The sequence below is a fragment of the Microcaecilia unicolor genome, chromosome 6 (genome assembly GCF_901765095.1).
Source record: "Microcaecilia unicolor chromosome 6, aMicUni1.1, whole genome shotgun sequence".
NCBI classification, from domain to species: Eukaryota; Metazoa; Chordata; class Amphibia; order Gymnophiona; family Siphonopidae; genus Microcaecilia; species Microcaecilia unicolor.
The window spans coordinates 97,948,781-98,212,925 of record NC_044036.1 but is presented as its reverse complement, the minus strand read 5'-3'; the positions used below and the strand labels follow the sequence as shown (position 1 = coordinate 98,212,925).

General features: G+C 43.8%; 2 protein-coding genes across 4 annotated transcripts; one reads left to right on the top strand and one right to left on the bottom strand.

The window, feature by feature from the left end:
• Positions 1–35,197: 35,197 nt before the first annotated feature.
• FAM163A (family with sequence similarity 163 member A) lies at positions 35,198–108,725 on the top strand. Of its 2 annotated transcripts, XM_030206938.1 has the most exons (6): positions 35,198–35,258; positions 67,864–68,014; positions 92,219–92,328; positions 93,178–93,282; positions 101,122–101,236; positions 107,974–108,725. In XM_030206938.1, the coding sequence occupies exons 5-6, from the start codon at positions 101,144–101,146 to the stop codon at positions 108,364–108,366; spliced, it is 486 nt and encodes a 161-aa protein (XP_030062798.1). In that variant the 5' UTR covers positions 35,198–35,258; positions 67,864–68,014; positions 92,219–92,328; positions 93,178–93,282; positions 101,122–101,143; the 3' UTR covers positions 108,367–108,725. The 2 variants fall into 2 exon arrangements, with proteins under 2 accessions (XP_030062798.1, XP_030062799.1); XM_030206939.1 differs by lacking the exons at positions 35,198–35,258; positions 67,864–68,014 and having other exon boundaries at positions 92,270–92,328; positions 93,126–93,282.
• A 7,598-nt stretch (positions 108,726–116,323) lies between these two features.
• On the bottom strand, positions 116,324–221,350 carry LOC115473253 (ADAMTS-like protein 2). Of its 2 annotated transcripts, XM_030208051.1 has the most exons (19): positions 221,246–221,350; positions 219,538–219,984; positions 192,923–193,065; positions 185,636–185,711; positions 182,961–183,063; positions 181,804–181,949; positions 177,189–177,312; positions 176,161–176,241; positions 174,785–174,960; positions 170,145–170,556; positions 166,985–167,429; positions 157,737–157,840; positions 155,853–155,979; positions 152,286–152,499; positions 147,743–147,901; positions 147,342–147,512; positions 145,240–145,416; positions 127,175–127,319; positions 116,324–116,936 (listed from the first exon to the last, which is right to left on the bottom strand). In XM_030208051.1, the coding sequence occupies exons 2-19, from the start codon at positions 219,628–219,630 to the stop codon at positions 116,818–116,820; spliced, it is 3,015 nt and encodes a 1,004-aa protein (XP_030063911.1). In that variant the 5' UTR covers positions 219,631–219,984; positions 221,246–221,350; the 3' UTR covers positions 116,324–116,817. The 2 variants fall into 2 exon arrangements, with proteins under 2 accessions (XP_030063911.1, XP_030063910.1); XM_030208050.1 differs by lacking the exons at positions 219,538–219,984; positions 221,246–221,350 and adding an exon at positions 216,892–217,094.
• Between the last annotated feature and the right edge of the window lie 42,795 nt (positions 221,351–264,145).

Below are 264,145 nucleotides of genomic sequence, written 5' to 3'. Positions count from 1 at the left end.
ATCAGAACTGCACACAATACTCAAGGTACAGTCGCATCATGTGAGTGATACAGAAGCATTTTGATATGTTTTGTTTTATTCTCTTTATTCCTTTCCTAATAATTCCTAATATTTTGTTTGCTTTTTTGGCCACTGCTGCACTCTGAGCAGATTTCAATGTGTAACTCCTAATGTGGAAGCTAGCATCATGTAGCTATAATTTAGGTTATTCTTCCCAGTGTGCATCACTTTGCACTTGCCCACTCTTTCAGCCTCCCAAGATCCTCCTGCAGTTTCACGCAGTCTGCCTGTGATATAACAACTTTGAATAGTTGGTAGCACAGAGGGCATTTCAAATTTGATCACACCACTCATCGTTCCCATTTCCATATCATTTATAAATATGTTTTTAAAAGCCCCAGTCCCAGTAGAGATCCTTGCTGTACTCTACTATTCACCTTCCTCCATTTGGAAAATTGGCCATTTAACCTTGTGTTCTGTTTTCTATCTTTTAATCCACAACAGAACATTGCCTCCTATCCTGTGGTTTTGTCATTTTCACAGAAGTCTCTCATGAAGGACTTTTGTCAAAACTGTCTGAAAATTTAGATGAAATGATATCTTCCTCACCTTTAGCCACATGTTTCCTGGGGCAGGCCGGCCACTCAGTTGGTAAGGAGATGGGCAAGACAACTGCCTGAGAGACATGTGCAGGAAATGTTGCTGCTGCCTGCATATGTGTCTCAAGACAGATTTATGGCCCAGCTTCTCAAGACTTCACTTGGCTAAATCCATGTTGACTCAGTTCTATTAAACCATGAATATCTATGTTTTCAGTAATTTTGTTCTTTATAATAGTTTCTACCATTTTGTCTGGCATTGGCAGGTCTGTAGTGTTCCAGGTCACCACTGAAACCCATTTTAAGAATTGGCATGATATTGGCTACCCTACAATCTTTAGGTACCACAGACGACTGTAATGCGAGTCATATGTTACTAATAGTAGATCTGTAATTTCATTTTGAGTTCTTTTATTGCTCTGAAATGTAAACCATCCAGTCCAGGTGAACTGAAGCTTTTTAGCTTGTCAATTAGGCCTATTACATTGTCCAGGTTCACCAATATTTGTTTCAGTTCCTCTGAATTGTTACATTTTAACACCTTTTCTGGCATTGATAGCTCCCATGTATTTTCCTTAGTAAAGACCAAAGCAAATAGTTCATTATAGTCTCTCCACTATCACCTTGTCATCCCTGAGTGCCCTTTTTACTCCTTGATGAGCTAATGGTCCTATTGAATCTAACACTGCCTTCCAGCCTCTAATATACCTGAAAAAGTTTGTAATATTCATGCAGGCATTCTCACAGCAGGTTAAAAACCTCCTTGATGCCACTGGATGGGAATATTGGTGAAATGGTTTCAGTGCAATGTTAAACCTATCCTCTTTGCCCTACCACATTATGCAGAAGTTACAGTTAGTTTACTTATAGCCCTCTAATACCAGTAATAAAGTTCATAGCGGGTTTACAACTAAGATACTAGATCTAAGCAAATCTAGGGTATAACAGAGTTAATCCAGAATTACTGCAAACCACAATTTCATGGCATCCATGAACTTACAAAAGCAAACATTTTAGTGAAGTAACTAATACATTTCACTTCCTTATCACATATTTATAAAACAACAAAGCATTTAATCCTTTTTTAAAACTAACATAACTAGATATCTGCCTTAACTTAAGTGGAAGAGAGTTCCATAAACTAACTGCCTGGTATTCAAATAAACAAAGTAAACAATTTCTTCGAGGAAATCCTCCGAAGATAGGAAAAGAAAAATGAGAAAAAAATTTAGAGTATTATAATATTGTCCTGATATCAAATAACATACAAGAGAGGTCATATATTGAGGAATTGGGCCACATATGGTCTTAAATAATAGACATCCTAATTTAAACACCTGGGAAGCCAGTGTAGCTTAATAAAGTAAGGTGTAATCCTTTCTGATTTTTTAAAAGAAAAAAAAATCAGACATACAGCCACATTCTGAATAGTCTGAATTTTTCTAAATAATTATTTTGATAATCCCAGATATTTTATTTATTTTATTTATTACATTTGTATCCCACATTTCCCCACCTATTTGCAGGCTCAATGTGGCTTACATAGTACCGTAAAGGCATTCACCAATTCCAGTATGAACAAATACAAAGTGATGTTGTGGTAGAATAAAGATATGTGTAACAGACACATTAGGGAATCGTAGGGAGGAAGACTTATGTCCAGTACACGCTTTGGTTTTGTTGTGTTGCAGGGTTCAGGCATTTAAGTTGGGTCAGTAGGGTATGCCTTTTTGAACAGGTTAGTTTTTAATGATTTCTGGAAGTTTAGGTGATCATAAGTTGTTTTCGTGGCTTTTGGTAACGCGTTCCATAGTTGTGTGCTTATGTAGGAAAAGTTGGATGCATAGGTTGATTTGTATTTGAGTCCTTCGCAGCTTGGGTAGTGGAGATTTAGGTATGTTCATGTTGATCCTGTTGTGTTTCTGGTTGGTAGGTCTATGAGGTCTGTCATGTATCCCGGGGCTTCGCCGTAGATAATTTTATGAACCAGGGTGCAGATTTTGAAAGCAATACGTTCTTTGATTGGGAGCCAGTGCAGTGTAATATACAATATTACAATAATCTAATTTACTAAGAAGCAATGATTGTACCTTAATAGTAATAAGATTTAACTCCATTGCGTGAGGGTAATATGCCTATATGCCTTTATAAAATTACTCTGAGGAAAGTGGGTGGACACATTTACATCTGCTCTGAGGTTGGTGAGGTGCATATGCATGAATTTTATAAGATATGTGCATGTGTTAATCCCACTTGCTTTCTGCTCCCACAAATGCCAACATCACCTGTATGTATGTGTGTGTGTATATATATATATATATATATATATATATATAATCACATAAATGTAGGCAATATATTTAAGTGCCCGCTGTTTCCCTGTGTAAGCTCCTGGGCAATTATATAAGACCCTACTTAAATATGTAAAATGCTGTTGTACATTCTCAAGTCTGTTATAAAATTACTATCCATATTCTTTTACTTGTAATCCAATTTTTCTTACAGAATTCAGAACAATAAGCCAGTCCATAGATGTAACAGGGTGAACCAAGAAAACCTCGCAGTAAAGTCTGCACTGTTGTTACATCCCTCACCTACAGTGTGGCCCGCGCGGCCAGTTTGCCTCCGAGCGCTATCCCGGTAACGGTGGCTGGCCATGCGGGCTGGCGGCGGCGGCCTTGTTCTGTCCGGTCATGATGGCTGGCCATGCCAGGCTGATTGTGGTGACTGGTCATGATAGGCCGGCCATGCTGACGTTGGCCGGCCATATTGTAATGGCCGTGGTGGCCGGCCATGCAGACTGTTGGCGTTCCGGAAGTGGGGCTTGCTTCCGGCACGGTTCCCTCACCGCGCCTGATGGTGCGGGATTGGCCACCTTTCACCGCTGCTCCACCTTTTTCTAGTGGCCACCAATCTGGATCGTTCTCTCCAGCTGCTCAGAGTTACTTATGATGGAGGAACTATTTAAGAACTGCAGTCACCTTCAGTCTTCGCTTCGGCTTCTATTGCTATAGAGGTTTGGTGCTTGATATCGTGTGCTTTGCTGCCTAAGTGCTTATTTGCTTTCCGGATTGACCCTTGGACTGAACTTGACTACCCGCTTTGTTGCCACCTGCCTAGACCCTTGGACTGAACTTGACTACCCGCTTTGTTGCCGCCTGCCTAGACCCTTGGACTGAACTCGACTACCCGCTGTGTTGCTGCCTGCCTAGACCCTTGGACTGAACTCGACTACCTGCTGTGTTGCTGCCTGCCTAGACATAGTAACATAGTAGATGACCCTAGGACTGTTCTCAACTACCTGCCAGCCAGGTCAATGGCTGTCCAACCCCGTCCGTATCCCGAAGTCCTGGTGGCCACCCGCACCTGGGGGCTCAACTCTCGGGGAACGGTGGTCGCTTCCCAGGTGAAGCTAGGGGTTGTCCGGCTGCCTGACCGAGTACGGCGCTGCCCTTCTTCTACCGTGCTCAGTCATGGCACAAGGTCTCACTACCCGGGTCTTAACAACTGTACTGCAAAATTAGTGCCACAAATATGCTGAGGCATGCTGTAATCAAATCAGCATGCAAATGCTGCTGCGTTAAAATCAAAGCAGTAATTCATGACTCATTGCTAAATGTCAACTTTCCTGTCAGTGCCTTAGCAGTGATTGGCTCAGACAATGACAGGAAGGGTTGACATTTAAAAAACACACACACACACACACACACACACACACACACACACACACACACACACACACATTTTGTGGCATGCGTTGGCCCCTCATCCCCTCCCAATGCCCCAACAAACATTCCCCCAACCTGGCACCTCTTCCTGCTCCCCCCCAAAACATATCCCTAGTGTCTAGCAAGCACCACATTGCCTCCACATGACCAACCCCCCCCCCCCCCCCCCCGTCCTGAACCTCACAAAATAGTCCTGGTATTGTAGTGGCCCACCTCCCTCCCCCTACCTTCCAAACAAATTCCCTGGTAGTTTAGTTCGCCCCCCCCACCCCCACAACCCCAAGTCTAGGTGCTGGGGGGGGGGGAGGTGCTAATCGCTGTGAGCCTAACGAAACACTGCTTCTCCCGTCCACTAGCTGACAGGCAACGACAGGGGGCTTACGCAGCCATGGGCATTCACCAGGATAAACTTCGCCTCCTGGTCTTGTGTCTGTCCGTCATGTGTGTGACGTGGCGTTGGCATACCCCTTCACTCTCACTGCTCCGCCCTCGACGTCATCACATTTTGACGCGAGGACGGGACAGAGAGAGATGGTGGGTTGGATGGTTACACACTTACGAACTTGCGAACCCTTCAGTGAAGCCACGGAGTCAGCTTCAGAACGTTGAGGGTGCTTTTTATTATAGTAGATGTTGCCCTTCCCAATTTATATATGTGGGCAAATCAATAAGACCAGTAAAATATAGATTAAATGAACATAAATCAAGGATTCACACGGCCACTTTAACAGCTCCTATTGTAAACCATTGGCTGACCAAGCAACATGATTGGTTAGACATAAAATGGCATATCATTGATCAGATCCAATTGGGGAGAGAGGGAGGAGATGCTGACAGCCTACTCAGCTACAAAGAGCAATGGTGGATTTACACGTTAGGAACCATGACCCCTGGGAATCTAATTTAGAAATTGATTGGACAGCTGCGATGTAATGTGATGTGATGACATTAGGGGGTGGGATTATAGTTACTGACGTTCTGAGCTTTGAAGCGTTATAAAAACGTAACACTACGCATGGGTGGAACAAACACTAAGATGGCAGACACCAATGCAATGTGGAAAGACTATTTTGCACTTTAGGTAAGAAAAATGCTTTGTAATGTTTTTCTGATCAATAGTATACAAAGGAAGTTGACTGTATGTTTTGTCCTTTTGTTGAATTGCGGACCACACCCTGAGGCAGTGAATTGCGAAACATGCCGCATGTAGGTGGAGGCGTCCGTGTACTGCACTTTCTGTAATTATGTGAAAGATGAAAAGTGTTTTAAAGCATTTTGATAGAAGTTGAAAAATATTTGATAAGAATAAAGTTCAACATGGTTGGAATACAAAAGAAGTTTGGATCTGAGTGATGTTATAAACAGATTTAATGATTGAACAGCTGGGTTGAAGATTACTTATATACAGAGTTACCTTTGCTGATTGGTAGACCAACTAAAGCGATTTTTTGAGGAAAAAACATGTGGCATCATTCATCTTTTCCTTAAACAGGCAAGAGGACAATGCCAAAGAGAACCTACTGGCTGCCCGGTAGCCACTTTTGCACAGGACAATGGAATAACTCCTTAAGGAAGCCCCTGGATGCTTGACTAGAAAGCTCTCAATGCAGTGCAATGCAGTAGTGGATCCTTGAGATACTGATCTGAAGTGCCTCTGATGGGCTAGCCTGTACTTTCCATACAGTATCAAGAGGAGTAAATTCATTGTCCTTTTGTGCAGGCTGTTGCATACTTTGAATAAATACTTGAAACAGCAGGGAATGATACCCTATGCAGGAGCTCATTCAGATACTTACCAGTGAAGCTGGTGTTCCCTAGGAAGGAGATGATTGGTTTGTAAATTACATATGGTAGAAGATGGCTGTATCAAAGTGGTCATTAAATTCTACACTCTTCATCAGATAAATAGCACCCTGTGCTGTAAAAGGGCCAATATTTTTATGTACTATATTGACAGCAGATAATGGATTCCTCTGCGTGACGGTCAGTCTAGTCTGAAGCTGAATGTTTATTTTGAAAGATGACGGTTATGAGATATGTATAACATACCTCATAAAGAATCAGTTGCAAATGAGCTCGGTGAACTCTTCAGATGTAAAAGCAGAGAGCGACTGCGCAACCTCATTGTCTGCCTGTAATCCTGATAAGATCCAAGAGAGGAACAGCAGAAGGAAATGCTGTCAGTGCAATTATTTGACACATACATTTTCCAGAATCCTTCTCTGCCCCATTAAGTACATTTTTCTTTCTGCAAACAGAACAAATTAATACCTGTCTGTACTACAGGCCGAGCAAAAAGTCCTGCGGGAATGTGAGAGAACAGGGAGCAGCCGAGGTGCAGCTGCAACTGCTCCCCAGCAAGTGAGTGACCAAACCTGTATCCAAGGAAACTGAGCAGGGCCCAGGGGAAGGCTTCAAGCTCCAGGTCATGTATGCTGGAGGCTCCACTTCAGTGAAATCTGAATCTGGGTGTAAGAGTTAAAAGGAATAAAGTTGGACAAGCTGATGACAGCTGTATGATCTGTCGAGTGCATGTGATCTGTGGCGTTGCCTCTGCTGCACAGACTTACAGTAACCGTATTAAATCTGGAGAAAACTGGGTTCCTGCCTGCACCTTGAAAACCTCTCATTACACCAGTATAATTAAATATATGGCTATTTTGTGATGATGACTCTGTTAGTAGTTCACAATTATGGGAAACTGTATTTATGAATATATTAGTATATGAAACAAGACATTATACTACTACTACTTACCATTTCTATAGCGCTACTAGACGTACGCAACACTGTGTACTGAACATGTAAGAGACAGTCCCTGCTTGATAGAGCTTACAATCTAATCAAGACAGGCAAACAAGACCAATAAGGGATAAGGGAATTACTTAAGGAGGGAATGGAAAGCAGACATGGGTACTGAACTGTTATGGACTGTTTTTCTTGCAAGAAAGATACATTCACATGATAAACTTCTGTGGCATCTATGATCTGATTGTCACCACTTTTATGATATTTTAATTTTGGCTAGTTGAAGCCTTGATGTGGATGTGGGAGGGTCACTTATCTGTTGCTCGACTTTACTTTATCTTTGTAAAGCTGTTTTATAGCACTTCATGAGAATCAGTGAAGGTTTTTATGAACTAAATAAATTTTGAAGTTAGCATCGATATTGTCAACATATTTAAAAAAAACCTTTTTTTGTAAAAAAGAGCAAAATTGCTAAAATCGTTTTGAAAATAAATTTGGAAATAAATTAAAAGTTAAAATAATTCTTTCCAAGCAAGGTTTTTATGACCAGTGATGAACACCACGCCCCCAGTTAAAAGCTGCGAAAACTGAAAGTAAGCAGTCGGGCGTTTTGAGGTCTTTTCCTTGCTTTTTAGAAATATTTTGTTAAAATCAAACATATTTCCATATAAATTTTATTGGATTCCTCTTTATATGTTTTGGAACAAGTACTTGGCAGAAATCTTATTGGCAGCAATATTCCATGCTACCAATCCCAAGGCAAGCAGTGGCTTCCCCATGTCTGTCTCAATAGTAGACTGTGGACTTTTTCTCCAGGAACTTGTCCAAACCTTTTTTAAACCCAGCTATGATAACCACTGTTACCACATCCTCCGGCAGCGAGTGTCAGAGCTTAACTATTCTTTGAGTGAAAAAATATTTCCTCCTATTTGTTTTAAATATATTTCCATGTAGTTTCATTGAGTGTCCCCTGGTCATTGTACTTTTTGAAAGAGTGAAAAATTGATTCACTCTTACCTGTTCTACTCCACTCAGGATTTTTAGACCTCAATCATATCACCCCCTCAGACATCTTTTTTCCAAGCTGAAGAGGTTTAACCTCTTAAAACTTTCTTCATATGGGAGCGGTTCCATCCCCTCTATCATTTTGGTTGCTCTTCCATTATATCTTTTTTGAGATACAGCGAACAGAATTGAACACAATGCTCAAGGTGAGGTCGCACCATAGAGCGATACAGAGGCATTATAATATTCTTGGTCTTGTTTTGCATCCCATTCCTAATAATTCCTAGCATCCTATTTGCTTTTTTTGGCTGCCGCCACACACTGGGAAGATTTCAGCATATTGTCTACAATGACACCTAGATCTTTTTCTTGAGTGCCGACTCCTAAGGTGAACCCTAACATCGGGTAAATATTATTTGGATGATTCTTCCCAATGAGCATCACTTTGCATTTATCCATATTAAAATTCATCTGCCATTTGGATGCCCACCCAGTCTTACAATTTTCTAAGGTCTTCCTGCAATTTTTCACAATCTGCATGTATTTTGACAACTTTGAATACTTTTGTGTCATCTGCAAATTTAATCACCTCTCTCATCGTTCCGTTTTTCACGTCATTTATAAATATGTTAAATAGCAGTGGTCCCAGTACAGATCCCTGTAACACTCCACTGTTCACCCTCCTCCATTGAGAATAATGGCCATTTAATCTTACCCTCTATATTCTGTCCAATAACCAATTCCTAATCCACAGAAGGACATTGCCTCCTGTCCCATGACTTTTTAATTTTCTTCTCTCATGAGGAATTTTGTCAAAAGGTTTCTGAAAATCTAGATGTACTAGAACTAGCTCACCATTATGCACATCTTTATTTATGCCTTTAAAGAAATTAAGTAAATTGGTGAGGCAAGACTTCACTTGGCGTAACCCATGCTGTCCCATTAAACCATGTTTGTCTATGTGTTCTGTAATTTCATTCTTTATAATAGTTTCCACTATTTTCCCTGGCACTGAAGTCAGGCTTACTGGTCTGTAATTTTCCAGATTACCCTTGGAACCCTTTTTAAAAATCGGTGTTACAGAGTCACGTGACGCTATGGTGAAGAGAGGTCGCAGGTGAACTTCTCTCCGAAGCCTGCCTGTTAATCCCCATATCTGCAGGAGAATCGAACCCCCCTAACTTGCAATACTTGCTAGAGCAGGACTCAGTGCAAACATCTGGTCAAGCAGAACGAGCGAAAAATCGTCCATGGCGACGAAATCAGCCCAAAAAGAAAGACAGAGGGGAAAAACGTCCGAAGACAAAATGGCGGCGGCTTTCCCCGAAACAAGCCCATCGGTATCGTCTGCGTGGGTGGCTGAGATCACCTCCGAATTAACGGGGGTGATGGAAGATCTATTAGACCGTCGGCTGACCCCACTTGACCAAAAGTTGGATACTAAATTGGAAAAGCTGAACACGAAAATAGAGGATTTGACCAAGGAATGCATAGCGTTCCAAACTACAGTCAGCGAAGTGGAAAACAGATTGACGGGAGTGGAAGACTCTCAAAAAACTTTGCAGAAAAAAATATCGGACCTGGAACTTAAAATTGAAGACCTGGAAAACCGCTCCAGGCGGAATAACATCCGCTTGGTAGGCTTACCTGAAGCGCTCGGTGGAAGACAACTGGAGAGGGTCCTAGAACAATGGCTGACCAAAAGTATTGAATTTCCAGCAGAGTTTGGACCCTTAAGAATTGAACGCGCGCACCGGCTGGGAGTTCGCCAGATGAACACTGTTAAGCCACGAGTGATTATCTGCAGAGTGCTCAATTTTATGCACAAGCAATATATACTACAGGCAGCAAGATCGAATAATTCTCTGACTTATGAAAAAGCAAAAATACTCTGCTTTCAAGATTACTCGGCAGGAATTGCAGCCAAGAGAAAGGCATTCTCTCCAATATGCTCAAAATTATTTGATTTGAAGATCCGTTTTAGCCTACAATATCCTGCTATTTTGAAAATAACACATAAGGGCAAATTGCGCTCCTTTACATCGGAAAGTGAGGTGAAAGACTTTGTGGCACAGCTAGAACACCCTGAAAATGCTGTTTCTGAGGACACAGAACCCGCGTGAGCCCAAAAGAAGATGCAGCCATGAGGCTTAAAAAACTTAGCTCTAGATGAGATTTCCTACATCAACATACTTGAAGCAAGAGAAATCTTAAGGGGAAGAAAAAAGAGAGAGACTCTGAAACTGAAGGTGGTAGAACTGTTATCCTTTTTGATGGTATTTAATTTTATATGTTAATACTGTTATGATTGTTATGTTCAGCATACAAGGGGGGAGTTCAAGAAGGGGATTATAAAAGGAAGTTTAAATGTTGGGAAATGCTAAAATGTAAAGTGAAATAATAAGAAGATTCTAGAAGAACTGAGAACTCACAACAACAAGGGGAGGGGTGGGTTAGCGTTATAAAGTGACGGCTTCATATAAGGAAGCATATGGCAAAGGGGGACGGGGAAGAAGAGGGGGGGACCTGGGAGGGGGGGATGGGTTGGTGGGAGGTTGGCAGCGGAGAGGGATGACGCAGAGGGTTAAACATGTAAATGAAGTGGGAGGGCAGACACGGTGTACCATAAAATATATTAACATCAGGCCAGGAGAACAGCTAATGTGTAAAACGATGGGGAGCCATAGGCTGGGATGGCTTCTCACGTATATAAGTATAATTTTTTTCAATTAAGGATAATGTGAACCTATACTATGCAAGATGATTAAAATAGTCACTTGGAATATAGGAGGCATACACTCCCCTATCAAAAGATCTAAAATCTTACAGCATTTGCAAAGATTAAGAGTGGACATAGCACTACTGCAAGAAACTCATTTATCAGATGAGGAACATGCAAAGTTGGTTAAATGGTGGGTGGGAGACTGCATTGCTTCCCCAGCGGTGGGCAATAAGGGGGGGGTGGCCATTCTTATCAAGAAAGGGGTGGTGACCCAAATTCATAATCAGCATAAAGACACAGCAGGCCGCTTTGTGTTTTGTAAGGTTACCATTGCTAGAAAACAAATAATATTAGGCAGTGTATACACCCCAAATATATTGGACCTCAAATTTTACAAAAAAGTAACTACAACCATTGCCAAAATGGAAGCACTCCCGGTGATAATGGGCGGGGACTTTAACATGCCATGGAATCCACAAATCGATAAATCCCACCCACCAGTGGCGCGAGGGGATGTGAACACTAGAGGTCTACCAGACATGTGCAATACATTAGACCTTTTAGATGTGTGGTGCACATTACATCCAACAGAGAGAGAATATACCCACCAATGAAGGGCCCATCAAACCCACTCCAGAATTGATTACCTGTTAGTATCACGCAAGATTTTTACAAATATAAATGATGCGGAGATAGATCCCTGCGTGATTTCAGATCATGCCACAGTTTGGATGACCTGGCAATTGGGGGAAAACAATTCCCAAGGAGGGGGAAATTGGTCATTTCCTAGTTACCTTTATAAGAACGGGAAATTCAGAGAATATTTAATAGCTAAATGGGAAGAGTACAAACATTTTAACGAAGGATCAGTACTAGAGGCGCCAACTTATTGGGAGGCAGCAAAGGCAGTCATCCGAGGGGAGATTATCAGTTATGTTAGCAATTACAAAAAACAACGTGATAGAGAACTATTGAGATTGGAAAAACAACTTTCGCGTTTGAATACTCAATATGGGCATAACCCGACCCCAAGGGTACATAGAGAAATAATCTCAGTCCAAACAGAGATAAATGCAATGCTGCATGAGAGGGCAGTAAAGTCTCAAACTTATTATCGATTCCAACTTTACAAGCATGGTAATAAAAGTGGTAAATTCCTGGCTAAATTGATTGCACCACAATCTAATTCAAGATATATAGGTGCTATTAAAAGCAAGGACGGAAGGTTATTAAATAAGGATAAAGAAATCAATAAAACGTTTCAGGATTATTACCAACAGCTATATAGTGCTGGGGAAAGTCAGGGCTTACAGAATGATCTCTATCTGCAAAATATTGAAGCCCCTTCGCTGAGACAGACAGAACTGCAACATTTGAACGAACCCATAAATTGTGATGAAATCGTTTGGGCAATTGCCCAAAGTAAATTAGGGAAGGCGCCAGGGCCTGATGGACTAAAATCTGAATTTTACAAATTGATGGGAGACAACATAGTTTCCATATTAGCTGAGGTATTTAATGAATGGGTGGTGAAGGGGAAACTACCGGAAAATCTTAATTTGGCCCAGATTATAGTGCTGCCAAAGCCTAAACGCGATGTGCAGCGAGTATCCTCCTACAGACCTATTTCTCTATTGAATTACGAGGTCAAACTGCTTGCTAAAATATTAGCTAAGAGACTAGGGACAGTACTACCAAGCCTGATACATGAAGCACAGGTGGGATTTGTGCAGGGTCACTCTGTAACTAAGAATTTGTGAAGTATAATGTTATCTTTAGAACATCTTAAGGGGACTTCAGAACGGGCGTTATTGGTCAGTTTCGATGCCGAAAAGGCATTTGATCGTGTGGAATGGCCTTTTTTATTTTCAGTTTTAGATAAATATGGATTTTCTGGATGGTTTGTACAAGCAATTAAAGCACTATATAACACGCCTAGAGCAAAGGTCATGGTAAATGGAATGTTGTCGGCGAATTTTGAGATCACAAGGGGGACAGGCCAGGGATGTCCACTCTCCCCATTACTGTTTACATTATATTTAGATCTGTTGATACGAGACATAATTTCAGTTAGAACCATTAGAGGAGTGGAGGTTGGATCGATGAAATTTAAAATTGCAGCATTTGCCGATGATCTGCTGGTAGCTCTTACCAGCCCAAGGATATCACTTGTAGACCTTTTAGAAGTAATTAAGGAATTTGGAGATTACTCAGGATCATAGGCGGTCGGTGGCCCAACTGTTTGGGGAGGCTAAAGGGGGCGGGGTTAGGGGTGGAGTCAGGGGTGGGGCTTATAGCCACAATTAACACAGAAAAAAATAAGTAAAAATAAAATAGTCACAATACCTTTTATTAAATTTAGATATTAGATATGTATCATATGTCAAAGAATAAAGTGGTTGCTCAAAGCATATACTAACCACAATCGCTCAACTGCAAAACACTATGCACAAATTTGTGCAAAAACACACTCAGAACCTTACTGTACCATAACACTAGGCAGACCCTAATACACCAATATACCACCCATATAGAAAATGCAGACCGTCAACAATATGAAACAAGGGATCATAATATCACAATTCTCATGTAGAGCCACAAAACACCCTTTTAGGGTGGATAGTGTTCACAATGAGCTCCTTTTATTAACAACTATATGTAGATCCTTCAAGAGGTAGTGTGTCATGATTTAGGCTCTAAAACCCTTTCCGATGTTTTGGTGCCACCTCAGTAATGCCAATACACAATCTCTCCACTGCAAAACACTATACACAAACTTGTGCAAAAACACACTCATAACCTTAGCAAACCATAACAGCACTAATTCCAAGGACAGAACGAGCTACAACCTTATGCGTGGAAAGGTAGCACTGTAATTACACCGGGCTCTAAAACACCAGTACACAACCTATTGAAACAACAACAAAAAAAGGGCTGTAAATACTACACACTAGTAGAATACTGCATCTTGATTACACATGAAAAACACATGACACAACAGATATGAAGGCAAAACTGGAAAGTTACCTCAAGAAGTCAGACTCAACATGCAGCAATACTAGAAAAATTGAAACTTACATGCAAAATATCACAGATGCATATTTCCAAAAGCTGACATATTCCAGTTAATAAATTCTGAATAAAATACTTTTTTCTACCTTTGTTGTGTGATCATTTAGTTTTTCTATTCTTTGGTCCCAGTGTCTTCTTTCCATTTGATATTTTTTCTCTCAACATGTCCACCATCCTCCTGTGTCCTTATGCGTCCTGTCTACCATCTTTTGCCCTGTCCCTATCCTTTCTCCAGTTTCAGCATCTGCCCTCAAAGTGTTCCAATCCAGCCCTTAAATTCAGCAATTTCCCCTCCACCCAAATCCAGCATGTCCCCCCTCCATCCATGTGCATGAACTTCCTCTGTCTTTCCTCCCCTCCATCCATGTCCAGCATTTCTCCTCTCTCCCTTCCACTCCATCCGTGTGCATCTCCTTCCTTTGTCTTTCCTTCCTTCCATCCTTGTCCAACATTTCTCCTCTCTTCCCTCCCCTCCATCCATCCATGTCTTTCTCTTCTACCCTTCCATCCAGTGTCATCCCTCTTTCTCTCTCCATCCTTCTACCCATTACCCTCTCCCAATCCTTCCGTCTATTGTCTCCCTCTCCTTCCATCCATTGTCTCCCTCTATCTCCCCTTCCTTCTAAACAGTTCTCTCTCTCTCGACCCTTTTCCATTCAGCATGTCCTCTCTATCCCCATCCTTCCAGTGTCTTTCCTCTTTACCTCCCTACCCTTATGTCCAGTGTCTTCCCTCTTTCTGCCCCCTCCTTCCAGCATTTTCTCTCTTACTCCCTCCTTTCATTCAGCATTTCTCCATCTGACAGCTAGGGTCTCCCCCAGTTTCTCCCCAGCAGCTTCTCTCTCTCTCTCTCCCCCCCCCCCCCCCCATCTTTCCACTAATCTCTCTCTCTCTCTCTCCTCTTCCATCCAGCATCTTCTCTCTGGCTCTCCCATGCTCTCTTCCATGTCCCCTCTTTCTCTCCCCATCTCTCTCTGGCTCTCCCCTGCTCTCTTCCATGTCCCCTCTTTCTCTCCCCATCTCTCTCTGGCTCTCCCCTGCTCTCTTCCATGTCCCCTCTTTCGCTCCCCATCTCTCTCTGGCTCTCCTCTGCTCTCTTCCATGTCCCCTCTTTCGCTCCCCATCTCTCTTTGGCTGTCCCCTGCTCTCTTCTATGTCCCCTTTTTCGCTCCCCATCTCTCTCTGGCTCTCCCATGCTCTCTTCCATGTCCCCTCTTTCTCTCCCCATCTCTCTCTGGCTCTCCCCTGCTCTCTTCCATGTCCCCTCTTTCTCTCCCCATCTCTCTCTGACTCTCTCCTGCTCTTTTGCATGTCCCTGGCTCTCCCACTGCACTTTTCCACTTTCTCTCTCTCTCCTCCAGCGTCCTCATGCATCCCACCTTTCTCTTCCCTCCCCTTCTTGCTCCCAACACTCTCACTCCTTTCTCCACCCCCCTTTTCCTATTCCCTGCCATTGCTTTCCTTCCTCCCTCTTCCCCTTAGATGTGGCACCTCACATCTTCCTATCTCCACCCCCTTTCCCTTTGGTCTGGCAGCTGGCTGGCATGATGCATCGTCTCTCCCCCCCCTCCCCCCTCCCCCCCGGACTAGTTCGGTATCGCTATCCCCCTCCGCTCCTGTCATGTCTTTGAACGTCGAGGATTCCTTCCGGTAGCAGCAGAATCGGCAATGATGTAAGCGCTGCTTTCAGCCTGCCCCAGAAGCCTTCTCTGGACAGCATCCCTCCTACACGGGAAACTGTACAGAGAGTGCTTCCGGGGCAGGCTGAAAGCAGCGCTTACATCATTGCCGATTCTGCTGCTACTGGAAGGAATCCTCGACGTTCAAAGACGACGTGACAGGAGTGGAGGGGGACAGCGATACTGCAGTAGTCGGGGGGGGGGGGCGGGTGGCGGTAATGATCGCGCGGTCCACGGGAGGGAGGGAGATGTTCAAGGCAGCGGGAGGTGCACCCGGGGCGGTCTGGTCCGCCCCGCCCTTGCTGCACTTCTGGCTCTCCCCAAGCCTCTTATACCGGGCGCCTATGCTCAGGATTCAAATTAAATTTGGACAAGTCAGAAGCCCTGGCGATCCCAGTAAGTACCAAATCCCTTTGGAGAGGCGATTTCCCGCTGAGATGGGCAGAGGGTTCTTTTAAATATTTGGGAATTCTGCTTGCTTCTCAGACAGAAGACATATATAGACTAAATGTCATACATAGTAACATAGTAGATGACGGCAGAAAAAGACCTGCACGGTCCATCTAGTCTGCCCACGATAAACTCATATGTGTATACCTTACCTTGATTTGTACCTGTCTTTTTCAGGGCACAGACCGTATAAGTCTGTGCAGCAGTATTTCCCACCTCCCAACCACCAGTCCCGCCTCCCATCACCGGCTCCGGCACAGACCCCGTATAAGTCTGCCCTCCCCCATCCTAGCCTCTCAACCACCAACCCCTCTTCCCCCCGCCACCCAATTTCAGCTAAGCTTCTGTGGATCCATTCCTTCTGCACAGGATTCCTTTATGCCTGTCCCACGCATGTTTGAATTCCGTTACCGTTTTTATCTCCACCACCTCCCGCGGGAGGGCATTCCAAGCGTTCACCACCCTCTCCATGAAGAAATACTTCCTGACATCTTTCCTGAGTCTGCCCCCCTTCAATGTCAATAGATTGTTAAGTCAAACAGAGCAGCAGTTGGCAGCATGGAGGATGTTACCGGTGCCATTGATCGGCCGAGTTTGTCTTATACGAATGGTAATCTTGCCCAGATGGCTATACGTGTTACAAGTTCTGCCGCTGAGATTACTACAGAAAGACATCAAGCGTTTCTATCAAATGGTGGGACAGTTCTGCTGGGCAAAGAGGCTAAGCTGAAGCTACAGCTGCTGCTAGGGATTTGGCAGCAGGGTGGATTGGTATTGCCTAATTTACAATACTATAATTTGGCTAGTCTGCTGCGGTTGGTGAGAGACTGGATTTTTTTCCACAAACACACACTCCCCACTAGAATTAGAAAAAACATACTTTAGTCCCTATTTATAATTTAGTAACTTTGCTGCATCTCAATAATACCTTGGTGCCAAAGAAATTTAAGGGTAGTATTCTACTGATCCCTTTACAAGAGGCATGGAAAACCTTGGGGACAAAATTGGGGGGTCAACCGAGTGTGTCAGAATTGCTGACCATAAGTGGAAACCCGATGTTTATACCAGGATTGGAAAACCAGGTTTTTCAGCAGTGGACAAGGAGGGGGCTCACATGTCTGAAAACACTATTAGATTTAGAAGGAAAAATTAAACCTTTAAGACAACTTATACCCGCTGATGCTGAAAAATGGGGGGATGTATTTGGATATGGCCAGATACAACACTATGTTCAAACCCTCGATGTAGAAGGGCTTAAGTTTCAATTGGGGGAAAAAATTAAACAGTTTTATAATGAAATATCAGAGGAAGCTCCCACAATTTCACAGCTCCAAAAACAACTGTGGACTTTGGGGCCAGGTAGGGATTGGTCTCTGCTTCGCCGCAGATGGGAGGCAGATACAAAAGTAGATTTAACTAATTGGGACATAGCAGCCTACATTCGGAACATCCCTAAACTGATTAGTGGTGCAAATTATAGAGAATGTGCATTTAGAGTGGCACACAGAGCATATTTTACACAACGCCAGCTCTTTAGAATGGGAGGGATTGACACACCAACCTGTTTGAAATGCACGCTGGAGGAAAACTCGTTCTATCACGCATTTTGGGAATGCACAAAGATACAGCTTTTTTGGAAAAGGATAGTGGCCTTTATGAATTCAATCAAATCATGTAACATAGTGGGCACCCCGCTGCAATTACTATTGGACTGCCCAGGGGCATTCCGTGGTTTTACGGCAGACGAAATATTGCTAAGTCGCAAGTTATGTTTAGTGCAAAAAAATGCATTTTGCAGTGCTGGACCTCGGATAAATCCCCAGAATACTGGCATTGGCGAAACCAAGTGCATCTTTTAATGACATGGGAAGCAAGAGATGCAAAAGAATTTTGTCGTCGAAAAACATTTTTCCTTAAAATCTGGGGGCCTATGTTGGATATACTATCGCAGAGAGGCCAGAGTCTCATACTCAACACGCTCTGATAAAACTATAGAATAATGGTACACATTCATGAACCCATAAGTACAAATATGCTTTTAGTGAACATCAGGAAGGGGAAGGGTGGGGGGAGGAACTGAAGGGGGGAAAGGTGGGTAAAAAAAGCATAAGATGAATGTGATGTTTATTTAACAAAACACCCCATAAATGTTTGGATGTTAATGAGAATGTTTGGGAGGGTAGGAAGGGGAAGGGGGGGGGGGGGGGATGACAAAAACATTGATGATGGAATTTATTGATGTATGCAAGTTAGCATGCTGTATTATTTACAATGTCAAATGTTAGATATACTGGCAATGTTTAAAATGTTGAATCATCAATAAAAATAGTTGAAATATAAAAACCGGTGTTACATTAGCCACCATCCAATCTTCAGGTACTATGGATGATTTTAACAACAGATTACAGATCAGCAATTTCATGTTTGAGTTCTTTCAGTACCCTAGGGTGTATGCCATCTGGTCTAGGTGATTTATTACTTTTTAGCTTGTCAATGTGGCTCAGTACATCTTCCAGGTTCACCGAGATTTGTTTCAGCTCCTCCACATCATCACGCTTGAAAACCATTTCTAGTAAATTAAATTTATTTTTTAGCGCTGGGGTAAGTCTGGGGATGGAGAGTGGACGTGCTCTGCGCTAATCAGTGAACTACCTTGCCGCACACTAACTGATTAGTGCATGGTTAGCATGTGAGCCCCTGGGATCTGTACTGGGACCAGTGCTATTTAACATATTTATAAATGATCTGGAAATTGGAATGAGAAGTGAGGTGATTAAATTTGCAGATGACACAAAACTATTCAAAGTCATCAAAATGCTTACACATTGTGAAAAATTGCAGGAAGACCTTAGGAAACTGGAAGACTGAGCATTCAAATGGCAGATGAAATTTAATATGGACAAATGCAAAGTGATGCACATTGGGAAAAATAATCCAAATAATATTTACTTGATATTGGAGTCCATCTTAGGAGTCAGCACTCAAGAAAAAGCTGTAGGTGTCCTTTTAGACAATACGCTGAAATCTTCTTCCCAGTGTGTGGCGGCGGCCAAAAAAAGCAACAAGATGCTAGGAATTATTAGGAAAGGGGTGCAAAATATTATAATGCCTCTGTATCACTCCACGGTGCGACCTCACCTTGAGTATTGCTTTCAATTCTGGTCATCGTATCTAAAAAAGATATAGCGGAATTAGAAAAGGTTCAAAGAAGAGCAACCAAAATGATAGAGGGGATGGAACTGCTCCCATATGAGGAAAGGTTAAAAGGTTAGACCTCTTCAGATTGCAAAAAAGATGGCTGAGGGGTGATATGATTGAGGTCTACAAAATCTTGAGTGGAGTAGAACGGGTGAAAATGAATCAGTTTTTCACTCTTTCAAAAAGTACAATGACCAGGGGACACTCAATGAAATTACATGGAAATACTTTTAAAACAAATAGGAGGAAATATTTTTTCACTCAAAGAATAGTTAAGCTCTGGAACTCTTTGCCAGAGGATGTGGTAACAGCAGTTAACGTATCTGGGATTAAAAATGATTATGAGATGAACATAGGGGAAGCCACTGCTTTGCCCTTGGATTGGTAGCATGGAATGTTGCTACTAATTGGGTTTCTGCCAGGTTCTTGTGACCTGGATTATCCACTGCTGGAAGCAGGATACTAGGCTAGATGGACCATTGGTCTGACCCAGTATGGTTATTATGTTCTTATGTTCCATTACCTTTGCAAAATGAAAAACCCCCAGTAAACTAGAGACTGAACAACACATCTTTCTCCAAAAAATTTATTTATAATCATGGTCATAGATGGAGCTATATCTGACTTTAAGGCTTTCAATTCAGATGTAGAACATGGATTATGAGCACAGCTGGAATTATTCAAAGCCTCACATGGACCTTATAGATATCCTCTACTTCTGATATTTTCTTATTTCCCCTCTTTCTTTTCCTCTGTTTGGAAATGAATGAAATACTTTCATCTCTGGGCTCCAAGGGCAATGCTTATTTGTTTTTTATTGCCACTTAAATCCAGATGAGTCATATTCAGCTAGTATGATGCCAGCTTCCCAAATGACTGTAACTCGAGTTCCAGTTGGATATGCAGGCTCAGTGATCTGCTACCAGAATAATTGACGTTGACGTTCTCAGAGAGCTCATATGTTGCAGCACTGTATAGTATTAGGACACAGAGACTGTAACAGGCTCATTTGGGGAGAAGAAAATGTGATCAGCACCAGGACATTCTGCTGAGGACTACAAACATTTCTATGCAAGCGTGCACCAACCCAGGGATTGCGAAATATTTGCAGCAGTTCATGCCCTGTTAAACAGAAACCCCCGCAGGCATAGTCAGGAGCTAGACTCCAAACCACCAGGGATGCATAAAGCCAGTCTTGGATCTTCAAGGCACATTTCATCTGGTTATGTCCTTTATAACCAGTTTAGCTGTTCCACGCTTGTTTTATAGTGTTGTTTTTTGGGAATGCGATGTAAATGCACAAGTCCTGCATTGTATGCTCAAAGGTCACTTGTCAGTGGAATGTAAATGGACAGTCACTTAAACTCAAAGGTGGACTGAACATATGGGCAACTGGACAGTGTCTGAGGGCCCAGAGGCTCTGGGGGTCCAGTGTCTCTCTCTCTCTCCCCCTGCACACTACAGCCCCCTAAACATCAGTGTGCCATACCTAGGCCTATCTTCAAAGGCCCTAATGGTCTACTGGCCTCTTCAGGGGCAGGAAAGAACCCCACTCTTTCCTGCTCACTGCCACAGCTTTGCCTTGTGTTCCTGCAGCAGCCTCATGAGTGTGCTGAGATCCACAAGACTACCTCAGGAAGTCTCAGCAGCCATTAAGAAGAAACGGTGGGACCTGGTAGAGCAACTGCAGTGGGTAGGAAAGAGTGGGGTTCTTTCCTGTCCCCAAAAGGTCACTAGACCACCAGGGTCCTTCAAGGTAGGCCCAAGGGTGGGCTGGAAACAAAGGTGTATGGTGGGTGTTTGTGTAGGGGGGAGCTCAAAAAAAGGTGGATGGAGTGTGTATGTGTGCATACCTTTTGGCCAGGGGTGGGGGCGGGGGTGGGCAGGCAGGTGGTGGATGGGGCAGAAGTCAGGGGGGACCCAATGACCTTTACTGCTGTATATCATAGAGGCCATGAAAAGGTGCAAACCATACATATTTCTAGTTTGTATTTTAATATGGCTATTTTGCTTTTCTTGAGCTGGGAGCAGATCTGGAAATTGCAAGACAGCATTAAAACTGTATTTTTTCTGGTAACTACTTTTCTAAGGTTGTAGAAATTTGTGGTTTGACATTTGGCCTTTGCTAACTTGTGATAAGTTGCTGGTCAGCAACTAAGAGCCAGAGATTCCTATGACTAAGGACACCTGCAGTATCCAGATAAGCAATTAGAAGGAGAAGTAAGTGGGTGTGGGTAAAATTGTAGGTTCAGCAAAAGGGTGGAGGGAGCTAGTATGATGACTGTGCATAATAAGGACATAGGTCAACCCATATCAAATGAAAACTTTTACTTATGTACATGACAGGCCCTAACTATCAAAGAATTTGAGGGAATAAATGATAGAAGCTGATGGAATGTGCTGGAACAGAATGTTCTGGAAAGATGCATATTCATTAGGTAGGAAGGGTAATTATAATTAAGATAATGAAGAAAGGAAGAAAAAGTATTTAAGAGGAAACCAGTGGCGTAGCTACAGGTGGGCCTGAATTTGGACTCAGGCCCACCCAAAATTGTGGCAGTCTTGCTGTGCCTGGTGGAAATCCCCAAACTCCACCAGCTAAAGGTTTCCTCCTCAGGTAGCCAATGCAGACCGGATTTTCTTTCCCCTTTTCAGTGTCATCAGTGGTATTAGCATTTGCAACCAAGACCAATATTACCAGTTCTGGCTTCCACAGTGATCTTTGCATTTTCAGCTAGGGATTCACTGAATTTCTTTTCAGCCCTGTCATGATTATAAGAACTTCCAATTGTGGCAAGAGCAGCCAGATGCTACCCATAGACCTCAAGCTGTGCCAAGGACTTACCCCTAAGTAGCCCCACCACCTCTCCTCCTTACACACACAAATATATCTGAGGCTTCTGCATTCTTTAGATGTGGACATCACAGTTCAACATTTGACTTTGTGTGACCTTCAGTAACTCACCTTATCTGTCTGTGCCCTCTTTCCATTCTATTCTATTCTATCTGCGTTTTGTATACCACAATTTCTCCTGCAAGACAAGATGGCCTGTACAATCAAGGGATATAAAGATAATTAAAAATACAATCAATAATTAAGCATCCAAATTACTATTCCAAAAAGTACATTTTTAGAGCTTTCCTAAAAAGTATGATGGTAAATGTTTCGTTTCCACAGGTAACATATTCCAGAACCTAGAACTTTGGAATGGGAAGGAATGTTCAAAAATGGACTTCAAGCAAATGTTTTTAAGAGTAGGATAACTTATTTGTAGGGTATGACAATAACAAAGCCTACGTCCAGAAGAAGATATCACAGGTAATTCTCCAAGGCCTTCTGAATTCAAACCATAAATCGATTTAAAAATTAAACAAACTATTTTAAATCTAATGCATTGCTGGACCAACAGTCAATGAAGGTCTCTCATAACAGGTAAAGAGAATTGCACACTGGAATTTGGCATTTCAGCTTGCTTTCTTTAGTTGAAATAGAAATGCCAGATACACTACCAGTCACTAAAGCCAATTTGAAATGAATACAGGGAACTTTATTCATAGTAAAATCTGCTTCAACAGTCCCTACATCCTGTAGCATTTCATTCTTTGAAGACTCCCCTGAGGCAAACATGATAGGCTGAAATTCGCTTTTGAGTCCGAATATTATTTTAAGTGGTCTGGTTGTTTAAATGCAACATTGTTTTAACAGATCCAGTGGCTCAAATAAAAAGGGACTGTACTGAATGAATGTTTCCATTCCATATAAGGTTTTAAATTTCCTTTATTTATATCACATACACACTTTGATTTTGTCAATGAATGATTATTATTCCAGGAGACATGATAATGTTCTGCATTAATGAAATGAAGCGGCACTTACTTTGTTTTTGTACGTGAAATGTGTTCAAAGAATTAATAATAGGATATAATAAATACACATTCCCAATTTGTTTTTAACTGTTGCAGTGCTTTGAGAAACTGTCGTTGGTTTGATGGTTAAGCAGCAGGTAAGAAAAGTCAGTTGTACTGTATTGTAGGGTTGTAGATAAGGCAGTGCATTTAGCTACAGCTATTCATGTCATGTCATGTTTACAGTTAACTACAAGTTGCAATCCCCCCTGCTTCCCTGCTAAGTGATTAGAGTAGAAATTAGTGCATGCTAACCTATAAAGTCCCTGTGGGGCCCTTTTACAGAGTAAGCCTAACCAGTGCATATTTTCTAGCGAAAAAGGTGCCGGTACTCAAATGCCAGGCCACCATTCAGGGTGGGGTGATCACTGAGGGACCCATCCTACAATAGCCAGGCCCCCTGCAACTGGTCACAGAATCTATGACAAGGCAGAATTGGTGTGTAGAGCTTGAGCTCTTGCATTAAAACTTGGGGACCATGGGTCAATTTTAGCAGACAACAGAAAAGGTGTCGGTACTCAGTACCCCCAAGTGCCCCCTCAAAAAAAGCCCTAAGCCTAACCAACCCCGGTGCACGCCATTTGCCGCACTATAGAAAATAGCTAGCTATTTTCTAGTGTAGTGCTAACCCAGCGGTAATTGGGCAGCACCATGCATTATCCAGTTACTACTGGGTAAGTGCGGGAGTCCTTAACACAACCTCAATGGGTGGTGTTGTGCTTCCCACCCCTACCCCTGCATAGCCAGATGGTAAGTGAAATCTTACTGCCTGGCCATGCCATTTTTTTGGCCTTTTTATCCGCTGCAGTAAAAAGGACCACAGCACATGGCAAAAATGGCCGCTGCCACTAGCACAGAGTCCTTTTTACTGCAGCTTGGTAATAAGTAATAAGGAAATAAAACACTTACAAGGGAATCGCACTAGGAAGGTCCCACCTAGGGCAATGATTCCTGGCTTAAAAGCCAAGAATTCACGCCTCCTAGTCTGTGATTCCCTTGATATGACAGGAAATATATTCATCTTTGAACCCAAAAAACTATCAGCCATGTGACGGAAATACAATTTCAAAACATTGTTCCTATCTAAATCAAAGGCGAAAGTCACTAATAATGTAACTCTATCTGTAATTTCTGAATTTTCTAAAATGTCAGTTAAGTTCACATCTCTTTTCTCTGATAAAGAAAATTTTAAGGGAAATATAAATCACTTTAGACACCAGAGGGTGGCTATCAGAAGGTATTTGCAAAATATCAGAGAAATATTTCTTCAACAGTTCAGTAGCTGATATATAGGATGTTAAAGGAAAATTTATCATTCTCAAGTTATTTTTCCTTAATTGGTTCTCCAGAAATTCCAATTTTTACAAGAAACATGGCTGTCCTTCATTACCAAATTAACTGATTTTCATAGAGAAACCATTTCCGTAGTCAAAGTCTCTATTTTTATATCTTGGACTTCCACTTTGTTAGATAAGTATTAATATAAATTCTTTAACTCACATGTTTATTCCTGAAGAATTTTAAACATCTGAAGAAGAGACTTATTCACACTCTGCAGCACTTCACATAGTACGTCCATTGTGACATTATTGGCTTCACCAGATCCAATTTCTCTACAGAAACCGCTCCAGATATCTTCGGGGGAAGAGCTCACTCTCCAATCCCCCAGTTGGTTTATTATCCGGAGTCGATGCTGCGCCAGGACCTCCTCGGGTTGCGTGAAAATCCTAACCCACTTTGGGCATTTCCACTGTCGACCTCCATAGCGAAGCATTACTGTTTCCGAGTCTTGGCGGGGTCGTGCCAGCAGGGGGACCCAAAGTCACTCCCTCTCCACTGAGATTCAGCGATAAAGCCTTGCTGTTCCCCGAAGCAGGAACCGATATCCCCGACGTTATGACCCTGAATCTCTCCAAAGTAGGCTGAGAAGTGGTGGGAAACCCAGCCATGTTCGAGGAGGACAACACCACGACTTTGCCTTTTCTCTTCCCCATTCTCTGGGGAGTGCGCCTACTTCTTCAGGTATTCTGATGTAAAACAGGAACTCAACTAACGTAGTCCTCCCTCGACGCCATCTTGGATCCTCCAAGGATGCTGGGCTTGATGGACCTTTGGTCTGTCCCAGTATGGCAATACTTATGTACTTTCTCTGTCCGTAGAGGGCTCACAATATAAGTTTTTTTTGTACTTGGGGCAATGGAGGGTTAAATGACTTACCCAAGGTCACAAGCAGCTGCAGTGGGAATCAAACCCAGTTTGCCAGGATCAAAGCCCGCTGTAAGTTCATCTTGCTTTAAGCAACCACAACTGCTATGTTTTCCTACTGTTTGTCCATCTCTCCCCCTCCCCTCCCCCACCCCCCATGCTGCTACCATATAAAACATTATAAACTTCACTTATGGTTCCCTTCCAAACATCTTTAGAAGATCTGATTTAGCTGTCTACGCAGCAGCTTCTGTTTTGTGGGGCAGCTTGCCAACACATGCTGATTATTAATGTCCCTCACCTGTTTCAAGACATGTGCTTGAACAGTGGGTTATAAATTGGTCAATTAAATTAAAATTAGATTGGAGTGTAATTACCTATGTTGTTAGAAGAAACTACAAACATAGCTAGTTCCAACCTGATGATTACTTCCCTAATTTAAGAGCATAGGCTGGAGTTAAGGGGTATAACAGTGCCCTGCCTAGGGATACATTTCACTGTGGTCTATTGTTATATTTATGTTATAGGATTTCATTTTGTGTTCTGTGTTATGGTTGTAAACCCTCTGGGGTTGGTGTAGTATCAGAAGAAGCAGTATATAAATATTTAATGTAGATTAAATATAAATTTAGTTAAAAAAAAAAGCTGATGGGCCTTCTTGCTGGCAAAAGTAACGTTCTGCAAAGCTGAGACATTGTACAAGATTCGAGTATCAATGTTGTCCACAAAACTTCCATGCCACCATGAAAGATGAATCTAGCTCTCGTTTCCCCAATTCTCAACCCACTGCACTCTTTACCCTTTTGACCTGAAGTCTGCACTGCAATGAATTTTAGAAAAAGCAAACAGAAAACCAGACCTGTAGCATAATAATCTGTAATGACCTGGAGTCTAGGTGACAATACTGTAAATTCCTTCATTACCATGAACCTATTGCTAACATTATTTTGCAGTAGTTAGACTTGGCCAATTACCAGAAGGAAAGCTATAGCCCAGAAAGAAAATACAGGTACTTAATATATGACCATCTCTGGGAAAACAAGGCAAAAGTCACCAAAAAAAAAAAAAAAAAAAGAGGTTTTAATGAATTCTGTTAGAGCTAATAATTTGAGCTCATTTTTATTTCACAAGAGGTAAGAAAACCATAGACAAACTAAAAGATCCTTTTTAATAAGCTGCGCTAAAAATGGGCTGAACGCATCCTTACGCAGGACTTTCCTGCATGTAAGCCCATTTCTACCATGGCCACCAAAAAGGGCTTTTTCCTATTGGTTTCATTTATGGCTGAGACCAATGTCAACAAAGAAACACAGAGATCGACTAATATTGAGCTAAGTTTATTTAATTATTGATTGACTAAGTTTAGAAGTTTGTCAAATATCCCATACGGAGGTTTCTCGAGGCCTTTTCCTCTGAAGACTAATCAGTGTACTTGCTACTTATATTGAGTACCTCTTACTTATTTACATTTGAGACCTAATGCTAGCATTAGCGCGTGGCCATTTTTAAAAAATTACCACAGGAGTCTTTACTGCCTCCTATTTGGGAGGCGCTAAGGCCTGTTGCATTATGGACTGGTTAGCGAAGTGGAAATACCAGAGTGTTAGCTGATTTATGGGTCCTTTTACTAAGCTGTGGTAAAAAGGGTCCAGCGCTAGCGACGGGGACCATTTTTGCCATGTACTGCAGCAAAAAAGGCTGAACATACGGTAAGATTACACTTACCGCATGGCCATATAGGAGGGGAGCCATTGAGGTGGCAGTAAGGGCCCCCGCGCTATCCCAGCGGTAACCGGGTAGTACGCAGCGCTGTCTGATTACCACTGGGTTAGCACTGCACCAAAAAATACAGGATGATTTTCCCTAGAGCGGGAAATGGCACACGCCAGGACTGAAACTACCACTGGCGCCCGTGTTGGGCCAGCAGTAGCTCCATATCGGCATGTGGTAAGCCTGCATTGGGCTTACCACCACTTTCTAAAAGGTCCCCTTAGCACATCCACACCCATTCACTTAGGGCCAGATTCTATACATGGCACCTAAAAAAAATCCATGTGGATTTAAGTGTATTCTAAAAGATTTAGGCACAGTTTATAGAACATGCTTAGTCGATACTGTAGTGCCTAAATCTACATGCACCCGTTTACACCAATAAAACCCTGGTGTAAATCCATGTGAGTAGAGTTAGACGCAATGACCCTTATTCTGTAATTACACATGGAAATTTTGGCACACCCATGAAACGACCATAAACACGTCCCTTTTAAACTACACGCATTTATTTTGAACTGTGCGCTTTACAATTTAGGCGCAATTCTTTATAGAATACACAGCAATTTCCACACATAAATCCTGATAATTGCTAATTAGTGCTCATTATTGCTTGTTAAGTGCTGTTATCAATGCTAATTAGCTTGTTAAGCCAATTAAGTTATACACAGTGTGATAGAATCTGCCAATTTTGGTGCCGAAATCTAAGTGCACTATATAAAATCCGGGGATTAGCGCACGCAGATGGCAAAACTAATGTAGAATGCTTTAGCGTATCCAGCATTAGGCCTTTTTTGCATACTAAAATGGCTCCTAAGCGTCAAATGCATTAAATCAGTTTTGATATTTTGGACCTCGTGAAGTGAAAATCAGCTATTCTCAACATTTTGGATCAACAACTTTAGTCATACTTTCCCCACAGATGTCATACAGTGTTTAAAAGAATAGAAAAATAAACCTGCAACTTTATGTGGCGTGTTCTTTTTTTTTTTTTTTTTTTTTTAATTTATTTCTTTATTAGTATTTTATAATATCTCACAAAACAATGTGATTATGCAATCAGCATTTGATTTAACAAAAAATAGGAAAAAATGTTAAAGGAAAAGAGAAAAAACAACTCTTCCGTCCACAATTAAAGAAAACTGATTCCAAGATTAAATAAGTCTAGTACAGGAAAATGGAAAAAAAAAAAAAAACCTCACAGTTGCTACCTCTGTATTCAGACTCCAGCCTGCTATATGGGAGGACATACTACATTCACTTCAACTCTAGCATCTAAGAAATCTTTAAGCTGTTTAGGGTCCATAAATTGAAATTGTTTACCCTCAAGCATTAAATTACAAATACAAGGAAAACGTAGTACAAAATTTGCTCCCATAGCCTCAACTCTGGGGCGCAGTTCCAAAAAGGCCCTGCGTCGCGCCTGTGTTGGCTTAGAGAGAGTGTGTGGCATGTTCTTGTCGATTGAGTAGTGAATGTCAGTGTAGGTTCATGGGCCTGAGCAATACATATAGATGAAGCTTGCAAAACCTAATGTGAGGAAATGAAATGCTGCTACCCCACAATACAGTAGTTTTTCATTTCCCTGTTCCTCCTTTCCCCACGCCTGCATCTCTAGCTTCCCTTTCCTCTCTGCTTTCATTGGACAACTTTTTTTTACCCTATTTTCGTTTTTTGCCTGTTTTTCCTCTTTCACCTCATCTGTTGGGCCTTTTTCTCCTTATTCCTCTTGATCCTTTCATGCAGAGAGAAAGTCTCTTTTTTTAAGCATCGCTTGCTTGAAGCCGGGCTCAGTTCTGCTGATACGCGCAATTATGAAGAAGAATCACTGCAGTGAGTAATGGACAGTAGAAGGCTGCAGAGGGGATGCTGTCAGGACAGCATCCTAAATACAACACTACATACTGCTGACACAGGATGGATGCCAGATGGGACCGCTGGTGGGAACGTTTTTTATCCTCCAGAAGAGAAATTGTTTATTAACATCTGGAGACAGAATTCATTCAACAGGAAATATTAACCCGGGTACAAGGGAGGCATCCACTACCAATCAGATATTTTTATGGGAGGCCTGCAGAGGAGACAGCAGCATACAGAGACACAATTGGAGGTGAGCAGGAGGGCAGCTGCCCAGGGCACAAAGCCCTTTGGGAATGGCTGTGGATGAAAAGCCAGGAAAAGTGTCACTTATCCTACCATCCAAACTAGGGAAGGAAGAGGAGATAGAATGAAAAAAAAAGGCTGGGGATGAGAGTGAAGGTGGAGGAGGCAGCTGCAGGGGCACAAATACAGTTGTCTGACTTGAGATCAGCCTCCATGGAGGAAATTAGCTAAGCTGCCACATGGACTTCTGTCCACATATTTATATCACACTACTGTTTAGGAAGAAACTCACCACACAACAGTAGGTTGGCCAATCCATCCTCCAGAATTTCTTTGGGGATTAGAATATAACTACATCTTTATCTATCTATCTATCTATCTATCTATCTATCTATCTATCTATCTATCTATCTATCTATCTATCTATCTATCTATCTATCTATCTATCTATCTATCTATCTATCTATCTATCTATCTATCTATCTATCTATCTATCTATCTATCTATACCAAAGACAGGTTGCCATCGAAAATATGTTGGTGTTTCTTATTACAGCATCTTACATGTTGACTATTTTTTTCTTTTTATTGTTGAAGGCAGCCTGTAACTGTGAGGATTTGCTATCTGCTTGCCCTCAAAGAAAACTGTTACCTGTATCAGGTGTTCTCTGTGGAGAGCAGGATACAAGTCTTCCCCTACCAATCAACTTCCCCAAGGAGTTGTATTGTGCTCTAAGCTTTATTACTAGACTGAAGTCGTCCCATGGCAGGAAGTGGTGCACAGGCCAAAAGGTAACATTCCTATGCAAGGCTCTGTCACTGACATCACTCAAGCTTGTGAGAACTTGTATCCTGCTGATCACAGAGAACAACTCCTATAGGTAAGTAACTCAGATTTTTTTTTCAAATGTTGCAACCACCTTGAGCTAAAATTGCAGACGGTTCAGACAGTTGAGAATTGAAGCTTTTAGTTGAATTCTGAGATAACTGTGTTGCTGGTTGACAGATAATCATAATATGAATTGTAAGTTGTAGTAGCCTAAGCAAGATATGGTATATGAGTTACCCAACACCAGTTCCCCTCTTGCCAATGTCTTGCACTTAGCTTCCCAATGCTCTGGCCCAAGCACAACCAGCTTCCAGGGTTGAACTCTTGATTATCTTTTGGAGCCCTGAGGCAGTCATTCATCTACTGTTAGGGTCATAACGGCTGCAACCTGTAGATTATTCCCAGGCTGTCTTGATTGTTATTTTCATATTTCATTACCCAAATGCATGAGTCTATGCATTTTGCTTTGAATCTTAATTGCCAGGCATTTAAACCAGTGGTTCCCAACCTGTGATCCATGGACCCATGGAGGTCCATGAGGCCATTATAGGGGGCCTGCAGGAAAGAGAGAAGAGAAAAAGTAATTTTATTTTGCTACAGTCCATGTGAGCAGAATACAGAGGCTACTGTAGATGCAGGATCAGATCAGAAGTGACTATGGGGATGGCAGTAGCTGTAGGATCAGTAGTTACAGGAGACTGTTGTTTATACATAGAAGTAATTAGAATGGAAATATGCAATGGGAAGGATTCTGACAAAACCAACACCCTAGGAGATATTTGTAAAGGAGAGCGTGGACTGAGGGTGAAGAACTGCCAAAGGGAGGATTTGGGAGGACGGACAAAGGAAAACAATGGACCACAGATCAGATTTGTAGCCCAGCATCTTCTCTTTGTGTGGGATACACCATTTGAAGAAACCTACAAATAATTAGGAATTCTTAAAACTTTTGAAATTATACATGATCAGATCAAAAACAAAACTAGGTATGTTTGAAAAATGTGTAAGTCAAAACTCAATGGAGGAAATTCAGTAAAAGCAATAAATACATGTTGTACCCATACTTTGATACACTGTTGGCATAATTGAATGGATGCAATCAGATTTAGACAGTCTAGACTGGAAAACTAGAACGCCAATGACTAGACATCATACAAAGGCTCTAACTTTCATGCAAGAATGGTAGATGAATTTTATTGAGCAACAGAACCACCAGAAGATGGAAAAGAACAACGGTGTCCCACAGGAAATCTCAGGAACAGGAATAGAAGTGGAGAACATAACCAGGCTCTTCACAAATCAGACCAGAGACATCCAGTATTGCAATATAATTTATTTGAGAGAAGACTCTACAAGGTACCCTGTTTCGGCACTGGAGGTGCCTTCTTCAGGAGTCTATATAAATATGGAATATATATTTTAAAAAATCTCGATAGAAGACATATTGGTAACAAGACACATAAAGAGTCTATAGTGAAAAAATAGTATATATTGAAAAAACATGGATATCATACAATCTTGTGTGAATTAATAATTAATTATTTGAATAATTCAAAGGCGACAGAGGACCAATGCAATTAGAATAAAGTAGAATAAAATAGCTGATGCACACTTATTACCTCAGGGTTCTGTTCTTGGTCCCCTCCTCTTTTCTATCTACACTTCTTCCCTTGGTTCATTAATCTCATCCCATGGCTTTTCCTACCATCTCTATGCTGATGACTCCCAAATCTACCATTCTACCCCTGATATCTCACCTTGCATCCAAACCAAAGTTTCAGCGTGCTTGTCTGACATTGCTGTCTGGATGTCTCAATGCCACCTGAAATTAAACATGACCAAAATCGAGCTTCTCATTTTCCCCCCCAAACCCACCTCCCCACTCCCCCCGTCTTCTATTTCTGTTGATGGCTCTCTCATTCTCCCTGTCTCCTCAGCTCAAAACCTTGGGGTCATCTTTGACTCTTCTCTCTCCTTCTCTGCTCATATCCAGCAGATCGCCAAGACCTGTCGTTTCTTTCTTTATAACATCCGTAAAATCTGCCCCTTTCTTTCCGAGCACTCTACCAAAACCCTCATCCACACCCTTGTCACCTCTCGTTTAGACTACTGCAATCTGCTTCTTGCTGGCCTCCCACTTAGTCACCTCTCCCCTCTCCAATCGGTTCAAAACTCTGCTGCCTGTCTCGTCTTCCGCCAGGGTCGCTTTACTCATACTACCCCTCTCCTCAAGTCGCTTCACTGGCTCCCTATCCGTTTTCGCATCCTGTTCAAACTTCTTCTACTAACCTATAAATGTACTCAATCTGCTGCTCCCCAGTATCTCTCCACACTCGTCTTTCCCTACACCCCTTCCCGTGCACTCCGCTCCATGGATAAATCCTTCTTATCTGTTCCCTTCTCCGCTACTGCCAACTCCAGACTTTGCGCCTTCTGTCTCACTGCACCCTACGCCTGGAATAAACTTCCTGAGCCCCTACGTCTTGCCCCATCCTTGGCCACCTTTAAATCTAGACTGAAAGCCCACCTCTTTAACATTGCTTTTGACTCGTAACCACTTGCAACCACTCGCCTCCACCTACCCTCCTCTCCTCCTTCCTCTACACATTAATTGATTTGATTTGTTCCAGCGTGTTCGCTGATCTGTGCTGTGAGTCCTGACTGACATCCTTCAGGACTCACAGCACAGATCAGCGAATGCACCGGAGACCGGCGCTGAAGAAGACTAAGGCTGGTGGGGGTTGGGGACCCCCGCTAGCAAAGGTACCTGGCGGCAGCAGGGGAGGGTTGGTGGTGGCAGGGAGGGTCTGGTGGCTCGGAGAGGTGTGCTAAAATGTGCCCCCCCCCCACCTTGGGCCCTGGACTCCCCTCCTGCTGAGGTCTGGCTACGCCCCTGATACCAACACAGCCCATTCACTTTGAATGGGCTTTGTCAGCATTATCTCGTGGCAGCTGCTAGCACAGCTTAGTCAACAGTGAGTAAATCAGGTGCCAGCATTTATACTGGCTTTAGGTATAAATAGTTAGGTGTGGTTTATGCCCTAAGCTCTATTCTATAAAGGATGCATAATATACCCTTTATAGGAAAGGTGCAGAGAAGGGTGACAAAGATGATTAAGGGGATGGGATGACTTTCCTATGAGGAAAGGCTAAAGCGTCTGGGGCTCTTCAGCTTGGAGAAAAGGTGGCTGAGGGTTGATATGATAGAGGTCTATAAAATAATGAGTGGAGTGGGAAAGATAGATATGGAGTGTCTGTTTACACTTTCCAGAAATACTAGGACAAGGGGGCATACTACTACTACTTAACATTTCTAAAGCGCTACTAGGGTTACGCAGCGCTGTACAATTTAACATGGAAGGACAGTCCCTGCTCGAAGAGCTTACAATCTAAAAGACAAATGTACAGATAATCTGAAAGGTCAGACAGATTGGGGCAACCTATATGTTCGAAAGGTTAGGTTCCGAATGCAGCATTGAAGAGGTGAGCTTTAAGCAAGGATTTGAAGATGGGTAGGGAGGGGGTTTAGAAAATCTTGAGTGGTGTAGAATGGATACAACCGAATCAATTTTTCACTCTTTCAAAAAGTACAAAGATCAGGGGGCACTCGATGACATTATGTGGAAATACTTTTAAAACAAATAAGAGGAAATATTTTTTCACTCAAACAACTCATTGCTGGAGGATGTGGTAACAGCGGTTAATGTATCTGGGTTTAAAACAGGTTTGGACATGCGATGAAGTACTACTACTACTACTATTTAGCATTTCTATAGCGCTACAAGGCGTACGCAGCACTGCACAAACATAGAAGAAAGACAGTCCCTGCTCAAAGAACTTACAATCTAATAGACAAGAAATAAAGTAAGCAAATCAAATAAATTAATGTGTACAGGAAGGAGGAGAGGAGAGTAGGTGGAGGCGAGTGGTTACAAGTCAAAAGCAATGTTAAAGAGGTGGGCTTTCAGATGAAGCTGGAGTGCAGTAAGTTTAAAACAAATAAGAGAAAATCTTTCTTGACTCAGCGCTTAATTTGATTCTGGAATTCATTGCCGGAGAATGTGGTTAAGGCGGTTAGCTTAGCAGAGTTTAAGAAAGGTTTGGACTGCTTCCTGAAGGAAAAGGCCATAGAATGTTATTAAATGGACGTAGGAAAAAATCCACTATTCCTGGGACAAGCAGTACAAAATGCTGGATTGGCCACTGTCGGAGACAGGGTGCTGGGCTAGATGGACCTTTGGTCTGTCCCATTGTGGCGATGCTTTTGTCTTATGATAGTGCTCGGCAGGTAAACTTTTCGGTGCGCCACTAATAGAATTTACTCCTAACTGGTTAACATGGAGTTAAATAGGAGGCGGTAAGTGCTCCCGCATTATTTGCAGTTGCTACATACAGACAAGGCGGTAAATAAGTCCTAATAATAATATTAGCGCACAACCTGCACATCAAAAAATGGAAAATGCCCTATTTTCCTGCCATGGTAAAAAATGGGCTTAGCAGCATGAGGGAAGGTCCCACATTAGGACAAGCCAGTGGCATACTGAGGGCAGAGCGGTGGGGACGGTTAGTTCCTGTTCCGGGGCAGAGGGAGCAGGGAACCAGCGGAGCCGACAGCCGCGCGGCTGCTCCCAGCAGGTAAGAATGCACCCGGGGGGTGGGGGTGTTGATGCGCCGGGGGGGAGGTATGTTGTGCTGCGCCGGGGGGGGGGGGGACGCTGCCGGGGGGGGGGGACGCTGCCGGGGGGGGGACGCAGTGGAGGTAGCAGCCGACCAAGGATCACCACTGGGACAAAGTACGCCCTTTTTTTTTATTTTACTGCAGCTTAGTAAAAGGACCCCCAAGTTCTGTGTATTGTGTGAGTAAAGGTGTTAATACTGAATTTGCCTAGGGAAGTATTAAAAGTGTGACAGATGGATCCCTGTGGCTGGCTGTTGCAGATTCATTTGACAGCGATGCTCTGCTGTTTTGCCATCATCCCAGTGTCCCTCCTCTCCTCAGGGTATCTGAAGACACTCGGGGAGGGGAATGAGTTATCAGCGTCCCTCTGCACATTGGAGAGAGTCATTGCCCGACAGAGCCCTTCTCTCTCTGTAATAAAGGAGCTTATCAGGAAAGCTGGAAAGGCGCCGGATCGCCGCCCACTTTCCAGTCCAGCCCTGTTTTGCCTTTTTGCCTCAGCAGCGCTCATCTGCTCCAGCCACTGCTCCAGCAGCATCCAAGGGAAGGAAATTGGCAAATTCCGGGGTAAGACCGGCTGTGTATTTCCTTGGCACGATCTTTGTCAACAGACAATCTTGCGTTCCTCTTTATGGGAAGGTGGCCGGGGTGAGACTTTTCAGGCCGACTTTAGGATGGAAAGCTCAGTTTTCCCTGCACGTTCCCTCTGGGTCACTGCTTAGCTTTTCTTGTATTTCCTCTGGCTGTTTTTCTCAAAGATGCTTGCTTTTGCCTTTTGCCTTCTGGCTTCCAAGCTTCTCTCATTTTGCCGTTTTTAATTCATTCAAATACCGTGGAAAAGATTTACCTGCTGTCTTTTTGCTGCAAATGGAGAGAAGACGTTGATGCTACCTGTTTTCGGTGGAAAAGGGAAAAAAAGATATCTGGTCTGTTCCTCCACGCAAGGAAATGTAATTTTAAAAAAATAATAATGAGTTCATTCCGTCCTGCCTCCATTTCTCGTTTATTTGCAAACCTTTACCTTTCTTAGGTTAACTACAGTATATCAGTGTAAGTTTTTCTTTTGCTGCTCTCTTTCCTGTCACATATCTGGAAACAAAGGTCCACAGAGAATTTATAGCTGGTAGCTTTTTAATAGACTAACTAGGTATACCTGTGACCTAGCTTTTGCCTGATCTACTCCCTTTGCGAGGTCACTGTAGAAAGAGCTAAAGATGACATGACATCGTCTAAATAAATTGCAGATTGAATTACAGCATCAGCGTTCAAAGCTGGAAAGAGCTGGAAAGTAGGGATGTGCAGAGGCAAAAAAACATTCGGTTCATTTGGCTTCTTTTTTTTCTGATTTTCAGGTATGTTTTTGGTTCGTTTCACAAATTCTTTTGAATAACTTTTTAAAAATGCTTATTGGGACTTTTTTTTCTTACACGTGCAGATCAATCGTACGCGCATTAATTTGTAGGCTAATGCATTTACAATCGATTTTTGTGTGCTCTGAAATTGTTAAGGTGCCCAAATGAGCCGAGTGTTAACGAATGCACATCTGTACTGGAAAGTGAAAGCCTGAGGGGTGATGTGTTTACAGAGGAGAAGAAAGTGCAAAGAGATAAACACAAAACGTTTAGTAAATCCAGCTCAATATCTGGTAATAAGTGAGAAAAACAATACCTCTGTGAAGTCCTTTTGGTTTGTTTTTGAAAGCGTTTGATCATCTTTAATTTCAAATGTCTTATATTCCTATTGGTTGTTTTGAAGTTCCCTTTGCTATCTTGGATCATAAGGTAATTAATGAAATAGCAGGGCCTGGGAAAATGTTTGTTTGCACACAGGCATTATCGATATGTGCCTGCAGAGGTTTTTTTTGTCTCTTATGGCTGACACACGTCCCACACGTCATCAGTATAGTATCCTTCTTCACACCTCCTGCATTAGTTCATATATAGTAAGAATGTGCACATGGCAAATATTTTTGGTTTGTTTTCAGTTCATTTGGCTTTTTCCCCAGTTTTTGGCTTTTTTTGTTTGTTTGTTTCACACAGTTTTAATGAAAAGTGTATGATGTGCATTAAAATGCTTTAACGTGCATTAAGTAAACACACATTAATTCATAGGTTAACATGCATTAAATTGATTTAGTGTGCAATGAATTTTTTAAGGTGCTCTAAGGAATGCATGTCCCTAATGTATACTAGATTAAGGGGTGTCGTTATCAAGCTGCGTTAGGGCTGTAAGTTAAGTTATTTGTCTCCGTTAATGTGACTTAAAGGGCCCTAACACAGCTGCACTTGTTACATAGTAATGAAGTGCAAAATATGCAAATACTTGTAAAGCAGCTCATTACTATGTAAACACCATAACATGACTTGTGGTATGCACTAGATTCATATTGTGGGTGGAAAATCATGGTAAAATATCCCAAATTCTGGGGTTATTTTGCAATGCTGGGAACATCGGGCCTCAAAGCTGCAGCCTGATGCTCCTAAGCCAGAGCCAGCTGTTCCCCATCCCATCACATTCCCAATCCCCAAGGACCTCACCCCCACCCCCAAAAGGTCCATATCATTAGATTCATTGTTGGTGTGCAGGTCATATGTCAGGAGTGATCCCCAGTGGCCCCCCTAGTGATAGTCTCAACATGACCTCAGTGGTGGTAGTAGCATAAGTCTACCACTAGGAGCGCCATTTCAAAGACAGCGCCAGCCAGGGCAGGAGTACCTAGGGATCATTCAAGCCTGATGACCTCTGGACCACCTATGGTAGGCCAGTTCAGGGGTGGGGGTCTTTGAACAGAAGTTTGAACAGGGTGGGCTGTGATTGGGAAGGATGGGGATGTGATTGGAGGGAGGCAGAATGGCACAGGTCCTTTAGGCTCCAGCCTGTGAGCATCGGGCCATAGCTTTTTTTTTTAACTGAAAATTTTATTTGTATATATTACAAAGTAACAATACAAGAATATACCATAGGACATTTCTAAAGAAAAGGAAATAAAGCAACAAAGAAAATATTAAGTGGAAAGTTCACATTAATGAGGAACAATCTATTTAAAAAAAAAAAAAAAAGGAAATATTTGTGGGTTTTGGTTTTTTTTTAAATAATTGGCTGGAGAAAGAGCAGAATTATCAGAACCCATTTTCCATCCCTTCTCAAAAAATACACTTTAGGGCCGCAGTTCTGAGACCCAGTGCTTCTGGGTTACTGGAATAATGCTGCATGTGAGGTGGCTCATTGGCAATGTTATTAATTTACCATGGGAGTCAGCAACCTGCGAGACTTTTATGCTGCAGATTGCTAACTCCCCCATAACTCTCTTCCCCTCTAAATAAGGGCACTACAGAACATAAATGTGGTTCTTATAAGCACAGTTGTGAAAAGCCAGCCAGTTATGATAGAGTCCCAATTATCTGACCTTTGTTTATCTGGCATTTCAGATTAGCCAACAGTTGGTAATCTGGGCTCTGCCCTCTCCCTCCCTCTTGAATATTGGGACACCACTACCATTTTTCCCTTTAAACTGAACAGGAAGTCTCCTGCGGTGGGGGGGGGGGGAGAGGAGGGGTGTTCAATTGTGTTTTCAATTGCTAGGGACAACTTAAGTTCTCTGGAGTCCTACAGAGCTTGCCTGCCCCACTATTGAAAATGTGATAGTGAAACAGCATCCCTCCCCCCTACTGGCAGGACTGTAGGTGGAAGACTCCCACTTAGTTTAGAGGAAACAGTGAGCACTGCCATACTCAGATTACCCTTCCACCCCTGAACAGTGGCAGTCTCGTATCATAGATTCCGTCCCCCCAAGTGCCTCCTCCCCCCTACCTATCCACCCATAGGCCCCTCTGGGCCTACCTTACAATCCCTGACAATCTAGTGGTGAAGTCGGGGCAGGAGCAATCCCCAGTCACTCCTGCCCATGCCAGTTCTATTTTCAAAATGGCTGCCAAACTCAATGGCTCCAAACTCAAAATGGCTGGTGTGACCTCTGGTGGCAGTCTCATGAGACTGCCGCTTGTAGTCATGGCAGCTATTCTGAAAAGGGAAGCCATTCTGAAAGTGAAGCCAACATGGGCAGGAACAACTGAGGATCATTCCTGCCCACTACCACTAGACCACCAGGGAATGTAAGGCAGGCCCAGTGGGGCCCACAGGTGGGAGACAGGAAGAACTTGGGGGGGGGGGGGGTGTTGTGACTTTTACTGTTCAGGGGGGAGGGAAAGAGGCATTGAGCATGACGGCGGTTCCCTGATGTGTTTGAATTACCTGACAATTTCGGTTATCCAACCACTTGTCAGTCTCATTTATGCCAGATAATCAGGACTCTACTGTATCTGAGTAAATAGGCTGAGTGAAAACTGCCCACCCTTTACACACAGCAATCCAGTTCACGTGTAATGTTTACCCAGGGGAAGAGAAAGCAGTCTTAGACATGGGGTTAGGACAGAGGAGACAACACATGCAGCTTGTTGTCTCCCCTATTCATGTTGTTTGTCATGGACAAAGTAGTCACAGAAAAATCAGCTGCAGACTGAATACTTTTTCTTCAGGCAGTTTTCAAATAGAAAGTGTTTTGGACATTGCAGCTACCCCATCATTTTTAAACTTGATCCATTCATGCTGAATGATTTTCTTATGTGGGTAACTGTGGGGTCCTCGTGTCTGGGCTCTGCTGTCCGACGGGATGTTGCATTTCTGCTCAAGCTTGCTTTTCATCAGGTCTTGCTTCAGATTACGTGGTTGCCAGAAAGCTAGAGCTAGAAGAGTAGGGACTATTTCATTCTGTGATTCATCCTCCAGAAGCATGTCTCAGATAAAGTGGTGTGGTCTCTGATAGAAATTAGCAGATTGCTCATTTCTTCCAGAGACAGACACCGTGACACTTCTCAGGTTAATACATTGCACAGACACTGTATAATTTTTTTAAGTTTGGTTCTTTAACAACTAAGAGGCAGGTCTGAATTTAGGCACAGGCAACATAGGTAACTGCCTAGGGTGCCAAATTTTAACCTCTTTTCTTATTCTCTATCACCAAATTGTCCTTTAAGATCTTCCCAGGGAAATCTTCTTTGTGCACCACCAGGTTTGAAGGGTGTAGACCAGGCTTGTCCAACCCATGACCTGCGGGCCAGAACTCAGCCTGCCAACCTCATTTGCTAGGCCCACAGAAGCTGTGGGTGAAGTCCTCTGATGGGATCTGCTTCTCTGCTGTGACTGGTCTAACCAGGAGCTTGAGCCACGTGGCACCAGAAGTTGAAGCTGTTTCCGAGGTATCAAGACTCACGACATTTAATACTACAAGACCAGTCTCAACATCCGGTGCAGCATGGCTCAACCTCATGCTGAAACCTGTCGCAGCAAAGAAGCAGGGATCCCATTGGAGGACTTCACCCAGAGCTTGTGTGGACCACTCTCAGCAAGGAAGCGGAAAACCCGAGGCAGGGAAGCAAGGACACATTGAAGCAATGAGGTAAGGGGAACAAGACAGAGTGAAGGCAGGAGGGTGTGCTTATAAGAGAGGGAGAACAGGTGAAGGATGGGGGGCATGGAGGAGAGAGAGAGAGAAAATCAGTCAGATACTGGGTAAAAGGCAAATGGAGAGACAGAAGTGTTCAAAATTTATGTACCACATGTGGGCAAAAAAAAGCTGGGCTGGGGGAGGGAAGAGTCAGAGGAACAGAAGAAAGAAGAAAGCATGAAGTTTCATTTTGAAACTGGCATTAACATTACTGAGATAGTGGGGAATGGTGGCATAGTCTCAGGGGGGGGCTGGGTGCTCCCCCCACTTTGGGTTCAGGCCCCCTCCAAACCTGTACTGCACCCATTAAATGGCTGGCCGGGGGGGCAAAGCTCTGCCAGCCAAAGAAATTCCCTGCTAAGCCCCTCCCCTCTTCCAGGCACTGCTGCAGTAACCCAAAAGTCAGTGGGGTGGCTCCAGCCACTGATGCTGGGACTCTTTACTCAAGAACTGAGCATTTTCAGGTAGTCCTAGGTTACTGCAAAAGCATCAGCAGGAGGGGAGTGGCTTGGAAAGGAATTTCTTTGGCTGGTGGGGCTTTGGCATTTCCACCAGCAAAGGTCATGGATTTGATAATACTGCCTATATGTGGGTACAACCAAAGCAGTTTACATATACTATTTGCAGGTACTTTTTCTGTCCCTTGTGGGCTCACAATCTAAGTTTGCACTTGGGGCAACAGAAGGTTAGTGACTTGCTCAGGGTCACAAGGAGCTACAGTGGGAATTGAACCCAATTCCCTAGGTTCTCAGTCCATTGCACTAACCATTAGGTTGCTCCTCCACTTCAAAGGTACTAATTTTAATGCATAGGGGGCGGGGGTGGAGGAAATATGTTGCCGCCCCCCCCCCAGTCCACCTCTGGGTCCTCCCAAAATCAGAGGACTGGCTATGCCTCTGGTGGCAAATCCATAGGCGCCCTGTATAAGAGACTTGGGGAGGTTAAACCCCTCTAGTCCCAGCGTTCCTGGCCTGCAGACCTGCTGCCTTTCCTCCCTTCTGTTGTACCTACCCTGGGTCCATGCTAACAAACAGTTCTCTGCAGCCCCTACTGATTCCTGTGCTAGTCCCATTTACATCAGAGGACCAGCACAGGAAGCAGTAATGGCATGCAGAAAGCTGTGGTCCCTTGATACTTCCTTGGTTGTTTATTTAGCACAGACCTGGTGGAAGTGCAACAGGAAGGAGGAAAATTGAGCTGTATGAAGGAGGTGGATAAGATGGGAGGGGAATCAGGGGAGAGAGAGAGAGGAATGGGGCAAGACTGGATGGGTGCAAAGGAAAGGAGAAACAGACTGCATGGGAGGAAAGAGAAACAGAAAAGAGAGAGAGAGAGAGGGCACTAGTGAATAGGAGGTGGGGGAGAGAAACAGGCAATGCTGAATGGGCTGGAGAGACAGCAGAGAGGGGAAATACTGTATAGGAAAAGAGAGAGAAAAAAAATTTGCCTCTCAATGCTGGATGCGAAGAGAGATAGGCAGGGTCAATGCTGAATGGTGCAGTGGAGGGAGGCGGAAAGACGGGCAGTGTTGTATGCTGGGGGGAAGACAGACAGACAATGCTAGATGTTGTGAGGGGGGAAGAAGAGGAGGAGTCAGAGGAGATAATGGATGGGGAGAGATAGAAAGGAGATACTGCAAGGGGGAGAGAGACAAAGGCAGTACATGATGGGGGAGAGAGAGAGAAGGAAATAGGTGAGGTAATAATGAATGATGCAGGAGGAGAGACAGGGGCAATGCTGCATGCCAGGGGCAGAGTGAGAGACAGACAGTGAGGGCCAACACAATTAGAAAAAATTAAATGATCAGACAGCAATGGTAGAAAAAATAATTTTATTTTTAATTTAGGATGAAGAAATGTGGTAGCTGTATTAATCTACTTTAAAAGATAATATATAAATAGAAATAGAAAAAATAGAAAATAAGGTGACAACTTTTTATAGGACTAAATAAACTTTTTGACTAGCTTTCAGAGATCAAAACCTCCTCCTTCAGGTCTGACCAGTATAGTGTTATAGAATGCTTGTCCTGACTTAAGAAAGGAGGCTTTGGCCTCCAAAAACTAGTTAAAAATATAATAAGTTAGTCCAATTAAAAGGTATCACCTTATTTTCCAGAGAATAATAAGGTGATACCTTATTATTCTCTGGAATAATGTGCATTCACACATACATATTTTGGCCCTCTGAGTATTACAATTTATGTGGCCCCTGATAGAAAAGGTTTGGACAAGCCTGGTGTAGACACTGTGCCTTTCATTAGCTCAGGCCTGTTCTCTGGAACTTGCTTTGTCTAGCACTTCGATCTGAAAATTACTACAGGTTCCAGGAGTGCAGTAAAAACTTGGCTCTTTACTCAAACTAACATGGCTGTGGTGAACCTATTGTTTCCACCTTGCTTTTATTACAGACTAGTAAAAAAGACCCGTTTCTGACACAAATGAAACAGGCACTAGCAAGGTTTTCCTCGGAGTGTGTATGTTTGAGAGAGTGTGTGTGAGAGTGACTGTGTGAGAGACAGAGAGTGAAGGTGAGAGGAGGAGCGGATGCAGAGCTGACAGCCAATGGCTGCCTGCGGTGCCCCGCTTCCTTTTTAAAAGCTTTTTTGTTGGGTTTTTTGTTTGTTTGTTTTTGTACCGGCCGTAGCTGACGTCGGACGGAGGGGGGAGTGGCGGCGACCTGTGGTGGAGGGTTGAGCAGTGGCTGCGGCGACCTTGGGGGGGGGTGGAGGTTAGTAGCGGTGGCAACATGGGTGGGTGTAGGGGTGAGGGGGCGGCGATTTGGGGGGGTGTGGCGAAGGGCGGATACTGCGGCTCTAACATTCCAATGGATCGTCATCTCTCTGTAAGCCGTTACTCAGTCCTTATCGGGGACGCATTTCAAATTGGATTCGTTGTAGCGCCAGTGAAGACAGAGAGTTCCACATTTTGAATCCTCTCCGGTGTCGCGGGCGGGCAGGTGTGAGTCGGGATTATCCTAGAAGGAGGAGAGGAAGCGTGCGAGAGGGCTGGCTGGGCGTTTTCATTCCTTCGCGTGTGGGCAGGTGTGAGTCGAGATTATCCTAGAGGGAGGAGGGGAAACTTGCGAGAGGGTTGGCTGGGCGTGTCATATAGGGTGAGCGATGCGATTCGGTGAGTGTCATTGCTCCGCCCTTGACATCATCACGTTGTGACACGAGGGCGGGGCAGACACTCATGGGCAAAAAAGCGATTTACACAACTACATCTTCCGGTTTCAGGCTGCCTTCTGGCTTCATTAGAACGTTAGAGGTGTGTTTTATATAGGTAGTTTCTGCCTTTGTCCTAGATTTGTCTATGTACCCTTTTGGCTGGGATTATAAACTGGTTTTTGTATGATGGGTAGTATAAATAAATAAACAACACACACAGAGCCTGATTCCACTTGCTTTAAGATCACGCTCTATTATCTGTGGGGCAGAAACTTTCCCTCTTCACCACTCTTCAGTCCTGCCTATAGATGCTAACGTCTTAAATCCGTCCCTGCTAAGAAGGATCCATGAGCTGCATCCAGTGGAGTGCTGGAGCCGACTTGCACCGGATAGCAAGATCCGATTGTTCTGTTTTGCAGAATTTAGCAAACCGGTTGTTCCCAAGCACACACAGGCTATGGCTGGCTGGCCAGCTGGTCCCCTTCCACCTCCCCTCCCCCCAATCCTCAGGGTGCCCTCCTCAAACCTATTTTAATGTGCCCTAGTGGTCAAGGCAGAAAAGAACCCCACTCTTTCCTGCCTGCTACCGCTGCTCTGCTCGCTGTCACAGCTTTTTCAAAATGGCTGCTGAGACTTCAAGTGGCGGCCTTAAGTCTCACAAGGTCACCGCTTGAAGTTTTGTCAGCCATTTTGAAAAAGCAGCGGCAGCGAGCAGAGCAAAGGCAGGAAGTAGTGGGGTTCTTTTCTTCCCCAAAGAGGCCACTAGACCACCAGGGCGTGTTAAGGTAGGTTCAGGGAGGGCACCTTGAGGCTTGGGGGAGCAGGGGTCAGGGCAGTGCAGGTGGGTGGATGGGGTCGCATGGGTGAAGGGATGGGGGGACTAAAAAAGGTGGATGGAGTGTGGGTGGAAGGAGTGGGACTGTAAAAAGGTAGATTATGGCGGTGGGTGCAGGGAGGGAAGGCTGTAAAAAAGGAAGATGGAGTGGAGGGAGGGAGATTGTCATCATAAAGCATGTGGGGACTTAGATCTCAATGTGTATACTTTGGAGGAGGGATGGGAGAGGGGAGATATGATAGAGATATTTGGATATGTATGCGGCTTAGATGCACAGGAGGCTGGTCTCCTTCGTTTGAGGGGAAGCTCTGGAGCGAGGGGACATGGGATGAAGGTGAAAGGGGACAGATTCAGAATTAACTTTAGGAAGTTTGCCAAGACCTGTCGTTTCTTTCTTTACAACATCCGTAAAATCCGCCCCTTTCTTTCCGAGCACTCTACCAAAACCCTCATCCACACCCTTGTCACCTCTCGTTTAGACTACTGCAATCTGCTTTTTGCTGGCCTCCCAACTTAGTCACCTCTCCCCTCTCCAGTCGGTTCAAAACTCTGCTGCCCGTCTCATCTTCCACCAGGGTCGCTTTACTCATACTACCCCTCTCCTCAAGACCCTTCACTGGCTCCCTATCCGTTTTCGCATCCTGTTCAAACTTCTTCTACTAACCTATAAATGTACTCACTCTGCTGCTCCCCAGTATCTCTCCACACTCGTCCTTCCCTACACCCCTTCCCGTGCACTCCGCTCCATGGATAAATCCTTCTTATCTGTTCCCTTCTCCACTACTGCCAACTCCAGACTTCGCGCCTTCTGTCTCGCTGCACCCTACACCTGGAATAAACTTCCTGAGCCCCTACGTCTTGCCCCATCCTTGGCCACCTTTAAATCTAGACTGAAAGCCCACCTCTTTAACATTGCTTTTGACTCGTAACCACTTGTAACCACTCGCCTCCACCTTCCCTCCTCTCTTCCTTCCCGTTCACATTAATTGATTTGATTTGCTTACTTTATTTATTTTTTTGTCTATTAGATTGTAAGCTCTTTGAGCAGGGACTGTGTTTCTTCTATGTTTGTGCAGCGCTGCGTACGCCTTGTAGCGCTATAGAAATGCTAAATAGTAGTAGTAGTAGTAGTAAAAAGAAAGGGGGCTATAAAAAAGGTGGATCATGATGGATGCAGGGAGGGGGCTATAAAAAAGGAAGATGGAGTGGAGAGATGAAGGGAGGGAAGGAGAAGGGGGCTGTAAAAAAGGTGAATCATGGTAGATGCAGAGAGGGGCTATAAAAAAGGTGGATGGAGTGGAGGGAGAGGGGGCTGTAAAAAAGGCAGATCTTGGTGGATGCAGGGGGCTGTAAAAAAGGTGGGTGGGTGGAGGGAGGGAGAGGGCTGTAGAAAAGGTAGATCATGCAGGGAGGGGGCAGTGCAAAAGGTGGATGGAGTGTGGGTGCAGGGAGGGGGCTGGCAAAAAGATTGGAGGGGACATGTACATGGAGGGGAGGGGGAAGGGAAAAGGGTGAAATGCAGCATATGGATAGAAGGGGATGGAGAGGAAAGGGGGATATGCTGCTCATGGATGTTTTCTTTTTTGGAAATGTACATCTTTTCTAATTTTGTATTTAGCAGAGTAAGAAAAAAAATGCATTTCTGTTACTTTTACCAGTATTTTCACTACTTATAGATTCTGGCTTTCTGGGGGGGGGGGGGGGGGTCTCCAGTTTTGTCTGTATGTTTTTTGTGGCCCCTTATTTTCTATCAGTTGAGGATCTGTCCATGTTCTGCATGTGTGACTGAGGTAAGGATTCTGCTGGCATGTAGTGTCTGTGTAGGAATATGTAACAGTCCAGTTTGTTCCAGTTTCTCTCGTATCTGCACCCTTCTCCTCCACTGCTAACTCCAGACTCCATTCCTTTTATCTTGCTGCACCATATGCCTGGAATAGACTTCCTGAGACGGTACATCAAGCTCCATCTCTGGCCGTCTTCAAATCTAAGCTAAAAGCCCACCTTTTTTATGCTGCTTTTAACTCCTAACCCTTATTCACTTGTTCAGAACCCTTATTTTATCATCCTCATTTTAATATTCCTTTATCTCTTGTTTGTCCTGTTTGTCCTAATTAGATTGTAAGCTCTGTCGAGCAGGGACTGTGTCTTCATGTTCAAGTGTACAGCGCTGCGTACGTCTAGTAGCGCTTTAGAAATGATAAGTAGTAGTAGTAGTAGAGGATATATTGGTATGTAGGGTGAGAAATAGTAAATCATATGACAGATGTAATATTAATACATTTATTGGGAAAAGAGTTAGCAGATTGAGATGCAACTCCATTTGTTATATCTTAGATGAATAGCAAACATAGGGCCCTGTTTACTAAGCCACGTTATAGGCGTGTTAGCATCTTTAATGCACGTTAAACATGTACACATGTTAACCGTGTAGGCACCTACAATATACCTATAGGCGCCTACATGATTAATGCGCATGTTAATTGTAGGTGCGTTAAAAATGCTAATGTGCCCTAGTAAACAGGGCCTGTAGGTTGGCTACAGATCATAGGCGCCTGGTATTGGAGGCTTGGGGAGGCTAAGCCTCCCCAGCCGAAGATCGGATCCTGATGACGATGATGACGCTCGTCCCAACTACCCACCCTCTTTCCCCCAAGATCTGTTTCCTTTTTTTTTCTTTTAAATTTACCTCCAGTCCGGCAGCACAGCGACAGACAGCGTCAGTGCAAGCACTCCCAGTAAAAGCGCTTCTCTTCGCTCAGTGCCCCGCCTTCTTCTGACATCATGACGTCATGACTTCAGAAGAAGGCGGGTCACTGAGCGAAGAGAAGCGCTTTCAGTGGGAGCGCTTTAATTGACGCTGCGCTGCCAGACTCTGAGGTAAATTTGAAAGAAAAAAAAAGTAAAGGGATCTTGGAGGGAGAAGAGGGTGGGCAGTTGGGGCAGGGGAGAGAGTGAGATGAATGGGATGGCAGGGCTCAGGGAAAGAGGGGAATTGCTGAATATGGGTGAATGGAGGGGGGCAGGGGAGAGAGGAGCATGGATGGGATGGCAGGGCTCAGGGAAAGAGGGGAATTGCTGAATATGGGTGAATGGAGGGGGGCAGGGGAGAGAGGATCATGGATGGGAGGGCAGGGCCCAAGGAGAGAAGGGAATTGCTGGATATGGATGAATGGAGGGGGCAGGGGAGAAAGGAGCATGGATGGACATGGATGGGAGGACTGGGCCCAGGGAGAGAGGAGAAATTGCTGGACATAGAGGGGAGGGGAAGGAAGAGAGAGGAAGGAGATGAGATGTGGAAAAGGAAAGAGGAGAAAAACTGCACATGGATGGAGAAAATAGGCAGAAGCTGGATCCACTGGACAGTCAAGTCTGCAGAGGACCCAGCTTTTACTTACAGATGTAGGACAAAAAATGAAGAAGAAAGGTGGACAGTAAAGAAATAAATGGAAAGGAAGCCCTGGAAATGGAGTTAAGAGGACAGATAGCAGCAGAATCGGATACTGGGCCAGCATGATCAGAAAAACAAAGTCACTAGACAACAAAGGTAGAAAAGATAATTTTATTTTCATTATAGTGTTTGGAATATGTCCACTTTGAGAATCAGGTGCTCAACATTAAAAGTTTATATTTATTTACTTATTTATGGCATTTTATCCCACATTAAACATGAATTAGGGTGTTTTGTGGCTGTACATGAGAATTGTGCTATTATGATCCCTTGTTTCATATTGTTGACGGTCTGCATTTTCTTTATGGGTGGTATATTGGTGTATTAAGTTCTGCCCAGTGTAATATTTATGGTACAGGAAGGTTCTGAGTGTGTTTTTGCACAAAGTTGTGCATAGTGTTTTGCAGTTGAACGATTGTGGTTAGTATATGCTTTGAGCAACCACTTTATTCTTTGACATATGATACATATCTAATATCTAAATTTAATAAAAGGTATTAAATGTGACTTTTATTTTTATTTTTTTTCTGTGTGTTATCAGACAATTATGGATTTAAGCTCCACCCCTGGCCCCACCCCTAATCCCACCCCCTTTAGCCTCCCCAAACAGTTGGGCCACCAACCGCCTATGCTACAGATACAAGAGTGCGGCAAAAATCAACCAGAGCATTCTGTGAAAATCAATTGGCCATATTGTATGTTTTAATATTATTTTGTAAATTGGTTAATACTGCCTACACCAGGGGCGTAGCTAGGTGGGGCCATGGGGGCATGGGCCCCTGCAGATTTAGCCCTGGCCCCCCTGCTTTCACCTCCCCCCGCCGCCGACTCTCCCCCGCCACATTCGACCCCCTCCCACCTCCGCAAACCCTCCCCCGCTGCCACCGCCATCAGGGACCTGTGCTAGCGGGGGTCCCCAACCCCCGCCAGCCGAAGTCCTCTTCAGCACCGGTCTCCGGTGTGTTGTTGATCTGGATTCTGTTTCTGTGAGTCCTGACGTCCTGCACGTAGGAATGTGCAGGACGTCAGGACTCACAGAAACAGAATCCAGATCAGCGAACGCGCCGGGTACCTGGCGGTGGCGGGGAAGAGTTAGCAGCAGCGGGAGGGGGGGTCAAAAGTGGCGGGGGGGGGGGGCGCTAAAATGTGCCCCTTCACCTCGGGCTCTGGACTCCCCTCCCGCCAAAGTCTGGCTACATCCCTGGCCTACACATGTCCTTTGTACCAATAAAATGTATAATACAGTTACTTACATATCTACCGTTTTTTTTTCTCGAGAGAGAGCTCTTTGTTACATTACATTACATTACAAATTCCATTTATATTCCGCATTTACCTATAAGGTCCAGTGCAGATCACAATAAGATAATCCAGCTCAAGTGAAACTTAGTGTAAATCCTTGCATCTAAATTAGACATGGATCCCTGATTCTATAAAACTGCGTACACCTTAAGTGAACGCTCTGCTCCACCCATGCCCCTCCCATGGGCTGCGCCTCCTTTTCAATTGTGTACTAAAAAATTTATGTACGCAGTCATCTTTATAGAATAGCATCTAGCAAGATGCATATAAGAAATGAAATTACCGCCCGGGCTACGCGGTAATTCCAAATTGACGCGAATTGGGAGTGCGTAGGTGCCTACGGGGCTTAGTAAAAGGGCCCTGAAATTGTTACCAATTAGTGCCAATAATTGATTTAGTGCCCAATTATTGGTGCTAATTGGCTCATTCAATTAAATTGCGTGTACAAATTGGGTATGTGCCCAAATTTTCAAGCGCAATTTTGAGTGTCATTTGTAGAATTTGGGGGTTAACATGTAGATCTATTCTTACTGTACACCGCCTTGGAACCAAGAGTTGAGGGCAGTAGCATAGTCAGACTAAGGGAGATGAAATTTTAGGTGGGCCTGAGCCCAAATTGAGTGTACCCAAGACCATCCGTGGCTACACCACTGGTTGAGGGTTCTTCTGTGGGGCAACATGAGGGAGCAGCTGCCCCCTGGGACATGAAGTTTCTCTTTATCCTCCGCAACCAAACATCCCGCCGTGTCTAGCGACATCAATGGCTGCTTCAGTGCAGTCAAAAGATCTGGAAGTGGCAGTTGGGTGAGACGTTATAACAAGAAACGAGACATCTTGGAGCAATATTCCTTCTCGCTTACCCGTGTAAATGTTTAGTCAGGCTGGGTGGGACTAAAAATGTTTTCTTTGTCCCAGAGCAACTTAAGGCTTTCATCGATATGAAAAAGATCTTATAAATTTGGTTCAAGTATATTATGTTTGTGGTTGTAATCATGTTAGTTCTTTTCTTTTAGAGTTTTCTTGTGGATCTCCTTATCTTTGAGGGGCCCATTTACTAAAGGGTTGCCACGCGGCAACTCAGATCAACCACTAGCCCAACGTGGGTACTGGCGGTAGTTCCACCCCCAACGCACGCCATTTCCGGCGCTATCGGAAATATTTTAAAAATATTTCTGCTGGGGGTTACCCAGCGGTAATCGGGCAGCATCGTGTGCTGCCCGGTTACCGCTGGGTTAGCACAGGAGCCCTTACCGCCATCTCAATAGGTAGCAGTAAGGGCTCCTCCCCAAAATGGCCGCACAGCAAGTGCTAACTTACCGCATGACCATTTCTTTTTTTGTAGTAAGTACAAAAGTGAGGTGAATCCAAAGAAGGTATCAAAGAGTCTTTATTGTAAACAGGTTGAAAAACGAGCCGACACAGTCGTGTTTCAGCACAAAAGGCCTGCCTCAGCCTGTTTACAATAAAGACTCTTTGATATCCTCTTTGGATTCACTTCACTTTTGTACTTACTGCTCATGGTTTCGTGAGGGTTTGCTCCTCCTTTGTTTTTCCTCATTTCTTTTTTTGGCCTTTTTACCCGTCCCAGCAAAAGGGGCCCTGACACTTGGCAAAAAATGGCCGCTACAGCTAGCGCAGGGCCTCTTTTACCACAGCTTAGTAAAAGGGCCCCTAAATGCCTTCTCCCACCCCCACTTTTGTGGTCTAAGGAGCACTGAGTATATAATTACTTGTTTCCTTTTTTTCCTAATGCTTTTCGCTATGTTTTGCTGTCTGTTTCTAGAGCAAGTGGATACTTATGTATTATAAAATTACATAAAGAAAAAAAAAAAAGAAAACAAGAACCAGGGTTTAAGATTTAAAAGCAGCTTCAAAAGGTGGGCTTTTAGGTGTGTTTTAACTGAAGAGAGGGGACACTTTATGCAAGAAAGCTTTGATTTTTTTCTTTCTCTCTCTCATAGCTTTTTGAATTTTTCTTTGCTGACCACTTAGATTTTTCTGTAGCCTGGTGTGAGAGACTTAGATAATGTGAGCCCCTTTTAAGTACTTAGGGTTTGTCAATCTTGAGGCTGCTCCCTTTGTTAGCTTTCAAGTTAATTAACATTAATAGAAGGGTAGTGAAATGCCAGGGGGACTGCTGGCTCGGCAGTTTTGTTAGAGCTTTAGAAACCAGGGTTGGTGGAGGAGTTGGGGAAAATAATTGCCTTGTCATTTTCTGGAGAGTATCTCATCATTTAGCACGAGCTTTCATTGATCTGCTTTCACTAGTTAGTCCAAGAGTCTTCAAGTCAGCTTTGTAAATGCTTCTTCCTATTTATGAAGTGAACCCTTTTTTTTAGGGGTGAGCAACAATAAAAAATTGTAATTGTGATTAATTGTGTGATTACAAATTTTGATCACGTGATTAATAGCACTTAATCACGGCATGCATTTTGGGCATTTCTCTCACCCTTTCTTACTGGCTTTCTTCTATTAAATACAATCACCTGTCTCTATCTCTCTCACCCTCTGTTTCTTTCTCTCATGCCTTCCTTCCCAACCTTCACCCAGTTTCTCTCATGCCCCCAATTTTTAAAAAGCAGATCTGACCCCTTCTCCCCACGTTTACCTCAACAGCAGGGCTTGGGCTTTCCTTCCTCCCTGCCTCAAAGTCCTTTTTCTTCTCCTGCATCAGGATCTGCAGATACTTGAGCCGTGCTGTGCAGGAAGTTAGGAAAGTCTCCTGGGACTTGAAACTGTGAATCTTCCCCAACTTCCTGCATGGCATGGCTCCAGAATGCACTGGGCAGGGGCTGGGTGTTACCATTTTGTTCTGGGCAGGCCCAGAGGCAGGGGGGAGGAGGTGTTGCTCCTGTCTTCCTGTCTCCCTGTCTCCAATATTTTAAGGTTTAGGGAGGGGAAGGGGAGAAGGGAGGCCACTAGACTACCAGGTAGATCTTTACAGGGGGGGGGGGGGAGGTCGGGTCTACTGGACCACCAGGATGACTTAGCTTGGAGGGGCCAGGAGGGGGTGCACTTCCTTTGATTTGGACAGACTGCACAGACAAATGTCTTAAAAATGGGTTTTGAAAATAGGTGTTTGGACATTTTGGACAAAAAAACCCCATCCTTTTGAAGCTTTGTGCCGCTTTTTAGATATTTTTCTGTTTTGAAAATGAGCTCCTTGATCTTCAACTTGTTGGTGTGCAATAACTGTGCTGCAACAACTTTAAGACAGTGATTGAGTTGTGAAAGGTCCAGATGTTAAGGATCAGCATATGTGACTATCTGGATATCATCTACAAAATAAAATCCATTTATACCATGACTTTGTTAAGAAGAGCTAATGGGCTAAGGAACGTGTTAAGGTTAATGGTGCAAGCACTGAGCCTTGTGAAAACCCACAAGACAAAATAAGAGCTGATGAACAATATAGACCCATATCAACTAGAGGTCTGAGTGTAAAGAAAGGATGAGAATCACTCCAACACTCTGCTACCAATACCAGTAGCAGCATGATGATCAATTAAGAGCTGGTGGTCCACCACAAGATCAAAAGTGCTCAATAAATCATGCAATACAATGATTGCCAATTTCCCTGAGTCAGGTTAATTCTGAAATTTCTCTATGCCAGGCCATTAATAATGTTTCTGTACTGAATGGACACAACCTTTTTCATTATTTGTGAAAGAAAAGAGAGAGAGAGGTTACTAGGAGATATTTATATGAGAAAGAAGGTACAAAGAACTACAGTTATTGCAGAACTGATGGTATGGAACTTGTATCCAAGCTCTTACTAACAAGAAGAAGAATAAAAGGCAGGAGCCCAAAATGGAGATTCTTGACAAGAGCAGAAGTATAGGGCCTAGATCTGAGATCATAGGTTTTATAGAAAAGACTATAAAAACCAACCAGAGTGAAGAGAATAAATGCAGTCCATAAGTTACAACAACACAAGTTGCAATGGTCTCTAGAATCTTTAAAGATATAAAGTCTTTTCTGATATCAACAACTTTGGAGATAAAAATTGGATAAATCCATTGCAGTAGGCATAGTAGAAGAGGACTGGGATGATGATTTACTTGATGGTAGTTAAATTAGTAACAATACTAAAGAGTATTAATAGACTGAATAAAATTAGAGTAAAAAATACTCTCTTTACAGATCTGACATTCATGTGATAGAATTGTTGTTGTTTCTTACATAGGCACAAGCTCTCGGTGGATGTAGTTGTCTGCCAAACTCGTTCCACTCTTGACGAAAAGCAGCCCCTTATTATACCAAGGAGTATTATTGTGCTTGGCCACAGAGTGGAGTGGTGACACCCTAATGGATATGTTTCCTCAAGGGCTTGAGTCAAAATAGTAGTCCAGTGTATCACTTGCTCAAGTAATTAATAAGAAGACATCTTGATGGAAAACTAAACACTGGATTGACAATATATTAGGATCACTATTAATCCTCTTATCCATGTCTGATTTTCTTCTTTGACTCGGATATCGGCACATGGTGATCACCACTAACCATTGGCAGGACATATTTATTTATTTGCTATACTACAGTTTGCTCAAGAAGGCTTGGACTGTTTTACAGTTTGTATATGGAAACCTATCCATATATATTGTGAATGCACACTACATTTTTTAAATCAGAAATTACAGTGTCTTGTACAGTTCTCAAACTCTGCATTTCTATAAACCCACCCCCCTCCAGGTATACGCTCACTAGGGGCCTGATTCATTAAGGTTTTTTTGTCTTCTTCTTTGTTTATGGGGGGAAAGTACAGAAACTCATATTCTTCCATACTGACTCACTTTGTTGATTTACCACATTCTGTATTCCCTTTTTGGCTGGACCTTCTAGTTAGATCATTAATTCCTTTAAAATTGATTGCTGGTATTAAATTCAAAGTATAACCTATAAAACAGTTCAAAAATCATAATTCACCTTGGTCCTGTTTCACATGAGGGAGTAAAAGAGATCAAATTATGCCATTCTTTAAAAACTCTCTACGATCACAATTCCCCAGTGCAAGGATAAGTACAATACAACAGCACCGTTGTGTATATTTCTATTTATTACATTCAGGGAGATGCTCCCAAAAGCCTATTTTGGAATCCTATGAATTGAAAAAGCAATTACATAAGTTATGCATGGGTCAGTTTTCAAATGGTCCCCATTGTTGCAAAGTCTGCAGATCTCTTCATTGTGCAAAGCTGGATGTGCTTTTTCTTGAGGCCAGGGGTGGACTGACCATTCGGGCAACCAGGAAGTGCCCAAGGGCCCAGAGCCTCTAAGGAGCCCAGAGGCTTTGCCTGGATGCTCACCGCACAATATAGCCCTCTCAGGTCCTACCTTTAAAGGTGTACTGCTGGTGATCTATTGGCGTCTGTGGGGGGAGCATGTTCTTTCTTGCCCATTGTGCTGCCACTATTAGCCCTGCCCAGCACCGCCATACTTTAAAAATGGCGGCCGAGACTCCCTGTGGAAGTCTCGTGAGACTACCATGGGAAGTCTCGGCCGCCATTTTGAAAACACTGTGGCGCCGGCAGGTGGGGGACTAGCGGCAGTGTAGCAGGCAGGAAAGAACATGCTTCCCCCCTCCCCGAGAGACCACTAGACCACCAGTGCCTTTCAGCGGGGGCATCAACTGCGGTGGTAGGAGGGTGTCGGGCAACAGCTGGGCGAGGGCCCAGACCACCCTCAGTGCCCAGGGGCCCAGACCACTCTCAGTCTGTCCCTGCTTGTGCAATTTTATAAAAGTATTTTTTTGTGTGTAAATGCCAATATATAAGTGCATAATGATGCCATTAAGATGGCAAGATGGTCTGTGCTTGTATGTGCATTTAGGGGCCCTTTTACTAAAGGGTTGCTGTGCAGCAATGGGCTTGCCTTGTAGCAACCCGGAACTACCACTGGCCCAACGTGGATGCCTGTGGTAATTCCACCACCCAGCATGCTCCATTTACGCAGGACATTGCCCGGCAGTAATAGGGCAGCATCGCACACTGCCCGGTGACTGCCAGGTTGTTGTGGGATCCCTTACCACCACCTAAGTGGGTGGCGGTAAGCAGGGGCGTACCCAGACTTCGGTGGGAGGGGGGTCCAGAGCCCAGGTGAGGGGCACAATTTAGCCCCCCCCTGGCGCCACCGACGACCCCCCACGCCGCCGCCACCACCACCATCAACTTTGCCCCCCTGCTGACGACCCTCTCGACCCCCCCCCCCCGCCAACCCTCCCCCGCCGCCATTGTTGCCTACCTTTGCTAGTGAGGGACCCCAATCCCTGCCAGCCAAGGTCCTCTTGCTTCCCACGCAAGGCTTCGTTCTGTTTCTGACGTCCTGCTCGTTGTATGTGCAGGACGTCAGACTCACTGAAACAACTTATAAAGAACTGAATATTAAATCTTACCAAGTTCTGGACTTTTCCTTCCCTGGTTAGAGTAAAACCAGAAACAGAGGCAGTGCTGTTTATTATGGGTCTGGAGCATAACCCATAGGCAACTAGAGGCAAAACTTGAAGTGGATTACTTAACCCTCCATCGCCCCAGGTACAAATAAGTACCTGTATATACTATGTACACCACTTTGAATGTAGTTGCAAAAAAAAAAAAAACACAGAAAGGTGTTATATCAAGTCCCATTCCCTTTCCCTGGATTCCTTAAAACCATGTCAGTGGAGCTCACTGGAAGTTGCTGGACTTATTCTGCCTGTACCAGCAGTGACAGAGTTAACTTCCATATGGGCTGCTTTTGAACTCTGGGATATATGCCTGATGCAACTGGACTATGTCAGTTGAGAGTTGTAGCTAGAATCCAAAGGCTGAGAGGAAACCCAGGCAGAGACTAGGTGAAGAAGCTGGACTACAGCCATCCACAGGATTTAGGGGCCCTTTTACTAAAGGGTTGCTGTGTGGTAACGGGCTTGCCGCGTGGCAAATCAGAACTACTACAGGCCTAACGCAGACTCCGGTGGTAGTTCTGACCCCAGCATGCAGCATTTCTGGCACTACCAGAAATTCCAGAAAAATATTATTGCAGGGGATTATCCAGCGGTAACCGGGCAGCACCATACACTGCCCGGTTCCCGCCAGGTTAGTGTGTGAGCCCTTACCGCCACCCCAGTGGGTGGCGGTGCTTCCCCCAAATGGCCACATGTGCAAACTTACCATATGGCTATTTCTTTTTTCGGGCTTTTTTACTCACTGCAGTAAAAATGACTTTAGTGTGAGGCAAAAACAGCCACTGCCGCTAGTGCAAGGCCCCTTTTACTGCAGCTTAATAAAAGGGCCCTTTAGTCCATGATTCTCAGGGACTCCAGCAAGCAAGAGGATTTCTACAACATAAAGCAGAAAGGTCGGGATAGGCATTTGCCTGCTTTGCAGATCTAGAGTTCAACTTTCCACCCTGCTTGAAACCAGAGCAGACAGAGAGGGACTTCCAAAGGAAATGTCCTCACACTTAGGGGCCCTTTTACTAAGCCGTGGTAAAAAAAAAAATGGCCTGTGCTAGTTTTGGCGCATGAAATTGGCACCTGCTGGGCCATTTTTTTTACTACAGTGGGAAAAAGGCCTTTTGTAAAATGGGGCAGTAAATGGCTGTGTGTTAATATTAAAATTAGCACTTGGTGATGTTCTGATTTGATTTGTAGCTTTTCTTCATTCAATTAACAAAAAGACAGGATTACTTTGTTTATGTAGAATAGAGCGCCCAAATGGCACTTGTTTGTTGTAATGGATCTGCACTTCATGTTTCCTGTTTGATGCTGTCTGTTTGTGGATTCATTCAATCCAGCTTCCTGTTAAAAATTAGTGCGTGGCTATTTACTGCCTGAGCCCTTACTGCCACCTATTTAGAAGGCAGTAAGGCCTCATGTGCTACCGCAGGGGCATAGCTATGGGGGGCCATGGGCCCCTGGTTTGGCTGGCGCGGGTCCCAACCCCCACCAGATGAAGCCTTCGACAGCCGCGTTCGCTGCCCTGCTCTTCTTGCTCCTCCTGTGCACGCTGATGCTCCTTTACGTGAAACTGAGGAGCGTCAGCATGCACAGGACAGTAGCAAAAATGGCTGCGCCGGAGACTGGTATTGAAGAAGGCTTCAGCTGGTGGGGGTTGGGGACCCCCCCCCCCCCCCCGCCAGCAAAGGTAGTTGTTTATGAGGGGAACCAACGAGGCGGTGGGTGAGGAGGCGAGGCATGGCGGTGGGCAGCAGGGCGGCACTCAAAATGTGCCCCAACCTCGGGCTCTGGCCCCCTCCCACCGTAAGGTCTGGCTTCGCCCCTGGTGTACAGCAATGTGGCCGCACTGCCGATTACCACTGGGAATGCCTCCCACGGTGGAAAATAGAAAATTATTTTCTACTGCAGGAAACTCCATGCCAACTTCAGAACTACCAGGGGCACCCATGCCACCATGCTGGTATGGTTGATTTGGCATGCACTACCCACACGGCAACCCTACCATGGCTTAGTAGAAGGGCCCCTTAATGACTGAGAATAAGTGCCAAGTGTTTTGCCTGGTTTTTTTCTGTTATTTTGATAGGGGCATAAACAGCTGCCACAAGAATCTTAGGGGGCCCTTTTACTAAGGCATGTAGGCGTCTACACACGTCCAACATGCATCAAATTGGCACTACCACTCAGCTACCGTGTGCCCTGTGAGGTAATTCCATTTTTGACCTGTGCCCGAAACACGCGGTAGAAAATATTTTCTACCGCATGGCACTTACTCAGCGGTAATTGGCAGTTTACGTGCACTGGCTGTTTACTGCCTGGTTAGCGCATGAGACCTTACCACTAAGTCAATGGGTGGCAGTAAGGTCTCAGCCCGAAAATGGTTGTGCGCTGGTTTTAATGTTGCCGCATGTCCATTTTCTGACACACACTCACAAAAAAATGCCTTTTTTCCAGGCGCACTGAGCAAATGGACCTGCATGCATCCAAAACATGCACCTATACCAGCGCAGGCCAATTTTAGGCGCACCTTAGTAAAAGGGCCCCTTATTTTCTTATAATTGTGCCCTCTCTTCGTTTCATTGAAGTAGAAATGCCATCTGCAATTAACTCTCCTTTTTGGGACAGATGAAACATCAGGTTCTTCCACTCCTTCAAGAATATACCTAGAGTTAAATCGTCAGCTTGTAATTTTTTTAGTCACCGTAAATAGGTGATGAAGCAGCGCTTCCAATTCCATCACCTGCGTCCACTGACTTTCACTTGGCATCACTTGAAGGTTGTCCATGTTTACAAGAAAAGGTTTCAGATCAAGCAAATGCTGAATCATTAAGTAGGTATTTTTTATTTATTTAGATTTTTGCTCACACCTTTTTCAGTAGTAGCTCAAGCCTCAAGGTGAGTTACAGTCAGGGACTCTAGATATTTCTCTGTCCCAGGGGGGCTCACAATCTAAGTTTGTACCTGAGGCAATGGAGGGTTAAGTGACTTGCCCAAGATCACAAGGAGAAGCAGTGGAATTTGATCCGGCCACCTCTGGATTGTACAACCAGTGCTCTAACTACTAGGCCACGCCTCCACTAAGAAGTGTCCCTTTTCTGGCTCATCTCTTCAAATTGGAGTCAACTTTAGGTGTTCAGGCAGCAATAACTACTTTCCTCAATTAGAGCAGCAGCATGTCCTTGCAGACTGTCTCTTTTTGCCAGCCACAGTGTATGCACAACACAGCGCATGTGGTGAATTCAGGAGAGTTTTGAGGCAGCTACAACGAAATCATCTTGGAGATCATCATTTTGTTGTTGTTCTATAGTAATGTCAGCTTGTTTCTCAGTTGCAGGAATGTACTGTTCGGTTTCACCTATTCCTATATCTCTGAAGTGTTCTTCTAGCTGTTGGTCATTTTCATTACATAGTAACATAGTAGATGACGGCAGATAAAGACCGGTACGGTCCATCCAGTCTGCCCAACAAGATAAACTCGTATGTGCTACTTTATATGTATACCTGACCTTGATTTATCCTTGCCATTTTCGGGGCATAGACCGTAGAAGTCTTTCCAGTACTTGCCCCACCTGCCAACCACTGGTGCTGCCACCCAATCTCAGCTAAGCTTCTGAGGATCCATTTCTTCTGAACAGGATTCCTTTATGTTTATCCCAGGCATTTTTGAATTCTGTTACCGTTTTCATCTCCACCACCTCCCACGGGAGGGCATTCCAAGTATCCACCATTCTCTCTGTGAAAAAATACTTCCTGACATTTTTCTTGAGTCTGCCCCCTTTCAACCTCATTTCATTTTCTGCATTCATTAGTTTAATCATACTTAGCATGTTTGAAGCACTGTTGTCAGATACAATACGTAGAACTTGCTCTTTTTTTAAGTTCGTAATCTAGCAGAACCTTTTCCACTAAGAACTGGAGAAACTTGCTGGTGTGATGAGCTTTTGTGTCTTTTACTGCCAGCATCTTGGTAACTCATTCTTGTTGCAAACCAATCGGACGTTGATGGCAAAATAGTTCACTCTGTGACATATGCAGGCATCCATTTTAAGAAATACAGGGGTCTTTTTACAAAGGAGCGCTGAAAAATGGCTTGCGGTAATGTAGGTTTTAGGTGTGCGCTGATCCAGTTTTTAGCGCGCCTGTAAAAAAAAAGGTCTTTTTTTTGCTGAAAATGGACATGTGGCAAAATCAAAATTGCCGCGCATCCATTTTGGGTCTGAGACCTTACTGCCAGTCATTGACCTAGCGATAAAGAATCTGGGCGGTAATGACCAATGCGTGTCAAATGCCACTTGGTGCGCGTCCATTACGTGCGTCCGAAAATAGAAAATATTTTTCAGACGCACGCCAAAAATGAAATTACCATATGAGCCACACAGTAGTCAGGTGGTAACTCCATTTTGATGCGTGTTGGGTGCGTGTAGACGCTTAAGTGGCTTAGTAAAAGGACCCCACAAAGTGCTGCTTGAGAGTTTATGTTATTCCTTTTGGTGAATATAAGGGCTTCCTCAGGGCTCTTTCACACACCATTTTCTAGCACTGTCTCTTTCCTGACAAACACTAAGGGGCCATTTTACTAAGGGTTCCCACATGGCAACCCAGAACTACCACTGACCCAACGCAGCCTCCGGCAGTAATTCTGCCTCGAGCGTGCACCATTTCCAGCACAATGAAAAATATTTTTCCGTGGCACTAACCCTCAATGGGTGGTAGTAGGTGCTCTCTGACTCATGGCCACACGGTAAGAGTAATCTTACCGCATGGCCATTTGTTTTTTTGGGTGCTTTTTACCCGCTGCAGTAAAAAAGGACCCTGGGGCACGGGAGAAACGGCCCCCACAGCTTGGTAAAATAACCCCTCATTACCTCTCTACCCTCATCTCCCCTTACGTTCCCGCCCGAAACCTCCGCTCACAGGACAAATCCCTCCTCTCAGTACCCTTCTCCACCACCGCCAATTCCAGGCTTTGCCCATTCTGCCTCGCCTCACCCAATGCTTGGAATAAACTTCCTGAGCCCTTACGCCAAGCCCCCTCCCTACCCATCTTCAAATCCTTACTCAAAGCCCACCTCTTCAATATTGCTTTCAGCACCTAACCTTTATATTTTTATTTTATTTTTTTATTTTACATTTGTACCCCGCGCTTTCCCACTCATGGCAGGCTCAATGCGGCTTACATGGGGCAATGGAGGGTTAAGTGACTTGCCCAGAGTCACAAGGAGCTGCCTGTGCCTGAAGTGGGAATCGAACTCAGTTCCTCAGTTCCCCAGGACCAAAGTCCACCACCCTAACCACTAGGCCACTCCTCCACTACCTTTCAGGAAATCTAGACTGCCCATTTTGATGACCCCTACTTGTCTGAATGTACATTTTATCCTTTAGATTGTAAGCTCTTTGAGCAGGGACTGCCCTTTTATGTTAAATTGTACAGCGCTGCGTAACCCTAGTAGCGCTTTAGAAATGTCAAATAGTAGTAGTAAGTTTGCAAGCCATTTCTCCACTCAGACCTATAAAAGCTGGTTGTGAAAATAATGATAATAGAGGCACACTATCCAACAGTTGTATGACATGTTTTTTTAATGTATCTGCCGTCGTTGTTGCAGTAACTTTGTCACTGACAAAATATCTTGTAACAGATGTCTGTGATGTTTTCTGGCTGAAGGCTTTGGCTGGAAATACTGAGCATTGGTTCCTTGCTTTTGCTGTCATCTTTCTCACTCGCAGCTTTGAATGCTTCTGGATGAAAGTGCTGTAAATGCCTTTTCAGACTGGAACGTTCTTGTAAGGAGCATTTTTATCACTGCCTGAATATGTGCTGATCTTGGCATCACAGCATTTGTCTTCATTTGGGTCCTGTGTCATGCACTGACACACAAAATATTTTCCAACTTGAGTTATAGTGAAATGCCAAAATACAGCTGACTTCATGGGATGCTTCTTTGACATTATGAGTTTATATTTTTAAAAAATGTCAAAAAATTCCATGCTGCAGGGGAAGGCAGGAAGGAAAGTGTCTGTGTCCTAGCTACTGCTCCTGCCTCCCCTGTAGCGTCTGACTAATAAGTTGTAGAGAGAGGAGGGACTTCTGGCAGCCTATTGACTGGTTGTGTCAGATTGATAGGCTGGAGGGAGAAGAGGGAGCTTCTGTAGCCTAGGATAAGTACAGTTCCTGCCTGTGTTGTCAATAGGGAGGGAAAATGCTGCAGATAGACACTGTAGAAAGGAGGGAGGTAAGTTTATTGGCATGACAGTTTTACATGTGTTGACAAAAGTAAAATGTTAAGCAGTTAAGATGAAAAAGAGAGAGAAACACTGGAGAAGAGATGCTGCTGTGAAGGGCTGAAAGAGGTAGAAAGAATCCGTAAGGGGAAGAGAGGCTGGGTGATGAGGACAGGGGTTGGGAGTGGAGCTGAGTGAGAGGAATAGAAAACAGCCTGTGAGAAACTTGGAGAGGGAAAATGGGCTGTAAATGGGAAAGAGAGCTGGGTGAGAGGAAGAAGAGCAGAGAGAGGGGGGAGTACAAGCTTCAGAGGAAAGAGAAGCTAGAAGATATGGAGAGTAGGTAGGTGGAATTGGGAAAAGAGAGGCTGAGAGGCAATGTGTAGGGTTATCACATGTCCGGTTTTACCCAGACATGTCCTCTTTTTGAGGACACTGTGGGACGTCCTGGTGGGTTTTTCCAGCCTACCGGTTTGTCCAGGTTTACGGGCAAGTGGGCAGGCTTCCTGGCAGACTGGTGCTGGCACTGGCGGGCCTCAAGGTGTCCTCCCCTGCCCTACCTTATTGTGCTCTGGTGGTCTAGTGGCCTCTTCAGGGCAGGAAAGGACCCCACTCTTTCCTGCCCGGCGATGCCGCTCCCGCTCGCTGCTCGTGCTGCTTCAAAATGGCTGCTGAGACTTCAAGCGGTGGCCTTGCAACACTTCCACAGAAGTCTTGTGATATCATCACTTTTATTCTCGACAGCTATTTTGAAACGGCGCCAGCAGTAAGTGGGCAGCAGTATCACCGGGCAGGAAAGAGTGGGGTCCTTTTCTGCCCTGAAAAGGCCACTAGACCAACAGGGCATGATAAGGTAGGAGAGGGGAGGGGAGGTGGATCATGGATGGAATGTGGGAAGGGAGTAGTGGGTGAGGGAGGCTTTATTTGGGGGGGATCAAGGTGACTGTGTGGCATGGGGGTGGGAAGGGGTGTGGCAGCGTGGGGAGGGGCGTGGCTATTGGTGTCCTCTTTTTTGTCAAGGCAAATATGGTAAATCTAGCTATGAGTGTGGTGGGGAGATTCATGGTGGAGAGATGACAAGGGTGAGAGGGTGAGAGAAGCTGCAGGGAGACAGATTATGAACAAACACATATGGAAGAAAGAAATTATGAAGAAATGAGAGTAAGATTTTGAGTGTAAGTGAGAAATGTAGTTGAAATTTACTCAATTTGTTCTCTGTGGGTTCAGTGGAATCCTTTTCTATGCAGAGATGCTTTGCACGCTCCTTCTGATCCAGATATCTTTCAAAATCAAATTAATCCTCAGACGATGTTAAGTAGATACTGTCCCAGCGTATGACTTGATCAATAATTGCCACTTTTCCGGCACCTCTCTGCAAAATGGAAACAACTTTAGGTGTTCTGGCAGCAATAAATGCATTCCTCACCTTGTCAATCAGAGCAGCAGCATTGTTCATCTTGCAGACTGTCTCTTGTGTCAGCTGCACTGAATGCACAGCACAACGTATGTGATGCCTATGAAGTTTTCTGGTCCTTTGCCTGGCTGGAAATACTGGGCATTAGTTCCTTGCTTTTGCTGTCATCTTTCGCTCTCACAGATGAAATACTTCTGGGTGAAAGCGCTGTAAATGTCTTTTGAGATTGGAAGCTCTTGTAAGAGTATTTTTATCGCTACCTGAATGTGTGCTGATCTTGGCATCACAGCATCTGGATCCTGTGTCATACACTGACATAATATTTTCCATCTTGAGTTATGGTGAAATGTTCAGATACAGTTGACTTCATGGGAAGTTTCTTTGACATTATGAATTTATATTTAAAAATAAAAAGTCAAACAAAATTCCAAATGTCTCCTTCCCTTCCTTTCAGCTATAAGCTGAAGAAGATAATGATTGGCTGAGGTAGGTGATGGTCTTAAATACCAGCCCTTAACCAATCAGAGCGTGCCACATTGGGTTGGTGAATTCCTGTTGATTAATGGCCCTTGAAAACGTAAATTGATATTAGGCTTTAACAGGGCATTATGAATGTTGTAAGTTTTTATTTTGAAGATGGAATTCATTCACTTTTACAGACTCCAACTCTGACTCCACCCAAAATTGTTTCTGACCGACTCCACAACCCTGCCTCAGCACCTGTAGGCCCCAATTGGGGGAGGGGGAAGTACAAGAGTTATTACACTCTTTAACCTCTGTTGAATCATAGTCCCCCATCAATCTCCTAATACACATTTGCTCCTTCATACAGTATTAAATCCAAACATATATTCTGTATCTACAGAATCCCCAGCACATCCCTGAACCATTTGTGTAATGCAGAGCTAATGGTTAGTGCAGTGGCCAGAGAACGGTGGGGGGGGGGGGGGGGGGGACCAGATTCAATTCCCACTGCAGCCCCTTGTGACTCTGTGCAGCCATCCATTGCCCCATATATAATATGCAAAATGCTTTGATTGTAACCACAGAAAGGCAGTATATCAAATCCCATCCCTCCTTACCATATAAAATAAATTCCTGATTCTAATGTCATCTCAGTAACAGTAAAACAAAGCCTCTCAGTACTAGGCATATTGTAAAGTAATATAGATCTCTACAAAAAAAGTCACTTAGGACCTAAAGCAAGTCTACCATACCAGAACTGACTTCCAACATTCACACAAGGATCCTACCTTGGTAAAGGTTGTAATGGATCCTAAAACATCAATACATCTATTGAGAAAATTGCCCCCCCCCCCCCCAGAATACTACAGATCGCTTTGTAGAAAATTCATGCAAAGAATGTCTGACCTTGGTCACACACACAGAATAGAGAGACACCCTCACCATATGCAGAATAAGTGACCACAAAGTGAAAATATAAATATGTAGACAAAAATTAAACTGAACCTCCCAAGAATTCACCAGTTGGAATGCAGCACTAGAGAAGTAGAAAGAGATGCATTTCCCCCTGCACTCTGCAAAATATAAAGACAGTAGATGTCAGGATTGGCATTAAGGGAGGGGCGGGGCTGCAAACAGGGTAGTTACTGTTCTGGGCCCCCTATCTAAAAAGGGTCCCAGTGCTGCCTGGAGCTGAAGAAAGCACAGCCTGATAGCAGACTTTGGGGTCCCCTCCCAAACTTTTGCCCTGGATTGGGCCCCAGCCTTCTGATACCAGTCCTGCAGATGTGCATTCCAAACACTGACATATTCCAACCACTATATATAAAATACTTTTTTTTTAAAACTTTTGTTGTAATATTATTTTTTAATCATATTGGTCCCTGCTCTTCTTTTCTAATTTCCTCTGTCTTTTCTTCAAAGACGGGGGCATTATTTTTTAAAAGTACTTAAAGTAAAAACTTCAAAAGTAGTGAAGTAAAAGTAGAAAGTTTTATCCAAAAAATACTTAAGTAAAAGTGATAAAGTACAGTTTCTTAAACAACTTTTTTTTTTTTTTTATTACAAAGTAAAAAGTATTCTAAAAATGTTGGGACCACAGAATCTAGTATGTTTAAAAGCAGTACTGTGGATACGTACATAGCAACTTGTGATCTGTCTAGATCTCTGAGGGTACAATGGAACAGAAACTTTAATAAATGAAATTAAGGCTCTGATGATTAGAAGCAAATGCGGGCGCTAGAGGACTGTTGCCCGCGTTTGCCTGCACTCCAGGATTAGAGCGGTAAGCACATTGTTTCATGTGCTCGCTGGCTCTGACCAGGGTGCTGTCACACCCTTCACCTAATTCAGGAAGCTGCTAGAATCTTGCAGCATGCTGTGTCTAAGAGTCTTGTGAGTGTTTAACTTCTGAAATGTGTTAATTGGAGGGCATTGCCTAAGTATATGTGATATATGAAATGAAGCAATTAACCCTCTCAATTTATGTAATGCTGGATAGCCATCAACCACGCAATGTTAATTTAACAATTAACAAAGAAGGTTGAGCATCTGAAGTATTTTCCTCCTCAACAATCCAGCATTACATAAATTGAGAGGGTTAATTGCTTCATTTCATATATAACGGTTGTTAATAAGCAATTTTCCATCAGTTATTTAAACTAAGTACAGTGGGGGAAATAAGTATTTGATCCCTTGCTGATTTTGTAAGTTTGCCCACTGACAAAGACATGAGCAGCCCATAATTGAAGGGTAGGTTATTGGTAACAGTGAGAGATAGCACATCACAAATTTAATCCGGAAAATCACATTGTGGAAAGTATATGAATTTATTTGCATTCTGCAGAGGGAAATAAGTATTTGATCCCCCACCAACCAGTAAGAGATCTGGCCCCTACAGACCAGGTAGATGCTCCAAATCAACTCGTTACCTGCATGACAGACAGCTGTCGGCAATGGTCACCTGTATGAAAGACACCTGTCCACAGACTCAGTGAATCAGTCAGACTCTAACCTCTACAAAATGGCCAAGAGCAAGGAGCTGTCTAAGGATGTCAGGGACAAGATCATACACCTGCACAAGGCTGGAATGGGCTACAAAACCATCAGTAAGACGCTGGGTGAGAAGGAGACAACTGTTGGTGCCATAGTAAGAAAATGGAAGAAGTACAAAATGACTGTCAATCGACAAAGATCTGGGGCTCCACGCAAAATCTCACCTCGTGGGGTATCCTTGATCATGAGGAAGGTTAGAAATCAGCCTACAACTACAAGGGGGGAACTTGTCAATGATCTCAAGGCAGCTGGGACCACTGTCACCACGAAAACCATTGGTAACACATTACGACATAACGGATTGCAATCCTGCAGTGCCCGCAAGGTCCCCCTGCTCCGGAAGGCACATGTGACGGCCCGTCTGAAGTTTGCCAGTGAACACCTGGATGATGCCGAGAGTGATTGGGAGAAGGTGCTGTGGTCAGATGAGACAAAAATTGAGCTCTTTGGCATGAACTCAACTCGCCGTGTTTGGAGGAAGAGAAATGCTGCCTATGACCCAAAGAACACCATCCCCACTGTCAAGCATGGAGGTGGAAATGTTATGTTTTGGGGGTGTTTCTCTGCTAAGGGCACAGGACTACTTCACCGCATCAATGGGAGAATGGATGGGGCCATGTACCGTACAATTCTGAGTGACAACCTCCTTCCCTCCGCCAGGGCCTTAAAAATGGGTCGTGGCTGGGTCTTCCAGCACGACAATGACCCAAAACATACAGCCAAGGCAACAAAGGAGTGGCTCAGGAAGAAGCACATTAGGGTCATGGAGTGGCCTAGCCAGTCACCAGACCTTAATCCCATTGAAAACTTATGGAGGGAGCTGAAGCTGCGAGTTGCCAAGCGACAGCCCAGAACTCTTAATGATTTAGAGATGATCTGCAAAGAGGAGTGGACCAAAATTCCTCCTGACATGTGTGCAAACCTCATCATCAACTACAGAAGACGTCTGACCGCTGTGCTTGCCAACAAGGGTTTTGCCACCAAGTATTAGGTCTTGTTTGCCAGAGGGATTAAATACTTATTTCCCTCTGCAGAATGCAAATAAATTCATATACTTTCCACAATGTGATTTTCCGGATTTAATTTGTGATGTGCTATCTCTCACTGTTACCAATAACCTACCCTTCAATTATGGGCTGCTCATGTCTTTGTCAGTGGGCAAACTTACAAAATCAGCAAGGGATCAAATACTTATTTCCCCCACTGTATATGTGAACATGTGACAAGATAAGGGTGTAACAGCCCTCAGACATGTACCCTCAAGTGAGACCATTTTGGAATCCCTGTTCCTAAGTAAAACTCTCGCCCTATATGATGTAATGGGAGGTGGCCTCCATATGTCATTTAAAGAACAGGGGGAGCCACCTTCACTTTTAAGAGTGAACTATAAAGGGCCTTAAAAGCCAACACCCAGTATCTGCCTTCAAGAGTGTCTATGGAGTAATGAGAAGCCAACTTTATCAGTCTCAGCGTGGTATCCTAAGTGATCCTCTGAGTCACTAACTCCAGCTCCAGGAGAGCAGTACCCCCCCCCCCCCCCCAAGTCAGCTAGGCTTGAAACAGCAGTTTGCTGCAGTAAGGGAGAAGAAGCACCCGGACAAGGAAGTATCTGTGGAGGAACAGCAAAGGAGTCAATACATCAAGAGGAAGATAACCACCCCCATATCTGCTGGAGAAAAGAGACTCTAACTCAAAGCAGTAGAAATGGACCTGACACTCAGGATTCAAATAATGTCTATGGAGAGGGATATTTTGGTGTCCAGATCAAACTTTAAACACTGTTGGCATGTAAGTTCCAGGGTATATTTGAAAGGGAATGTGCTTTCTCTTTCAGGGGAATATGTGCTTCAGAAGAAATGGAGAATAAAAAGGAGAACATTGCCCAGGAGACATCCAGGAGAGGAGAATCAGGAGGAAGAGAGTAAAGTCCAAGAATTTTGAAAAATCAACTATTTCTTTTGTCTTTTCTACTGTGTTGACTGAAAGTAAGGACTGTTTGACCTTTTATTGGGGGGGGGGGGGGGGGGGAAGGATCAACTCATAAAGGCATTTTAATGAAAAATAATACATCTTAACCTTTTGCCTTTTACTTCTTGAATTCTTATAGTTATTCCAGTTTAGGCCCTGAGCTAAATCTTTGTGTAGTCTCCAAAACCCTTTACATTACTTTAAGGTACCCTCTTTGCCATTTACCTGGTTTTTTCCACTTAAAGTGGCAGCCATGCTAACCAGTTTTTCCTTTTTGCAGCCCCTCCGGGGCTACTTTCAGCCCCCCCCCCCCCTTATTGAGAGATTAGCTATATAAGAAAGAAAATTATGGTTAAACATCTTCAGTCTCATAAAGGTCCAGTGTGACTTATGTAATACTAGTAAAAAAGGCCCGTTTCTGTTAGAAATGAAACGGGCGCTAGCAAGGTTTTCCTTGGAGTGTATGTTTCAGAAAGAGCGTATGTGAGAGATGGAGCGTATGTGTCAGAGAGAGAATGTGAGAGAGAGAGAGAGAGACAGAGTGTATGTGTTTGTGCGAGAGAGAGAGAGTGTGTGAGAGACAGTGTATGTGTTTCTGTGTGACACTGTGTGAAAGAGAAGGACAAAGACAGTGAGTGTGTGAGTGAGAGTGTATGTGGCAGACAGAGAATGAGTGACTGCGTGTGTGGTGTGAGGAACCCCCTCCCTCTCCCCTGCTCCCTTGCAGCCAGGCATGTGCAGCGACCCTCCTCTCCCCGTGTTCCCCCTGCAGCCACCCATGTCCAGCATCCCCCTGCAGCCACCCATGCCCATCAACCCTCCTCTCCCCCTGCTGCATCCTTCCTGTCTCCCCTGCTCCCCCTGCAGCCACCCATGTGGTCTCAGGCCCCCCCCCCTCAGCATCCCTCCTGTCCCCCTGCAGGCACGCATGTGCAGCGTCCCTCCTCTCTCCCCTGTCCCCCCTGCAGCCAGCCATGTCCAGCGACCCTTCTGTCCCCCTGCCCCCCCTACAGCTACCCATGTCCAGCGACCCTCCTCTCCTGTGCAGCCACCCATGTCTGAGGACACTCCTCTCCTTTTTCCCTGTTCCTTCCCTGTGGCCAGCCATGTCCATCGACCCACCTGTCCCCCCTGATGACCACCAACCCTTCTGTCCCCCTGCCCGCCCTGCAGTGTCCGTCCTGTATCCCCTGTCCCCCTTGCAGGCACCCATGTGGTGTGTGGAGCCCCATCCCTATCTCCCTGTTCCCTGCCCCCCCTGCAGCCACCCATGTGCAGCGACCCTCCCCTCCCCCTGCTTCCTTCCAGCCAGCCACCCATGTCCAGCGAGACCGCCCCTTCCCCCCCCAGCCGGCGCAGCACCCAAAGAAAGCCCCTTGTCCCCCACCTTCGCGCATCACCCGATTCCCCACCATGGCACATCACCAAGCCCCTCCCCCCATCATCAACCCCCTCGCCACCCGCAACCGCTAATACAAACTGTGTCCGGCGGCTGCTGCTTCTGCTATTCATCAGCAGCAGCCCGTACATAAAGAAAACCAAAGAAAAAAAATCCTCCTAAAACGCACCTCCATTGAGAAGCATCTCACATTGGCTGAAGTCTCAGCATGCGCTCCTCCTCTCCCCTCTGACGTCTCGGCGTTTCTCCGGGGTCTTCCGGCAGGGGCACTGACATTGAGGGGAGAGGAGGAGCGGCTGCAGAGACGTCAGCCAATGTGAGATGGTTCTCCACGGAGGTACGTTTTAGGAGGTTGTTTTTTTGTTTGTTTGTTTTCTTTATGTACGGGCTGCTGCTGCTGAATAGAAGCAGCAGCAGCCGCCGGACAGAGTTTGTATTAGCGGTCGCAGGTGGCGAGGCGGTCGATTTGGGGGGGGCTTGGTGAAGCGACGGGGGAGGGGCTGGGTGATGCGACAAGGAGGGAAGCGGCGGGGGGGCACTTAGAGGTGCACCGTCGAGGCTGTTTGTGTGTGTGTGTTTGTGTTTGTGTGTGTGTGTGTTTGTGTGTGTGTTTGTTTGTGTGTGTGTTTGTTTGTGTTTATGTGTGTGTTTGTGTGTGTGTTTGTTTGTGTGTGTGTGTTTTGTTTGTGTGTGTTTTTGTTTGTGTGTGTGTGTTTTGTTTGTGTGTGTTTTTCTTTTGTTTGTGTGTGTTTTTGTTTGTGTGTGTGTGTGTGTTTTTGTTTTTTTTGTGTTTTTGTTTGTGTTTATGTGTGTGTTTTTGTTTGTGTTTGTGTTTTTGTGTGTGTGTTTTTGTTTGTGTTTGTGTGTGCGTTTGTGTGTGTGTGCATTTGTGTGTGCGTTTGTGTGTGTGTGTGTGTGTTTGCGTTTGTGTGTTTGTTTGCATTTGTGTGTTTGTGTGTGTGTGTTTGTGTGTGTGTGTTTGTGTGTGTGTGTTTATGTGTGTGTTTGCGTGTGTGTGTGTGTGTTTCTGTGTGTGTTTGCGTGTGTGTTTGTGTGTGTTTTTGTTTGTGTTTGTGTTTTTGTGTGTTTTTGTTTTTGTTTCTGTGTGTTTGTGTGTGTTTTTGTGTTTGTGTGTGTGCGTTTGTGTGTGTGCGTTTGTGTGTGTGTGTGTGCATTTGTGTGTGCGTTTGTGTTTGTGTGTGTGTGTGTGTTTGCGTTTGTGTGTGTTTGTGTGTTTGTTTGCATTTGTGTGTTTGTGTGTGTGTGTTTGTGTGTGTGTGTTTTTGCGTTTGTGTGTTTTTGCGTGTGTGTTTGTGTGTGTGTGTGTGTGTTTATGTGTGTGTGTGTTTATGTGTGTGTGTTTATGTGTGTGTGTGTGTTTGCGTGTGTGTGTTTGTGTGTGTGTGTTTGCGTTTGTGTGTGTGGGGGGGTTGCGGGTGGCTTTTGTGGTCGTGTGGTTGGGGAGTTTGCCAGCAGTCTGTAGCGATTCCTAGGCAGGGGGAGGAGTACGGAAACACTCCCCCTGCCTGGGTCATTGTTTGTTGGAGGGGGTTGCCAGTTGGTAGGGGTGCCTTTATGGATCCCTTTACTCTCTGTGTTCCGCCCTCGAGGGTGGGGCAGAGAGACATGGTGAGTTGGATGGCTTCACCACCATGAACTTACGAACTGTTGAGGGATTTTGCAGATGGCTTCAGCAGGTTGTCTTCAGAATGTTGAGGTAGCGTTTTATGTACAGATGGGGCGTGGCTGAGGGCGGGTCTATGAGTGAGGGTGACTGGTCCTAGCCTATGAAGACTACAGGATTTTTGTGCTTCTCTGCCTTGGAGTGAGTTTCAGAACGTTCAAGGTGGGATTTATTAATATAGATATATATTTTTTCTTTTTCTCTTGACAGTTTCTTCTGTTTCTTTTGCATTTCCAGTTCAATCAGAAACAGCCTCCTTTTAGATTTTGGTACCATGGACCTTCATTCACAACTGCCTGGGGGTTTCACCCATTTTATGTCCCTTCCCAAATCACTTTGGAGGTCTTAAGCCACGGTAGCACTTTTAGCTCACAGTAGAAATCAGCTGGTGGTAAACGCCGAGAAGCCCATTATATTCTTATGGACGTCTTGACATTTACTGCCAGCTGATTTCTACCACAAGCTAAAAATGCTGCCACGGCTTAGTAAAAGACCCCCTTAGCCCAACAAAGTAACAACTATCCTTGTCCAGGAGCTGCAGACTGTGGTTTCCTCCCAAAATGACAGACTGGATTAGGAATTGGTTGAGTTGAACGAAGTAGAGGATAGTGGTAAATGGAGCTCACTCTGAGGACTAGGGGGCATGCGATGAAACGACAGTGTAGTAAATTTAAAACAAATCGGAGAAAAGTTTCTTCACCCAACGCATAATTAAACTCTGGAATTCGTTGCCGGAGAATGTGGTGAAGGCGGTTAGCTTGGCAGAGTTTAAAAAGGGGTTAGACGGTTTCCTAAAGGACAAGTCCATAAACCACTACTAAATGGACTTGGTAAAAATCCACAATTCCAGGAATAACATGTATAGAATGTTTGTACGTTTGGGAAGCTCGCCAGGTGCCCTTGGCCTGGATTGGCTGCTGTCGTGGACAGGATGCTGGGCTCGATGGACCCTTGGTCTTTTCCCAGTGTGGCATTACTTATGTACTTATGTACCAGTGCTGTAAGGCAAGGTTTGGTTCTTGGGCCAGTTCTTTTTAACATTTTTTGTGGATAACATGAGGAGGGACCTAATGGAGCTTGAAGAATGGTCCAGAATTTGGCAGCTATTTAATACTCAAAAATACAAAATCAAGCATTTGGGCTGCAAAAACCCTAGAGAGCAGTATAGTATAAGGGGAGAAGTACTTCTGTGCATGAAAGAGAAGTGGAACTTGAGTGATCGTGTCTGATGATTTTAAGGTGGACAAAGAAGTAGAAAAGGTGACGGTGAAAGCTAGAAGGACGCATGGGTGCACAGGGAGAGGAATGGTCAGCAGGAAAAAGGAGGCGTTAATGCCTTTATATAAGTGTCTGGTGACAAGCAACAAAAAGAAGCACAAAAGGGCCTCCAGAACTGGAGCAATGGTACAATCTTTATTCAAATTGACCCGACACGGTCCGCGTTTCGGCGCTCCACAGCGCCTGCCTCAGGGGTCAAGATAGATATTCCTTAACAATTTTGCAGTTCCCAAATGGTAAGTACATAAGTAATGCCACACTGGGAAAAGACCAAGGGTCCATCGAGCCCAGCATCCTGTCCATGACAGCGGCCAATCCAGGCCAAGGGCACCTGGCAAGCTTCCCAAACGTACATGTTATTCCCGGAATTGTGGATTTTTCCCAAGTCCATTTAGTAGCAGTTTATGGACTTGTCCTTTAGGAAACCGTCTAACCTTTTTTTAAAAACTCTGCCAAGCTAACCGCCTTCACCATGTTCTCCGGCAACGAATTCCAGAGTTTAATTACGCGTTGGGTGAAGAAATATTTTCTCCGATTTGTTTTAAATTTACTACACTGTAGTTTCATTGCATGCCCCTAGTCCTAGTATTTTTGGAAAGCGTGAATAGACGCTTCACATCCACCTGTTCCACTCCACTCATTATTTTATATACCTCTGTCATGTCTCCCCGCAGTCGTCTCTTCTCCAAGCTGAATAGCCCTAGCCTCCTTAGTCTTTCTTCATAGGGAATTTGTCCCATCCCCGCTATCATTTTAGTCGCCCTTCACTGCACCTTTTCCAATTCCACTATATCTTTCTTGAGATGCGGCGACCAGAATTGAACACAATACTCAAGGTGCGGTCGCACCATGGAGCAATATAACGGCATTATAACATCCTCACACCTATTTTCCATACCTTTCCTAATAATACCCAACATTCTATTCGCTTTCCGAGCCACAGCAGCACACTGAGCAGAAGGTTTCAGTGTATTATCGACGACGACATCCAGATCCCTTTCTTGGTCCGTAACTCCTAACGTGGAACCTTGCATGATGTAGCTATAATTCGGATTCTTTTTTCCCACATGCATCACCTTGCACTTGCTCACATTAAACGTCATCTGCCATTTAGTCGCCCAGTCTCCCAGTCTCGTAAGGTCCTTCTGTTGCGAGTTAACGACTTTGAATAACTTTGTGTCATCAGCAAATTTAATTACCTCACTAGTTACTCCCATCTCTAAATCATTTAGAAATATATTAAAAAGCAGCTGTCCTAGCACAGACCCCTGAGGAACCCCACTAACTACCCTTCTCCATTGTGAATACTGCCCATTTAACCCCACTCTCTGTTTCCTATCCTTCTTATGTTTCCAAAATCTGTAGTAAGGTCCCAAAGAAAATGTGTTAGAATCTTCGTTCAGTTGTGCAGGATTCTTACAAAAAGCTGCAGTAAGTTTTTGAGAAAACCGCCAAATAAAGATTGTACCGTTCCAGTTCTGGAGGCCCTTTTGTTCTTCTTTTTGTTGCTGTATCTTGTGTACCATTGGACCCTCTCTTCTTGGCTGTCTGGCAAGTATAAGTGTCTGGTGAGACATCATTTAGAGTCCAGATGGTGGCTACTAAGACAGTCAGTGGTCTTTGTCATAAAGCATGTGGGGACAGATTTAAAGATCTTCATATATGTACTTTGGAAGAAAGGCAGGAGAGGGGGATATGATAGAGATATATAAACACCTCCAGGAAGTGAGTCTCAATTCAAAAGAAGTTCTGGAATGAGAGGGCATAGGATGAAGGTGAAAGGGGAGAGACTCACGAGTAACCTGAGGAAATATTTCTTCGTGGAAAGAGTGGTGAATTTGTGAAATGGCCTGCCAGTGGAGGTGATAGAGACAACTGCATCTGAATTCACAAAAACTTGGGACAAGTATATAGGATCTGTAAGGGAGAGGAAGGGATAGTAGATGGCATGAATGGGCAGACTGGATAGGCCATATGGTCTTTGTCTGCCTTCATTTTTCTCTGTTTCTAATACAGTAACTTGAATCCTGAGCATGGCCCCTAAGCATTGTCATTGGTTATGACTTTCCTCCATCCTAGGGTCTGTGAAAACTTCCTTCATAACATTCCCAGCCCCAATCCTGCTGTGAAAATCAAACCTAGGTCTTCCTCAGGAGTGCACCTTGGTACCAGTAAACCACTGAACCAGACTCATTGTCCCTAGCATGTTTATACCAGAGGATCAGAAAGTGAGAGGATGTATCACTGTGGTAGTTTCACAAAGGAGAGAAGGAGAGAAAATGGGGGGAAATCTTTTTTGCATACACTGTGCTAGAAGAAACCGTGATATGCATCTATATTCTTTACTGTGTTGACTTCACTGGACAGGTTTCCCTTTTAAAATTGAGCATGAGACATTTCCTAGAAAAGACACATGTAGATTTCAAAATCCAATCTAAAGTGGTGGTGTCCAGCTTCACCCTAAACACTACCTCCAAGGCATTCAGTGAGCGAAGGCAGCTTTCAGATGGTCACTTTAACCCAGGAAGAATGGCTTTGAAAATTATCCTCTGTAAGTATAAACAAACTTGCTGAATTTAATTTCATACTAAAAGTGACCTCTCATTGTTTTGGTACAGGTGCAGAGGCATATGAAGTAAGTACCTGTGAGATCTTTGACAATAGCCCAATTAAATTTGAAACATTTGTAAACAAATCAATGCCAATATGAGTTTCTTTTATAATTCAGGAAACTGGTCACCAGGAGAAAGAATACAAAGTAGATGTTACAGTTTGGGCAATGTAGTTCTCACTCCACCTATTTAACACAGAAGCACAGTTTTTACAGGTTTTAGAAGAAAGAAATATCCATGAATTTTAGTTAAAACAAAAAGGCTACTATCATCAATCGTTTTCTCTTACCCTGAGCAAGGTAGCAAAACATATTCTTTTGTCACATACATCATCATCTTCTTCACACATATTGCTGTGGCCTTGAATCGGGAACACTAAGGGGCCCTTATACTAAGCCATGTAAGCGTCTATGCATGGGAAGGATGCATGGGGGTGAAGGAGAATCGCTGGACACATGGATGGGAGCGGGAGGGGAGGGGAGAGAGGAGAGTCACGGGATGGATGGATGGAGGTGGGGGTCAGGAGAGAGAGGAGAATTGCTGGGGATGATGGATGGATGGAGGTGGGGGCAGGGGAGAGAGGAAAATTGCTGGGGAAGGATGGATGGAGGTGGGGGGCAGGGGTGAGAGGAGAATTGCTGGGGATGATGGATGGATGGATGGAGGTGGGGGGTCAGGGGAGAGAGGAGAATTGCTGGGGATGATGGATGGATGGAGGTGGGGGGTCAGGGGAGAGAGGAGAATTGCTGGGGATGATGGATGGATGAAGGTGGGGGCAGGGGAGAGAGGAAAATTGCTGGGGAAGGATGGATGGAGGTGGGGGGCAGGGGAGAGAGGAGAATTGCTGGAGATGATGGATGGATGGAGGTGGGGGCAGGGGAGAGAGGAAAATTGCTGGGGAAGGATGGATGGAGGTGGGGGGCAGGGGAGAGAGGAGAATTGCTGGGGATGATGGATGGATGGAGGTGGGGGGTCAGGGGAGAGAGGAGAATTGGTGGGGATGATGGATGGATGGAGGTGGGGGGTCAGGGGAGAGAGGAGAATTGGTGGAGATGATGGATGGATGGAGGTGGGGGCAGGGGAGAGGAGAATTGCTGGGGATGGATGGATGGAGGTGGGGGGCAGGGGAGAGAGGAGAATTGTTGGGAATGGATGGATGGAGGGGACAGGGGCAAGAACAGAATTGCTGGGGATGAATGGATAGGGGCAGGGGAGAGAAGAGAATTGCTGAGTATGGAGGGGAGAGGAGAGTTGCTGGACATGGATGGATGGAGGGGAGGGAAGAGGAGAGAGGAAGGTTGCTGGACATGGATGGATGAAGGGAAGGGCAGGAGAGCGGAGGCTGCTGGATATGGATGGAGGAGAGGGAAGGGAGAGAGAAGAAATGCTGGACATGGATGGAGGGAAAGAAAGAGTGAGGAAGGAGATGAGATGAGGGAAAAGGAAGAAAGGAGAAAATTGCACATGGATGAAGAAAATAGGCAGAAGCTGGATCCACTGGACAGTCAAGTCTACGGAGGACCCAGAGCAAGAAATGAAGAAGAAAGGCGGAAAGTAAAGAAATAAATGGAAAGGAAGCCCTGGAAACGGAGTAAAGAGGACAGATAGCAGCAGAATCAGATACTGGGCCAGTATGATCAGAAAAACAAAGTCACCAGACAGCAAAGGTAGAAAAAAATAATTTTATTTTCATTATAATGATTGGAACACGTCCACTTTGAGAATCAGGTGCTCAACATTAAAAGTTTATATTTATTTACTTATTTATGGCATTTTATCCCACATTAAACATGAATTAGATTGGAACATGGGATCATTTAATGTTTTTTTTCCTGGAGAGAGTAATGCATTGCCTCCCCCACCCCCCAGGCTCTCTCCCTGGCTATAGTCAGCTCTGCAATTTTGAGGGGAGGTGCACAGGTGGACGGGGGGGGGGGGGGGCGCAGAGGTGGACCAGGGAGAGAGCCTGTTGTTAAACATTTACCAGCACACCACTGTCTAGTGCCCACCCATCCAACCTGTTGGCCCACCCAAAAATTGACTTCTGGCTACGCCACTGCTGGGTGGAGTTAGGGCTCAGGCCCACCCAACAGTAGCACACGTTTAGCAGTAGCTGTTGTGGATCCCAAGCTCCACCAGCTGAAGACTTCCCCCCCCCCCCCCCCCCCGATGGTAACAAAAAAACGCTGCTCCCCACAATACTGGCACCTGCTCATGCCTGCTGCAGACTGCCAAGGTGGAGAGAAGCATTTTCCCGCCAGCTGAGATATTTTTGGGGGGTGGGGGGAGGAGAACACTTGGTACCCACCCACTTCTTGCCTAGGCCCACCCAAAATCTGCTGTCTGGCTACACCTCTGCTTTATTGTGCATAGTTTTTCCATGAAAAACATTTTGCATACCCTGGGATATAAGAAACTGTGATATGGTTATGCACTTAGGAGCTTTCTTTGTGTACTTTTACCTGTATGTTGGATGGGCAAATTTGTAAAAGCCCATTTCTGTGGATAAATCACTGCTTTACTTGTTACTCTCCTGTGGGCCAATGCTCAAAACCTAACACCGGCACGAGAGGCGATTAGCACTGGACTAGCGCCAGCGTTAAGTCAGCGCAGAATGCTCAGAGGGCTCTAGCGCAGGAGAAAATGTGTGTGCCAAAGATTAGCGCAAATAACATGCAAATGTAGTCAAACAGATGTTGAGGTCATTTCCTATTGCCTCCCAATGCTCAGAGAACAGTGTACAAAATAAAGCCGCCTTACTGCTAACACTAGCTCTCGGAGCACACTTTGGGGTATTTGAAGAGAAGATTTCCCATGTTATTTTTCTTTAAAAGCTGCCGGTTTTTGTTTTAATTTGAAAGCAAAAGGAAGCCTATGCAAGCCTCTAAACGCTGATAATGAAAGATGAATGTGCGCGAGTCAGAGCAAACCAGAAAGTGAAAGCAAGCATTGGCGCCTGTTTCCTGCACTTAAATATAAGCTTTTCAGTTGAAAAAAAATGACTGAAAAGCTTATATTTAAAGGCGCAGAAGAAAGGTGCTGATGTGTGCTTTGCTTCTGGGTTTGCCTGGCGCATGCGTTCAAGAGCTGTGCTTATCGCAAAACTCTTGTGCTCATGCACTAGGCATGTTTCTCCTCCTTGCTTTCAGTCAACAGCACGCATGTCATTTGCATCTTTTTACAATTGAGGAGCTATTTTTCAGCGCTGCTCTTGCGGTATTGATCGGGCGCTGTTCCAGATAGCGCCGAGTTCTGAGCATTGGCCCCCTGGCGTGTATAGAGATACTGTACTAATTACACAACAGAAAGGGAGCAATTCCTGGCGGCTGAGCACATTCGTTGGAGGGGGGAATGCGCTGACAGTACTGAGTGTTCCTGCAATCAGACGTGTCAAATAGCTGCAAGACTTTGTTTTTCAGCCATTCCCATCCACAAAGTGTAAATCATTGTTTTTTTAAGTCACCTAGGAACACTCACCAGGCTGAATGCTGTCTTTTAAAAGAGTCAAATCTGTTCTCGGAAGCATTTCAGGGCACACTTCTGGGAAAAACTTTTCAATCGAATGCACAGGTTTTTGCTTTTGTGCATCTGCTAGCTAGTTAGGATCTTTTTTTCTTTAAGGTGATTGTGGTATTTCAAGGAAGGAAGAGGATTTAGCTGTCAAGGTAATTTTGTTCATGGGTTTGAAGGTCAAGCTCTTAAGGGGAAGCAAAACTGACTGGCTCCTGTATCTGGAAAAACTTTGATGCATAAGTGTAACTCTTACTACCATCATCAAGACCCATCCTCCAAAGTTCAGTGTATTTAAATGGGGTCATTGACTCCTATGGCTGTGGTATGTTTGTGATCTCTCTCTTTTCCCATATCTCCTGTCTCTTTTTTTCTTTTTTGTTCTGTTTTATTTATATTTATTACCTTTAAAAGTGGACTAACAACTACTAAACCATTTTATCCATTCTTCTAAAGTAGATGATACTACTGGCCCCCTTTTTTATCCTAAGAACAAACCTTATTTTTCTTCAGTGGATTGGCATCACAGCAATAAAATGTTTCTAACATCTTAAAAAATAACTTGGAAGAGAAAGTGCCCTGGGTGCCCAACAAGGACTTCTGCTACAGTGATTGGGCTAACTGGAAGGGTACTTGGAAATGGGGGGAAATCCCTCTTATTTGCAAACTTTTCAGACTTGGTTTGATTGGTAACTGAGGTTATATGTGTCCTGCTCTTAATAGCTCTTAATATCTTCCTGATAAACTATTAACTCCTTTATTCTATTTCACCCCCTTTTTATTCTATCCTATTAACACAAAAAAAAACCTGTCCTTTCACTTGCAAAGGGTCTGACCTTTATAAGTTCCTTATCTGTCTCTATCCTATTGCCTATATTGCACTGTGATTTCATCTTTTTGTGCTGGAATTGTCTTAAAGGAGTTTTCATTGGAACTGTGTTTTAACCTGTGCCAAGTGTTTTAAACCTGTGACTGAATCTGGTGTCTGTTTTCATTAGAATTGTGTGTTGAATCTACACTGCCAGAGACTTAGGCCCTCATGATCAAAAGCAAAACTCCAGCGCTAGAGGCTGTTAATGCCATACTAGCGCCGGAGTTTGCTGCCAACCCATGATCAGAGCCCTCGAGCGCCTCAAACAATGCACTCGAGGGCTCTTAGCGCAAGTAGCATGCAAATGCATGCTAAACAGTGCTCTTAGCGCAATTAGCTTGCAAATACATGCTAATCAGTGCTTAACGAATTCATCCCCAATGATCAGCATCCAGCATGCCAAAGATTGGGTCGCTGGCCGCGGCAAAATAAATGCCAGCTCCGAGCTGGCGTTAGACTTTGCGGATCATTGGAGAGGAATAGTGAGCCCTGTCCAGCATGCAGTTGCATGCTGGCAGGCCCCCGTTCCCCCCCCAAAGCAAATGGGTTTGGCCGGTGGGTTTTGGGGGGGGGGGCTGGAGGCCCACCGGACCTCCAGCCCCCGTTGTTCGGGCCTCGGGGCAGGCTGTTTGACAGGTTTGGGCTTTTGACAGCCCAGACCTGTCAAACAAGTGCAGAAGGATTGTGCTGAGCGCATGTTCAGGCACAATTCTCCCGCACTTCTACATGATAATCAAAGATAATTGCGCTGCTTAGATTTGCATGCATTATGTTTGATCACCTATGCAGAAAAGCCCTGCGCTGTTCCAGCGCTATTTTTAGAGCGCTGTTTGGAACAGCGCGGAGCTTTGGATCATGAGGGCCTTAATGCAATCAATTTTGGTTACATAGCATCTGGTAACTCATAGCTCTTGAGGAGGGGCAATTTTGTTTTGAGCTAGGTAGTAGAACCTAAGTTTACCTTGTGAGCTGGGAGCTGCGCTGGGCATTTTCAGACTGGTTTGATTGGTAACTGAGGTTACCTGTGTCCTAGTCTCACCCACCCCTTGGTAAACTCCCTTTATATAGGGCAATCAAGAGACAAGTATCTTCATTACACTTAATTGGTCAATCCTAATTCTTGTTATTCCCTCTCATAGTTAACCTTTTCACACTTGTGAATCACATCATTATGACCTTCATTCAGTGCAATATATGTTCTGCTTTAATCCTAATGCAAACTATCTGGAACCTTAGAGCTTGTCCTATCTGTCTCCAAATATCAGCCTTGAAAGAAGAAATCAACAAACTCAAGAAGGAATTAACTACAATTAAAAAAGCGTCCAGGATTACTCATTTCCCAGCTAATTTACCACCACCATTGCCTCAGAGAATAAAACATCAGAGGAATAGATGGGTCACAGTAGGCTCTGGTAGACTAAGATCTGTGACACAGAAACACTCGCCCTTCCAAGCTTTGCCCCTTCAAATTCTTTGCAGCGTTGCATCATTATGGCGGCGAAAAAAGAAGTAATGTGATAGAACCAGAGGCAATGAAAATAGCACAACCCCAGAAACACCCCCCAACTAATGACAGAATTGTGAAAAGCAGAACATTATTACTGCTCGGAGACTCCATTATCAGAGGCATTAACTTAGGAGCACAGTTCAGGGGTTTCAACGTAGTGAAATGTCTTCCAGGATCTTCAGCTACAAGATGTACAGACCAAATACTGAAAGTGATCCGAGAAGAGAGCGAGGCTTCTAACGCTGATGTTGTAATTCACCTGGGGACAAATGACCTGGCCAACAATAGCAAGTTTACAGCACAGAGCGTGTTCCAGAAGTTTGGGGAGGGACTGAAATGGCTTAGCACTGGTAAATTCCCAAATGGAAATTTTTTTTAACCTGCTGAATATAATGAAAAGTTGCATACACACACTTCCTTCCACAGCACAATGCTCCCCCTCTCCTCCTTACAGGTGCCTACCTTTATCCATTTCTGCTGCATCCTTCCCCTTCAGCTCCCCTTCTGCTGCTAAACTTGTTACCCCTGTCACACAGACACCCATTTTTCTCCTCTCCTACTGCTGACCCCACCCAGTACACAAGTCCAGCATCCTCCCCCACATTTATCTTAATATTTATGTGGCTCTTCTTAGGGTCTCCATCAGCAATTCCCACATGCAACTGACGCTGATGTCTTCCCTCTGTTCTGTTATGCCAATGTGAAATAGGATAGGCAGGGGAGAGACAGCAATTCTGGGCAACAGACAGGAGTAAAAAAATTTTTTGAGCATGGTAAAATTTAATCATAGTTAAAAGCCTAAAAAATTAATCGTATTAATATTGCTCTAAATGTCCACCCCTAATAAAGATTTAAATATAAAATCATAAGTGTCTGAGGATTGTGCAGATGTGGACAGAGCCCACGGGGGATGGGACAGGGGCAGGTACAGGGACAGAGCTCATGGGGACAGGGTGGGGATAGGGACAAACTTTGTCTCCCTGTCATTCACTAGCTGGAAGCTCCTTGAAGAGAGTGGAGGTGGGGGATCTGGAATATGTTCTCACCTTCAACTCTCCTGGGAATAATGTCTGACTAAGCACCTTCAAAGTCAATAAAGTGACAGTATCAGAGCTGCCACACTACCCAGATCCAGGAGTGAGATTTTGAACCAGCCCTGAATTTCTAACATTCCTATCATAATGCATTATGGGGCCTGCAGAACAGATATCAGTGTGTAGAATCAGTCTATGAATTCTAAATTGCTTTAAGATGTATGTTGAAAACTAGAACTGACCAAAATGTCTCCCTCCTGGAACTGGAAAACTTGGCACCAAAAATCTATCTATATATATATATATATATATATAAGTACTGCCATACTGGGAAAGACCAAAGGTCCATCGAGCCCAGCATCCTGTTTCCAACAGTGGCCAATCCAGGTCACAATTACCCGGCAAGATCCCAAAAATGAACAAAACATTTTATACTGCTTATCCCAGAAATAGTGGATTTTCCCCAAGTCCATTTAATAAAGGTCTAGGGACTTTTCCTTTAGGAAGCCAGCCAACCCTTTTTTACACTCCGCTAAGCTAACCACCTTTACCACATTCTCTGGCAATGAATTCCAGTGAAGTGAAGAAAAATTTTCTCCCATTTGTTTTAAATTTACTACATTGTAGCTTCATTGTATGCCCCCTAGTCCTAGTATTCCATCTGATAGATCCCTGGAGGCAATTCTATCCAAACTCAAGAGAGTATACTTTCTTCTTGGCCCCTCATCAAAGTTATACATGAATAGATTACATTTTGATTTCAAATAACTTATTAGATCAAACCACCTCCATCTCAATAGAACCCATAACCATATCAGACCATGCATCGATCTCAATCAATATGCACCCAATCCAACTAAAAAACCCTTTTGGAGACTAAAGGATCCTTTAACAAAGGCGCGCTAGCTTTTTTAGTGTGTGCTAAAAATAAGAGTGCACTAAACGCTAGAGATGCCCATATATTCCTATGGGTGTCTCTAGTGTTTAGCACACGCTAATCTTTAGCATGCACTAAAACCGCTAGCATGCCTTTGTAAAAGACCTCCTTAATTCTCAATTGCTAACAGAGATAATTATAAAGATAGAATCCAATAATTCATTACTAATTTTTTTATTTGGAATCAAGACACCGGATGTTAGTTCCATTACTCCATGGGAGTTTTAAAGCCTCTATTAGTGATGAGTTTATTACTATAGCAGCCCATCAAAACAAGCAAAGTTATAAAAACCTCTCTGATTTAGAACAAGAGCTTAAATCATTGGAACAACAGTATATTATTTCTCAACATCTATCCACTCTTAACTCGATTTACCAACTCAAATACAGATACAATAAAATCTGGAGCACTAAGGCAGGGAATGAGATTTTTCTCTGTGATAGATCAATATATTAAGAACAAAACAAATGCAATTGAATGTTAGCTATCTATCTAAAATGGAAAAAATTGAAAACAGAAATACCTTTAATCAAACAAAAGAACCATGACTTCGCTCTTACTACCACAAAAGATATATTGCAAGCCTTTCACAATTTCTATTCACATAAATCAGAATCATCATATTCTCAGGCAGAACTAGAGGAATATCTATTTAAAATCTCTATTCCCTCCTGGTCAGATACTGAAATTCAGTCTTTACAGGCTCCCATCACAGAACAAGAAGTTCTTGAATCTATCTCCTAATTAAAGATAAATAAAGCTCCAGGCCCAGACAGCCTATCTAGTGAATTCTACAAACTTTTTAAGAAGGATTTAACTTCTAAACTACATTCCTTTTATAGGTCATTGGAAGGAAAAGATACAGTCACTAATTGATTCTCTGATGCGATTATCACAATTCTTCCGAAACCAAACAAAGATCCTACCATGGTTTCTAATTACCGACCGATATCATTATTAAATATCAACTACATCATTCTTGCAAAGATCCTTTCTATTTTAAAACAATTATAAGATCTGTTATTCATCCCAACCAAGCTGGCTTCATGCCAGAGAGATTAGTAACTGATAATGCTAGACTATTTCATCATATTTCCATCCATGCCAAAACTTTTTATCCTCCCCTGTCATCACCATGGCTTTAGACGCTGAAAAGGCATTTGACAGGGTAGAATGGAGCTTCCTGATCTTATAAAATTTGGTGCTCCTGATAACTATCTTGCTAAAGTTAAAGCTTTATATACTGATCCAATGGTGTGAATACTTGCTAATAACTCACTTTCCAAAAGCATAACTCTTCAAAGAGGAACCCGACAGGGTTGTCCTTTATCTCCCCTACTCTAACATTGCTCTTGAGCTGCTACAGTTTGCCATCAGATCAGACCTTAGAATTCAGGGTACTGTATGTAACAACACAGAAATCAAAGCTGCAGCATATGCAGATGACGTTTTCTTGTTTTATTGTAACCCTCATTCCTCTAATCCTAAATTTCTTAAAACAGTAGATTATTATGCTCAATACTCAGGATACAGAATTAACAAGGAAAAAAAACAGAAGTCATCCCTCTAATTGTCTAAGCTACTCCAAATATAGGAACATCACATGGTCTGATCTGGTCCTCTAAGGGTTTTAGATATTTAGGTTTAGATCTTTTGCCCGACATGAATCCACCATGAAAGCAAATTAAAAAAAATTAATTAAAATCTTGAACATTTTTTTAAAAATGCTTCTCTCATTGAGGTCCCTAGATCTTACATGGTGGGGGAGGCTAGAATCTATAAAAACAATGGTCATGCCCACAATTAATTTTATATGTGGAGAAGTGGCCTAGTGGTTAGGGTGGTGGACTTTGGTCCTGAGGAACTGAGTTTGATTCCCGGCACAGGCTCCTTGTGACTCTGGGCAAGTCACTTAACCCTCCATTGCCTACCACATTGAGCCTGCCATGAGTGGGAAAGCACAGAGTACAAATGTAACAAAAATATTAAGTATGTTACCATTGCTTTTTCCCATTTCATTTTATCACCAAATTAATAAATTAGTATCAAAGATTTTGTGGGCCTCAAAAATCCCCCAAATTGCTCTTAAAGCATTGAAGCAACCAAAGCATTTTTCAGGAGTTTCCTTGCCACATTTCTTATCTTACCACAAGGCTTTCATAATGCAGCAAGCCTGTTATTGGTTCAGGTCTCAATCCGAATACTGTCCAGTTTGACTTCACTTAGAGAAGGACCTTTAGTCTTACTATTCAAAACCATGCAGTTTACTTTTTTTTTTTCTACCTAAACATTTACCCCCCTATTTACTAAGCCACGCTAGCAGCTGCTGCTCTGCAATTCCGACACAGCCCATTCAAAATGAGTGGAATGTGTCGGCATTAGCGCAAGGCTTAGTAAACAGGGGGGGAGGGGCTAATCTCTAACCTGGTTATTAGTGCATTTCATATGTGCCTTTTGGAACTTGATAAATTGATGGAAATTTCTAGTGTAAATTCAATAAACTCTATGATTTGGTGTAATCCACATCTCAAATAAAACCTCTTTGATTCTGGCGTGATAGGTTTAAGAAAGTTTTATGATCATTACATCAAAAGGGCAGACTTCTACAGTCTGTGCCCTGATCATGACTCAGTAGATGTGGATGGGCTGGAGTGTAAATTTTAAGGGGCTTCGATGTTAGCTTCAGAACCTTTAGTACAAGAACAGTGCTGGGCAGAATTCTACTTCTATGGTTTCTGCCCTAAGAATGGCAAGGACAAATCAACCTCGGGCATAGGCGCTGACTCCGTGGGTGCTGTGGGTGATCGAGTACCCCCAATATTTTGGGACCTGTCACGCAGCCAAAATGCATCGGAAGTTTCTGTTACAACCCCAGCCTGACCTGCCTGCCCTCTTCTTCCACCATTCCTTCCTGCCGCCCAGCGTTTAAAACTTATTTACCTCAAGTCGCGGCGGCAGTGAAAGCAGCAAGCTGCCCTCCAGCCTTCCCTTTCCTCTCAGTGTCCCGCCCTCCTCTGATGTAATTTTCTATTTCCGCAAGGGTGGGACAATGAGAGGGAGGGAAGGCTGGAGGGGTGCCTGCTGCTTTCACTGCCGCCGTGACTTGAGGTAAAATAAGTTTTAACACTGGGCAGAAGGAAAGAAAGGAGGGCTGTTGTGGGAGAAGAGGGCGGGTAGGTTGGGCTGGAGCTAGAACAGGAACTCAGGGGCTGAAAAGGGGGGCAAGTGGGGTTTGGGGCGAGTCACTGGACATGGATGGGAGGGGAGGGCAGAGGAGCATCACTGGACATGGATGGGAGGGCAGAAGAGAATTGCTGGGTATGGATGGATGAGAGGGCAGGGGAGAGAGGAGAGTTGCTGGACATGGATGGATGGAGGGGAGGAGAGAGGAGAGTTGCTGAACATGGATGGATGGAGGGGAGGGCAGGAGAAATGCTGGACATGTATGGAGGGGATGGAAGAGAGAGGAAGGAGATGCAATGGATGGAGGGCAGAGAGGAGAAATTCTGGACAAGGATGGAGGGAAGGGAAAACAGAGGAAGGAGATGCACATGGATGGAGGGGAGGGAAGAGAAGAGAAATGCTGGGCATGGAATGGAGGAAAGACAGAGGAAGTAGATGCAAATGGATGGAGGAGAGGGGAGAGGAGAAATGCTGGACATGGATGGAGGGGAGGGAAGACAGAGGAAGGAGATGCACATGGATGGAGGGGAGAGAGGAGAAATGCTGCACATGGATGGAGGGGAGGGAAGTGAGATGAACATGGATGGAAGGCGGAGAGAGAGAGGAGTAATGCTGGACATGGATGGAGAGGGTAGAGGAAAAATGCTGGACATGGATGGAGGAGAGGGAAGAGAGAGGAAGGAGATGCATATGGATGGAGGGGAGGGAAGAAAGAGGAAGGAGATGCATACTGATGGAGATGAGAGAAAGGGAAAAGAGGAGAAAAACTGCACATGGATGGAGAAAATAGGCAAAAGCTGGGTCCACTCTATAGCTTCTCCAGTCAAGTCCGTGGAAGACTCAGCTTTTACCTATGGATGTAGGGCAAGAAATGAAGAAGAAAGGAGGAAAGTCATAGGCGGTCTGTGGCCCAGCTGTTTGGGGAGGCTAAAGGGAGTGGGGTTAGGGGCGGGGTTAGGGGTGGGGCCAGGGTTGGAGCTTAAATCCATAATTGTCTAACACAGCAAAAAAATAACTTAAAAAAGGCACAATTAATACCTTTTATTAAATTTAGATATTAGATATGTATCATATGTCAAAGAATAAAGTGGTTGCTCAAAGCATATACTAACCACAATCGCTCAACTGCAAAACACTATGCACAACTTTGTGCAAAAACACACTCAGAACCTTCCTGTACCATAAATATTACACTGGGCAGACCTAATACACCAATATACCACCCATACGGAGAATGCAGACCGTCAACAATATGAAACAAGGGATGAAAATACCACAAATCTCATGTAGAGCCACAAAACACCCTAATTCATGTTTAATGTGGGATAAAATGCCATAAATAAGGAAATAAATATAAACTTTTAATGTTGAGCACCTGATTGTCAAAGTGGACATATTCCAAACACTATAATGAAAATAAACATTACGTCAGAGGAGGGTGGGACACTGAGAGGAAAGGAAGGCTGGAGGCGAGCCGAGCCTGGCTGCTTTCACTGCCACCACCGCTGCTGTTGCGACTTGAGATAAAATAAACTGAGAGCAACTGTAAATCCTGAAGTTGATAAATTTAGGCATCCATGTGCATTTCCTGTCTGAATTGGAGAATGCATGTGTAGATTTTGGTTTTGCCTAAGACTTGCAATTCTAAATACCCAGAAGGGTACAGCTTTCCAAATGTACCTGCTAAAAATGTGCCCCTACAAATGAACTGGTTAAAAGTAACCATAAAAAATGCATGTACTCCAGTGTTTCCCAGCCAGAATCACACATTTCACTATTTTACATCCACAGATACATGACTGGACAGCTATCGGTGAAAGGCTTTCTGCTTATTCATAAAGTGAAGTTAAAGGTTTATAAGCTCACACCAAGCTGATAAGGAGAGAGCAAGCTGGAGGCTGACAGAGGCTTATACTTGATATGGGTGAAAATGTGGTGTTTCCACCTTCACATTCAATATTTCTGCTTTAAGATTTGGATTCTTGTTTCCTTATTATAGAACAATCACTACTGGACTTGAAACCCAATTGTTGCTTATATGTAATTCTCTTGATGCTCTGTGCCTGATTACAAGAGATGGCATATGTTTTACCACGTAGGCTCTGAGAGAAAGGGGACAGCTCTAATCATTTTACAAGATCTATTATTCATAGAAATCCCCATGCCTTTATATCTGCATTTACTTTTATTGCATTCCATCATATTAACAATATCTGGAAAACTTTTAGTAGCATTGGAAAAATAATGCACAATGCATAACAGAAACTTCATTTCATTTTGACTGGGGGCACCATGCTTACCTGGCTTAACTTGCTGGCAGGCCTGCAGTCCAGTGCTATGTGTCCAACAGGAAGTTATCAGAGGGTGTAGGATGCGCAGTTCTCAAGTGCAGGACTGTCATCCACGCCCTTTTCAGTAGCAGGTTCAGGTACCATGGGAATTCGCGTGAGAAGTTGCCTTTGCCCATAGGCCACGCCCCCCGCGTGTGCGCAGATTGTTTTGAATTGATGGTGCCAATCACTACCGCTACTGGTAGCGTAGCGATTAAGGGAGCAGGAGGACTCGATGCCAGCCGCCCAGCCTGGAGTGAGAGTTGCGCGGGGGAGAGACTGGTTTGGAGGAGGAGAAAGACGGAGAAACAGCTGATCCTGCTGTTAACTTGTGGCTGGGGAGGCTTAGCCTCCCCAAGCCTCTTATACTGGGCGCCTATGAGGAAAGTAAAGAAATAAATGGAAATGAAGCCCTGGAAACGGAGTTAAGAGAACAGATAGAGAGCAGCAGAATCAGAGACTGGAACCAACACGATCAGAAAAACAAAGACACCAGAGAACAAAGGTAGAAAAAAATCATTCTATTTTCATTTTAGTGTTTGGAATATGTCCAATTTGAGAATTTACATCTGCTGTCTTATTTTGCAGTGTATAGCAATGTGTTTCTGTTTTTCTGGTATTGTGCTGCATGCAGAGTCTAGCTTCTTAGGATTTCAGGTTAATTTTTGAAGAGGGGCTATCTCTGTTCTGCATGTGTGACTGCAAGGCCAAGTGTCTGAATAGGGATCTGTTTGTTAGGTTCTGAGATTTTGATAACATATTGTTTCAGGTTTGGCAAAACTGTCGGTGTTGGCATGAGTTGTCCAGTGCTTTCCCGGGTGGGACTACGGCTCTTTACTTTTGGGTATTCAGGATCACTTGGTAGAGCAGGGCATCTTGGCCTTGCAGTGCCACTTCCTTTATAATGCTCTTTTGCTCATCAAGAAATTGATTCTGTCCTATTGGGTGGCAGAAGATTCACCACCACTATCTGCAGCTATGGTTTGTCAATATGAGGGAAATGGCCTGTTTTGAACTTAGGACCTATCATCACAGCTGGCAGTCCCACTGTCTCCCACAGCTGATGATAAGAAATGCTGTGGTACAAGTATTTACACCTGTACCCTGCAACTACTTAGACAGTAGACTCATTTTGCACACCATTCATTTTTGATTTGGTATTGCTCTGTTGTTATTGTTTTATCTGACTTGCAATAAAATATATAAAAAAAAAACCAAAAACAAAATAAAGGTGAATGTAGTCTAAGACTATTTCTTTTTTGGTGATGGCGGGTGGCGGGAGAATATTGGGTTGCGTTCATTCAGCACCCGGCTCCTATGTCCTCAGGTATACATACAAAGTATTGCATACCATCAAAATGGGTTTATCTTGTTAAAAAAAAAATGGGTTTATCTTGTTGAGCAGACTGGATGGACCGTACAGGTCTTTATCTGCCGTCATTTACTATATGATCTCTTTCCATGCACTGCAGAAACAATTCTCAATTCCCTCTAGTCAGTTATTGAAATGGTTTCAATTACAGCATTGCCTTGGGCCTCATGCATTCCTGGGAAACAGATTTGGATTACCAATTGTTTCCGGATCAGTGGAAAGTATTTTGGTCTAAATTGGGTGGACCTATTTCATCAGCAAACATTATACATTCCTTACACTTTCTCCATGACTGCATATTTGGACACCTCAGAAAATGGCTGTTGCAGGCTTACTTTCCAACAACATTTGCTGGTCATGTAAGCACACTCAAGCACTTGATTTATGACTGCGGTCTTATTCAGGATTTCTGGATACAGGTTTGGAAACTTATTTCATCAATTTTACACATTCAGGGGCCTTTTACTAAGCCGCGTAGGCGCCTACGTGTGCCCAACATGCGTCAATTTGGAGTTACTGCCTGGCTACCGCAAGGCCCGGGCGGTAATTTTGTTTTTTACATGCGTCTGCTATGCATGCCAGAAAATAATTTTTATTTTCCTGCGCTCGACGGAAACCAGGCGGTAATCATCATTCTACGCATGTAGACGATTACTGTACAGTACCACATGAGACCTTACCGCTAAGTCAATGGCTGGCTGGCTCCGACCCAAAATGGATGCGCGCCAATTTTTATTTTGCCGCACATCCATTTTCGGCAAAAATTTTAAAAAGGCCTTTTTTTACAGGCATGCTGAAAAATGTATCTGCACGCATTCAAAACATGTGCCTACACCAGCGCAGTCCATTTTTCAGCGCACCTTAGTAAAAGGACCCCTCAACAACCACTGTCCATGAAAATTCTCCTTTTTGGTTCTCTTTCACTGGACATGGATTTAGACAAATATGACTTGAAATTATTGCATATTTTGTTGGCTACGGCCCTAAAGTCAGTGTTAATTGGAAGGATAATTCTACAATTAATATTAATTTCTGGTGGCAATCTGTGCTTCAGACACATAAGTTTGAGATTTTCATAGCTGACAAATGTGGATCTCTTCTCTACACATCCAGAGTTTGGGCTGAGTTTGCTCATTATATGTCAACTACTTGATTGGAGTTTATCTCAGCTTCCTATAGATTTTTCTCATAAGGTTTTAATGGCAGTCAAATGCATTCAAATTACCGATTTTTATATTTTCTTGTACTGATGGTCCTGTTTACTAATTTACATTTGTTTTTATATGCAACAAAATAATAAAGATATTTGGTTATTTTCCTGTTTCTCAGTGGAAATTGGGCAAGATGTGTCAAGTTAGGATAAGGTTGTCTGGATATGAACAACAGATGTAGAAATTAAAAAAAACACAAAACGTCTATGCGGCTGAGGTTGTGAAACTGTCTTATTGATTTGGAAGGGTCAAAGACCTTATCAACCTTGTTATATGAGTCATTTTGATGAAAGTTAATTTACCCTGAGGGCATAAAGGTTGGTATTCAAAAGCATTCATCCAGTTAATTTCAGGCTAACTATGTGCTTTTCAGATTCAACTCCCCCCCCCCCCCCCCCAAAAAGACTGTTTATATTTTGACCAAAATTTAACTGGTTAAGAAAGAAGAGCATGGAAGTGGGATGGGGTGTGAATTGAGTAAGGAAAGAGAGGCAGTAGGAAGGGAATTCTGAAAAGCAAACATTTTATCCAATTGACTTCTGAGGTTAACTGGATAAATACTTTTGAATATGCACCATTATGTACCATATCCTGTTTTACTAAGCACAGGTTTCAGAATCAGTCATATGATCAGTTTTTGATCCATGCTATCAACAAATCAACATGTTGCTCTGTCAAATGTACTGATGTAAGATACCTGTTTTATAAGGCACTAAGAGCAAATATGTTCACATACATTTCAACTCACAAAATTTAAGATTATTTTTCCAACACAAAGAACCCAGAACATTTTTTCGAATATTAGGTTATCATGCAGCTAAACAGGGCTTAGTTTGTAGACAGAAAGGAAGTGGAACTACACAGTGGCGTTCCTAGGGGGGCTGACACCCAGGGCGGATCGCCGATGCGTCCCGCCCCCCCGGGTGCAGCGCCCCCCCCAGATGCAGCACGACCCCCCCCGATGAAAGGACATCCCCCCCACGAAAGACCCCCCCCAGGTGCACGCCGCTGGGGGGGGGGGGGGGTGCCGCGCGCCTGTCCTTTGTTCGTTCCATGCTCCCTCTGCCCCGGAACAGGAAGTAACTTGTTCCGGGGCAGAGGGAGCATGGAATGAAAGAAGGACAGGCGCGGACCACACCCACCGCCCCCCCCCCTAGGAACGCCACTGGAACTACAGTAGGGGACAGGTGGGCAAGGAGCAGAAGCAACAGGAAAATTGAGGCTGGATTAGTAAAGTGACTGTTTTCTGCTCTCTTTCAAGCTCACCCCCCCTCCCCTCGTCTTCTCTGCAGGCTTCCTGGACGAGAGGCTGCAGCAAGCACCTCAGCTACTCTGGAGTCAGAAAAGAAGTGGTGAACTGTGTTCCAGGTCGTTTCCCCAGAAATTAAGCCCTGCAACTAAAGTAGGTGTCTCCTCTTGTGTGTTGTAAAGTGGTAATATAAGTTTGCTGAATTAGTGTGGTTTCTACAATGAATGTCTTTTTTTTTGCAGTGGCGTGGCCACAGGTGGGGCAGGGCCCACCCACTTAGAGCTCAGGCCCACCCAACAGTAGCACACGTTTAGCAGTAGCTGGTAGGGATCCCAAGGTCTGCCAGCTGAAGACTTCCCCCTGATGGTAATGAAAACGCTACTGTCCGTGATACCGGCACCTGCACCTGCTCAGTTTTTAGCTCATACCTGCTGCAGACTGCCAAGGTGGAAAGAAGTGTTTTCATGCCAGCTGAGATACTTTTTTGGTGGGGGGGGGGGGGGGGGTGGGGAGAACACTTGGTGCTCACCCACTTCTTGCCTAGGCCCACCCAAAATCTGTTGTCTAGCTATACCCCTGTTTTTTTGTCAAAGTGATATGTACTTGCATAGCTTTCAAACATGCTTCTAATACTACTGCCATTTGTAAAATGCTTCTTACATGTATGCAACACTGAAAAACCCACTTCCCCCACCCCCCAGAACCCCTCCTTTCTCTGTAACCAAAAGTGCTGTGTTTTACCTAGGAGCCAGCTATGTGGGTGCCCCGAATGTTTAGAAAGCTCCTTTAAATTGTCCAAAAGGGGTAATCTGTATTGTGTTTGGCAACCCAGTCTTTTGGAATGCTGATGTCTATGCTGTTATGTAGGAACAGATATAATTTCAGTCAGCTAAAACTCCCAGATAGGACTGATTTGGATTAATTCTTCTCTGTTTCTACCCATGCAAAAGGTGCCTTCACCTTTGAAAATTGACCCCTGCATACACGTGGATGCTCTGACAGCAAAATATCCACTTCAATTCTGCTCAAAACTGAGGGAAGTCTGTGTCTGTTCGAAGAAGTGTGAAGTGGCGCTCGTAGTGATGGGAAAGAATCAGAGAAAATGAGGTAGGTGCAGAAAGGAAACTGAGGGCCCCCCAATGCACAAATGTCCCCGTAAAGCACTGATCATGATTTCCACCTTGGTAAAAATTACCGAGGTGGAAATAGCAAGCGATGCCAAAAAATAAAAAATCATATACAAATCAGCTCACAAAAACAGCGAGCAGCTCGGCCAATCGCTAAGCTGCGCATGCACAGAACAGCCAGTCACTAAGCCTTGCTGCTCTGCGCATGATCACTACGGCTGACTGCTCTGCATGTGCTACCCATGGCTTTCATACACACATACAAGCTGCGTGTATGAAAGCTGTGGTGTGTAGCAACGTTGTCTCTGGTCTCTTCTGTGATCCAGTATCCTGCAGTCAATACCGGGGGGGGGGGGGGGGGGGCAGATCCTACTGCTGCCCCTTCTCTCCTCTCCACTGCATTCACTGTCCCATTGCATAGCAGCTCTCGCACAGAGAGCTGCTTCGTAGCGCCAGGACTCAGCCGGAGCCAGGAGAGAAGGCATGAGGGAAGCAATGACACCGACTACCATTCCCACACTTTACTGCCATGGTTACTGCACTCCGATCTTCCAGAGGTGGAGATGGGGCCACGATTCAGGAAGAAGGGTGAAGCAGGCAGGAGTGGCAGAGGACCCTGGAGCAGCTGAGCTGTGGAGTACTTGCAAAAATAACGAACTGCAAAGGCAGCTCCAGACCTCCCGTCAAAATTTCCACGTTAAAGGTAGGGGCTGCTTCTGTGTATCACTTGGAAGATGGCTGACCATCGGTCGGAATGCACATTTGAATGCTAAACAACTCATTTAAATAGATTATCATAGAATTCCCATTGTCTGTTGCCCCACATGGTAAAAAGCCTGCAGAGCCCCTTTTGTGCATCTCCTGCTGAATAACATGCTCGCTAAACCGGCTGGAACTGTTCTAAAGAGCACGATGCTGGCCCAGTAGGCTTTGTGCATCGGGACCTGAGGCAGAAAAGCTGTAAACAGGAGGAATGGGAAAGACTGTGCAGGCTGATAAAAACAGAAATAGATGAAAAGCAGTAAGGAATAGCTACAGACAGGACGAGGGATACCAGAACAGGGTGGAGGTGTAAGAGAGAGTATGAAGGACAGTGGTGAGGCTGTGTCTGGTCTTATAAGTGATGAATCTTCTGCCAGACCCTGAACTCCAAAAGGCTGACTCCCATCTGGCTGTTCTCTCTTTGCCTCTCAAATGAGCTATAAATTAAATCAGATATCCAGCGACGGCCTCCCAGTGCATTCCTGGGCACAGTGCCGGCCTGCTGGGTCGGATACAGCGATTCAGTGCCAACATGCGCATTCTAGTGATGAGCAACAAGGGACTGATTAAATTAGGGGACCGGAAATCTGATTTTCGGCATGCAGGCCTCGTTCCCCACGCACTTGCTTCTCTCCAGGCACACAGCTTTGGGGAAGGGGTGAAAGGGAAGGGAAATAATGTGTGTTTTTCCTATAAAATAATTCTTAAAAGACAGAGAGGAGGAGGTGGCAGTGACATCCCAGAGGGGGCCTTTGAAATGATTTTGTTTAATTAAAATTGGCACATTTCTTGACCCTGCCTTTTCAGAGTAAGACTGTTTAAAATGGTGACAAAATTAACAATGCAATCCTGTATAAAATTGTAAAATAACAAGTTGTCTGAATAATGTTTAAACAGTAACTGACCACCACTGGCTAAACACTGGGCCTATAATAAATTATGGGAGCCATTTAATAAGGAGTGTGGGCTAACACATTAATACACTGTTTAAGAAAACTACTGTACGTTTTTGATAAATAACACATACTAATGGTTTTAGCTTGTGATGTTCAAAGTGAATGGTCTGTCGGCACTAGCGCAGCTTAGTAAACAGGAGGGCAAGTTAATAGTCAACAAAGAAATCAATGTATGAATTCCTTCCAGATGATGAAAGAAGCAAAAATACACAATAACTATTAAAATCAAAATGACTGTAAAACCTTCTAAAATATGATAGTTAATATAAAGTTTAACCACTGGATTGACTAAAAATACAACCATAAGTATAAAAAAAAAAAGTCATATGGGCTTATCTCAACCGCCATTACGGCAAATGTAAGCCACACTGAGCCTGCAAATTGGTGGGAAAATGTGGGATACAAATGCTACAAATAAATAAATAAATCTCCAGCAATCTAAGAACTAGGGGAAGCCAGGATTTAAATTCTGTTCTTTGCACTGATGTCCCTCGTGACCTTAGATAAGCCATTTAACATAAGAACATAAGCATGAGACAGACCGAAGGTCCATCAAGACCAGCATTCTGTTTCCAACAGTGTCCAATCCAGGTAACAAATACCTGGCAAGATCCCAAAACACTACAATACATTTTATACTGCTTATCCTAGAAATACTGTCAAATTTTATTGGCTACGCTCTGCTCTTTTGACAATCGTCCAAACAATCACATGGTAGCAGAGAATCATATGATTCTCTGCTACCATATCCTAGAAATAAGCAGTGGATTTTCCCCAAGTCTATCTTAATAATGGCCTATGGACTTTTCCTTTAGGGAAATTATCCAAACCTTTTTTAAATCCTGCTAAGCTAACTGTTTTTACCACATTCTCTGGCAACGAATTCCAGAGTTTAATTGCACATTGAGTGAAGAAATATTTTCTCTGGTTTGTTTTGAATTTACTACTTTACCCTCCATTGCCCCAGAGAAACCCATTTTAGCAGGATAATTGTCCATTCCCATTTCTTTTTTGATACACCACTCATTTGCCATGGGTATCAAAGTGCCTTGCAATAAATAAAGACCTTTGTGTGAGAAGGAGTTACACATTTACATGGTGATTATAAACATTTACATATCAAAGAAAAAATGGCAGATTGTACCAGAAGTGCACTGTAGATAACTAGGCTGATAAAACCGATATGGCAAGGGGAGTAATAAATAAATAACTGTAACTTGCCTTGAGGTCAAACTTGGAAAAGGTGAGTCATTCTAAAAAAAAAATCCAAATTCAATAACCATTAGATCTGAAAATTCAGTATGGCTGAATGTCATAAAACTTGATCTTAATGGACAGACAACAGAAATGTTGCTAAGTACTTAAAAGACCAGTGTTCAGGCCCATAAGCCCTTTCCCCTCACTCCTGAGATTTTGATAACTAACCAACTTCACAATTAGCTTCTTCTCACTAAACAAACCCGTAAAAGTCACATAATTGATATTTCAAAGTAAAGTGCGATGTCCAAAATTATTACTCTTCATTACAAAAGATAATGATCAAAACTAATAGCGTGCATAAATTTGCATGCTATTCATTTTGATCATCGGAGCTTTAATTTCTCACGCATTTTTCATGACTGTTCAGAACAGCACGGGGAATTTGATCATCGGCTCCCCAGTTCTTGCAGCTTGGGGTTGTCTTTGCATTATATCTCTGGAAAGGTTTCAGTCCTTTCAAACAATGCATTCTTAATAGCTTCTGGGCTACCATAAAATTGTTCAAGTGTTCTCCATATTGCAGCTATTCCTCAGAAGGATTGTCTAGACCTGAATATTTTAATCCTTTCAGATGTTCTGCAGATCCAATCCCCAGCCATCTCAGCATCAGCTTAATCTCTTCCCGTGGGGTAACATTCAGATCCATAGTAACAGTCCTGAAATCAGCTTTCCATGCTTTGTAGTTCTCTGACTGGCTGTTGAACTTGGTGAGCCCCGTAATTACGAGTTCTCAACATATCATGTACTTGGTTACTTTTGATCTGTCTAGTAACTCAGTTTGAATGGCAGAAAGCATTTTTGGGGCATTGTAGCAAGACCTGTCACATTGTTGGCTGGCTGTTTGCTTTGCTGTCTGAACAATGGTGTGGGGTGAGATTACTCAGGTGCATTCAATTGGAGAAAGGAGTATGTGGCTGACATCTTGAGCTACAGCAACTTCTCAGATTTGTCTTGCATCCCATAGCTGTAGAGCACTGGAATGTGTAGCTAAGGTGAAGTAACTTCCTTGGTGCACATGGAACATAAGCCAGTTTTGTATCTGTATGCATTTAAATCACTGTAGTGGCAATTAATCTGCTATAATCTGCATTAGACTTCTTTCAGGCCTTGTAGTTATTGATGAAGAGGGACGTATTTCTTTGGCATCTGGGGACTCCTCTGCTTCAGACTGCATGTAAAGGATAAAGGATCATGGATTCAATATACTGCTTTTCTATGGTACAACCAAGAAGTTTACATTTATTATATACGGGTACTTTTCTCTGTCCCTAGTTTTTTGTACTTGGGGCAATGGAGGATGAAGGGACTTGGCCAGAGTCACAAGGAGCTGCAGTACAGATCAAACCCAATTCCCCAGGTTCCCAGCCCATTACACTAACCATTAGGCTACTCTTCCAGTTACATGCTATAAGACATGAGCTAGAACAACGTTTTTCAACCGGTGTGCCATGGTTGCTTCCCAGGTGTGCTGCAGGGATCCCATGACGGACTGTGAAATATTACAGGAAGACCTTAGGAAATTAGAAGACTGGGCATCAAAATGGCAGATGAAATTTAATGTGGACAAATACAAGGTGATGCACATTGGAAAGAACTATCTGAATCATAGTCACCTGATACTAGGGTCCACCTTGGGGTCAGCACTCAAGAAAAAGATCTAAGTGTCGTTGTAGATAATACGCTGAACTCTTCTGCTCAGTGTGTGGTGGCGGCCAAAAAAGCAAACAGGATGCTAGGAATTATTAGGAAAGGGATGGTGAATAAGACCAGAAAACGGTAATGGAATTCAAACATGCGTGGGATAAACATAAAGGAATCCTGTTCAGAAGGAATGGATCCTCAGGAGCTTAGCCAAGATTGGGTGGCAGAGCCGGTGGTGGGAGGCGGGGCTGGTGGTTGGGAGGCGGGGCTAGTGCTGGGCAGACTTCTACGGTCTGTGCCCTAAAAAAGACAGATACAAATCAAGGTAAGGTATACACAAAAAGTAGCACATATGAGTTTATCTTGTTGGGCAGACTGGATGGACCGTGCAGGTCTTTTTCTGCCGTCATCTACTATGTTACTATACCATAATGCCTCTGTATCACTCCATGGTGCGACTGCACCTTGAGTATTGCGTTCAGTTCTGGTAGCCGTATCTCAAACAAGATATAGCAGAATTAGAAAAGGTTCAAAGAAGAGCAACCAAAATGATAAAGGGGATGGAACTTCTCTCATATGAGGAAAGGCTAATGAGATTAGGTCTCTTCAGCTTGGAAAAGAGACAGATGAGGGGAGATATGATTGAGGTTTACAAAATCCCGAGTGGTATAGAACGAGTAGAATTAAATCGATTTTTTATTCATTCCAAAAGTACAAAGACTAGGGGACACTCAAGGAAGTTACATGGAAATACGAGGAAATATTTTTTCACTCAATGAATAGTTAAGCTCTGGAGCTCTTTTCCGGAGGATGTGGTAACAGCGGTTAGTGTATCTGGGTTTAAAAAAGGTTTGGACAAATTCCTGGAGGAAAAGTCCACAGACTGCTATTGAGACAGACATGGGAAGCAACTGCTTGCCCTGGGATTTGTAGTATGTTGCCATGATTTGGATTTCTGCCAGGTACTTGTGACTGGCTTGGCCACTGTTTAGAAAACGGGTTAGTGGGCTAGATGGACCATTGGTCTGACCCAGTATGGCTACTCTTATGTTCTTATTTTTTCCTGAAATGCTTTCCTTCTATGCGCTCCTCAGTGTTAATTTTAATTAGAAAATAGTAATACATTTCTGACTTTTGCTGGTAATGCTTATAACTAGGCTGTAGTTGTGTAATGCGGAGGTCACCACCTGTTCCTGCTCTGGAAATATCAAATATGTGTTACTGTACCTTGATTGAAAAATCAATCACCCAAATAGACAAAAGGAAAAAAAATACTTAGCTAAATCCCTTACACAAGCAAAAAACAATAATGTCTAAGCGATGTAGAACAATAGCAATGTGGATAATACAAGTGCTCATTAAGTTGCATTAATAGTATAAATGATCTTTTAATATATAGCAAAAATACAAATTTAGAATTCAGGCCAATGAATGACAAAGGGTGAAAATAAGCCACCAGCAATAGTCACTATTAAATTAAGTGACTTAGGGCTCCTTTTAGAAAGCCATACTAGCGATTCCCACGTGGCAAATGCAACGAAGGGCCATAGGAATTGAATAGGCTTCATCACTAGTGCGGCTTTGTAAAAGGAGCCCTTAGTAAGGTAAGCTATTGACTTCTAAGGGTCTTTTCCTCCTTTTAATTATCCAAATTGCTATTGTTGTACATCTCTTAGACATAATTGATTTTTACTGTACCTTGAGCCTATTCAGGTTAGAAAGGTGTTTCTTCTACTCTGATCATTTTCCAGTGCCTTTGGGATCAGTTTACAGATTTTCATAGCCTCTGGCTCTGGTGTGGGGGAAGGCTCAGTCTGTATGTTTACTTCATTTTCCATGATTAATATGTAATCCCCCATAATATGTAATCCCCCATTATAATGGGGATTATAGAAATTGATGAGAAACCCCTCCCTAGAGTCACTGGGAAGAGGGAAGTGGTTTGGAATGGGAGAGTGAGAAGCCCAGCCCTAAGGGGTTTGTTCTTGTTGTGTTTAGAATAGAAGATGAGGCAGTTATGAGACACAAATGCTCAACATTTAGAATTTCTATCTATTTATTTACTTATTTATGGCATTTATATCCCACATTAAACATGAATTGGGTTGAAACCTGGGAGCATTTAAAATCTTTTTGTTTCCTGTGCCTAGATCAAAAGAGAAAAATGATTTGTGGGAACTTTCTCCTTTTGTTTTGTGGAATGTAGTGGTATATTATGAAAATGCATTTAATATTGTTTATTGCTACTATTTATGCAGAAGTCCAGAGTCAGTCTAAATGTGCCAACATTTTCCAGTTCTGTGATATATATTTGTTAGCTTTACAGAAGCTGTAAAATACTTTTACAGTGCTTTGTTACTGTAAGTGTAAATAACCTTTCACTTGCTTGTGAGCTCTGCAGAATTAATTTTCTACCATTTCCATTTGGTATCAGGGCCGCCGGCAGGAGGGGGTAGGGGAACAAAATTCACCCTGTGCCCCACCTCCAAGGGGGTCTGGCCATAAGCGTCCTCCCCTCGGCAGTGCTCCTGCAAGCTACTGGCAGCATCAAAAAAGAAAGCAACCTGCCTTCAGCTGGCCTCGAATGTGTTCCCTCTGCTTTGTCCTGCCTCCTCTGACACAACTTCCGGTGTCCGCTTAGGCGGGACACACAGCAGAGGAAACACGTCAAGGAGAGCAGAAGTAAGTTCCTTCTTTGTTGATGCTGCCCGCAGCTGGAACACTACCAAGGGGAGGAGGGAAAGAAGAGAAATACTGAACCAGGCGGGGGGTGCAGTGGCAGCAGCAGGCAGGCGGGGTTGGCAGCGGCAGCAGAGGAGAGGGGTGCATTTTTTGCCCCGGATCCGGCTGCATCTCTCAGGAGCCCTGCTTGGTATAAAAAGTCTCAGTCTTCTTGGTACAGTGTATCTCTTTTCACTTATGCCTAACTACATCTCACAACACATGCTTATGCGTTGCTTTTCAGCCAGTCAACCAGCAGCCCGAAATCCACAAGACAGACAGCTGTTGTTTTTCATGGATTTCAACCATTTATTGCAGAATAAGTGTGAATTTAATCTACTGGTCTTGCTTTCTGCATCACAGTTCTCTGGGATCTGCACATGGGATAATAAAAGATGCCATCAGAAGACAATGCCCCTGAGGCACAGGCAGCTGATTCTTTTGAGGGTTTTTAACTCCTGTCTTGCTTTATATTTCAGGGTTTGATGGAGAATTGGTCGGATGACAGCCGGAACTGTTGTTATCACCGGTGGAATCCTTGCAACGGTGATACTACTCTGTATTATTGCTGTACTTTGCTACTGTAGATTACAGGTATGTAGTACTCTACAGAGAAAAATGTTGTGTGTTATAGGTACAGAGGGTAATTCCATAAGGAAGCCACCTATGGTTAGGCAGCACATACCCACAAAACTGTCAATATTGGTCTTAAATACAAAACCACCTACGCGTCTAATTTCTCCTACTTAAGAACACAGATGTGGAATGCCTTACCGAACTGTGTGAAAACGCATGATCATCAAGACTTTAGGCGCTCTTTAAAGACCTATCTGTTTTGTAAAGCCTACCCCCTACTGATGCTACTCAATAGACTCTACATTATATTGCCTCTAAGGACCATTTTATTCCTTATTATTTTGTGCCTTATTTTACACATGTACCCCTCCCTTACCTGACCCTATTTCTTATTGACTTGTAAGCCACATTGAGCCTGCTTGTGTGTGGGAAAATGTGGGATACAAATGCTGCAAACAAATAAATAAATAAATATGCTAGTCATTTATGAATCTAAGTAGCCACTTATGTACATAAATGACAATTATACAAGTATGTGCTATTCTGTAACTAAGTAAATATCTCCAGTAGCGCACAGTTTGCAGATGAGTATTCACATGGGCAGAGTCTGGGAAGATTGTAGGCAGGGCTGCCCCACTTATACAGGTAACTTTTTTTTTCAGATTATCAAATAATGATACAAGTATAACACTTGATACAGAAAAATGGAAAGAAATAATTCAGAACCTCTAAGATATAGAAGAAAATAACAACCCTTCTTAGACCACATGAATTAAGGCGCATAGCAGAAAGACAAGGAGGTCAATAAGAAGCAAAATAAACAGAAAAGACCTTAAGGTGATATCACCCATTATTATAACTTTAATACTTGCTCTTGGACTCCCACGTGTGATCTTCTTTACATCCAAGAAGGCTTTTAACTATTCAGGTTGAAAAAAAGTATATTTCACCCCCATATACTTTGCTATATATTTACAAGGGAAGCCAAAAGAAAAGATGCACCCAAGGATAATGTATCCTGACGAAACAGCCAAAAGGTCTTTCTGTGATCCTGAGTCTGTTTTGTAACATCTGGAAAAATCCAGACTTTCTTTCCACAAAAAGGTATCTTTATGAAAAAATATCCTCATAAAAGCATTAAGACCTTGCTCAAATATCCTCATAAAAGCATTAAGACCTTGCTCAAACACAAATGAGACGATCAATGTAGAACATTCAGTGTTTGCATCCAGGGAAGTCTCTAATAAATCTGCTACATCCAAATTCTCTAGTTGCCCTGCTTGTAACAAAGGCCCACTGGAAGCATGCAGGTAACTTATATAGCATACTTATATGTATCTCCCAAATTTAGGTGTGATCATTTATATAAGCTCTATACCTGGTAAGTTCTCAGGCCTAATGTATTCTATAAACAAAACTAGGTGCCTACTTTCCCTTATAGAATAGACTCTCACTAGGCATTTGTTTAGAGAATTGCCCTCACAGGACCTCCCCTTTCACTGCATGTTATAGTTCATGGGGCAAATGTTCATCTTCATGACCTAGGGAAAAGTAAACTGGACAACTTTAATTTACTCACATGTTCAGCATTACATAAGTACTGCTAGGTATAATCTGAAATGAGTTCACCAAATAAAATATCCAGTTAACTTTAAGACGGCCCCTCAGCTTTGTCTGATAAAGTTTATCCAGAGCAGCATTAGTTGGATAACATATAACCATACTCTCAAAACATCTCATAATCTGCCTCAGTGGAACCAGGCAAAAAAACAGTTGGTGGAGAGAGTTCTACATTGAGATTTGATAGGTAACGCCTGAAGTTACCTGGGAGAAGCCTTTGAATACCATTTGCACTGTGAACTGCCTGTGTACTTGGTCCTCTTCTGTTCAGTACATTATTCTGTACCTGTGACCTGCATTTTTTAAACTACATAATGAAACAGAAGCAAAACCACCAGAGGGTAGAAGAGAACAGCAGTGTCCCACGGAAGAACAGTACTAGGTATAGGAGTGGGAACAGAAGCAGGCTCTTCAAGAAGCAGCCCCAAGGCGTCCAATGTATAAAGTATGGTTTTATTGAAAAAAAGACTCTACAAGGTACCCTGTTTTGGCACTACAAGTGCCTTCCTCAAGAGTCTGGATGCTTTGTCTCAAAAGGTTAGTGGACGTGGAGGGGCATAATCGAACGTCGCCGGCGATCTATGTTGGCGGCGGCGCTACAGCTGGCCGGAACCGTATTATCGAAAAAGATGGCCGGCCATCTTTTTTGTCGATAATATGGTTTAGCCTGGCCAAATGCCGTGGAGTTCACTGGGTTTGAGATGGCTGGGTTTGTTTTTCAGCGATAATGGAAAGTTATGTCGGCCATCTCAAACCCCGGCCAAATTCAAGGCATTTGGCCGTAGGAGGAGCCAGCATTTTTTGTGCACTGGCCCCCCTTACTTTGGGAGCTGACCCCCCAACCCCCCCCCCACAAACCCACTACCCACAAATGTACTGCACCCACTAAAATTGCTCCAGGGACCTGCATACAGCCTCTAGGACTTATTGCTGCTGTATAACTTTGGCACACTAGTTCACACCTGAAGACTAATCTCTCTGAAAAAGTCCTTTCTTGAAATAACCACGTTTACGCACAGTTAACTGCAGATCAGAGGTTGTGCCCCATTGGCAAAGAGAGTCCCCTGGTACTAAGATTAGCAGTAAGTCAGAGCTGGCACAATGGTGTACAATGCCCTCTTTCAGCACCATTCAAGGTAAGAACTACGTTCTCTAACGTGGGTAACACAGGAAAGGGAACTAAAACTGGCTTACAAAAATGGGCACTACCGCACGGACTACAACAGGAAACAAAACAGGGCACACTCTGACCCAGTTAGCAGGGGGGAAAAGCACCATGGGAGTAGAGCCCAGTACCCTACACTCACCACAATGCATTGCTAATGTAACTCTGCAGGGCACCTAACAGAAAAGGTGTCACACTCACCCGAGAGCCACATCGCAACCAGGGAAAGGCTGTCAGAGGATACAACACATTCTGCTGTCATGGAGGTGGGTACAGCATTTGAGGCTGGCAAAAAAGGTTTTTAGTTTTATTGTTTTAGTGTGGGAGGGGGTTGGTGACCACTGGGGGAGGTCATCCCCGATTCCTTCTGGTGGTCATCTGGTCAGTTGGGGCACCTTTTTGAGGCTTGGTCGTGAAAATAAAAGGACCAAGTAAACCTGGCAAAATACTGCTTAACGCTGCTTTTTTTTTTCCATTATCGGCGAAAGCCAGCCATCTAGTAGCCATGCCCATGTCCCACTTTCGCTAATCTACCGACACGCCCCCTTGAACTTTTGCCGGCGATACTGTCAAAAATGCCGCTTTCAATTATACCGATTTCGCCGCTTTTAAGAAATCGCCGGCCATCTCCCAATTTGTGTCGGAAGATGGCCGGCGATCACTTTCGATTATAAGCTGGAAAGTGTACAGAATGAAGTCTCTTGTCGGTTGAATTTTGGTCTAGACCAGGGGCGTATCTGGAATCCGGCGGTAGGGGGGGCCACAGCCAGAGAGGGGGGGCACATTTTTGCCTCCCTCCCCCCCCCCCCGCCGCCTCTCTCCACCCCCTCCCCGCCGTCAACCCTCCCCCGCTGCTTACTTTTGCTGGCGCCGAGGTCCGACCCGCAATCTCCGTTTTTCGTCTTCCTCCGTGGCCATGCTTCCAGGAAGTAACGCTGCAGTGCTGATTCGTTGAATCCAGTTCGACGTCTGACGTCAGACGCCGAACTGGATTCAACGAATCAGCACTGCAGCATTACTTCCTGGAAGCATGGCCACGGAGGAAGACGAAAAACGGAGATTGCGGGTCGGACCTCGGCGCCAGCAAAAGTAAGCAGCGGGGGAGGGTTGACGGCGGGGAGGGGGGCCAGGGCGAAATCTGCGGGGGCCCAGGCCCCTGTGGCCCCACGCAGATACGCCCCTGGTCTAGACTAGCGATGTGCAGCAGCTCAAGCTTTGAAAAGGTCTTTTTCAAGACCAAAATTCAGAAGAACTGACACAAATCTCAGTGAACCTGGAAGATCTACAGATCCAAATGGATGTTCACCTAGCCCAGATGGAATACACCTTAGGGTACTGAAAAATCTCAAACATGAAATTGCTGATCTACTATTTAGTAATATGTAACCTATCATTAAAATCATCCATGATACCTGAAGATCAGAGAGCGGCCAATATGACAATTTTTAAAAAGGAATCCAGGACTGCCCCCCATTCAAATGCCATAGAGTAGAAAACATGTTATATAATTTGTTTTGGGGCAGTTTAGTGATAACAGCAAATTTGGGCAGCTATTGGCCACTACATGACCACTATTTTGTGGAAGGCGCCCTTGAACAGGTGTTACTGGACAAGCCAAGGACCTTTTGACAGAAGGATAACGGGGGAACGCTTCTGTTTCAAAAAATGTGTCTTGTAGCCAGAAAATACATTTTACAATCTTGGACATATCTGACCCAACAGGTTACTGGAATTGGAGAAATCAGTTTTATTTATCGCTGACTGGGGAGGTGAGAGATGCCCGAGCTCTCCTAAATGTAAAAAGCATTTTTTGATGATTTGGAACTCTTATATACAAAGTTTAGGCCCTGTGGGGAGGAGTCTAGTGTTGAACACTATATGATACCTAGTGGAGTTGAATGGATTGAGATGTTCTGCCATATTGTTTTCTATATAGATTTGTGGCGGGCGGGGGGGGGGGGGGGGGGAGCTATACTCTACTTTTCCAAGAGCCAGAGGATTATAAGAATAATGGCCTTCTGGCAGGTGCAGTTTGGGGTGGGTGGATATGGTTATTGTAGGAGAGAAGGGGGAAATATTAAGAAAACATTGAACTTTGTTTCTTTGTGCATGTATGTAACTTGTTGTTTAATAAAAATTGTTTAAACCTAAAAGGGTTTCTGGGGTCATCTGGTAAGCCGGGGGGGGGGGGGGGGAAGCTATTGTAAAGGAAAAAATTACCAAACACATAGACAAACTTGGCTCAGTAGAAAAGAGTCAACATGGATTCTGCCAATGGAAATTTTGCCTCACCACTTTGATTCATTTCTTCGAAGGCATAAATAAACATGTGAATAAAGGTGAGCTGGTTGATGTAATGTATCTAGATTTTCAGAAAGCTTTTGATAAAATGGCTCATCAGAGACTCCTGAGAAAATTAAAAAGCCATGGGATAGGAATGTCCTGTTGTTGATTGGAAACTGGTTAATAAATAGAAGGCAGAGGGTAGGGTTAAATGGCCATTTCTCTTAATGGAGAAAAGTGAATAGTGGAGTGCCACAGGGATCTGTACTGGGAGTGGTGCTATTTAACATATTTATAAATGGTCTGGAAATGGGAATGATGAGCGAGGTGATTAAATTTGCAGATGACACAAAACTAGTCCAAGTTGTTAAATCACATGAGGAGTTAGAGAAATTGCAGGACAGCCTTAGGAATTTAGAAAACTGGGCATCTAATTGGTAGATGAAATTTAACATGCATATTGGGAAGAATGACACAAATCATAATTACTTATGATTACTTGATGTTAGTTTCCACTTTAGGAGTCACCACCCAAGAAAAAGAGCTAAGTGTCATCGTGGACCATACGTTAAAAATCTTCTGCTCAGTGAGCAGCAATGGCCAAAAAAAGCAAGCAGAATGGTAGGAATTAGGAAAGAGACAGAAAATAAGACAAAGAATATTATAATACCTTTGTATCTCCTCCTTCCCCACACACATAAAAATGTCTTAGGGAGAAGCTATTGGCTTTGCCCCCACTTTATATCCTCCCAAATCAGTCACAAACTTTGAAAGGAACAAAATTCAGATAAATCTCAGAGAACCTAACACCACACAAAGGTTGGTTCAACTCAGTGTAGCCATTTAGAAATTGAAAGGGGGTGGGCACACATATATACACACTGAACAGTCCAATAAGAATTTGATCTTTTAAGCCTCTAAAACTAAGAAGAAAAATTATTGAAACTTACAGGGCATTTCTATAAATTGGCACCCCAGTTTAGGTGCCTCAATGCATTGTGCTTGGCACCAAGATTCCTTTATAGAATGCTAGTGTAAGTTGGCATTGGCCTGCCCATGTTTAGACACACCCTATTATGCCATGCGCTAAGTGATACGTGTAATGTATAGTGTTCTATAAACTATGCATGTAACTGGGAGACAACACCCATGGCTGTTACATGCTGTGCCTACATATATGCCCCCCTGGCAGTTAGGCACTATGGCACTTAAGTGCTTCCTTATAAACTAGCCCCTAGGTGCCCTGAAAATGATTCTCTGCTATCATTTATTTGTTCTACTGGGTTTTCGGTATAAGGACATAGGAGCCCAAGGGTAAAAGAGCCCAAGAAGAAATTTCTTAACAATATTTGTCCAGACATCCTTTTTCCTTATCTTGGATCATTTATTCAATTATATAGTGGACGATAGTAAGAAAACCTTAGAATTGGATTCATTTTCCTTAAAGATTTTGTATTACTTATTTTTTGTAAACACTCATAAATGATTATTATGATTGTTAAACAATTAATAAAAGAAATATTTGTCCAGACATCTCTGCTGCTTCTTGGAGTGGTTCCATAGAGGTATTCAAGAAAGCTATGTAGCTGTTGGCAGAGTTTGGCCAATTCTTCTGGCATTCAGGTAGGGTCTTGCACTTGACACATTTTGGAGTGTCTCTAACACAAACTCTCCTTTTTCCCATTAGTACTACTGCTGCAAGAAAGATAAAACAAATGGGGAGGAAGAGGAAGAGGAGGAGGAGGAGGAAGAAGAGGAGGAGCCTGGTCTTCCCCCTCTCTGCAATTCTTGTGCCTCATATGACATGGACAGACAGAGTGGCCCAGCACCAGTGGCCATCCCACAGGAGCCAGTGGCCCGTAATTTCTGTCCGACCTGTACTCCCTACAATACCCCCTTTTACATCCGCACTGCCGGCATGGTCCACAATGGTGGAGAGAGGATCGCCTATACGCCCACCCGTTATAAAGACATGGGGACCCCACGCACTATGGGTGTGCTCCAAAGTCACCCGGTGAGCCGGCAAGGTGGTGCTCGAAAGACTTTTACAAACCCAAGGGCTATCAGCACAGAAGTGTAAATCCACAGATGTATTGGGCTGACACCACATCAGGGCAATGCCTGTGATATGTGTGGGGAATCTTAAGTTATGGTCAGACTCTGCATCCCCAACACTTGACCACAGGGACAAAAATGTACACTCATTTTCCAATAAAGAAATGGATGTTTTTAATACTCTTCTGATGCACATTTATGTATCTCTAACCTTCTTTTTCACAGACTTTTCTCTTAGAGGGCTACAATACCATTTTCAGCTCCAACTGGAAATGAGCAGGACATGGAATTTCTCTTTTCCAATAGAAAATCATATAACTTGTTGATGCATTATGGAAGAATGCTCTTGTGATTGACCTGTGCATGCTCAATGGCAACAGTGCATGGAGGGGGGAGGGGATTGCTTTCTCTAGCCATAACTGTGGGATGGTGGCAAGAGCTAATTCTCTCCTAACACCAAAGTGAACAAGGGCAAAATTTTCTTTAGACCTTCACCACCTATAGTCACCACTGCTGCTAAGGCATATCAGTTTTTAAATCTAGAGTGATAGAGTAAAATGAAGGAGAGGTGAAAATTGAAGGCTTATAGTTGTAATATGCTTTATAATGATGGAGTCCAAAGTACAGCTGAAAGAGATTTGTTTCTGCCGCTCGTGTGCATTAATAGTTTGCTTGATATCTGTAAGCCATAGATGTTGGCTGAGAACACACACACAGCCTCTCTGTTATTTTGCCATAGACTGTTTCCTGGATTGGGAATGCCAGGCAGCCTTCTAAAGAAATAGGCTAGTGCTTAAAGCATTGGACTGACAACCAAGAAAGCTAGGTTCAAATCTCACTGCTGCTCCTTGTGTTCTTGGGCAACTCATCTAACCCTTCATTGCCTCAGGTACAAACTTAGATTGTAAGCCCTCAGGGGATAGAATACCTACTGTACCTAAATGTAACTCACCCTGAGCTGATTGTCACAAAGGTGTGAGCTAACTCCAAATAAATATATTGTCTGGACTAGCACTGCTCCATTCTGAGTATGAAGGAGGGCTCCAGTAGTGATATGCAGTAACGAAAGAATAGGTCCTTATTTTAGAAGCCCTAGTCATGATTTACACATGTAAATCCTAGTATTTACATGTGTATATTGAATAAATGTTGAAAACCCAGGGTTCAGTTTGGGTGGGACTAGGGGAGGGACCAAAAAATAAATGTGTGTTACCAATTTCAGAAGGGGAATGAATATCTGTGATCACCATGATCAACATCAGGATTTACAGCTGCTCCCAGGTACATGTAAGTTTTGGCCAACACTCTACAGAGGGGATTAGGGGAGGTCACCTTCGAAGCTCCCTAGTTTTTCCATCACCAAAATCAATTTTGCCCTGTACTTAATTGGGAGTATTTAGAAGTGTAGCTTTCCAAAATAACACACACATATGGCAGCACTTACACATCTAGGTTCTGAAATACCAACTTACACTTCAATTTGTAGGTTGCCTCTGTTGATGTTGACAATTGTAAAATGGTAGCTCCTGCTGCATGTAACCAATACATTCCTGCATGTATAAAGAAAAGGTTCTGTACGGCAGATCCTTTTCTGAAATACTACTACTACCAGAATGTGGATGTCTCAGTTACTATTTTTACATTCTATCTGAAATGGGGCTGCATGTGTACCAGAGTTTCAATAAAGGGATCTTGTTCTCAATTTAGAACATTAGTGTTTTCATTGCAGCAAACATCAAAATACTATTCTGAAAGGGAAAGGGCACTGGATCGAGTATTTTGGACTGTTGACATGATCTGTAGTCTATAAGCACAGAAGAACCAAAAAAGCCTCCGCATCAGTACAGAGAGTCTAACAACAGCAAAGCAGACAACATCGATGATGAAAAAAACATCCAACTGACTCAAAGAAGTTTTATTTCACAATAAAACTGAACTCGACACAAATCGTTTTTCGGACATAAAGGCCTGCTTCAGGAGTCCCTAAACAGTATAAAATATAAATTACTATCATAAAAACAAAATAAATAAAATAAAATGATGGCACAGTTATAAAATACTAATATGGAATTCCATCCCCTTCATCATTTTGGTTGCTCTTCCTTGAATCTTTTCTAGTTCCGCTATATCTTTTTTGAGATACGGTGACCAGACCTGAATGCAATACTTAAACTAAGGTCGCGCCATGGAGCGATACAAAGGCATTATAGTATTCTTAGTCTTATTTTCCATCTCTTTCTTAATAATTCCTAGCATCCTGTTTGCTTTTTTGGCTGCCACCGCACACTGGGCAGAAGATTTCAGTGTACTGACTACAATGACACCTAGATCTTCCTCTTGGATGCTAATCCCAAAGGTGGACCCTAGCATCAGGTAACTATGATTCGGATTATTTTCCCCAATGTGCATCACTTTGCATTTGTCCACATTAAATTTCTTCTGCCATTTGGACTAGACTTCCAATTTCCTAAGATCTTCCTGCAGTTTCTCACAGTCCACTTATGTTTTAACAATCTTCAATAGTTTTGTGTTATATGCAAATGTAATTACCTCACTCATCATTCCCATTCCCAGATCATTTTTAAATATGATCAATAGCATCTGTCCCAGTACAGATCCCTGTGGCACTCCACTATTCACCCTCCTCCACTGAGAGAAATAACCATTTAACCCTATCCTCTGTTTTCTGTCCAATAACCAATTCCTAATCCACAACAGAACATTGCCTCCTATCCCATGATTCTAATTTTCTCAGGAGTCTCTCATGAGGAATTTTGTCAAACATTTTCTGAAAATCTAGATACAGTACATCAACCAGCTCACCTTTATCCGCATGTTTATTCACGCCTTCAAAGAAATGAAGCAAATTGGTGAGGTAAGACTTCCCTTGGCTGAAACTATGCTGACTCTGTCCCATTACTATGTTTGTGTTCTGTAATTCTATTCTTTAGAATAGTTTCCACTATTTTACCCAGCACTGACATCAGGCTTACTGGTCTGTAATTTCCTGGATCACCCCGGAACACTTTTTAAAAATCAGTACCACAATGGCCACCCTCTAATCTTTAGGTACTACAGACAACTGTAATGACAGGTTACAGATTACTAACTGCAGATCAGAAAATTCATGATTGAGTTCTTTCAGTACCCTTGGATGCATGTCATCCGGTCCAGGTGATTTACTACTCTTTAATTTGTCAATTTGGCTCAGTACATCTTCCAGGTTCATTGAGATTTCTTTCAGTTCCTCCACATCATCACCCTTGAAAAACATTTCTCATACAGATAGATCTCTTACATCATTTTCCGTAAAGACCGAATCAAAGAATTCATTCAGTTTCTCCTCTATGGCCTCATAATCTCAAGATTAGACTATCCTAATGTGGTTTACACTGGTATAAACTCAATTCCTGCTCAAACAATTACAGACTGTGCAGAACACTGCCATGCAGATATTTTTAAACCCTAAAAATGTAACCATGCAACATCTCTTTTATTGTGTCATCTCTAGCTTCCAATTAGTCTCAGAATCCAGTTCAAAATTTTGATACTGGCCTTCAAGGTATTATTCTCTTCTTCTGCTCTTAAGCTAATATTACTTATCACCCTGCATAGCTCTGCTCGTTCCTTGCGTAGTATTCACAATTCACCAGACTTGAATCTATGCATCAGTGTACTTTTTCTCATATTGCGCCATCATTTTGGAATGCTTTCTTTCTCTCTCTCTGCCTTCTGAACATTCATTCCCCAAATTTAAAGCAGCATTCGAGACCTTTCTTTTTCAATTGTGCATTTGGTGGTCGTGTGATTAGTCTGGTTATCCGGTGGAACATGGTGTCTATCACTATCAGCCTCTCAGACACTAACACACAACTCCTCCCACGCACACCAACACACCAGTTCCAACTCCCCATACATTTGACACACACAAATGCATTTCTACATACCTCTGTCCTCCAGTCCCTACTCTCCACACCCAAACATCCTATATACCTTCATACAGAAATACACAACTTACATACTCCTACATCTGCATACCCATTGCACATACTCCTCCCCCCTCACACACACAAGCTTCAACCACTCTCACCGATAACAGCCCCCACACATCCCACTTACATACCCGTTACAAATCTATTATTAGAAATCATAGTTTATCTGAGGGGCGTAGCTAGGTGGGGCCACTGGGGCATGGGCCCCCACAGATTTAGAGCTGGCCCCCTTGCTTTCACCCCCCACCACCACCGCCGCCAACCCCCCTCCCACCCCCGCCGCCATCAGGTACCTTTGCTGATGGGTGTCTCCAACCCCCACCAGCCGAAGTGCTCTTCAGTTCTGGTCTCTGGCGCGTTGCTGATCTGGATTCTGTTTCTGTGAATTCTGATGTCCTAGACGTAGGAACGTGCAGGACGTCAGGACTCACAGAAACAGAATCCAGATCAGCAAATGCGCCGGCGCTGAAGGGGACTTCGGCTAGCGGGGGTTGGGGACCCCCGCCAGCAAAGGTACCTGGTGGTGGCAGGGAAGGTTAGCGGTGGGAGGGGGGGTCGAAAGGGATGGGGGAGGGGTGGCGGCACCGGAGGGGGTGTCAAAAGTGGCGGGGGGCAGCGCCGGGGGGAGGGGCTAAAATGTGCCCCCTCACCTCTGGCTCTGGACCCCCCCTTCCGCCAAAGTCTGGCTACGTCCCTGGTTTATCTGCTGTCTACTAGCCTTCTTTAAGTTTTTTTTATTATATAGAAATGAATTCTGTAATCAATAGTCAAAAAGTGTCTTGGAGGATGATAGGCTATGATGTGAAATAATGCTACCAATACTGAAAAATACACCTAATTCCTGTGGAAAATGCTAGTCTTTTAATTGTAATAATTGGGTAAATGGGGATACTGATGGTATCTGCAGATATGCCATTGCAGTTCAAATGGTTGCATTTCCTTGTTTGTCTTATATTTGCCGTGGCTGTTGACAAATCACAAGGACAAACTTTCAAAATTGCTGGTTTTAGGCTTGATTGCCTCAGTTGTGGTCAAACAGAGGTCAAATGAATTTTGGTTTTGGCTTCATCACTGAAACTGGCCCGAAATCTGTGTTTGGCTTTGTTTCATTTTCAGTAAAAAATGCCTGTGCATTTTTGGAAGGAACAAAAACTATGCTGCACAGCCCCAGCTCCCTCCCACCTCCTCCCAAAAAGAGCACACTCTAGGACCCACTCGCCGGCAGTAGCCCCCGTTTCTGGGCCTACCATGTCTTCAGTGGCTTGTGGGAACAGGAGCGATTCCCACTCACTACTGCTCCTGAGTCCTGCCTCAAAATGGCTTCCAGGACTTCTAGCAGCAGTTTCATGGCAGCCATTTTGAGATCAGAACTGGCATGGGCAGGTGCAACTGAGGGTCGCACCTGACCAAACTAGTCATCAATGACATGGTAGGCCCAAAAAAGGGGATGCCACCCACAGGTGAAACTGGGAGGGGGCTCTTTTTGGTTGGATGGGGGAAGGGAATGAGGACTGTTTGGAGGCAGGGCCAGTTTCGTTTTCAGCTTCTGCCAAAATTGTGCACCCAATTTTGAAACCAGGATCTTGGTGGAAAACAAAGATCCTGGTTTCAACTGAGCTGTATCAAAGATACAGTATGTTGCTACTTCAGGAGCTGGAATAGGAAACAATTTCTCTGTTCTTCCTCAAGGAAGAAAAACAAAAAATGATGTTTATCAGGCAATAATAATGTATAATCAGTTAATTATAAATGCATTTTGTAAGTACAGCACTAGCTATGTTACTTTGTTAAAGTAATATATGAGAAATGTATTTTCAATAAAATATGCCATGTTAATGTACATGACGTAGTTCATTCATCACAACTTTTACTGTATTTTCCCTGAATGATGCTAGGTATTTTGGCCAGTATGTAATAAATGGGAGCCTGTTAGATTTCAAACTGTTTATATGTCCTTTTAGGTGTGTGGTGAAATTGTTTTATGTGTACTGTGCCCATGTTTATCATGTAGTATTATTCAGCACAGCATGCTATAGTAATGTGCACTAAATTTATGATGTAATATTGTATGTACTCTGTGTGCTGCACACTTGTGAGGAGTAATTTAACTTAATTCCAGTAGGTAGAAATATGCCACCTAGATAGGCACCTGTATTTTATAAACTGTGCAGGAGCAGCTCCCTGAAGTGTGCCTTTACTTACCAAAAAAACATGCATAGAAATGTATATGCACATATATTTTTAGATATACATTTCAGAAATGGTACTTTCAGTGAGGTGTACAAACAGACAGCCTAGCACAAGCTGTAGGCATTGCTTTATGTCATTTCATAGTTTTCTGATAATATAATTATATCAAACAGCACTGAAACATTCCTTCTTCCTTAAACATAGAAAACGATGGCAGATAAAGACTATGGACTGTCCAATCTCCCCATCCATACCGTCTTCTATACCTTACTCATAAAAACATAGAAAATGATAGCAGATAAAGACCATTCAAGATCCCAGAGTGTAATTTCACATTGTTTTGACTACTGCAATGGGTTGTTATTAGGGATTCGAAGGAACCAGCTCAGACCATTACAGGTGGCTCAGAATGCAGTAGTGAGAGTGTTAGAAGGATGTCATTGGTATAAGCCTATTTCCCCTGCACTAAAAAAATGACATTGTTACCAATCGATTATAGAATAAGATTTAAAATTCTATATTTGATTTTTAAGGTGTTGACTAATCAGATATCTGCTATACTGGCTGCTAATTTAGAGAAGATCTTTGCAGTCTATGAATAATTTTTTGCTTGAAGTACCAGCATTGTCAAATTGGAGGAATTTCAAAAGTCAATTTTTTATATTGTTGGGTCGCAAGTCTGAAATAAATTGACTCTGAAATTGAGTGAGATACAAGCTCCAGAGATTTTTTTTGTTTATTCTAGTATATGAAGGAGTGTAAAGATGGACGCATAAGACGTAATACAAAGAGACCTATGCATTAAGTTCTGTGGAATAGAGGTGAGGTTGAAGGAAAAAGGAGGGTGTTTAAATGATGTGTGTGTGTTTGAATTAGTTTTGTACTGTTGTGGGTCATTAATGCAGGCCTTCTGTGTCGGCAGAGCCAACAGTGATGGAGGTGGGCTGGGTCATTTGCACTGGCAGGGCCGCTGTATTGGAGATCAGGAGCTTCAGCTGAGGTAGGTGAAGACCCAGAGACTGCTAGGGTTGTACAGCTTGAATGGTTTTATAGCAGTACAGCCTGCCTTGGGGAGGGGGGGGGGGGAGAAATCGTATTCTAGATTCACATGGTAGTATTGATGGGTCCTGTGCTTGTCCTGTGGAGAGAATATCTATGGAGGAACTTCATGAGGGAGGGGAGATAGAGGAGGAGATAAAATTCAGAAAAGCAGGAGAACCTTTGAGAAAAAAACAAAAATTCAGGAATGCAAGAAGATCTATCTGCCTGGTACTGAGGCTAGAACAGACTCAAGATGAAATGGGTGGGGAGGGTGGTTGGGGGTGCAAAAAAGGCTTTTTAGGCTTTAAGAGAGCTAGTCTAGCCATGGCGCTGTCAGATGATGTCACTCCTGTGAATGACTCATCCTGCTTTTTAATTAGTAATGTTTTAGGTTACTTCGTACTGGTCAGTAACAAGAGCAACCTGCCTCCAGCTTTGAAGACATATTTCTTAGGGTAGAATAATTTTGTTTGGTTCCAATGGTACTACCAATGTGTAGTGCTTATGCAGTGGCAGCAACAGCCCTAGGTTACGATGGGTTTACATCTTACCTAGAGTTTGGAGAACTCTTATTTTCCCCAGAAACCAACCAGTTCATTGCTGACAAGTTCATGGGTCCACAGGAAGGGTACTAGGTCTTTATCTACCGTCATCTACAATGTTACCATGCATTGTCTTATCTTTTCACATATTTTTCTTAAATTATCTTCACTTCACATCGGCACCATGTATATACACAGAGAACATACTTAAGTTCATTCCTTTTTATTACTAAATCCAAATAGTATTACAAAATCACATATTTGCTTTTCTTCTGTTGTATTGTAGCTGAAGGCAGCATGGCCGTCATAGTCATGGATACCCCTATGGCTAATGCTGCAATTCTCCTCAATTACAAACTTTAATCAAGTCTTAACACTCATTCAGCCTGGGCGCCAGCAAAGTAAATTATTGAGGTAAGGCTGCTGCAGTTTGATGAGTGAGCAGCAGAGGGCACCAAGGAGCAAAAATCTCCCGCCTGAGAAACATTCCATCAGTTCTCAAGGCACAGAGCATCCAACTGACAAGAGACAGAGGAACTTCAAAAAAATAAACATACAAAAAAAAAAGCATAAAAAGGCCAATCCTTAATCTAATTATATTCTCTCTGTGAACAATAAAGAATTATGCTTCTTTTCCAGTCTTTAATTGTGGAGAGGCACCCTACCCCTCTGGTCTGCATGGAACACTGTACCCTCCAGATGAGGCAGTTGTCATGGCGATGGCACCCTACAGGCCTTGCAACAGACCTTTCTGTAGTACCAGTGGGAGCAAAGTTTCACCTTCAGCACCAGGGCGCAGTTAGCCGTCACTTTGTCTTCACAGCTTTCATCTAGAAAACACAATTAGTTTCTTTTTCATTTACAATAGTGCTGTACTATTTATCAAGTCATATTACAGTCCATCCAGCCTAAATAAGAAAGCAAGTGCTACGCTAATATAAACCAGTCTTACAGGAACCCAGAGTCAGGATTTCTCTGTGGTTTAAGTAACTTTGATACTTCAAGTAAATAGGCAGACAAATGACCAATGTTATTTAATGTTCAGCAGTCTAAATAACTAAAATACTCCATCACCTTTCTCGTGGGAGCTTACTGAATCTATTATTTCATTTGAAATGGGGAACTGTCCTCACAGGCTTAACCAGCACTTTCCTCCATCTCTCTCTCTCTTCCAACCTCAGCCTCTGATCCGTCCCTTGCTTCAAAAGTGGAGTAAGAGATATGGTTGTCCCTTTTCATAAGGTTTCACTGATTCTTTCTTCACACGGTTCAGTGTGCTGTTAACGTCTTCCCTTCAGCACACATATTAATATACCTCATTTATTGCATTTATGTTTATTCTTAAGTTACTTTACTATTGTTATACTGTTAACAAAATTATAAGTTTTATGTTAAACTGAACCTGCTGTACACTGCCTTGGGTGAATCTCTTCATAAAGGCGGTTAATAAATCTCAATAAATAGTCTATTTAATTTAATTACAAGTAACATTAACTTAATTTTCTGAAGACAGGAAAAAACTGGGACCTCAAAAGGAACAATGGCAGCAAATCTATAACTTGGCATCCCAACTGCAGTGCCAGAATGGGGTGCACTTATACCAATTCTGTAATGGCTTCGGGATGCACCAAGGCTGTTATAGAATGCTAGCATAAAGATGCATTGGCATGCTGAATCTTAAGTGTACCCACTTATGGCAGCCTAATGGCTAGTGTAAGTTGGTACACTATAATAATTTGCACCTCCAACATTCCATGTCTGGCTGCCTGGGTTCGTAACATCTCCTGATGTCAGCCAGCCTCCTGGGTTCCATTTCCATTCCCCCTCACTGTCCTGCCCTTTCGTGAAGACGTAATGACATCAGAGGGTGGAACAGTGAGAGGGAAGGGAACGCTGGAGATGAGCTGACGTCAGGAAGGATGTTACAAACGGAATGGAAGCCAGTGCCAGCCAGCCAGAGAACATTCAGGTACAAATCGAGGGGAGGAGAGAATTGCGGGACATCGAGGGGAGGGAGGGAGGGAGGGAAGGGCAGGGCAGAGGAGAATTGATGGATATGGATGGGATGGGAGGACAGTAGAGGAGAGAATCGCGGGACATGGATGGGAGGGCAGGAAAGAGGAGAATCGCTGGACATGGAGGGGAGGGGAAGGAAGAATCGCTGGACATGGCGGGACGGGCAGGGGAGAGAGGAAAAAAAAAGCTTACAGGACAGCCTTCCTAGGGCCCATTTCATTGTTGAGGAAACGGGCATGGTTTCACTAGTATTCTATAAACTTTGCTCATAATTTGGCAACACGCCTATGGCTTTCCATGTTCCAGCCACATATACCCCCCTTTACAATTATATGCTAGGTGATTCAACATCATAGAATAGTTCCTAGCATGCACATAAATGGCAATTATTGTGCCAATGATGAACTGAAATGCTACTAGTCTATAATTTATTTGGTGCTTAACATTAAGCTCCAACTTATAGAACTGCCCTTTAAGTTTTCTCTATTTAAATTTAAATTATAGAAGGTTCAGGTACAGCCTTAAAACCTACTTTCTGAAGAAAGCATATTGTGATTCTGACTATTGTGGTATGGATAATCTTTTTTGATTTGCCTCTGGTGTGCAGAGTAAGGGCTTGGGGCATCTGAGTTCTCCTGGTTTAACTTCTGTCTATATGCAATCTAACTTTTTTTAAATATCCTTATTAACAAACAAGTAAAGCATATAGTCCAACTTTCAAAAGAAAGCTGTTCAACATCGATATCCAGTCAATAATGCAGTGAAAATAGTTAACAAAACTAACCAACACATTAGCTGAACAAATAAGCCATACAAGCTCCTGTTTCATTTTTCATATTTCCCAACCCCAACCCCTACCCATACCCCCCCCCCCTCAATGCTACCCCTCCCCAAAAAATCCTTATTCCTCCCATTCCCTATTTATCTGTATTATGGGGAACTCGGGCTCTACAACTTTACTATTAGTTGCCTAAGGATATTTTTTTCCAAGCTATTCACTATTCTTGTATTACACTCTTTCCATTCTGCCATTACTGCCCTTTAAGAGCATCAGTGCACCAGAAGAAGAGATGCATCCTGAGTAATCTACTATAATAAAACTCACCCTCAACGTTCTGAGGACACTGACGTCAGTGAAGCCAAGCCCTGACTTCCTTCAAAAAGGTTTGAAGGTTCGTGGTGGTGAAGCCACCAAAATCGCTTCGGGCCCCGCCCTCGAGAGCGGAGCAATGGCAGAACAATGAAGGGGTTGGCAGGGAGGCGTGGGGGGTGGGAAATCGCTCCGGGCCCCGCCCTCAAGGGCAGAGCAATGGCAGAACAACGAAGGGGTTGGCAGGCAGGGAGGCGGGGGGAGTGGGAAATCGCTCCGGGCCCTGCCCTCGCGTCAAATGTCATGACATTGGGGGCGGAGCAATGGAAGAATAACGAAGGGGTTGGCCAGGGAGGGAGGGAGGGGGGGGTGTTGGCGACGAACACCTTGCTAGTGCCCGTTTCATTTGATCTGAAACGGGCCTCTTTTACTAGTATTTCAGAAGAGTATTAAATACCAGGGTCAACACCACTCTAGTAAAGTGGAAATGGGGCATAGACAGACGCTGTTCCCACAGCACTTCATTATCCTCTGGTAGTATGTTCCTATAAATCCACTGTTTCTTCCTTTGCAGCACAGCTCCGATCAACTCTACAGCCCCCCTCCATAGGGTACCTAATTTACTGTACTCTAAAAATGAATGGGCAAACGTTCCCTTGCACACGTCACACATTTACCATCTTTCCATATCCCCATTTGATAACCTTTTTGCTAGTAATAAATGTTCTATGGATCAATTTGAAGTTGTTTCCTGAAAGGCAGTGGCGTACCTAGGGTAGTTGACACCCGGGGCCGGTCATTTTTTAACACCCCCCTCCAAAATCCAGTATTAGGCATACCGAGAATACAAAACACAGGACCTATAGAGCAATTCTACCATACCATAAGCAGTCGTTTCTATGAGTCACACAAGGAAAAAGAAAGCATCTTAAACACTACAGTGAGTACTAGAACATCAATTCACCTATTGTAAAATGAAACCAGACAGATAGTACAGATCGTCAATCCTGCACAGTCACTGAAAGTCATGTCTTTTTCACAAACACAGGTACACCCTAATCCACTATAGAACAAGTAATCAAACTTTCTATTTAGACAAAAATTAAACTGAACCCCCAAAATGCCAGACTCTGCATACAATGCAACACCACAGAAACAGAAAATGTCCCCTAGTACTGTGCAAAATATAAAGATAGCAGATGTAAATTTTAAAAAAAAACTAACAAATACCAATCACCACTTTACAAATTAACAAATAGAAATAAAACAAATACAGAAAATAAAATACCATTTTATTGGATTAATACATTTAGCTGTCAGAGGCCAAAACCTTCTTCCTCAGGTCAATACAGTATAGTGTGTTACAGTATCCTAACCTGACCTGAGGAAGGGGGTTTTGTTCTCCGAAAGTTAGTCAAAATTTATTAAAATTAGTCCAATAAAAAGATTACCTTATTTACATGTTCTATTATAAACATTAACACAGCTACAATACTACTTTACCCTAAAGCAAATAAATAAAAATATATATTTTATTTACAGTTTGTTGTCTCTGGTTTCTGCTTTCCTCATCTTCTTTTCACTGTCTTCCTTCCATCCAGCATCCGTCTTCGTTCTTTCTCTGCCATCCAATGTCTGCCCTCTCTGCTGTCCCCGCCATCCAATGTCTGCCCTCTCTCCCTGCCCTTTCCATTCACTGTCTGCCCTCTCTCTCTCCCACTTCCATTCACTGTCTGTCTGCCCTCCCTCTCTCCCCCCATCCATCCAGGGTCTGCCCTCCCTCTTCCCCCCCATCCATCCATCGTCTGTCCCCTCTCTCTCTCTGCCCCTTTTTTCAGCCCCCAGTTCCAGCCCTCTTATCCCACCTGCCCCTAGTTCTAGCCCCAGCCCACATCTCCCACTTGACCCCCCTTTTCAGCCCCACTATCCCACCAGTCCGCAGTTTCAGCCCCAGCCCTTTTCTCTCACAAGTCCTGAGCTTCAGCCCCAGCCACTTCTCCCTGTCCCCTTTTCAGCCCCCAGTCCCCCCCAGTTTCTGCCCCTGCCCCTTTTCAGCACCCAGTTCCAGTACTTAGCCCCCTTATCCCGCCTACCCTCCTTTTCAGCCCCCCAGTTCCAGCCCCCTTCATCCACATGCCTTGCATTAGGGACCCCTTTTCAGCCCCAGACCCATTTTCCCACCAGCCCCAGGCATGGCTCCCATTTTCTTGCATGGCCCCTTCCCCACCCCCCTTCTCCCCACCCATCCCCTTCTCTCCTCTTCTCCCATCTGAGATCCCCATCCCCACCCCCTTCCCACCCCAGTCCCCTTCTCCCCTCTTCTCCCATCTGAGACCCCCTCCCCACCCCAGTCCCCTTCTCCCATCTGAGACTCCCCTCCCCACGTCCCCTTCTCCCATCTGAGACCCCCCACCCCCCTTTTCCCATCTGAGATCCCCCTCCCCACCCCAGTCCCCTTCTCCCGAGACCCCCATCCCCACCCCAGTCCCCTTCTCCAATCTGAGGCCCCCCTCCCGAGTCCCCTTCTCCCATTTGAAAACCCCCTCTCCAGTCCCCTTCTCCCATTTGAAAACCCCCTCCCCAGTCCTCCTCTCCCATCTAAGCCCCCCCAACTCGACCCACCTGCCACCTTCGTGGAGAGACGACAGCCCTCATCTCCTGCCTCCTTCCTGCTGTGCCTTAAAGAAAAATCTGAAAAGCGGCATGGCAGGCATGCTTCTTGTCTGCCCTGCCTGCTTGTAAAAGAAAGCGGCAAATTTCCTCGTCAACGTTGCAACGCTGCGTCGGGTCTTCCCTCACTGGGTCCCGCCCTCCGCGAGGGCGGGACCCAGTGAGGGAAGACCCGACGCGACGTCATGACGTCAACAAGGAGGTTTGCCGGCACTTTCTTTTACAAGCAGGCAGGGCAGACGCGAAGCATGCCTGCCATGCCGCTTTTCAGATTTTTCTTTAAAAGGCACAGCAGGATGGAGGCAGGAGACGCTAGCTGCCTGCAGTCTGCAGCACCCCCCCCCCCCCCCACCCACTGACACCCGGGGCGGACTGTCCCCCCCCCTTGGTACGCCACTGCTGAAAGGGGAAAGGGAAATGGGACTTGATATACTGCCTTTCTGAGGTTTTTGCAACTACATTCAAAGCGGTTTACATATATTCAGGTACTTATTTTTGTACCAGGGACAATGGAGGGTCAAGTGACGCCCAGTCACAAGGAGCTACAGTGGGAATTGAACTCAGATCCCCAGGATCAAAGTCCACTGCACTAACCACTAGGCTACTCCTCCACTCCCTGGCCTAAAGACTAGCATCCCTGGCCATCAACAAATCCTGCTGAAAACTGTCTTGTAAGGACTGAGGCATCACTAGTGTTCTTATGTCTTTGTCCCATCACTTGAGCCAGACCTTCCAAATATGTATCCTTCTCTCCTCGTCCCAGCCTATACCACACTGAAAGTTTAATGAAAGTAGGGAAATCTGTAGAAAAAACCTCATTTAAAGAGGAAAACTGAAGAAAGGTCTGACAAGAGAGAAAAAGTAACGTCTTGCCTGGGGTAAATTCCATTGTTCCTTAATCTGACTGAAAGATAGAAACATAACAGTACTTAGTGGCCCAGGTATTTACAGCCTCCCACTGCTCACTGCTGAAAGGAAGCGTGGCCAATCCCTGCTGGGAAGTCAGGGTTGACAACTAACTGCAAAAATAAAGATACACCCTTGGTCTCTTCATGCACCTTTCTTTACCATTCCCACACCTTCTTCATGGGCAGTATAAGATTGGGAATTCCTCCCATAGCCTTCAGTCTTAATATGCAAGATATTAAATGGGGAGTATGCAGAACTGCTGTCAGACCATATATACTCCAGGAATAGTAAAGGTCACTAGTTTTTGTCAAACCTAATTTGCATATTTTTGACAGGTGGCCATGCACATTTCCAGTTGTGACAGTCAATCAGAAGCGAGTATCCACCCAAGCCCAGTCCAATTTCTGCCAAACGCTTTCCCTCCCCTTTTGACGAAATCAATGCACTGCTCAAAACCCCACCCCCTTTTGGTGATGACATCAATGCACTGCTCAAAACCCCACCCTCACAGAAATCCAAGATGGTGGCACCCATGGAGTCACTTCCTGTTTTATAAACCGCATTGATCCTTTTCCTGTAGAGGAGTGTGGTAGCCGTGTTAGTCCACTCTTAAGGTTATTAATAGAAATCAAACAAAATAAAACATGGAAAAGATATGCTTTGATGTCCCCATGCATACTTCCTACCCACCCCCCTCCTCCCACCCTGTCTGACTGTCATAGTAATGCTTGAATGTTTTCACTTATATACACTGTCAGCTAGCATATTTGCTTATTTCCGATCTGAGGAAGAAGGGCAACCTTCGAAAGCTAATCAAGAAATGTATTAAGTTATGTCCAATAAAAAAGGAATCATCTTATTTTCTTTTCCATGTTTTATTTTGTTTGATTTCTATTGATATCCTTTTCCTGAAAATTGCAGTATATCAAATATTTTAATAAACATAAATATGAGTTTTCACAGCTTTCTTTCTCCATTCAAAGGCCGTCAGATGGCAGGAAACCTTCCAGCTCTGAAACTCCCTCTTGGTTCCGATGTTCAGCTGCATTTTTCTTTTTTTGCTTCTTTTTAGCAGCTTCTTATCTGCTGTATGATGCTGTTTCTTCACTTTTGAGTGTTTATTTTTTCTTCAGCCTCTTTTTTCAAGGTTCAGCTCTGGTCTAGCATGTTCCTTAATTGCTGAGCTGTGGCTGCTTTGGCAATTCTGTCAGAAACCCATTGGGCATTCTAATTAGCTTGCCTGTCCTACAATCTCTGACAAAAAAAAGAAAAAAAAAAAAGCTCTTCAGCTAGTTCTCTATTTTCTAGCAGCAGGCTGTGCTACAAGTTCTCCCTTTTCAGTGGCTCAAAGATTTCATTTCTAATTACAAGTTTCTTTTGGTCTGCCAGAGAAGTCTCACACTTTGTCCTAGTCGCTTCAGTGGGTGTGCAGGGCTAATCCTGTTGCCTCTATTGGCCGGATTTTCGCCTTTCAGGTTTTAAACTATGCTATTATTCCTCGATTAAAAAAAAAACAAAAGTATATATATCACCAATACTCTTCAACATGATGATGATCCCCACAATCAAAGTCCCTATCCAACCGAGGCCTCAACCCGTTCATACTACTACTACTACTACTACTATTTATCATTTCTATAGCGCTACAAGGCATACGCAGCGCTGTACACCATACACAAAAAAGACAGTCCCTGCTCAAAGAGCTTACAATCTAGATAAGACAGGTAAACAGACAGAAAGGGAATAAATAGGTGAGGTTAAAGGACAGGGCAAGTGAGTAGTGGTTAGGATTCAAAAGCAGTGGTAAAGAGGTGGGCTTTAAGTTTGGACTTGAAAATGGCCAAAGACAGGGCTAGACGCACAGGCTCGGGAAGTCTATTCCAGGCGTGGGGTGCAGCAAGACAAAAGGAACGGAGTCTAGAATTAGCAGTAAAGGAGAAGGGGATGGAAACAAGAGATTTATCTACAGAACGGAGTACTCGAGGGGGGGGCGTAGGGAGAGACGAGAGTCGAGAGGTACTGGGAAGCAGCAGAGTGAATACACTTTTAGGTCAATAAGAGAAGCTTGAACTGAATACGGAAGCGGATAGGGAGCCAGTGAAGTGGCTTAAGGAGGGGGCTAATGTGAGCGTAGCGACTTTGGCGGAAAATGAGTCGCACAGCGGAATTTTGGACTGATTGAAGAGGAAAGAGATGGCTGAGAGGGAGGCCGGTGAGAAGCAGGTTACAATAATCAAGACGAGAGGTGATGAGAGTGTGGATAAGGGTTCTGGAAGTGTGCTCAGAGATGAAGGGATGGATTTTGCTAATGTTATAGAGAAAGAAACGACAGGTTTTGGCAATCTGTTGAATATGAGCAGAGAAGGAGAGAGAGGAGTCAAAGATGACACCAAGGTTACGAGCTGTTGAGACAGGGAGAATGAGAGTGCCATCCACAGAAATAGAGAAAGGGGGGAGAGGAGAGGTAGGCTTAGGGGGAAAGATGAGAAGCTTAGTTTTGGCCATGTTAAGTTTTAGATGACGTTGAGACATCCAGGCAGCTATGTCAGATAGGCAGGCTGAAACCTTGGACTGTATGTTGGTTGAGATTTCAGGGGTAGAGAGGTAAATTTGGGAGTCATCAGCATAGAGATGGTATTGAAAGCCGTGAGATGATATCAGAGAGCCAAGGGAAGAAGTGTAGATGGAGAACAGGAGAGGACCGAGAACAGAACCCTGAGGTACACCGATTGGTAAAGGGATAGAAGTAGAAGAGGATCCACCAGAGTGTACACTAAAGGTGTGAAGCAAGAGGTAGGAGGAGAACCAGGAAAGAACAGAGCCCTGGATGACGTTACGATCTACATCCCCTTCAGACATGACTTGACAGAAATAACCAATGAAATCAATGACGGCCTGAACATCATGGACTCCTGGGCAAACTCATTCCAAATGAAACTGAACACTGAAAAAACACACTGCCTCATCCTCTCATCTCAACATAACAAGTACAAACCCACAACCATAAACACCCCAGGACACACCCTCAGACAGCGTAAAAATACTCGGCGTCACAATCGACCGCAACCTTACCCTTGAGAGCCAAGTAAACTCCGTAATAAAGAAAATGTTCTATTCAATGTGGAAACTTAAACGAGTAAAACCTTTCTTACCGAGGGATATTTTTCAAAAACTAATTCAAACAATGGTCCTAAGCCATGCAGATTACTGCAACGGAATCTATGCGGGATGTAAAGAACAACTCACAAAAAAACTCCAGACTGCCCAAAACACAGCAGCCAGGCTGATATTTGGTAAAACACGTTTCGAAAGTGCTAAACCCCTCCGAGAAAAGCTCCACTGGCTCCCAATCGGAACGGATCACCTTCAAATTCTGCACTTTGGTCCACAAAATTATCTACGGCGCAGTCCCAGGATACATGACAGACCTCATAGGTTTACCAACCAGAAACGGAATTGGATCATCACGATCATACCTAAACCTACATTACCCAAATTGCAAAGGACTTAAATACAAAACAACTTACGCATCCAGCTTCTTCTACATAAGCGAACAACTCTGGAACAGACTCCCAAAAGCCGGTTCAAATCCCACTGCTGCTCCTTGTGATCCTGGGCAAGTCACTTAACCCTCCACTGCCTCAGGTACAAACTTAGATTGTGAGAAATATCCAGTGTACCTGAATGTAACTCACCTTGAGCTACTACTGAAAAAGGTGTGAGCAAAATCTAAATAAATATATTATCAGATAAATCTTCCTCGCTGTCTCCCTCACAGATTCTTCAAGCATAATTTTTAACCTCTGATACTTCAGATCTGGGCTGGTACAATAATCTGTGGATGCTCAGTACAGGAAATTTACATTTAAGCAACAGTTTCTGTTTTTCATCCCTCAGGCTGGCTGTGGACTTTCATATCCCACAATACACTGTGTGCCATAGTGTCTTTCTAGCTGGAGAGAGAAACAGTGATTGCCATGTGCGTGGTTAATTAGATCATACATATGGCAGAAAAGAAGGAAGAAAAGAGGTGAAAAATCCAGGAATCTTGTTAGACGCTTCCCATCCTGCTGACTCCTCAGTGTGTGTAGACAGATATAAACCTAGACAGTAGATTTGTTCAGAAGGTAAGCCCATGGATTGACCAAATATATTTCAACATTTTGACATTTCAGACCACCACAAGAACTCAGCACATCTGGGAAATGCAGTGATTGCACATTAATATTCTCATGCTATTATAATTTCCTTCCACCCCCCCCCCCCCCCCCCACATACAAAAATCACAAAGAAGTGTTGGACTGAATATAAGCAACACACTGAATTACAGCAACCAACCTTTACAGTCTTGTGATGGGGTCAACAAGTAAGATGTTCCCTCACCTGGTGCATCCGTGGGGCATGACTGCACCTGGCACATTTGCCTGACATCAGGTTTAGATGCAAGATCACACCCTTGTCCCAGCTGCTCTCCTTGATAACACTTCACATCTCGTACCTGTTGGCCAATTCCACAGGTCTTACTGCACTGTCAAGATCAAGACAAAAGGGATGTAAGTCCAAGTTTTGGCTTTTAAATCTAACTCCCTTCCTCGCCAGAATGCAGCAGTTGAGTCTCAATCAAAAATAAGACTTAGTGTCTGGAGCTTTTTGAACAAAAGATAAATTAAATTGGTTTCTTATAATGTCATCTTTCAGTCATCTCACCGCATGAGAATTAAGGGGGATGCCTTGAAAATGCTCTGGGCAAAACACATGTCAGCACACCTACCCCTATCATACAGTTCAGATACGTAATGCTTATCATGACGAATTAGTATTGCTATAAAGTAAATTACAAAAGTTTATATACATTGATTGCTTTATATATTTTGATTAAGAAAATGAAAAAATATATATATTCAAAAGATCAAAAAAGATTTCGGATTGATAAAGACATAAGGTGAAACACCTGGCTTAAGTAGAAGGTCACCTCTGAAGATCCGTTTTCTATATTTTTCTTTATATGTTTGTTAGATTTTTTTACAACAGCGATCATTATATAGTAATTTCCTAATCAGCATACACTACTCACGCACTAAAAAGGTGTGCACTAAAAAAAGTGTTTCATTTTTCTTGAAGGAGGCATGTTTCGGGATGTGGGGGAGGGGGAGAGTGTTTTCTGTGCTAATCAATTAATGCATCCACATTACCACACACTAACTGGCTAGCGCAGAATGACCACATAGTAAACATAGTAGATGACGGCAGAAAAAGACCTGCACGGTCCATCCAGTCTGCCCAAGAAGATAAATTCATATGTGCTACTTTTTTATTTGTACTGTCCTCTTCAGTGCACAGACCGTATAAGTCTGGCCAGCCCTATCCCCGCCTCCCAACCACCAGCTCTGGCACAGACCCTATAAGTCTGCCCAGCACTATCCCTGCCTCCCACAACCAGCTCTGGCACAGACCGTATAAGTCTGCCCAGCACTATCCCCGCCGCCCAACCACCAGCCCCGGCACAGACCGTATAAGTCTGCCCAGCACTAGTCCTGCCTCCCAATCACCAGCCCTAGCACAGACCGTATAAGTCTGCCCAGCACTAGCCCCGCCACCCAACCACCAGCTCTGCCACCCATTCTAGGCTAAGCTCCTGAGGATCCCTTCTTTCTGCACAGGATTCCTTTATGTTTATCCCACGCATGTTTGAATTCCGTTACCGTTTTCATCTCCACCACCTCCCGCGGGAGGGCATTCCAAGCATCCACCACCCGCTCCGTGAAAAAATACTTCCTGATATTCAGTGGCTCTGAACTGGGCAGTGCCATTGAATATCAGCTCTAACCTATAACCACATATGTGGATCAGGGCCTCTGAGAGACACAGCCAGGCCTGGGGCAGGGCCGCTGCAGCTGCCGCCCTCCCCCTCCACACTTTGGCAGCCACTGCCCCTCTACCTTCCTGCATCTGATCTTCCCTTGGTCCGTTACTCTCCTGCTCTCTTCCCTTGGTCCGTTACTCTCCTGCTCCTGTCTGCCGGGACCCGGGTGATCGCAGTAATGAGCATAAGAACATAAGAGTAGCCATGCAGGGTCAGACCAATGGTCCATCTAGCCCAGTATCCTGTTTTCCAAACAGTGGCCAAGCCAGGTCACAAGTACCTGGCAGAAATCCAAATTGTGGCAACACTCCATACTACAAATCCCAGGGCAAGCAGTTGCTTCCCATGTCTGTCTCAATAGCAGACTATGGACTTTTCCTTCAGGAATTTGTCCAAACCTTTTTTAAACCCAGATACACTAACCACTGTTACCACATCCTCCTGCAAAGAGCTCCAGAGCTTTACTATTCGTTGAGTGAAAAAATATTTCCTCCTATTTGTTTTTAAATTATTTCCATGTAACTTCCTTGAGTGTCCCCAAATCTTTTTACTCATTCTACATCACTCAGGATTTTGTAGACCTCAATCATATCTCCCCTCATCCGCCTCTTTTCCAAGCTGAAGAGCCCTAACCTCTTTAGCCTTTCCTCATATGAGACACACACAGGAGTAGGAGAAAGACAGACCCCAGTGCCAGGTCCCTCTTGAGGCTGGGCCCGGGGAATCTTGCCCCTCCTCCCCCCCCCCCCACCCCCACCCTCATCTCTTGACGGGCCTGATGTGGATCTGGGCAGTGCTGGGGTGCTCCTGAGGGAGGTTGAGGAGGAGTCAGCATTTATGCGGGCACAGACCATACTGAGTGTCAGTGCCCACATAGCTAAGTTAGGACCACACAAAAGGGAGTCCTAACTTTGCCCACTTAGCTATGCAGGTAACAGCACTAAATATGAGCTGACACCTGAAAAACTTCCAGGTTGCCACTACCACCACTCCCACCCCCACTCCAATTCCTCAATACCCCCAAACTATTTCCAATGCCCTCTGATCACCCCATCCCTTCCCCCTAAATCAGCCCCTTCCCAGATAGACCCCCATCTCCCAAACTCCCATCCAAGATTAGCCCTCTTCAAGATGGATTGCCCCTCCTGAAACTCCTCCCCTTAAGATCAGGCACCTCCAAAACAGACCCCTTCCTGTAGGGTTACCATATGGCTCCAGAAAAAGGAGGACAGATTGAGTCAGTCTGGGTTTTGCTTCCATTTTTATTTCCATTGCTTTCAATGGAAGCAAAACCCAGACTGGATCAATGTGTCCTCCTTTTCCTGAACCCCCCTACATATGACAGGTCATGCTGGCTGTTGTGAAAGTTTCTATGATCCCTCTAGGAAATGGAAGGTGCACCTGAGTAAAATACATCATCACTTCCTGTAGATGCTGAGAGTTATAATAAAGCAAGCAGCTGAGATTGTTTATCTGTCCTGAGAGTGTCTGAATATGTTTCATGGTCTCAGAAGTAAATTAGCCATGGAAACTTGATTCTGCTTCCACTACCACTGAGTTTGACAGGGGATTGCTCTACAAATTTTAAGCACTTCAACAGCCAGTGGTGTAATTGTGAAACTGCAACTGACTTGGAGGAACAAACGATGAAAAATCGCTCTGCCATTCTTCTGGCATTTGTTGGCATGGAAGCACACGAGCTGACCGTTCAGAGTAAGGCAGACAAAACTGATGTGAACAAAATCCTGGATGCTTTTGAAAATTGCTGTTTCGAAGAAACAAGTGTGACTTACAAAAGATTTGCCCTGAAAACAGGTTGGAGGAAACCAATGAATCTTTTTGACATACATTTGTCAGAAGTTAAGCACTGAATAAGTCGTGCAAGTATGGAGATTTAGAGTTCTCAATCCTACATGACAGAATTGTTATTGGCATCAGGGATGATGCCATTTGGCAGAAGCTCCTCCAGATAAAAAAAAAAAAAAGGTTAACCCTGAAAGATGCCATTGCAATATGCGTTTGAATGAGGTTGCCTCTATGCACATGAAAGACATGATCGGTGAGGAAAAAGTGCAGCAGCTGTCCCAGCCCACGTCACAGCACAGGTGGCAGCAAGTACACTGTCATCCCTGGCTGATGATGATGATAGAGAAAGCCTTTTAGCCTTAAGAAGTAAAAACAAAATCCTGGGAAAGTTATAGACAGGCTTCCAGGTTGGAGACAAGGTTGTGAGCTTCCAGATGGATACAATAAATCTCTTGCCAACAGACAACTAAAGAAACTCTTGGATCAGGATATATTCTTGTCTCCTGAAGCTAAGGGCTACATGTTTGAAGACATGGAGCTACAAACAGGGATTATTACAACCAATGTGGTGACTCCTCAATACCTGGGCTGCAGTCAGCAGTAGAACTGCCGCAGATCATGGTACCCACCACGGCATGTTTTGGCCGAGTCAAAATCTAATATATAGAAATTTGTTAGTTAAAGAGAGGGAGATGTGATGGCAGTGGTATAGCCACAAGGGGGTCTTGTGGGCCTGGGTCTTCTCACTTTGGACGCAGGCCCCCTCCAAACACTGGTTGAATGACTGGCTCAGGCAGCATGGGCGGGGGACTCAGGCAGAGGTCCTCTTCAACTGGTGGGGTTTAGGCTTCCCTGCCAGTATAAATATGATTTTTAGTGCAGCGGCGGTGGGGGGGCTGGGAGAGAGGTGAGAAGAAATGTGTGCCCCCCCCCAAAAGGGCTTCTTGCTACATCCCTGTGTGATGGGTATCTGGCTATTGTATACGTCTCTATGATCCCTCTAGGAAGTGGAGGGTACACCTAGGTAAAATACATCACTTCCTATTGATGCTGAGAGTAATACTAATGCAAGTAGTTGAGACTGTCGATCTAGCCTGCGAGTGTCTTAAAACATTACAAAAAGAGTATACCCCTCCTGAACCCTCCTTAAGAACAGCACCACACCCAAAATCAGCCCTCCTTCTCTTTAAACTTCCCTGGTGGTCTAGGGAAGGGGTTCTCAACCAGTCCAGGGGACACACCCAGCCAGTCAGGTTTTCAGGATATCCATGATGAATTTGTACGAGTTAAATCTGCATGCACTACCTTTATTGTATGTAAATCTCTCTCAACCACATTCATTGAGGATTTCCTGAAAATCTGACTGGGTGTGTCCCAAGGACTGAGTTGAGAACCTGTAGTCTAAGGGGTAGTTCAGAGAGGAGTTTCAAAATGGCATCCATGGGGGCCTCTGGAGGGGGGGGGATTGGTCTTAGGTAGAGACAGGGATGAGTTGCAGTTCTTATTGGGGGATTCAGGGGTGACCATCTTAGGGGTGCCTGATCTGGGAGGTACAGGAAGGGGTCTATATTGGATCTTGGATGGGGCAGGGCCAGAGGCATTGCTCATAACTACCCTGGTGCCTGGGATCAAAATGGCATCCACGGGGGTCTCTGGGGGGGCAGGGTGGAGGTACTGTTCTTATTGGGGGAATCCAGGGGTGACTATCTTAGGGGTACCTAATCCGATATTCAGCCCATTGCACCTACCCACATACACTGTGGGCATAGCCAGAGCCTTGATAGACAGTACAGGTACCTGCACAGGTGTTGGGATGGAACATCAAGGCCTAATTCAGCCCACAGATCAGCGTTTAAGTTAAATAGCAGCTTCACCACTGATTACCTCATACTGTACAAAATATTAAGAAAAATAGAAATGAAACTCAATAAAAGATACTTATATACGATGCTTACATCTACTACTACTAATCATTTCTATACTGCTACTAGACATACGCAGTGCTGTATACATTATCCCCTGGATTTTATATATGGCACGCCAAGTAGCACGCGTTATATTGTGCACGTGGCCAATTTACGGGCGCTTCTCTAATTAACAAGCCTATTAGTGTTGATAATTGACTGATAATAACCAATCATCAACACTAATTGGCAGTAATTGAAATTTATGAGCACATCATTGTGGGCATGGTCCAAAAAGAGGTGCACGTAAATTCCAGCTCTCATAGCCATAAAGGGGATGCAGCAATGGGAGGAGTGTGGGCGTGTCAGGGCTATCAATCAAATCTACGCATGTGGTTACAGAATTCAGGAGAGCGCGCCTAGATTTAGGCAAGGCATGTACACCAGCTTTTCACTGGCATAAATGGCTGCGCCTAAATATAGGCGCTCTTCTATAAACCACATCTGAATGTAGATGCAGCTTATAGAAGACCGCTAGGCCAGGGGTGTAGCCAGATAGCCAATTTTGGGTAGACCTGAGCCCAAAATGGATGGGCACAGAATTCAGCCCCTCCTGGTCCCCTTCTGCTCTGCTCTCTGCATTCTGCCTCTTCCCCTTACCCTCAAACACAAAATATTAAATACCTGAGCTGGTGGGGATCCCTAAACTGCACAGCTGAAGAGTTCCTCCTCCTTGGGCAGCCAGTGCTCTTCCAAACAGCAACTGGCAGCACTTGACTTGACCTGATGCCGCTGTCCGTAGTCCATACATGTTCAGTGCTTCCGTATGGGTGAAAACTGAGCATGTAGAGAGGGGCTGGTGTGTGGTGCCAGCTGCCGTTTGGAAGAGCACTGGCTGCCTGAGGAGGAAATTGGGGATTTCCACCAGCCACAGCAAGACTGTCACAATTTTGGGTGGGCTCGAGTCCAAATTGGGTGGGCCACGGCCCACCTGTAGCTAAGCCACTGTGCTAGGCACGTAAATCAGATGTGCCTAGATTTTAGTTGCCATATTATTATTTATTGCATTTGTATCCCACATTTTCCCACCTATTTGCGGGCTCAGTGTGGCTTACAATACATTGTATTGATGGAAGTACAATTTGTTACAACTCGATTATGGTTACATTGTGAGGAGTAGAGTAAAAACAAAGTCTACGTATCGCAAGGGGAATAGAACAATGGAACAGAACAATGGAATAATGAAGAAACAACGGATACTAATAGGATTACAGAACAATAGCTAAAGAACATTTGGTTATAACATTTTTACCTGTAGATTATGGTTTGAGTGTGTTAGAATATCGGGGGATGAAAGTATAAATGAGTATGTATTGATGCAGTACTAACAGTGTGCGTGGACTTCATGTGTTTTAATCCTTTCGATAGATTTTTTTGTACCTGGGGCAACAAAGAATTAAGTGACTTTCCCATGGAGCTCTATTTTTCTCAATTGGTCATAATAACTCCATTCTCAGGCATCTCCACATTTCGTTGGTTTTATTATAAAACTGTCCCTTTCTGGGTACCATATGACAGGTATGCTTTTTTGCATAATATATAGTTTCACATTTTATTCTTGCTTCACATGATTGATATTTTCACTCTCTTGGGCTCCACTTTGTTTGGCTAACTTTGCCCTATGATATGATACGTTACATTTAAATTATTTGATTATCGTTGACATTTTGGCTCTTTGGCACAATTGCGTCTTCTATTTTTAAATGTTTATTTCTGTCTTTGTGGTTTCCTTCATGGTCTACTATAAAAAAAAAAACTCTTTTCATTCCCTCACATTTATATTAAATCTTCCTTTATTTAATAATTCTATATAATTTTTTTAACATTCTCATGTACCAATTTGTAATTCTATTTTTTAATGAGGCCTACTAATGAAGGCTAGAAAGCCGGGGCCATTTATGCAGCTCATGTACTTCTATTTGGGACTGTGTAGTTATTAATAAAGCTTTTATCAACTTTCCTCATGGAAAACAAAAACTTATTTTAGTTTGGTCACTTGCACTCTTGTTGTTCCTTTTGCTGTGATTTGTGGAAGTGTTTGGGTTTCTCTTTTTCTCTAGTCTTCCACTGGACTACCAGGCAGAGAGCTCTGAAGCCGTGAAAATGGACCTCAGGCCTTATGAAACCAACTACCCAACTATGGCAGTGGAATTTTGTGCAGAGGCAAATGCCATTCAGAGCTGAGTGTACTACCCTGTTGGTTTAGAGATGTACAAAAGGGCCTTCAGGAATGAACAAAATCAAGAATCCTTTGATAGATAGACCCAACACGGTCCGTGTTTTGCCTGCGTCAGGGATCAAATGCCGTGAAATCTCAAGAGAGAAATTCAAAGGTATCACTAGTCCTCAGACAAAAATGCAGAAGTGCAGTCAGCAAAGCTTTGAATTGCATCTAAAGTCACCCTGGTTGTCAGCAAAATTTGCACTAATCAGCACGTCCACATTACCGCATGCTAACTGATTAAAGAAAGATCATCGTGTGAGCTCTTACCGCCTACAAAATAGGTGTTGTTAAATTTAGGTCTTACAAGTATGTATTTTTTGATTCAACACAACTTACTGCATTTACAAAATAGGTGTCATTAAGTGCTTCTGCGGTAATTTTTTTTAATGCCTGTGCGCTGACAAAACTAGCCATTTTCTAACTGCAGTAAAAATGGCCATAGTGCGTGGTAAGAACTCACGTAAGGGTGTGCTATGGCCAACATTTATCGCAGCTTAGTAAATGGACCCTTTTGATTGTAAACCCTACAGGGACAGGGAAATATCTACTGACAGCTTCACCAAAAGAGATGTGAACATAATCCATGCCAATTTTTTAAAAGGGTTCCAGAGGTGATCCAGGAAATTTCACCACAGTGTTCTGGATGAGCTGCACGTAAATAAGTAGAATGGAAAACAAAAATGAGAATGTTATAATGCCTTTGTATCGCTCTATGGTGCAACAACACCATGAATACTGTGTGCCATTCTGGTCATCACATCTCAAAAAAGATATAGTGGAATTAGAAAAGATACAGAGAAGGGCGACAAAAATTAAAAAGGGGATTCAATGTCTTCCTTATGAGGAAAGGCTAAAGCGACTAAGGCTCTTCACCTTGGAGAAGAGATAGCTGAGGGGAGAAATGATAGAGGTCTATAAAATAATGAGTGGAGGCTGAACAGGTAGAGGTGAATCACTTGTTTACTGTTTCCAAAATTACTAGGACCAGGGGGGGTCACAATGAAGCTACTAAGTAGTAAATTTAAAACAAATCAGAGAATATATTTCTTCACTCAATATGTAATTAAACTCCTGGAATTCGCTGCCAGAGAATGTGGCAAAAGCAATTAGCTTAGGAAGGTTTAAAAAAGGTTTGGATAATTTCCTAAAGAAAAGTCCATAAGCTATTAAGGTGGACTTGGGGGAAAATCCACTACTTTTTTTTTTTTTTTTACTGTTCTGTGATTGTGCCAGGTACTTGTGACCTGGATTGGTACAGCGTTGGAAACAGGATACTGGACTTGATGGACCTTCGGTCTGTCCCAGTATGGCAACACTTATGTTCTTATCCAGATAAATAATAAATATTCTAAAGAAGGCATCTCAAATCTGGCTGTGCCACTTTCCAGCACCCAAAAGCATTCAAGTTCTGTGTCAAATTTCATATGGCTCATAACTTTTCTTCTTCATATGGTTAATTTTGTGTGTACCATGACAGGAAGGAACCTTATCCCTATGCCAGGTTATGTTGAAGATTCTCTCTAACAAAGCAGAATATTATCTCCTCTTTAGCCCTCAGCTTTTAGGTTAATTTTTGTAGTCCATCTCCTGCTGCAGTGAATCCATGAACAAGTTTAGCATTATCCCTATCAATCTTCATCTGCATTGTCTATCACTACCACCAATGCTGGCCCAATGCTGCACCGAAGAGAAGGAGTTGGAGCTTTGAAAAGAGAAATTTCATTCTAATAGGCTTAACATATTACCCAAAGTCTTTTCTACTTCTGGAGAAACACTAAATTCTTCCAATGTATTTCTCTTTTCTCAGTCACTTTTGTTTATTGGCTCTTTGCCGTGCAATATCCATCCTGATTTCTGCAGCTCTTACTCAGACAATGATTGATCAACCTTCACACCCCCTTTTCCCTCCACCTACTAGATTCAGGAAACTTTGTTGGCAAGTAGAGGCCAACCAAAACTGAATCTACAGAGGAAGTTTGCAACTCGGGTTCGGCTGGAACCGAAGCCGAAACCATTGTGCCCCCCCCTCGGCAAAAGATATGCTCCTCCCATCCTCATAGAAGACAGGTCCCTCTTGGTCGTTGCTACTGCTGCTTCCATCCCCCTCCCTGGCTGAGTCTTTGCACCCCCCCCTGGACCTACCTTAACAAGCTCTGGTGTTTTAGTGGCCACTTTGGGGGCATGAATGAATCCCACTCGTTCCTGCTTGGTGCCACTTCTCAATTAAAATAGCTGCCAAGTCTGCTGTGCGAGGTCCCGGAAGACATTTTGAGATTGGAACAGGCATAAATAGGATCAATATCAAAATGGCTGACGGAACCTCCCATGGCAGTCTCGGCAGCCATTTTGACTGAGCAGCGGCAGTGGACAGGAATGAGTAGACTTCATTCCTGCCCCCCAAAATGCCACAGCTTCTTAAGGAAGGCTTGGGGAGGGCCTATGTGTGGTCAGGCGGTCCAAGGGGGAGAGGGCAGAAACTTTCAGTTTCAGCCAACAATGCACTGGCATTATGGCCAAAACCCAAACCTGGATTTTGGGCTGGTTTTGGTGCCAAAATTGAAATTCAGTCAGCCTCTACTGACAGAACAGTATTTACAGATGTTGCCAAATAATACATAAAAAAGGCAATTTTATAAGCCAGGCACCTGCATTTATGTGCCCCTGCACACTTAAATATGTAAGTGCTATTCCGTAATGGCTTGCGTAAGTGGCATAGGGCACAGTTCTATAAAGGGTGCTAAATAGGTGCCTAAAATTCAGGCACTAAGCTAGTATTCTGCAGGGGCGTAGCCAGACCTCGAAGGGGGGGCAGATCCCAAGGTGGGGGGGCATATTTTGGCCTGCCTCCCCACCATTGCCATCGCCCTCCCATCACCACTTCCGCCCCCCCCCCCCCATGCTCAGTTTCATTTAAAAGACCACAACGACTGAAAACAGGACAGGGCGCCAGGTAATGTGAGACCAAAGCGGGACAAACGCTTTATCTGGCGGGGGTTGGTGGCCCCAGAGCCAAATTGGGGGGGCCCAGGCCCCTGTGGCCCCCCCCCATATCTACACCACTGGTATTCTGTAATAGCAAATTTGGGCACATAATCCATTATAGAATACTAGTATGAGCCAGCAATTAGGGCTCTTAAATTTAAGCGCAACCACTTATGCTTGCTTTATGACAGGAGTAAATGGTGACACCTAAATACAGCAATTATATGTCTGACAGTATTCAAAAAAGTAAGTGCGTAAAATAGTTGGATGCCGATGTCCCTCCCATGTGAACACCTCCCCCCCTTTACACTTACACACTGGAACACATAGGCGCTAAGTTATAGAATAGTGGCCTAAGTGTACGTGGAGGCATATTTTCAAAGTACTTAGACTTACAGAGTTCCAAAGGTTAATATGAGAGGTATTTTCAATATGACATCTAATCCAACTCTAGACGTTTTGCTGAAAACATCCAAAAATCAAGTAGTGAAAAAGACCACTTTCAAACCAGAAAAACGTCTATTTTCTTTGAAAATGACCATTTCCTAGATGATGTGCTTGGTACGTCTATCATTTTGGACCACTCCCCCCCCCCCCCAAAAAAAAAGTCCACTTAAAAATACATTTTTAAAAAATCAAGCCATTGGAATGTAGGAGCACCAGCTTTCCTAGTAAACTGGCCACACAGGCATCCCAGCAGAGCAGTGGGCCACCCTAGGGGGCACTACAATGCACTTCACATTACCCCCTTATATGGTTTGCTGAGCACTTCAAAACCCATGAAAAACCTACTGTACCCAATTATACACCACTATAATAGCCCTTATGCCTGCAAGTGTCACCTATTTGTGGGTACAGTAGGTTTTGGGAGGCTTCGGGGCTGATACTTTCCACCACAAGTGTAATAGCTAGAGTGGATTATGGGTCTGGGATCACCTTCTCTACACTGCACTGACCACTAGGCTATTCCAGGAATCTGCTTGCTACTTTAATAGAACTGGCCATAACATCTGAAGCTATCATACAGGCTGGTATATAATGTTTCATTTACATCTTTGTGGGATGGGAGGAGGTCAGTGACCACTGAAGGAGTAAGGGGGTGTCATTCCTTTATTCCTGCAAGTGGTCATCTGGACATTTAGGGGACTTTTTTGTGGCTTATTCGTTAATAAAAGCAGGTCTAGACCAAAATATCCAAAATGTTTTCGTTCTGTTCCACTATGGCAGAAAAACGTCCAAACGTCCAGATCCTGCCCTTAACACACCACTGGCATGCCCCCTTGTGATTTGAACAAACTTCTGACAGACTTCATAGAAAAATGTCTAAAAATTGGTTTTGAAAATACCAGTGGACTTTTTGTGAGAAAAATGCCCAAATTCAGGTTTATGCCACTTTTTGGACGTTTTTCTCTTTTGAAAATGAACCCCTATATGACTTTGTAAGTCTAAGTGCTTTGAAAATAAGCCCCTTAGGCACCTAACTGCTGTTTCACCACTATTTTGGAATGTAATTGCCATTTGTAGGCACCAAATTGGATCGTAAATTTTAGCACAGTGGTACTCTAAAGAACTTTGGGTAGTTAACAGACAATACCGCAAATGATTAGGGTTCAAACTAAGGATCATGCAGATAGATTAGAGTGGAGGAAACATAGGGGCCCTTTTACTAATGTGTGCCCTATACATGGCCTGCGCTGTTGTAGGCACATGTTTTGGACGTACGCAGGTCCATTTGTTCAGCATGCTTGTAAAAAAGGCTTTTTTTGCCGGAAAATGGACGTGCGGCAAAATTAAAACCATCGGCCATAATCCAGGCAAAACTGCAGACGCATAAATACGGCAGGGACACGTGGATCTTGCAGTGTTCTGCATCCATTTTCAGGATGAGACCTTACCGCCACCCACTGACTTAGCTGTAAGGTCTCACGCGTTAACCGGGCGGCAAGCAGTCAGCGCACATAAACTGCCGATTACCACCAGGTAAGCGCCATGAGGTAGAAAATAGAAAATATTTTCTACCACGTGTTTTGAGTGTGTGTCAAAATTGGAATTACTGCCAGGGGCACGCGGTAGCTGGGTAGTGACAATTTGACGCGCGTGGGACGTGCATACGCGCCTACTCGCCTTAGTAAAAGGGCCCCATAGTAACATAGTAAGTTAAAGCTTAAAAAATTATATTTCTAGGGTGAAAAAAAGTTTATTTTGGGAAGTTGATAGGGGAGGAAACATTAAATCAAGTTACTTTTTAGCATTTTTAATAAGCTTACTCAAGTTTCTATAGCAGCAGACTTTCTTGAATCTTTACAATCACCATCAACTGAATTGACAAAATTATTTTATAGAGAAGGTAGACAATCACTTAATAATACTATGCAACTTTGTAAGTCTATGTGCTTTGAAAATGAGCCTCTATCCAGCTTATAATCGAACGAGAATAACGCCCAAGTTCCGACCTAAATCGGGAGATGGGCGTTTATCTCACAAAAACGAATAACGCGGTATAATCAAAAGCCGAATTTGGGACGCTTTCAACTGCACTCCGTCGCGGATGCGGACAAAGTGGACGGGGGCGTGTCGAAGGCGTGTCAAAGGCGGAACTGGGGCGTGGTTATCACCCGAACAGAGATGGGCGCCCTTCGCCGATAATGGATGCGTTTGTAGCTAGAATTTAGGGCACTTTTCCTGGACCCTGTTTTTTCACGAATAAGGCCCCAAAAAGTGCCCTAAATGACCAGATTACCCCCAGAGGGAATCGGGGATGACCTCCCCTGACTCCCCCAGTGGTCACTAACCCCCTCCCACCACAAAAAAATGATGTTTCACAACTTTTTATTTTCACCCTCAAATGTCATACCCTCCTCCCAGGCAGCAGTATGCAGGTCCCTGGAGCAGTTGTTAGGGGGTGCAGTGGACGTCAGGCAGGTGGACCCAGGCCCATCCCCCCTACCTGTTACAATTGTGCTGCTTAATGCTTATTAGTCGTCCAACCCCCCCAAACCCACTGTACCCACATGTAGGTGCCCCTCTTCACCCCTTAGGGCTATAGTAATGGTGTAGACTTGTGGGCAGTGGGTTTTGAGGGGGATTTGGGGGGCTCAACACACAATGGAAGGGTGCTATGCACCTGGGAGCTCTTTTACCTGTTTTTTTGTTTTTGTAAAAGTGCCCCCTAGGGTGCCCGGTTGGTGTCCTGGCATGTGAGGGGGACCAGTGCACTACGAATCCTGGCCCCTCCCACGAACAAATGCCTTGGGTTTATTCGTTTTTGAGCTGGGCACTTTCCTTTTCCACTATCGCTGAAAAGCAAAAACGCCCAGCTCACACATTGGCGAATAAAACATGGGTGTCTATTTTTTATCAATAATACGGTTCGGTCCGCCCCTTCACGGACCCGTTCTCGGAGATTAACGCCCATGGAGATAGGCGTTTCTGTTCCATTATGCCCCTCCACGTCTGATATTGGCTATTCAACAAGTGAAGATATGATTGAATTGCCAGCAGATAGAGACTGGTCTTTTCACATTTGTGGAAATGGATACAGTGACCTCTTTGATGAAAAAAAAACCCCTCCCTCATAAATTACATTTGTTAGATATACGTCCTTCATATTTATTGAAAGATATTTCATCTGACCGGGCCGGTCTTAGCAATTGTGGGGCCCCACCTAGCCCCGCCCCTTGTTGACAAGATGCATTTTAAACATTTTTTTTTTATTTCAAATAAAGACAAATCAAGCAAAACTTGTACAGAAAAACTAATTCAAATATGCACAATGCTATCATAGGAAACCTTCAGGTATAAAAAGCAAAACCATGTGCATGTAAGGACTGGATAAATGAATTAAAACAAATCCGCTTAATATCTAATACTTGATAGCAATAATGAAACAGTGATTGAATATTCACATAGTAAGCTGCCTGAGCCAACAGATTTATTTTCCACTGAAAATAATTAACTTTGTATGAACTTGGCTGCTAATAGTGTGCTGAACTGGACAATGCTGGCACATTTAGACTGACTCTGGACAGTTCTGCATGAAGGAAACCCTTCCCTCATTAATCAATACCTTCTCTGTGAAACAGTAATAATAATAATAATAATTTTAAAAAAAATGTGCATTTTTATAATATACCACTGAATTCCACAAAGCAAAAGGAGAACATTCCCACATGCCATCTTTTTTTCTTTTGATGTAGGCACAAGAAGAAAAAAAAGATTTTAAATGCTCCCAGGTTTCAATCTAAGTAATTTATGTTTAATGTGGCATAAAATGCCATAAATAAGCAAATAAATAGATAGAAACTCTGAATGTTGAGCATTTAATTCTCATAACATGGTATCTGTTTAGTGGCCCTTTACAAGGAGAAAAAAAAAATCTCTGCACGAACATAATACTACGAAGGTGTCCCTTTAACCAGCCCCTCCAAACGACACAGATATTACCTTTACAGTATCGTCCTCACCCACCCACATACCTAATCCACACCTCCTCCCCCGAGCCGCAGGGTGCCCACCCGGCACATACCTGAAGCCACCCTGGTGGTGTAGTGGAGTCTTTGGGGCAGGAAAGATCTGCAGTCTTTCCTGCCCACTGCCAGCGCTGACCCTTCTGTTGCCGCGTCTTCTTTAAAATGGTTGCCAAGACTTCCAACAACGGCCTTACAAGACTTCAGCTGAAGTCTCGGCAGCCATTTTTTTAAAGCGATGCAGCAACAAGGCGTCAGCGCTGGCAGTGGGCAGGAAAGACTGGGGATCTTTCCTGCCCCTAAGACTCCACTACACCACCAGGGCAGCCTCAGGTATGTGCTGGGAGGGCACCCTGCAGCTCGGAGGAGGGGAGGCAAGGAGTCAGACTGCGGCAGTGGCGGGGAGCGGGAGGGAGTGTCGCGGGCCCCTGTGCGACCACTCCTCTTGCCCCTGCCTAAGACCGGCCCTGCCATCTGAATTGGTAGAATGGCTCACAGTCGGTTAATAATTTATTAAAGGAAGGGTTGTTTCCTTTGGAACTGGGACAAAATCTCAAGGAGCAGATTCGACAGCTGTGTCAAATTTTTGACCAGTGGCAAGCATCCCTTGGACGGCAAAGTTAATGGAGTCAATAGTAGCACTACAGATTACATTCTATTTGGAATCTTCACACTGTTTAAATGATTTTCAATTTGGATCCAGGGCTATGCATAGCATGGAGTCACTACTGTTACTCTTGATATCTAAAGTTAGGGAATTTTTAAGTCAGGGTGTCCATTGTGTCTTGCTCCACTTTGATATTTCTGGAGCAATTGATACAGTGGACCATAAAACTTTTGGTGTTTAAACAGAGTCATAGCCGCCGAGGGGGAGGGGGCGTGGGGGGGCAAAATTCCCCGGGACCGGGTCTTCAGGGGGGGCCCAGCACAGGGGTGTCTCTCTCTCTGTTCCTGATGGGACCCAGGTGATCACGTCCCGACAGGAGCAGGAAAGAGAAAACTCGGGCGCCGGGCACCCCTTGCATTGCCTGCCTAGCAGCTGCTGGGCCCTCAGACCACATATGCTCAGTTTTGAGACTGAGCATGTGCGACCTGAGGAAAGCAGCTGCAGGGGCAGACAATGCTGGGCAGAGGAAGGAGCTGCGCTGCCTGCAGCTGGCGGGGCCAGCCAAGGTACTTCGGGCGGGCGGGAGAAGGGGTGGCAGCAGTGGTGGTGATGACGGTTTTGGGGGGGGGGGGGCAGCGGCGGCGATGATGATTCTGCCCCGGGCCCGACTCAGTCTCTCGGCAGCCCTGAACTGAGTAAGTATGGAATACCTGGAGCAGTTTATAATTGGATAGAAGGTTTTTTTTAAAAATAAAAATAGATCATATGTTAAGAAGCATAACATCTTTTTAGTTGGAGACCAGATTTTGGTGTCCCGCAGGGTTCACCATTATCTCCGATATTATTCGATTTGTTTAGGAGCTTGTTGGGATCAGTATTAGATGCATCAGGCTATTTTGGCTGTTCACATGCAGATGACATATTTGTGTCGATCCCCGTAACATCAATTTTGTTTTTTTACACTACAAACCTCTATTTCCTTAATGCATTATTGGTCCAATCAACATCTGTTAAAGCTTGATGCAGCTAAGACAAAATTACTGTATTTCTGCAACAAAGTGACTTTGGTCCTTTGTAGTGTTACAACTGCTTCAGGAGAACAGTTGTTTGAAAAATCCTCTAAGGTTTTGGGGATTATATTAGACACCCAACTAACAATGGAATCTCAAATAAAATTACTTGTAAAAAGATATTTTTAAAATTGCGACAATTGAGAACAATCAGATTGTTTTTTTTTTTACAGAACACTTTCATATGCTAGTGCAGGCTACAGTTTTATCTCAGTTGGACTACTGCAGTATCCTGTATGTTGGATTAAATGTAAGGCTTGTTAATAAATTGCAGTTGCTCAAAATACTACAGCTAAAACGATTTATGGTCATTCCCGATATGATCATGTGACGTCTTTACTCAAAAGCCTGCACTGGCTACCAGTTTCTGCTTGAATCGATTTTAAGACTGCTTATACTGTATTTAACATCTTACAGGGGAATTGTTCTTCCACAGTTAATAGCTTATCCAGCCTTTTGGAAGAATTCTCATTTTTACTCTACTCTTTTACTGGAGAAACGTCTGTTAAAAACGTTTGTTATAAAAAAAAAAAAGGAAAGGCTCTTGATGGCTCTTTTATTTATCAAGCTACCAAATTGTGGATTTCTATACCTGAATGAATTTGAACGCTTTTTGGATATTTACAATTTAATAAAGGATTGAAGACCTATCTTTTTAGTAAATATTTGGATAAATAATATAGTAGGGCTATCAGTATCTTTAACTGTGTATTTTGAACTTTATTTAACCTGCTAAGTGCCCCTCTTACTAAGCCGCGTAGGCGCCTAAGCACGTCCAATGCACGCCAAATTGGAGTTACCACCCGACTACCTTGTGGCTCTTGCGGTAATTTCAATCTTGGCACGCGTCCGCTATGCGCATCTGAAAAATATTTTTTATTTTCTGGGGCGCTTCGGCATCTGACGCGCGTAGGTCATTACCACCCAAATTCTTTACCGCTAGGTCTATGGCTGGCGGTAAGGTCTCAGACCCAAAATGGACGCACGGCAATTTTGATTTTGCTGCACGTCCATTTTTGGCAAAAAAAAAGCCATTTTTTTGTAGGTGCGCTGAAAAATGATTCTGCGTGCGCCCAAAACCCGCGCCTACACTACCACAGGCCATTTTTCAGCGTGCCTTTGTAAAAGGACCCCTTAGATTCTTTACTGATTGTAGTGGGATATAAATACCCAGAACAGAATAGAATGAGGGGAATAGCTTGTAAAGGCAAGGGAGTGGGCAGGGATCCCACTTCCACCATAGCTTACAGAACACTGCAAGTTCCGCGTGCCCCTGCCACCAGGTTTATGGCTGATGTACCTGCAGGTGCATAAATGTTACAGGCGCTGAATACTAGGTTCCTCTAGCAGTTTATAAGGGAATCTGGATGGCAAGAGGCCATTATAGAACAGGGCTCCCATCACATGTTCTCAGGGCACCTAAGTGGAAGCGCCCAGTTCAACTGCCCCCTAATTGGTTAACATACCTGAGACCAGGATGTGGTGAACCAAGCAGAACATGGCTTCCTGAAGCAGGCAGCGTGCTCCTCTGGTTTGTGGGAGAGGTCACAGCGTGCTTCGGGATATTCCCGGTACCCTCCGTTCTCTAGGCCCACACACAGCACCTTCCGGGACTTCTCCCCTCGCCCACAGCTAGCGTTACACTAGAGACAGGAGAAGGGCATTAGAGGGAAAGCGGGTTACTTTGCCCCGGAGTGGTACTAACTGGTACAGTCTGCACTGGATTTCACTTCATTTATTACCATTTATAATCCATTTTGAAACCATCTTTCCCTCTCTCCATATCCTCTCATCCCCCAAAACGTTTGCATTCTATTATGTCATAGAAATCTCAAACCAAGCTGTTGGCCATCAGGATCACTTTCCACACCTGATTCATATTAAGTTTACTTACTAAGCATCATGCATAATGAATAAAGCAAAACTAATTGAAACATTACGAAACTAGCCCTAGGTCAAAGTGAACAAGGTAGCAGCTCTGAGGACAAACATGAGAGAGAGGTTTGCAGGCAGCAAGGCCTCACACTACCCACTGTAATGGCACCTTCTACTGACAACTGCTCCCCAGTCCAGCTTTTTCTCAGACACATTCCTTTTCCTTTCAATGACTGTAGAAACACAGAGCATGACTGAAGAAAAAGGCCATATGGGCCATCCAGTCTGGCCCACGACACCAACTGCTCACCTCTACAATCCCTTCCTCTCCCCTTCAGAGATCCTATATGCTTGTCTCATGCATTTTGAATTCACGATACCGTCCTAGCCTCAATCACCTCTGCTGGGAGGCTGTTCCAGCATTCACCACTCTTTTGTAAAATAATATTTCCTTAGATTACTGGTGTGCCTCTCCATTTTCACCTTTATCGTATAACCCCTCATTCCAGCGTCTCCTTTCCATTGAAAGAGACCTGCCTCCTGAGCATTTACACCTTGGAAGTATTTAAATGTCTATCAGGCTTATTTTCGAAAGAGAAGGGTGGCCATATTCTGACCCAAATCGGGAGATGGCCGCCCTTCTCCCATGGGCGCCCAAATCGGTATAATCGAAAGCCGATTTTGGGCGCCCCCAACTGCAGTCCGTTGCGGAGACGAACAAAGTTCCTGGGGGCGTGTCGGAAGGGTAGTGAAGGTGGGAAAGGGCCTGCTGGGGCATGCTTAAGAGATGGCCGCCTTCGGCCAATAATCGAAAAAAGGGCGGCCGTAGTGAAAATTTGGTCTACTTTTTTTGGACCCTTTTTTTTCACGAACAAGTCCCAAAAAAGTGCCCGAACTGCCCAGATGACCACTGGAGGGAATCAGGAATGACCACCCCTGACTCCCCCAGTGGTCACCAACCCCCTCCCACCAAAAAAAAAACAAACAAAAACTTTAAAAACATTTTTTGCCAGCCTGTATGCCAGCCTCAAATGTCATACCCAGCTCCATCACAGCAGTATGCAGGTCTCTGGAGCAGTTTTTAGTGGGTGCAGTGCACTTCAGGCCCAGCCCCCCCCTATCTGTTACACTTGTGGTGGTAAATGGGAGCCCTCCAAACCTCCCCCCCAAAACCCACTGTACCCACATCTAGGTGTCCCCCTTCACCCATAAGTGCTACGGTAATGGTGTAGAGTTGTGGGGAGTATTTGGGGGCCTCAGCACCCAAGGTGAGGGAGCTATGCACCTGGGAGGTATTTTAATGTTTTGTTTTTATTTTTAAAAGTGCCCCCTAGGTTGCCCGGTTGGTGTCCTGGCATGTGAGGGGGACCAGTGCACTACGAATCCTGGCCCCTCCCAAGACCAAATGTCTTGGATGTGTTCATTTTTGAGATGGCCGCCTTCGGTTTCCATTATCGCCGAAAAATGAGGCCAGCCATCTCAAATCCGCCCAAATCCTAGGCATTTGGCCGGCCCCAACCGTATTATCGAAAGAAAAGATGGCCGCCCATCTTTTTCAATAATACGGTTGGGACCGCACCTTCTCGTAGCCATTCCTGGAGATGGGCGGCCCCTTTCGATTATGCCCCTCTATATCAGAACATCCCACCACCCCAGTGTAAGTTTTATGGTATACCTTCCATGCCAGTCTTACCTGGTCCCACTCCTGTTCTACCCAGTGAGCAGGGCAGTTCTTGTCTCCACAGGGGTAGATGGCCAGTGGTTTGGTGTTGGGATCACACTGTGTGTCTGAGATTACCTGCCCTTCCATGTTGCGGCATACAATGTGGCGGCTCATCCTACCCTCACCACATGGGCCTGAGCACTTGGGAAACATGAAAGAGAGTTTTGATGACTACCACACTCCTAACCAGTCACAGAACATGTTATTACGGTCTTCCATACTGGCAACCAATCACTATGAATCATAAGAATTAGTTTAAAACCTAAAGTAATTTTGTGAATTCAGTCTTGGATTTCAACATGCACTCCACCAGCTTGGCCAGAAAGGGACAAAGATAATATGAACTGAGAAGCTAGTTTATATGTTCTCACCGGTCCCCATTCAGAGGCTGTCCAGCGCCTGTCACAAGGAGGTCCAGTGCATTCCTTCTCTTCAAGGGGCTTCTTGGACACATCACACAGGAAGGAGGAGTCAACAGAGCAGCGCACCTCTCTTCTCATCACTCCCCGGGCACCACAGCGTGCCGAGCACTGAAAATGAGGATAGCATAGCGTCAGGCAGAGACGGTAGAGGAAATCAGAGAGGGAAAGGGAGCCAAAGAGAATGAGAGGGGGAGAGGAGGGCAAGGTATGGTGGCAGGGGGATTACAGGAAGGAGAAGACAGTAAAGAAAGAATGGAAAAACTGGATAGTACATCATTTCTCAGTGGATTCATTTGTGCACATTCTCAGATAAAAGGTTAACATTTCAGTCTTGGAAAAGCTCTGGATGGTGGTGCCTGAAAGGACTGAAATATCCTAATGTTGGGGGTTTTAATATTTGGGACTGTAAACAAATCAACCCCTGTGAATTTGCTAGGGTACTGCCGTGCTCTTCCCACGTTCCTCAAGTTGGAGGTATTGGAGCTGTTCTGCCCCCATATTCATAGAGAGGCAGGGTGTATTGTTATGTATATTTAATATGAGTATAATTTGTATTCAATTGCATTGTCTGTGTATAGATAGCACTGTGTATTAGGGCTGCTATCCCTACAGTTTGTAGCTTCCAGTGATTGATTCTTGTCAGCTTTCCCTATTGGCTGTTAGCTCTGAGCTAGGGCTAGCTCTCCCTCTCTGGCCCTGGGGGCTATATGAAGAGTCCCAGTTTTTCCAAGCATGCCTTTGTGACTAGCAGCTGTTCTAGGGGTTGAACCCTCCTGAATCTACTGTGATTCTATCAAAATACTTCACCATTTGCCCAAGTCCACATTTCCAAAGACATTTTACCCTTTACCTCTCAACTGGACTAAGGTTCTGGCCATCTCCTTATCTCTGAAGTGGCTAGATACGGACTCTTTGTGCAGAAGGCAACAATAATGTTCAAGCAACTGAACTGTAAGTTGATTTTCTTTGTTTGCTATGATTGTTACATTAAAGGAGTTGGATTAAGAAATGAGATTACTGGTAACGTTTTTACTTGGGAATGGTTTAGCTGCCTGTTGAAGCTTTGTCACCTCACCTAACCTAGAACAGCATAGGAGCGCACCCTCCTTGCCAGAAAGTTTCACGATCAGTATCATGTTTTCTACTCACTTACAGACTTTTCTTTATAAAAGCAGCTTTTTTATAAGCATATAACCCCTCGTTCTATTTAGAGCGCCAAAAGTTAGGCATCAATTCGTTTGCTCTACTCGAGTTTTAGGAGTAGATGTGGATAGTCAACTGACTAGGATTAAGCACGTGAATAAGGTGTTGAAACATTCTTTTCTGTTATTGCAATATCTGTACGAAAATTTTTGACTGTTTTTCGATTAATAGTGCATTCATTGTTGCCTTCAAAGATAGATTATTATAACATTGTATTTGTAGGCTGCACAAGATTAATAATGAAAAGGTTACAAACAGTACATCTAGCAGTTAGGACTATCTTTTCTTTGAGAAGGGATGAACCTGTTGCACCTTATTTTCATAAATTACATTGGCTACCAGTTATTGCACAATCCCATTTTTAATTATGTACGCTAGTCTTTCAGTGTTTTCAGTTACCTTTTTATTTAGTGGGGGGGGGGGGGGTTCCCTTTATTGGGTAGACAGTTGTTGAGAGGGCAAGTTAAGTTGGTTAACTATTTTAGACAGCAATCAGCTTTGATTCCATATCAGGCTGCTTCGATAACCAACTATTTGTTGTTTTGCAAGCAAGTTAAAGCTGTATTGTTTAAGAAAACTGTGGGTTAAATTTGCAGTTTAGTATGTTAGACTGATTGATGTATATTCCCAGCTAAATGTGCTGGTCTTCTTGTTGCTTTGTGATCTGCACAGAACTGTACAGAATGTTGCGGAATACAAGACTAACAGGCTTATTTTCGAAAGAGAAGGACGACCATCCTTCGACACAAATTGGAAGATGGGCGTCCTTCTCACAGGGCCGCCCAAATCGGTATAATCAAAAGCCGATTTTGGGCATCCCCAACCGCTTTCCGTCATGGGGACAACCAAAGTTCCCGGGGGCGTGTCAGAGGCGTAGCGAAGGCGGGACCTGAGCGTGCCTAACACATGGGTGTCCTTGACCGATAATGGAAAAAAAAGGGCGTCCCTGACGAACACTTGGACAACTTTACCTGGTCCTTTTTTGCTTACGACCAAGCCACAAAAAGGTGCCCGAACTGACCAGATGACGACCGGAGGGAAATCGGGGATGACCTCCCCTTACTCCCCCAGTGGTCACTAACCCCCTCCCACCCTCAAATATCATACCCAGCTCCATGACAGCAGTATGCAGGTCCCTGGAGCAGTTTTAGTTGGTGCAGTGCACTTCAGACAGGTGGACCCAGGCCCATAACCCCCCTACCTGTTACACTTGTGGTGGTAAATGTGAGCCCTTCAAAACCCACCAGAAACCCACTGTAACCACATCTAGGTGCCCCCCTTCACCCATAAGGGCTATGGTAGTGGTGTACAGTTGTGGGGAGTGGGTTTGGGGGAGGGTTGGGGAGCTCAGCACACAAGGTAAGAGAGCTATGCACCTGGGAGCAATTTGTGAAGTCCACTGCAGTGCCCAGCTGGTGTCCTGGCATGTCAGGGGGACCAGTGCACTACAAATGCTGGCTCCTCCCACGACCAAATGGCTTGCATTTGGTTGTTTCTGAGATGGGCGTCCTCGGTTTCCATTATCGCCGATAATCAGAAATGACCAAGTCTAAGGTCAACTATCTCTAGGGACGACCTAAATGTCAAGATTTGGGCGTCCCTGACAGTATTATCGAAACGAAAGATGGACGCCCATTTTGATTCGATAATACGGGTTTCTCCGTCCCTTCACCGGGGTGTCCTGTGAGGAAGTGCCCAGGAAAACTTGGGCGCCCCTTTCGATTATGCCCCTCCACATGTAATTTAATGTAACGTAACTGGGGCTAAACTGGTAGTGAATTGGCATTGAGCATCAATAATTGGCTATAAAAAAAAACATTCATTGACGCATAACTGACTTAGAACACTATTCTATAAACTTTGCACCTCTAGCGCCTAACTGCACAGGGGGCACTGATGTGGGAGGAGCATGGGTAGGTCATACACACATGCAAAATACTTACTAATCACTGAGTAGAGAGGTGTGTTAGCCGTGTTAGTCCACTTTTAAAGGTAATCAATATAAAAATAAAACATGGAAAAGAAAATAAGATGATACCTTTTTTATTGGACATAACTTAATACATTTCTTGATTAGCTTTCGGGTTGCCCTTCTTCGTCAGATCGGAAATAAGCAAATGTTGGTAGATGACAGTATATATAAGTGAAACATCAAAGCATTTCAGTGACAGTCTAACAGGATGGGGGTGGATAGGTGTGCGACAGGGAGATATGCATGGAGACAGGAGGGTGACAAAGCAGTACAGTTTTATGGTTTATAATGGGCTAGAAAACCCAGATCTTTGTTAAGTCCTGCCTGGTGGGTGTCAGACAGGACTTAACAAAGATCTGGGTTTTCTAGCCCATTATAAACCATAAAACTGTACTGCTTTGTCACCCTCCTGTCTCCATACATATCTCCCTATCCCTCATCCACCCGACTCTTCCTGTCTCCCACCTATCCACTCCCATCCTGTTAGACTGTCACTGAAATGCTTTGATGTTTTACTTATATATACTGTCATCTACCAACATTTGCTTATTTCCGATCTGACGAAGAAGGGCAACCTTCGAAAGCTAAATCAATAAATGTATTAAGTTATGTCCAATAAAAAAGGTATCATCTTATTTTCTTTTCCATGTTTTATTTTATTTCTATTGATTACCAATCACTGTAAACAGGGCACTAATGCCAACATTTAGGTGTGTGCATTTACAGCAGCTCTAGAGATGGTAAGCGTTCTGCTGTCTACTTACGCTAATATTCTATGACGAAACCTGGGCGCCCAGAAGCCATTCTAGAACCCTGACTCAGTGTTCATTATTGTAGCCTCCCTGTCCAGAATTACTTCCATTATGAATCAGTGACGTATAATGCACGACTGATGCTCTACATTTCTCAGTTCTGTCCGAAGCCTGGTTGCAGATTGTTCTGATTTTATGCTGCTGTCAGCGATGCACAGATTGTCTTATGATTAGTTTAAATATGTTCTGCTTTAGAGTAATCTGCTTTGGTTGATTTATTTCATTTATATTCCTCCTGGCAGTGGGGGGAATATAAATTAATTAAATAAATCAACCAACGCGTGAGCTCATCTGAACCCAGGCTGTAGGTGCACCTCACATTTCCTGAGCTCAGTGATTAGCTAATATAGAGCAGGAGTGCTGCTGGAAAAAGAACCTGGAGAGTGAATGAGTCTTAGAGATCAATTTAAAAGGACAACCAGTTATGTACTCTGGCCTAAAGAGCAGAAATAAGCAAGGTTATTCTGCACGTGCCTTAAAATACCAGCAGAACAAAAGGACGCACCTCTGACCACTCGGACAGCTCCCACTGAGGACCGCAAGCCTTCTTTGTACACACTTTCCTGGCCATAGGCCTGGCCAGCTTTGCCCCCTCACAGAGTTCATCGTAGACAGAGCTATCAAACCCTGGTGCCAGCATCTTCCAGCAGCGCACAGTACGGTACTGGTACCCCTCCCCGCATGTCCGAGAACACTCACTCCACCGACTACTCTCCCACCTCCAAGGAGAAAAGAAAGAGCAGTTAACTACAGAAATAAAGACAATGACAGAAGCAAATAAAAGGCATTTTACAGAAAACCTCTATTTTCAAATGATCTTCCCCAGTAGTCTGCAGTGACTCCACTTTGTTGCTGACTGTATTCAAGACCCAAGACTGCATATGACTGGCGCATTTAATTAGATCCTATGGTACAGGAAGGTTGTTTTTGTTTGTTTTTTTATTGAAATTTCAAAAGAATTACATAACAAGAATGCAATATAGGAAACAATCTAGTACACAACACGGAGACAGCAAAGAGGCATATAATAAACAGGAAAGCAACAAAGCAATTAAGCAGGAGTAAATTATCCTGACACTACCGCACCTATATTCATTAAGGTCTAAAACATCCCACCTCACTGATAGTCTAAAGAAATCTTTACTTTGCCTCTTTATCTATCAAAACCCTTCTAACCCAGAAGGATCAAAAAAGGTATAACTTAAATCAGAAATTTTTATCAACACTTGCAAGGGAAATTAAAAATAAAAGTTGCCTGTAATGCAGGCACACATGGTTTTTACCTGAAGAAACAGTTTCTTATGGAACTTTGTGGCATGAGCCCCATCAGGAAAAATTTGCAATTTCCCACCACAATACATATGATTCTTCTTCTTAAAATAAATAAGGTCTCAACATTGCTGACACAAAGGAAAATAACAGGGTGATGCGCTCTGTGAAGGTGTCCTATGAAGTTTCCAAAAATTATGTCAATAGGAAAGTTTTTAAGTGCTACTACTGCCCCCCATCCACTGTTTCAGTATTACATTCCACATAATTTGTTCAATGGACTTCAGCTCCAACTATGGAGCTCATTTTCAAAAGAGAAAAACATCCAAAAAGTGGCATAAATCTGCATTTGGACAATTTTCTCATAAAAACGTCCAAATTGGTATGTTCAAAACCAATTTTTAGACGTTTTTCTATGAAGTCTGCCAGAAGTGCGTTCAAATCACAAGGGGGCGTGTCAGGAGTGTGTTAAAGGTGGGATCTGGGCATTCCTAACATTTGGACATTTTTCAGCCTTAATGGAACAAAACAAAACTGTCCAGGACTAAAACTAAGACGTTTTGAGCTAGACCTGTTTTTATAACAAATAAGGCACAAAAGGGTGCCCTAAATAACCAGATGGCCACTGGAGGGAATCAGGGGTGACCCCCCAAATCCCCCCCTCCCAGTGGTCACTGACCCCATACCACCCCCCACAAATGTGAATACAAATATGATTTAGTAGCCTCTATGACAGCCTCAGATTTTAGAGCCAGGTCTATTAGAGCAACATGATGGTCCCTGGAGTAGTGTAGTGGTCAGTGCAGTGCACCATGGAGTGGGGGACTCTGGTCCCTATCTCCCTCTACCTGTCACATTTGTAGTGAAAACTGTGAGCCCTCCAAAATTCACTAGAAACCCACTGTACACACAAATAGGTGGCCCCTTCACCCATAAGGGTTATTGTGCACAGTTGTGGGCAGTAGATTTTAAGTGGTTTTTGGAGGGCTCAGCAGAAGGGAGCAATGGTGAGATGTGTACCTGTGAGCATGTTTTTGAAGGCCACTGCAGTGCCCCCTAGGGTGCCCCATTTATGTCTTGGGATGTCTGGGAGACCAGTCTACTAAAAATGCTGGCCCCTCCTACATCCCAATGGCTTGATTTTCTACATTTTTCACCTGGACTTTTTTTTTTTTTTTTTTTTTAATGGACCAAAAAAACAAAAAATCCAAAGCACAAAACCTTGTTAGAAACAGTATTTTTGAAAACAAAAGATACACGTTTTTCTTTTTGGAAAATGAACTTTCTTTTTCAGATTTAGGATTTTTTTTTTGCAAAACGTCTAAAGATGGACTTAGACATTATATCGAAAATGACTCCCAACGTGTCTCCTATTCATCCATCTCTCCCAATTGCCACAGCCATTTAGCCACTTCCCTCCACTATTATACCTTTCTGTGCATGTAAAGGCGTCTTGTAAATGGACGGGAGAATCTGCCTGGATGATATTCAGTCCACAGCGGTCAGCGGTTTTTGAAACAGTCACATCACGGCAGATTTAGACCCATATATTCTGAGCCATATCTGGCTACTGACACTGGACATCTGGGTCTTGGGCAGCTGCCAGAAGTTATCCAGATAGTGCCAATAATCAGAGCCAGTACCCAGACAGGTATCCGACAATTTAGGACTGGCATTTATGCAGTCCTACTTGCCTGGCAAAGCCAGCTTAACCTATAGGCCAGATGAGGCTCTGGACCAGGGCACCAAATGACCAAGCCCATGAGTCATCGGCCCATAGGTTAAGATTAGGTTATACTAGGGATGCAAGTTAATCGCAGTAAATGCCACAATCAATGTGTTAATTAAGCAGCACAATTTAAAAATGTAATCATGATTAATAATTTGCCTTCTGCCTACCCCCACGTGGTGTTGGTGGGGGGGGGGGGAGAGATGCTCCCCACCCCCCACCCCCAGACCACTGCCAGCTCTCTCTTCCCCTTCCCCCCTCGGTTTTACCTTTCTCCATTTTCAATAAAATCTTGAGCCCTTCAGCCGCAGCAGCAGTACTGAAAAGCTGCCTGCGGCCTACACTGGGCCTTCCCTCTGATCTGTCCCATTAGCTTGGCCTTCTGACGCAACTCCCTTGTTGCTGCGGCTACAGGGCTGAAGATTTTACTAAAAATGGAAAACAGGTAAAATTGGGGGGAAGGGGAGGAAGGAGAGTCACAGGAGTCTGGGGGGTGGGGGGAAGAGATGCCAGACCACATGCAGGTGGTGGTGGAGGGAATTAAGAGAACCTTGGGTGGCCATAGAGGGGAGAGAGAGAGAATCTGGGGTGGCCGTGGGGGGGAGGGAGAAAGAAAGAGAGAGAACCTGGGATGGCCATGGGGGGAGGGGTAAAATCATGGAAGTTGCTGTTTGGGGATGGGGCAAGGGAAGAATTATGAAAATTGCTGTGGTAGGGGGTGAGAAAGATGGGAGGCGGGAGCATGGTGAGGGGACGCAAAAACAAAAGTTGGTCCAGGATGCCACAACCTCTTGAGCCAGCCCCGTTGCCTGCATTGTTTTTTTAGGCCCTGCTACGGAATATCAGTGGTGCCCAAATAACTACTGATTCTACTTATGCTTTGCTCCAGTTCTAAATGGATAGTGCCGAAGTGGTCAGAAATGGATATTCAGTGGCACTATTCAGGCACTGAATAATCGACTCCTTAATTTCCATCTGCTTTTGTGGCTGCCTGTGCTCAGTTACCTGCCTCTGCATGAAAGGTCAGCAATTTCTGAGTGCTTTCTTCTCATCTGCTGCCCAGTTCCTACGTACCTGGGAAGACACTCTCTCCCTGTACAGAACTCATGGGTGGGTTCTGGGCGAGTCAGCGCATCACAGTAGGTCTCTTCCACTTCCGCTCCATCGTAACGGACGCACATGGCATAGGAACTGCTGATTCCTGCTGGGAAATAGGAATTTTCTTGAGCATTTTTGGAAGAGGACCACGAATGCAGGCACCAATGCATCAGTCAAAATCAGGATCTAGCTGGTAACATAGAAACATAAAAAAATGAAGGCAGATAAAGACCATATGGCTTATCCAGTCTGCCCACCCATGCCATCTTCTATCCCTTCCTCTCCCCTAATCCTAAGTATCTGTCTCAAGTTTTCTTGAATTCAGTTATAGCTCTCATCTCCACCACCTCCATAGGAGGCCACTCCATGAATTCACCATCCTCTCTGTGAAGTAGTATTTCCTCAGGTTGCTTCCAAGTCTATCACCTTTCACTTTCATCCTATGCCCCCTCATTCCAGAGCTTCCTTACAATTGAGAGAGACTCGCCTGCTATGCATTTATGCCACAGAGGTATTTAAATTTTTTTTACTGGAATTTGAATACAAACAGTAACAAATGAAAAACATACATTACAGTATAACGTCTGTTATGTTAAATAATATCAAGTTGAAATATTGGCATAGTATATAATACAATGAAGTAAGTAATAAAATAGAATTAACCTATCTTCATCCTCAGGTGAATTCACAAAATTCTAAACAAAGGAAGCCAAACCTTCTTGAATTTTACTATTGAACCCTGACATTCCGCTGTCATTCTTTCATATTTCACTATATTATATAATGAGCACAAGGTGGATAATTTATCAGTTTTAAGTGGCACGACACAAATAAGTATACAGTTGAATGGATATTTTATCTGTTTAACTTTATCCATAGATTTTGCGTCTAACCCCACTGAAAATCCGCATAAAGTTAAATGGAGAAGTTATTTGTTTAACGTTATGCAGTGGTCATCAGACTGAGAACTGTTTCCATAGTCTCAGCTGGGTAAAGTCAACCAATACAGTCTATATCATGTGAATAGCAAACATAGCCCCTGTTTACTAAGCCACACTAGTGGCTGTCGTGTGGCAGTGCTGACACAGCAGTGGTGTAGCTACGTGGGGCCACAGGGGCCTGGGCCCCCATAGATTTGGCCCTGGACCCCCCTGATGATGACCCTCTCGACCCCCCTCCTGCCGCCAACCCTCCCCCGCCGCCGCCATGGGCTACCTTTGCTGGCGGGGGACCCCAATCCCCGCCAGCCGAGGTCCTCTTCTTCCACGCAAGGCTTCGTTCTGTTTCTGACGTCAGACTCACAGAAAAAGAACGAAGCCTTGCAGATCAGCCAGCGTTGCTGTTTCTGTGAGTCTGACGTCCTAAACAGAACAAAGCCTTGCACGGGAAGAAGAGAACCTCGGCTGGCGGGGATTGGGGTCCCCCGCCAGCAAAGGTAGCCCACGGTGGCGGTGGGGGAGGGGGTCAAAGCTGGTGGTGGTGGCGGCGGCAGCGGGGGGGGGGGCAGCAATGGCAGGGGGGCCTAAAATGTGCCCCTCACCTCGGGCTCTGGATCCCCCTCCCGCCGAAGTCTGGCTATGCCCCTGCGACACAGCCCATTCAAAATGAATGGGCCTTGTTGGCATTAGCGCGTAGATTACTATACAGTGGGGGGAGAATAATTATGTTCATACTAAGACCCATTTCCACTCAGCTCACCAATTTCGTGACCACACACATGTACAATGAGAGGTACAGAACAGAGCAAAAGGGCTATAATATAATTCCTGCTCCTTTCCTCATAGTCCCTCCACTGATAATGCACAACTGCTTCATCAGGCTACAATGTATCACCAGGACCTAGTGATGGCTCTACTGTACCTGAAGTGCATGTGGAGCTACAAGGAGCATAAGCCGAGACCTTCCAACGGTACATGTCTGCCAGGCTAATGTCCCGACCAAGGGGACTTGCATCAAATTCATTGCTATAGATAAAGGAGCAAGAAAAAAACAAAATGAGAACCTGATGTTGCAGAAAGCTCTGGGAGACAAGTAAGACAGAACAAGAAGATATACAATAATATACAATTCTAAAATTGTGCCCCTGAATATAGGCACCTTTTCTATAAATGGCCAACTTACCTGTTTACCACCCCCTAACTTCAGCCCTGAGCAGGGATTGGCAACTCTGGTCCTTAAGCGCCACACAGGTAGGTCAGGTTTTCAGGATATCTGTAATGAATATGCATAAGATAGTTTTGCATACAATGGAGGTAGTGCATGCAAATTGATCTCATGCATATTCATTGTGGATATCCTGAAAATATGACCTACCTGTGGCACTCGAGGACCAGAGTTGCCAATCCCTGCTCAGGGCTGAAGTTAGGGGGTGGTGAACAGCGCAGTTGTCCTGGGCCCCATGCCACATGGGGGCCCTAATCCTGCCTGAAGCTGAAGGCGGCATAGCTTGCAGGTGGGCTCCGAGGCCCCCTTCCCAGTTTCTGCCCAGGACCCCTGCTTATCTTATGACCTAATGTATTTTACAATCCAATTTATTACTCAGGAACCTTCTTGCAATACCATAATGTATTCTTCTCTACCATGTATGTATGCACATGGTATATATATATATACCATGATCTGTTCCATATATATTATGTTCCATGTATGTTACCATGTATGTATGCACCTTAACGCAATACCATTTGTAATTCTGTTACCCGGAAATGGCAACCGCCATTACGGCAAATGTTAGCCTCATTGAGCCTGCAAATTGGTGGGAAAATGTGGGATACAAATGCTACAAATAAATAAATAAATAAATAAATCTAACACCAGCCCTGTCCCTGCTTTATAGAATGCTAGCATAAGTGGGTATATAAGGTCTTAACATTTAGGTGTGAGCACCTACTACAGCCACAGAGCTGGTGTAAGGTGCGTGTTTAAGTACTACTGATACCTGTGTAACTTACTTTAAGTGGAAGCCTGGCTCATGCTCTAATCCTTTGTATGTCCCCCTTGCAAATGTGCACTATGTAAGTTAAATAGGTGTTTTACAGAATAGCACATAGGTAGAATTTTGGAAGCTATGCACCTCTACTTAAATGTCTCCATTGGTTGCCTGTGAATATCAGAGTAGATTTTAAGATTTTGCATGGTTTTAGTCCTAGTTACTTGTCCTCATTTGTCATACTGCAACCTACGTGAGTCACAACTAGGTCTTGCCATATTAATAAACTAGTTGTACCTTGTATCTTTATGGAATTCTTTACCTCTTGAAATTAGATGTGAATAAGATTTAGATTCCGCAAATTGTTAAAACACTGTTATTCAATAAGCATTTTTCATGAGGTTTTTACTTGATATGTGTTTTCATGATGTAATGTGATTTTATGTATTTATTTATTTATTTTTACAGCATTTATATCCCACATTTTCCCACTCACGGGCAGGCTCAATGTGGCTTACATCTGTCTGCAAAAACATACATCAATATGGCAACAAACCATCAAATACATTTAAGTTAAAGAGATATGGTAGTAAAAGTAATGGAGAGGAAAAGGTGAAAGAGCAAATAGAGTTCAAAATGGTGTTCTGACAGTTACAGTTCAGAAGTTAGAGATGCTAGGCAATTATGTAATGTAACTCTATTCTTGTTTAGTTGGGGATTTTTTTTGTAAACTGTTCTGAGTCGATGCCCAATCGGGTATATCCATGCGTATGCACTTCATTTATGTCAGCCAGAGACCTAGTCTAAATGTATGTGTCTATGTGCTAGAAATATGCACATATCTTATAGTATTCTACAACAGAAGTTACACATGTAAGTCTCGCCTACACACCACCCATCTACAAACTATGTGCTACTGGAGATACATATGGAGTTACAGAATAGAACTCAGGTGGAATTTGGGCATTTATAAGTATACATGTGTGCATATGCCATTATTCTAATGCAGGGGAGGGCCCTGTGAATGTCTATTATGCCTGGCAGGCCGAAACATTTCATAATGTTGGAATCGGAAATGCACAGAGCTCCATAGACTTTCTGCAGTAAATAAATAAGTAAAACAACAAAGAGGGTTCAAAGCACAGAACAAAGTCCAAGAATCAAAAAAGTACTAGGAGCCTTCACAAGCAGGACAAATCCTTTAATTGCACAGCATGAGTCTTGTGCATCAATCTTGTACCACTGACCCGACACGGGCCATGTTTCGGCGCACAGCACCTGTGTCAGGGGTCATTCAATCTCTGTTGTTCAGCATGAGAAAGCCAGCTAAAAGCTGAATGCACAGCAAACGGGACTAAGTCCACTCATAATATAGGCAAAATATTCCTGTTTGCTCCGCACAATGGGAGCAGGGCATCCCTCTTACTCCAAACCAGTAGTGTGCTAAAGCCGGTTGTTAAATTTTTTGGCATCCTGCGAACGCCGGTTGTTCTGGGAGTGCGAGCCAGCTTGTCTCTCCTCTGGTTAGGGGAAGACAGAGGAGAATCGCTGGACGTGGATGGGAGAAGAGGGCAGGGGAGAGAGGAGAATCGCTGGACATGGATGGGAGGGGAGGGGAGGATAGGAGAGAGAGGAGTTGCTGGACATGGATGGATGGAGGGGAGGGCAGGAGAAATGCTGGACATGGATGGAGGAGAGGGAAGACAGGAAGGAGATGCACATGGATGGAGGGGAGAGAGGAGAAATGCTGGACACAGGTGGAGGGAAGAGAAGAGAGGAGAGGAGAAATGTTGGAGGGAAGGAAAGACAGAGGAAGGAGATGCACATGGATGGACGGGGAAGGGAGAGAGGAGAAATGCTGGACATGGATGGAGGGGAGGGTAGACAGAGGAAGGAGATGCACATGGATGGAGGGGAGAGAAGAAATGCTAGACATGGATGGAGGGGAGGGAAGAGAGAGGAGGAGATGCACATAGATTTAGGGGAGAGGAGAGAGTTGAAATGATGGACATGGATGGAGGGGAGGGAAGAGAGAGGAAGTGAGATAAACATGGATGGAGGAGAGAAGAGAGGAGAAATGCTGGACATGGAACATGGAGAGGAGAGAGGAAAAAAGCTGGGCATGAATGGATGAGATGGAAGAGAGAGGAAGGAGGGGAGGGAAGAAAGAGGAAACAGATGTCTTGTGAGGCCGCCCTTGTAAGTCTCGGCAGCCATTTTAAAGAAGATGTGGCAGGAGGAGGGTCAGTGCCTGCAGCGGGCAGGAAAGACTGGGGATCTTTCCTGCCCCGAAGAATCCATTAGACCACCAGGGACGCTGCCTTCAGGTATGCGCTGGGAATTGGACCCTTCGGCTTGGGGGAGCGGGGAGGAGGTCTGTAATAGGTAGGTGAGGTGGGGAGGGGAGGATACCGTAAAAAAATAAATTCTTTAAAATGCTGCCATCTTGTGCATAGGGTTGTACACAGAGGAAGTATAATAAGGGAATAACTTTTTATAGGTAGAGTCATATCCTGTCATATCCTCAACCTCTCTCTCTCCACTGCAACTGTCCCTGACACCTTCAAGCATACCAGAGTCACACCTATCCTCAAAAAACCATCACTTGACCCTACCTGTCCCTCCAACTACCGCCCCATCTCCCTCCTACCCTTCCTCTCCAAAATACTTGAGCGTGCCGTTCACAGCCGCTGCCTTGATTTTCTCTCCTCTCATGCCATCCTTAATCCACTTCAATCCGGTGTTCGCCCTCTACACTCGACAGAAACGGCACTCTCTAAAGTCTGTAACGACCTATTCCTTGCCAAATCCAGAGGTCACTACTCCATCCTCATCCTCCTTGATCTATCCGCCGCTTTTGACACTGTCAATCATGACTTACTTCTTGCCACACTGTCCTCATTTGGGTTCCAGGGCTCTGTCCTCTCCTGGTTCTCCTCCTCTCTCCCACCGCACCTTCAGAGTTCATTCTCATGGATCTTCCTCCACCCCCATCCCCCTATCTGTTGGTGTTCCCCAGGGATCTGTCCTTGGACCCCTTCTCTTCTCAATCTACACCTCTTCCCTGGGCTCCCTGATCTCATCTCATGGTTTCCAGTATCATCTCTATGCTGATGACACCCAGCTGTATCTCTCCACACCAGACATCACCGCGGCAACCCAGGCAAAGGTATCAGCCTGCTTACACGACATTGCTGCCTGGATGTCCAACCGCCACCTGGTTAGGGTGGTGGACTTTGGTCCTGGGGAACTGAGGAACTGAGTTCAATTCCCGGCACAGGCAGCTCCTTGTGACTCTGGGCAAGTCACTTAACCCTCCATTGCCTGCCGCATAGAGCCTGCCATGAGTGGGAAAGCGCGGGGTACAAATGTAACAAAAAAAAAAACTGAACATGTCCAAGACCGAGCTCATCATCTTTCCACCAAAACCCACTTCTCCTCTTCCTCCACTTTCTATCTCAGTCGATAACACCCTCATCCTCCCTGTCTCATCTGCCCACAACCTCGGAGTCATCTTCAACTCCTCCCTCTCCTTCTCTGCGCATACCCAGCAGATAGCCAAGACCTGTCGCTTCTTCCTCTTTAACATCAGCAAAATTCGCCCTTTCCTCTCTGAACACACCACCCGAACTCTCGTCCACGCTCTCATTACCTCTCGCCTTGACTACTGCAACTTACTCCTCACCGGCCTCCCACTTAGCCATCTATCCCCCCTTCAATCTGTTCAGAACTCTGCTGCACATCTTATATTCCGCCAGAACCGATATACTCATATCACCCCTCTCCTCAGGTCAATTCACTGGCTTCCAATCAGATACCGCATTTCAAGCTTCTCCTTCTTACCTACAAATGCACTCAGTCTGCTGCCCCTCACTACCTTTCTACCCTCATCTCCCCTTACGTTCCCGCCCGTAACCTCCGTTCACAGGACAAATCCCTCCTCTCAGTACCCTTCTCCACCACCGCCAACTCCAGGCTCCACTCATTCTGCCTCGCCTCACCCTATGCTTGGAACAACCTTCCTGAGCCAACACGCCAAGCCCCCTCCCTGACCATCTTCAAGTCTTTGCTTAAAACCCACCTCTTCAATGCTGCGTTCGGCACCTAACTCCTACCGTTCAGCAAATCCAGACGGCCCCAATTTGACTGCCCCTATCGGACTGATCGTTCACTTGTCTTTTAGATTGTAAGCTCTTTGAGCAGGGACTGTCCCTCTATGTTAAATTGTACAGCGCTCCGTAACCCTAGTAGCTTTAGAAATGTTAAGTAGTAGTAGTAGTAGTAGTAGTAGTAGTAGTAGTAAGTAGTTTGTTATAAATCGTAATCAGTGTGTCATTTGGAGGGCTGGTTATAGGGGCACCTAACCTTGTTATTGGTGCAGAGATTTTTTTTTTCTCCTGGTAAAGGGCTTCTAAAACAGACATCATGTTATGGGAATCAGGTGCTCAACGTTCAGAGTTTCTATCTATTTATTTAGTTATTTATGGCATTTTATCCCACATTAAACATGAATTAGATTGGAACCTGGGAGCATTTAAACAATTTTTTTCCCCCGGAGAGAGTAATGTTTTGAACCCCCAGGCTCTCTGCCCAGGTATAGCCAATTCTGCAATTTGGGGGGAGGGGGGGGTGCAGAGATGGACCGGAGAGAGAGCCTGTTAAAAATTTACCAGCACACCACTGCTCCAAACCCTAGATTAAATTTGGAGTAAGAGGGACGCCCTGCTTCCTTTGTGCAGAGCAAGCAGGAACATTTTGCCTATATTGCGTGTGGACTTAGTTCCCTTAGTCCATTCAGCTTTTAGCTGGCTTTCTCATACTAAACAACACAGGGTGAATGACCCCTGACGCAGGCGCTGTGCGCTGAAACACGGCCCGTGTTGGGTCAGTGGTACAAGTTTGATGTACAAGATTCATGCCGTGCAATTAAAGGATTTGTCCTGCTTGTGAAGGCTCCTAGTAGTTTTTTGTTGCTTGGTAAATAAATAAGTAAACATTGAACTCAAAATGATAGAAAAACTGCTAGAATGGCTATTCTGAAAATATTTGTGAAATACAGTATTTAAAATAGCCCAAACTCTGGTTAATGATGTTCTCTTTGTACACTTCCCACGGTCCCATGGACTGCATAAAATTCAGTGACAGGACACATTTGGGCCACAGGTTGCCCACCCCTGTTCTAATCATTTATGCATGCAATCCCTACATAAATATTAGGGGGGTAATTCTACACTTTGCCTTACCCCCACACAATCTCTCCCTTCTCCTTGCATCCTTTTCTCTCTCACTGCACCCTCACTGGTATAAAAGGACTGTATGAAAATTGCTCACCCTTAACCTAGCTAACACTATGCACAGAGTCCCATAGCATATAGGTATTTAGCAGTGTTAAGGGGAGGAAGTGTCTGGGATTAGAAAACACTGCTTACATTGCCTTTTGAGAAGCATTTAAGCTATCTCCTAGCCAATTTCAGCCAGCACAAAAAGTGGCTGCAAAGTCCATGTGACTGCTGCACCTCTGAGTACATTTTGAAGGAAAAGCACAGAGGTGTACTCTCTGAAGATCTATGTAAGGTTAGTGGGTTCAAATTACCCACAGTCTTTGGTGCCAGGATAGGCTGTTTTGAAAATCGCCCCTTAAATGAAAATTCAGATAACAAGGGGAAGGCAAAGGAAATTAATATGGAAGCAGAGGAAGGAGAAAGGAGGGAGTTTTATACGGAAGGCAGAGGTGCATGTACAATTCTGGCTGGTGCCAAATATCCTTCGGCTCAGTGGCGTAGCCAGACAGCCAATTTTGGGTGGGCCTGAGCCTAAAGTGGGTGGGCACAAAATTATCTCTGCCCCGCCAAACCTCCACCTCAAAATATAAATACTTTAGCTAATGAGGATCCTCAAGCTCTGTTAGCTGAAGACTTTCTCCGAAGGCAATTAATACCAATCGGTCCACCACTTTTCTCTCTTTCCCGCCTCCAGTCCCCGGTCTGGCACCTCTCCCTAGCTCCACCCCATTGACAATTAATACCTTTAATTAAATTTAGATATTAGATATGTATCAAATGTCAAAGAATTTTAGATATTAGATATGTATCATATGTCAAAGAATAAAGTGGTTGCTCAAAGCATATACTAACCACAATCGCTCAACTGCAAAACACTATGCACAAATTTGTGCAAAAACACATTCAGAACCTTACTGTATCATAAATATTACACTGGGCAGAAACTAATACACCAATATACCACCCATACGGAAAATGCAGACCGTCAACAATATGAAACAAGGGATCATATCACAATTCTCATGTAGAGCCACTAAACACCTTTTTAGGGTGGATAGTGTTCACAATGAGCTCCTTTTATTAACGACCATATTTTATAACGATCCTTCAAGAGGTAGTGTGTCATGATTTAGGCTCTACACCATTTCTGATGTTTTGGTGCCACCTCAGTAAGGCCAACACACAATCTCTCCACTGCAAAACACTATACACAATCTTGTGCAAAAAACACACTCATAACCTTACCAAACCATAACAGCACTAATTCCAAGGGCAGGACGAGCTACAACCTTATGCGTGGAAAGGCAGCACTATAATTACACCGGGCTCTAAAACACCAGTACACAACCTAGTGAAACAAAAAACAAAACAAAACAAAAAAGGCTGCAAATACTACACGCTAGCAGAATACTGCACCTTGATCACACATGAAAAACACATGACACAACAGTGTAGCGCTCTAGAAATGTTAAATAGTAGTAGTAGTAGTAGTAGTATGAAGGCAAATTTCTGAACTGGAAAGTTACCTCAAGAAGTCAGACTCAGCATGCAGCAATACTAGAAAAATTGAAACTTACATGCAAAATATCACAGATGCACATTTCCAAAAGCTGACATATTCCAATTAATAAATTCTGAATTAAAAAAATGTTTTCTACCTTTGTTGTCTGATCATTTAGCTTTTCTATTCGCTTTGGTCCCAGTGTCTTCTGTTTTATGGAGTGTCTTCTTTCTATTTGATATTTTTTCACTCACCATGTCCACCATCCTCCTGTGTCCTTATGTTCTCTCCCCCTGCCCTGCCCTCCTCTCTCCTCATCCATGTCCAGCAATTTCCTCTCTCCCCTCCATCCATCCATCCATGTCCTGATGTCCAGCAATTTCCTGTCTCCCCTCCCCTTCAGCGATCCATTCTCTCCCCACCCCGCCCTCCTCTTCATGTCCAGCGATCTGTTCTCTCCCTCTTCCTCCCCCTGCCGTGATGGCCAGCGATTCTCCCTGCCCTCCCTCAGCTCTCCTCTCCCTGCCGTCCCATCCCATCCATGGCCAGTGATTCTCCCTCCCATCCCATCCATGACCAACCATTCTCCCTGCCCTCCCTCAGGCCCCCAACAGCCCTCAGAGTACTCTCCGTTCCCCCCCTCCCCTCCCATCCATGGTCAGCGATTCTCCCTGCCCTCCCTCAGCTCCCCAACAGCCCTCCGAGTCCTCTCCGTTCCCCCCTCCCCTCCCATCCATGGCCAGTGATTCTCCCTGCCCTCCCTCAGCTCCCCAACAGCCCGAGTCCTCTCCATCCACCCCCCCCCCCCCGCATGCACACGAGTGTGTTGAACCTGCCCTTTTTCTTTCAGTAGCAGCAAGCGACGTGAAGGAACTGCAAGTTCGCCAGCTTCAAGTTCTCCCTTTCCTCTTCATACAGTGTCGGACCCGCCTTCGCGGAAACAGGAAATACGTCATCGTAAAGGCGGGACCGACACTGTGTGAAGAGGAAAGGGAGAACTTGAAGCAGTGTCTTGACGTCGCTCGCTGCTACTGAAAAGAAAAAGGACAGGTTCAACGCTCTTGCGTGGGGGGGGATGGAACGGAATGGAGGAGGAGGAGCGGAGGAGGGCTGCCGGTCAGGCCGAGAGAGGGAACGAGGCGCGCCACGCGGGGCCTCTTAGAGAGCGAGGCCCTGTCACCCGCACCGCCCTAAGACCGGCTCGACTCGGGGTGCACCATTCCTGGGGGGGGCCCTGGGCTTAAGTGGGTGGGCCTGGGCCCACCCAGGCCCACCCGTGGCTACGCCCCTGCTTCGGCTGTAGAAACTTTTGCACTCCTAGCTTATTAACCCATCATGCCCTTTGTTTAAGTGCCGATCTACCTTTACTCATTGCAATGGTAGCAGCAACTCTTACCTCTCTGTGTCTGGGGCCTGCAGGGGCTCTACATGGCTAGTCAAGTTAGCATACGAAGAGCTGTAGGCCACAGATGCCACCAGGCTATAGTTAATGTTTTCTTCTATCTCCTCTTCTTCATTCTTCTCCTCAGCCTTGTTCCCACCCTGAATCTCAGTCTTCATGCCCCCTAGAAAATTCTCCTTCCCTGTTGTCTGTAATTCACCTGGCTTTGTCCAGTCCTCCACCAAATCCCTCCAGCCCCCAAAGGAAGTATTATGCTGAGCAAGTTTGGCAACTAGCAGCTGTAGTGTCTTGCAGAGGGCAGCACTGCTTTGGCCACGGTGGCACAGCTTCCGGAGGAAGCGCAGCCTAGATACGCCCATTCCTTGGCTCCTGGAGAGCTTCGGTCGCATCACATTATAGGATTCAACAGTGCTCAGTGGAATCTGCTGCAACTCAGGAGCTGAAATATAACACAGAGGGACAGAGTAAGATCAAAAGTTCAGGTTCCCTCAGTGTCAAGTCCTTTCGGGAGTGGAGGGTGGATTATTTATGCTAGGTGAAGAGTCAAGGGATCAGCAGTAAAAGGAACCTGAACTTCTTTTTCTTTATGCTGACCAGAGACAGCCAGCAACAGTTCACACATGACGAACACTCCAGTGCTCAAACCCTGACGTGCTTCTCCATGTAGGAGAAAAATGCAAATACAAGTATGTGAACAATGCTCCCTATCTGCCGAAATGAATGAAGCTTCATTTCTCTCTGTTTTTTGGGGTATGCAAAACTGGGGCTGCACATATAACTCACTTTTCAAATTATAGATACAAAGAACATCACTTTGAAAGACCTTATCATGGTCAATCAAAACAATCTTGGTATGTTCAGCACCTAGATTCTCTGCTGTCCATAAAACCAACATTTTTCAAGCAGAGTTGCTTCACCAGTCGTTCTCCACCCAATCCTCAGGACACACCCAGTCAGTCATGGTTTCCGGATATCCACAATGAATATGCATAAGGTAGATTTGCATGAAAAGGAAGCAGCATATGCAGATCTACCTTATGCATATTCACTATGGATATCCTGAAACCTTGACTGAATGGGTTAAGAATCTCTGCTTTAAGCAATGGTACAAGGGCCACTAAGCTGTGTCCATATTATACATCTGTTATGTTTATAATTCTGATATCATAGCTGCACGACTGCAAAATACTAAATTCAGAGACCTCCATGCAAGGAAGCTATCAAAAAGCACAGGACAGGAGAGGTCTTCTAGATAAAGCTGCTCCCTGTGCTTATCCTGCAGTAGAAGAAAGTAGTTGTTTTTCCTTTTTTTTATTTTTATTTTATTAAAACACCCTATCAAGCACCATTCCTGACCCTCTAAAATGCATTTAGAAAACCCACAGATAGCAATGGTAACTAAAACTTGGTGGTTTCTGCACTCCAGCCTACCACTAACAATAACTACCCAACGGTTCTTCACTTGTCTTACATGGGAAATTGTGAACGCTCATAATATAGAAATTATAACCATACCGGTCAAAACTTAGCTTGTGGCAGTGTCTTTTTTAAAGGCTGACTACTGCAGGCAGAATTAGTTCTGGTTACTCAACGCTGGACCATGTCCTAGCACCAGCTTTGAACATCCAGGGATAATTCTTGATATGGAAACCACCTTTGGAAATGTGCATTACTTGTATTTTGTTCTGGAGGAAATGCATTTCTCTTTCTTCTGTATTCCTCTGTTAAGTTTTTGTCTGCATATTTGTTTCTAATTTGCAATCTGTTATTTTTACTAGGTGATAGTCTGTTTCCATGTATAACTGAGGTGAAGGATTGTGTTAACATGTAGGTTGTGTGTAGAAATCTGTAGCAGTCTGGCTTGTTCTCTTCCCAAATGGAAGTGTACTACTACTACTGACATCATAGGTAGGGCTGGTGTATTTTGAGTTCTTGGACTTGGTGCTGGTATGGTATGATAAGCTTCTGAGTTTTCATTTGCAGGGTTTTGTGTTACTTCACACAGTATCTGGCAATGGAGAGGGGATGAACTGTGTTGGAGAAGGTGAAGAGAGGGAGCACAAAAGCAGTGGAATGGGGTAGGTCACAAGAACCATGGCCCTACCAATTTTTTGCTCGACAAAGCATCAGCACTAGGGAAGGGGAGGCAGAGGGAGGGCCAAGCAAACCAAGCTCTGTCAAGTAAAATGCTCTGATGCACCTGAGGAACAGTGACAGGAGTGGGGAAAGAAAAGAGAAATGGGGAGAATGAGTGCCAGAGGAGTTGGAGGGTGAGAGAGAGTGCAACAGGAAAAAAAGAGAGAGAGAGAGTGTGTGTGTGAGTGAGTATGTGATAGGGAAGTGGAAGAAGGAAGACAGGAGAGAAAGGAGGTGGGTTGTGAGGAGTGAGAAGGACAGAGATAATGGGTGGAGAGAAGATGGCAAAAATCAAAAGGAGAGGGAGAGCGAGGATGGGGGAAGGAAAGAAATGAGAGGGGAGGGAAGATGAGTGGGAAGAGCCAGAAGTAGAAAGGAAGGAAGGAGATGGTAATGTGGAAGATGGTAATGTGGAGGATCAAGGAGGGAGGGATGGGGAAAGGTGAAAGTTGGAGGAATTATGAAGAATTGGGGAGGAAAATGTGTGTGGAAAGGTGAGGAGTGAGTGCAGGAGGGGGAGAGGAAAATTGAAGAGTATAGGTTGGATAAAGGGAAACACAAGGAAACGGTGAAAATAAAAGAAATGGAGGGGAAGGAAGAAAATACTCCCTATCCCTTGCTCCCCCCACGCCCAAATGAAGTAGGCAAACCATGCCTACGATTTTAGATTTAATTACTTGTCTTTCAAAATTTGAATTGTAAACCACCTAAATATTCAGGTACAGTACATCATATTTCCCTTCCTAAGGGGGCTTACAATCTAAGGGCCCTTTTTACTATGCATTTTTCCCATAGACAAACAATGGGAGAAAAATCTTTGTGAAGCAGGCCCAAAATTTATAGCCAAGGCCAAGAAGGGTGAAATGACTTGTCCAAGGTTTTAAGGAGCTCAAAGGGAGAGGCAGAATTTGAATCCTGGCTTCCCCGGTTCTCAGCTCGCTCTAGCTACTTGGCTACTTCAACTCCATTTAATTCTTGTAGTGCCAAAATTAACGTTAAATCATGAAACAATTCTTACCCAGCGCTTTTCCATCCCCGCCTGTCTTCTGCCTCTCTTCCTGTTCTGCTTCTCCAGTCTCATGGTAATCACTGCTGATAGAAAAGGCATCAAAAGTATCCTCTGCTCCCCAGATCCAGTCTCCAGCCTTTACTGTGGAGTTCTCCCATACAAAGCCCCGATTCTGGAAATCCACATCTCCCTGCGTGAAGCTGTTATCCTCATTGTCCTGTGATGCCCAAGTGTTATTGTAGCCATGCGTTCTGCCAGAATCTGGGGCCCTTGGATCTGGATTTTCATGGTGGGATTCAGGATAGTGAGAATATGGGTGTGAATCCCCAGTTATGGCTTCAAGTTGGGTATGGAGTGCAGGAGTCTTGGGCACAGTGTAGTCATAAGTTATGTGGGGAAGTTTTCCATTAAAATTATAGTACTGTGAGTAAAGAAAGAAAGAGTTTAACAATTACGATAAACTAGAAAAGGATGCGTGCGCCATCGGTGTTCTGCCCCATCAACTTTTAGCCCCTCCAAACAAAGCACTAACCCACTTCCATCACTTTAGTGCCTAGACATAAGCATCAATTTGTGCACTAAAATTATAGAATACTAGCATTTACGTGCAAAAGTGCTATGCATGTGCTCAATGCTATTCTAAAAATGGCGCACACATAAATGAAAGGGGGCATTCAAGGGGAGGAGCATGGGCACAGCATGGAGACCATCATTTACACGCCTGCTATTGACGTGATTTGAGTGGTTGCACCTACATGTAGGGGTGTAGATGCCGAATTGGGCTAGTATTCTATAACAGAAAGTGAGCACCCAGATGCCGTTATAGAAATCGTGCTCAGTGTGTTGCCTCTAGGAGCCTCACTTAGGTTGCCCAGTTATAGAATTGCCCCTTCTCTAAGTAGGCACTTAAATTTAAGTGCCCTGATACTGGGGGCCTTTATACAATCTCTTTCATGTAGAGTTCTCAAGTTTAGTGCTTAATACATTAAGTTGCTAATTTTTAATTTTATAATACTGATATTGGGACCACTACTTGCTTAATGTCTTCAGGAGGGATGGGGGCTGTTAGGGGGTGGGGGGGCAGGTGGGAGGTTAGTATTGGTGGTGGGTAAGTTTCTTGCATTGTTTAAATAATTCAGTGGAGGGTTGTCAGAGTCCAAGCTCTTCACCTACTGTGCCTTTGTATGGGTATTGGCGATATTCATCTTTCTTGAGTGTTTTTGTCTTTATGCAAAAATTGAATAAATAAATTGAAACCTTACGTACCTTTGTGTGTGTGGTGAGAGAGACTATTGTTATCTATAACAACATCTGTAAACCACTTAGGAGTAAGCGGATTAATTAAACAAACGTGGGAGCTCGGATTCCATTACAGAATAATAGTATAATCCAGTATCAGTGTGCCTTAACGTTTACATTCGCAGTTAAACCAGCCACAGACCTTGCAAAACTGTGATCACGTAAATGCGGCAAGAGTGCTTATAACTTACAAAATTCTGTAATGAGTGTGTGTAAATAGGAGCCCCCCCCCCCCTCGCATTTATGTGCTAAGCCACTTACACGTGCATATATGGAATCGACACTTGGGTGTCCTGCTAGCATTTATGTGCACTTACCTGCAAAAGTGCTAGTATTCTATAACTCTACACTCACAAGTGGACTGTAAATATGGGCGCTCTAATTGTCCTTCACCAGGGCTCGTTGTTTAATGGCATGTTCTCTACTCATTTTGTGAATGTTCACAGCCTGTCAGAAGCCTTGCAGCTGCTCCAGTGTTCCTCTTTTCTTGCAATAGCTCATTGTTCTAGGAGCACCGGCCTTAAAGGATTTCACAGCTCTTGTGGTATCAGCTACTTTCAATTGTTAACAATGAATACAATAATTTTATTTAATTATCAATACAACACTGTTAAAATTCCTAACTGCACTTTCAGTTAGTTGACTAGATCATCAGCTGTTCTTATTACAAGTATATGAACAGAAGACTTCAAAGTCCTAAACTAAATATACACCAGCTATCCTAGTTATGCACATAGTTAAACTTGAAGCAATATCCCATTTTCAATTGTACTGTATTCGAAGAATAAACGTTACAAATGTCCATTAATTGTATACAATCTCAATTGTTCACCAGCAATGATACATCACATTCTTTCCAGCCACTGGTTTTAAGCATGCAATATATCAGTTTCTTCATTCAAAAAAATCTCCTGGTCATTCACTAAACAGATGAGCTTAGCGACAGCTGCTCAGGGTTCTTGTTGAACTTAGTCTCAACATGAAATCATGTTTCGCCAACAGGGCGTCTTCAGGAAGCTAAATTAAATAAATAATAATACTCATTGTCACGAAATGCCTAGCCACGTGCCTGGGGTTACCCCGCGGCCACTTAGAGGGTCTATCCCCAGCACAGTTCAGGTGCACCTGTACTTGCCACAGGAGAGGAGGCTTTCTGTACCCACAATAAGCATGCCTGCGCCGCACAGGAGCCACAAACTGAGGCCTGAAGGGAAAGGGCCGCTACTTCAAAGGACAGCTTCAAGCATGTCTCCAACTTAAGATCCTGAGGGTCCTTGAGTGCCGTGCCACCCTCCACAGGGAGACTGGTTTTCTTAGTGACCGCTGTGATTAAGGAATCCACCTTAGGGACCTTCAGCAAGTCTAAGTCAGGAGTAGATAGTGCGTAAAGACGCGACATAGCTCTAAGCAACCTTAAGCCCACTGTCCGGCATATCCCACTGTGCCGAAATAAGGATCTTCATGACCTCATGCACATGAAAGGGTGGGCATTTGGAGCCAGACATAATAAGAGGGCACCGGACCTGTTCCCCCTGACGATTCAGAGGGGAAATGGCCAAAACCTCAAAAGTCCGATCAGGGAGGGAAGCTCTTCCCTGCGAAAAAGGCGGGCAGCTGTAGGATCATCCCCCTCCTCAGAGGGCAGGGTGACCTCATCTGCCAAATCCAAAGATTCTGAGGGAGAGCCCGGAGACAAAACCGGGCCATCTGTGTCAGATAGCTCCTGGGGATCCAAAATCTCCACCCGGGGATGTTTTGGCAGGAAAGACTGAGAGGCTGCAACAACCGAAGTTTGCTGAGGAAGAGACGGGGCTGCCTGAAGAGAAGCTCCCGACTTTTTCAAAAGAAAGGCATTGTGCATTAATAAAACAAAATCCGTGGAAAATGAAACTGCAAGGGACTCCCCTGCTCCCTGTACATCGCTTCCCTCCATCGGAGCCTATGCCACAGAAGCGCGCTGCACCTCTTGTCTATCAAGCGCCATGTGCGGAGCGGATCGTGCCCGAGAGGAAAAAATGGCGCCCGCCAACGCACACTGCACTAACTGCCCCAAGGAAATAGCCAAATCTATCCCCTGCGCTTCCAACTCACCGGACGCCTGAGGGGAACCCCCGTCGCGCTGAACACCCGCTGCAGGCTGACGATGGCAGGACTCGCACTCCCTCGATGCTGCTCTCTGGCCCCCACACAGGGAGCAGCGCTTAGCCACCTCAGAAGGCACTGACATGCTCCACAAACGCCTGCCCCAAAACTGACTTGGCAGAACGTCTAGTTCCTCCGTATGATTAAACAAAAACAAAGTCTCTTACCATTTTTTTTTTTTTTAGTCAGGAGAGAAAGGAAACACCCGATCAGGCCAATAGCCCCGGGTGATGGAGGAAAGGTAGGGGGAGACCAGGAGGGACCTGGCACCACCAGGTGTAAACCACAAGCTGCAAACAGCCACTCAACCCCTGTCTGTGCTAAACTAGGCCCAAAGGACACCAGTAGCCAGATCAAACCAGAGCTGCACAGAGATGTCCCTCCACCTGCTAGATAGAGAGAATACTGAGGTTCAGCTGGCTGCACAGGTCCACATATAGCAAACCTCAGAGGTTGTCTCTATCTCCACCTGCTGGTTGAGAGACACAACCCACAAGTCTCTGGATTGATCTGTGGGACGCCATGGAAGCAGTTATTTAAACAAACCTTCACACATGTATCCATTCAACCGCTCTATTAAGAACAGCAGATGATCTAGTTAGCTAGCTGAAAATTCAGTTAGGAATTTTAACAATGTTGTACTGATGATAACATTAAATAAAATAACATACCATTTATTATTTTAACAATTGATTAATGATTCTTTGGGAATAGTAATGCATATGGAAATCCTGAAAACCCTAACTGGCAAGGGCCAAGGTTGGACACCCTTGCTCTAAAGTAACACTTCTGAAGTTGCACACTAACAGTGAGCCCAGGTATACCCTTGATATTATTTAATAGTGCCCAGTGTCCTAGCTCCCTGCCAAAATCAGTTTCCCCAATACTGTTTCGCCACCCCCAGGTATGTGTGCATTATTTTATACTGTGCTATTCCCTCTGCCTCTTGGAAAACAGATTTTGAGAACAATGGAGTTCATCTAAGATCTTTGTTTCACACACCCAGGGGACAACAAGCCTTAAGAAAATTAGTAATATCTCCAGAGATCCAGAAAGGACCAGAACCTTACAGTAGAAGAGTAGAGATAAATATGAAGACTTTGCCATTGAGGGTGGACAGCAAGTGAGCAATAATGGATAGGTGAACAGAAGACAAAAAGTAGTGGTGAAGAGGATCAGTGTATAAGTGGCTTATGACACACAGGTACCATGACATTCAGAGACTGATTGATGGGCCCCTGAGCAATGATGTACTCCAGCCCATCAGCATGCAGGTTGGAGGGTCGCCGGTACTTGATGACTGTCCCAGCTACTCGGAAGTTCTGGGGATTGTCAACTGCAGAGTTCCCATTGATGAAGAAGTGACCAGCTGTGTCCGACAGGGCTGGAAAGAAATGGACAAAGACTATATATACTAAGCTAGAAAAATCACATGACTTGAGTAAGAAAGTCAAGGTGGAGTAAAGGGACCTTCATCTTCCAAAGTGTAAGACCCATGAGAGGTTCTCATCTGGTTCTAAGAGATATGATAGAGTTCTACAAAATAATGAGTGGAGTGGAACTGGTCGACATGAATCGCTTGTTTCCTCTTTCCAAGAATACTAGGACTAGGGGGCATGCAATGAAGCTACTAAGCAGTAAATTAAAAAACAAAACTGGAGAAAATATTTCTTCACTCAACATGTAATTAAACTCTGGAATTCGTTGTCAAATAATATGGTAAAAGCAGTTAGCTTAGCAAGGTTTAAAAAAGGTTTGGCTAGCTTCCTAAAAGAAAAGTCCAGAAGCCATTATTAAGATGGACTTGGGGAAATCCACTGCTTCTTTTTAGGATAAGCAGCATAAAATGTATTGTGCTGTTTTGGGATCTTGTCAGGTACTTGTAACCTGGATTGGCCACTGCTGGAAATAGGATACTGGGCTTGATGGAGTGGGTCCCAATATGGCAACACTTATGTTCTTATGTATCAATAGATGGCAGAACCATGAAATGAATCTGGGAAGTTCCAATTGTCAAAAATTCATCACTATAAAAGGCAACCTCTCATAGACTTAGTAATTTTGATACCTTGTTCAGTTTCTAATGCGCTATCCTTACTTTTACCAACGGAAAATGAGTTGCTACAATATTCTAGGCTCTATCTGGCACTCAGGGGGGTTTTCATACAGAGATCCTAGGTAGATAGAAGTTAATGGTGTATGAAATGTTTCTTAGAAAATTAGGCTTGATATTCAAAAGGGTTTAATTGGGCAAGAGAGGCTCCTGTCCAGTTAAACCCTGCAGAATTAACTGGGCACCAGTCTGAATATCAGCCGGTGCCCAGTTAACTTCTGACTAGGCGCACATACGTGGATATTCAATGCCAGCAGCTGCACATGCACCAGCACTGAATTTCTGGGGTTAGTTCAGCCCACAGCTGGAAGCCACTTACTGCCATGGACTGACTATCGGGCCCTTAATAAGATGGATAGAAAGACAGCTGCTGCTTCTCCTGCATCCCCAAGAACTACAGGCACATGCAAAGACACACACAAGCAGACCGCCCTTTCTAGCTCGTTTTAGTAATTTTTATTTATATGTTACCCAGAATGTTTTCTGTTTTTCGGCGCTCGGTGATCAGAATGTCCATTGCACCTGCAGGAATATTTGTGATCAGTGCATAACCTGGGAAGGGAAAGAAAAAGTTAGGTTAGAGAGTCCATGATAAAAACAGGAAAAAAAAATCCAAACTCAAGCCAGCACTAAGCCATCGGGAAACTGGTGTGTATTTCGCAGCTCACATTCACCGCCACGGAAACCAAATTCTGTCTCCTAAAAGAAACACTACCAATTCTCCTGCCACCCAGCAAGAGAGCTACCTCTTCCCTCCCACCCCAACACAATGAAGTGTTATGCTCCTTTGAGTAAATATTCAGCCTGCAATGGTTAGTGGGGAGGGGGGGGGGTTAAATGCCAGCTGGGGGCTTTTTATACCCAGATATTCAGTGCCAAGCCATACTCAGATACCAGTGCTAAATATCTGGGTATACAGCAGCTACTGCCACTTATCTGGGTGGCAGCGATTTTGAGACCAGTACCCATATAAATGACCTGAATATCAGTGCTAACCAGGTAACTCCCCACTCCACCTTAGCTGCACCTCCAGATTCCCCCAACACTACCTGCATAATACTGAGGTGGTCTGACCGGATATTCAGTGACATTATCTGAATAAAGCAAATTGAAATCTGGGGATAACCCAGTCAGTGGGATTTATCTGGATAGGAACGTTTCTTTCCCAGGTATCCTCTTCATGCCCACCCCTTGCCCCAAATTCCAATGCAAACATATAGCTCTCTCAGTTTACCTCTCTGTTACTCAAACCACTCTGTCATTGTAGCCCAGCAATGCCTAAGACAAATAAACGTTTCCCCTCATGCCCTATTCCTTTACTACCTCCCTTTCCCCTTACTCTTCTGATCCTCTCTCCCACTTCAAACAAATATATACGAGAAGAAAATAAAACTTGGGCCAGGTACCTCCTATCCTCTCCTCACCCGCCTCTTTATAATTCCCTTTTATCCTTCCAATTAGGTAGCTGGAAGCATCATGTGAGTATGAGATGTATGTACCTAAATGTGACATTTCTTTTCGGAAACTTCCAGAGACTCGGTAACAGGCACTTCCATCACCCCCACACACTCGACATCGGTCCATTGTCTTGGAAGAATACAGTCGCCCATCACATCCTACTGGCTGCACAGGAAACGGAAGCAAAGGCAGCTAGTCAGGACAGCAGGGGCTAAAGGACAGTAGTTCAAACACAGCAAGAGGTGGTATGGATATGGAACAAAAGACAGAGCTAAACAAAACAAACCAAGCAGTAGGGTGAAAAGTAGGAATTTCCAAAATCCAGTAAGGCAAGGTATCTGTTCAACTGGTGTTTATGTTTCGGTGCTCCTAGGCACCTGCTTCAGGAGTCTAGAGATGAAGATGTGGAGATTTGATTCTACACAAAATAAATGCTTGAAATTTTCAATGAATACTTTTGGAATTGATCGCATGCAATCTCAAGAAATCAACTGGTGAAGCCGAGGGATTAAAAAAAAAAAGTTACCCAATTACAGGCGGGATACCTTAGGCTGGTCTTGGATTTCTAACAACTCTAATCTGGTGCATTATGGGGCCTGCAGCACTGATTTCAATGGGTAGAATCAGAGACTAAGTAACACCACACTGCTTTACAATATAAGCTGAAAACCAAGACTGCCCAAAAAATCTCCCTCCTGGAACTGGATAACTTGGCAGCACTAAATTGTTAAGATCATTATATTATTACTCCAAAATATACTTTTTACACTAATTATGAAACAAAAATGCAGGAATTAATTTCTCTCATGACCATGTAATTTCCAAAGTGATTTACAAGTTTCTAGAAATGTTCACTGTCTCTCTTTTCTGCTATGAATTCATTTCTCAATCAATACTCGGGGTTTAAGAAATCAATAGGCTGGGGGGAATTAAGCATATACAAACTGCAAAAAAACCACAACTCCACTATCAATTCTATATGCATTTTTATATCATAAATAGTAATATCTTATAAAAAGATTTATTATAAATGCAATCATATGGGTTGAGACAACCACAGATCAACCTACACATTATTGGAGAACTTGACCATTCTTTTTTTACATATATATATAACCAAAAAGGAGAGAATTTGCTAGAATGCAAAATAAATTTTGAAAGAAAAGTCACAAGAAACCCACCATTTCACCTCACGATTCAATCTGGAAGGTGTCATGGTACGCCACATATAGATCAAAAATGGATCTATATATGTGTAGGTTGTTGATCATGTGACTCTTTTGGGGACAATTTGTGGGTTAGTTTTGCGAATACCATGACAGGAATGAACCTTACTCCTAAGCCACGGCACGTAGAGTATAATCTCAGACTCTCATATTTACTGCTAATGCTCGCCATAGTACTTGCATTGTGCCAAAAAGAGCTTTTTCTGGCGCTCATAAGATGTAACGTGTATAGGCAACTTATCCAGGTGTGCTTGGAAGTTCTTTTTGATGAAGCCTGTGGCACCCAAAATGAAGGGAAATATTTCTGTATCTTTCTTTTCTTGGTTTTGGACTACATTTCTTGGTAGTTGAGGATCTTCCCTCTCTCCACACAATTCACCGAGTAATTGCTTGGGACCAACACCTCTATAATCAATGCCATTATGGTGTTTTTCTCTTTTACCACTATATAAGGTTTTCTGGCATCCAGCTTTTTATCAATCAGGATGGGGATTGTCCAAGGTGATCATAACCTCTTCATTTTCCACAATTCCCTTAGGGTCATGATCCCAATGCTTTTCTGGTACACTGATGTTGTAATGCTTATGGCGGTAATGGCTGTTAGTGTATCTGGGTTTAAAAAAGGTTTGGACAAATTCCTGGAGGAAAAGTCCATAGTCTGCTATTGAGACAGACATGGGAAGCAACTGCTTGCCTTGGGATTTGTAGTATGGAGTGTTGCCACAATTTGGATTTCTGCCAGGTACTTGTGACCTGGCTTGGCCACCTTTTGGAAAACAGGATACTTGGTCTGACCCAGTATGGCTACTCTTTTGTTCTTATGTTTTTATGTTCCAATTAATAAGATGTGTCACCTTGTTGTGCCTTTCTGTTTTAAAATGTTCTGCCATCAGCAGCATTAAGATGAGTAATTATTTCCAGCACTTTCTTACAGAATTTACAGATGTCTGTTGCACCAGTTTTTTCAATACTTGCTGTAAACCATCTTGTCAGTAATCTACTGTCCTGGGCTACAACTATCAATTGCTCATACTTAGGTTTCAGTTCACCTCTCCTTAACTATTCATGTGTCCAATGTTGATCCATGAATTGTTCCTGGAGTAACATTTTGTATTTCATGCTGTACTTATACATTTAGGCAAACAAAAAAGCAAACACAGGGCCTTCAGGATTGAGAAAAATGTAGTCCTTTAATATAGCAAAGACCCGACAAGGGCCGTGTTTCGGCGTACAACCGCCTGCATCAGGGGTCAATAAAATCCTATTGGTCAACTTGTGAACTATTGCATAAGAGGTAAGTAAAACCAGTGCTTTTTTTGTGCCGGTACGCAACGGTACGGCGTACCGGCACCTTTTTTTTTTGCTCCCCCCGCCCAGTGAGTCCATGTCCCGCACGCAGTCGCAGTGCCAGCCCCCATTTCCGGCCGCTGCTGCTTCTCCTGTTGAGCAGCAGCGGCCGCTACACAAAGAAAAAGATTTTTTTAAAAAACTTCAAACCTGGCTGAAAGAAACGCGGCACCCCGGCACTGTAGACAGCCATTAGGCATTGGCTGTTGCCCCGCAGCCGCTCCTCCTCTTGCCTCTACGTCACTGCGCTCCTCCGGGGTCTTCCTCCAGGGGCAGTGACGTAGAGGCAAGAGGAGGAGCGGCTGTGGGGCAACAGCCAATGCCTAATGGCTGTCTACAGTGCCGGGGTGCCGCGTTTCAGCCAGGTTTGAAGTTTTATTTTTTTTTAATCTTCTTTTTCTTTGTGTAGCGGCCGCTGCTGCTCAACAGGAGAAGCAGCAGCGGCCGGAAATAGGGGCTGGTGCCGCGTGCGTCGCGACTTCGCGCCGTTCGCGCCAAACTTGGCAGGGAGAGGGAATCCAACAGAAGGAAGGATTGGGGGGAGAGAGAAAGAGGGAAACCAACAGAGGGAAGGATTGGGGAGAGAGGAGAAAAACAGATGGAAGGATTGGGGAGAGAGGGAGAGGGAAAACAACAGAGGGAAGGATTGGGGAGAGAGAGAGAGAGGGAAACCAACAGAGGGAAGGATTGGGGAGAGAGAGAAAGAGGGAAAACAACAGAGGGAAGGATTGGGGAGAGAGGAGAAAAACAGATGGAAGGATTGGGGAGAGAGGGGAAAACCAATGGAAGGATGGGGAGAGAGAGAAAGAGGGAAACCAACAGAGGGAAGGATTGGGGAGAGAGAGAAAGAGGGAAAACAACAGAGGGAAGGATTGGGGAGAGAGAGAAAGAGGGAAACCAACAGAGGAAGGATTGGGGAGTGAGAGAAAGAGGGAAAACAACAGAGGGAAGGATTGGGGAGTGAGAGAAAGAGGGAAAACAACAGAGGGAAGGATTGGGGAGAGAGAGGGAAAAACAGATGGAAGGATTGGGGAGAGAGGGAAAAACACAGATGGAAGGATTGGGGAGAGAGGGAAAAACAGATGGAAGGATGGGGAGAGAGGGAAAAAACAGATGGAAGGATGGGGAGAGAGGGAAAAACACAGATGGAAGGATTGGGGAGAGAGGGAAAAACAGATGGAAGGATGAGGAAAGAGAGGGAAAACGGAAGGATGGGGAGAGAGAGGGGGAAAAAACAGATGGAAGGATGGGGAGAGAGAGAGGGAAAACGGAAGGATAGGGAGAGAAAGAGGGAAGATGCTGGATGGAAGAATGCAGAAAGAAATAGGGGAGACACTGGAAGGATGGGGAGAGAAAGCAGAGCTGCTGGATGGAAAAGAGGAATAGAGAAAGACTGGAGAATAAGAGGAAGGGGCATGGGGAGAACAAGGGTGAGGAAAAGATGAAAAGCCACAGGTAGATGAAGGAAATTAAAGAATGGATAGTAAGAATGAATTAAATCTGGACAGAGAGAGAGCCTGAAAAATATTGAAGAAAGCAAAGAAAAAGGAGACAAAAATGTCAAATGGCACAGAAGAGTTAAGCGAAAACAAAGGAAAGGAGAATCACAGACTGGGACCAATATGGAAAGAAAAACAGTCACCAGACAACAAAGGTAGAAAAAAATCATTTTATTTTCATTTTAGTGTTTGTAATATGTCTAATTTGAGAATTTACATTGGCTGTCTTATTTTGCACTGGGTATACTACTACTACTACTTAGCAAATCACGTTATTTTTTTCTCCTATAGTACTGTAATATTTTCAATGTCTGTTTATATGCGCCATGGCTGGTATAGGGGGTGTGGTTAATGTGGGTGTGGCTATCAGGGGTGGAGCCATATGTGGTGACCCCGCCCATAATGAGTACCGGCACCTTTTTTTCTACAAAAAAAGCACTGAGTAAAACAATCAAGGTAGTACTCCTGTTGTGTTAACAGCTCGTCTGTATTCAAAAAGACGCCTCCAATAATGGAAACCGCCCAAAAGAAAAAAAAAAAACAGCTTACTCCACGCTCACCCCCTCCTTTCTGCCATTTCTTACCTCACACTTGCCATTGATGCAGACCCCTTGGTAAGTGCGGTCTTTACAGAATGTCCCATCCTGTGCTGGAACTATGAGCTGTCTCTCTCCATTGGTGGTGGTGCACTGCAGGTCACATGGTTTATTGGAGATGCTGGTGTAATCATCTGAAGGAAAAGGGTCAAGAACAGAAATCAATGAGAGAGAGATGAGCTGGTCTCACTCACACACCTTCATATCACAATCTAGTTTGGAATTAAACTTCTCTCTCAGAAAACTCCCATAAACAAACTGCAGACTGCTTCCCAGGAGCTCCAATGCTCTCCCTCCTTCATTTCCACTCACCCAGCCACCTGTTTAAAAAACACAATAGGGCAAGGGTAACAAATCTCCAGACTCCAAGGAACATCCAGCCCATGGGTCTTTTCTATCCAGGCTAGTGGAAGACCATTCACCACTCACTCATTGCTCCAGGGAAACATCTCATCACAGTGGGAACTCTTACCTTGTTCCCATCACATATTCACCTCCTTGAATCCCCCCTGACACAACCGCCTCCTCTCTTTTTCCTATGCTCAGCATGTGGGCAATAGCTGCTGTAGGTACTCAATCTTTTGTAATTACATTAGAGATTTGATATACTGGCTTTTTGTGGTACAACCACAGCAATTTACATTATATACAGGTACTTTCTCTGTCCCTAGTGGGCTCACGATCTAAAGGTTGTTGTTGTTTTTTAATTGGGTTTTTAAAACATTTTTCCTTTTTTGTACCTGGGGCAATGCAGGATTAAGTGAATTCCCCAGGATCACAAGGAGCTGTTTTAAGGTTTGTAATTTATTTTAAGAGATAATTTGTTTTTATTAAAATGCATGCTTTGTTTTAGGGTTTTCCAGGATTTGTATTTTATGTAATTGTTGTTTGTGCTTGTTTGTTCATTTGTCCTTTCATGTGACTGCTTTTGGACAATTGATTAATCTTGTTCAGTGTTTTGATTTTCTGTATCAAAAAAGCAGTCTATATAACCGCATAAATTTAAAGAAAACCTTGATAACTTCAGAGCAAAGACACCCCTTCCCCCAACAAGTGTGTCCACACAAGCTAGTAATTTTCCACAAGAAAGAATAGCAGTTGCATAATCAAGCATCACGTGGTAGCATCTTGTCATAGACAGTGACCTGAGTAGAAGGGCATCCAGTGGTAGTAGCGCCTCCCAAAGGCTTTGCCATTGAAACTTAAGCACTGTTGCTGTTTGAAGCTGATGGTGTCGGATGGACAGAGCTACAAAGAAAATAACCAAATCAGTACCAAGAGAATGCAACACCTAAATATTCCACATTTTTATAGGGTGGAACAGTAAGATACAGAAGCCTTTATACAGACAAGATTGCAATGTACCGTAATACAAGAAACACAAGATGGTAATCAGCATAGGGAATAATTTTTCTCCTATTCTAAATGAGGATGCTGTACAGCTAAGGTGAAGAGGCAAGGAATAAATAGCGTAACCTTGGAGTAAGAACTGATAAAACAACACCTATTACGATAAAAAGAGACCATAGGTCTACATAAAACAAATCTCCAAAAGATGGTGGAAATTCAGAAGATTGACTCGGATTTGTTTTGTGTAGACCTATGGTCTTTTTTTTTTAATCATGTTTATCAGTTCTTACTCCAAGGTTCCACTATTTATTTTTATTGGTCTACCCCTATTTCCTTGCCTCTTGGCATTCCTTTCGTAAGGACCTATCTTCTTTTTTGTTTTCTTGTGTACTGCTAAAGTGGCCACTGACACACTCTCAGAATAAAGAATATCTGAGGAAGGGAAGGGATCACTGAGGAGATGATGGGTTGTGAGAGAGAGATGAAGAGGGGTGAAGGAAGGTAATGAATACAGAGTTTAATAAGAAGACCTAGGCTAGGGAAGAAGATACAAACAAAGAAAGTGTTAGATTGGGAAAAAGAGATGATACTTGGAGTGGAGTGGCCTAGTGGTTAGGGTGGTGGACTTTGGTCCTGGGGAACTGAGTTTGATTCCCACTTCAGGCACAGGCAGCTTCTTGTGACACTGGGCAAGTCACTTAACCCTCCATTGTCCCATGTAAGCCACATTGAGCCTGCCAAGAGTGGGAAAGCGTGGGGTACAAATGTAACAAAAAAAAATAAAGGGTTGAATAGGAGCCATTCTAGCTGAGTATCTGTCTCTGTGGTGTTTTTCTTCTCCTTTTTATGTTTCTTTGGATACAAGAAGGGTGTACCATGGTGGATGATCAGCTGAGGGGATCAAGCACATATGCATTGTTTGTGTCTTTGAAAGTACTCTGTCCATAATACAGTGTGAGACCTAAAGGCAAGAATGGGGAGATGGGAGTCTCAGCAGCCATTTTGAAAACCTGGCGGTGTCACCAGCAGCACAGAAGAGCAAAGCGGAGATGGAAGAGTGGCAGAGGGCAGGAAAGAGTGGGATTCTTTCCTGCCCCCGCAGAAGCCACTACACCACCAGGGCGGCCTTCAAGGATCAAACTAGGTCTTCTTGGGAGGGTTGTAGTGTGTGAGAGAGGGGGGTTATAGTATGTGGGAGAGGGATGGCGGCATTACTGTGGCGGCGGAGGGGGGGGGGAGGTTTTGGCACTGTATAAGTCATCACAAGGACAAAATATAAGAAAACCAATGGACTGCATTAGGGGCTTAAAGCCCATTTAGTTATGCTTAAGCAAACGTGAGATCTGTATGAAAAAAAATAATTATTTTTATTATTTTGACTTCTGAAAAACATTTGTCTCTGAAACATGCTCAAAACAGAATAATCCATTTGTACAAAAGAGATGAGGTGAAGATGTGATTAGATGTGCCTCAATGAGAGTTTAATTTTACTTCCAATCTTTATAACACCAGGCTTCCCAAGGCAGATTACAACAACAGTTAAGATGAACCCATTAGCAAACAGGATATCTTCACTGAAATTTAGCTATATATTACTGTATTGTATAGAACAGTGTAGAAAAAGGAGCACAAAATACAGCCTTTATTAGTGCTGTTTCCACCAGTTACAATAATTTTTAAGCAGTTTTAGTGATATTCAACTTTTTCATGATACTCATATCTACATATGGAAAGCTTTCAAATAAATTAAAAAGCTGTTGCGTAAAAAAAAACAACTTTTGTTCTTCACCTTTTCAGGCACTGGGCTGAAAATGGGGGCAGGATGGGAGAAGGGGGAGGGAGAAGAGAGAAAAGAGATGCTGGACCGGAGGGGGGGGCGCCAACTGATAGTTTGCAGGGGAGCGCCAGAGACCCTAGTACTGGCCCTGATGTCTTTGGCCAGACTGAAAAGTCCAAGCAACACAACTGTGCACCCTGTTCTTACTTAAGGAGAGAAAACAACTGTCAAGTATAAAGCAATCCACCCAGCCACCACTGAGGTCCAATGTAGTGAGAACCTTAGGACTCACCTCCACCTACCCTCCTTTCCTCCTTCCTGTACACATTAATTGATTTGATTTGCTTACTTTATTTTTGTCTATTAGATTGTAAGCTCTTTGAGCAGGGACTGTCTTTCTTCTATGTTTGTGCAGCGCTGCGTACGCCTTGTAGCGCTATAGAAATGCTAAATAGTAGTAGTAGAGTGCATCCAGAAAGAGGGATTCTCCACATTTCTGCTGCAAGACTGAATATTTGCTAATACACAAAATGACCTGTGAAGCTAAGCATATAAGAGAAATCCTGAGCACAGATGCCAGCTCTAGGAGTGCTCAATCACCCCCATATTGAGCAAAGTCTGTCAATATGTCCAGGGAGAGGTAATTTTGCCTTAAGTTTAGTGCCCCCAATTGTTTTGAAAAGTTGGTTTTACCTGCTTGTGGCACAGCTGGTAACGCTTGGCTTGGCCCACACACACACTGTTGTCTGTCCCCTGAGCAACAAAAAGCCTGAAAAGTAGAAAAATATGAAATATGAATGGAAGAACACAAAACGAATCTGAATTTTCTATAATAATCTGCATTAAAATCCTGGTTATTTAAAAAGGCCTTTTTAGTATATTTTAACCCTAGCATTTGTCATTTTGTTTTCTGGTTTGTTTTAACAATCTTCATCTCGGGTAAATTATTATTATGCTTTATATCATCTCCTTCCTAAGGAGTTTTGGATTACTATTTTGATTATTACATGTTTGTCTTGTTTTATTATTATTGTAATCTGCATGGATATTCTTGTGATATAACAAATTTTATAAATAAAAATAATTTTCTGTTTCTGCTCTGGAGGGATGGCAGCTGAACTCCGGGCCTAACTTGGGCACATCAGCATGTCCCTTGATGCACTGCACAAATGATGTAGCCACTTAGGGATTAATTTTATAACAGGTTGCTTAGGTATGGATGACAAGAGGGCACCTATTTCCAACCTATTACATAAAGACACACAGACTTCTATAAAATACTGGAACAGAACCTCCAGAAATCACAGCAGCAGGTGGAATTGTGTAAATCACAATTCCACCTGTGTACCACCCCGAACATGCCTACAACAGCACGGTGCAATAGTTTTATGTGGAACAATTTTACTAATTGGAGTGGAGGAGTAGCCTAGTGGTTAGCACACCGGTCTTGCAATCCAGAGGTGGCTGGTTCAAATCCCACTGCTGCTCCTTGTGATCTTGGGCAAGTCACTTAACCCTCCATTGCCTCAGGTACAAACTTAGATTGTGAGCCCTCCTGGGACAGAGAACTATCCAGAGTACCTGAATTTAACTCACCTTGAACTACTACTGAAAAAGGTGTGAGCAAAATCTAAATAAATAATTGCTTCATTTTGGGAGCAATTCTACATAGGGCCTATTTTATACAGGAACTTAAAAGCCTAGGTTCTACCCTAAACTTTTTTCTGCTATCCAGGCTGATATAGAATGGTGGTGGAAGGGTCAATCACTTACTTCATTTGATAGAATCTCAATAATCAAAATGAATGTCTTGCCTAGACTACTTTATCTTTTTCAAGTCCTGCTAGTATGGATACCACAGCAGGTTATATCACCCCTCCAAGCTAGTCTTGAAATTTATTTGGTGTGACAGAAAGTCTAGGTTAGCTAGAGCAGTTCTATTTAGGGACTCCAAAATTGGGGAGCTGGGTGTTTCTGAATTATGGAATTATTACCAAGCAGTGCAGCCATTGAATGGTTCCAAAATCACAATTCTAAATTATGGATGCATACAGAGGACACTCAGGTAGGTCGGGTCCGTCTGAGTTTTATGATTTGGTTCCCTCAGTAAGCACCAGATCTTACCAGAAGGGGTGTCTCTGACTATTTTTCTGGAATTTTCTGGTCTTTTCTTTTGGGTCTGCTTATTTCTGCTTGTGTTTCTGTGAGTTTCCACTGATAGTGGCAAGACAGGACTTTCTGGCTGACCACAAACTGACAAGACCATTGGCATGACATCCCAACTGTTTGTTACAAATATAATTTACTGAGCAGAGGTGTGGCAAGGACCCTAAGGGCCCTATCACAGGTTTCCTATGTACTTGCAGGATTGCTGATTGGGTGGTATATGAGGTGGTCCTTTGTGATGGGAAGGGTACATAAGTAACTGCTCATCTAAAGAGACTCTGAAATAGCCCAGCTGGAAAGAGAAGCTTCATATCCTTGCCACTGCCTATTTCCCAAGGGGGGGTGTACCCCCCCCTTAAGAACTAGTTCTTTACAGCTAAGAATCTTTCACACATTCTCTCTCTTCTTTCTCGCAGCTCTGTGACCTTTGTATGACAGTGAGGAATAAACTTTCCTTCCTCCTTTTTCTCTTTTCAGCTATTCCAGAGCCACCAAAATCACTCTGCCATGATGAGTCTCTACTCTTCTCAGCAGACGGCCCAACATCGGCCAAGGAGGAAAGACATACAGGACTCCCTCTACCAGCCACGGTTGAAGTAGGGCATCCAGACCTAACGAATCCTGCTCCCTGCAACGACTGAAGAACTGTGGAACCTTGGCATTGTCCTTCGTGGCCATCAGGTCCATGCAAGGAAGGCCTCAACGCCGCACCACTAGTTGGAACGCCGCAGCAGACAGCTCCCACTTGCCGGGATCCAAAACATGACGACTGAGAAAGTTGGCTTCTACGTTGAGGACCCCAGCAATGTGGGTGGCTGAGAGGTAAGACAGGTGCCGCTCCGCCCAGACCATCAAGAGGCCAGATTCCCTGGCCAGACAGCTGCTGTGGGTCTCCCTCTGCCTGTTGATATAAACTACAGTCGTCACATTGTCGGAGAAGACTCGGACCGCTGTCCCCTTCAGTAACGAGAGAAATTACTTCAGAGCTAGCCGCACCGCTCAAAGCTCCAGAAAATTGATGGTCCAGTGGGACTCCTACGGTAACCACATATTCTGAGCTACATTGCCCCTGAAATGGGCCCCCCAGCATGACAGGCTGGCATTCGTTGTCACTACCGCCCACTGCAGAATTGGAAAGGACATTCCCCGAGACAGAGACTGAGGGCAGAGCCACCATCTCATGCTCCGTCTGGCCTCCAACGTCCAAGGCAGTCTCACTTGGTAAGCCTCTGACACCGGAGACCAGCGGGAGAGCAGAGACCTCTGAAGCAGATGCATGTGAGCTCGCGCCCTAGGGACTACCTCCATGGCCGCTGTCATGGACTCTAGAAGCTGGACATAGTCCCAAACCCATGGCCTGGCGGCCAACAGAAGGGAACATACCTGCCTCACCAGCTTCACCTGCCGTGGGTCGGTCAGAAAGACCCAAGCCCGCTGGGTACATCGAATAGAACACCTAAGTATTCTAGGCACTGAGAGGGGATCAGGCAGCTCTTCCCAAAATTGATCACCCATCCCAAGAACTGAAGCAGCCTGACAACCGTGGAAGTCGCTTCCAAGCTGTCCTGGTAGGACGATGCGCGAATTAGCCAGTCATCCAGGTAAGGGTGCACTCGAACACCCTGCTTCCGGAGGAAGGCTACCACCACTACCATCACTTTGGAGAAGGTCTGTGGGGCCGTTGCAAGGCCAAATGGAAGCGCCCGAACCTGGAAATGCTGACCCAGTACTGCGAAATGAAGGAACTGCTGATGGAGGCCCCAAATTGGAATATGAAGGTACGCTTCTTTGAGATCGAGAGAGGTGAGAAACTCACCTTCCCGCACAGAGGCAATGACGGACCTGAGGGTTTCCATCCAAAAGTGCGTAACCCGCAGGCACTTGTTGACACTCTTGAGGTTCAGAATGGGCCGAACCATGCCTCCTTTCTTGGGGACCATGAAATATATGGAGTACCTCCTCTGTCCACGCTTGTCGAGTGGCACGGGCACAATGGCCTGAAGAGACAGTAACGCCTTAACAGTGGACTTGACTTGTGCCTCTTGGACAGAACCTCGACACGGAGACTGTAAGAAGAAAGGAGCAACCGTGCAGCAGAATTCTAACTGGTAACCGTCGCGCAGGACATCCAGCACCCACTGATCTGAGGTGATGGAGGCCCATGCGTCCTGGAACGCCTGAAGACGTCCCCCTATCGAACTGAACGCGTGGACCAATGTACCATCATTGCGACTGTCGGGCAGGAGGACCTGTCCGACCTGACTTGCCGGTCTCCTTCCTGTCCCCCCCAAAAGGACGACTGACGGGGCTGAAACTTAGGCCGTTGTCCAAAGGCCGGGTGACCTGATCTGTATTTCTTACTGTCCTGAAACCGAGGACGAGAGAACCCGGAGTGCCGACCAGACAACCTAGGCTGGTCCTCAGGCAGCCGCTGGGGTCTAGACTCTCCAAGCTCTTTCACCAGATTACTCGCCAAACAGTAACTTTCCCCGAAAGGGCAGCTTGACCAACTGGGCTTTGGACGCCGCATCCGCAGACCACGCCCGGAGCCACAACTGTTGCCTTGCGGAGACCACCAACGACATACGCTTGGCCGAAGCCCTAAGCATGTCGTACACGGCGTCCGCTAGATAAGAGAGACCTGCCTCCATCCTAGCCGCCTGCAAGCCACTCCTGGCCCCCGACCTTTGATGCCATTGCAGACAGGCATGGGCCACAAAGGAACTGCAAATCACAGCCTGCAAGCCCAAGGCAGCCACCTCAAAGGCCTATTTCAGGGCCTGCTCCAATTTCCTATCCTGAAGGTCCTTTAAGGCCATCCCGCCTTTCACAGGCTAGGTCGTCTTCTTGGTGACCGCTGTCACCAAAGAATCCACCTTAGGAAAGCCCAACTTCTCCCTTTCTTCTAGAACCAAAAGGGTAGAGATGGGCCATGGCTCTCCCCACTCACAGACCCGCCTTAGGGGTATTTCACTCTGCAGAGATTAAATCCTGAATATGTGGATGCATCGGGAACGCCTTAGAGGGACCCCTATGCCCCCCCCCCCCCCGCATGGGACCAGACTGCTGTGAACCTGAAGAATCCCCCCCAGGTTCAGATATGGAAAGAGACGATAAGGACTCCGAAATCAATGCACCCAATTCATCTTTTTGAAAAAGCCGGAGCACCCGAGGGTCATCCCCGTCTCCCAAGGGGATCTCCCCCTCCTCTAAAGGTTCCAGGACCAAAGGGCCCCCCAATGAAGCGGACTCTGCGTCTGACCCTGGAGAAATAGGTGAACAACCCTCCAAAGGGTCATCCAAAAGGATGGGATGAAGTCTCTTGGGAGGAGGAGGGGCTGAGTCCGACTCTGCACCCCCAGAGTAGGCAGAGCACTGTCCCCCTGCTTCAATAAAAATGCCTGGTGCATTAACAAGACAAATTCAGGGGAAAAAGGCATACCCTGATCAGGTAAGCCCCCTGCTGTGACTGCCCCTTTCTCTGCCACTGCCAACTGACCACGGAGGACAAAATGGCCGAAGTTCCTGCCTCCGCCAGAGAGGAGTCACCAACAGATCCCCCCCCGGGGACCCAGAGCGCTGATCCAGGTCCATTATCCCCAGAGAAAGGCCACCAGGATCTCCTCCTCCACTTGGGGACACCAGTCTGCACACCGTGCAGCGGCCTGAGGAGGAGCATCTATCCCCACAGGAGGAGCAGCGCATCACCACCTCAGCGGGGACCGACATGCCGCCAAGCCAAAAAACACCCGGTCAAAGGCCCAACTCGCAAGAGCGCACTGCAAGCCCGCTAACTTGCTCCCGCTAGCAGATCCCCAACTCACTACCTGGATCCTGAAACAGGGTGTGCAGCCCCCGAACTCTCCAACCTTCCCAGCCAGAACCGACACCGCCGGACTGGAGCCGTTCTGATACGGCCAGAAGAAACGTGGCGCTCTCTCTTTTTTTTGTGGTTGCTGCACAGACACTACCACAAGAGAGGCTCAGGAAGGAAATAAAGGGAAGAAAGCCTCCAGGCGGGAGCAAGACAGGCACCCAGCACCACCAGGTATGTCTAAATTTCCTCAGGTGTGACTCAACTGGGAACCAGTCACCAACCGGACCAGGAGAAACCAACTGGAACACAGAGAGAAACAAAGTATGTCCATCCACCTGCTGGAGATAGAAGATACTGAGGAACTGGGCGGCTAGCACGTGGCTAGGTAGAAGTGCTCAGTTCTGGATTTTCTATCTCCACCTGCTGGTCAATGGACACAACTACCCACTTGTCCTGGAATAGTGGGATAGAAAGTAATGGAAGTTTGGGGTTTTTTCAGTGCATGCTACTGCCAACAAGCAAGCACATAAACCAAAACCTTCCTGGCCCAAAATCCACCCCTAGCACACCTTCCTTCTAAACTTCCTGACTCCTAACACCACTCCTGCATCGTTTTCTATCCATGGACACCTCCCCCCACCCCCCAGTCAATCCCCTCCTAAATGAGGTGGTGGAGACTAAAACAGTAACAGATTTTAAGAGAGTATATATACTATAGGAACAAAAGATCCTCTGCTACAAAAAATGAAGAGAAAGCAGAAGCACAGCTTCACAGCAAGTGTTTAAGGAGTCTTTTTGCTAAGCTCCGTTCAGTGCTAATATGCGCTTAACGCAGCAAAAACAGCCTAATGCGGAATGCGCTAAAGGGTTTCATGTTAGTTTTGGCTTGTACGCATGTGAAGTGCACTGTAATTATTTTTTGGTAATTTTTTTTTGTTTTGAACGGATGTGTGAGGTGTGGGGAGTGGGCATTTCTGTGCTAATCAGTTAGCGCATGTACACTACTACATGCTAACTGGTTGGCGCATGGTTAACACGGGAGCCCTTACCGCCTCCTAAATACGTACATTTTTTTAATGGCCACGTGCTAATGCTAACATTAGTACACAGCCATGTATTGAAAAAATAGAAAATAAACTCTTTTTCACAACTGCAGTAAAAATGGCCTTAGCACATGGGAAAAACCTATGTAAGGGCATGCTAAGGCGATTTCTTACTGCGGCTTAGTAAAAGGACTCCAAAGTGTTTCAAATGCCACAACTCAAGTGTTGGAGCTGCCAGAATGAATCTGAAAACATGAAGTGTTACAGGGCATAGCAGAAATACAATGAATCACGTAGCTGTGTCTGTCTAGCAGACTGAATCTTCTACCAGAATAAAGACGCACTATGTTGATATATGCGCATTTTCAAGTGGATTTAAAGTTTTTACTAGGGTGGATGCCAGTCCTGTGGTGGCCCTTGCTGGCTAACAAAATAATGCCAAGGATGCCCTCAGAGGAAGCATCACTTGAGTCCTCAGAGTGGTAAAGATATCCCAAGATGTCTGGGCACACTTTCAAGAGAAAGAGGAAGCAGCACAGACCACTGAGAGAGAAAGCAAGAAGTTAAAAGATTAACTGTGTGAATAGAGTTCTGGTGAGTGCTAGCCCAGTGGCACCTTCATATATTTAGATTCATAAGCAGAGCAAGCTCTTAAAACTGTAGACACTGCCTCAGAAATGAAATATAATCAGATCACCAGAGGGAATCTTACTGAATTTAAGTACCACTTCCATTACTTAAACATGATATATATTTGATAATTTTAGTACAAAAATATTCCAAAATGGTGGAAGTTATCATGAGACAACTCCAGTAAAGTACACTATGATGCCTTGTCTGCAGAAGTCTAGTAAACAACCCTTCCCATAGTCACAGCTCAGCTGTATCAGGACTCCTGGTCAGTGGTTTCAAAGTTTCACACAGAATTAAGCTTTAGTGCTGGATCTGACCCACCTTTGGCGCAGACAGTGCCTTTCACGGGACATCACACCTCCCCCACACGTCCGAGAACAGGTGGACCAGGAGCTCCACTCACCCCACCATCTGGTGACCTCTTCATCCCAGTGCACAGCTGCTCTTGACACCTCCCGACTGTCCTGACAATACCAAAGAACAGTCAGTGAAGGAACCTCCAGCCATGCATACATATGTCCCTCTTCATACATATACACAAAGATACACAACCGGATTCAAAAGTTGTGGACCTAAGAAAGTCTCGGAAGCATTTATCTGGCGTTAGAAAGTTTCACCATCCCTTACTATTTGATTACTATGCACTGTGCTGAGATCATCATGCTCTCTTCCACTGTTTCTTGTCTGGTCCACAGTCATCCACAGTAGCTAAGGCATTGTGAATTGTTATTTCATTTATTAGGATTTACCACCCTTCTGAAGAAACTCACCTAAGGCAGTGAACAATAGAGGCCAACCAAAAGTAGGCTTTTCAGTTTCAGATGAAACAACCTGTGGCCAAAATCCTCAATCTGCAGCCAAAACCAAACCCAAAACTGGCCAGCCCCCCCCAGACCACCCTCCCCCTCCCCCCACTACCAAACAGAGCCTCTCCCTCCCATCACTACCGCCACCAAAGCCTCTCTTCCCCCCTCACAGATCTACCCATTAGCCCCCTCCCCCTCGGGCCTTCTTTATACCCTGGTGATCTAGTGGCCTAACTAGGGCAGAAGCAATCCCCAGTTGCTCCTGCCGCCTCTGCTGTCAAAATGGCTACCAAGATCATCAGAGGCAGTCTCGTTCACTTGTCTATTAGATTGTAAGCTCTTTGAGCAGGGACTGTCTCTCTTTGTTAAGTTGTGCAGCGCTGCGTAGCCCTGGTAGCGCTCTAGAAATGTTAAGTAGTAGTAGAAACAAATATCGCTGAATTGGAATTTTGGGCCACTTTCAGCACCAAAGCCAAAATTCAGTCGGCCTCTAGTGAACAGCAAGTATAGCCAAGTGGCCGGCCATTCCTATTCGGCCTGAAGGCCGGCCACGCGGACTGTCGGCATCTGTGAGGAGGGGCTTCCTTCCGGTGCAGTCCTTCATCTCACCGATGGTGCAGGATTGGCCGCCTCTTGCTCTGCTCCACCCCACTCAAGCAGCCTACCAACCCAGGATCACTCTCCCCAGCTGACTGAGGTTATGGTCGATGAGGGGACTATTTAAGAACCGTGGTTCCCTTCATATCTTGCTTCGGCTGCTATCATTGTAGAGGGCTGGTGCTTGTGATTGAGCATTCTGCAGTCTACTTTCCTGTTTGACTTGACTCTCGGATTGAACCTGACCATTCTCTGCTTTGCCGCCTGCCCTGACTCTCGGATTGAACCTGACCGTTCTCTGCTTTGCTGCCTGCCTGACTCTCGGATTGATCCTGACTACTCCCCGCCTTGCTACCTGCCCCAACTCTCGGATTGGACCTATCGTTCTCTGCTTGGCCGCCAGACCCCGTTGGTATCCAGAAGTCCTAGTGGCCACCTCCACCTGGGGCTCAACTCCTGGGGAACGGTGGTCACTCCCAGGAGAAGCTGGGGTTGTTCGGCTGCCCAACCGAGTGCGGCGCTACTCTTCTTTCTACCGTGCTCAGGCAGGGCACAAGGGCTCACTACCATCGTTCTAACAGTTGCTTCTTCCATTAAAGGCTTGGGAGAAGAGTCAGGCTTCACCTGCTTCCTGAAGCAGTCTTGCGTTAAGCAAAGCCTTTCTGGGAGTGTTGCAGAGAATAGGGACTTCTTAGGAGAAGGCTTGTTGGTGGGTGTCATGTTGTGTGATGTCTTTTAGAGAGGGTGTAGTAAGGAATATTCCTTAAGAGGACCTTAGTGACTTTGGGTGTGTGTAGAAGGAGATCCTGTTCTTCATGTATTCTGAAAGTGGGGTCGAACCAAGAACAACCCTTCAGCCAGAGTGATGAGCACACAATATCGTTATTAGGCACAAGTCGACTTTTCTAGCGAGTGGCTTCTTTTCAGTACTTCAATCTCTCTGAGCACTTCAGATCTGTTAGGAACATTTTATTGTTGCACCATCATATCTATTTTTTACTCTCCAACCCCTTATAACTAGTATATTGCAGCTACAGTATGCTTGTGACCCCTGAAGCAGGCAGTGTTTTGCCCGCTGAAACATGAACCCGTGTTGGGTCTTTGTTTTACTTATGGTGCCTTTTGCTGTGTATTCCTTGCTCATGGGGTATTTCTCCTGTTTGGATTTGCCCTTCAAGTATTCTGTCCATTTCCTTTAAGGGCCTTGAAGATCAGAGACAGAGTTTTAAACTTAGCCCTGTATTGGCTTTGGATATATTAGTCTTCTCAGCCATTGTGTCTTTTATGGCACTCAGTGCTACAATTCACTTTCAGGTTTTTGGCAGCTACACGGAATGATTTGCCAGTTGAGGTCCAAAACGTTATGCGATTGGTGTTTACTAAAATGCCTTAAGGCCTTTTTGTTCAACAGGCATTCAGTCTATTGGCGAAGTGTCCTCCTGTATGTAGATATGAATTGCACTTTGTGAAGGTTTTAAAAATTCCATAGTCCTTTTTACTATTTCTGCAAGTCAATAAGTTGGATAGAAATATTTTAAATAAAATAAATTTTGGAAAAATACAAGGCACATCTGACTTCTCTACATAATTATCTCATCACTTACAACCCACCTGTGCAGTAACAGAGAATTCTTCACAGCTATCCATTTCTCTCTTTCTACCCATCCTTCAGTAGGGTTATCTAGACTTGGGCTCATAAATATGACCCGTCTGACTCAGTCTTGAACCTGAGATGTAGTTGGAGGATTCCTTGTTCATCATCTGCCACAGAACAACTCACAGGACACTTCCAGTACAGTCCATTGTTGCTATTCGCTGGACTTAGGTTCCTAGAAAACCTTGTGAATACTGAAAACACGAATATGGAACCATTGATCCTATGGTGGGGGAGGGGAAGGGTTAGGTTCCTGTGCGACCCACTGATCCTATGGGGAAAAAGAGGGTTAGGTTCCTGTGCGACCCTGTTCACTGTACACTTTTGCTATCTAACACCATAAACTCATCCATTTTGTGTACCCTTCTTGTAAAGAACAGCTTACTTAGGGCCCTGTTTACTAAGCTGCGCTATAGGCGTGTCAACGTTTTTAGCACGCTCTAAAAATTAGTGAGCTAATGCTAAAGACACCCATAGGTGTGGGTGTCTCTAGTGTTAGCGCATGCTAAAAACGCTAGTGCACCTTAGTAAACAGGGCCCACATTGTATTGTTTATTTTTTAAATGTATTTTATACACTTTTTTTTTTGTTATTGTAAAAGTACAGTATATACAGTCTTTTGATTTAACAACACTCATTCACAGCTCTATGAGTATCTCCATCCTCATGGGAACACGCTTTCATTTGCACTACAATGTGCATGGCTATAAATTTTTTTAAAAATTCCCGTCAATAGCAAAAATGGGTTACACTTCATTTTGCGTGAATAAATGAATCCATGAATATCGAACGTGCGGATAGTGAGAACGCACCGTATACCACAACCTGAACAAATAGATTGACCTCAACTTAAGGGGCTACAGCAAGAATCGCCTAACTACTATCAAAGTATTTAGGACAAGGCTTCCCAATCGTGGATTCCCATGACTAAAGTGTTGTGGTAGTCATGTTAGTCCACTTTTAAAGGTAATAAATTGAAATAAAACAAAACAGAAAAGAAAATAAGATGATACCTTCTTCAGATCAGAAAAAGGTATTTTGTCTTCGAAAGCTAATCAAAAACATGTATTAAGTTAGTTCAGTTAAAAAAAAATAGGTATCATCTATTTTTTTCTATTTTGTTTTTCTTCTATTTATCTGAATATACTTAATGAATATGCATGAGATCAACTTGCATACCTTGAATGCTCAGTGCATTAAATCTGAATTTGTGCACATTCATTCAGGATATTCTGAAAACCCCTCTAGGACTGCTTTAGGATACCAGCATTATTATTATGGCTGTACCAAACAGCACATTTTACTATTCATGGTGAAAATAAAAAGAGCAGATCAATGATAGGTACACACAAACCTTATTCGTTGAAAAGCAGTGCATTGCCCGGCACAGGCCATGTTTTGCCCAAAATGGCTGCATCAGGGGCTATACTGTGGCTTGACTCGCAAAAAGAAAACCAACAAAACGGTATATAGGCTTTTCCACAGCAAAAAGTGTCAGAAGACAAGTGTCAACGGCACCAGTGTAAAAAAAAAAAAAAAAACCCAGCACAAATGCTATTATGATGACAAAATCAGTAGTCTGTCTCCTAGTATTGAGGTGCGCACTTGCATGCTGTTCTTGCTGGTATTTTTACACAGGTGCCACTGACACTCATCTTCTGACACTTTGTGCTGAGGAAAAGCCTACCTACCATTTTGATGGTTTTCTTTTTTCTTTTCTACTGTGGGAAACAGCACATGCCAACTTCAGAACTACCACCGGGCTCCCGCCCTACCCTGGCGGTAGGGCCAATTTGGCACGCGGTTGCCCTACCACACTTTTGTAAAAAGGGCCCCTTAAACAGTTTTTCCTGAGGCTAGTTCTATTCTGACCCCTGCTATAACAACCTCTATTACTCCTAGTATTAAGGCTGGTGAAGTCTGAAGTCTTACATTATGGAAAGTTTTTGCTGCTAATTCCTCTAAGAACTTTCCTTTATATTTATATTATAGTGAAAATGCTCCTCTCCGCACCTGTTTTCAATTGCTCTCCCCTCCCCTTCCTATGTTTTCCTACTTGGGGTTGGAGATCTCAGTTCCTTTTTGATTTGCATGATTGTTTTTCATATTATGGTGTACTTTACATACAAGGTGACCTGTCGGCACATGCCAACTGCCAATTAACGCCAGAAACACCACACGCGGTAGGAAATTAAAAAATAAATTGGACCCAGCATTATGGGCGCATGCCAAATCTGAAATTACCGCCGGGGGACGCACTAACCTGGCGGCAGTCTCATTTTGGCACACGCGTCACATGCATTGAGCCTACTGCGCCTTTGTAAAAGGGCCCCTGAATGTGTCTCAGTATAGTTTTTACTGGGTTGGGCATGTTAACACTGGGAGTGCAGGACCGGAGGTGGGGAGCACTGTAAAAAAAAATGCCTTTCCTGTCTCCCTATTATACATATCAACTGTGAGGACAGCTACTTTGTCAAGACACTCTCTTTCGCAGCTTGGAGGGAGGGTTCCCACCTTTCACAGGCCAACCTGAACAAGCCAATTCATTTTGCTTGTTCCTCGATGCATACAAGGAGTTGTAGTACTCATTTCCGTAAGAAATTTAAGGACTGCATCGCCCTGGGTACAAAAGGGAAAAGGATCAGAGCAGCTTATTTAGGCTAACCTAGGTAAAGGGAGGCATTCAGTAGAGATCCTGCCTTTCCTTTCCTGCAAGGCATGCCAAGGTCTCCCACAGCTGTACACAGATCAAGCCAGCTTTGAAGCTGGAAAGGTGAATACCCACTGGCCACACAGACTGGCCTTATTCCTCCAGTGGTATATTTCTGACTCCTGTGATCTCAGGATTGGACTCACCAAAGCATTGCTCCATCTGGAAGCAGTAAACCACATCCATGAAAAACAGTAGCATGTGCAGAGCTCATTAGGGGCTTTCCTGCTGAAGCACATCACAGATTAAAGCCAGGCACACAGCCCTAGCCACCGGGGAAACTGAGTGCAATCAAGAACTCTCCAAGCATGCAAAGAAGCCACCTGCAGCCCCCAGGCCACTGGGGGATCCACAGGCACCTCCAGTTTTCTGCTCACATCCCAAATCATCTGTTACCTGTTTTCTTCATCTACAGTTGCAGCAGTGCACCCAGCAGATGAATGCGCTGGGCTGCGAGTTTTGTCACACACTAGTCAGTTAGGTTTAAACCACCTTTATCAAAATCCAAGGTTCACCAGAAACCACAAGGGTTCAGATACATAATGAGACATGAAAGGAAGGAAAGCCAGAGGGAAGGATGGCTTTTCCCCAGACCTGGAGTGTGAGAGGCGCCTTTAATAAGAAACAGCAAAGAGGAATGTCAGATTAAATTTAAAAAAAGATGTGCAAAGGAGCAGAAAAACACTGAGGGGATGATATTCAAATAACTTCATTTATTTAACTTTGGAATTAAATGCATACATTTGTTTTGCTTTTTTTTCAAAATTTGGGCCCAGGCAGTCTGATCTCAGCCCAAAAGTTATATATTTGGGAGGAAGCAGGTCAGAGGGCAAAGCCAAAAGTTATACACATGGCATATATTCAGTACTAGTCAAGAACAGAAAGTAGCACGATCAACAAGACACTTCCAAAAAGCCAAGGAGACAAATAATTAAAAGTACTTCTTTAATAAAGGAAAAGACCGACTCGGCACCATGTTTCGGCAAACAGTGCCTGCCTCAGGAGTCTGTATGTTATCAATGCCGGTAAACAGAACTACAGAAAGAACAAGCCAAATCAAGCCTTTAAAAAGACTGATGATTGGTAAGTGTACCAGACATATGGGTAAAAGAAGAATAAAACTGTGAGGAAAATCGAATATAGTAAGTGCCCGACAGGAAAATCGCTGACACAGAAATAGTTTTATTCTTCCTTTACCCACGTGCCTGGTACACTTACCAATCATAAGAATTGTGTCAGAAAGCCAACTGAAATGCTGGTGCCACTGCAGAGGTTGTAAGGCAGGGAAGGGAAACCATAGAACACCTTGGGGGGGGGGGGGGAGGATGGTAAAATGCTGAACACAGCCACGTTAGGTCAACTATGCAGCCCCCTATATTTTACCACCCTAGGTGGATGCTTAGTCTATCTAGTGGTCAGACCAGCCCTGCATTTACCTCTCCAGCAGCCTCACATATAGCGTGCATCCCTATACAGCAGGGGTTCTCAACCCAGTCCTCGGAACAGAAAAAGCCAGTCTGGTTTTCAAGATATCCACAATAAATATGCATGAGATATCCATAATAACAATGCATGAGATAAATTTGCATGCACTGCCTCCGTACAAGTCTCCCTCATATGTATTCAGTGTAGATATACTGAAAAACTGATTGGCTTGGTGCATCCCAAGGACTGTGTTGAGAACCCCTGATATACAGAGTCAGACATCACCCATTTATGCATGTTTCAACACAGCTTCCACAAAGCTGCTTCTGCTTTCTACTATGGATTCAGTGCACCAATATGAATCACTGCTAATGATATTTCTTAGTTCTTGATATATCCTCTGTATTTGACACTATTATTCACCACATTTTGTTGCGGTGTCTAGAGTCCTTTGGATTTTCAGGCACAGTATTACCTTCACACCTTATTTTTCTAACCAGCAGATCTGTTTGATCAACTCCCTTCAGCCCTGACACCGCTAAAGGCTGGAATACCTCAGGGCTCTGTTCAATCTTTATTTGATTCTTATCCGTCAAGTATTTCATGAGCTAAATGTCCAATATCATATATACACTGATGACATTCAGTTTTTCTTATCTTTTTATTCCCTGGGCATTGAGAAACACATCATCTACAGACAGTGATGAACTGGATGTCAACCAACAGGTTAATTCTGAATCTTGCAATGACTGAGCTCATAGTAGTTTGTCACTCCCCTGCTCTGGATCATCTTTCCCAATCTGAGTTTCAATGATACCCATATTTCCGTTTCTCAAGACGTGTGTAGTTTGGAAGTGATTTTAGACTGTGCTCTAACAAAGAAGGCATAAAATCAAGACTGTTGTCAAGTCAGGTTTTTTTTCTAAGCTTCACCTGCTGAGTAGACAAACCCATGATATCCTCTACAACTGATTACTGCAACTCACTATATTAAGACTACTGCAGCAGAGTTTGAGAGCTCTGTAGCTGGTTCAAAATGGGGCTGCTTTTTAACAACAAGATCATCATTCATAACTATGCTGAATACTTAGCTTTGGTTGCCTGTTTTCTTTCAACTTACCATTGAAGTGTTAATGCTTATTCATAAGGCATTATGTAATGATGCACTTACAATTTGTCCACCATCTTTAACATTTATAGATCTAGCAGAGCCTTACGTTCAGTAGGCACTAACTCCTGGATTCTATAAATGGTGCTCAAATTTGAGTGCAATCCTGAGATAAGTTTGTAAATAAGTTAACGAGTCATTATCAATTGATGTTATCCAACACTAATTTGGATTTGAAGGTGGATCTGGCTGCATGCAATTCTATAACGATCCACACCCAAATCCTTTTCCATACAACCCAAAAGGGGGCATGACCACAGGAAGGGCATGGGCAAGTCAAGGGCGTTCCACTGAATTATGCGCAGCGTTATAGAATTTGAGGAATGCGTGCCCAAGCAATGTGCCAGGACTTTCACCATGTTTCAGCTGGTTTAAGTCCTCATGCTCAAAGTTGAGTATGTGAATCCCTACTATGAACTATTCTATTAAAAAATGCTTGTCCCGGAGCGCCCTTTATAGAAGAGCAGTGATGTTTTCCCGGCCCCTATTTTTCTGTGCAATTTACTTGAATCTGGCCCTAAATGTCCGACATATCCTGTTGTCCCCTAAAATCCATTTTGTAGAGACACATTCCTGTGTCAAATGGAATAAACTTCCAATTACTTTGAGGCTGCAACCAGATACAGTAATATTTAAGAAGCAATTGAAAATTCATTTGTCTGAGCAAGTTTTGGGTCTTATCCTATAGGCTTGATTGATGACTTTTACTGTAGGCATTTAGCTGGAGAGTTAAGTACAACGGAGTAGAGGAGTGGCCTAGTAGTTAGAGCACCAGTCTTACAATCCAGAGCTGGCAGGTTCAAATCCCACTGCTGCTCCTTGTCATCTTGGTACTGTAAGCATTTAGTTGGAGAGTTAAGTACAATGGAGTGGAGGAATAGTTAGAGCACCAGTCTTGCAAACCAGAGGTGGCTGGTTCAAATCCCACTGCTGCTCCTTGTGATCTTGGGCAAGTCACAAACTTAGATTGTGAGCCCTCCTGGGACAGAGAAATATCCAGAGTACCTCAATGTAACTCACCTTGAGCTTCTACTGAAAAAGGTGTGAGCAAAATATAAATAAATGAGAGCAATGACTCCGAATGGGTTAGTTCTGCATAAGTGAACAAAGTGGGAAATGACCACGGACTCCAGAAACAAGGGAAACAAACTCAATACTTCGAGAAGATTTATTGATAATGGGCTTGACAAAGGACCTGTGTTTCGGCCTATGGCCTGCTTCAGGAGTGTTTTGAATAAACAAATGAACAGAATCTTTAATGTCTTGTCTTTCAACCTTGTGACGCTAAAAGGTTAAACTTTAAAAAGACCTTTATGGTGGTATTGCTAATGGTAGGTAAAGTCTGCATTGTCTGACTATCAAACTTACATAAAGTATAACAATAATGAACCTCACTCCTAAGCTAGGGTATGTGGAGTATGATCTCAGTCTCTCAAAGTTACCGCGAACGCTTCATCATTGTAGCAGTGCACTATCTCCTTTTTATCTTCAGGAGTTCACCTAAGTTTATAGTCCTCTTAACTTTTTTCATCAGTTTATTTCCTGCTGTAGTGAATCCATTAACAAATTCGCCAGGGCTAATGGCTGTATCAGAGATGGTATCTTTTCATGAAGGTTTTCACTGTTGCTACCACCATCTTCCTACTGTTTTTATGACTATCACATGTTTTTTCTCCTGAAACAAAATTCAATATTTATGCCCAAAGAGGAACTACTTAATTACCCTTCTTGGTTCTATATAGAAACTCATAAACATAAAGATGTGCCTTTACATTACCTTCCATGATCTCAATATACTAAGTTAAATAAGAATGTTTTGTTTATAACTCTTAATACTGTATTCAATGAACTTGACACTGTTGTTAAAAAGCCATTAAGGCGAGAAGGAAGCAAGATGGCTGCCGAGTAGGTTGCAAGAGAAGGACGCTCCCATTATTATTTTGCCTTAGTACTAATTCCTGCAAAAATGCCGAAAAGGAAAGGCAAGTTGAAGGGACCTCCCCTCCCGAAACCTACTCCTTCCTTACCTGGGCAAACGTCCATCTCTTCCTTTTTGATTTCTACCCCGAAACAGGACGAATCCGCTGCTGGGGCAGGGAAGATTTTTCTTATAAGCCATCTTCCAATGGCATTTATAATTTTTGCTTCCTCCCGTCATATTGTGGACTATAATCCAATATAAAGATATTATCTTTAGTGGACAATGTTTACTTTGTCTATTAGAAATATTTTTTGTGGAATATTGGTATGGATATGTTGGTATATCTGTTCAAAGTTTACTCTTTGTAAAAATTAAAATTCAATAAAGAAAAAATTATAAAAAAGCCATTAAGACATTCCATATTTACCCCAATATGGAACAATCCTACCTTTAAAATCAACAAAACTTGTATAAACTGGCCTCTATGGAAAAAAGCCGACATATGGTCATTAAATGATATTATGAAAGACAAAACCCGGGTTCCTTTCTCACAGCCATGCTTGAAATTTGGTATTCCTAATACCCACCACTATAAATAGATACAGCTTAAGCACTGCGTAACTGCTACTACCAGGGCTTTTTTTGAGAGGGTACTTGGGGGTACTGAGTACCGGCACCTTTTCCATTGTCTTCTAAAATTGACCCATGGACCCCAAGTTTTAATGAAAGAGCTCAGGCTCTACACACCAATTCTGCCTTGTCATAGATTCTGTGACTAGTTGCAGGGGGCCTGGCTATTGTGGGATTGGTCCCTCAGTGATTACCCCACCCCTGAAGGGTGGCCTGGCATTTGAGTACCGGCACCTTTTTTGCTAGAAAAAACGCACTGGCTACTACTGACATTACTAAACTTTCTACTGATCCTCCTAGTTATTGGCAAATTGGTAGAACTTTAATGTTCTAAAGGAGCTGCCTCCAAATGGTACAAAATATTTCAACAAGCAAAATTCAAAGCACCTACTAATATTATGGAATCCTGGGAACATGATTTAAATCTTCAACTCGACGAACAACTATGGAATAAATTTTGGTTTAGAACTACACATATTACTAGATCTGCATCTACATCGCAATCCATGTTTTACTTGGCACATAGAGCTCTCTGGACTCAAAGTAAAATTGCCAAACTAAAAACATCAGTTCCCAAAAACAACACGGAAAAATGCTGATCATTTAATAAAGATAAAGGAACTCTTAAACATATTTACTCCTTTACTTTTATACAAGAATATTGGAGATCAATATGGAACACAATCTACATTGAAGATACCAGTGTCCTTCTCATATAAAATAGCCATATTAGGATCATTAGCTATATATTGCCCACTGGATATATCAATCACAACTTTTGAATATACTTCTCCAAACAGCATTAAGAATACTTTTCTTCTGCTGGAAAGACTTATCCAAGGCAACCTACTTAACGTGGTGGAATTCAGTATGTATACTTGCCAAATATGAATATACAACGGCTGAGAAGTATAATTCAATTACCAAATACAGGAAAATATGGTCTCCCCTTCAAGATCAAATATGTAGTACTCTTGTGTAGATATGTTCTCTTAACCATCTGTTCTCATGATATGTCTACCTAACTATGTTACAAATCTGTAACCATAATAATTGATATCTTTATCATGTATCAGATATGTATATTGTTTGATGCTCAGTTTAATTTTCATATTTGTATACTGGCTAAAGTTTTAGCCATTTGTGTTTTGTTTCATTGATAAAATTAAATAAAAAAATATATATATATATTCCTACTGCATAATATAATGTGGAGGGGCATAATCGAACGGGTGCGCCCATCTATAAGGGCGCCCATCTCTAGGGACGGCCCCGTAAAGAAGCATCCCCGACCGTATTATCAAAACAAGATGGGCGGCCATCTTTCGTTTTGATAATACGGTTGGGGTCGGCCAAATCTCAACATTTGGGTGGACCTTAGAGATGGCCGGCATTGGTTTTCGCCGATAATGGAAACCGAGGCTGGCCATCTCAAAACCGTCCAAATCCAAGCCATTTGGTCATGGGAGGAGCCACCATTTGTAGTGCACTGGTCCCCCTCACATGCCAGGACACCAACCGGGCACCTTAGGGGGCACTGCAGTGGACTTAATTAATTGCTCCCAGGTACATAGCTCCCTTCCCTTGGGTGCTGAACCCCCCAAATCCCCCCAAAACCCACTCCTCACAACTATAAACCACTACCATAGCCCTAAGGGGTGAAGGGGGGGCACCTACATGTGGGTACAGTGGGTTTCGGAGGGCTCACATTTACCACCACAAGTGTAACAGGTAGGGGGGGGTGGGCCTGGGTCTGCCTGCCTGAAGTGCACTGCACCCACTAAAACTGCTCCAGTGACCTGCATACTGCTGTCATGGAGCTGGGTATGACATTTGAGTCTGGCATAGAGGCTGGCAAAAAAAAAAATTTTTAGGGTGGGAGGGGGTTGGTGACCACTGGAGGAGTACGGGGATGTCATCCTCGATTCCCTCCGGTGGTCATCTGGTCAATTCGGACACCTTTTTGAGACTTGGTCCTGAAAACAAATGGACCGAGTAAATTTGGCCAAATGCTCGTCAGGGCCACCCTTCTTTTTTCCATTATCGGCCAAGGACAGCCATCTCTTAACGACCACACCCCCATCCCGCCTTCGGTACACTGCCGACACGCCCCCTTGAACTTTGGCCAGCGCTGCAACGGAAAGCAGTTGAGGGTAGCCAAAATCTGCTTTCGATTATACCGATTTGGCCGCCATTAGGAGAAGGGCGCCCATCTCCCGATTTGTGTCGGAAAATGGGTGCCCTTCTCCTTCGAAAATAAGCAAGATAGTCACTTTATTCCGCTTTAGCTAGATGTGGCTCAAGGCAGACCTGAAAAGAATAAAATTGGGCCAGAATCCCAATAACAATTTCACCAAATAAATCAACTAGCTAAATCAATGTTTTAAAAGTAGCCTAATTACTTAACAAATAGTGATCGAATAGATTATTATTTCACATTCAGGAAACTTGCAAAATCCTCTTGGTCATTCTGATCCTACGTAGTACCTTGTTCCATAAGTCAGGGTCACTACCTATGATAGATCTCTTCCTTGTAGAAGATTTCTGACATACATCAACAGTCGCTCAAAAGAGCATGGTTCGGGATAAGGTATCTTTCAAAGATAATCACCAAAACAGGGAAGATAGGGTATCCTGATAGGTTGCAAAAGAGACCGTAGTAGATCAGGTGTCCTTAAATAAAAATAAAAATCAGAGAAAAGATTGCAAATTAATACTGTCAAGTACTAAGCATCATGTAAATAGGAACAACAAACATACTTTGAAATGTCTATATGTGAATGCCAGGAGCCTAGAAAATAAGATGGGAGAGTTAAAATATATTGCACTAAATGAAAAATTATATCTAATAGAGACCTGGTGGAAGGAGGATAACCAGTGGGACACTGTCATACCAGGGTACAAATTATATCGTAGTGATAGGGTGGATCGAATTGGTGGAGGGGTAACATTGTATATTAACGAGAGCCTTGAATCAAATAGATTGAAAATTCTGCAGGAAACAAAACACTTCTTGGAATCACTGTGGATTGAAATTCCACGTGTAAAGGGGAAAATGATAGTGATAGGAGTGTACTACCGTCCGCCTGGCCGGGATGAACAGACGGATGCAGAAATGTTAAAAGGAAATTAGGGAAGCGAACAAACTGGGCAACACAATAATAATGGGTGATAAAATGAGAACAGTGAAAAAAAAAACAAAAAAAAACCAAACTTAGATGAGCGACTGTGAAGGTCAAAAATTTACATCAGGCGTGGATGCTGTTCAAAAACACCATCCTGGAAGCTCAGGCCAAATATATTCCACATATTAAAAAAGGACAGAAGACCAAACAGCCGGCGTGGTTAAAAAGTGAGGTGAAAGAATTTTTAGAGCTAAAAGAAAATCCTTCAGAAAATGGAAGGAACCAACTGAAAATAAAGCGCTGATAAGGAAGGCTAAGAGGGACTTAAAAAAAATAAAATTGCGTTGGAGGCAAAAACACATAATAAAATTTCTTTTTAGGTATATTAAAAGCAGGAAGCCGGCAAAAGAATCGGTTGGACTGCTAGATGACCGAGGAGTAAAAGGGGAAATCAGGAAAGAAAGCCGTAGCAGAAAGATTAAATTAATTCTTTGCTTCAGTCTTCACCGAGGAAGATTTGGCTGGGATACCGGTGCCGGAAATGGTATTCGAAGCAGACGAGTCGGAGAAACTTAATGAATTCTCTGTAAACCTGGAGGATGTAATGGGGCAGTTCTACAAACTGAAGAGTAGCAAATCTCCTGGACCGGATGGAATTCATCCCAGAGTACTGATAGAACTGAAAAATGAGCTTGCGGAGCTATTGTTAATAATATGTAATTTATCCTTCAAAATAGAATGTGATACTGGAAGACTGGAGGGTGTCCAATGTAATGCCGATTTTTAAAAAAGGTTCCAGAGGAGATCCAGGAAATTAGAGAGCGGTGAGTCTGACGTCGGTGCCGGGCAAAATGGTAGAGACTATTATTAAGAACAAAATTACAGAGCATATTCAAAAGCAAGGATTAATGAGACAAAGCTAACATGGATTTAGTGAAGGGAAATCTTGCCTCACCAATCTACTACATTTCTTTCAAGGGGTGAACAAACATGTGGATAAAGGTGAGCCGGTTGATATTGTGTATCTGGATTTTCAGAAGGCGTTTGACAAAGTACCTCATGAAAGACTCCAGAGGAAATTGGAGAGTCATGGGATAGGAGGTAGTGTTCTATTGTGGATTAAAAACTGGTTAAAAGATAGAAAACAGAGAGTAGGGTTAAATGGTCAGTATTCTCAATAGAGAAGGGTAGTTAGTGGGGTTCCCCAGGAGTCTGTGTTGGGACCACTGCTTTTTAACATATTTGTAAATGACCTAGAGATGGGAGTAACTAGTGAGGTAATTAAATTTGCTGATGACACAAAGTTATTCAAAGTCGATAAATCACAGGAGGATTGTGAAAAATTACAAGAGGACCTTATGAGACTGGGAGACTAGGCGTCTAAATGGCAGATGACGTTTAATGTGAGCAAGTGCAAAGTGATGCATGTGGGAAAGAGGAACCCGAATTATAGCTACGTCATGCAAGGTTCCACATTAGGAGTCACGGACCAAGAAAAGGATCTAGGTGTCGTCGATGATGATACGTTGAAACCTTCTGCTCAGTGTGCTGCTGCGGCTAAGAAAGCAATAGAATGTTAGGTATTATTAGGAAAGGAATGGAAAACAAAAATGAGGATGTTACAATGCCTTTGTATCGCTCCATGGTGCGACCGCACCTCACATATTGTGTTCAATTCTGGTCGCCGCATCTCAAAAAAAAGATATAGTGGAATTAGAAAAGGTGCAGAGAAGGGCAACAAAAATTATAAAGGGGATGGGACGACTTCCCTATGAGGAAAGGCTAAAGCTGCTAGGGCTCTTCAGCTTGGAGAAAAGGCAGCTGAGGGGAGATATGATAGAGGTCTATGAAATAATGAGTGGAGTTGAACGGGTAGACGTGAAGCATCTGTTTAAGCTTTCCAAAAATACTAGGACTAGGGGGAATGCGATGAAGCTACAATGTAGTAAATTTAAAACAAAATCGGAGAAAATGTTTCTTCACTCAACGTGTAATTAAACTCTGAAATTCGTTGCCAGAGAATGTGGTAAAGGAGGTTTGGATGGCTTCCTAAAGGAAAAAGTCCATAGACCATTATTAAATGGACTTGGGGAAATCCACTATTTCTGGGATAAGCAGTATAAAATGTTTTGTACTTTTTGAGGATCTTGCCAGGTATTTGTGACCTGGATTGGCCACTGTTGGAAACAGGATGCTGGGCTTGATGGACCTTTGGTCTTTCTCAGTATGGCAATACTTATGTACTTATGTATAATAGGACTATCATGAAACAGGATCAAAAATATACACATTTAACAGCACCGAAATTCAAAGAACAGAGATATAATATGATGTAAGCATAATAGCGATGGAGTATCTAATAAGCACACAATTAGATCATTCAAATAACATTGCCATGATACTAATTTTTTTTTTTTTTACAATACAGCTTACTATATAGCTGAGGGGCCAAATGCAGATATATACATGGGGACAAGATGCGTGGTACAGTCAGATGAGATAAATAAATGGGTGGATAAACTAAAGTTAAGTTCTTTGTATAGTTAATCAAGGTATAAGGAACTGGTCTAAGTTACAGTGGGCATAGCAAGCTAGTCCAGGTGCAAAGTAGTATGTAATCAGTCACCCTATGTATTAAAGGCTTGGGAGAGGAGCCAGGTTTTCACCTGCTTCCTGAAGTTGAGGTAGTCTCAAGTTATACACAGCCCCTCTGGGAGTAAATTCCAGAATGTGAAGGCTACTCCTAAGAAGGCTCGCTGGTATCGCACCGTACAATTTCCTTTGATAAGGGGACAGATAGTAATGCTCCTTAAGAGGATCTTAGAGGTCTCAAAGGTGTGTAAAGAGCTAACGTATTCTTTAAGTACTCTGGCCCATTTTGTCTGAGGGCCTTCAAAATCCAAACGGAGTTTTAAATTTAGCCGTTTACAGAATTTGGGGGCCATTTAGAGAATCTAGACCTCAGCATGTATGTGCACACATACACGTGTATTTACATACATGCTTAATTGGTACATAAATGTCGGCGTCCATTGTACAGAACCAGTGGCGTAGCTACGTGGGGCCTGGGCCCCCATAGATTTCCTTCTGAATCCCCCTAACGACGACCCTCTCGACCCCCCCCCCCGCGAACCCTCCCCCGCCGCGCCTACCTTCGGTTTTGCTGGCGGGGGACCCCAATCCCCGCCAGTCAACGCCCTCTTCGTCCTGCAGGCAAAAAAGTTTTCGTTCTGTTGCATGCTGACGTCCTGCACATTGTACGTGCAGGACATCAGACTCAGAGAACAGAACGAAGCATAGGGAATAGGTGGGCACCTTTTTACATTTGGCCAGTATGTATCCTCCTTTTTCTTTCCTTTCATAGTTGCACAGTGGTGTCCCCTTGCTGAGATTTGATATAGACATTAAGAAACAGCATCACCATGTGAAGGCACCTAGCAAGACTTGGTGGGGGGGGGGGGGGGAGTATTTCCTCCGCACAGAGATACGTAACATAGTAACATAGTAGATGACGGCAGAAAAAGACCTGCACGGTCTATCCAGTCTGCCCAACAAGATAAACACATATGTGTATACCTTACCTTGATTTGTACCTGCCTTTTTCAGGGCACAGACCGTATAAGTCTGCCCAGCACTATCCCCACCTCCCAACCACCAGTCCCGCCTCCCACCACTGGCTCTGGCACAGACCGTATAAGTCTGCCAACCACTATCTTCGCCTCCCAAACACCAACCCCTCTTCCCCCCACCGGCTCCGCCACCCAATTTCGGCTAAGCTCCTGAGGATCCATTCCCTCTGCACAGGATTCCTTTATGTATATCCCACGCATGTTTGAACTCCGTTACCGATTTCATCTCCACCACCTCCCGCGGGAGGGCATTCCACGCATCCACCACCCTCTCCGTGAAAAAATACTTCCTGACATCTTTTTTGAGTCTGCCCCTCTTCAATCTCATTTCATGTCCTCCCGTTCTACCGCCTTCCCATCTCTGGAAAAGATTTGTTTGCGGATTAATACCTTTCAAATATTTGAACGTCTGTATCATATCACCCCTGTTCCTCCTTTCCTCCAGGGTATACATGTTCAGGTCAGCAAGTCTCTCCTCATACGTCTTGGAACGCAAATCCCATACCAATCTCGTAGCTTTTCTTTGCACCGCTTCAATTTTTTTTTAACACAACCAATTGCCAATCACCAGTATCCTATTGAATATTTTGTCGTGTTTCCCTTTGACCTTCTATTTTTCATAGTATGAAGACCTCAATAATCTATATGTTTTCTATTTGCTGTTTTATTTTGGGTTTTGAGTATTGGGCCTAATTATTTTATTGTTGCAGTGATTGTTTTTCTATTCTATTAATGTGAAAAGTTGTGTACTACTGTGCTCCAGATTCTGTGTAGGTCAGCCAAAATTGGACATGGATTGCAGATACAGTGTACTCTAGTTAGCTAATTAGGTGCTAATAATATTACTGGTGTTAACAAGCACTTAATCGGCAGTACTTAGTTGCACACGGATCTGCTCTACACCCTATAATAACACACACACCTACATTTCATAGCGCACAGCTCCAAAGGAAGCATAGCCATGGGAGAAGCGTGGCATTCCCAGAAATTAAGCACGATGTTATAGAATTTGTCTGCCTAACTTCCATCCTTTGGCAGGCATAAAATGCTCACACCCAAAATTAGATGTGAAATGTGTGCTCAGCTAGTATTCTGTATAAGTTGCTCCGCACAGAATGCCCTTTACAGAATACTAGCTTTAGTGCGAATCATTTCAGAACTTGTCTACTTTGTAATCTGTTTTGTTCAGATGAAATATAAACGTGTAAATAAATAACCCCCAGTATATATACAGCCATATGGCCACTGCCTGAACAAAACTTTAATATAACCCTATACAAACATCTGTTCATGTATCACCAGCAGGCATGCACCTTTCATACAAAGTCTTATCAACCTATGTACACACAGCACCCGCATTACACACCTTCCATGTATGCCTCATCCACATGTACGTAATCCCAGTAATAAGATATCTATACCTGTAAATGCTTCCTGTACACTGTTGAATATACTCTCACATTCATGTTTCCCGGTGCACACATGCTTCCTCTTTTGTGCGCTGAAATTGACCAGAAGAACATACAGACTAAGCCCTCCAGGGGCAGGGAAATACCTACTGTACCTAATGTAACTCGCCTTGAGCAACAAGTGAAAAAAGGCAAGAGCTAAATCCAAAACCCTTCCCTTCTTACAGTGCAATCTACATGCACAATTTTCAGAAGCAAAAAAGCATGAACAAAATCATTCCTCAGTATTTCTAAGGAAAAAGAAAGAGGGGGTTCTATCTGGCCACGTCTGCAGCCCTGACTCAAGAAACCTCTCTTCCTCCTTACCAGGGGGCATGCAGATACAGGGCTGTCAAGAGACAGAGCTGGGCCGGGGCAAGGCTACTGCAGCTGCTGTCATCCCCCTACTCGGGATGCCGCCGCAGCCACTGCCCCCCCCCACTTGGGCTGCATCCACTGCTGCTGCCTGTCCACTCTGGCTGCTGTCAGCTCCACACCCCCCACTCAAGCCGCTGCTGCCCCCCCCCCCTTCCTACGTCTGCTCCTCCCTTGGTCTGTCACTCTCCTGCTCCTGTGTGCTAGAACCAGGTTATCGCATTAACACAATACCCAGGTCCAGACACACAGGAGCAGGAGAGAGACAGACCTCAGCTCTAGGCCCCCCCCTTGGAGGCCAGGCCGGAGGAATCTTGCCTGCCCCCCCCTCTTGGCAGCCCTGTACAGATACAGAATCACAACTGATCAGAAGTTGGGATAATACGCCTGTGAAGTGCAGTCTTACTAGGCCTAAGTGCATCTCCTCCACAGAATACTCAGGTTTAGTCAGACCTGACCAAACGCTACACTACAGGCCTTAGTCACAGGCCAGATCAAGAAGACAGTTTTAATATAGCTCGTATTACTTTTTACACATTATGTGGGTAATTTTATAAGAGACTGGAGTGCATAGAAGAGCATTTTATACATTTGCATATTGGGGAATATGCAAATATAAAGTAGGTACACAGAAACATAGCTCTTACATTTATACAACTGGGGGATAATTCTATAACATGGCAAAAACATATGCCTATAAGAACATAAGTGCTACCATACTGGGACAAACCGAAGGTCCATCAAGCCCAGTATCCTGTTTCCAACAGTGGCCAATCTAGGTCACAAGTACCTGGCAAGATCCCAGAACAGCAAAATAGATTTTTTGCTGCTGACCTCAGAAATAAGCAGTGAATTTTCTCAAGTCCATCTTAACAATGGCTTATGGGCCTTTCTTTTAGGAAAATTATCCAAACCTTTTTTAAACCATGGTAAACAAAGTGCTTTTACCACATTCTCTGACAAAGAATTCCAGAGTTGAATTACATGTTGAGTGAAGAAATATTCTCTGTTTTAAAATTTACTACTTAGTAGTTTCATTGTGTGCTCCCTAGTACTAGTATTTTTTGAAAAAAGCGTAAACAAGCGATAATTTAAGCCTAAGCACTTACTAGAGCCATAATGTTCTACATGCTGGAGATACCCATGTAACTTATAGTATTCTATAGGTTACATGCATGCGAGTCTCACCCACAGTCTGCCTATATGTAAGATATGCACATATTTACAGAACAGTGTTTAAGTGGTATTTTGGGCATTATCCTTTGGATTCTATATAGCGCTCAAAATTGTGTACTCAAATTTGGGCGCACACTTAATCTGCATGCACTATTTAATGGAGTAACAGGCCAATTAGTGCCAATAATTGGGTGGTAATTATGGTCATTAATTGGCAACAATTTAGATTTTCACACACACTAAAGATGTGTGCACTATCATAGAATGGGGAGGGATCGGAGCCTAATTTACCCACAAAGATTTACATCAGGTTTCAGCTGCTGTAAATCCTCATGCCCACAGTTGGGCGTGGATCCCAGCGATACGTGCTGTTCTATAAATAGCGCCCAACTCAAGAGTGCCATTTCTAGAAAAGAGCTCGTTTTTGGCACCCAAATTTGGGGGCCATTTACAGAATCTAGACCTCAGCATGTATGTGCACACATACACGTATATTGACATACATGTTTAATTGGCACACGTCAGCGTCCATTGTACAGAATTACTCCCTATAGGCACAGGCATTCCTGAGGGTATGAAAATATATAGAACAGGGGCAGGACTGCTCTACTTATATGCAAAGTTTACAAAGTACACACATATGCGCCACCATTTCTTAGCAGCACAAGCACAGATACACCTTCAGAGCAGGTTTAAGTGTGTGCACCTACTTACCCTGAATTAATTTTATAAAGACACATAGGCACAACATATATACCCGGGTGCCAGACACTCACATTAGTTGCAGTGAAAATTCAATTTAATTTTGATACTTTTGTATTCTGTTAGAGCCCTGTTTACTCAGGCGCGTTAGCATTTATAACGCACCTACAATTAGCGTGCGCGCTAACTGTGTAGGCACCTATAGGGACATTGTAGGCGTATACACAGTTAATGCGCGTTAAAAACACTAACACGCCTATAACGCAGCTTAGTAAACAGGACCCTTAGAGAGAGATTCCAGGCCTTTTTTTTTTTTTTTTTTTTTTAATACTGACTTTCAGATTCTACAAAAACAAGTCACCAGTCCTCCAACAATTCTATACCCTGTGGAGAGAGACTAGAATTTAGCACCAAAGACTGGAAGGGAACAAAATAAATGACACTGGAAACCTACCGACCCCTAACACACCCTGTTACATCTCAAAATGCAGGCAATACCTGTTGAGTAAGAGCCATCTAAAAAGAAGGAAAATGAGGCCAAGGTAGAGGAGAAGCACTGAAGTGAAAAGTCTACAGTCCGCCCCTTCCTTGGCCATATCTGCAGAGAATGATACAGTAGAAAGAAAGCAAATCCTTAAACCCCTCATAACAAACACAAACACTAACCAGGCAGACAGAAACATACTACATTCACCCTCTAGAACAGGCACTCAATTTAACTCACAATAGGCTTCAAAAACTAAATCACACAGAAGAGAAAACACTAATCCTCTCAGAATCAACCTCATATACTGCCACTAACCCAAAAGAACAGACACACCACACTCACTCCTGCAGTCCTGACACAAATACTACCCTTATCTCCACAGAACACAAATACCACTTTCAAACCCCTCCCCCTCTCAGATTGCCCTCCCCTCCTAAGTACAAGAGGAGATGCCAAGGATGAATATCCCCAAAAGTGAGAATTTTCAAATGGTACATCTAGGATATAAATCTAGCTTGATGAATCCTATTGCTTTGCAAATGAAAAAAAAAACCCCAGCATAAAATATGTCATTGTCTTTGGTGCCTCTGACGTGATATAAACAAACTGGAGGCAACATGGGACAATTTTCAAAGAAATGTATCCACGTAACTAAGGGCCCCTTTTAATGAGTTGTGATGAAAGGAGCCCTGCAGTAGCATCGGCGCATGGATTTTCCACACATGTGCGGCGGGTAAAAGGCAAAATAAAACAAGTAATGGCTGTGCCACGCAGTCATTTCCAGGGGGGGGCCCTTACCACCACCTATTTAGGAGGCAGTAAGGGCCCCCATGCTAACCCAGCGCAAAAAAAAAATTTCTGTCGCACCAGAAATGGCGCATTGGGGGGAGGAGGGGTGGCACTACCACTGGCTCCTGTAGCAGGCCAGGAGCAGTGCTGGATTGGTGCACACCAACTCCACGGTAGCTCTTACCACAGCGTTGTAAAAGGGCCCCCAAAGTAGTAAATCCTCTGGGTAGGAAACTGCCCTATGCTACGTGGATAACAATGTGTATAGGTACAAGTAGGTGCTGGGATAAAGGATTGGGAAAAGGGAAGTAATTATGTAGAAAAGCATGCTCAGATTTCTTTCTACTGGTTAGGCCACTTGGTTTGTCTCCTTTTAGGCATGAATCATAAGCTAAATGCTAATTGATTTGCTTCTTCATGGAAAGAATATAATGCTTTAAAAGGGAATATTGTTAAGATAATTGGAGGTGTTTTAGACCAGTAATTGAAGCGATTCATCTGTATGCATTGTTTGTGCATTAAGAGGCTTGCCTCCATTTTTAGCAAATTTAAAAATCACAAATACTAAACTAAAATGTGAACATTAAAAATTAGTGCATAATGTATAAACACACATTGAAATATTATTCTAACCAGTTGTTTTGGCATTTGTTTGAAATGACATTCGCTATGTTATTTTTAGCTCAAAATAACAGGAAAAGACCCTGAAATTTTGGTATTTTTCATGTGTGTCATAAATAATGCATACTGTGTGATCGCAAAGTGTAAGCACTATTTATGACACACTCCTAATGCTCAGATCAGACCCAAAATATTATCCCTAACCCCACAGAAGACACACCATACTCCACTCCTCAAAGTATTCCTGAAATACTGCCCCCAACACCACATAACATACACACTGCACTCACCCCACCCCCTCAGACTAGATCCTTAATATTATCCCTAAACCCACATGCTGTACTCCACTCCTCAGACTAGGTCCCAAAATACTACCCCAAACCCCACATAATAGATATACCACACTCAACTTCTCTGAACAATCCCAAAATACTACACTCTAACCCTAGAACATAGCACCACTCTCTCCCCCTCAGACTAGATCTAAAATACTACCCTTACCCAAGAGCGCAAACACCCCCCTACTCATTAACCCTAACCCCAGAGAACAGCCACACTGCACTCCCCCCACCTCTTTGGAATAAACTCCAGATGCTACAACTAACCCCAGAGAACAGATACACTGCACTCATCCCCTCAGGGCAGACCCCAAATATTACCCCTAACCCCAGAGGACACACTGCACTTAACCCCCTCAGAGTAGACCCCAAATACTATCCTTAATCTCAGAGAACAGACCCACCGCGTCTCCCCCACCCCACTCGCTACAACTAACCCCCCCCCCCCCAAAAAAAAATACACCCACTTTCTCCTGGTTTTCAGGCTCTCTTCTTTCCTCTCAGGCATTAAAAGAAAGTCCAAAGCCAAAGATGAAAAGGGAGCACAAGGACAATCGTTTTGAACGAGGCGGGTTTATCCTACTCACAGAAGAAAAAAAAAACAAAGTGACACTGAAGCAGAACATCTAAGCCGAGGGGATCCAAGTATCATCCCAAACTGGGAAGTCGAGAAGAGGGGGATCCCTTACCTCACTGTGCACGGGATGAGCCCACAGCAGGCTGAGGAGCGTCAGCAGAGACACAGGTCGCCCGTAGGGCCAGCAGCAGGCCACAGGAGAGGCTGCAGAGGTGGCCATCCTGCAGCAGAGCCAGAAAGCAGCGAGAGGCACAAGCAGCAGAGAAAGCCTGCATGGCTGAGTAATTAATGCCTTTCCAACCCGGTCCGTGGTTCCAAGTCTCAGCGCTCCTCTGTCTTTGATTGACAAGTCAACCTGAGATACCCGAGCAAGGAGAAGGCGGGGAGGGTTGGAGGGCTCTCATTTGTTCTTCCACTGACTCCTCCTCAGCCCATAGAAATCCTAATTAATATGGACTCGCCCTCCCCCCTACCTCCAACTTCAGAAGAGGGGGGGAGCTACATTACAGAATAAACTTCTCTATAGTATCCAGCTATATTGTAGGAAAGATACCAGATTTCCAGCTTCGTCCCCTAAACTTTCCTCTTCTTCTATCCAATGCATTTCGGCTGGATATTAAGACATCTGCCTGCTTCTGATCTTTAATGTTAGCTTTCACAAAAGCACTCGGCGGCAGCCTGCTGCAGATTGAAGGAAGGAAAAGATCCCAGATACGTTCATACTGTATTAACTGGTTCCTTCAGAAAAACTAGACTCTATGAGCTAAATGCAAATATATAGCTAAATATATTCCATTTCTCTGCTTTACAACCCCCCACTGCTCTTTCCACAAAAGGCTCCTCCTAGCGTCCCACCCTTCTCACCTTACTAACCCAGCTCTCTCCACAGCTCAGGTTTGAACAAATACTAACTACAAAAGCAATTACAATGTTGCTTCCACCCCTCACCGGTCTCTGCTGGGAAGGGGAGGAGGAGACTGTCTCTTGAGGAATCATTATTTTGCACAGCCTTCCCTTCCTCGCACTTTAAAGAAACCACATTAAAGGTGGCATTAGATCATAAGGGGGATGGCTCTTAGCTACTGAAAAAAATATCTAATACAGTTGGGGTTCAGGAATAGGGTAATCATAAAGAGCAGTAAGGTTTCCATCTCCAAGGGGAAAGGGAATGGGACTTACATACATTCAAGGTGGTTTACATATTATATACAGGTACTTATTTGTACTGGGGACAATGGAGGGTTAGGTGACTTGCCCAGGGTCACAAGGAGCTGTAGGGAGAACTGAACCCAGTTCCCCAGGATCAGAGTCTGCTGCACTAACCACTAGGCTACTCCTCCATGGGCATACCATTCAACTCTTAACACCATTAGAAGACAACTATTGAGCTGGTGCAAAGGAATTAGGCACCCTAGGGCCTAGGTGAACCTTTGGTTTAGCACCCTTCTTAAATAACTTTCAGGACCCTAGGCTCCTGGCCCCCACCCTCCACTGAGATTTTGATCACCCAATAATAGTTCTATTTAAAAAAAAACCAAATACTTAGATTATGCTTCTGTGTGACAAATACACACATAGTAGAAACAATTTCCAAAAGCCATTTGCCTGAGTAAATAGCCAATTATTCAAAATATACTATTTGAAAGCTTCCTATCCTTCCTGCCCATACAAGTATGTGCTGATGGTTTTTTGAGCTTGAGTGGGTGTAAGGAGCTATTGACTACAGCTGGTCGAAGTTGCCTCCTAGAAGTTGCCACCCTAGGCAACTGCCTAGTGATTAAGCCAGCACTGCATAACTACATGGATTTTCAAAAGATAAAAGGAAAGCTTTACAGAAAATACAGCCCTTTGCATTCTCCTGGAGTCTTAGGAATGGAAGTATGTCAAGGACATTAAAAACAATATTCTCAGTAGCACAGTTCCTGATTAAACCATTAAGACAGGCTTGCTATCGAAGGTCTATAGACAAGTTTTTCAACCAGTGTGCTGCGGCTGCTCCTCTGGTGTGCCACACAGTCCAGAGGGATCCTGCAGGCATAGGCATTACTGCAGGGTTGCAAGTGCCATGCCACATCTTTGTCACCCCAAAATCCCTCTGGCAGTGCAGCACCACCTCCTTACCTTCTTTTTCCCTGTTCCCTCCTATGGATCCAGCATAGTTTTCCTACCTCCCTCTGCTCAAACGGGCCTCCATATTTGCAGCATTAGCAGGCACTGCTAGCAGCAATTACAGCAGGCTCTCTCTCTCTCTGGCCAGCCCTGGGGTCCTTCCCTCCATCGGAACTTCCTGTTGCCACATGGGAAGGACATGGCAGAGGAAAACCTTCAGGCCAGCCAGAGGGAGCTAGATAGTACAGTTGCTTACCTGTAATGGATGTTCTCCATGGACAAGTGATCTTCAAGCCACACAAATAAAGTGATGCCCACGACAAGCTGCTGACCAAGCTCAGAAGATTCTCAAAAAATCTTCTGAGCATGCGCAGGTAATCCTGCCACAATGTATCCAACTGTGGTACAGCCGTTCGTCAGTTAATTTAAAGCTTGCTTCAACTCAGGGAGAGTGGTAGGGTTTGTGTGGCTGGAAGATCACTTGTCCACGGAGAACATTCATTGCAGGTAAGCAACTCTACTTTCTCCATGGACAATGATCTATCTAGCCACACAAATGAAGACTCCCAAGCCAAAGGGAACAGACAGATACAGTATATGCTAATTATATGACTATATAATTAACTAGCAAATAGATAGAGTCTATTACCTGCTGCCAGTAGAGGTGGTGGCGAGTTGAAGCTCTAGAGGCTGTAGGCCAGGACTGTTCACCAGAAGGAAGCATCTTGAAATTACTCCTCATCCACAAAATGATGAATGTGTGCAGAGTGGTCCATGTAGCAGCTCCACTAGCATAACCACTATCGAGTCTTCCTTCAATAAACTTTACTTCAAATATTGGACATCCTCGGCCTGTTTTCTGAACAGCCTGATTCTGTTTCCACTCTTCTACCCATGTAGCAGCTCAACAAATTTCTTGTGGTGTAACTCATTGTAGATGAGCATTTGATGCTGCTACTGTTCTTTGTAATGAGCTGTGATGCATGGAATGGATTGCGACTGAGAAACTTGAGATGATTCATAACAGAAGTGTATACAATCAGCAATCCAGTTGGATAAATTACGCTTCATGACCGGTTGAGGGACTGTTAGCAATCTGTAAGAAAGGAACAACTGAGATAGATACTGAGGAGAGACATTTTTTTGTAAATAACACGTCAACAACAGTCTGGTATGATCCATAGTATGGAGTTCTCTGTCTCAATTAGTAACATTAGGAGGTGAATAAAAACTTGGGAGAGTGATGACTTGATTCAATTGAAAATCTGAAACTACTTTGTCATGCAGTATTTGGGTGTAAGGAGGGTAGTGCACTATGGGGCTTATTTTCAAAGCACTTAGCCTCCCAAAGTTCCATAGAAACGTATGGAACTTTGGGAGGCTAAGTGCTTTGAAAATATGCCTCTAAAGCTCTCCAATTCTTCTTGCTGATGTGAGTGCTATTAAAAATACTGTTTTCCATGTGAGGAATACATTGGGGCTCATTTTCAAAGCACTTAGACTTACAAAGTTCCATAAAAACCTATGGAATTTTGTAAGTCTAAGTGTTTGAAAATGAGCCCCATTGGCATCTTTAGTGTGTGCCTATTTTTACCACACACTAAAAATGCCAGAGCGCCTTAGTAAAAGACCCACTTAAAGGCTGGAAACTGTCCCACACCATCAATGATTCAATTATATACAAATGAGTTCTCAAAATTGAACATAAGAACTTGCAATACTGGGTCAGAACAATAGTCCTAGCCCAGTATGTTTCTTCCAACAGTGACCAATTCAGGTCACATGTACCAGAAAGAATCCTAAATAATAGCAAGATTCATGCTACTGATCCCAGGGACAAGCAGTGGCTTTCCCCAAGCCTATCTCAATAGCAGACTATGGACTTTTCCTCCAGGAACTTGTCCAAACCTTTTTTTTTACCTAAATATACCAGCCGCTGATACCACATCCTCTGGCAATGAGTTCCAGAGCACACTGGCTCAGTTCCCTTTCTGCTTGCAAACTCAAGCAAATCATATGCAAGTCAAACCCTGGCCTCCCAACAGGGCCAAGTGAGAAATCAGTATAACCAGCTCCCCAACCTCCTGGGCTGGGAGGTAAAACAAACAAACAAAAAAAAGCAAATACATAAATCAGTTAAAATTCAGTTACTTAGCTCTTTGCAAAGGCAAATTAAATTCATTTTCTTTACTCATCAAAACACAACTGCAATGTCTTTTAGCCAAAAGCTTCAATTCCTTAGATTCTAGTACTCAAAATAAAAACCTTCCCTTTTTAATCACCCAGAGAAACCTGCTGTATCACGTTTGCTGCCCCCACCTGAAGTCTCAGAATTAAAGTATTAATAGTACTCATACCCCAAAATTCACTTAACTTAGACCCACTCCATTTGATCCTCTCTGGGCAAGTCTGAGCTCTCTTCCCAATGTTAGGGGTTCAGACTCCTGGGGATTAAAGTCACATTCCAAAAGATCCCAGCACATCTGCTCTACTCCCTTTCTGCTAGGCTCAAGGCTATATTTTATATCATACCAGGGAAACTCCTCACCCAGGTTTAAATCAGGCTGAGCCAATGAGGGGGCTAATTTAGGTAGTGATAGGGTGGACAAGGATCACTCCTCTACATTTGTTAGATTTTCCTTTCTTCCTGCAAATATTTGGGAGAATAGTTCCTCTCTGTTTTCTGATGCCCGTCCTTATCACAACCTATCAAATGGAGCTCAAATCTTTGGGGAGGAGCTGTTGTTTGCGACAAAATGCACCCTATGTGAAAGAGTACATACAGTAAGTACATAAGTACATAAGTAATGCCACACTGGGAAAAGACCAAGGGTCCATCGAGCCCAGCATCCTGTCCACGACAGCGGCCAATCCAGGCCAAGGGCACCTGGCAAGCTTCCCAAACGTACAAACATTCCACACATGTTATTCCTGGAATCTTGGATCTTTCCAAGTCCGTTTAGTAGCGGTTTATGGACTTGTCCTTTAGGAAACCGTCCAACCCCTTTTTAAACTCTGCTAAGCTAACCGCCTTCACCACTTTCTCCGGCAACGAATTCCAGAGTTTAATTACACGTTGGGTGAAGAAAACTTTTCTCCGATTTGTTTTAAATTTACTACACTGTAGTTTCATCGCATGCCCCCTAGTCCTAGTATTTTTGGAAAGCATGAACAGAAGCTTCACATCCACCTGTTCCACTCCATTCATTATTTTATATACCTCTATCATGTCTCCCCTCAGCCGTCTCTTCTCCAAGCTGTATAGCCCTAGCCTCCTTAGTCTTTCTTCATAGGGAAGTCGTCCCATCCCCGCTATCATTTTAGTCGCCCTTCGCTGCACCTTTTCCAATTCTACTATATCTTTCTTGAGATGCGGCGACCAGAATTGAACACAATACTCAAGGTGCGGTCGCACCATGGAGCGATACAACGGCATTATAACATCCTCACACCTGTTTTCCATACCTTTCCTAATAATACCCAACATTCTATTCGCTTTCTTAGCCGCAGCAGCACACTGAGCAGAAGGTTTCAGTGTGTTATCGACGACGACACCCAGATCCCTTTCTTGGTCCGTAACTCCTAACGTGGAACCTTGCATGACGTAGCTATAATTCGGGTTCTTTTTTCCCACATGCATCACCTTGCACTTGCTCACATTAAACATCATTTGCCATTTAGCCGCCCAGTCTCCCAGTCTCGTAAGGTCCTCTTGTAATTTTTCACAATCCTGTCGTGATTTAACGACTTTGAATAACTTTGTGTCATCAGCAAATTTAATTACCTCGCTAGTTACTCCCATCTCTAAATCATTTATAAATATATTAAAAAGCAGCGGTCCTAGCACGGACCCCTGAGGAACCCCACTAACTACCCTTCTCCATTGTGAATACTGCCCATTTAATCCCACTCTCTATTTCCTATCCTTCAACCAGTTTTTAATCCACAATAGGACATTTCCTCCTATCCCATGACCCTCCAATTTCCTCTGTAGCCTTTCATGAGGTACCTTGTCAAACGCCTTTTGAAAATCCAGATACACAATATCAACCGACTCCCCTTTGTCCACATGTTTGTTCACTCCATCAAAGAATTGAAGTAAATTGGTCAGGCAAGATTTCCCCACACAAAAGCCATGCTGACTTGGTCTCAGTAATCCATGTCCTTGGATGTGCTCTGTAATTTTGTTTTTAATAATAGCCTCTACCATTTTCCCAGGCACCGACGTCAGACTCACCGGTCTATAATTTCCCGGATCTCCCCTGGAGCCTTTTTTAAAAATGGGCGTTACATTGGCCACCCTCCAATCTTCCGGTACCACACTCGATTTTAAGGATAAGTTGCATATCACTAGCAGTAGCTCCGCAAGCTCGTTTTTCAGTTCTATCAGTACTCTAGGATGAATACCATCCGGTCCAGGAGATTTGCTACTCTTCAGTTTGCCGAACTGCCCCATTACGTCCTCCAGGTTTACCGTGAAGTCAGTAAGTTTCTCCGACTCGTCCGCTTGAAAAGAGGGTACGCTTTTCTTAAAGAGTGCACACTATTTCCCAGGGTTCTATAAGCGGGATGCCCCAATATAAGCGTGGATCCCTGATGCATGTGGAAACTAATTAGGTGCCAACAATCAATTATTGGGGTCACTTGGAACTTAATTGGCACGTGAGTAACATAGTAGATGACGGCAGACCTGTAAGATCCATGCAGTCTGCCCCTCAAGACACTCATAGTACAAGTTATGATGAGATACTACATATGTATATTTGATCTTGATTTTTCCTTGCCATCTTCAGGCCACAGGCTGTAGAAGTCTGCCCAGCACTGGTCTTGTTCTCTCACTACTGAAGCTGTCATCAAGGCCCCACTCCAGTCCATCCAACGATCAGGTCATAGACTATAAGAGTCTGCCCGACATTGGCTTTCTTTTCCCATTGCTGGAATTACCATCTAATCACTGCTAAGTTTGTTTGGTTCCATTCTTTCTATACAGGATTCCTTTGTATTTATCCCACACATTTTTAAATTCTGTTACAGATTTCATCTCCCTGCCTCCTACGGGAGGACATTCCAGGTATCTACCACCCTCTCCGTGAAAAAGTACTTCCTGACATTATTCCTCAGTCGGCCCCCTTGCAATCTAAATTCATATCCTCTAGTTCTAGCACTTTCCCATGTCTGGAAAATGTTTGTTTGTATATTAATACCTTTAAAATATTTGAATGTCTGTATTATATCACCCCTATCTCTCCTTTCCTCCAGGGTATACATCTTCAGGTCATCAAATCTCCCCTCTTATGTCTTGTGGTATAAACCCCATACCATTTTTGTTGCTTTTCTGTGAACTGCTTCAAGTCTTTTTACATCCTTAGCAAGATACGGCCTCCAAAACTGAACACAATACTCCAAGTGGGGCCTTAGCAATGACTTGTATAGGGGCATCAACACCTCATTTTTTTCTGCTGGTTATATTGCTGTCTATGCAGTCTAGCATCCTTCTGGCTGTGGCCACTGTCTTGTCATATTTATTTATTTGGATTTTGCTCACACCTTTTTCAGTAGTAGCTCAAGGTGAGTTACATTCAGGTACTCTGGATATTTCTCTGTCCTAGGAGGGCTCACACTCTAAGTTTGTACCTGGGGCAATGGAGGGTTAAGTAACTTGCCCAAGATCACAAGAAGCAATAGTGGGATTTGAACCGGCCACCTCTGGATTTCAAGACCAGTGCTCTACTAGGCCACTCCACTCCACTATTGACTGAACCATGTAGTTTGCTACTGGTTGCTATGTATATGACCCATGAAGGAGTATAACCTAAACAGAGTGGTGGGTGTGGCTCTGACCGCCTTGTTGGCAAGGGCAGCTTGATACCGATCTGGGCCCCTGGACAATAAGGGTCATGGGCCCCTAATCGCCTGTCAAAAGTGATTAAACTAGATAGAAGCCTGGGGAGAGTGGGTCCTCGGGCAGTTACCTATTGTCCTAATGGTCAGTCCACCCCTGTTTGTTGGGCAGACTGGATGGACCATGCAGATCTTTATCTGCCGTTATTTACTGTGTTAGCGTGCTATTGAGTTACCTCTTGCCTTGGAACAGAGACACCCCACAGTTAAAATATAAAATGCACCCTGTCTGTTGTCAGAGTGTGAGATTTGCATGTGCATTTTAGCATATATGTGTACCCAGCAGCAAGGAACAGACAAGTGATGTATGCAGAAGGAAGGATCAGAGCAGGCATACTGTGGGTGTCAGGGAAACAGGGAATTATGGGAACTGAAGAGCTGTGGCACCATGGGACCAGGTGAACTGTAGCAGCTGTGGGAAGGGAGTGAGGAAGAGAAAGAGAGCAGCTTGGGGAAAGAAGAAAAAGAGGGAAAGAATGCCTAGTGGGTGGAGAAGGAAAAGGAGAAAGGGTGGGGGGGAGGGAGAAAATGCCTGGATAAAGTTAGGGAGGGGAGGAAATACCCAAATTACCACAAATGTTTGGTGGGTATCTGTTAGTATTGTCACATTCTCATTGCATTTGTTAAAATATTGTTTTATGCCGAATTTGCTATTACTAACTCTAAATGATTCTCCTATTGGGAAACCATGAAATGAAATATTCTGTAATGCCATGCTGAAACTCAGCTCTTGTGATGTAGTTCTAAAAGAAAAGCTGGAAATAGTTCTTTCTGGATGCTATGATGTTTTCAGTTTTAGTTAATCTTGTGATAGAGGAGAAGACAATAACTGGATCTGTTTGCTAGTTACTCTGGATTTTAATGCATAAGGTCCCTAGGTTTTTTTTTTTTTTTTAATTCTTTTATTGTCAAGAGCTTACACAGTTTTGCAAAGAAAAAAACAAGCAACCCTTTGTACAATAATCAGAAAAGCCAAAATACAAACAATGATAATCCAAAACCCTTCAGACCTAATATCCCATTCAATACTATGTACAAAGAGCCAACCAAACTAAACTCTCAATTTTCATAATTTTTCTCCCTTTTTCCCCGCCTCCCCTCCCTCCAGTATGAGTAAGTTCCCACCCTCCCCCCCTGAACAGGTCAGAACCTTGTCATTACCCCTCCAGGCTAATCTTTAAGCCAGGACCCACTTTGCCAAGTACTGGGCTTTCCTGCCTTTTATTTTAGATGTAATTTTGTCATACATGTGTAGTTTCTGCACCACCTCCCCTTCCACAAATCCAATTCCCTTCCAATTATGAATAATAGTCATTTTAGTAGCTAAACATAATGTGTAACCTAAATCCTTCTATCTCCTCTTTTGTCTCTCCAGTGCCCCAACCAAGTAAACACCATCTTCAGTCCATCCCCCAATCCACTTTGTAATGTGAGACCATATCTACCCCCCAAAATTCTGAATCCTGCTGCACACCCACTGTAAATGTTCACATGTATCTGACTGCTGACAGCCTGGCCAACATACAGCAGTCTTTCTCCTCCATCCTCTGCAGGCTCCACCTGTATGGGAATCCAATGTAAACAATTAACTAGAACATATTGCATCTGAGTATAGTTGATACTGTCTGAGCACATGGTCATATATAATTTCCCAATCTATCACGAAGCACCGAAATGCCTCAAATCCGTGTTACCTTTCCCGGCAATGTGCAACCAGAGGTGCTCCCCTTTTCTGATTTTTTTACACAAGAGCGATGTTCAGTAATTCTTAGATGTAAAGCTCTCGTTTTCCCCACATATATTTTCTGACAATCACATTTTAAAATGTAGCTCACATATAAAGACTGACAGTTCGTGTGATAATTTAACTGAAATTTCTTGCCATCAATCAGATTGATAAATTCTGTAAGTTCTACTGTTATTGAACAAGTTTTATAGCAACCACGTTTTGTGACCCCCACTTTTTGCGATATTTCGCTCCTGGTTGTGGGGGAGTAGGTTTGCTAGACTGAGGATTTCTTTTGGGTTGCGTGATCTTGAAAAAGCCACTCTCACTCCTTGATCATGGAAAAGAGCATGTGACTGCATCGCCGTCCAATTACGCTTTATGATTCTATTTAAACCATCTCCCAGGGGCGTAGCCAGACACCCAATTTTGGGTGGGCCTGGGCCCAAGATGGGTGGGCAGAAGAACCCCGCTCCATCCCACAGGTCATTTGGTCTCTCCTTCTCTCACCTACTACTACTACTACTTAACACTTCTTGCCATACAGTCTTCTCAAACATCCCCCCTGTCCCGCATACCTTTTAAATAGCAGATTTTCACCAGCAGCAAGCAGCAACTAATACACACTGCTAATGTTGGCCCCATAGCATTCCCACTGATGCAACTTCCTGTTTCAACATAGGTGGGAATATGTCAGAGGGAAGGCTATGGGGCCGGTGTAAGTAGTAGAATTTTTATAAATAAATAAATAATAGTATGTATCAGTCACTGCTCGCTGCAGGCAAAGATTTGCTATTTTTCAAGGTATGCAGGAGGGAAAGTTGTTGGGAGTTTTCAGCTGGTGGGGCTTGGGAATCTCTGCCAACCACTTCATAGGTGTTCTGCTACTAGGTGGGCCTGAGCCCAAAGTGGTTGGGCCTGGGGCTTGGCTACGCCACTGCCATCTCCACCACTCGAGAATCTAACTAATATAGCAATAGAGAATTACTTTTGAAACAATACGTTTGTAGTTAGATTCTTGAGTGGTGGAGATGGTTTAAATAGAATCATAAAGCGTAATTGGGCGGCGATGCAGTCACACACATGCTCTTTTCCATGATCAAGGAGTGAGAGTGGCTTTTTCAAGATCAGGCTAAGGACAGAGACCCATAAGTAAGATCAAGCTTGCCCCTTCTGCATTTTCTTTCAGCAAGTTCCACAGCATACCTTGCTCTACTGAGTACAGGCACATTCTCCCCTTCCCCTCCCCCTCAGGCTGCCTGAAAATTTCAGACAAAACAGAATCAGGTGTTGGAGAGCAGGGGTGGGGTGGGGGAGGGGGTTAGATCTGTGCACCAGATGTGTGTTGTAATTACTGTGGGAAGCTCTGCTGACCCCCAGCTCTCCTTCTCCACTGAGGGGCTTGGCTCAAGAGGGGGAAATAACTATCTTTTCAACTGAGATTCAGAGCTGAAAGGAAGAGTGGAGTGGAGAGATGATGGGGTCCTTGAAACCCTTTAATAATAGCAAATCATTCAACCTTACTATTCCAGTCTGCTATGTCAAGGGTCCATGACTTATAATCATGTGCTTTGTGAAACATCATTTATTGGTCTTGCCGTGACCTTTTTATATTTTTGCTGTGCAGATCGAGTGATAAGGATGTCATTCATTGCCCAGAATCTCAATTACAAAGCATACAGCCCCACTTTCCGTCATGAGCACATGCCTTACAATAACTAACAATCTAAAAATTCTATAAGTCACCATCGACCGCAATCTATCCTTCAATAAACAAATCTCAAACACCATGAAGAAAATGTTCCGAACCATGTGGAAACTAAAACGCATAAAAAAATTATTCCCAAGAAATGTATTCTGCTCACTAATCCAACCCATTGTCCTCTCACATGCCACTTACTACAATGGAATTTATGCCGGATGCAAGGAACAACTATTAAAGAAAATGCAAAGAGCACAAAATACAACCGCAAGACTAATATTCAAAAAAATTGTTTCAAAAGCACAAAACTGCTGCTCCAAAACCTACACTGGCTACCCATCAAATCATGTTTATCATTCAAGATATACTCATTGGCCTACAGAATAATTTTTGGCATAGCACCGAAATATATGTCAAACCTAATAGAACTACCTGTACGTAATGCACTCAAGGGAGCAAGAACCTAGATCACCCTACACTTCCCTAAGTGCCAAGAAATAAAACACAAATCCTCATACTCAACTAACTTCACATACATCTGCCCCAAGACTTGGAACACAATACCAAAAGCTCTAAAGTGCACGAACGACTACACAACCTTCCGGAAACACTTGAAAGCCCACCTCTTCAGAAAGTTTGTCTTCAATGAACCCACAAGTTCACCTTGAACAACAACCAACACACCCAGATGCATGACCACTAACAGACTCTGAACAAAGCTGCTGACTATTGCAAACAGCATTGTAACTGATGCACCTGAAGTAATCTGTAAGCCACATTGAACCAACAACCAGACTGGAAAATGTGGGGTACAAATGCAGAAATAGATGGAGTAAATAAATAAACATATTCAGTTCACACATCATTCCAAGTCCATGTGTGCTGTTATCTATTTTCACAGTTCTAACTCCATTGTCTCCTCTGTGACATTTTAGTTAATTGAAGATTGAGCCGATTGTGGCCCAAGGATGGGATATTGGGGGTTACTGCCAGAAAGAGTTAACATTGGGATTTTCCTTCTGTGAGAAGACAGTGGGGGGCCCTTTTACTAAGCCATGTAGGCGCCTATGCGAGCCCAGTGCGCACCAATTTAGACCTACCTCCCAACTACCGCGTGGCCTGGGCAGTAATTTTATTTTTTACACATGTCCACTGCATGTGCCGGAAAACATATAATGCCTTTGTATCGCTCCATGGTGCGACCACACCTTGAATACTGTGTGCAATTCTGGTCACCGCATCTCAAAAAGATATAGCAGAATTAGAAAAGATACAGAGAAGGGCGACAAAAATGAGAATGGGGATGTGACAACTTCCCTATGAAGAAAGGCTAAAGCAGCTAGGGCTCTTCAGCTTGGAGAAGAGACAGCTAAGGGGAGATATGATAGAGGTCTTTAAAATACTGCGTGGGGTGGAACAGATAGACATGAATCACGTGTTTACTTTTTCCATAAATACTAGGACTAGGGGGCATGCAATGAAGCTACTAAGTAGTAAATTTAAAACAAACTGGAAAATTTGTTGTTTGCCACCTGGGACACTGTAAATTCTGTTTGTTAAAGCTTGTTGAAGAATGGAATATGTGTACCCTCGCTATTGAAAGGTTGGAATATAGGAGGGGAAGGGATGGGGACAAGAAATGATTTAAGTTGCTTTTGTTATGGTGTTAAGAGATCCCCAGAATTTTGAGCTCCGGGAGCATAGATGGGGAGGGGAGATAATAGTGGAGGAAAGGAAGTTTAAATTTGAGACGGCTTAAGATTCAATTGGACCCCAGGGTTACAGCATATCTTTGAGCTGTGGGCCAACATTGGCCGATACATAATGTTATTATTTCATGCTATTATACCTTGTTCAGAGGTGATTATATTGTTGGTGCAGGGGGGAAGAGGGGAGAGGTTGGGGGGAGAGGGGAGAAAAATTGAAAATTTGGAAATTATTACCATTTTTTTGTTTCTATGAAGCATGTTCTGATACCTAATTTCTGTAATAGTGAATTTGTTGGAAATGTTTAACATGCTGAAAAATTAATAAAATAGTTGAAACATAAAGCAAACTGGAGAAAATATTTCTTCACTCAATGTGTAATTAAACTCTGGCATGCGTTGCCAGAGAATGTAGTAAAAACAGTTAGCTTATCAGGGTTTTAAAAAGGTTTGGATAATTTCCTATAAGAAAATTCCACACTCCATTATTAAGATGGACTTCTGATAATCCACTGCTTATTTCTAGGATCAGCAGCATAAAATCTGTTTTACTTGCCAGGTACTTGTGACTTGGATTGGCCAGTTTCGGTCTATCCCAGTATGGCAATGCTTATGTTCTTATGTTATGTTTAATTGAAATGAGCCAGCACCATAGGAAATTTCTCTCATTATGCCCCCTTTTACATTCATAAGAATTAGCAAGGGGAAAGTGCACTTTCCTTTTCCCTCTGCCTGACACCAGGACCCACCCATTTTCTCCTTCTCCCTCCTTTCCAGCACTTCCCAATACCAAGCCACATGGATAGAAAAAAAAAAAGCCTCCCCAACCCTAAAGAGATAACATGTTTTTTCCCGGGATCATCCACAGGATGCACCCCTAACCAGGGAACACTTTTTTTTTTAGCCTTCCTCCCTCAGAGGCAGCACTTACCCCCCCCCCCCCCCCATAACTTTATTTTCTCATGGCCCCCTCCACTGACAGCACTTATCCACAGGGGCAATTCATGGTAATCTGCTGCCTAAGATGAGGGATGAGGTGGTAACCCCCCAAGGCACCCCTGAAAAATCTGATCAGGAAGGAGAGTGAGGAAGTCCCCTCACTCTAAACACTAGTCAGGCAGTTGCACCCCAAAAAGAATGCAATTTATATTCCCAAGCTATAAAAACAAAACAAACAAAACTGATACTCAACAAAAAATACTGACCCATTTTTTATTTCTTCAAAACACTCCCCCCCCCCCCCCCCAGTCACAATCCAGCACGTGTGCAAACTTACCTCTGCCTTGGAGCACCTATGCACCATCCTTTTCTAGGTACAGTTATAGGTTACCTTCTCAGTTGAGTATGAAACAAAAGCAGAAATAGAGCATTACAAGGCCTGATTAGCAGCCCTGGTTAAAACAAAATATTCCCTGACCACTTCACCCCTTCAGATATTAATTCATGGCCATCCTCCTCTCCAAACCTAGCAGAGAAAAGTACAGAGGCTACTGTAGCTGTGAGTGTGTAGGGGCTAATAGTTTGTTAATGAGCACTGGGACTAGGCAAACTATGTTTTTTAATGGAGTAGTTTAACGATTAGAGCTGGAGTGCTTCCAAGTTGCCAACTCCAAGGAGGGAGATTGTAGGCCAGTTCTAGATTTTTGTAAACCTTATCAATGAAGACACATATGTTTGTGCAGGCATTGGGCTATGTCAGTTTTGTTTACTGTAAATTGAGTTTTATTTGTGTTACTGTTTTATTGTAATCCGCTTAGTTGTAGGTGGAATAGAACTCTTTAAATAAATAAATAAGTTATGGGACATGTAGTACTGATATCAATGGGTAAAATAAGGGACTACAAATAACATATTGATTTTTTTTTTGTTATATTTGTACCCCGCTCTTTCCCACTCATGGCAGGCTCAATTAGCAAATAAGTTCAAAAACACGACTGGCCAAAACGTCTCCCTCCTGAAGCTGGGTAACTTGGCAGTTCTGGAGCAGTGGGCTGAGATCTAGGGAAGTTGGACAAGTAATTTTCACCCTCCATTGCTTCCATTGTCAAGGATAGACTGTTCCAAGAGTGAGATTTACAAACAATATGTCCAAGATATACATGTACAGTATTTTAAATGTGAAAAAAACAACCAACTTAATAAATATAGACGCAAAAGCTTTCATTGATACTTGTAAAAGTATATAGACAGAGTGCAGGCAATATTAGTCCTGTTTCAAAGCAATTTGCCCAGGTAATTTGATAGGGTAAATCCCCTAGTCTGAACATTTCACTGCATTTGGAATATGCACAAGTACATTTGTACCATGGATTTCTCCACTGCAGCTGTATTTATTTGATACTGTCTCCACCAGTAACACTATGGACTCTCACTCTTCAAATATATGTATTCTTTCTCTTCACACACACATGCACATGCATGCACTCTGTCACTTTCTAGACATCCTCTCAATCTCTCCCCTGATGCTAGACTTCTTTTGCTATATGTGCTCAGTCAGCGCCAGAGCCGTGTTAGCAATTACAGGGCCCTGTGCAGACCAGTTCAATGCCCCCCCCCCCCCACCATAAGCTATAATTTATCAGAGTTTAAAAGGAGGATTAGAGCTCTTGGAACCTCATCTCACCCCATACATTGATGTGCATCCAGCACATTTCAGTAGAGAGTGGCAGACAGCGGCAGCAATTTTCATGTCCCGTCAGCTGCCGAGCCCAGAGCCTCTTCCTTGCTGTATCTCACCTTTGAAGAAGCAGGAAGTGACATCAAAAGGGGGTGGGACGCAGCAGCGAGGAGGCTCTGGGCTCAGCAGCTGATGGGATATGAAAATTGCTTCCACTGCCTGATGCTCTCTGCTGAAATGTGGATGCACATTAAGGTATGGAGCAGGGAGGTGTTCCGAGACAGGAGGACAGATGTGCCAGAGATATGGGGCCCCTAGGAGCGCAGGGACGTATGACTGCTCCTGTCACCCCTGCCTAAGACCGGCCCTGGTCAGTGCAGCCCCCTCCCCCGACATCTTTAACCAGCTCTTCCCATAATCATATAAAGTTATTGCATTTTAAGAGATGACAAGAGTAGCCCATCCCAATGCTGGAGATTTACCACCGCAATACTGGAGATTGAAGGCCAAATGAGGAGTGAGATTTTTTTTTCATGGGCCCCAGTCATGTCTAAAACTAGTTCTGGCAGATCATGCACATTCCAAAAACTGATATATTCCAATTAATAAATAGAATATATAATTCTTTTTTCTATCTTTGTTGTCTAGTCATTTAATATTTCTCATCATCTGGTTTTTGCTTTCCTCTGCCTTCTCTTAACCCTCTTGGTCCATTTGGCATTTCTTCTCTATGTTCACTATCCATCTTCCCTCTGTGTCGCTCACTCTGTTTAGTATTTCCTGTGCCACTGCTCTTATCCTGTAACCATGTTAAGTATTCCTCTTCTCTGTGTCTGTATTCTTGCCCTATCCAGTATCACCCTTGGGTCCCTATTCCCCCCCCTGTCTGGCATTATCTCTCTGTGTCCCTACCCCTCCCCTATCTAATATCATCCTTCTGTGTCCCCATCCTCCCTCATATGTCATCATCCCTTTGTGTACCTATCCCCCCCCCCCCCACCTGTCCAGCATCTCTCTCCCCTTCCTTATGACTTCCTGTCCAGGAATTCAGGAAAGGTCCTTCTTTTTCCTGCCCCTGCCCCTACTTTTCATAGGTCCACTATCTAGTTATCTTCCTCCTTCTCAGCCATATTTAATTTCCTTCTCTCTCTCTTCTACCCCCCCTTCCTCCCTTTCCCTGCAGGTCCTGTATCCTCTAGCTCACCCCCTCTCCCCTTGTATGGCAGGTCTCACTCCATTCCCTTCTCCCTCTCCCCTCCTATGGTCTGGCATCTCTATTTTTCCTTCCCTACACCCCACCCACAGACTGGCATCTCTCTTCTTCTCTCCCTCCCCACCTCAGCAATAACGTGGTGGCTCTTTCTTCCTTCTCCATCCCAATCCATAGGTGCATTTTGCTTCCTGCACCCTCTCCCCACAGGATGCACTATGCAGTAGCACTCCTTCCTCCCTGCAGCGCTGCCCTCGTTCAATGTTCTGGGCTGCTGGCAGCATTAGCGTCAGTGAGGTAAGCAGACTGCCTTCTGCAGCCCGGAAATTTTCCCTCTGCTACAACTTCTTATCCCTGCATAGGCAGGACAAGAAGTTGCAGCAGAGGGAAAGTCCAGGGCTGCCAAAGGCAGTCTGCTTACCTCACTGCCACTGACTGCCACTGGCGGCCCGGAACATTGAAGGAGGACAGCGCTGCAGGGAGGAAGGAGAGCTCTATGAATGCGTGAGAGGATGGGGCTTTGGCGTCTGAGATGGAGTCCAGGGCCAAATGTGTGTCTCACACACTAAATGCATGTGACTAAATGCATTTTCTGCCAGTTTCTCAACCTAGAGCAGACCCCTCACTTTTCCCCCAATCCCTCTTACATCCTATTGTTTCTCCACAATGCCTCTCTCTTCTAAGAAGCTTACTAGTTTTCCTGGCTGTCTCCAAACCGGATCATACCACAGTCTCTCTACTGTACTTGGAGAGCTACAGAGGGCTACACTCTGAAAATTATTCAAACTCCTTAGCCATTCTTCCAGCTTTCAAACACTAATTTAAAAAATCTGTAGAAGCTGAGAAAATCCAACAAGTTGGCAATTCTAGGCTCCTGATTCCTGAGTACATCGGAGTGGGCCCCCTAAACTTTTGGACCCCAGGCACCTGCCTAGTTTGCTTATGCTTTAGTCGGGTTTGTTCAGTTCATGCTTTTCGCTATTTAATCTCACCAACTCTAGGCTTTGTTTTTTTCCTGTAACAGACTTGCTACTAGGCTGCTTGAGGGACACTTTTCTAAATTACCATCTCTTATGTTTGTGTGAGAATTCTACATAATTTTCTCAGATTTTGCATTTGTGGGTCTGGTTTTCCCGTGTCCGTAACCAATCTCTGGCTCTTCTTTTCTTTCACCACAACTTTTGTCTTGTCTTCATGTTCTTGGTGGCTACCCTATCTACCGTGCCCCAAAACAATGGTTCATAGGATCTCTGAGGCAGAAGGGATTGCAGATTTTAGTAGTTTGTATGACTAGGCAGACTGGATAGGCCATATGGTTTTTATCTGCCATCATTTTCTCTGTTTCTACAAAGGCACACTGTCTGACCTGCCATATATTACCTTTATTTGAGCTTAGCTGGAACAGCGGCCAATCAGTAGATTAGAATATTGGCGGTCCTTCCTGCCCTCTGTGAAACAAATCAGGAAGCACAGAATAATATGTGGTTAATTTACAACTTAATCTTACAGGCAATAATGTCCATTTTCTGATTGCATTTCTTCCTTAGCTAAGTAAACCCCTTCAGCAGTTTAACTACCATATATATAAAAAAAAACTTTGGCTTGAATCCTCTGGTAAAATTTAAGATTGTGGCAGACAGAATCAGCTTTTTACAAAAACAAAGCAGTTCTTACAGGAAGCAGAATATAAATCCATTCCACTCAGGAAAGGGAAACAGTATTTAAAATATTACTACAGATGTTTAAATATTTTGAAACAAAAAGAAGGCTTTTTTCACATTAAACCTAGAAAAAAGAAGTCTTGAAGAAGTAGTTCTTTGGAAGAGCATTTCTGATAATTTTCTGGTGTCCCACAGTATCTTTCTTATCCCCTATAAGCCAGCATGCTCCCTACAATCTTTACATGCCAACCTATTAGTTATACCATCTCCCAAGATGTTGAGCCTGGAGTTCTTGTGACATGCATGTATTTCATGACCCCCTCCCTGTGGAACTGTTTACTCATGTTTTTGCAGGCTGAGCATTAATTCTTAGAGTTTAAGGTTGTTGTCAACAGCTGGCTAAATTTGAGCAGTCTTTTTCAAGTTTCTAAGGCCCAGCTGCACAAAGGTCCCATTAAGAATCCATCAGTATTTCCAAATCGGTAAAAATTTACCGATTCGGAAACACAGAGGATTCACAAAGAGAATCGCATGCAAATGAGCTGCTCGTTACTTTTGTGACCCAGCTCATTTGCATGCAATATAGGGGAAGCCAGTTGGTGAGCTGAGCATACGCAAAACAGTCAATCGCTATGCGTGGCTGCTCTGCGCATGCTACAGATGGCTCTCATACATGCAGACAATCTGCGTGTATGAAAGCAGTAGATGTACCTTTTTTTTTTTTTTTTTGCAAGCACAAAAGCGCTTTTTTTTTTTTTTTTGATGGGCTGGCAGACCTGTGTTGGGGTTCCCTGCCTCCCACTGCTGGGAAAAGCCTCTCTGCTGCTCTCAGCTCCATCTGTGAGGAATCAGCATCAGGGCTTGGTTCCACCCCCAGCTGTTCCTGCTGCTTCCTTCTATTGGTCGGCTGACATCCTAGAACACCCATCTCCCTGAAGATGGACTCTCATTGACTGGCTGCTATCCCAACTCCTCCTCCCTGCAGGGCTTCCCCGATGACATCACTCTACAGCTGTGAACTGATTGGATCCAAACTTCCTGGAGTCCCCCTCCAGTAGTGAGTGGGCAGGACAGCCCAGGCTGACACTATTTAGCCCCTCTCTGTAGTGCTTCTAGCATGGGGGATGCTGTTTTCCACAGATGCTGTTTGATGGACCCATGTGTTCCTTGCATTTTTGTTAAGTCACCATTACTTTTATGCTTTACATTTTGGTACTGCGCCCCCCCCCCCCCCCCCCACAATTTCTTGCCAGCAAAATGTCATTTGAAAAAGAAGCATGGCACGGCTTTCATACATGCATAGAAGCTGCATGTAAGCCGGTGTACTTTTTTTGTTGTTGTTGTGTTCCATCTTCCCTGCTTGGTTTCTCCTCTTCTCCTATTTGCGACAATGAAGAACGGCAGCTCTAGTCCTCCCATTAAAATTTCCACGGTAAAGGTAGGGACTGCGTTTGTGCATGGGGTCGGAAATGGCTGAGCATCGTGTTGCATGCACATTATAATAGTAATTAGCTCATTATAATAGCTTTGCATTCCGTTGTTGTTAGCTGCTAGCATGACAGAAAAATGGCTCGGAGAACCCTTGTGTGCATGTCTCGTTTTACTACTTGCTCGATAAACTGGCTAGAACTAGTTTAAAAACCACATTGCTGGCTCGTTAGGTTTAGTGCATCTGGGCCCCTAAGTCAGTTAGGCCCTGATCTGCCTCCATTACTTCCTTCTGGGTCCCATCTGTTTACATTATATAAGATAATTTGATGTTGTATAATCTCTCTCTCCCCTGGTGGTTGTTGGCAACCTTTCCCCAGCCTTGAGATGATGCTATTGTTATTGTGTTTACATGTTCAATTTGATGTGTATTGACTCTGGTTTCATTAGAACTGTGTAAACTGCTTTGATGTAATTTTTATTGTGAATGGCAGTATATGAAATAGTGCTATACATAAATAAATACATTTACATTTCATCACTCTAAGAAGCAAATCTACCAAATACACAGCAGTTATTTCCAAACAATTCAGTCTCTGTAGAATACAGCAGTGCTGCTAGGTTCCAGCAGGGAGATTTTTTGCCCAGTTCTGTTTTTCAGTTTATATCCCAAAGCAGTGTGTTATTTGTATTCCCTCATTCTATCCATTGAAAACAGTGCTGCAAGTCCCACAGTGCACCAGGATAAGGTTATCAGAAATCCAGGACTGGCATAAAATTTTGCTCCTGATACCGAGTAGCTTAGGACCTTTGAATAGAGATATGGGAAACAGAGCTGAGAGAAAAAGCCTTGCCCTACAGGAATAGGCAGGGACCAGACCTTCTGCGAAAATAATCCTTAAGCCTCAGGTCTTACCACTGGCATGAAAGGCCCTGCCAACAGAGAGTGTCAAGGCCTGTAGTACGAAGGGTCTCTGGGCCCAAGGACTAGGGTTGCCTACTGGTTACCAAGGGCAACTTGGGTGGTATACGAAATGATGCAGGGCCATATGCAGACACTCTTTGTGGGTCTCATTTGCATAAGTCAGTAAGGGCTGAAAAACAGGGGCATGTGCAAAACTTGCTCAATGGTCAGGCTGGCCTTACTGGCTACCAATTTGCCTGACAAAATTGATCCATTATGCCATTGCATACAGGGACTTGGTCATTCTGATTTCCCAATTCCATTCCCTAAGAAAAGCACAACTACAAGTCATTGCATGTAAGAAGTAAACTCAGGACTGTAGGGTGAATCTGGATAGTGGTTCCCAAACTGCAAGTTGCAACCCCCAGTGGGTTGCAAATGGATCCTATTGACAAGCACACAGTCTCTTCTGTGGGCCAGCTTATAGTGTATGCAGCCTAACACATTGGACCTTACACTCTGATCAGGAAGCCTACCCAGCAAATAATCTTACTGCTTAATTCCCTAAATGATCCTCTCTAGCTTTGTTGCTCTCTATCTTGTCCCCTGCACATACTTATTTGAATTTTATGCATCATTCAGCTTTTGCATTTCTCACGCCTTCACGATGGTATACTTTGCCCGTTTATTTACATTAGGATCCTAGAGAAACTGAAAAGATAGGAGCAGGTGCCAATGAGAAGCCAGCTGTGGGGACCACAGGAAGTTGAACAGAAGAAAAGAGCAGAGACCAACAAGAACCTACCTCCTCCTAGCACATGAAGTGTAACAGAGCTGTGGCCATGCTGAATAAAAGAGAAGCTAAAAATAGGAAGATGAGGGGAGGAAGACAGAGAAATCAAGGCAAGGTGGAAGGGGACGGTAGGGAGTACAAGAGGGAGGGTGATAGGGAAAAAAGGGAAAGACACACACACTAACACAACACTGCCTCATACACCCCACCAATACAGATCCTTGATACATATACACTCACTGATTGATATACAACCCCACAACACACATATACCTACAGGCACCAACATACACACCCATGCATCCCCCCGACATCATACTTACACATCCCAAAAGATAACAATCAACATTCTCCTCATGCCCCCAATGCAGACATGACTGAGTCTAAAAGATGTCATTTTAAAAAGAGGCATATACTTTAAGCGGCTAAGTATACTATACACCCAGTACACATGTAAATTTTGAAACCACGAGCGGCGCCGAGCACAGTAGAGACAGCAGGCAAGAAAGAGTGGGGTTCTTTCCTACCTCAAAAGAAAACAATAGACCACCAGGGTCCTTCAAGGTAGGACCAGGGAGGGCTTTATTGTGTGTGTGTGTGTGGGGGGGGGGGGGGGGGGGATTGTAGTGTGCAGGTGGGGGGAGGCAGTGGCAACTGTGGCGGTGGCGGGGGTTGGAGGGGGCGGTGGACAGGTTTTGGCACAGTATGAGTCACACTCATCACAAGGACAAAATATAAGAAAAACAATGGACTGAATTAGAGGCTTATAAGCCCATTTTGTTATGTGTAAACAAATGAGAGATCTGCTCTGCAGGAAAGAACATTTTTTTATTATTATTTTGACTTATGAAAACCACTTGTTCCTGAAGCATGCTCAAAACAGAATAATCCATTTGTACAAAAGAGATGAGGTGAAGATGTGATTCCATGTGCCCCCAATGAAAGGAGAGTTTAATTTTAATTGAAAATGTGTTTTTTTTTTAAAGATAAAACTTGGCTGCAGCTTTATTTACATCAACATCAAATATTATTTATAAAGAACACTACTTACAACTTCTTCACTGTTTTCACATTGACCTTCAATGATCTTATACCACTTTACATGACTAGTATATTCCTTCTCAAGGCAGATTGCAACAGTTACGATGAACCAATCAGTAAACAGGATATTGGAATGTAGCCATGTATTACTGGATTGTATAGAACTGTGTAAATAAAATGAGCACAAAAGACTTTATTAGTGTTGTTTTTACCAGCTACAATAATTTATAAGCAGTTTTAGTGATATTAAATTTTATTTCATGATATTTATATCTACATATGGAAAGCTTTCAAATAAATTAAAAAGCTGTGAAATAAGTAAAAAGAAAAATACCCTTTTGTTCTCCACCTTTTAAGACACGGCTGAAAAAGGGGGCAGGATGGGAGAAGGGGGAGGGAGAAGAAAGAAAGGAGATGCTGGAACCGGGGGAGGGGGGGAACTGATAGTTTGCGGGGAGGCACCAGAGAACCTAGCACCGCCCTAAAGATAAGGCACCAAAATTGAACACAATACAATTGAAGCCTAACTTAATTAAAGCACTTAGTTAAAAAGATAGTGGCTGAATATCGCCATTATACATAGAGCTCAGTGGACATACATATAGAGGTGTTGAATATATGTGAATGATTTGAACACTGCAATCAGCATTAAAAAAAAACACTCACTGTGGACGAGAGATATTGACCTGATATGCAGCAAACTAACAGACAACCATTAAGGGTTAAAACAAATCTGCCAACCTACAACATCCTGAATTCTGGCTGCTGTGTTTAGGACCCTCCTGAAGCTAAGAGACATGCATCATCTCCTCCATGTCTGCTACAGGTGCTCACCAGTAGCTGTTAGATCAGTTTCCTCTGTGTGTTTTGGAAGAGAACATGTCAGGTCGCCATCCCAGACCCACAGCTGGAAAAACCATTACCAGATGAGAGGATTAACCTGTCACAACTGATGGGTTTTCCCCATGTGCGGTCTAGGAAACCATCCAGAATGCAAAGCTTAACTTTAAGGAACATATAAATTGGATTGTATCTTTGTTTTCTTTGGTATTTCCTCCATTCCTTTTCCTCTTTTTCACTCCCTTCCCCCACTCCTGCCGATTACAGAGACTTGCAAGGTCCCTAACACAGGCCCAGTGATAACTTTGTGCCAGATTATGCCAAATCGCTGACCAAGAACCTTTTAAAACTTACTCAGAACCCCTCAATGGCACAGACTGAGCACCTTTTTATTCTTTCCAACTAGTGGCATTGCCAGACAGCCAATTTTGAGTGGGCCTGGGCCCGGGCCCAGTGGGTGGGTGTACATTTTTCTCTCCTCCTTCCCCCTACTCTCCACCCCTGGGTGCCCCCTAACTCAAAAATATAAATACTTTAGCTGACAGGCGTCCCCAAGTCCTCCAGCTGTAAGACCTCCTCCCAAAGGCGGCCAGAACTCCCTTTACCAAACGTGACAATGCAACAGCAGCCCTGAGCCACCAATGCCAGCACCCTGCATATGCACTGTTTTTTCGCATATACAGGGTGCCGATGTTGGCAGCTCAGGGACATTGCCACTGACTGCTCAGCATGGTAGAAGGGAGTTCTGGCTGCCTTCAGAGGAGGTCCTCAGCTGGTGGGGCTTGGGGATATCTGGCAGCTACAGCAAGGGTCAGGATCATTGTTAGACATTCTGGAGCTCAGGGCATAAATTAAGGGGAACTCCCCCCCCCCCCCCCCCAATCTCTCCACCTGTCATTACTTACACACACAGAATACAGAACAAGGGATCATAAATTAGAAATAAAAATATGTAGACAAATAATGAATTGGGAACCCCAAGAAGTTAAACTCGGCATGTAGTACAAAACTGGAAAAATAAAAATAGAAATGCATTTCCTTTTCTACTGGACACAATACAAAGACATTTATTTATTTATTGGGATGTATTAACCGCCTTTATGAAGAGATTCACCCAAGGTGGTGTACAGCAGTTATGAGGTTCCAAGTGATATTGCCATGCACATTTCCAATTCCAGTTAATAAATTCAAAATGAAACACTTTTTTCTATTGTTATTGTATGGACATTTTATTTTCCCATGATGTTGGTCCCAGTTTCTATTTTCTGCTTTCCTATCTATCTTCTGTTAATTCTTCTTCCAGTGGCTGCTGTCCATTGGTCTTTTCTCCTCTCTCCTGTTTTATTCCATTCCCTCACTACACCTGTCTCTGACATTTTAGTTTGTTTCTTCCCTTTTTTTCTTTTCTGTCTCTGTGTCATGGTCTCAGGCTCTAAACAAACAGTTACGGACTCAGGAACAATGTGAGCTCTTGGGCTGCTGTCGATGAATGGCAGCAGCAGGCAAAACCCTCCACCCAGGACTAGACTAACCAAGCAGGAACGGAGTAGACTAGAAGTGCAATAAGCACACAGGCAGAAACAGACCAGAAGTGCACAGAGCACACAGGCTATACTAAGACACAAACCAGGACTGGGCAGGGAACACAGGGACTGAACTAAGTAAAGCCAGAAGAGAAAACACTCAAACGGGCCGCAGGGCCGACCTGGAACCAATGAACTCAGAGCCCTCTCATGCGGGCTGCAAGGCCAAACGGGAACCCATGCACAGCAGAAGGAAGAAGAAACTAGGCAGAGGACTAGGCAAGGCAGACTAGGCAGAGCTCAAGGCAGCCTAGGCAAAGTTCAAGGTGAGGCAGACTAGGCAAAGCTCAAGGCTGGACCACACAAACAAACAACAGAACAAACAGGCAAACCAAGATATAAGTGCTAACACTAGCATACAGGCAAGCTGAAGAACTGAGGCAGAAGTGCTAACCCTAGCACACAGACAAACAGAAGAACTCAAGCAGAAGTACTAACCTTAGCACAAACAGAAGATCTAAAGCAGAACACACAGGCACACTAACAAGGAAACAAGACAGAAAAGCTAAACAAGCACACCAACTACGAAAGAGGGCAGAAGTGCTACACAAGCACACCAACTACGAAAGAGGGCAGAAGTGCACACCGACAAACCTGGAGACCTTTGGCTTTGCAAGAGGCCCTGAATGAATGTCCTCACCTTCTTTATGAGGGCCTTCACTGATGATGACATGACTACAGGAAAGAGACTTGAAACACACTGAACACCAAAGTGAGGCTTGGAACACACAAGAAGTGGCAGCAGAGGAAAGAATGCAAAGGAAAAGAACACACTGGAGCCACTTCTGAAGCTGACCACCGGAAGACAAGGTGAGACTGAAAGTGGAGTCACGACCATAGTCGTGACACTTTGTCCACTCAGATTGTATACTCTTTCTCACCCTTCTCATTATTTTTCACCTACCTATGAACTTTCTATCTTCTTCTCTCAACCCCGAGCTCTCCCATTTTTCATCTTCAACAGCCCACTACTCCCTTCCATCTTTCATCTACTCCCTATTACCACATTTATACCCCCTGCACTCACTATCCTCTCACTTATCCTCTTTTCACCCCCAATTTCATCTCTCTCACATAGTTCTACCATTCCCAACATCTCCTTCCCCCTCTCTTGCTTCACTCTTGTAACGCAGCATCTCAACACTTTCTTCCCCACCCAACCCTCATGGCATGACATCTTCCTGTCCCTTCCAGTCCACCCCCATCTTCCTGTCCCTCCATCTCTCTTCCCTCCTGCCCCTCCCCATGGTCCAGCATCTCTCCTCTTCCCACTATACACATGGTCCAGCATTTAACCCTCTCTTCTTCCTGCTGTCCTTCAGTCCTTCCTCTCCTCCCCCCCCCCCCCCCCACATTTGTGGTCCAACAGTTCTCCCTCTCTCTTCCCTCCTTCCCATTGTCCCCATTTCCCTCTCCCCTCTGCTCCTGGATCCAGTATCAGTCACATGTATTGATCTCTCCCTCCCACTGTCCAGCATCCCCCCATTCCCCACTTCCTGTGGTCCAACATTTCTTTCTCGTTCAAGTCCCCCCTATCCCCCACAGTATGACATTTCTCCCTCCCTCCTCTTTCCACCCCCTGATCTACCTTAACTTATATCTGTGTTATAGGAGTTGCCAGCAGTGGAGCATGAACCTCGGAGCCTTACCTCCGATGCGCCCTGCCTATTTAGAAACCAGAAGTTTAATCAGAGGGGGGGCTGGACATGTCAGAGGGAAGGTTCAGGGTTCATCTGGCAACCTCTGTAATGAAGATATGTGTTAAGGTGGACCAGGGGATGGTGAGAGAAGATGCCAGTCCATAGGGGATGGAGAAGACCAACACTGGACTAAAAAAGATGCATTGCTGCTGGGTGGGCCTGAGCCCAAAGTGGGTGGCTCCTGCCCATTCAGCCTACCCGTGGCTATGCATCTGTTTCCAATCCAATGGAAGTTAAAATGAATTATGTAAATGGAGATGAGAATGTCTGTCTGTTCATCTCTCCAAAAATGTAACTCAATGGGATAAAATTTGGCATGAGGAAGAAAACAGTAAAAAAAAACAAAACAAAAAAACACACCACAAGTTCAAAAATGGACCAGATCAGATTGTGGGTTCCATACTAATAAGTCCCTCCCTTCCCTCACAAAAAGAAATGGCCGAAATACATTTCTATGGGAAATGGAGTTCCAGCTTCTGTGCATAGAAATGTAAGAGTGAAATGTAGCAATTAGAGAACATGGCAAGGCAGTTTTAAAAGTGAAATTCCGTATATTACCTCAGGCACAAACTTAGAATGTGAGCAATCCAGGGATAGAAACATACCTACATTATCGGATTACATACTATCAATAATATCAATATGGTACTTATTAACTGCTATATCCCACTTTGTGGCCCAATGCGGTTTACAAAAACAATGTAAACAAAAAAAATCACAGATTTAAAACAAAACCACTTAAAAATTAAAAAAAAAAAGAATTACAACAACAATCTGAAAGCAATGTAAAAAAAAATAACAGATTTAAAACAAAACCACTTAAAAATGTTAAAAAAGAAGAATTACAACAACAATCTGAATGACCTAATCAATGATTATCAAATAAAAAAGTTCTTCAAAATTACAGAGCATATTCATTAGCATGGATGAATAAAGTGAAGGGAAATCTTGCCTCACCAATCTATTATATTTCTTTGAAGGGGTCAACAAACGTGGATAAAGGTGAGCCGGCTGATATTGTGTATCTGGACTTTCAAGAGGCATTTGATGAACTACCTCATAAAAGACTCCAGAGGAAATTGGAGAGTCATGGGATAGAAGGTAGTGTTCTATTGTGGATTAAAAACTGGTTAAAAGATAGAAAACAGAGGGTAGGGTTAAATGGTCAGTATTCTCAATGGAGAAGGGTAGATAGTGGGGTTCTGCAGGGATCTGTGCTGGGACCGCTGCATTTTAACATATCTATATATATAAAAGGCAACCCCAACGTTCTGAAGCCTCCACGGAAGTTGAGGTGCCCGAGATATCCGGTGTGCCCTGGAGTGTCTGCACCGCCCTCGCGTCAAAACGTCATGACGTCGAGGGCGGAGCTATTGACACTCGAGGGCCGAAACGGCCCACAGCAAACAAGGCAAGTAGCTTTGAGGGACGGAGGGAGGGCGAACAAGGCAAGTAGCTTCGAGGGACGGAGGGAGGGGGCCCCTTGCTAGCGCCCGTTTCATTCCGCTCAGAAACGGGCATTTTTTCCTAGTTTATAAATGATCTATGGAAGTAACTAGTGAGGTAATTAAATTTGCTGACGACACAAAGTTATTCAAAGTTGTTAAATCACAAGAGGATTGTGAAAAATTACAGGAGGACCTTACAAGACTGAGAGAATGGGCATCCAAATGGCGTTTAATGTTAGCAAGTGCAAAGTGATGCATGTGGGAAAGAAGGAGTCACCAACCAGGAAAGGGATCTAGGTGTCACTGCTGATGATACATTGAAACCCTCTGCTCAATGTGCAGCGGTGGCTAAGAAAGCAAATAGAATGTTAGGAATTATTAAATAAGGAATGGAAAACAAAAATGAGGATATTATAATGCGTTTGTATCGCTCCTTGGTGCGACTGCATCACAAATACTTTGTGCAATTCTGGTCACTGCATCTCAAAAAAGATATAGTGTAATTAGAAAAGGTACAGAGAAGGGCAATGAAAATGATAAAGGGGATGGGACGACTTCCTTTTGAGGAAAGGCTAAAGCTGCTAGGGCTCATCAGCTTGGAGAAAAGATGGCTGAGGGGAGATATAATAGATGTCTATAAAATAATGAATGGAGTGGAACAGATCATTTGTTTACTCTTTCCAAAAATACTAGGACTAGTGGGCACGCAATGAAGCTACAAAGTAGTAAATTTAAAACAAATCAGAGAAAATATTTCTTCACTCAACGTGTAATTAAAATCTGGAATTCGTTGCCAGAAAATGTGGTAAAAACAGTTAGCTTAGCAGGATTTGAAAAAGGTTTGGATAACTCCTAAAAGAAACATCCATAAGCCATTATTAAGATTGACTTGGGGAAAATCCACTGCTTATTATAAGTAGCATAAAATGTATTGTACTGTTTTGGGATCTTGCCAGGTACTTGTAACCTGGATTGGCCACTGCTGGAAACAGGATGCTGGCCTTGATGGACCTTCAGTCTGTGCCAGTATGGCAACATTTATGTTCTTATGTTCATTTTCTTATGAAATAACAAATAATTAGATTCTAAACTATTAAGCAAAGGTAAAGAATTCCAGAAAGAGACCACAGCACAAGAGAATGATGTATTAAAAATTCTCAACAAATGAACACCTCTAGAATTAGGAGGGTGAAGTAACAGTTGATTTTGCAGGCGAAATGAGTGTCTGAGCAAGGGAATCCTCAATAAATTAATCACTAATTTCAACGTGAGGCCATAAAAAATCTGAAACACTGAACAAGCAGATTTGAAGAGAATCCGCTCGCAAATTGGGAGCTAGTGCAACTTTACAAGAAAGGTGTAACACTATTGAACTTCTTAATCGTATCAACTGAGCTGAAGTATTCTGAATAAGCTGAAGCTTATTCAGTAACTTTGCAAACAGGCCCAAGTAAAGCACGTTACAGTAATCGAGATAGGATAGAATCAACATCTGGATCAATAGGGTGAAAAAGGATTATTCAAAACTAGTAAAACATGCCCATTTCTGACACAAATGAAACAGGCACTAGCAAGGTTATCCTCCGAGTTCCAGCTTCGCCCCCTCCCCTCCGAGTTCCATGCCCCCTCCCTCTCCTCCGAGTTCCATGCCCCCTCCCTCTCCTCCGAGTTCCAGACACCCGCAGCTCCCTCCCTCTCTCTCCTCCCCTCCGAGTTCCAGGCCCCCTCCCCCCTCTCTTCTCCAAGTTCCAGACCCCTGCGCCTCCCTCCCTCCCTCTCTCTCTCTCCCCTCTGAGTGGCAGCCCGACCTGGTTGCTCACCCTCTTCTCCCAGTCCTCCGCCTGCCCCTCGCCTTCCTGCGTGTCGGCCTGAATTTAAAAGTTCTTACCTCGGGGTCCGCTGGCAGCAGTAAAAGGCGAGCAGGCACGGCGCTTCAGCCTGCCTTCCCTTCTGTCTCAGCTCTGCTTCTGGTCCCGCCCTTCTGGAAACAGGAAATGAGGGCAGGACCAGAGGCAGAGCTGAGACAGAAGGGAAGGCAGGCTGAAGCACCGTGCCTACTCGCCTTTTACTGCTGCCGGCAGACCCCGAGGTAAGAACTTTTAAATTCAGGCTGGCACGCAGGAAGGCGAGGGGCAGGCGGAGGACTGGGAGAAGAGGGCGGGCAATGCAGGTCAGGCTGCCACTCGGAGGGGAGAGAGAGAGAGGGAGGCACGGGGGTCTGGAACTCGGAGGAGAGGGGGGCATGGAACTTGGAGGGGAGGGGAGCGGAGGAGAGGGAGGGAGGGAGGGGGGCAGGCCTGGAACTCGAAGGACAGGGGGAGGGAGGGGGGCGATTCTCCTGCGATTGAATCCTCACCTCCAACGTTCTATGGCTGGCTGGTGCTGGTTTCCCTTCCCTCTCATTGATCCGCCCTCTGACGTCATCACATTCTGACGCGAGGGCGGACCAATGGGAATTGTGTTACAAACCCAGACATCCAGATGCAGAACATTGGAGGTGCAAATTATTATATAGGATAAGTCCTGATCAAATACAATTGTCTTATTTTAAAGAAAGTCTTTTGCCAGAGATGGTTTACTTGAGATTCCTAGTCAATAATGAGTCAAGAATAACACCCAGGACTCGCGATTTATCATCAACTGGGAATAACCTACCAGAAAGCGAAATAGTGTTAGGAACATTGATACCTGGATTCATAAACCAGAGAACTTTGCTTTTATTAGTGTTCGGCTTCAACATATTATTCAAAGCCTAGTGCTGAATCCTATCCATACAGGAAGAATCTATTAGCGGTATCACTCAGGTCATTTGACACAGGTACTAACATCAAAATATCATCTGCATAAAAAAGCAAAAACTCATCTATGCACAACTTAATAGAATCTAAAATAGATTACTCTTTCAGATTTGTATGCGGTATATAAAGAAAATAAATAATAGTCCTCCAAACCCCCAAATTGCCCCTACCCCCTTGCATCTGCCCCACTGCCAAGCTGCTCTCACAGCCCAAAAACTGCCCACCTGCAATTGCCCTACCACCTCACATACTGTCACCACATTCAAAAACTACTAACTGTCACACCACTCCACAAAATGTCTACTCCCTGCAACTGCCCCACACCCTAAAACTACCAAGAAGCGTAGCCAGGTTGAGACACTGGAGGGGGGGGGGGGGGAAGGAGCGGACAATGGACTGAGCAGGTGCATGCAGGCACAACGGTCTAGTGGGACTGCATAAAAAATAGGCGTTGGTGCCGTCAGAAGTCCATTTGGGGGTGTGGTCGCTCCCCTGGTGACCCACCTAGTTATGCCACTGAAACTACCCTCTGCAAATTGCTATACTTAAAAAAAAAAAAAAGCTATTCTCCCTACTGTTCACCACCCTGAAATCAACACCCATGCAACTCATCACACCGCAAGCTGTCCCAACTCCCAAAATCTACCCCCTGCAACTGCCTCTTCATCCAGCAAACTACCCCAGTCCCAAAATTACCCCCTACCCACTGCTGACAATACCTCACAAACTGCCTACAACTGACCCACCATCCCACAAATTACTCTGACCCAAAATTAGACCCCTACAATTATCCCTACATGCCATGGGCAGGACCAGATTAAGCCACTGGCAAATTTTGCACAAATTTTGTATTCACATGTTTTGGAATCCCTGTGAGATTTGCTCAGGGCTAAGATTAACAACTGTCTGGCTTGTTTCATCTTTTTTTTTTTAATAGCCAGAAGGTAAAAGAATGATAGGCATGTAGTTCTCTAGTTCCTTCTCCCCCACCCCAAGTCTGCTTCCATTTTAACTAGCAGCAGAGGCTGTAGGTAGGATTCAGCCAATAGGAAGGCAGTGGGGTGGAGCAATGGAAGGCAACTCTAGTCATAGGAAGGGAGGGGGTGTCTAGAGCAGTGATTTTCAACCCACTCCTCAGGAACTACCTGGCCAGTTGGGCTTCAGCATATCCACAGTGAATATGCATGAAAGAGATTTGCATGCACTGGCTTCTTGGTGAAGTTCCTGTGTATGGGGGGAGGGGTACTAAAGAGAAATGAACCCCCTCCAGAAAATGCCCCAATACATTTCTATGGGGAAAGCAGTTCCAACAGCTGCAGTATACATACAACTTCACACTTCATCATTCATAAGAACATAAGCATTGCCATAATGGGACAGACCGAAGGTCCATTAAGCCCAGTATTCTGTTTCCATCAGTGGCCAATCCAGGTCACAAGTACCTCTCAAGATCCCAAAACAGTACATTTTATGCTGCTTATCCTAGAAATAAGCAATGGATTTTCCTAAGTCCATCTTAATAATGGTTTATGGACTTTTCTTTTAGGAAGCTATCCAAACCTCTTTAAAACCCCAGTAGGCTAACTGCTTTTACCACATTCTCTGGCAATGAATTCCAGAGTTTAATTACACATTGAGTAAAGAAATATTTTCTCCGATGTTATAACTGATTCCCTGCTCTGCTCTCCCCAGCCCGCAGACACACAGGGTTAATAAGAAAAGCAAGGGCTTGCTGTTGGTCACAATTTCGCTGTCACTGCCTTCCCCTCTCATCTATTTTCCTAATCACAAACACATACAAAACACACACACACACTTAAATGCAGAGAGGTTGAAAAGAATTCTATGAACTATGCGCTGCATACTTTTCCATCTTGTTTTTTTAGAAAATTACCACTGCACATGAATGAGAGTGTTAAGATCCAGTCATGGCGCTCAATAGCCAACACACTCCTGAGACATTATACCACCATCAGATGGGCAGGCTGTACTCGGAGCATGCCCATAACTTGGAGGCAACGTAAAGGAGAAAGAGTGAAACTGACAGAAAAAGTGGAAAAGAGAAAAAAAAGAAGAGAGGAAAAAACATGACTGAAAAGAAATGATTATGAAAACAATAACAACAAAAATAATTTTAAAAAGCTGAACTGAAAAGTTAAGACAGTTCTAAGAGAGAGATTTTAAGCTAGTTCTGGATTTCTGACAGCCTCATCTACTACTACTACTACTTAACATTTCTAGAGCGCTACTAGGGTTACGCAGCGCTGTACAGTTTAACAGAAAGGACAGTCCCTGCTCAAAGGAGCTTACAATCTAAAGGACGAAATGTCAAGTTGGGGCAGTCTAGATTTCTTGAATAGAGGTATAGTGGTTAGGTGCCAAAGGCGACATTGAAGAGCTGGGCTTTGAGCAAGGATTTGAAGATGGGCAGGGAGGGGGCCTGGCGAATGGGCTCAGGGAGTTTATTCCAAGCATGGGGTGAGGCGAGGCAGAAAGGGCGGAGCCTGGAGATGGCGGTGGTGGAGAAGGGTACTGAAAGGAGGGATTTGTCTTGAGAGCGGAGGTTAAGGGTAGGAACGTAAGGGGAGATGAGGGTAGAGAGGTAGGGAAGGGCTGCAGATCGAGTGCATTTGTAGGTTAGTAGGAGAAGCTTGAACTGTATGTGGTACCTGATCGGAAGCCAGTGAAGTGATTTGAGGAGAGGGGTGGTGTGAGTATATCGGTCCAGGCGGAAGATAAGACGTGCAGCAGAGTTCTGAACGGATTGAAGGGGGGATAGATGGCAAAGTGGGAGGCCAGTGAGAAGTAGGTTGCAGTAGTCAAGATGAGAGGTAATGAGAGAGTGGATGAGAGTTCAGGTGGTGTGCTCAGAGAGGAAAGGGCGAATTTTGCTAATGTTGTAGAGGAAGAAGCGACAGGTCTTGGTTATCTGCTGGATATGCGCAGAGAAGAAGAGGGATGAGTCAAAGATGACTCCGAGGTTGCGGGCAGATGAGACGGGGATGATAAGGGTGTTATCTACTGAGATAGAAAGTGGAGGGAGAGGAGAAGTGGGTTTGGGTGGGAAGACAATAAGCTCGGTCTTGGCCATGTTCAGTTTCAGGTGGCGATTGGCCATCCAGGCAGCAATGTCGGATAAGCAGGCTGATACTTTGGCCTGGGTTTCCGCAGTGATGTCTGGTGTGGAGAGATAAAGCTGGGTGTCATCAGCATAAAGATGATATTGGAAACCATGAGATGAGATCAGGGAGCCCAGGGAAGAGGTGTAGATTGAAAAAAGAAGGGGTCCAAGGACAGATCCTTGAGGTGGATTATGGAACTTGCAGTACTGATTTCAATGGGTAGAATAATTGAAAGCTAGGATTAGCCAAAAGGTCTCCCTTTTGTAGGTAATTTACAGCTCTGAAAAAGCAACAGAATAAATAAAAGTCAGGCAAGTACATACACCAGAGCTGCAAAGTTATTCAGTTCAAGGAGGGAAAGACAAAGACTAAAACATTAAAAATAAATTAATACAGAAGATAAAATCAAGCTAGCTAATCTTAAAACATCATCAAATATTTTCTTAAAAAAAAATTTGGACTGAAGCAAGGCCACACACAAGCTTGCACACAGACAGTCTTGTATCCATCCACACTCTTTCCTACACAACAGGGAAATAAGAGGGAACGCTGCTGCCCTCTATGGGTTTGCATAATTCACATAATTTGGGGGCTCAACAGGATGATTATCACTTGAAGTAAAGGGATAAGAGGACACCTATTTCAAATCTGGCTCTCTATCTAAGCACAGTAGAAAATCAATTATCTGATGTAAACGGGACTGATAGGAACTTGAAAAATACAGAAAAAGTGGATGAGTGATAAGAGAGAGGCATATTGAATGCCTATTTAAAAGAAGAAGCAGTAACAAGAATTTACAAGCTTAGGGACCCTTTTACTAAACTGCAGTAAAACGTGACCTTAGCGCATTCTTATGCGGGTCATTCCTTCATGCTAAGACCACTTTTTCTGCATGGGTAAAATGGCTGCTTTTTATATTTTTTTTAATTAATGACTATGCACTAACCCAAGTGCTAATGCTGAAACAGCCCTTTAATTTTGAATGGGCTGTGTTGGCATTACTGCGTGGCTTATTAAACAGGGGGGTAATTTTCCTATTAGCACGTGAGCCCCTACTGCCATTTATTTCATAGGTGGTAAGGACTCATGTGCTAATTGATTAGTGTGCAGCAATGTAGCTGCATTAGCCAATTAGCGCAGAACATACCTACTCTCCACTCCCAGACCTGCCCCCAGCATTAAAAGCTAAAATCTATTTTTTAGCATGTGGGAAGCGCCTACTAATCACAAATTGCCATGGGATGCCTGAGCACGCCCTGCGGTAAGGCCTTTTTTGCTGCAGTAAGCACGCATTAGTGATTACTGCAGCTTAGTATAAGGACCCATTAATCTGCCCAAAAAAGTTTATCCACCAAGGCTATCTTTCAATTAAATGCAACATCAAGAGAGAGAAACTCACACGCATCTCATTAGTGATGCTGTGATATCACCTAGGTATATCAGATAATCCAGAATGTCAGCTAAGAGAGACTCTAGTGTATTTTTTTATATCAGCATTACAGTGGTTCACAAACCCAGTTAACAGCCAGAAAAATAACGATGGCAAAGACAAAAACAAATATAGGCGCACTTTTATTAAGCTGCACTATAAAGGTGGCCTCTGTTATGATTAGCGCTTGGGTTTCTCCACCTGCTGAGGCTACTTTTAGGGTGGCTGTAAAATGGCTGAATTTCCATTTTTCCTATTGATGGCCAAGTGCTAATTAGTGCGTGGCCATTAACGCATAAGCCCTTACTGACACCTATTTAGTAGGTGGAAAGGGATCATGCACTAACCATGTGCTAATCAGTTAGTGTGTAGTAATCCAATTTAGGATGGGCTCTGAGAGAGCTTTGACAGAAACTCCAGTAATTTGGAATTAGAGGACAGTGTCAGACAAACTGTTAAAGTCTGTGTCCTGCAAATGACAAGATGGATTCGGATAGGATTTGATGGCAACTCCAGTAGTTGGAACATAAGGACAGAGCCGGGCGGACTTCTACGGTCTATGTCCCAGAAACACCAAAGAAAGACCATGATCAGTATAATATCATGCTCATTGTTGATTTAACCTTGAATTGACAATGAATGTGACTGTTGGGCACACTGGATGGACAATTCAGGTCTTTATCTGCCGTCACTTACTATGGAGCGCATTTCTTTTATAATGAATAAGGCACAAAAGGGTGTCCTAAATGACCAGATGACCACCGGAGAGAATCAGGGGTGACCCCCTAATACCCCTCCAGTGGACACTGACCCCCTCTCACCCCCACAAATGTGAATACAAATATGATTTAGCAGCCTCTATGACAGCCTCAAATTTTAGAGCCAGGTTTAATAGAGTAGAATGCAGGTCCCTGAAGTAGTGTAGTGGTCAGTGCAGTACAGTGCAATGCACCATGGAGTGGGGGACTCTGGTCCCTATCTCTTCTACCTGTCACATTTGTGGGGGAAACTGTGAGCCCTCCAAAACTCACCAGAAACCCACTGTACCCACATTTAGGTGCCCCATTCACCCACAAGGACTATTGTAGTGGTGTACAGTTGTAGGCAGTGGATTTTGGGGGGCTCAGCAGACAAGATAAGGGAGCAACGGTTTACCTGGGAGCATGTTTTTGACGACCACTGCAGTGCCCTCTAGGGTGCTCCATTTATCTCCTGGGATGTCTGGGAGACCAGTCTACTAAAAATGCTGGCCCCCTACATCCCAATAGCTTGATTTTCTACATTTTCACTTGGACTTTTTTTTTTTAATGGACCAAAAAACAAAATGTCCAAAGCGCAAAACCTTGTTAGAAACAGTATTTTCAAAATCAAAAGATAGATGTTTTTCTTTTTTTGAAAATGAACTTCTTTCCTATTCAGATTTTGGACATTTTTTTGCAAAACGGCTAAAGTTGCACTTAGGCATCATATTAAAAATGCCCCTCCAAGTGTGGCAATGTAGCTTGGCTAACAGATTAGCACTGGGCATGCCTACTCTCCACCTCCCAAACATGCCCCAGCTGGGGAAGCGTGCGCAGATGCCTGAACTACAGCATGGCGCCTCGCAATAGTGCATTTTGGTGCATAGGAAGCATGCGTTACTGCTTACCGCCACTTAGTAAAAGGACTCCATAATCAATTACGAAAAGAAAGGTATGAATAAAACAACAGTAATGACCCACAAATATTATAGTCAACAAAAAATGAAAACAGAGGTCAAGAAAAGGAAAGAAAGGACAAATAGCCTGAGATTCTGCAACTTTATAAAACAGATTCCCAGAAGCAGTTCCTTACACCTGCTTGGAAGCAGATGTAAATGCATGTGCCCTCTAAGGATGTATATGTATTATAAAATCCATGGGTACCAATTGATGACCAATTGTCTTATAAAGTAGTAATTTGGCGCTCAGGTGGTCTTCAAACCAAATTATCCAAATCAGAGATGTCTCTCTTTAATTTCTTTTTGGCCATAGCTTTAAAACAGATATTTGTTGTAAAGATCTCACCCAGCTTGAAGGAACATGGTGTATCTTTATAGTACCACATAACCAAAAATGGTTTTGTCTCTACAGAAAGAGGAAGAGGGCACTATTCTGATAACGCAAATCTTAAATAAATGAGCCTCAACTGCCTGCTGCAAAATAAAAAACCAGTGCGTGTCCATTTTTGGCCTGAGACCTTAATGCCACCCATTTGACTTAATGGTAAGGTCTCATACACTAACCAGGCGGTAAGCTCGCAGCGCACGACAACTGCAGATTACCACTGGGTAAATGCCCCGCGATAGAAAACATTTTTTACCACGCATTTTGGGCATGCATCAAAAATGGAATTACTGCCCAGGGCATGCGGTAGCCAGGCGGTAGTGCCAATTTGATGTGTGTTGGACAAACATAGGTGCCTACGCACCTTTGTAAAAGGGCCTCTTAAAGACTTTGGGACTCTTAAAAAGAACGAAACCACTCATACACACACATATATGATACTTACCCATATTTACTTATTGGTAATTTGAAGATCCTGCAAAAAGAAAAAATAGACTTTAAGGTTCAAACCTACATTTAGTTACACCTCTAAGAATTTAAGGGGGTCTCTTACCAAGTGGCGATAAGTCCAACACGGGCTTATTGCTCGCTAATCTGGAGCTGCTACCGGCCCAAAGCAGCCACCGGCGGTAGTTCTGGCTGGATCGCGTGCCATTTCCAGCGCTCTGGAAATGTTTTTGACATCCTTTAAATAAATTATTCAGTGAGAACAATTACTAATTACCTTTCTCTGAACTTCTAATGTATTACAGAAATTCCCTTTTTAAACTGAAATTTCTTTCTCAGAACTTTTCCAATCATTCATCAAACACCTTAAAATTTAGTATCTGAAAAACAATCTCTTTCAACACTTTCAATTTTCTCACACATCACAAACTTTCACACAGATTTGGAAGCACTTCTGCTCTCTTCAGTGGTGTCCATTGCTCTCCCACTAACTGTTTCTGACAAGGTTTATTTTCTGACTAGTTTACATACATAGTTTACATACCCTCAAATCTCACAGACATTCCATTGCTCTCATTTTATATTAAAATTAATGTTTTGAACTCTTGTTTTTGCCTTGTTCTTATCCATACTATCTACAAATCTGAATTACTTACTTAACACCATCTCTCATACTGTCACCCCCTCCATCTGTCATATCCTCAACCTCTCTCTCTCCACTGCAACTGTCCCTGACACCTTCAAGCACTCTGTAGTCACACCTCTCCTCAAAACACCATCACTTGACCCTACCTGTCCCTCCAACTACCGCCCCATCTCCCTCCTACCCTTCCTCTCCAAAATACTTGAGCGTGCTGTTCACAGCTGCTGCCTTGATTTTCTCTCCTCTCATGCCATCCTCGATCCATTTCAATCCGGTTTTCGCCCTCTACACTCGACAGAAACAGCACTCTCTAAAGTCTGTATTGACCTGTTCCTTGCCAAATCCAGAGGCCATTACTCCATCCTCATCCTCCTCGATCTATCCGCCGCTTTTGACACTGTCAATCATGATTTACTTCTTGCCACACTGTCCTCATTTGGGTTCCAGGGCTCTGTCCTCTCCTGGTTCTCCTCCTATCTCTCCCACCGCTCCTTCAGAGTTCACTCTCATGGATCTTCCTCCACCCCCATCCCGCTATCTGTTGGTGTTCCCCAGGGATTTGTCCTTGGACCCCTTCTCTTTTCAATCTACACCTCTTCCCTGGGCTCTCTGATCTCATCTCATGGCTTCCAGTATCATCTTTATGCTGATGACACCCAGCTGTATCTCTCCACACCAGACATCACCGCGGAGACCCAGGCAAAGGTATCGGCCTACTCATCCGACATTTATTGCCTGGATGTCCAACCGCCACCTGAAACTGAACATGTCCAAGTCCGAGCTCATCGTCTTTCCACCAAAACCTACTTCTCCTCTTCCTCCACTTTCTATCTCAGTTGATAACACCCTCATCCTACCAGTCTCATCTGCCCGCAACCTCGGAGTCATCTTCGACTCCTCCCTCTCCTTCTCTGCGCATATCCAGCAGATAGCCAAGACCTGTCGCTTCTTCCTCTTTAACATCAGCAAAATTCGCCCTTTCCTCTCCGAGCACACCACCCGAACTCTCGTCCACGCTCTCATTACCTCTCACCTTGACTACTGCAACTTACTCCTCACTGGCCTCCCACTTAGCCATCTATCCCCCCTTCAATCCGTTCAGAACTCTGCTGCACGTCTTATATTCCGCCAGAACCGATATACTCATCCCTCTCCTCAGGTCACTTCACTGGCTTCCAATCAGATACCGCATTCAGTTCAAGCTTCTCCTTCTTACCTACAAATGCACTCAGTCTGCTGCCCCTCACTACCTCTCTACCCTCATCTCCCCTTTCGTTCCCGCCCGAAACCTCCGTTCACAGGACAAATCCCTCCTCTCAGTACCCTTCTCCACCACCGCCAACTCCAGGCTCCGCTCATTCTGCCTCGCCTCACCCTATGCTTGGAACAAACTTCCTGAGCCCTTACGCCAAGCCCCCTCCCTGCCCATCTTCAAGTCTTTGCTTAAAGCCCACCTCTTCAATGCTGCTTTCAGCACCTAACTCTTACCTTTCAGGTAATCTAGACTGCCCCAATTTGACTGCCCCTATTGGACTGACTGTTCACTTGTCCTTTAGATTGACTGTTCACTTGTCCTTTAGATTGTAAGCTCTTTGAGCAGGGACTGTCCTTCTATGTTAAATTGTACAGCGCTGCGTAACCCTAGTAGCGCTTTAGAAATGTTAAATAGTAGTAGTAGTAATTTTTGGCAACCCAAATTACCCTACATAGGTGTCAATTAGTTTTCAGTGTTTTACACTTAAATGGGGCTCTAAAGAAATCACAAAATATTTTTGGCAACTCTGCACACTTGAATTATTGTTTTTTTAACTTTGCTTCAACTTATATCAATATTTATTTTAAATAGCAGATGCAGTGCCAGTCTCCGTGGCATTTACATTACATTATTCTGATTCTTATATTCAACAACGTGTAATTAAACTCTGGAATTCATTGGCAGAGAATGTGGTAAAAGCAGTTAGCTTAGCAGGGTTTAACAAAAGTTTGGATAACTTCCTAAAAGAAAAGTCCATAAGGCATTATTAAGATGGACTTGAGGAAAATCCACTGCTTATTTCTAGGATAAGCAGCATAAAATATATTGTACTGTTTTGGGATCTTGCCAGGTACTTGTAACCTGGATTGGCCACTGTTGGACCAGGATGCTGGGCTTGATGGACCTTCAGTCTGTCCTAGTATGGCAATGCTTATGTTCTTATGTACCCTAAAGAGTTCAGCGCGGATCACAGTAAAAGAAAACAAGCATATCCTGCGAACAATGCAAAATCAAATACATAATTAATGAAAACCACTTCTAAAACAGAAAATAGTAAGGCTTCAGGAATCCAATGGACAACAAGATCCAAGTCATCATGGTTTCACTTGAGGCAAGTCTTCTCAAGCAAATCTGATTAATTTCTTTGAGTGGATGATCAGAGAACTGGATTGCGGGAGAGTGCTAGAGGTGGGTTATTTCAGGAGTGGTCTTATAATAGTTTGGTGAGTTTCTAGTTAATATATCACAGAACAGTAGAGGAAGAGAATTACCATGCCAGAATTCCCCCATCTCACACATCCTCCAACAATCATAACACTCCACCAACATGCGCCCCCTAAAAATACTCATTTTCATTCACTCCTTCACGTTCATCCATGCAACACTTACCACTACCCCTTCGGAATTCAATGCTATCCCAGTCCTCCACCACCATAAAAGACCAACCAAGCCAAACGCATCCCCACGTACCATCAACAACCAGAGAGTCCAACTATCAAGCAGACAAACAACACTTAAAACAAAAACAATCTCATCTAAACCCAAAATATCTGCAACAAGACAACTCATCGATATCCACCCTGTAATCCTAGATGATGAACCATATCAAACTACCCGTGTAGGATATATATCAATGCAAGATCAGCAGTTAACAAAACTGAAACTATCACAGATTGGATTAAGTCAGACAATCTGGACCTCCTATTCATCAAAGAAACCTGGATCTGGGACCCGAAAGACCCCATCATACTCGAACTATGCCCCCCTGGCTATAAAATCTTACTCTGGACCAGGAAGGAGAAAAGAGGCGGAGGGATAGCGCTTACATACAAATCAAGCTTCTCTGCAGAACCCTTATCTGAAACCATTGTACCCCAGCTTGAAATTGCATCACTCAAACTCTCCAGCTCCTTGTTATATGACCACCTAACCATCATCCTATTCTACAGACCTCCCTCTAACTGGAACGACAACCAATCCACCCTCATGGATTTCATATCAAACATTTGCATCAATAACTCCAATGTACTACTGATTGGGGACCTGAACCTACACCTAGAGGACCCCAACAATACCCACACTCAAGAATTCAAAGGACTCCTTCATCTCTGCGACCTTGACCTCCCTCCTATACAACCTACCCACAACAAAGGTCACTCACTAGACATCATCTCTTACTAATTCTCCACAAACCAGAACATCCACATCTCTGATATTAAGTGGTATGCCACCCCCTGGTCAGACCATCACAAAGCAACACTATCCCTACTATGGCGGAAAAAAGGTCAGCTTATTAAACAAGACCCAATAACAATCATCACTAGAGGACGGATCGACAAGGAAAGCTTTTGGCAACAAATATATAACAACAATTGGTCCACACAACCTAACTCATACCACTTCCTCACTGAATGGGACAACAGATGCAAAACTATAGATGAAATAGCCCCATTACGTAAAAAACCCTACATAGACGCAACCTCGCACCATGGTTCAATGACCTACTAAAAACCCTAAAATCACAAACCAGGAAACTAGAAAAGGCATGGAACAAATCTAGAGATACAACCACCTACAATACATGGAAACAACCACACAGGAAATACAAAAATGCCATCAAACGAGCAAAAAGATCCTACTACACACAAACAATTCTAACCAGCGGCACAGACATAAAAAAACAATACCAAATCATAAAGAATCTTCTTAACACCAACTCAGTCACATCATCCTCCACAAACTGCCCATCGGCTGACCAGCTGGCAAATTACTTCAATGACAAAATCACCAATCTTTGCAGCACAATTCCACAAAACTATACTAACATTGATTCCTCTCTCGATGAACTGGACCCCTATGGAGACGAAATTCCAGCCGACCGTTCATGGACAAACTTCACCCTCCTTTCCACGAAAGAAGTCTCTGTGGCACTCACCAAACTTTCCAAATCCCACTGCCATCCCGACCCATGCCCCAACTACTTAAAGCGTTCTGGGGCATCTTTCATTATCATAGATCTTACCTCCCATCTAAACCTTCTGCTACAGCAAGGTCCATTCCCCACTGAACATGGCAAGATACTGCTTACACCAATACTGAAAAATCCTAAGAACCAGCGAACGATGTCACCAACTACCGCCCTGGCACCTCCATTCCTCTACTAATTAAATTGATGGAAAACAGGGTGACCTCTCAAATCAATGACTACATACAAAAATTCTCCATTCTACATGAGTCACAATCGGGCTTCCGTCCAGCCCACAGCACAGAAACTGTCCTACTCACCCTAATATCCAAATTCAAACAAGAAATTGCATTTGGAAACAACATCCTCCTTCTACAATTCGACTTATCCAGTGCATTTGACATGGTAGATCGCAACATACTAACCAAACTACTGGACAAACTTGGAATCGACAGTAATATTATTAACTGGATAAAAGGATTCATCACCTCAAGATCCTATCAAATTAAATCACCCACTGATATCTCACCCCCCTGGTCACCAATCTGCGGAGTACCTCAAGGATCCCCTTTATCACCGATACTCTTCAATCTAATGATGATCCCACTAGCCAAAGCCCTATTCAGACATGGTCTAAACCCTCTCATTTATGCTGATGACGTTACCATATTCATTCCCTTTAAATCAAACCTAACAGAAATCTCTGATAGAATATCCATGGGCATGAACATCTTAACCTCCTGGGCCAACGCCTTTAGGATGAAACAGAACAAAGAAAAAACACAATGCCTAATCCTTTCATCTCAGCACTCCGCAATCCCCCAATCTAATCTCATCAACTCCGACACTACAATCCCCATTTCTGAAAACCTGAAAATCCTTGCAGTGACACTAGACAGCCACCTCTCCCTCAAAAATCACGCCACATCCACCACAAAGAAAATGTTCACAATGATGTGGATATTGAAACGTGTAAAACCATATCTACCTCAGAAAACATTACAGAATTTAGTGCAATCCACGGTACTTACCCATGCTGATTACTGCAACAGTATTTTCTTAGACTGCAAAGCCCACATCCTGAAAAAACTTCAGACTGCCCAGAATACAGCAGCGAGACTCATCTTTGGCAAATCACGTTTTGAGAGTGCAACTCCTCTCCGTGCAAGACTGCACTGGCTCCCAATCAAAGAACGTATCAACTTCAAAGCCCAGACTTTAATCCACCAGATAATACACGGAGAATCTCCGGACTATATGATAAATCTGATCGACCTCCCAGCAAGAAACATGTCTGTATCCTCGCGAAAGTACCTCAATCTGCACTACCCCAACTGTAAAGGTCTCAAGTACAAAACTTATTATGGATCCAATTTCTCCTTCCAGGGCAGCCAACTCTGGAAAACTCTCCCTAGACCTATCCGAGCAATCCATGACCACCTACCATTCAGGAAAGCACTAAAAAACCCATTTATTCAAGCAAGCCTACCCAAAGGACCCAGATTAATCTTATGAACCCATCTACCTTACATATACCGAAGAGAAAACGACATTGACCCAGACTCTATCTCCCACCTTACCTTCCTCTCTATCACCTGTCTCTACCTACCCATCCATCCTATTACTACCTATCCATCCTATTACTATGTTTTTTTTTTTTGCTACATTTGTACCCCGGGCTTTCCCACTCATGGAAGGCTCAATGCAGCTTACATGGGGCAATGGAGGGTTAAGTGACTTGCCTAGAGTCACAAGGAGCTGCCTGTGCCTGAAGTGGGAATCGAACTCAGTTCCTCAGGACCAAAGTCCACCACCCTAACTACTAGGCCATTAATTTCCTACTTTACATAACAAAATTCTGTGTTACCTATTACTAGGTAAGCCGCATTGAGCCTGCTTTTAGTGGGAAAGTGCAGGATACAAATGTAATAAATAAATAAATGTCTTACCAGTTTATAGTTAATATGTCTTACCAGGTTAAAATGGGTGACTATCATTTATTTGGAACCCTTTATGTGGGATTCTCCAGGTTTTCCCACTTTCCCTGAATGCATGACCTCTTTTGGTGAAAATGTACAAAGACTTAGAAGTTCTTTACAACTGATATGCAGTTGCTATTTTTACCCTTTGTTTTGTGTGATAAAACTCTTTCTAAACTAACAGATCCTATAAAGGTCGCCCAAATTTGGGCGCCAAAAATTAGCACCAGATTCATGGCAAAATTAGCTAATGAGGTCCAAAGATTTAATTATTAGAGTTAACAAGCACCTAATTGGCATTAATTATGATTTGTGCACAGATCTGGCTGTGCTATAACAATGGACATCTAAATTGGAACACATGCAACTCAAAAGGGGGTGTGGTCATGGGAAGGGCATGGGCAGGTCAGGGGGTATTCATAAGATTTAGGCACAATGTTACAGAATAGTGGAGATCTGCGCCCAACTTGCGTACCAGAATGTACAAGTTTCAGCAGGCATAAGTCCTTGTGCCTAAAGTTGGGCACGGAGATCCACGCTAACCCCTGGATTCTATATAGTGCAAATCCAAGCATATTCTGTAACAACATGTGTAACTTAATTGGCTTAACAAGCCAATCAGTGTTGTTAGCAGCACTTAACAATTATGAGAAATAATTGGCAATTACAATTTACACACATAACCTGCTAAGCATATTCTGTAATGCACCATGCCTAAATTCTAATGTGCGCAAAAAGGGGAGTGATTATAGGCATTCCAAAATTTACATACGTTGTTATAGAATATGGCCCAATGCACCTAAATCTATGCACCAGGATTTATGCCACATTTTTGTTGGTGTAAATGGAGGCACATAGTTTTAGGCACTAGGATATCAATGAAGCGTATTCTATATACTGCGCCTAAATATAGGCATCCCTTATGGAATACACATAGGTGGAAATGTTTTCTGTGTGAATTTTCTAGGTGCCATATATAGAATTTCCCCCTAAAGGGCACTCATCCTGGAGCACCATTTATTGAATAGTGTTGAGTGCAGATTTTTCCTGGCACAATTTTTGGTAGCATTTATAGAAACTGGTCCAGAGTGTATTGAAGTTATTGAAAGATGGTCTAGATTTCATGGCTTGAAACTGAATAAAGACAAAATCAAACTGATGTGGCTAAGCAACCCTAGACAGATTCCTCAAGACTTTTAACTCTGATCACAGGTCTATCTTTACAAGTGGACAAAGCTACTACAGTTCTCGGTTTTTAGACATCAATCTCACTTTAGAACTTCAGGTTAATAAACTTATTAAAACAGTATATTTTAGGCTGCAATAACTTCACACCATCAGATATTTATTCTGTATTAGGTCATGCTTACCCCCTTGCTTACTAAGCCACACGGCAAAGTCAGCATTAGCGTGCGGCTTAATAAACAGGGGGGGGGGGGGGTAATTTTTTTGCAACTAGACTACTGCAACGGTCTATATTCTGGCACTTCTAGTAAGTTGGTTAAGAAACCAGACACTACAAAACATCTCAACACGAATGATTTTTTTTAAATGCTATAAAACTGTTAGTACCACCCCCTTGGTGATTCAGTTGCACTGGCTTCTCATACAAGCATGATTTTATTTTAAAATGATTTGTATTATGTTCAAAATTGAGGGAATCAGATCAGAATATATGATTCGACTATTCTCTTTTCCTGAAAATATTAAAAATGTAAGATCTTCTGTTACATCTGCTATTCACTTTCCCTCATCAAAAGGAATTTATTGTAGGATTTTTAAATGTTCCTTTGGATTTCAAGTGGTTCAATATTGAAAATTCTCTTCCAAGAAGTCTTAAAGCCTGAACTTTTACCCTATTTTTCAGCATTCCCTTAAAACTTTATTTCAGAAATGTTTATGTTGTTGTTATTTTTATTGTATGTTCCAGTTAATTTGCTGGTTCTCACAGTAAAAGGCAGATAAAGACCTGTACAGTCCATCCAGTCTGCCCAACAAGATAAACTCATTAGACATGGTATGCGATACTTTATATATATACCCAAGTTTAATTTGCCTTGCCACTTTCAAGGCACAGACCGTAGAAGTCTGCCCATCACTGTTCTTGGACTAATTTCTGAAGTTAATGTTGAAGCCCCTTAAAATTTACACTCAGCTCATTCATATCTATTCATTTACAATCAGGGCACAGACCGTAGAAGTCTGCTCAACACTGGTTTTGCCACTCAATCTCCACTAAGATTCTGTGGCTCCATTCTTTCTAAACATGATTCCC

Bases quoted from the DNA above. Each gene is read 5' to 3' on its own strand.
- FAM163A (XM_030206938.1), top strand. From the start codon at position 101,144: ATGACAGCCGGAACTGTTGTTATCACCGGTGGAATCCTTGCAACGGTG. The intron at 101,237-107,973 runs GTATGTAGTACT...TTTTCCCATTAG, and splicing joins TTTGCTACTGTAGATTACAG to TACTACTGCTGCAAGAAAGA.
- LOC115473253 (XM_030208050.1), bottom strand. From the start codon at position 216,999: ATGGCCACCTCTGCAGCCTCTCCTGTGGCCTGCTGCTGGCCCTACGGG. The intron at 177,313-181,803 runs GTAAGAAATGGC...TTTCCTGTGCAG, and splicing joins GCATCAATGGCAAGTGTGAG to CCAGTAGGATGTGATGGGCG. The intron at 145,417-147,341 runs GTAAGACTGGCA...TCCTGTCTCTAG, and splicing joins TAGAACAGGAGTGGGACCAG to TGTAACGCTAGCTGTGGGCG.